This window comes from Somniosus microcephalus, chromosome 5 (assembly GCF_052327205.1).
Source record: "Somniosus microcephalus isolate GS21.2 chromosome 5, FLI_Smic_1.0, whole genome shotgun sequence".
Lineage (NCBI taxonomy): Eukaryota > Metazoa > Chordata > Chondrichthyes > Squaliformes > Somniosidae > Somniosus > Somniosus microcephalus.
The window spans coordinates 99,264,576-99,552,933 of NC_140991.1; the positions used below are offsets into that span (position 1 = coordinate 99,264,576).

The 288,358-nt window shown below is 46.9% G+C and overlaps 1 protein-coding gene across 2 annotated transcripts; it reads right to left on the minus strand.

The window, feature by feature from the left end:
- Nucleotides 1-53,835: 53,835 nt before the first annotated feature.
- Nucleotides 53,836-203,105, minus strand: LOC147117228 (polypeptide N-acetylgalactosaminyltransferase 15-like). 2 transcript variants are annotated; one of them, XM_085988028.1, is made up of 10 exons: nucleotides 202,169-203,097; nucleotides 198,380-198,546; nucleotides 195,224-195,428; nucleotides 138,410-138,577; nucleotides 123,512-123,629; nucleotides 96,902-97,096; nucleotides 78,496-78,645; nucleotides 69,848-69,949; nucleotides 69,409-69,552; nucleotides 53,836-56,544 (listed from the first exon to the last, which is right to left on the minus strand). In XM_085988028.1, exons 1-10 carry the CDS (start codon nucleotides 202,747-202,749, stop codon nucleotides 56,395-56,397), a joined length of 1,980 nt encoding a protein of 659 aa, XP_085844154.1. In that variant the 5' UTR covers nucleotides 202,750-203,097; the 3' UTR covers nucleotides 53,836-56,394. The 2 variants fall into 2 exon arrangements, with proteins under 2 accessions (XP_085844154.1, XP_085844155.1); XM_085988029.1 differs by lacking the exon at nucleotides 53,836-56,544 and having other exon boundaries at nucleotides 69,447-69,552; nucleotides 78,503-78,645; nucleotides 202,169-203,105.
- Between the last annotated feature and the right edge of the window lie 85,253 nt (nucleotides 203,106-288,358).

The window sequence follows — 288,358 nt, forward strand, 5'->3', positions numbered from 1 at the left end:
CCACCACAGAAGCCAGTCTTCAGTCAATTTGATTCACTCCACATGATATCAAGAAATGGCTGCGCACCAGTTACAGCAAATGCTATGGGCCCCGACAACATCCCGACTGTCGTGCTGAAGACTTGTGCTCCAAAACTAGCTGCGCCTCTAGTCAAGCTGTTCCAGTACAGCTATAACACTGGCTTCTACCTGACAATGTGGAAAACTGCCCAGGTATGTCCTGTCCACAAAAAGCAAGACAAATCCAATCCGGCCAATTACCGCCCTATCAGTCTACTCTCAATCATCAGCAAAGTGATGGAAGGTGTCATCAACAGTGCTATCAATAGGCACTTACTCACCAATACCCTGCTCACTGATGCCCAGTTTGGGTTCCGCCAGGACCACTCAGCTCCAGACCTCATTACAACCTTGGTCCAAACGTGGACAAAAGAGCTGAATTCCAGAGTGAGGTGAGAGTGACTGCCCTTGATATCAAGGCAACATTTGACTCAGTGTGGCATCAAGGAGCCCAAGTAAAACTGAAGTCAATGGGAATTGGGGGGAAAACTCTCCACTGGCTGGAGTCATACCTAGCACAAAGGAAGATGGTTGTGGTGGTTGAAGGTCAATCATCACAGCCCCAGGACATCGCTGCAGGAGTTCCTCAGGGCAGTGTCCTAGGTCCAACCATCTTCAGCTGCTTCATCAATGACCTTCCCTCCATCATAAGGTCAGAAGTGGGGATGTTCGCTGATGACTGCACAGTGTTCAGTGCCATTCACAACTCCTCAGATAATGAAGCAGTCCATGCCCGCATGCAGCAAGACCTGGATGACATTTAGGCTTGGGCTGATAAGTGGCAGGTAACATTCACGCCACACAAGTGCCAGGCAATGACTATCTCCAACAAGCGAGCGTCTAACCACTACCCCTTGACATTCAATAGCATTACCATCACCAAATCCCCCACTATCAATATCTTGTGGGGTCACCATTGACCAGAAACTTAACTAGACCAGCCACATAAATACTGTTTAACAAGAGCAGGTCAGAGACTGTGTATTCTGTGGCGAGTGTTGTAAGATCAGGATCACAGGCTCACACAGATTACCCAACAGGGCTTTAGAAGTTGCAAGACTTTTATTAAAGAGCTACAGTTTTAAAGCATAATCAGATATTACATATGGTTTAAGCTGAGTATAATAGACATACAACCCGTGACAATAGAGAGCGATCTACGACTCCCGAATCGGAATGCCACGACCGGTCGGATGTCTGATGAGGCAGCGTGGACGTCATGGGTCAGCAAGTCTCTGCAGTCAGCGCAGCAGTCACTTCTGTTGATTCGTCCCCTGGGCTGTTGGAGGTGTTAGGCATAAGCCAGCATTGATCCACCTCAGAGGCTAAACTTAGTCAAGGTGTTAGGCCTGAGCCAGCATTGATTTCCACCTTGAAGAAGCCTTCGCCCCTCGCTGTCTGATTCCCTCTCTCAGCCCTTTATTTTATAGTTATTTTGGTGGGCTTTAATCTATCTAGTATCAATCATCTATAATCCAAGTGTGGTGCGGGAAGACATTTCTCACTGCCCCTTTCTGCCTGGCTGACGAGGCCTTTCTCTTATCTTTCTGAGGAATGTTTTGTTATGTTTCTTTAAGGACATTTTATGACTTTTCGGCTTCATTTTGTCTAGCTATGGTACCACCACCCTGTGTTGTCTTGCATTTTACGATCCCCTTATCACTTTCAGGCCTTTTGGTGTTTGTTATTTGACCTTGCTGATACTTCCCCCATTTATTCCTGACTGCAGTTATAATTTCTGTTCTAAGAGTCAAACTTCATCTGTGAATCTAATAGCTGTTTCTTACAGTGTCTCATCTCCTACCTCCCCAAAGCCTTTCCACCATGTACAAGGCACAAGTCAGGAGTGTGATGGAATACTCTCCACTTGCCTGGATGAGTGCAGCTCCAACAAGACTCAAGAAGCTCGACACCATCCAAAACAAAGCAGCCCGCTTGATTGGCACCCCATCCACCATCTTAAACATTCACTCCCTCCACCACCAGCGTACTGCAGCTGCAGTGTGTACCATCTACAAGATGCACTGCAGTAACTCACCAAGGCTTCTTGGCAGCACCTCCAAAACTCGTGACCTCTTCCACCTAGAAGGACAAGGGCAGCAGGCGCATGGGAACACCACCACCTCCAAGTTCCCCTCCAAGTCACACACCATCCTGACTTAGAAGTATATCACCGTTCCTTCATCGTCGCTGGGTCAAAATCCTGGAACTCCCTCCCTAACAGCACTGTAGGAGTACCTTCACCACACGGACTGCAGCGGTTCAAGAAGGCGGCTCACCACCACCTTCTCAAGGGCAACTAGGGATGGGCAATAAATGCTGGCCTTGCCAGCGACGCTCACATCCCATGAACGAATAAAAAAAAATTAGAACCTGCAAACTACAGGCCCATTACTTTGACTTTGTAGGCAAGTTGCTAGAAGTGATCATTCAAGATACACTGTAGAGCAGAGAAAGTATTTCTAGGGAATCTCAACATGACTTCTGGAAAAGAAGGTCCTGTCTCACCAACCTGGTTGAATGTTTTGAGGAAGTCACTAAGTTGGTGGATGTCAGAAATCTGATCAACATTGTGTATCTTTATTTTCAAAAGGCCTTTGACAAGGTGCTACATAAAAGGCTATTAACTAAGGGTGAGTCCTGTGGCATTGGCAAGCAGATTTGCGTCACATAAGGAACTGGTTGCATTCTCATAGACAGAAGGTAGTTAATGGTAATGGTTCCACGTGGGTACTAGTCACTTATATGTGCACATATATTTGTATCATCCATGTACTTGCAGACAGTTCTGCCAATACCTTCATCCGGATCATTGATAAAGATGAAGAGCAACTGTCCTAACTCAGTCCATGTGGCTAGGCTATTTGAGCTAGATAGGTCAGGGAGCACCAGGTGACATAAGTATAACTTGCATAAGCATAGTTCTTTTCACAAAGAGTTATCAACCTCTGGAACAAGTTGCCGGCATCTGCACTGAGTGTGGATTTGCTGCAAGTACTCCAAAGGGAGGTGGATGAGTTCCTGAGAGTGGTCAACGTAACTGCGTATAGAAGGTAGGTGAGTCACTGGGGTATGTGGCTCCCAGTCACTGTGGTCTTCTGGAACTTCTTTGATTGCCTTTAGGGGGTCAAAGAGAAATTTCCCAGAGATTTTTGTACCTGAATTAGCTGAATGTCTTTTTTTTGCCTGTCCCGGGGATCGCACGGCTGCTAACTGTGGGAGGAGGGTACGGTTGGGGGTGAGGTGATACTGTGCAGAAGTTATACCGCAACAGTTTAGAACAGGTTTGATGAACCAACTGGTCTTTATCCTTTTTGGTATGTTTCACCAAGCAGTAAACTGTATTCAGAAAAAAGAAAGTGCGGTATACACTCTAACTACTTATCTTTTACTTAGCTCGTAAAATTTCTTGTCTGGATGTCTGCTCAACTGTAGCTTTTGTACTTTCTTTTGGTTAACAATTTTTTGAATCCTTTCTGATAAGTTATCATACCCCCTAAATCTCACCTATGACATTATACAAAAATCACCACATTTGGTCAAGAAATATGTTACATAGATACATAGAAGATAGGAGCAGGAGTAGGCCATTCGGCCCCTCGAGATTGTTCCGCCATTTAAATGAGATCATGGCTAATCATCCAAATTCAGTACCCTGTCCCTGCTATCTCCCCATAACCCTTGATCCCTTAAGCCTTAAGAAATATATCTAACTCCTTCTTCAATATATTTAATGAATTGGCCTCAACTGCTACCTGTGGTGGAGAATTCCCCAGGTTCACCACTCTCTGGGTGAAGAAATTCCTCCTCATCTCAGTCCTAAATGGCTTACCCCTTATCCTTAGACTGTGACCCCTGGTTCTGGACTCCCCCACAATCGGGAACATTCTTCCTGCATCTAGTCTGTCTAGTTCTGTTAGAATTTTATAAGTTTCAATGAGATCCCCTCTCATTCTTCTAAACTCTAGCGAATATAAGCCTAATCGACCCAATCTCTCCTCATATGTCATTCCTGCCATCCCAGGTATCAGTCTGGTGAATCTTTGCTGCACTCTCTCCATGGCAAGAACACCCTTCCTCAGATAAGGTGACAAAAACTGCACACAATACTCAAGGTGTGATCTCACCAAGGCCCTGTACAACTGCAGCAAGACATCCTTACTCCTGTACTCAAATCCTCTCGCTATGAAGGCCAACATACCATTTGCCTTCTCAACCGCCTGCATGCTTACCTTCAGTGACTGGTGCACAAGGACACCCAGGTCTCGTTGCACTGCCCCTTTTCCCAATCTATTGCCGTTCAGATAATAATCTGTCTTCCTGTTTTTGCCACCGAAGTGGATAACCTCGCATTTATACACTTTATACTGCATTTGCCATGCATCTGCCCAATCACCCAACCTGTCCAAATCATACTGGAGTTTCTCAGCATCCTCCTCACAACACACATGCCCACCCAGCTTTGTGTCGTCTGCAAACTTGGAGATATTACATCTAGTTCCCTCGTCTAGATCATTAATATATATTGTGAATAGCTGGGGTCCTAGCAACAATCCCTGCGGTACCCCACCAGTCACTGCCTGCCACTCGGAAAAGGACTCGTTTATTCCAACTCTTTGCTTCCTGTCTGCCAACCAGTTCTCTAGTACCTTACCCCCAGTCCCGTGTGCTTTAACTTTGCACGCTAATCTCTTATGCGGGACCTTATCGAAAGCCTTCTGAAAGTCCAAATACACCACATCGACTGATTCTCCCTTATCTATTCTACCAGTTATATCCTCAAAAAATTCCAGTAGATTAGTCAAGCATGATTTACCTTTTGTAAATCCATGTTGGCTTTGTCTGATCCTGTCACTGTTTTCCAAGTGCTCTGCTATTATATCTTTTATAATGGACTCTAGCATTTTACCCACTACCGATGTCAGACTTACCGGTCCATAATTCCCTGTTTTCTCTCTACCACCTTTTTTAAATAGTGGAGTTACATTAGCTATCCTCCAATCCATGGGAACTGTTCCAGAGTCCATAGAATTTTGGAAGATGATCAGCAATGCGCCTACTATTTCTAGGGCCACTTCCTTAAGTACCCTAGGATGTAGATTATCAGGCCCTGGGGATTTATCGGCCTTCAATCCCGTCAATTTCCCTAACACCATTTCCCTACAAATACTGATTTCATTCAATTCCTCCCTCTCATTAGACCCTATGTTCCCCGATATCTCTGGGAGGTTATTTGTGTCCTCCTTTGTGAAGACAGAACCAAAGTATGTATTTAATTGGTCTGCCATTTCTTTGTTCCCCATTATAAATTCCCTTGATTCTGACTGCAGGGACCTATGCTTGACTTCACCAATCTTTTTCTCTTCACATATCTATAGAAGCTTTTACAGTCAGTTTTTATGTTACCTGAAAGCTTACTCTCATACTCTATTTTCCCCCTCTTAATTAATCCCTTTGTCCTCCTTTGCTGAATCCTAAACTGCTCCCAATCCTCAGGTTTGCTGCTTTTTCTGGCCAAATTATATGTCCTCTCCTTGGATCTTATGCTATCCCTAATTTCCCTTGTTAGCCACGGTTGAGTCACCTTTTTTGTTTTATTTTTATGCCAAACTGGGATGAACAAATTCTGTAGTTCATCCATGTGATCTTTAAATGTTTGCCATTGCCTATCCACCGTCAACCCTTTAAGTAACGTTCCCCAATCCATCCTAACCAACTCATGCCTCATACCATCATAGTTTCCTTTATTTAAATTCAGGACCCTAGTTTCTGAGTCAACTACTTCACTCTCCATTTTAATGAAGAATTCTATCATATTATGATCGCTCCTCCCCAAGGGGCCTCGCACAACAAGATTGCTAATTAATCCTTTCTCATTGCATAATACCCAGTCTAAGATGGCCTGATCTCTAGTTGGTTACTCGACATATTGGTCCAGGAAACCATCCCGTATACATTCTAGGAATTCCTCCTCCACAGCATTGTTACTAATTTGGTTAGCCCAATCTATATGTAGATTAAAGTCACCCATGATAATTGCTGTGCCCTTATTGCTCACGTCTCTAATTTCCTGTTTAATGCCATCCCCAACCTCAGCATTACTGTTTGGGGGTCTGTATACAACTCCCACTAACGTTTTCTGCCCCTTGGTATTTCTCAGCTCTGCCCATACAGATTCCACTTCATCAGAGCTAATATCCTTCCTTACTATTTTGTTAATCTCCTCTTTAACCAGCAATACTACCCCACCTCCTTTTCCTTTTTTCCTGTCCTTCCTGAATATTGAATACCCCTGGATGTTGAATTCCCAGTCTTGGTCACCCTGGAGACATGTCTCTGTAATCCCAATTATATCATATCCGTTTACATCTATTTGCGCAGCTAATTCATCCACCTTATTACAAATGCACCTTGCATTAAGACACAAAGCCTTCAGGCTTGATTTTTTAAAACTCTTAGGCCTAGAAATTGAGTTTGCGCTGTGCCAGGGCTTTAGTGCCGGAAGTTAGCGCCGGCGCTAAAGCCCTTTGCGCGCGCCAAAAATTCAGTAGCGCCGCGCCCAAACGGCTGCCGGCGCTACTGAAGGGTTTTAGCACCTGAAAACTGGCGCAACGCGCCGCATTGCGGCGCTATTCTGGCGCTGCGGCGCCCGCTGCGGTGCGGCAGGCTCGGGAAGTGCAGGCCTCCTCCTTCCGTTAAGGAGGAGCTGCCTGCACCCAGCCGCGGCCCACGCAAATCTCATCAAAAATGAGCCCGGCACCTCGGACAAGTGCCGGGCTTGCATCTGTTCCGGGGGGGGGGGGAGAAGTCCGGGGAGGGAGCTGCGGGCAGGCGGCCGGCGGGAAAGCGGCCGGCCGCCGCGCCTCCTTAAAGCGCCGGCGCAGACTCCGGCAACACTCGTTTGCCGGAGTCTTAGTTGCGGCTGCCACTGGCGAGGCGGCCGCAACTGAATTTCGGCTTGGGGCCGGGTTACCACGGCAACCGGGACGCTGCGCACATCGATGACGTCATCGGTGCCGGCGCAGCGCTACCGGTCTACCGCCGCGGAAGGGCGCCAGGCAATTTAGGAACCGGCGCCAATTGCAGCGCTAGGCCCTCTAGCGCCGCAAAATCGGTGCTAAGGGCACTGAATTTCTAGGCCTTAGTCTTTTTAGAATTATTATTTACTGTGGCCCTGTTTGATTTACACCCTTGATTTCTCTGCCTTGCACTTTTGCTTTACTCCTTCCTGTCTTTTGTTTCTATCCTTGCTTCCCTTTCCTCTGTCTCCCTGCACAGGTTCCCAACCCTTGCCATTTTAGTTTAAACCCTCCCCAACAGCACTAGCAAACACTCCCCCTAGGACATCGGTTCCGGTCCCACCCAGGTGCAAACCGTCCAGTTTGTACTGGTCCTACCTCCCCCAGAACCGGTTCCAATGTCCCAGGAATTTGAACCCCTCCCTGTTGCACCATTCCTCTAGCCATGTATTCATCTGAAATATCCTTCTATTTCTACTCTGACTAGCACATGGCACTGGTAGCCATCCTGAGATTACTACCTTAGAGATCCTATTTTTTAATTTACCTCTTAACTCCCTATATTCAGATTTTGGGACCTCATCCCATTTTTTACCTATATTGTTGGTACCTATATGCATCATGACAATTGGCTGTTCACCCTCCCCCTCCAGAATGCCCTGCAGCTGCCCCAAGACATCCTTGACCCTTGCACCAGGGAGGCAACATACCATCCTGGAGTCTCGTTTGCAGCCGCAGAAATGCCTATCTATTCCCCTTACAATAGAATCCCCTATCACTATAGCTCTTCCGCTTTTTTTCCTCCCGCCCTGTGCAGCAGGACCACCCCTGGTGCCAGGAAGTTGGCTGCTGCTGCCTTCCCCCGATAAGCCATCCCCCTCAACAATATCCAAAGTGGTATATCTGTTTGAAAGGGGGATAGCCACAGGGGACCCCTGCACTACCTGCCTGTGCCTACTACTCTGCCTGGTGGTCACCCATTCCCTTCCTGCCTGTGCAGCCTTTACCTGCGGTGTGACCAACTCCTTAAATGTGTTATCCACGATGTGCTCCGCATCGCGAATGCTGCAGTATGTATCCATTCGCAGCTCCAGCGCCGCAGTGCGGTCTGTCAGTAGCTGCAGCTGGATACACTTCCCGCACACATGGTTGTCAGGGACACAGGAAGTGTCCCTGAGTTCCCACATAATGCAGGAGGAGCATGCCACGGGACCAAGCTGTGCTGCATGACTTACCCTTTAATAAATTCAAATTAAATTAAATCAAATCAATACCACTTATTACACTACAATTAAATGATATACTGAAGAGCCCTTGTTTACCAGCACTCCCTGCTACACAACAGAGAACCTAGAAACTATAATTCACAAAAATTAACTTTGGAAAAAAGCGAGAGAGAAATACTCACCAACCAATCACTTAACTGCTTTCTGGTGACATCACACTTCGATTACTTTTTACTTCTCTCTCTCCCCTTGCTGACTCTGTGCCTCTCGCAGGTCTGCTGCTCAGTTCCGGTCCCAGGCCTCCACTCCGCACTCTTTTTATCCTCCTCTCGCTGACTCTGTGCCTCTCGCAGGTCCGCCGCTCAGCTCTGGTCCCAGGCCTCCTCTCCGCGCTCTTTTTATCCTCCTCTCGCTGACTCTGTGCCTTTCGCAGGTCCGCCGCTCAGCTTCCCTCCCAGGCCTCCTCTCCGCACTATTTTTATCCTCCTCTCGCTGACTCTGTGCCACTCGCAGGTCTGCCACTCAGCTCCGGTCTCTGTGACAGTCCCTGCCATGATTCTAACTCAGGAAGGTTACTGATGATTATTATGTCCGTGAATGATTGAGACACGGACAGCAGAGTTAAACAAAACACGTCTTTACTGGTGGAAGTCAATAGTGAAACTAAAACAACAGAGGCTCACTAGCGCCTTTTATACAGGGGTGGTCACTGCCGGTACTGCAGTCTGAGACCAGTTATTCTCTTAAAGGTACATACACAACAATTCCTCCCCTTTTAGATAAACAGTACATAACATTCATTTAACAACTAAATGATAACTAATTACAATCACAATTACTGTTGCAAGATACATTGGTTAAGTTTAAGCAATTATAAGTTCAGTCTTTGAGGAGGCTTCCTGATTCTGTCTGGATAACGCCTCTTTGGGATATCAGGTTCTTCTGCCAATGTTGAGTCGGGATCAATGTCGTTGTTTGGTTCATCTGCTTCCAATATTACCGGTTCTGCGGTAGTTGCAATTGGAACGTCGATTTCATTACCAGGTGTATCAGATCGTGGTGTGGAGTTGACGTTTTCCAGTGACTCTAGAATCTGGTCAGCATGGCGTCTTACAATGCTCTCCCCAACGTCCACGGTATACATGAGAGGTCCTTGTCGTGTACAAATCGTTCCTGGCTGCCATTTCTCAGTGCGGTAGTCCCGGGCCAAAACTGGTTGACCTATCTTAAAACTCCTGGTCGGCCTTTCATTCATATTCTGAAACTGCCTGTTCTCCACATCTCTTCGGACGTTTGGCTTAACCAAATCCAAGCGGCATCGTAGTCTTCGATTGAAGAACATCATGGCTGGAGTTTGGTTGGTAACCGCATGTGTTGCATTCCGGTAGGCAAACAAGAAGTTGTCCACCTTGTGTTGTAGGGGTATATCTTCATTACACATTGCCTTGATAGCCTTCTTGAATGTTTGGACAAACCTCTCGGCCAATCCATTAGTGGCTGGATGATATGGGGCAGGTGTGTAATGCTTAACACCATTGTTCTTTAAGAACCTCCGGGACTCTTCAGACACAAACTGTGGTCCATTGTCAGAGCAAATCTGTACAGGCAGCCCATTTCTGGCGAATATGGTTCATAAAACTGTGATAGTTTTTTCCGTGGTGGTTGAGGACATTTTTATTACCTCTGGCCACTTTGAATGTGCATCCACTGCAATTAAAAACATCGAGTCCATGAAGGGACCAGCAAAATCAATGTGCACCCTTTGCCATGGAGATGAGGGCCACTCCCATGGATGCAGAGGAGCTTGTGGTGGGGCGTTTTGGACCTTCTGGCATCCTGCACAGCTCTTGGTCATCTCTTCGATTTCTCTATCGATTCCCGGCCACCACACAAACGCTCTGGCTAAGTTCTTCATTTTTACCCCACCCAGATGACCCTCATGAAGCTCATTGAGCACTCTATCCATCAACTTAGGTGGAATTACTACTCTGGATCCACACATCAAGGTTCCTCTGCACACTGACAGCTGTTCTCTTCTCGGCGAGAATGCTGGCAGCAGTGGTTCACCATGTGCTGGCCATCCCTTCACCATTAAATCATAGACCCGTGATAGTGTCGGGTCATTCCGTGTTTCCTTTTCTATGTTTGCATTCGTCACAGGGAGACATTCGACTATGGTCGAGTGGAATAACTCCATTGGATCCACTGCAAGGTCTTCTTCTTCCACCGTCGACAACGGTAGGCGTGACAATCCATCAGCATTTCCATGCTGTTTAGTTCCTTTGTACTCGATGTCATATTGGTGTGCCCCTAGGAAAAGGGACCATCTCTGCAGCCGTTGTGCTGTCATTATCGGTACGCCCTTCTGAGGGTTGAAAATGGAGACAAGCGGTTGATGATCGGTTAGTAGAGTAAATTTCTGACCGTGCAGGTAGTGATTGAACTTCTTCACCCCCCACACTAGGCTGAGGGCCTCTCTGTCAATCTGGGCATAGTTACGCTCGGCAGAAGTTAACGAGCGTGACGCAAAAGCTATCGGCCTCTCTAAACCATCAAGGAATTTATGTGACAGTAACGCCCCAATGCCGTAGGGAGACGCATCACACGCCAGTCTGATCGGCAGTGCTGGGTTGTAGTGAGCCAATACCTCTCTTGAAGTGATTAAGTCCTTACTCTTCTGAAAAGCACGCTTATAATCATCGCTCCATTTCCATGCTACCCCCGTTCGTAGCAGGGCGTTCAGTGGGTGCAGAATTGTCGACAAATTCGGCAAAAACTTATGATAGTAATTCACCAATCCGAGGAATGACCTCAGTTGCGACACATTTTCAGGTGCTGGGGCCTTAACAACCACTTCAATTTTGTCAGGGGACTTATGTAACCCCTCTTCATCAATCACGTGGCCATAATACGATATCTGTTTCTTAAAAAATTCACACTTGGGGCGGTTGGCTCGCAGCCCATGTTCCCGTAGTCTAGTGAGCACCTGTTCTAGGTTGTTAAGGTGTTCACTGTCATCTTCACCCTTCACAAGGATGTCGTCCCTGGAATCCCTTGCAGGACTTGTTCCATCGCTCTTTGCCATATCGCCGGAGCCGATGCTACTCCGAATACCAATCGATGATACTGGTAAAGACCTTTGTGAGTGTTTATCGTGAGATACTTCCTAGAGGACTCTTCAACCTCCATCTGCAAATATGCTTGTGCTAGGTCAATTTTTGTAAAACGCTTCCCTCCAGACAGTGAGGCGAAGATGTCTTCTATCCTTGGAAGAGGATATTCTACTGTGTGAAGGACTGGGTTCACCGTCACCTTGAAATCCCCACAGATGCGAATCTTCCTTGGCTCCCCGGACTTATTGCTTAACGTTTTCTTCATGACAGGAACGATGGGTGTCGCCCACTTGCTCCAGTCGACCTTAGACAACACGCCCGCCTTCTCCAGATTCTCCAGCTCTGCCTCGACGGCTGGGCGAATTGCATATGGTACCGGTCTTGCTTTGAAAAACTTGGGAACCGCATTCTCTTCTATTTTTATCGAGGTGGTTACGCCTTTAAGCGTGCCCAGTTCTTGTTGAAATACCTCTTTGGCGTTAGTTAAGATTGTTGACAATCGTCCAGGGGTGATGTCTTCATCTTTTTTACCGTCCACCGTCATTGCATGAATGGAGTGCCAATCTAAGTTTATCTTCCTGATGCATTCCCTTCCCAATAACGGTGGTCCACCATTTGGCAGTATGTAGAGATACAATTTCCGTATTTTCTTGCCGTTATATTCGACAGGCACCCTTATTTTTCCTCTGGGGTATACTTTTTGCCCCGTATACGTCGTCAAGACGATGGATGTCTCTCTCAAGGGTATGTGTGAAAATAGCCGCTCGTAGTCTCGTCGATTCATGACGGTTAGCGCTGATCCTGTATCCAATTCCATTTTAACTTGGGACCCTGCTATCGTGAGGGTGACCCAAATGGTTCGGTGATCCTCTTTTGCGATTACATTGTGAAGTTTGAGACAGCTTAGTCTCCTGTTCCCGGATTCACTATCGCTCATCTGGTCTTCGGAACTACTGTCCGTCATCTTTTGTACTTTCTTGTACGGTTCCTTAGTAGCCTTTTTGTTGTCGCTGGTCTTCTTCCCAGACCTGCAAACTCATGCAATGTGTCCCATCTTCCCGCATTGCCTGCATATTTTGTCTTTGGACCAGCAGTCCTTCTGGTCATGGTTAGTCCTGCCGCAGCGATAACATTTTGCAAATCCCCGTGTCATTTCGTGGGTGCCGTATTCCTGTGGTTTTTGTTGAATTTCTGCAGCTCCCCTGGCTGCTGCTTCATACAATACTGCCACGCTGAAAGCCTTATCTAGCGTCAGCTCTTTCTCTGAGAGTAACCTCTTCTGTGTTCCTTCACTCAGGAGTCCACAGACAAATTTGTCCCATAGGGTATCTGCCAGTCCTGCTCCGAACTGGCAGTGCTTTGATAGCTTGCATAGTTCCGTAAGATACTCAGCATTGCTCTCATCTTTGTGCTGAGTTCTCCTGTGGAATTTAAATCTTTCTGCTATCAACAGCGGTGCAGGGTTTAGGTGTTCCTGTAGGACAGCAACAATTTCGTTAAAACTCTTCGCCTTCGGTTTGGCTGGAGTAATCAGGTCCCGCAATAGGCCGTACGTTCTAGCGCCCATTAAGTTTAACAATATCGATGCCTTTTTCTCCTCCGCTATTTCGTTTGCCTCGAAATATACCTCGACTCTTTCCACATACGTGGTCCAGTCCTCTATTGTATTATCAAAAGCAGTGATACAGCCAGTCTTCGGCATCTTGCAAATCTAAAATGGCGCCTCCCGCGCTTTGCCTTCTTCCCCGATTTAACAAAATGGCACCTCCCGCGCTTTGCCTTCTTCCCCGCTGTTGTTAGCGCTGCTTTCCACGGTTTCTTGCGCGTTTAATATTTTTTTTAAAAATTATTTTCCCGTCGTGGAACAACCCTGTGGGACTCTTGCCTCCCTCTTCGCGGGTCTATACGCAGCCCGGCTTCGTAGCACCGGCCGCGCCCTGTGTGCTCCACCCTCTCTCTCTTCTTCCCGACAACGCTGCTCGGCCCCGTTGCAAACCACCCGCTCGAGTTCGCGACCGCCGCAGCCCAGGAAGGATCAGTGCACTACCTGCCACCAGCCCGATTAGCTGAAGCACCGTCGACAGGAACCAGGCCCCGCATCCGACAGCTTCTCCAGCAATCTTCAACTCTGCAACACAGGGCGGATGCCCATGGTCGACGCCCGTTTCTACTGCCTCTTACTTTTCTTTCTGGCCTCGACCTCTGCTCACTTCGCTGTAGGAATGGATCCCAGGAGGTGGTGCAGACTGTAGGTAGGTTCGTATCTGCTCGTCGCCAGTATTATGTCCGTGAATGATTGAGACACGGACAGCAGAGTTAAACAAAACACTTCTTTACTGGTGGAAGTCAATAGTGAAACTAAAACAACAGAGGCTCACTAGCGCCTTTTATACAGGGGTGGTCACTGCCGGTACTGCAGTCTGAGACCAGTTATTCTCTTAAAGGTACATACACAACAATGATGGGGTGACCTTTATTGTAATTAATGCTGTGAATTCTGAGATGAATGGTTTAATTTATTTTTGGTAATGTGGAAATATATGATATGCCATCTTTCTGCTGATCTTCCACCACTGCTTACACACAGCTAGTTTCTCATCAAAATTAATGCACAGGGGACAATGTGACCCATATTGCCTGACCATGAACCCATGGAACAATTCCTACTGAATGCATCAAGGAAATGGAACGTTTCTTAATGATTAAATATGAAAATACAACAAACACATTCTTTAATTCCCACTAGAAATAAATAGAGATAGTCAGTAAATCTTTTCCATTGGAATTATTGCATCTGGAAGGATCTGGGACACAGATTCATGCTAAAACGTGGGCCGGAATTTGCTGAAAAAATAACAGAATGTGAACGATGCAAGCCATTATTAATGTCTCAGTCCTTTAATCACATTGGTTAAGGTGATACACAGTCTGTCCCATCATTCAACAAGATCCCAGATGCCCTGTTGCCCTCACTGTGCAATTATCAGCAACTTGTGGCAAGGAACAGATACCCTGTGAATTGCGAATCTCCACAAGATACTGGATGATTTGCGCAGCTCCACCATTAGCTTCGCGAAAATGGTATCTCATCCTTCCCATGAGTTTCATGAATTTGCACATTAATTGCCCATTAAACTTGCCACAGAAAGTTAAGTCTAGTAATTAACAGCGTTTTAACAATGTGAAATTGCGGTCTGCACAGAGCGGGATTAAATGGAGTGGACCTGAACAGAATGCTTTGGTTGGGAATTTGGAAAGTGTGGGAATTTGGAGAAGAGAGGGAAGGAGTTGTTGCTTTTTGCCTACACTACTTGTTGTGCTTTGTATTACAGGTATATATTTAATTTCAGTACCCTTAACTTAATCTAGATCAAGTAAGTAGTCAGGAAACTACACTGTAAACTAAGTTACCTAATGACAAATTTAATGAAATTTAATTAAATAAATCAAGGTCATATAGGGATGGCAGTGCAGGCAGTGTGTCGCAACTACAGCATGTGGGAGTTTGTGGAGAGCATTGTGATCCCGAACAACCACATTTGCAGTAAGCCATAGAGTCATAACAGCACAAAAGGAGGCCATTTGGCCCATCGAGTCCGTGCCAGCTCTCTGTAGACCAATCTAGTCAGTCCCATTCCCCCACTCTATCCTTGTAGCCCTGCAAATTTATTTTCCTCAAGTGCCTATCCAGTCTCCCCTTGAAAACATTGCGTGTCTCCACTTCCACCACTTCCGTCAGCAGCGAGTTCCAGGTCCTCACCACTCGCTGCGTAAAAAAGTTTTTCCTCATATCCCCCCTGTATCTCTTGCCCAAAACCTTAAATCTGTGTCCCCTAGTCCTTGTACCATCAACTAGTGGGAACAGCCTTTCCCTGTCTAGCCTATCCAAACCTGTCATAATCTTGTACACCTCTATCAAATCACCCATCAACCTCCTTTGCTCTAATGAAAACAAATCCAGCTTCTCCAATCTGTCCTTGTAGCTAAGATCCCCCATCCCCGGAACCATTCTGGTAAATCTCCTCTGCACCCTCTCAAGGGCCTTCACATCCTTCCTAAATTGTGGTGACCAGAACTGGATGCAATACTCCAGTTGTGGCCTAACCAGCACTTTATAAGGGTTGAGCATAACTTTTGTACTCGATACCTCTATTTATGAAGCCCAAGATCCCATATGCTTTGCTAACCAATCTCTCAATATGTCCTGCCACCTTCAGGGACCTATGCACATTAACTCCCAGGTCCCTCTGTCCCTGCACACTCTTTAAAACTGTGCTATTAAGTGTATATTACCTCTCCCTGTTCCTTCTGCCAAAATGCATCACCTCACACTTCTCTGTATTAAATTCCATCTGCCACTTGTATTAAATTCCATTCTGCTAGCCTTTCTATGTTCTGTTGCAGTTGACTGGTATCATCCTCACTGTTTGCCACACTTCCAGGTTGTCATTGGCAAATTTAGAAATTCTATTTTGTATTCCAATATCCAGGTCATTTATGTAGATCAAAAAAGCAGAGGCCCCAGCACTGACCCTTGGAGAACACCACTGTCTACCATCCTCCAGTCTGAAAAACAGCCATTTACCACAACTCACTTTTTTCTGTCCTTAAGCCAATTCCTTATCCAAGCTGCCACTGACCCACCTATTCCATGAGCCTCAATTTTGTTAACCAGCCTTCTATGTGGTACTTTGTCAAATGCCTTCCTAAAATCCATGTAGATAACATCCATTGCATTCCCTTCATCGATCCTCCCTGTTACTTCATCAAAAAAATCAATTAGATTAGTCAAACATGATCTGCCTTTTACAAATCCGTGTTGGCTCTCCTTACTTAGCTTAAACCTCTCCAAGTGCCCGTTAATTTTTTCCTTGATTATTGTTTCTAAAACTTTACCCACCACTGATGTTAAACTGACCAGCTTGTAGTTACTAGGATTGTCCTTATACCCTTTCTTGAACAATGGTGTCACATTTGCCACTTTCCAATCCTCAAGCACCTCCCCCGCATCTAGGGAAGATTGAAAAATTATGGCAAGCCCTTCCGCTATCTCCTCCCCCAATTCCCTTAGCAATCTGGGATGCAAGCCATCTGGACCAGGCGACTTATCCACTCTAAGCATACCCAGCCTTTCTAGTACATCCTGTCTATCAATTTTCACCCCTTCCATTGTTTCTACCTTTTCCACTTTGACCGATATTTTGTCAGCATCCACCTCCTTAATAAACACAGATACAAAGTACTCATTGAGTATTCAAGCCTTGCCCTGCGCCTCTAAGCCTATAACACCTTCTTTGTCGCTAATAGGCCCCACCCCGCCTCTTACTACCTGCTTACTGTTTACAAGCCGGTAGAAGATTTTTGGGTTCCCTTTTATTTTTACTGCCATTCTACTGCCATATTCTCTCTTTGCCAATCTTATTTTCATCTTCACTTTCCCTCACAACTTATTGTATTTAGTCTGGTTCTCCCTTGAAGAATTCACCTGACATTCATCATACACCCTCTTTTTTTGTTTCATCATCTTCTCTATCTCCCTCGTCATCCAAGGAGCCCTTGCTTTGGTTCCCTTACCCTTCCCTCTTGTTGGAATTACCTAGCCTGTACTTGGAACATCTCCTCCTTAAAGATCACCCATTGTTCCGTTACAGTTTTTCCTGTCAGTCTTTGGTTCGATTTTACCCTGGCTAGATCCTTTCGTATCCCATTGAAGTTAGCCCTACTCCAGTTTAGTAGTTCCACTCTAGATTGTTCCTTGCTCCTCTCCATTGCTAATCTAAATCTTATGAGACGATGATCACTCGTACCCAAGTGTTCTCCCACAGACACTTGGTTGACCAAGTGCCTGCATCTTGAGGAACGTCAGCTCAGAGTTTTTGAGCTGGAGTCTGAGGTGTAGACATTGCAGGGCATCAGGGATGGGGAGAGTTACCTGGACACTTTGATCCAGGAGGCAGTCACACCCCTTAGGTTAGATAATGGTACAGGTCTGGTTAGTGGTCAGGGACAGGAGGGTAAGGGGACGCCAGGGGCAATGCTGGAGGAGCCTTTGCCCTTGTCCAACAGGTATGAGGTTCTTGCTGCCTGTGTGGATGAGGGAAAACCTGTTGGGTGGATGAGCAAGCTGACCATGGCACCATGGTGCAGGAGGCCATTCAAGTGGGGGGAGTGAAAGGGAATGTAGTTATGGTAGGGGACAGTATAGTCAGTGGGATAGATACTGCTCTCTGCAGCTGTGACCGAGAGTTCCGAAGGTTGTGTAGCCTGCCCGGTGCCAGGGTTAAAGATAAGGGAGAACCAGTGGATGTGGTGTATTTGGACTTTCAGAAGGCTTTCGATAAGGTCCCGCATAAGAGATTAGCAAGCAAAATTAAGGCACATGGGATTGGGGGCAAGGTATTGACTTGGATAGAGAACTGGTTGGCAGATAGAAAGCAAAGAGTTGGAATAAACGGGTCGTTTTCCGAGTGGCAGGCAGTGACTAGTGGGGTACCGCAAGGATCGGTCCTAGGACCCCAGCTTTTCACAATATATATTAATGATCTGGATGAGGGAATTGGATGTAATATCTCCAAATTTGCAGACGACACAAAGCTGGGTGGGAGGGTATGCTGTGAGGAGATGTCGTGAAACTCCAGTACGATTTGGACAGGTTGGGTGATTGGGCAGGAACATGGGAAATGCACTATAATGTGGATAAATGTGAGGTTATCCACTTTGGTGGCAAAAACGGGAAGGCAGATTATTATTTGAATGGCAATAGATTGGGAGAAGGGGAAGTGCAAAGAGACCTGGGTGTTCTTGTGCACCAGTCGCTGAAGGTAAGCATGCAGGTGCAGCAGGCGGTTAAGAAGGCAAATGGTATGTTGGCCTTCATAGCAAGAGGGTTCGTGTACAGGAACAAGGATGTCTTGCTGCAGTTGTACAGGGCCTTGGTGAGACCGCATCTTGAGTATTGTGTGCAGTTTTGGTCGCCTTATCTGAGGAAGGATGTTCTTGCCATGGAAGGAGTGCAGCGAAGATTCACCAGGCTGATACCTGGGATGGCAGGAATGACGTATGAGGAGAGATTGTGTCGATTGGGCTTATACTCACTGGAGTTTAGAAGATTGAGATGGGATCTCATCGAAACCTATAAAATTCTGACAGGCCTGGACAGACTGGATGCAGGAAGGATGTTCCCGATGGCCGGGGAGTCCAGAACCAGGGGTCATAGTCTAAGGATCAGGGGTAAGCCATTTAGGACTGAGATGAGGAGGAATTTCTTCACCCAGAGAGTGGTGAACCTGTGGAATTCTCTGCCACAGAGGGCGGTGGAGGCCAGTTCATTAAATATATTCAAGAAGGAGTTGGATATATTTCTTAAGGCTAAAGGGATCAAGGGATATGGGGAGAAGGCAGGGGCAGGGTACTGAATTTGGATGATTAGCCATGATCTCATTGAATGGCGGAGCAGGCTCGAAGGGCCGAATGGCCTACGCCTGCTCCTATCTTCTATGTTTCTATGTTTCTATCTCCTCGCAGCTGGAGAAGAACTTGGAGTGGGAGGGGGAGGATCCAGTTGCCATGGTCCATGCAGGAACCAACGACATAGGTACAACTAGGAATGAGGTTCTGCTGAGGGAGTTTGAGGAGATAGGGTCCAAATTAAAAAGCAGAATCTCTAAGTAATAATCTCAGAATTTTTACCTGAGCCATGCGCAAATTGGCATAGGGACAAACAAATTAGAGGTTTAAATGCGTGGCTCAAAGATTGGTGTGGGAGGAAGGGGTTTCAGTTCATGGGGCATAGGCACCAGTACTGGGGACAGAGGCAGCTATTCTGTTGGGACGTGCTCCACTTTAACCGGGCTGGGACCAGTGTCCTGGCGAACTGATTAACTAGGGCAGTGGACAGGGCTTTAAACTAATGAATGGGGAGGCGGGAGGATTCAGGAAAGAGTAAATTTCAAAGCAGTGAGAGAAATGTCAAGGCTCTAGAGCAGAGTAGAGTTTTGGGTAAAAATAAGCAGAGTGGGTCAGGAGGGGACAGAGAGAGTAACAAAGGTAATAAGGCATCAGTGACTAAGGTGACATCAGGGAAAAAGAGAAATAAGTCAAAGCTAAAGGCACTATATCTGAATGCGTGAAGCATTCGTAACAAAATAGACAAATTAATAGTGTAGATAGAAATTAACAGGTTTGATCTAATAGCCATAATGGAGACTTGCTTGTAAAGTGGCCAAGGTTGGGAACTAAATATCCCAGGATACATAACTTTTAGAAGGGGTAGGTAAAATGGAAACAGGAGAGGCAGAAAACATTGGTGGGAGTTGTTTTTAGGCCCCCAAACAGTAGTTGTAATGTAGGGCAGAGTATAAATCAGGAAATTGGAGGCACATATAAGGATAATACAGTAATCATGGGGGACTTTAATCTACATATAGACTGGGCAACCAAATTTGCAGTAATAGTGTGGAGGGCGAATTCATGGAATGTATGCAAGATAGTTTTCTAGATCAGTATGTTGAGGAACCAAATAGGAAAAAGGCTATTTTAGATCTAGTATTGTGTAACGAGAAAGGATTAATTAATAACCTTGTAGTAAAGGGGCCTTTAGGGAAGAGTGACCATAATATGATAGAATTTTACATTGAGTTTGAAAGTGATTTAGTTAAATCCGAAACTAGGGTCTTAAATCTAAACAAAGCAAACTACGTAGGTATGAGGGGCGAGTTGGCTAAGGTAGATTGGGAAACTACATTAAAAGGTATGACAGTGGATGAGCAATGGCCAGCATTTAAAAACATAATTTACAACAAATATATATTCCTTTAAGGCACAAAAACCCCACAGGAAAATTGATCCAACCGTAGCTAACAAGAGAAGTTAAAGATAGTATTAGATCAAATGAAGAGGGTTATAATGCTGCCAAAAAGAGTAGTAAGCCTGAGGATTGGGAGGATTTTAGAATTCAGCAAAGGAGGACCAAGAAATTGATGAAGAAATGGAAAATAGAATATGAGAGTAAACTAGCGAGAGACATAAAAACAGACTGTAAAAGCTTCTATAGGTATGTAAAAAGGAAAAGATTAGCAAAAGTAAATGTGGGTCCCTTGCAGGCTGAGACAGGAGAAATTATAATGGGGAATAAGGAAATGGCAGAGAAATTAAACAAATACTTTGTGTCTGTCTTCACGGAAGAAGACGCAAAAAATTTCTTGGAAATAGTGGACAACCAAGGCTCTGGCGAGAATGTGGAACTGAAAGATATTAGTATTCGTAAAAAAGTAGTACTGGAGAAATTAACGGGACTGAAAATCGATAAATCCCCTGAACCTGATGGCCTACATCCTAGGGTTTTGAAAGAGTTGGCTATAGAGATAGTGGATGCATTGGTTGTCATTTTCCAAAATTCCATAGTTGGTTCCTGTATATTGGAAGGTAACAGATATAATGCCACTATTTAAGAAAGGAGGGAGGGAGAAAATGGGGAACTACAGACCAGTTAGCCTGACATCAGTAGTAGGGAAAATGCTGGAATCTACAGGAAACTCTCGATTTACCGGCACCTAAATAACCGGAAATCTCTGTTAACCAGCAAAATTCAGGAGTAGGTTCAGGTAAGTTTTACTTCATATTAGTGGCCGTTCCTGGATCTGTGGCCGTGTAACCGGGGTTCCTGCACCTGTTGCTATGCAACAGGGATGCTTGGTCTGTGGCCGGGGTTCTTGCACCTGTTGCTATGCAACAGGGATGCCTGGATCTGTGGCCATGTATGGAGCTCTCGTACCTTTTACTATACCTCTCTGTAATCCGGACTTTTTGATAAACTGGCTCCACGCCGGTCCCGTCGGTGCCAGATAAAAAAGAGTTTCCTGTATTATTAAGGACGTGGTAATAGGGCACTTAGAAAATAATAATAGGATTGGGCAGACTCAACACGGATTTATGAAAGGGAAATTGTGTTTGACAAATCTGTTGGAGTTTTTTGAGATTGTAACTAGCAGAATAGATAAGGGGAAATCAGTGGATGTGGTGTATTTCAATTTTCAGAAGGTATTCGATAAGGTGCCACACAAGAGGTTATTAAACAAAATTAGGGCTCATGGGATTGGGGGTAATATACTAGCACGGATTGAGAATTGGTTAACGGACAGAAAACAGAGAGTAGGAATAAACGGGTCATTTTCGGGATGGCAGGCTGTAACTAGTGGGGTACCGCAAAGATCAGTGCTTGGGCCATCAGCTATTCATAATCTATATCAATGATTTGGATGAGGGGACCAAATGTAATATATCCAAGTTTGCTGATGAAGTTATCCACTTTGGTAGGAAAAATAGAAAAGCAGAGTATTTTTTAAATGGTGAGAGATTGGGAAATGTTGGTGTTCTGAGGAACCTGGGTGCCCTTGTACACAAATCACTGAAAGTTAACATGCAGGTACAGCAAGCAATTAGGAAAGCAAATGGCATGTTGGCCTTTATTACAAGAGGATTTGAGTATAAGGGTAAAGACGTCTTACTGCAATTATATAGGGCCCTGGTGAGACCACACCTGGAGTATTGTGTACAGTTTTGGTCTCCTTACCTAAGGAAGGATATACTTGCCATAGAGGGAGTGCAACGAAGGTTCACCAAACTGGTTCCTGGGATGGAGGGATTGTCCTATGAGGACAGATTGAGAAGACTAGGCCTATAATCTCTAGAGTTTAGAAGAATGAGAGGTGATCTCAATGAAACATACAAAATTCTTACATGGCTTGACAGGGTAGATGCAAGGAGGATGTTTCCCCTGGCTTGGGAGTCTAGAACCAGGGGTCACAGTCTCAGAATAAGGGGTCGGCCATTTAGGACTGAGATGAGGAGAAATTTCTTCACACAGAGGGTGGTGAATCTTTGGAATTCTCTACCCCAGAAGGCCGTGGCGGCTCAGTCGTTGAGTATATTCAAGACAGAGATCGATAAATTTTTTAATATTAAGGGAATCAATGGATATGGGGATAGTTCAGGAAAGTGGAGATGAGGTAGAAGATCAGCCATGATCTTATTGAATGGCAGAGCAGTCTCGAAGGGCCAAATGGCCTACTCCTGCTCCTATTTCGTATGTTCTTATGTTAATGACTGCTAATCAACCTCTCTTGCATAGCAAGTGAACAATTTAAACTGTGGAATCTCAATCCTTCAGCTGGAGCGAATTGCTGTTGGAGATTTTAAAAATGTCAAATTTGAATTTTTTACATGTTTTTCTTACTTTTCCTTTCTGTCTCTTTTCTCTCTCTCTTAATCCAATCTTTCTTTCTCTTTCATTGTTTCTCTTTCTGTACCTGATTTGCCATTGAATTCACCTACTCTAACTCACCCTCCTTCTCAGTCCTTCCTCTGTTTATTTCTCAGTCCTTTAATCTCATTGGCTAAAGAGATACATTGTTTGTCCCATCATTCACCAAGGTCCTAGATGTCCTGTTGCCCTTGCTGTGCCATTATCAGCTCGCACTTCCAGCACCTTACAGGGCAAAAACATTTTGAATTGAAGGGTGCGGGAAAAAGTCTTAACTAACCTGCTCCAGCAAATTGCCCATCCTATTTTGCTCACAGAAAAACTTACAAGAAATCATTGCATTTTACCTCCAGTTGACATGGGCAGGAACATGCTTCTGAGCTGCTCTACTGGCTCTACATTGTTCTCTCCCAATTCTGAGATTTCCTGCTGGAAGTGATGGGGCTTACAATACATTTTCCTGTATAAGGGCAGGTGTGTTCAAATAATAATGTTAATGATGGAAATATGCCTTCCAATATATATTCCATCATTTGCACTATAGCAGCACTAGTTGTGAAGGATGCCTATCAATCCCTGGTGCCCAGCATTGCCCTTTGTGGTGAGCGGAAATCCCACCATGCGAAAAAAGGCACCCCAGTTGCACAAAAATGGATTTTAAAAAATTGTTCTCCTGATGTGGGCAACACTAGTAAAGCCGTAATTATTTCCCTTCCCTAGTTGTCCTGAGAAGCTGATGGTGGGCCACTCTTTTGTAGTGTTAGGTAGGGAATTCTGTATTTTGACTCACTAGCAATGAGGATATGCCAGTCTATGTCCAAGTCAGGATGCTATTTGACTTGGAAGCTGAAGGCACGGCTGCCAATGTTGGAACGATTAAAATCATGGATGCTCAAGAGGCCAGAATTGGAAAAGCGCAGATATCTCAGAGGGTTATAGGGCTGGAAGAAATGACAGAAATAGGGAGGGGCGAGGCCATGGAGAAATTTGAAAACATGGATGAGAATTTTAAAATCTAAAATTACTTAACTGGGAGCCAATGTAGGTCAGTGAGCATGAAGTGATGGGTGAACAGGACTTGGTGTGAGTTAGGATATGGGCAGAGGTTTGGATGACCTCAAGTTTATGGAGGGTAGAAAATGGGAGGCCGGCCAGGAGTGCATTGGAATAGTCAAGTCTAGAGGTAACAAAGGCATGAGTGAGGGTTTCGGCGGCAGATTAACTGAGGCAAATGGTGTTAAGCTCACCCATCCAGGTAAGTGGACATCACACTACTGACTTGAACCTTGTAGATGGTGGGGAGGCTTTGAGGGATCATGAGGTGAGCTGATCATTGTAGAGTACACAGCCTCTGCCCTGTTCTTCTAGCCATGTTGTTTATATGGCTGATCCAGTTCATATTCTTGCCAATGGTGACCTCACAATGGGGGGAAACCCGGGATGGTGTTGGTATTGAAGGTTAGGGAAAGTGGTTGAGCCTTCTCCTCATTACTTAGCACTTATATGGTGTGAATGTTACCTGCCACTTGTCAGCTCAAGCCTGAATGTTACACAGGTCCATCTGTAGGCTGGCCTGAGCATCATCATTATCGGAGAACTTGTAAATGGAGCTTACTTTTCACAGCTCCTGTTGTTGACGGGCATTCTTTTACAATACTTTTGGGACTACTGCGCATGCATTATCTTTTTGTGTTGTATGCGCAGATGGATCATAACAAACTATATTCCCTTACTCAGCCGACTCTGATGTTCTTGTTCCCTGCCTCTGGTAGCCTCGTGTGATCCCATCAGCAGTGACCTCAAGGAACATAGGAACAGGAACAAGCCATTTAGCCCCTAGACACCTAAATCTGTTTGCTTCTCCACAGCTTCTAATCTTTCACCATTAAGAAAATATTCCGATATATCTTTCGTCTTTCTCAGATCCAAAGTGGATAACCTCACACTTCCCACATTGAATTCCATCTGCCCTAGCTTTGCTCACTCATTTAATCTGTCTGTGGCCCTTTGTAACTTCCTTCTCCCCTTCACACAAATTACTGTGCCTCCTAACTTAGCATGATCTGCAAACTTGGATATAGAATGTCTTATTCCTTCATCCAAATCATTAATATATATTGTGAAAAGCTGAGGTCCCAGTACAGATCCCTGGGAAACACCACTTGTTAAATGCTGCCAATCAGAGAATTAACCCTTTTAAACACTTAGGTTACCGCACGTCTTCTAGCCCTCAATGTAGCTCCCGACAGCTGGGAAGCCACTAATCCTCCCCCACTCAGGCCTCAGGTAAAGAAAAAGTAGTGGAACCCCAAGGACATTATCGGAGTCCGATCTGCATATTTAAAGAAGGCCCGCATCAGCTTCCAGTTGATGTCATTGTCAGCTGCAATTTAAAATTACAGTTGGCCACACTGGGATGGGAACAGTGTGGGTAAGCTTCCCGTTTAATTTTAACTGCCCTCTGCCTGGTTTCTGCCGGCCGGGGTGGGGGTGGAGGGGTGAAGCGGATGTCATTTAAAATCGACCCCCCATGTGCCAGGATCAGAATCTGCAATAGCAAAATACTGCAGATGCTGTAATCTGCAATGTTTGTAATATACCAGGGACAATAGCAGCTGGATGATTCATTGGTTGGCTTGCTTGTATAAAATAACATTCTGACATTTCTGATATGAACTAGGACTCAGGACACGAGTGAATGTTAACCACATGTTGTAATAATAGTGATATAGGAGAATAATCCTGTGAGAAGGTGCAGGGCACTGGTGAATGTTAAATGCTTTGGCCTAGAAATTCAGTTGGTAGCGCCTGCTGCTAGCGCCTTAAGAGGGCAATAAGTGGGGCGCGAAGCGGCTAGCGCCCGGGCGCGGCGCGATCTATGCCTCTCGCGAACTTGAGTGAAGATTTAGCGGCAGTGCAAAACCGCAATGCCCGCTCAGCTGCGTGCGCAGATCCTGATGTCATTTCATGGTGCAACGCCCTTGGTGCGCCTCGAACCGAAACTTCAGTGGCGCCCCCCCTCCTTTCCGCCTGGCACTCGCAGCGACTGGTTGAGTGGAACGGTTCCCAGTTGCTGTGGGGCTGGGGGGGCGCTATTTAAAGGGGACTCTTCCTGCATTCTTTGTGGTAGCCATTTTGAACCACTCCTTCTGTGTGAGAGGTGTGATGAAATATATGCCTTCATCAGCCCCTGTGTTTTACCTGCTTTGTATTGTGTGAACCGCCCCCTTTTGTTCCTATTGTGTGTATTGGCTATGCCCCTGTCTTTTGCCATATAAAGGTCTCAAGAGCTGTATGAGTCATTTCTACCAGATGAACCCGATGTGGAAAGACCTGCAATGCTGCAATGTTCTTAGTGATTAAAAGCCTTTAGTTGAATCCTTTAAACTCCTTGGCCTAGAAATTCAGTTGGCTGCGCCAGGCGTTAGCGCCTTAGGAGGAGCAGATCTCGAGCGCTAGGCGCTTAGCGCCCGGGCGCTGCGCGACCTGCGCCTCGCCCCAACTTCAGTAGACATTTAGCGCCGGCGCAAAGTCTTTGCGCGCGCTCAGCTGCGCGCGCAGATCATGACGTCATTTCGTCGTGCAACGCCCTTTGTGCACCCGGAACCGGAACTTCACTTGCGCCGCCCCATTGTGCGCCGGGCGGCCCTAACGACTGTGAAGTGGAACGGTACACAGCCGAGGCGGGCCGCGGGGAGTGCAAATTAAAGGGCACTTACCCTGCACTATAAATGGCAGCCATTTTGCAGCATTCACTCTTGTGCAATGGATTTTTGGAGAGAGACCAAGGAAGAGAGCTTACTGCTTTGGCCCAACACTAGGACAGGTCTTTTTGGCTTCAGGCCAGAGCTGTGCAATTCTCTTTGCCTTCATTGAGATCTCAGTGTTTGCCAGCATATTATGGGGGCTGCATTGGGTGCCAACGCTGAGTTTCAGCCTTATGTCGGAAGGGCTTACAGACGCCGTGAGAAAGTGGCAGCCCTGGCTAGACGCAGAGGGGGCAACAGGCGTCGCCAAGTGAGGCCTTACCCACCCAGGGTATACCGCCAGCAGTTCTCCTATCTCAACATGTCTGCCGCGCAGTGTGTTAGGAGGCTGCGATTCAGAAGGGAGGTGGTTGCAGACATCTGCCAGCTGCTTCACAGAGATCTGCGTCCACAGCTGATGCACAGGACGTCTCTGTCGGTGGCAGTGAAGGTGACGGTGGCTCTCAACTTCTATGCCACCGGCTCCTTCCAATCCGCTACTGGGGACATCGCTAACATCTCCCAGTTCACCGTGCATTGCTGCATCCGCCAGGTGACCAATGCCCTTTTCAGAAGGAGACGTCAATTCATCTCCTTCCCCATGACCCTGGACAAGCAGCAGCAGCGTGCAGTGGGATTTGCAAGAATAGCGGGCTTCCCCATGGTGCAGGGCGCCATTGACTGCACGCATGTGGCTTTGCGGGCACCTCTGGAGCATGCCGAGGATTACCGCAACCGGAAGGGCTACCATTCCCTCAACGTACAGCTGGTGTGTGACCACAGGCAGCGCATCCTAGCTGTCAATGCCCGCTTTCCAGGCAGCAGCCACGATGCCTTTATCCTGCGACAGACAACTGTGGCTGACATGTTCCAGGCACAGCCTCACCCAAGAGGATGGCTTATCGGGGACAAAGGCTATCCTTTGTGTACCTGGCTCATGACCCCGCTCCGCGCGCCCACGACCCCTGCTGAAGAGGCATACAACGAGAGCCATCAAGCGACCAGGAACCTCATCGAACAAACAATCGGCGTCCTGAAGCAATGGTTCCGCTGTCTGGATCGCTCCGGGGGAGCCCTCCAGTATTCGCAGGAGCGAGTCTCCCAATTCGTCGTCGTTTGCTGCATGCTGCACAACCTGGCTATCCGCAGGACTCAGGCACTGCCACCTCACGTTGGACCACCACCTCAGGAGGAGGAGCAGGAGGAGCATGAGGAGGAGGAGGACGAGGAGTACCAGCCCAGGAGGGAGGCAGAAGGTCCAAGGGCCGCCCGTCGGCGGCTTATTGAACGTCACTTCCAGGCCCCCTGTCAGGGAATGGCTTGTGCCAATGAAAGAACATGATTGCAGCCGCTGCGCAAGCCCTCAGTCGGTTAAGGCAACAAACACTTCAAAGATCAAACATGGACAATGTGAATAAATAAAATGGTTTATTGTACAAACTCAGGGCCCTTCCCACATGAAAACCAAAAACACACGAAACCCCCAAAAAACACTCACACACATGAGTCACTCCCACAACCTGGGGAGGATTAACCAAAGATGTAAATAAAAATGGCCTCATCCTCGGCCTTCAAAAAACAACCATTCCACAAAACACAACATTTGGACACACCCTCTACTTTGTGTCCCGCGAGGGCGATGCCCTCTGCAAACTTTGCCGGCCCCTGGACGCCCTGCTGCTCCTCCTCAAAGTGAGGCCAGTGGCTGCTGCAAGGCTGGGGGAAGGCTCCTGAGGGGCACATGTCGTGATGGCAGATGCCCTTGGGGGTCGGCCTAGACGAGGTCTGGCCCTCGAGGGGCCGGCTGGTGAATGCTGCAGCTGTGGCTGGCCAGCATCAGTCGCTGCAGCAGCTCATGGCAGCTCCACTGGGGGAGTGGCAGTAGCGGCTGGAGCAATGGGGGCAAGCTGGCGGATGGCAGGCGCTCGCTGGTCGCCTGAGACACTGGCACTCGGCTGGGCCAGCACTGCAGCATGTGCAGCAATCTGCCGAGGGACAGACCGCTGTGCTGCTGCAGCACGCCGGGTGCCCTGGCGATGCCTGGCTGACACAGCGAGTGTGGCAGCAGTGAGTGCCCGTGTTGCCCTGTTCTGTGACCGCATCAGAGCAGCCAGTGACTGCACGGCAACACTGATCACCTGGCCAGTCGCTGCCTGACCTGCCCCGAATTCCGCCAAACTGGTGGCCTGTGAGGCCCCGAATTCGGTCACACTCCGAGACAGGGACTCGATGGCCTCAGGCATCCGTGCCACTACCCCCATGAGCTCCGTGTGCCGGCGCTCCGAGTCCGCGGACATGTCCTCGAGGCGGCGCATCTCCTCGGTGTTGACCGTCTCCGGACTGGAGGCCGGACTCTCCCTCTGGGGAGAAGGCTGCCGAGCTGGCCGACCCTTCCTGCGTTGCTGGACGCCACTGGGCCCAGCAATTGGACTCCCCTCCGACCCTTCCCCCCTCTGGGGAGAAGGCCGCTGAGCTTCCACCCCCCTCCCGCGTTTCTGCAGGCCGCTGGTCCCAGGAGCTACACTCCCCTCCAACCCTTCCCCCAGGCTCCCCTCCAGGGAAGATGTCTCCCCTACATTGGCATGGCTTGCCGCAGCTGAGGGTTGCCCTGATGGGCCGCCTTCCTCTTACTCCTCCTCCTCCTCCTCTTCTGAGGGGCTGTCACTGACAACTTCAGGGACCTCCTCCTCACCATCTGAAAGCAGGAAGGCACAAGAGTAGCTTTAGAGTGAGGAGAGGGCGTCAGCGAGGGATGCATGAGTGGTGGCATTCAGCGCATTGGTCGGACAGTGGCAAAGGATGTAGATCTGATGCGCAAGTGGGACGAGAGAGGTCCAAAAAATGATGTCCTTACCATTGGTGCCCAGAACAGGGTCGGCATCTCCAGATGCAACGGGGCCAATTACCCGGGCACCCATGATGCGCTCCACGCGCTGTTGCAGCTCGGTGAGCGGCTGGATCTGGGGTCCGCCTCCCCCGGTCACAGTCCGGCTCCTCTTATTATTGGCCAGCTTGGCCTGCAAGAGAAAGGACGGCCTCTAAGTACAGTGTGTAGCCCTGATCTTGTGTGCACTGCCTCCCATGGTCGAATAGCCTGGCCAGTGTGTAGCCCTGATCTTGTGTGCACTGCCTCCCATGGTCGAATAGCCTGGCCAGTGTGTTAAGTGTACAATGTGCAATTGATGTTCATGACTGACCCATAGCTGCTGCATGAGGGCTGGCCATTAGGGCTTTCAGGTCCCTTTGCCCATAATGTGAGGTGCACATGCAAGGATGAGGAGGACACTGGAAAGGGTACTCACCCTGACAATCCTGGCGAGGTCATTTAGTTTCTTGCGGCATTGTACCACGCTCCTGGGGACCTCACTGTTCGATGTCACCCTGGTGGCGACATGCCTCCAGGCTCTCCGGTAGACGCGGGTCGGCGGCTTCCTCCCATTGTCTGGGAACAAAATATGGCGTCTCTTCTCCACAGCGCTAACCAGCACCCTCAGATCAAGCTCTGAGAAGCGCTGCGCTCGTTCACGGGCCTTCTCCATACTTTGAGGCGCTATATGGGTCCAGCAGCAGTGTTCAGGCCTAGCTGGAGGGCTCCAGTGTGCAGGGCGTGGCAGCAGACCAAGTCGACCCTTCCCCCTTAAGAGCTGGCCGGCGCCAGGGTGTCTGCTGTCAATCAAGAAATGGCCGCACCTGCGCTGCGCCCGGCCTCGGCGGTATCGCTCAGCACCTCCGGCTTAGCGCCTAAAGAGAGCCGTGCATCGCCAGTTTTAGTGCTCGAGCAAACTCTTAAGGCAAAGCTAATGAATATCGGTGAAGTGGCCTCGAATTTGCGCCAGGCGCAAACTTTAGTGGCCGCCCGACTTTACCGCCCCAAAAGTGGCTATAATGAATTTCTAGGCCCTTGTCTTTGAGTTATTGAAGGCACATCAAGAGGGAGATTTGGAAAGAGACAAAGGGAGAGAGCTTTCTGCTTTGACTCAGCGCTCGCACAGGTACTTCTGGCTTCAGGCCAGAGCTTTGCAGTTGGATTGATTTTTCAGTGCCATAGCCTTGAGTGGCCACATATAATGGGGGCTGCAATGGGTGGAAATGTTGAGTTTCTGCATTGCATTGAAAGGGCTCAGAGATGCCAAGAGAGAGTGCAAATCATGGCCAGACGGAGAAGGGCCAACAGGCGTTGGCACAGGAGGGCTTACCCTCCCAAGGTATACCGCCAGCACTTCTCCTACCTCAACATGTCTGAGGAGCAGTGCATTCGGAGGCTTCGATTCAGAAGGGAGGTGGTCACTGAGACCTGCCACCTGCTTCAGAGAGATCTGCAGCCTCAACTGAGGAGTAGGACGTCTCTGTCGGTGGCAGTGAAGGTGACAGTGGCTCTCAACTTCTATGCCACTGGCTCCTTCCAATCCACTACTGGGGACATTGCCAATGTCTCCCAGTTTGCGGTGCATTGCTGCATCCGCCAGGTCACGAATGCCCTCTTCAGAAGGAGACGTCAGTACATTTCCTTCCCCATGACCCTGGACAAGCAGCAAGAGCGTGCAATGGGATTTGCAAGAATAGCGGGCTTCCCCATGGTCCAGGGCACCATTGACTGCACGCATGTGGCTTTGCGGGCGCCTCTAGAGAATGCTGAGGATTACCGCAACTGGAAGGGGTACCATTCGCTGAATGTGCAGTTGGTGTGTGACCACAGGCAGCTCATACTAGCTGTCAATGCCCGCTTTCCAGGCAGCAGCCACAACACCTTCATCCTGCGCCAGACTTCAGTGGCAGACATTTTCGAAGCCCCGGCTCAGCCAGGAGGCTGGCTTCTTGGGGACAAGGGCTATTCCTTTGTGCACCTGGCTAAAGACCCCGCTCTGTGCGCCCACCACCCCTGCTGAAGAACGATACAATGACAGCCATCAAGCGACCAGGAACATCATTGAGCACACGATTGGCATGCTGAAGCAATGGTTCCGCTGTCTGGACCATTCCGGGGGAGCCCTACAGTACTCGCCTGAGCGAGTCTCCCATTTCGTTGTAGTGTGCTGCATGCTGCACAACCTGGCTATCCTCAGGACTCAGCCACTGCCAGCAGACATTGGAGCACCACCAGAAGAGGAGGAGGAGGAGGAGGAGGAGGAGCACCAAGATGGGAGGGAAGCACAAAGTGCAAGGGCTGTCCGTCGGCGGCTTATTGCAAGTCGGATCTAGGCCCCCTCTCAGGGAATGGCTTGTGCCATTGAAAGAACATGAATGGAGCCGCTCCGCAAACCCTGAGGCAGTCAAGGCAACAAATAGTTCAAAGTGCAAACATGCACAATCTGAATAAAAACAATTTTTTATTTAACAAACTCTGGGCCCTTCCCGCATGACAAACAAATACAGAGAAACCCCCCAAGAAACAGTCAGACACATAACTGGCTCTCACAACCTGGAGACAACGAACAAAACAGTAAAACAAAAATTACCATGACCCTCGGCCTTCATAAAAACCAAAAACAACATCCTCGGCCTTCAGAAAAACAAACACAACATCCTTGGCCTTCAGAAAAAAAAACACAACATTTTGCCACACCTCCTACTTTTCGGCCTGCGAGGGTGATCTGCCTCGCTTACGAGATTGGCCCCTTCCCGCCCTGCAGCTCCTCCGCAATGGGACCCCAGTGGCTGCAGCAAGGCTGGGGGAAGGCTGCTGAGGGTCAGATAATGAGTCGGCAGATGCCCTTGGGGGATGGCCTGGACCAGCTCTGGGCCTGGAGGGCCCGGCTGCTGACTGTTCCAACTCTGCTTGGGCGGCAGCAGTCTGTCCTACGGGTGGTGGCAGCTGCAGTGGAGGAGTGACAGTGTTGGCAGCAGGAATGCTGCCAACCTGACAGCACAGGCACTCTCTGGTCGGACGAGACACTGGCACTCGCACGGGCCAGCACTGAAGCATGCGCAGCAATCTGCTGAAGCACAGACTGCTGGGCTGCTGTGGCACGGCGAGGGCCCCGGCGATTTCTGGCCCATCCAGCGAGGGTGGCAGCAGTTAGTGCTCGTGTGGCCCTGATCTGTGTCTGCATCAGACCAGCCAATGACTGCATGGCACGACTAAGCACTTGGCTGGAAGCCGCATGTGATGCAGCGACGTCCTGCTGACTCCTGGCCTGTGCTGCCCCGAAGTCCTGCAGACTCCTGGCCTGTGATGCAGCGACGTCCTGCTGACTCCTGGCCTGTGCTGCCCTGAAGTCCTGCAGACTCCTGGCCTGTGATGCAGCGACGTCCTGCTGACTCCTGGCCTGTGCTGCCCCGAAGTCCTGCAGACTCCTGGCCTGTGATGCAGCGACGTCCTGCTGACTCCTGGTCTATGCTGCCCCGAAGTCCTGCAGACACCTGGCCTGTGCTGCCCCGAATTCCTGTACACTCCTTGCCAGTGACTCTATGCAGTCAGGCATCCTTGCCACTGCAGCCAGGCATCCTTGCCACTGCAGCCATGAGCTCAATGTGCCTGTGCTCAGCCTGGGCGCCCATTTCACCAAGGAGCCGCACCTCCTCTGCGCTCACTGTAGCAGGACTGGAGGCCGCACTCGCCCTCCGGGGGGAAGGCCGCCGAGCTTCCCTACCCCTCCCGTGTTGCTGCAGCCCGCTGGGCCCCGGACCTTCACCCTCCTCAGACCCTTCCTCCCTGCTCCCCTCCAGGGAAGACGTGTCCCCATCATGGCCATGGGCTGCCTCGGCTGAGGGTGGCACTGATGGTCCGGTTTCCTCTTCCTCCTCCTCACCTTCCGATTCACTCACAGTGCCAGCTTGAGGGCCCGCCTCCTCACCTGGCGAATCAGCATCTGAAAGCAGGGAGGCACAAGAGTTGCTTTAGAGTGAGGACAGGGCGGCAGCAAGGGAGGCATGAGTGCTGCTATGCACTGCATTGGTTCGAGAGTGGCAAAGGATGCTGGTGTGAGGCACAAGTGGAAAGAGAGAGGTCAAAAAGGTGATGACCTTACCATTGCTGTCCAGAACGGGGTCGGCATCTCCAGTGGTGACGGGGCCAATCAGCCGGCCTGCCATGATCCGCTCCACTCGCTGCTCCAGGTCGCTGAGGTCTTTAAGTTCAGCACGGTCTCCCCCAGTCCGTTGCTGCTGCCTCCTATTGTGGGCCAGCTTGCCCTGCAAGAGAAAGGACAGGCTCTGAGTACAGTGTGAAGCACTGATCTTGCCTGCACTGCCTCCCATGGTCGAATAGCCCTGACAGTGTCAAGCCCTCATCTTGCCTGCACCGCCTCCCATGGTCGAATAGCCCTGACAGTGTGTAAAGTGGTGATTGTGCATGTGATTTTCGTGAGAGTCCCATAGGTGTTGGATGAGGGCTGGGCATTGGGGCTTTCAGGACCCTTTGGCCATAAAGTGAGGTGCACATGCAGGGATGAAGAGGATACTGGAAAGGGTACTCACCCTGACAACCCGAGTGAGGTCGTTGAACTTCTTTCTACATTGCGTTGGTGTCCTGGGGACCATGCTGCTGGAGGTCACTGTGTGTGCCACCTCCCTCCAAGCTTTTCTATATTTGCTGGGCAGCGGCCTCCTGCCACTGTCAAGAAAGAGGATAGTGTCTTGTTTTGCACACTTTGTACAAAAATAATAACTTGCAGGACAACGGAGTATTACAGTTTAAACTCTTTTAATGAAGCATCAGTTCTGTAAGCTTTCTCAATCAATACAGCACCGTGTGGACAAGATGGAGTCAGGACCCTGGGTCCTCCAAAACAATAGTAGTCCTTACAGATGCCTGCAGGCCAATGACAACTCAGCATGTGATCACATGTGAATATAATAGGTATTCCTTACAGATGCCTGCGGGCCAATGATAAATCAATATGCAAATGTTACATCCCCTTTCTTTTAAAAGAAAAATGTTATGGATTACTTTTAAACCTTTCTTCTACATAATGTTCTCAGTAGCATCAACATATAAGTAAACTCAACATTTAACTAGCACTGAAAACATCTCAACGTTTCAATAACGATGTACAGTTTTTTTTAGGGCAGCGATTGGCCTACACCCTTTGACAGTTCACAAGTCAAGGATAACTCTAGGCTTGACCTCTCGTCGGAATGACGTTGTTGTTCCTTGGTGTTCAGGAGGTGCCTGCGATTGCGGCGGTACACCTGTCCTTCTGGGGTGCGGACGTGATACGATCGCTCAGTGTCAGCTGGCTGGATGACGACTGCTGGCTTCCAGTAGTCATGCTCCTGGATTCTGACGGATTCTCCATTGTGCAGCGGCGGCAGTAGTCTAGCTGACCTGTCATAGTATCTCTTTTGGTGTTGCTGTCTCTGTATACGTTTTGCATGCACTTGCTTGCAGCTGACGACTTGCCAGGGCCTGTCTGGGATATGGTGAGGTATCATGGGCTCTTTGACATTTGATGGGCGATGTTCTAGACAAATGGAACATTTTCCGACAATGTCCTCAATGTGTTTGCACATTCCGGGCCAAAACATAATGTCACGTGCTCTTTGTTTGCCTTTTTCCATGCCCATATGTCCAGCATGAATTTTTGTCAACATCTCTTCTCTGAGACTGGTAGGAATGATGATTTTCTCCCCTTTGAAGACGATTCCGTTGATTTGTGACAGTTCGTCTCTATGGTTCCAGAATTCAGATATGCTCTGAGGGCATTTCCTCCTTTCCTCAGGCCATCCTTCATGTATGACTTTGCTCAGCAGTGTGAGTTGTGCATCTTTCTCTGTTGCTGCTCGGATCTCCTTCAGTTTTGAGTCACTCACAGGTAAGCTGTTGTACACCATGTGCACCTGCACATCCATGCCTTCACTAAGGCTACTGTCCTGGTAGCTAAGAGACTTTTTGGAGAGTGTGTCTGTGACAGGAATGTCTTTGCCTGGATGGTGAATGATTGTGAAGTCATACTTCTGTAGCTGAAGGATCATTCTCTGTAGCCTTGGTGGGGCTGCGGCTAGTGGTTTCCTCATGATTGACTCGAGGGGCTTGTGGTCGGATTCCACAATGACTTGTCGGCCATAGACGTACTGGTGGAAATGCTTACATCCAAACAGAATTGCATATAGCTCTTTCTCGATTTGAGCATAGTTGATTTCACTGTCTGTGAGAGATCTGGAAGCGTAGCCGATGGGCTTTCCTTCTTGCAGTAATACTGCGCCTAGTCCGTACTTTGACGCGTCCACTTGTAGTCTGAGCTCTTTGTTGGGGTCGAAGTAGGCAAGATCTGGTCCTGGTTCTCTGGTGATTAGGTCTTTCATTTTCTGAAATGCTGTGTCGTGTTGTTTGTCCCACAGGAACTCATTGGACTGTTTGAGCAACTGACGCATGGGTGCGTTGATTTCGGAGAGGCTCGGGGAAACTTGGCTAATAGTTAACCATGCCTAGTACTGTCTCTAGCTCTGCGCGGTTCTTCGGCGGCTCCATCTTCTTGAAGGCGGAGATTTTCTCTGGATCCGGCTTAATGCCATCAGTTGAGAGGCGATGCCCGAAATAACTGATCTCGGTGGATCCGATTATGCTTTTCTCAGGGTTGAGCCGGATACCTTTCTCCCGTGATCTTTGTAGTAGTGCACGGAGGTTCCTGTCATGTTCCTCTCTATTCCTGCCATAGATAAGGATGTCGTCTACGATTGCGACTACTCCGTCGAGGCCTTCATAGGTTTCGTCGATCTTCCACTGAAATTCATCCTGAGCTGAGATAAGACCAAATGGTAAACGCAGAAATCGGTAGCGTCCAAATGGTGTGTTGAATGTTGTTAGCTTAGATGACTCTTCCATGAGCTTGATAGTCCAGTATCCTGATCGTGCGTCCATTACACTGAAGTAACGTGCTCCCACTAGCTTGGGTGTGATGTCATCTAGCATTGGTAGAGGCTAGTGAGGGCGTTTGATAGCCTTGTTCAAATCTCTGGGGTCGAGACAGACTCTGAGCTTGCCTGTACGTGGTTTCTCAACCACTACTGACGCGTTGACCCACTCTGTCGGTTCTGTTTCCCGGACGATGATTTCTGTATTTTCCATGCTCTGCAGCTCCTCCTTCAGGTGACTACGTAGAGCAAGGGGTATCCTTCTCGGTGGGCAAACCACAGGGGTTGCTGCTGGGTCAAGGTGAATAGTGCATTCACCTGGGAATAGTCCGATTCCTTTGAAAACGTCAGCAAACTCCTCCATGACTGTCTGCTTCTCAATTGGTGCTGTCAATGATAGCACTAGCTTGACGAGGTCCATGTCTAAACATGCCTTTAGACCAAGCACTGGAGGTACTCGAGTGTCAACAATGTAAAAGTCCAACATCATGTCGCTTTCTTTGTACTTGCATTTCATCACGCATGTGCCTTTTACAATGAGCTGCTCACCCCCATAGCCGGTCAGTCTGTGTGAGGTGGGCTGTAGCTCACACTCATCCTTCAAGCTGTGATACTCACTCAGAGGAATTACATTAACCTGAGATCCAGTGTCTAGTTTAAACTTAAGCTCTTTGCCCTGTTTTCCTATCTCAATATCGGCATAGGCTTGCTCAGTCCCTGAAATCTGTTTTTTCTGTGACACAGACTCAATAAACAGTTCCTCTGAATTTGGCTCTCTATCTGGCATTTGGCTGTCACTCACTGTGTGTACTGTTTTTCAGAAAACAGTCCTGCAAACTTTAGCAAAGTGGTTCCGTTTAGCACATTTAGTACATTGCCTTCCTTTGGCAGGGCCGTACTTCTTTTCTCCATGTCAGTTGTTTCCACAATATCCACAGTTTTTGAAGCGTTTTATGTCTGTGTCGCCCATTTTTAGAATTCTCGCTATTCTTTCTGTTCTGAAACACGCTCTCTGGGCAGTGTTCTTTGGTGTGTATCTATTAACTGCGTGCACTGTCTGTTCACTCGAGCTGCTCGTGGCGCCGGTTATGGTTTTCAACTGTGCTTGGGCTATCTCGTGCGATCTAGCTATGTCTATAGCTTCGTCCAGCATTAGCCCGGACCCAACATTCCAAAGTTTCTCTCTCACTTTAGCTGAATGTATTCCAAACACGATGCGATCTCTGACCATCTCATCTTTATCTGCATATTCACAGTCATTTACCAGCAGTTTTAATTCAGTCACGAACTGTTCAAACGACTCACTAGCTCCTTGTACTTTCTCCTGAAACTTGTACCTAGCGAATATCGTATTTGTCTTGGGCATCACATATGCTTCAAAACAGTCAAAATAACTTTTCAGTACCTTTGCTTCATCCGCGGTGAGAGACCATGGCCCAGAAATTCGGCTCTCCGTGGGTGAGTACGCACAGGGTACTCACCCGTAGGCCGAATGGAAGTGCGGGTTTCCTGCATGCACTGTGCATGCGCGGGAAACCGGCACTTCCGATCCTCTGAACGAAGGGGTTCAGAGGTCGAACGCGCGCGCAGGGGAGGCTGCGCGTGCGCTTTGAACTTAGGTTTTTTTTGCAGGTTTTCACGCGAGGTTAAGTCTGCAGGATTTACACATTTAAAAAGCAGTCGTAAGGCCTGCTTTTTAAAAGGTAAGTGGTCAATTAATTAAAATTAAAACATTTTTTCCACAGGTTTATTATTTTTAAATACTTTAAAGCAAGGTAAGTTTATTTTTAGCCCCGTTTTTGTATAAAATTATTTTTTTCAAAATTTAAATTATTGCTTAAAATAGTTATTTAATGTAATTTGTAGTTTATTGAAAAAGTGTGATTTAAAAAAAAATTATTTGAATGTTTAATGCTATTTTGAGGCCCGTAGTATTCATAAGTTTAGACAGGTCTTCCTGTCAATCTTATGAATGGGCTTTTCCCTCCTCCGATTGGCTGCCCATGGCTCATGTGATCCCAGGGGACGCATCGCACTAACTACGCAACTGGGACACGCAAGCACAGCGCGCCGGCAGCTGGGCCAGGCCCCGGAGTGGAATTCCACGGGGCCCTACAGCTCAACTGCCGGCGCGCAAGGTAAGTGCAGGTCGGGGGCTTGCACCCGCGGGAAGCCCCCGACCCGAATTTCTGGGCCCATGTGTTAAAAATGTCTCTCCCTTTTTCTTCGATCCACAGGAGTAGGTAGCTGCATCTTTCTTCCTCCCCTTTGCTTTTCAGTGGACCCGAAAACATCAACTCCACGTGGTGCTTGAACTTGCGCCATTCTCTATGTAAGTTCAAAGATTCCCAATTCATTCGAGGTAAGGAAGCTCCAACGATGTCCATTTCAAATCCCTGTTCTGACACCATGTCTTGTTTTGCGCACTTTGTACAAAAATAATAAATTGCAGGACAACGGAGTATTACAGTTTAAACTCTTTTAATGAAGCATCAGGTCTGTAAGCTTTCTCAATCAATACAGCACCGTGTGGACAAGATGGAGTCAGGACCCTGGGTCCTCCAAAATAATAGTAGTCCTTACAGATGCCTGCAGGCCAATGACAACTCAACATGTGATCACATGTGAATATAATAGGTATTCCTTACAGATGCCTGCGGGCCAATGATAAATCAATATGCAAATGTTACAGATAGGTCACCTGCGCACCACTGCACCAACCAGAACCTTCAGGGCACCCTCACTGAAGCGCTGCGCTCGCTCCCTAGCCTTCTCCATAGTCGTGGGCGTAGCGTTGCCGAAGCAGGTCTGTCCAGGCCTAGAATCAGGGCTCCAGTGTGCAGGGCGTGGCCACAAACCAAATCGACCCTCCCCCTTTAAGAGCAGACCGGCGCCAGCGTGTCTGCATGCAATCGATAACTCGCTGCACCTGCGCTGTGCCCGCCCTCGGTGGTAGCGCCTCGGCTCGCCGGCTAAGCGCCTTACGATAGTCGTGCTCCGCCTGATTTAGCGCAGCAGCAACCTCTTGGGGCGATGCAACTCAATTTCGACGAAGGTGGCGCTAAGTTGCGCCGGGCGCTAAATTTAGCGAACGCCCGGCTGTAGCGCCCCAAACGTGGCGATACTGAATTTCTAGGCCTTTGACTTCTATCCCAGTGATTGTCAATATATGCTGGAGTTTTCTTGTTATTTATTGTCCATGGGAGAAAAATCTATCGCGAATATCTCAAATTGATAGGGAACAGATCTTTTGAATTAAACTAGCGGATGCAACTTGCAACATTAAGGAAATAGAAAAGTTTAATAATGAAGTAAAATTAATTAAAATGCCACTTTAAACAAAAATTTAATTTTAAAAATGTATTTGTTTTTACGGGGCTAAAAATAAACTTACCTTATTGAAGAGTATTTTTAATTTATAAATGAAGGTTAAAATTTTATTTTTCTATTTTTTAAAACTCTTATGCTGGTAAAAGCAGGCCTTATGCCTCCTTTTACCAGGCGTAAGAATTCCACGGCCTTTCAGCGGGCGGAAGTTGGGCAAATAGCCTTTTCCGGGGATGGGGAGGATCTGGGGTTGGGGACAGATTGCAAGTGCCGGGTTTCAGCGCATGCGCTTGGCATGCCTAAACCCGGAACTTCCACCACCCCTACGGGCTCCTGCGCACCTCGTACGGGTCGCAAAATACAGCCCTTTATTTTCATCTCTTTGTTTAAATAATATTTAATATGTACTCCCTTCTCACTACCACAAGATGGCAACATTTGATGAGAAAGATGGTATCCAAGGGATTCCAGCCCTTTGCTAATAATGGCACAGAATTTGCAGTTGCAATGATGGCGATACTGTCAGTGCTCACCGTCATTACTGTATAAAGCCGACAGCAACTTCTGGCGTCCACACATGCGCAGTTAAATGCGGAAATCCGGAAGTTGCTGTCAGTGATACCCTGCTCCTCCACAGGGTGCGCTGTTGCAGTCTTTGCAGATGGAATCAATTAGAAATCACTGATTTGACATGAACTTCAACTTTTTACACACTGTTCTCGCTGTAAAAACCCTTGAAAAAGTTAATAATAAATAAAAACAGAAAATGCTGGAAATACTCAGCAGGTCAGGCAGCACCTGTAGAGAGAGAAACAGAGTTAACGTTTCAGGTCAATGACCCTTCGTCAGAACTAGAAAAAGTTGGAGATGTAACAGGTTTTTTTAGCAAGTTTAGGGGCAGAGAGAGGGGGAAGGGGAGGAAAGAACAAAAGGGAAGGTCTGTGATAGGATAGAAGGCAGGAGAGATTAAGAGACAAAAGGGATGATGGTGCAAGGCAAAAGGAGATGGTAACGGGACAAGTTAAGAAACAAAAGATGACTCTAGATGAAGTGTAAATGGGAATGGCAGGATGATCAACAGCTGCCATGTGAGAGAGAGAAAAAAAATGATAGGGGCAGAGATTATGGTCTGAAATTGTTGAACTCGATGTTGAGTCCAGAAGGCTTAATTTGAAAAAGTTAAGCCTTGTTGAATGAAGTGTAACTGAGTTTGTACTGTCGTACTAAGTCATTTTACTGCTGACAACCTCTCTGGCCCTGAAAAACTAATTTTATATTGTGGCGCCCCATTTCCTCCAATCCATGATAAAAATTCCATAAATTTTTAAATAATAAAATTAAATTAAAAAAAAGTTTAAAAAAGTTTGTTTATGATGTTTCAGCTTCTACCTTAATCCCGTGTGTATGTCTCGGATTTTGCGGTCAGTGGTGAAGTGACGACGTTTGCCGCTGACCTCGAAGAAAGCTGCCCACAAAGTTTTAGTGGGCTCTGTGGCGTCGATTTCACCTTTTCCGATGTGACTTTCCATCTGACACCATCTATAGAGGATCTGTGGTGTCCAGCAACAGTGATGTCATCAAGCAGGCTGAGCAGCCAATCACATTGAAGAATTCTCACAGCTAGCAAACCAGGAAGTAAAAAGCAGGTTGTATTTTTCACGTTTTAATAAATTTACAGAAAGCGAAAGAAAGATTTTTAAAAATGTATTCATTCACGGGATGTGGGCGTCGCTGGCAAGGCAAGCATTTAATGCCCATCTTGCAAGAAACACGCTATTGCGTAGCAGCCCCAACCTCTTTCTGACATCCTTTTTGAGCAGGTAATAGAACTCCTGGGAAGGCACACAGCAGAGGTCATCAGAGACAGGGAAGTCAGATGGCCCCTGCTGGCTGTAGGTTTGACCTGGCAGTCTGTTGCTTTTCCATCTCCTGCTGCAGGACTATAGCTAACCTTCCTGAAAACAAACTCATTACTCTTCTGCAACACTTGACATCTCAATTTGTCCAATACCCATTATAACCTCTCTTCCTCTTCTCTTCTAGATGAAACACAACAAGAAAAGGCAGAATAGGAGGAGGAAGATCTGTCAGGCCCCTCTGCATACCACATCATTATTTGTTCTGTCCCTGCAACTCACCAACACAGAGCGATTCATCTGCAGGAAATAGATAGTGTAGACAATGATATTGCATAAAGTGAATCGCAGAGCATGTGTGAGCCATATGGGAGAAGACTGCTGGCATTGTAACTGGCACTATAAAGGAAGGCTTCTCGACAGTGCAATGTGCCCAGGAGTGCATGGCAGTTCCAAGTGCATCTGCGAGTATCATCCCCCACCACAAAGGCCTAAAGAGCAATCAGTTTATTCTCCTTGTTTGCACAGACTGCAGCCATTGTAGGGTAGATTGAACAAACTGGCGTATTCAGGCCTTTAAGCTCTAGGGGCTCGGATCCATGCAAGCATCTTCCAGGATCTTAGTGGATCCCCGAGTGCAGCCTTCCCACTGATTAATGGCCAGCCAGAACCAAAGTCCAGTACCAGTAGCAAGGCAGGAGGTGCAAGCCCTTCAGTCAGCCCTTTCAGATACCTGCAATTGTAGCAGTAAAAAAGCAGAGCCAGGTTGGCCAGGCAACAGTAACAGAGATGCAGCCTGCAGCAGGTCTATCCCAGGCCTCAGCTGTTATGAGACAAGGGCCCTCAGTCCCATGAGGCTGTTTACCTGGTTTGCAGCCAACAACCTCTCACACTGCTGGCTCTCAAGTAGCACCTAGAAGGAGTACCAGATTATACTGCAGGGGCATCACAGGGCAGTATGGTGGCAAGAAACAGTTGTCACTGTTAAGGAGGGATTAATATAAATAAATATATGTAGAATAAGTTGGTGTGGTGTATTAGAATATCGTTTGCTACTTTTGGAAATGTTTGAGATATAATGGCATGAGTTCCTACTGGCTGACTTGTGGACTTTACAGCATAGTGTGCAAATGGGACACATAGGTAAGGAGAAAGAGGGAGATGCATTCGGGATTCTTGGACTGTGTGAAGATTTTAGTCACTGGTGAAGGTCTCCCTAATTATCTGGCTTTGTAAGGTTCCTGCAGCCAATAATGGATGGTCCTCAGTTTCCTCATCTTGCTGCTGCTGGTCTGTCTGTCATCTGGCCAACCTAGTTCATCTTTCTCCTCAACAACCTTCATGACCAAGCCTTTTTGGAGCATGTGCAGCATGCACTATTTGAATTGTATTATATTGTCCCTCTGGAACGAGTGAGGCATCTGAAGCAACCCTTGAGCTCAATTGTGTACTTGATTATGACTCTGAGGTTAAAAATTGCTGGGATAGTGGACTGCCTTAAAATGAGAGCGTCATGGCAGCTGCCAGCATGTTGATCAGAAATAAGCTGACATTCATTAAATTGAATCCATTCTTGTTAAGAAATTTAAAGGAATGATAGATGGGGCTGAGATAGTTAATTCTCCTGCAACTTCAGGAAGTGAACCACTTGTAGAACTTAATGACCTTGTGCTGTTGGTTGTGGGGGGTGGGGGGGAGGGTATTCATAAATTTATGAACTGCCTGGCCTTGATATATATGGCATCAGTCATGTGCTGGTTGCAGATATCCATTGCAGATTGTCTGATATTGGTGATCTCCCCAATAGTAGCTTGGAATGAGCCAGTCACAAAGAAATGTTTATAGCCAATGGCAAAGCAGTTTGAATGTTGGCGATAAGTTGGAGGTATAGTGCCAGCAGATGGCAGAGGTCATCCAAGGTTTTCCTGCTGAAGTGTCACGACGGTTGCAACTTTTATAGCCAATGGCAAAGCAGTTTGATTGGCGAGCTGGAGGTAAGCTGGAGGAATAGTGCCAAGATCTCCCTGCTGAGTGCATGTGCAGCCTTCTCATACAGAGGACATGACTCAATACTGCGTTAGACCACCAGGGCCAATATATTCTGGCTAGTAGGTACCACTGGGATTGCCTCATCCTCCTCCTGCAATGACGGATGAGCGCTGCCTCTTTTTCTTCCTGTAGATAAATAAAAGGATTCCCATTGAAAATTTTATGGTGCTGCCTTTACAATGGTCTAGATTGGAAAATTAATTGACCCAATGAGAATTATTTAAAGCGGCAGGAAAAAGCCAAGTCATTGGGCAGGATTTTCATTGGGCCGTGGAGGCGGGATTGGAGGCGTGTGGGGGGTAAAATTGCAAAAACAGGCGGGCGGGCCCAACCTCGCCTCCATCCCGCCTCCAAGCAATTTTCATTAATTCGTTTCTAATGGTCCCGTCTCCGTCCCGCCTCCAAGAGACGGGATAGGCTGTTAAGGCCCTTAACAAGCACTAAATGGCCTGTATAATGCCATTTTGTAAGACATTTGCAATTTTAACCCTTTTCCCACATGAAACACGCCTGTTGTGAAACACACCGGTGAAACCTGGCGGGAGCACAATTGGATTGCTGACTATCAGCTGCAGGTCAACCATTAACGAGGAGATTTGATCAGCCATCATTTGCAGGTGGCAGGACTTTGTAGTCTCAGGTCTAGGGGAACTTTTAGAAGGCATAACCACAGCTGTGGAAGTTTGGAGCCTGACACCCATCTCCAGTGTGACCTCCTGGGAAACACCTCTCGCCACCTTCACTGAGCGCTTCCTCAACTGAGGCATCTACCAGAAGCATGGGAGCCATTTATTTCCTTCCCTTCTGGACATTAGATGAGGACGAAGACCAGCCGTGGCACCAGCAGAACCAGGAACAACAGCAGCACCAACAGCAGCAGCAACAACAGCAGCGACAACAACAGGAGCGCCAATCTGCTGCTCACCCACCTGAAACTGCACAGGCCAGAAGGGGCCAGCGCATGGAAGCCCGTCGGCGCAGGAGATACCCCCCAAACCGGGTCTACAGACACAGGGTCAGCTACCTCAACATGTCTGAGCAGCAGTGCCAAAGGCGGCTCCGACTTTCGCGAGAGGTAGTGGGTGACATCTGCGCAATGCTGCATCAAGACCTGTAGGCCAGAGGACCAGGTGGACAACCCTTACCAGTGGCCGTCAAAGTCACCACCGCACTCAACTTTTTTGCCTCAGGCTCATTCCAGGGATCAGCAGCAGACATCAGCGGCATCTCCCAGGCGGCCGCACACACTTGCATCACGCAGGTAACCGATGCCCTCTTTGCCATCGCGCACAATCACATCCATTTCACCAAGGATCAAGCAAGTGTCACGGCGCGTGCGGTTGGATTAGCTAATCTGGCAGGCTTTCCAAGGGTGCAGGGCGTTGTTGACTGCACACATGTGGCCCTTAAGGCACCCCATTGCAATCCAGGTATTTTTGTCAACCGCAAGGGCTTCCACTCCCTTAACGTTCAGCTGGTGTGTGACCACAAGAAGGAAATTTGTTTCTGCCAAGTACCCTGGCAGTTGCCATGACTCCTTCATACTGCACCAGTCTAGTGTGCCTCCGCTATTCAGTCCGCCAGAACAACTTAACGGATGGCTACTTGGAGACAAGGGCTATCCCCTGAGGATGTGGCTAATGACACCATTGAGGAGCCCATCCAACGAAGCTGAGGAGAGCTACAACTCCAGCCACATGTCCACCAGAGCCATAATCGAGCAAACCATCGGTTTGCTGAAGATGTGCTTCAGATGCCTGGATAGATCAGGTGGAGCCCTGCAGTACTCAGCAGCCAGGGTCTCCAGAATCGTCGTGGTTTGCTGTGCACTTCACAACACAGCACAGCATCGTGGCTTGCAGATTCCTGAGGACCAAGTGGCTCCTCTCATATCCTCCTCAGAGGAGGAGGAGGAGGAGGAGAGCGAAAACAAACATCTTGCAGAGGCCCATCAACCAGCGGCAGCAATACGCGAGAACATTGCTGCCCGGGATGCAAGGAACGCACTCATCTTGGCCAGATTTGCTTAGCCCAGCCAATCAAGCACTTTTGCCTCGCAGCTTCTTACCTGAGCATCGACAATGGCCAAGAACCAGCGGATTCCTAGCAATTTGACCACCATACTGACGATTGCAAGTAATCCTAAGCCCTCAACGTGAAAGTCCCATTAGCGAAATGACACACGCCACAACTACAGCAGTAGCCATCAGATTTTTTATTTACATTATTCATCTGATGGCTTTTTCACAGAAAACTTCAAATTTCACCCAAGTGACTACTGTTGTGACTATTTGTGCAGTATCTTTCTCTTACGCGTGCTCCTACGTGGTGCTTCCCCTGTGGCATCAGCAGATGCGGAGGCCCCTTGCTCACTTTTCTGCTGCTCCTGTATCGACACCTTTGGCGGGCATCCTCTGGGGTTGCAAACCTGTGAGGGCTCGTCAACAGTCTGCTGCTCCTGTAGCTGTGCAGGGGTTGAGACGCCGATCTCAATTGGTTGTGGACTCTGGTGGGGCTCTGACCGAGGGCTCTGCAGTGCCATGGAAGTGTGAGCGCTTGGAGAGGAGCCCCCACTTCCTTGATGTCTGCCACCAACTTCCCTCTCATGGGTCAGCTCCCCCTCAGCGCTTGCAAGTGGCTGGAGAGCACCTTGCTGCACATCAGAGGGGCCATGGGGACCCGTATCTGCACTGGCAGTCCTACTCAGAAGGACTTCCATGAAGGTCTGGTTTCTCTGTTCAATAGATGACCATCGCTCCTCCAGAGATGTCATTCTATTCTGAACACTCACCATGTTTTCAGCACTCTCGAATTATCACCTCCATGGAGGTTGCCAACCTTTCCATGGTGATGCGTTCATGCGCCAATGACTCCACAAAGGCTCTGCTCATGTTCGCAATGGACTCCTCCATTCGCTCCACACTTGCAGCGACCCTGGAGACAAAACCTGCCAGAGACTCCTGCATCTGTTCCTGGAGTTCCAGCACCGTTGGATGGACCCAGAGGCAGAGGGTCGACATGCAGCTGAGCCGAGCTGGCAGAGTCCTGCGCCCTCTGACTAGGACTCTCCACTGCTGTCCCTGTCTCCACAATCTGCTGATGCTCACTTGTGAGCTGTGATACACCAGGTGACAACACTACTCTATGTCCCGAAGGTCCCACTGAGGTGTGAGTGTCTGCGCTGGTGCTGGGTGCGCTGAATTCTGCTGACGCTGCACCCTCAGAGGTTGCAGCTTCCTCTGAGGAGTCTGGAGGCTCAGGCTGTTCCTCCTGGCTAGTGGGGACGGGTGCTTGCGATGGTCCTGTTGGGGAGTAAAAGAGTCAGAGATGTGATGCCAAGGTTACATGCACATTGCATCTTGCAGATGATTATAAGTCCATCTGTTACAGCTTCAGAATCATTATCAGTGACTCATGCAATGTCAATGAGAGAGATGGAAAACTATTCTGTCAGCAGCTTGCTGTGATGCGCCCGTCTGTCCGTCCCCCACTTGCGCATCTTCCTCCACTCCTACGATCTCCAGGACCGCCTCCTCCCAGGGGGTGAGGTGGGCTACTGAGTGTGGCCCTCCTCCTGTCCTTGCTCTTTCTCACTTATTGTGAGCTCTCTTTTCCTGCAATGAGGGAGACAAGTGGGGGTTGAGTGAGAATGAATGAGTGTGGAGATTCCATAGCATAGATACTTAGAAGGAGACAAAGATGGAGTGAGGTGGCAAGACCAAGGGCCCTCCCTGTGTGTTGTCAGTTGTTTTCATAGCATCACAGTGATAGGGAGTGTGAGGGCTGCATAGTTGAATAGTTAGGTGAATGTGACCATAGAGAGAGAGGGAATGGGTAAGGGTGCATGGATGTCAGTGTCAAGTGAGATGTGGAGGAAGAGATTGCTGAAGCTGAGTGCTGGTGAGGAAAGGCAATGGGGATCAGATTGAGGGTGATGGGAAATTCATACTCACTTTTCCAGTGCGCAGAAGATCATGAAATCTCTTCCTAAACTGAATCCAGGTTCTGTGGGTTGCTGATAATGAGTTGACCTCCTCTGCCACCTGGATCCACACAGCCTTGGTCTGCTGGGGAGGCTTCTTCCTCCCTGAAGAAGGGAAGAGCACCTCTTTATGAGCTCTTGCTCCCTCAACTAAAGCCTGCAGGGCAACGTCGTCAAACCTTGGAGCAGACCTAGGTCTTTCACTGGCCATTCTGCCTCCAGGTCCCTGTAGCATGAAAGGCCAAAAGGTTGGCAGTCTGCAGAAGAAGCAAGGCTTGTTGCAGACCTTAAATGCAGCAGCAATGATGACGTCATCGGAGGCGACTTTCAGACTGGAAAAATTCATTTGCCATGGGTTCCCACACGTTGGAACTCAATGGGCCAATTAAGTTAAATTCGCATCAATCTCCCACATCGATTTAGATTCGTGTGGATAACACGAAATGCGGATTATACGACCCCAGCCCGCCTCTGAATTAAAATCCAGCCCATTGCCTTTGTGAGCAAAAAAATTGAATTCAAAGCAGAGACACGAATTTCTCAAGCAAAATAAATTTGTCTATGACGGTTCTTTTAAATTCAATTTCTGGGTTTATCAGGTGCTACCGAAAAGCAGGCATACATTATGTTAAAGGAAAATGTGGTGTAAACAGTGGGAAATTGGACTCATGGGTGTGGAGTTTCCACCAGGGGCACAATCAGCAGGGACTAATTTGGGTGAATGGACTTTTGCACCAGCGTAAAAGATCGCGGATACTCCAGCATAAAGTGGTTATGGACGCAACTCACTTATGTTTAAAATTCCGCAATTTTTAATTGCCAGTTCATTCAATTCCTCGATTACGCTTTTACCTGGGCACAAATCATGCAGAAATTCCATGCCATGATGTCATCTCATCATTACCCTGTCATTTGCTTGTATCCACATGGTAGAAAGTTGGTATTTCCTGCACTTGCCCCCAATTCTGGTCAAAATTCTGACCCTTACAAAAATGAGCGGGGCCACAACGTAATGGGTTGCTAGTATCAGCAAGAGAAGTAAACTGTTATGTTATTATCCTATTAGTAGTATTCTCTAAGAATGCTCAAGGCTGCTGTGGGACCAAATCCTGAAGTATTTTGTTCTGGATGAGGAATGGCAAGTAGCTAATATGAATATTGCTCAAAATATACCAGCTACCTTTCTGCACCTTTCTATTCTGATGTGGCCTGCCAGTTTCAGTGAGTTGCTGGCATTTCAAAGACCTATACAGTTAAAGTGATAACAAAAAGGAACCCCTTCGTAATGAAGCTTTACTTGGAATGTTGGAGCACCATTCCAAGAGAAGTCTCATTACTTCAGGAATGACTGCAACTTGTGTACAGACTTTTCAAATTATGACTGCATTTATTATAGCAAGAAATTAAAAGAAAACTGGATTTAATGAACTTTTGACATACAGATTATTTTGTGTTTACGCTATTTATCAAATGTAAAGATTTCTATGTGTACTGAACAGAATCTTGAATTTTCTTCTTTCTCTCTCTACTTTTTGTTCTGACTTTTATACATTTTTCTCTCTTGTATCCAGGGGTTAAATTGGGCGAAATGGTCTGAAATGGTGTACCAGTTCTAGGCACACCAACAGAAACATGAGAGCCTGCTGGAAATGGACCTGTACTGGCATCTCAGCTAGGCACAGACAGACTGAATCACCAGCTCTTGCTTTGATTCCGAGGTTGGCTCACAATTTCACTTTAACAGCTCATGGTATGAACATTGTTGTGTGTATTTAGCTCTGCTGTGTCGCACACAATATAGGAGGTAAGGTCTTTCACTTCTGGTCTCAATAAATTGATAATTGGAGTAAAGGAAGCACAAGCAAATGCAAATCAGTCTAATTTTTTTTATTTTTAAATAAATGTTGGAAAATGAGCTTCTGCTCACTCAGCCTCTTGTCCACTAACCTTTCCAAGATCACTCTAATCTTCTTCTCCATGATCTTTCATCAGCATCAATGATCTTTTTTGTCGAACCTGTGCAATGGTTTGCAATCTAAGCAGTTTTTTTTCTGCCAATCTTCACAATCTTTTTGCTGCTTTTATGGTGAATCTATCTCCATGGTCCCATGCTTCTGTAGCAAGTTTAAGAAACAATTACATGCAGCAATGGGAAAACTATTCATAACTATCTTGTCACCTTTAGTGCAATAAACATCTGCCTGCACTCTCACTCTGGGTAGGCATGTCGCTCAAGAAGACAATAAACACATTAAAATATCAATGAATGGTCTTCTCTTGCTCTCTCTTTCCTTGTTCTCACAAGATGATTACAGATGAGGAAGGCCACTTGACCCAATTTAATTCATCCATCCAGAGAAAATCTAACTTCATCTCATTGTAGCATTCAATTGTTTTTTAATTGATTCCAGGGTGTTTGGCTCCACTATTCTATCTGGAAATTTATTCCACACATTGATCACACTTTATGTGAAGAATGTCCTGGGCTGCGATTTCCCCGACCTCGGCGGGCGACATCGGTGGCGGATCCCGATCTGTGTAGAATGATTTTCCTCTGATTGGGCTTGTTTGCCGGCCAACTGAAGGAAGTGGGTCTGATGACATCACTTGATGATGTGTCATCAGCTGGTTTCCTTAAAGGGACCATGCGCAAATTTATTTTGGTAGTTGTGCTGTCAGTGTTCTATGGCATTGAGGTGCTGCAAACACTGACAAGCACTGCACAAAGGTGCACAGCTGCACCCAGGCTCTCCCATGACTCCCTCCATATGCTTATGGAGTGAGTCACAGCACCTAGGGAGGTGAGAGCGGTTGTTCCAATGAGTTGACACTGGATAATTTGCTCCAAACACTTGCAACCTGCATAAAGCTCAATCTGTCTTCCAAATGCAGTAAGCAACAGCTTCTGAGCTTGGAAAGTGAACAGCTGTGAGATGGGAGCTTTTATAGCACATTTGCAGCTGTCAAGTAATGAGATGATCCCATGGTCATACAACTCCCGACCTCCTTACCTGACGTGATCCCCGAGCAGGATTATCCCCATGGGCGGCCTCATAAAATGGTAAGGTGAGCTCAAAATACTTTTTAATGGGCTGTTAACAAGGTCATAATGACTTGAATTGCCTCCCCCGCCACTGCATGTCGGGTCTGTTCAGCCCTGACAGACCAGATATCTGGGAAAGTCGTGTGGTGGTGGGTTAACAGCGGGGTCCTGACCTGCTGTCAAAAAATTTTCCCCACCTGACCCGCTACCGAACGTGCCCGCTAACCCCCTGAAAGTTCCCCCCCGATATCGGTCCTAAGGATATCTTTTGCTGGTTTTAACCCCCTAGTTTTTCTTCCACAATTTAAAGTAATATTATTCCAGGTTAACTTTTTCTATTCCTTTAACATGCTATATATCTCTATAAGATCATCACTCAGATGCTTCTTTTCTAGGCTGAAAAGCCCAGGATTCTCCAGTCCTTCCTGCTAATTCAGCCTCCAGAACTGGAGATCAGCCTTGTGGCTCTTCTCTGCACCGTGTGCAGCACTTTAATGTCTCTCTTAATTTTTGGCAACCAGACTACGCAGTATTTAATGTATGGCCTGACCAAAGAACGATGCAGTGTGGTCTTTACCTCCTCTAACTTGCATTCCACTGTGTTGACGATGTAATTCAATGTGCTTTGTTGATTGCTGCTCTGCATTGGTTGGCACACCAAGGCTCCTCGGTCTCTTTTGGTTTTACCCTTAGCTATTACACCATTCATGAAATGCATATTGCCTATTTTTCCTTCCTATGTGCAGTACTTTACACTTGTCTGCATTAAATTTCATCTGCCATTGTTCTACTCACTTACATATTTTGTCCAACTCATTCTGTAATTTCTGAGCTTCCTTCTCCGCTGATTGCACTGCCTCTCCTAGTTTGGTCTCATCTATAAATTTGCAATGAGTTGCTGAATCCACGTTATTTATGTAGATTATAAACAATAATGGTCTCAACACTTAGCCCTGAGGCATCCCACTCAGTACTTGTCCCCACTCTGATGCAACTCTTTCAATTAATACTTAGGGCTAGAAATTCGCCTCCTTAGCACCTCCCATTATCGCCTCTGGATGGCGATAACGGGGCACTAAGCACTTACCGACCGAGCGTGGCGAGAAGATCGGCTCCTGCTACATTCGGCGAGAGGTTTATGGTAGCGGTATGGCGTTGCGCCTCGATCTCCTTTGCCCAGAGATCATGACATCATCGCCGTGCGCATCACCCCGGACCCGAACTTCAGTTCCGCCCCCTGCAGCATCGCCAGGCGAAAACACCGACAGCTGCAGGAGGCGTTCATCGGGAGGTCAGGCGCTTTGGGGGCGATACTTAAAGGCGGGGCGGCCGAAGTAAGTGAAAAAAATTCTGAAATACACTTTATCTTTTTTTTTTCATTTCTCGCCAGCCATCGATTAGCCCGGCACTCTGCTGCAGTGCATCGGGCTGATCAGGCCAGATCGCAGCTGCCGTCGGGGACCAGGTAAGTTTTCCCCTTGCAAAGCTTGCTGCGATGGCCCTTCCCTTTAAGGGAGGGTAGGAGTCTTCCAACGCGGCAGTGCTGCACGGCCCATTGAGCAGCGCTGCTCACCTGCCGCCCCGCCTGCTGCCTGTTGCACTCCAGGAAGGAAATCAAGCGCTCCACTTCCTTCTTAGAGCACAAACCCCAAATTTTTTAAAAGTTGAACAGCATTAGCATTTGGTGCTAATTTATTCAACTTTGAAAAGTTAGCGCCCCAAATGGGGCTATACCGAATTTCTCACCTTTACTCTCTTATGATAGATTTGCCTGCTCTCACATCCTCTAGTGTCCGCCTCTTCCTGGTCTCTGGTTCATGTGTGTCTCTCTGTAACATCTCACATGTCATAACTGGATTAAAATTGGAAAGCTATTTGGAATAATGTGTGACATCCCTCTCAGAGGCTTCATTCTCTTAACTGCTGGTGCAACTTCCTCTTTACATCTCTGGATTCCAGATGTTTAAAGCGTCTGTTATTTTAAACTGAGTAAAACTTTGGCAAAGGGGCTTGGAGCTGTGATGCGTATGTGTAATTTATATGTGATACATAGGCACAGGTGTGTAATAGGACTGATTTCCCCAGCTGAGCTGGCCAAAATAGCCGTGAAATCCCTTTGAAAATAATGGAAGTTTCTAAAACTTTTAAGTGGGAAAAGGTTAAACACCAAGTTACTGTGCCAAAACAAAGATGTTAAGGTAAGTTTAAGTACAACAAAGAAATTCTAAAATAAAATAGTTGTTTTGTTCCAGCACTAAAAAATGAAGAAACTGCAAAGGACTAAGGCTCAGTCTTCATCTGCTGGTTCTTAGGTTGAGCTTCTTTCACAGTTAATTACATTTTAAGATTGAATGATGAATGATGTATTAAGGTTTAAAAAAGCTTTAGCAACTGCTGCCAGCATAAAAACATCATCTTGCACACGAACTAACTGCTCCAGTCTAATTCTAGCTGGTGAAGCTTACTTGACACCTCGCCTGATACTAATTGTTCAAGGACTGACCATAAATGCTCATCCTCTAATTGATGTAAAACATTGATGTTTACTGAAGTAAGGGAATGTCTATAAATGTTTTTATTCCATCATTACAGTACTCTGATACAAACCTCATTGTGAGGATAATAATGGAATTAACTTATAATTATAGAGTCTGTTTCTCATTACCCTAAGTAACAGTAAAACTAGCAAAGTTTTACAGAAGCTTGGAGCTGCTGAAACATTGGCAGATCTCAGTGGCGGTTTCTTTTCCTGTTCGTGAATCTGATTTGTTTGAGTGAGTTATCTGATGTAGATCCAAGTGTAGTATTATATTGACTCATGAGGCATAGGAAATGTTCATTTAAATATCTGAGGGATTTGATCGTGGAAAAAAATAAAAGGCTCCAAGTGAAGCAGGAAATGGGCCACTTCTTTCCCCTTACCACATATATTCCCTGCAGTCTGCACTCTGCCAGTATAAACATGTAGAGAAGGATACAAGCAAAAATGGTAAAGATACTGAACAACCTAAAAGGATTCAACAGCCAGCAGTACTTTAAGTCTGTTTCTTGCAAAATAACACATAAAGCATATCATAGAGTATTAGTGAAATCCCTACAAAAGATTTTAGATTAAAAAATAATGTTCAGATCGCAGTGACAATGAAGCATGTTAACAGATTTGAGCTAAAATACAACTGGTCTTAATTAAATTCAATAATGGGGAGGGTGGAATTGAAGTTATTCTTATTCCATGACTCTGAAAGAAATCATTCTAGTCGAACACATAAGCATAGAAGCTGTTATATATAAATCATGGGACATCATGTGTAGCTTGTTTTATTACTAGCTGGTTCTAGTACAACAACAATGACAACAACCACTTGTATTTATATAGTGCCTTTAATGTAGTAAAAAGTCCCAAGGCACTTCACAGGAGTATTATAAAACAGAATTTGACACCAAGCTACATAAGGCGAAATTAGGGCAGATGAGGGTCAAAGAGGTAGGTTTTAAGGAGTGTCTTAAAGGAGGAAGGAGAGGTAGAGAGGCGGCGAGGTATAGGAAGGGAATTCCAGAGCTTAGGGCCTAGGCAGCAGAAGGCACGGCCACCAATGGTTGAGTGATTAAAATCAGGGATGCTCAAGAGGGCAGATATCTCACGGGGTTGTGGGGCTGGAGGAGATTACAGAGATAGGGAGGGGCAAGGCCATGGAGGGATTTGAAAACAAGGATGAGAATTTTAAAATTGAGGTGTTGCTTAACCGGGAGCCAATGTAGGTCAGCACGCACAGGGGTGATGGGTGAACAGGACTTGGTGCGAGTTAGGACACAGGCAGCTGAGTTTTGTATTTTCTCAAGTTTACGTAGGGTAGAATGTGGGAGACCAGCCAGGAGTGTGTTGGAATAGTCAAGTCTAGAGGTAACAAAGGCATGGATGAGGGTTTCAGCAACAGATGAGCTGAGGCAGAAGCAGAGACGGGCGATGTTACAGAGGAGGAAATAGGCGGTCCTAATTATGGCACGGATAAGTGGTTGGAAGGTCAGTTCAGGGTCAAATATGACACCAAGGTTGCGAACAGTCTGGTTCAGCCTCAGACAGATGCTAGGGAGAGGGACGGAGTCGGTGGCGGGGACCGAAGACAATGGCTTTGGTCTTCCCAATATTTAGTTGGAGGAAATTTCTGCTCATCCAGTACTGACAATTTAGAGACAATGGAGAGGTCGAGAGAAATGGTGGTGAGGTGGAGCTGGGTGTCGTCAGCGTACATGTGGAAACTGACTCTGTGTTTTCGGATGATGTTGCCGAGGGGCAGCACTTAGATGAGAAATAGGAGGGGGGGCCAAGGATAGATCCTTGGGGGGCACCAGAGGTAACGATGTGGGAGCGGGAAGAGAAGCCATTGCAGGTAATTCTCTGGCTATGATTGGATAGATAAGAACAGAACCAGGCGAGTGCAGTCTCACCCAGCTGGGCGATGGTGGAGAGGCGGTGGAGGAGGATAAAGTGGTCGACCATGTCAAAGGCTGCAGACAGGTCGCGAAGAATGAGGAGGGATAGTTTACCTTTGTCACAGTCACATAGGATGTAATTTGTGACTTTGATAAGAGCCATTTCGATACTGTGGCAGGGGCAGAAACCCAATTGGAGGAATTCAAACATGAAGTTCCGGGAAAGATGGCTTCGGATTTGGGAGGCGACAACACGTTCAAGGACTTTGGAGAGGAAAGGAAGGTTGGAGATGGGGCGGTAGTTTGCAAGGACGGAGGGTCAAGGGTTGACTTTTTGAGGAGAGGGGGACAGTACCTGAGGGGAAAGAACCGTTAACAATATCACCTAACATAGGAGCCGGAAAAGGATTAGTTACTGTTATATATGACTGAAAAATAGATGGACCAAAGTATATATCCCACATTTGTAGAAAATGAAGGCTGATTATTTCATTCCACAAGGCTGAATAGTAACACCAGTATGCTGCACTTCATAAAGGGTCATGGTTAAACTATCCCTTCCCACAAACATACAACTACTGTACACCTCATTCTGACTTTATCATTTTATTAGTTGGTCTCCTATGGCATTGCTTACTGATAAAAATATTAAACATAATTTTAAAATATTAAACTATTAAAATAACCAACAAAAATGTTAAACATAATTTTAAAATATTAAACAATATTTAAATGATGCCCCGTTTCAATCAGGCCTTGGGCCTACCTGTTGCAGCACAGGGATTGTTCCCTGTGTCCAGTTCACACATGCAAGCCGCGCTATGCAGTTTATACCCCAGTGTTCCTTTTTTAACTGCTCATTCAAATAACTCATATCAAATGCCCTTTCACATAGTTGTCCTTCAATGCTGTCTGTACTCGATATCAAGTTTGTACAAGTAAGATAACAAGTTGATGCATTGACTGGACGCTATTTGATTTACTGACTAAGGAAGGAAAAAATGATACCATTGCAATATTTAACACAATGGGAAAAATGGGACAACTTGACAAGAATGTTGTACAGATTTATTTTTTGTTCAAGCATTAAAGTACATTATGCGTTGTCCAACAAAAATGGAAACTGATGTAAAAACTGAAAATCCTGCAAATGCACAGTAGGCTGGCCAATGGATACTGCCTTTGATGAGAATTACTTTAGTTTCTTCCTCAGTGGCCCTTGTTACAACTGGAGTTTAGAGTGATTCATTGTGCCACATAATGTAACCCACATTGTTTATCTTTCCCCGTCCTGTTCAAAGATGGCCTTGGAAATATTTAAAGTTTGCTTCCATTCTATTGTGAGGATTTCCTTCAGTACAACAGAACTACAAGGCACACTTTGTTGTCAGCAGTCTGAGTTCTGTACATCCTTGAAATCTCGACTGCTCCTGACCAGACAGGCGCATATGAGCTGCAGCCGTCACACAGTAGGTGTCGGAGACGACAGCTCATCTCTCGTTCATGACTATCAGTTGCTCGAATCGCCACAACTGCTGGGTGGTGTATTTGTTGCACGGTCTCAGAAACAAGCCTTTGCTTGTTCCATTCTTTATTGCCTCAATGCACTTGCCAGAAAAGACATGGATAATTTCTCCACTCTGTAAAGGAAAAGCAGAATATCTACTTAGATCTTTGTAGCACAAGAAGCACATGTTCCTGGCACATAGCTGTTAGGAAAATCACAAATCTGACACAAGATCAGTTCTTTTCTTTTAAAAGTATGGCCGGAATTTTCACCTTGCGTCGGGTTGGTGCGTGTGGGCAGCGTAGCGGGTCGGGAACGCGATGTTCTGAGCAACGCGCTGCTCAGAGTGACTTTCAGTTAATGGCCCCAATTGAAAGAATCATGCACGTTTCCCGGCCCTATTAAATGGTGTGGGTCTGATAACGTCATTGATGACTCGTTTCCAAAGCCCATACTTAAAGCAACCTTGCACTGCACTCACTTGAAGGTTTCCAGAGGAGGGTGGAAGGTGTGAAAGAATGGCTAAAACTTTTGAAACAGGAGCTTGAGAGATGCTGGCGGTGGGAGACGGAGGGCTTGATTTTGCCGGCGCTCAGAGGGCGGGTTTGGAGGCAGGTCCGCTGTCAAAATAGCAAAGATTGACAGCGGTTAGTAAACCCGCTGTGAACCCACCTCCACACGAGTCTCCCAGGTGTCGGGTCTGTCAGCGGAGAACTGACCCGACACCAAGAGGCAGGGGAGACAATTGAGATCATTAAATGGCTTGTTAACAGCCAATTTAATGGTATTTTGAATCTTCCTTCCAATTTTACGTGCTCCCCCACGGGTTACCCGCTGTTCGGGGAACATGCCAGCTCACCCTGGTGTGAGTTGAGTCTGCTCTGATGTATCTGATAAGCTGACAGCTGCAGAAGTGGTGTAAAGGATGCCATGTTGCAGATGGTCAGTTTCAGAGCACAGAAACTGTTGATTAGGTGAGAGATGCAGTAACAATGAAGCATGTCACCCCGCAGCTACAGAGAGTTCAGGAGAATAGTAAGTGGGTGGCCATCCGGCAGGGTAGGAAGAGGCAAGCCGTGCAAGAATCCTCCAGAGTGTGGCACTCTCAAACCGGTTTTCAGTAGTGAACAACGGTGAGGGTGATGACACCCTGGAGGAGTGCAGTCTACAGCACATCCATGGCACTGTGGGGCAAATGACTACACAGGGGGGCACAGCGAAGTGTAGAAATGCAGTGGCCATAGTGGATTTGATCGTCAGGCATTTCTGCAAGTCCTGCATGGTGAGTTGCCTCCCTGGTGCCAGGGTAAAGGACATCACTGAGAGGATGCAGAACATTTTGACCAGGGAAGGGGAACAGCCAGAAGTCATGGTCCATGTGGGAACCAATGACATAGGAAGGAAAAGGGTTGAGGTCCTGTAGTCAGAGTTTCAGGAGTTCTGGAGAAAATTAAAAAGCAGGACCTCAAGGGTAGTAATCTCTGGATTACTCCCAGTGCCACACGCTTGTGAATATATAGGATGAGTGGTTAACATGTGCCTGGAGAAATGGTGCAGGAGGGAGGACTTCAGACTCCTGGGGCAGGAGGGGCCTATTCAAGGTGGACGGGTTGCACCTCAACAGAGCTGGGACCAATGTCCTCACGGGATGGTTAACTAGTGCTGTGGGGGAGGGTTTAAATGAATTTGGCAGGGGGATGGGCACCAGGATGAAACGAGAGGAAAACAAGATGCACAGAGGACTGAGAGAAACAAATAGCACTAGATTAAAGAATAATTCAGAAATAGGAGGGATCAGACTGGGGCAAATGTGAAGCAGTTTAAGATGGGTTTGGAGTGACTGTGCTTAAATGCACGTAGTGTGGGAAATAGGGCTGGTGAGCTGCAGGCACAAGTTGCCACATGTGACTATGATATAGTGGCAATAACAGACCTGGCTCAAAGAAGGCGAGGACTGGGAACTTGGCTACTGGGGAAATTGGCTACAAGGTATTCAGGAAAAATAGGGAAGGAAAAAAAGGAGGGGTGGCAGTATTGATCAAATAAACGATTATAGCACTGGAGAGAGATGATTTATGTGAGGGGTCAAAGACAGGACCTATTTGGTTAAAATTAAGCAACAATAGAGGAGTTATTACACTACTGGGTGTATACTATAGGGCACCAAATAGTGGGAAGGAGATAGAGGAACAAATTTGCAGACAAATTACAGAAAGCTGCAAGAAATACAGAGTAGTGATAATGGGGGACGTCAATTATCTTAATATAGATTGGGATAGTAACAGTGTAAAGTGCAAAGAGGGGGAGGAATTCCTGAAATGTGTACAAGAGAACTTTCTTGATCAGTGTATTTCCAGCCCACCGAGGAAGGAAGCAGTGCTCGATCTAGTTCTGGGGAATGAAGTGGGGCCAATGGAGCATGGTTCAGCACTAACACAAATGGCTCAACAGGCCAGGGAAAGAGCACCCAGGGTCTCGCACACAGCACTCCAGCTTTGTGCAAGGAGTCAAACGTGGAAGCAAGATCCTCTACCCACAGGGGGCCAGAAGGCCCTCCAGGAAGAAGGATGTGGGACCAGATCGCTGAGGCTCTCACTGCCAGCAGTGTTATCCCCAGGACCTGGCTCCAGTGCAAAAAAGAAGCTTCATGACCTCAGACCACTGGTCAAGGTCAGTAAATGCATCTTCAAAAGCCGTCTCCTACCAACTGCACCACTAGCCTCACACACTGCTCAATGCACGACACCCCCCCTCTCCCCACCACATTACTCATCTACCGACAATCTCTACCAAACAAGGCACACCTCCTATTCCTAACTTCACCTCACCCCCTTGGAGGAGAAGCTGCTGCCCATTCTTGGCAGGGGCAGGGCTGAGCCCGTGGCCAGCGGCGGGGCTGAAAGGATACAAGATGCTGGTATCCTCATATGTTATCCTCCTTCTCACATCCCACTTCCCCTTCATCCCAAAATCTTTGCTGATGTACAAGCTGCGCATGATATAAACATGGAGCTCTTGCTTTCTGTGGTAAACCACTTTTATCGTTCACTATCGTTACACTATGGTTATCACTGTTTATATCGTTACACTATGGTTATCACTGTTTACACTGTTGTATCACTACACAAGGTCACCTCTTGCCACGCTGTTATACCTGGGCTGACCACAGCTGACTCTGCCCATGGCTCCGCCTGCTTGCCCAGGTATAAAGGTGGTCGACTGGCTGGTATTCCTCCTTGTTGGATCCGATCACCCACGAGGGTGGGCTCTGTTATTTAGCCAATAAAAACCTATAGTTACTAACTTAACTCGTCGCTTTTCATGAACTGAATTGATAGGTGATATACCTATCAATTCCTCCAATAAAAGGCGAAGAGTTACGAAGGTGACTAAAGGTTTACCACATTCACCCCTTGTTTAGAATTAAGTCCGGCGGGGTGAAGTGTACTACCAATTCTGGTAGGTCAGTCTGTCCGGAGGCTTCGTAAGCCTCTCCGATCGCCGCAGCGGTGGTGTTGCCTTATCCGGTGCTGGTGCCTTATCCGGTGTTGATGCTGGTGTTTGCGTGGTCGGCGAGGGCTCGTGGGGTTCCGGCATGCCGTCTACCTGGGCTGGGGTTGGGGGGGGTGGTGGCGGTGTTTCCGGATCGGCTGAGGGTGCGAGGTCTCGTAGGGAGACAGTGTCCTCCCGCCCGTCTGGGTACGCCACGTAGGCGTACTGGGGGTTGGCGTGCAGGAGGTTCACCCTCTCGACCAGGGGGTCCGTTTTATGGGCCCTCACGTGTTTCCGCAGCCAGACCGGCCCCGGGGCGGTCAGCCAGGTTGGTAGAGTGGTTCCCGTAGTCGACTTCCTGGGGAAAACGAACATTCGTTCATGGGGGGTGGTGTTAGTGGCCGTGCAAAGTAATGACCGGATGGAGTGCAGCGCTGTCGGGAGGACTTCTTGCCAGCGGGAGGTTGGGAGGCCCTTAGACTTTAAGGCTAAGAGGACGGCCTTCCATACCGTCGCGTTCTCTCTTTCCACCTGACCGTTACCTCTGGGGTTGTAGCTGGTGGTCCTGCTTGCTGCAATACCTCTCTCTAGGAGGAATTGCCGGAGTTCCTCGCTCATGAAGGAGGAGCCCCGGTCGCTGTGTATATAGTTCGGGAACCCGAACAAGGCGAAGAGGGCATTCAGGCACTTGATGACCGTGCTACTGGTCATGTCGGGGCAGGGGAAGGCAAAGGGGAAACGGGAGTACTCATCAACGATGTTGAGGAAGTACACATTACGGTCAGAGGACGGGAGGGGCCCCTTAAAGTCGATGCTCAGGCGCTCGAAGGGGCGGGTGGCCTTGATCAGGCTTGCTCGGTCCGGCCTATAGAAGTGCGGTTTGCACTCCGCACAGGTCTGGCAGTTCCTGGTCATGGTCCTGACCTCCTCGATGGAGTAGGTCAGGTTGCGGGCCTTAATGAAATGGTAGAGTCTGGTGACTCCGGGGTGGCAGAGCTGGTCGTGGAGGGTCTGAAGCCTATCGATATGCGCGCTGGCGCATGTCATTCGTGAAAGGGCATCAGGGGATTCGTTCAGCTTGCCTGGCCGGTACAAGATCTCATAATCGTAGGTGGAGAGCTCGATTCTCCATCTCAAAATCTTGTCATTCTTGATTTTGCCCTTCAGCTTGTTATTAAACATGAAAGCCACCGAACGCTGGTCGGTGAGGAGGGTAAATCGTTTGCCTGCCAGGTAGTGCCTCCAGCGCCGTACTGCCTCCACGATCGCCTGGGCCTCTTTCTCGACCGACGAATGTCGGATCTCGGGGCCCTGTAGGGTCCTTGAGAAGAAGGCCACTGGCCTCCCCTCCTGGTTTAGGGTGGCGGCTAAGGCGAAGTCGGATGCGTCGCTCTCCACCTGGAAGGGGATGGACTCGTCCACTGCGTGCATCGTGGCCTTGGCTATGTCTCCCTTAATGAGGGAGAAGGCCGCGCACGCCTCCTCCGTGAGGGGGAAGGAAGTGGCTTTCAGGAGGGGTCTGGCTTTGTCCGCGTAATTGGGTACCCATTGGGCATAGTAGGCGAAAAGCCCCAGGGTTCTCCTAAGTGCTTTAGGGCAGTGGGGGAGGGGTAGCTCCATGAGGGGGCGCATTCTTTCTGGGTCGGGGCCGATGATTCCGTTCTCCACTACGCAGCCGAGGATGGCAAGGCGTGTGGTGTTAAACACGCATTTCTCCTTATTGTAGGTGAGGTTCAGCCGTTGGGCCGTACGGAGGAATTTCTCCAGATTCGCGTCATGTTCCTGCCGGTCGCGGCCGCAGATAGTGACGTTATCTAGGTAGGGGAATGTAGCCTGCAGTTCGTTCTGGTCAACCATCTGGTCCATCTCCCTTTGGAAGACCGAGACCCCATTAGTGACACCGAAGGGGACCCTAAGGAAGTGGTATAGGCGCCCATTCGCCTCGAAGGCGGTATACTGGCGGTCCTCAGGGTGGATAGGGAGTTGGTGGTAGGCCGACTTCAGGTCGATGGTCGAGAATACTTTATACTGTGCAATCTGATTGACCATGTCAGATATGCGGGGGAGGGGGTATGCGTCCAGCTGGGTATATCTGTTTATGGTCTGGCTGTAGTCGATGACCAGGCGGTTTTTATCGCCGGTCTTTACGACTACGACCTGGGCACGCCAGGGGCTGCTGCTCCCCTCGATAATGCCCTCTTTCAGGAGGCGCCGCACCTCAGAGCTAATGAAGGCTCTGTCCCCGGCGCTATACCGCCTGCTCTTGGTAGCGACGGGTTTGCAGTCAGGGGTAAGGTTAGCAAACAGAGAGGGTGGCGGGACCTTGAGGGTGGAGAGGCTGCAGGTGTTACGCGGTGGGCGGTTTAACGTTTGCTGGTTGTTGACTGTGAGTGGGGGGAGGGGTCCACCGTATGCTAGGGTTACGCTTTGGAGGTGGGATTGGAAGTCCAGCCCTAGTAGGACGGCAGCGCAGAGATGGGGGAGGACGAGGAGTTTAAAGTTTTTATACTCCGTGCCCTTAACCGACAGGGTCACGACACAGTAGCCGCTGATGTCCGTGGCGTGGGACCTCGATGCCATCGAGATTCGGCTGCGCGTTGGTAGGACAGAGAGGGAGTAGTGGCTCACCGTGTCTGGGTGGATGAAGCTCTCCGTGCTTCCGCTGTCGAACAGGCAGGTCGTGGTGTGGCCGTTCACTTTGATGTCCATCATTGACTTGGACAGATGGTGCGGGCGGGCTTGGTCCAGGGTGACGGAAGCTAGTGTGTAGCTGAGCGAGTCGTTGTCATCTGCGGGCGAGGCGGTCGGGCGTGGTGAGTAAAATGGCGTCTCCCACGAGGTAGGGCAAAATGACGGAGAAGATGGCTGCCCCCGTAGCTCACATGAGGCACTATTGGGGTCGGTTGCCTTAATCAAAGATGGCCGCCCCCATGACTCATGTGTGGGGATGCTGGCCTCAGTTGCCCTAAACAAAGATGGCCACCCCCATGACTCATGTGTGGGGATGCTGGCCTCAGTTGCCCTAAACGAAGATGGCCGCCCCCATAGTTCGCATGCGGCACTGCTGGCCTCTGAGGATCCGCTCCTGCAGGCCTTGGAGAAGTGGCCTTTCTTCAGGCAGGTTCTGCATGTGGAGTTCTTGGCTGGGCAGCGCGACCTCGGGTGCTTCTCCTGGCCACAAAAAAAACAGCCGGCGGCCCGATCGCGGATGCCCGATGTCGGGGCCGGTGCCGGGGGTGGCGGGGCCGGTCGGGTCCGGGACGCCGACGCAGAGGTAGGTCCCGGGGGCGGCGCTGGGAAGGGTGCTGTGGTAGGGGTCGGGCCCGAGTCCCAGGGTCGCGAGCAGTACCTGGTGAATGCTTCCTGATCTTGGTGGGCCACTTCCAGGGAGATAGCGAGGGCTTCAGCTTTTTCCATGCTGAGGTCTTTAGCTTCCAGCAGTCTTTGCCGTGAGTACTCGGACCGTAGGCCTTTCAGGAATGCGTCGCGGATATTATCTTCAGTATTTTCGGCTGCCGACACCGATTTAAAGTCACAGTTCCTGGCGAGTGCATATAGCGCCTGTGAGAATTCGGCTACTGATTCTCCTGGCTGTTGCGGCCGTGATCTTAGGAGGTGCCTAGCGTACATGTAGTTTACCGGGGTCCGGTACTTCTGTTTCAGCAGGTTGATGGCGGTCTCGTAGGTAGTCATGTCCTCGATGAGAGTGTATACTCTCGGGCTCAGTTGCGCCTGCAGGACACTTAGTTTGGATGCCTGAGGGACGCTGGATTCTCTCAGGTATGATTCGAAGCAGACCAGCCAGTGTTTAAAGTCTGCGGCTGAGTTTGCTGCTCGTGGGTTCAGGTCCAGGTACGGCGGTCTGAGGGCTCGCAGCCAAGCTGGCTGGTGTGGCTGTGCTCCTGGGAGCTGCGCTGGTGGCTCCTCCGCCGGTTGTGACTCGTTGTCGGACATCATTAAATTTAGTCAATAAAATTGATATACCTATCAATTCCTCCAATAAAAGGCGAAGAGTTACGAAGGTGACTAAAGGTTTACCACAATAGGTATATCACTTTCCTTGCCTCCCCTCATCACAACCCTACCCTTGTGCCTTCCTCATTTCATACACCCAAGAAATCCAGCCTGCCCAGCCAGTGGTTGACCAAGAAGAGGGAGAGGAGAGTGAAGAAGAAGAAGAAACCCGTCACTCGATTTCACACTCCCAGCCACCAGCTCCTCGAGGTTGACCTGCAAGGCCATTTGCAGTGTTTTTACAAATTTGTTCATGGGATCTGGGCGTCGCTGGCAAGGTCAGCATTTATTGCCCATCCCTAATTGCCCTTGAGAAGGTGGTGGTGAGCTATCTTCTTGAACTGCTGCAGTCCGTGTGGTGAAGGTACTCCCACAGTACTGTTAGGGAGGGAGTGCCAGGATTTTGACCCAGCGACAATGAAGGAACGGCGATATGCTTCTAAGCCAGGATGATATATGACTTGGCGGGGAACTTGGAGGGGGTGGTGTTCCCATGCGCCTGCTGCCCTTGTCCTTCTAGGTGGTAGAGGTCGCGGGTTTGGGAGGTGCTGCCGAAGAAGCCTTGATGAGTTGCTGCAGTGCATCTTGTAGATGGTACACACTGCAGCCATGGTACGCTGGTGGTGGAGGGAGTGAATGTTTAAGGTGGTGGATGGGGTGCCAATCAAGCAGGCTGCTTTGTCCTGGATGGTGTCGAGCTTCTTGAGTGCTGTTGGAGCTGCACTCATCCAAGCAAGTGGAGAGTGTTCCATCACACTAATTACTTTTGCCTTGTAGATGGTGGAAAGGCTTTGAGGAGTCAGGAGGTGAGACACTTGCCATAGAATACCCAGCCTCTGACCTGCTGTTGTTGCCACAGTATATATGTGGCTGGTCTAGTTAAGTTTCTGGTTAATGGTGACCCCCAGGATGTTGGTGGTGGGGAATTCAGCGATGGTAATGCCATTGAAAGTCAAGGGGAGGTGGTTAGACTCTCGCTTGTTGGAGATAGTCATTGCCTGACACTTGTGTGGCGTGAATGTTATCTGCCACTTATCAGCCCAAGCCTGGATGTCATCCAGGTTTTGTTGCATGCGGGCATGGATGACTTCATTATCTGAGGAGTTGAGAATGGCACTGCAATTGGCACTGAACAGTGTCCCCCACTGAAAGTAAGCAGCCTTCCACCAGCCATGCTGCAGTCACTAGGGAAGCACTGCGTGACATCACTAAGATAAACAAAGGCACATGCAAGAGAGTCACTAAGGGAATGCACAAGGGTGATGAACTTCACCAAAATGGCGGCCACCGTGTCCCACGCCGGAAGCGGGCAGAAGCGAAGCGGCCGCAATTTTTTGCTGAAATATGGCGCTAACGGTCGGGGGTAAGGTAGGGAATTTCTAGGCCATAGACCGTGATTGTGATTGGGCAAGAAGGTGGCAGATGGAGTATAATGTAGGGAAGTGTGAAATTATCCACTTTAGTAGGAAGAATAGAAAAGCAGAATATTTTTTAAAAGGTGAGAGACTAGTATATGTTGGTATTCAAAGGGATTTGGGTGTACTTGTACATGAATCACAGAATGTTAACATGCAGGTACAGCAGGCAATTAGGAAGATAAATGGTATGTTCGCCTTTATTGCAAGGGAGTTGTAGTATAAGAGTAAGGAAGTCTTGTTGCAATTATATAGGGCTTTGATGAGACCACACGTGGAGTACTGTGTTCAGTTTTGGACTCCTTACCTCAGGAAGGATATTCTTGCCTTAGAAGGGATGCAAAAGGTTCACTAGACTGATTCCTGGGATGAGAGGGTTGTCCTATGAGGGGTGATTGAGTAGAATGGGCCTATATTCTATGGAGTTTAGAAGAATGAGAGGTGATCTCATTGAAATGTATAAAATTCTTAGAGGGTAGATGCTGAGAGGCTGTTTCCACTGGCTGGAGAGTCTAGAACTAGGGCTCATAGGGGGAGAAGTTGCATATCGCCCCATTTGGGGGCAGTAACATCCGGAAGGCGGGACATTTTGCACCAGGCGCGGAAGTTGTGCCCCACTCACTAAATTCGGGTTACCACCCCCAGAAGGAAGTGGAGCGCTAAATCAAGTGTTCCTCTTCCTTCCTGGGGCAGGAGCGGGTTGCATGGATCAGCAGCGCTACGCACTGAGCCGCGTAGAGCTGCCGCGTACGAGGGGCTCTTCCCTCAATTAAAGGGAAGGGCCCAAGCTGCATACTCTGCCAAAGAAGAAGCTACCTACCTGGACCAGCGGGGAGTGGGGGTGCCGCGTGATCAGCCGAGTGCTGGGCTGAGCGATCGTGGCATGAACCTGCCAACATACCGCAACCAGAGCGGCAATGAAAACGGCACCTTTTTTTCACAGCAGCCAGCCACCTCCCCTTTGAATTTCGCCTTGGTAGCGGCCGGCCGCCCGGTATGCATCCCCTGAAGCTGTTGCTGTCATCGCCTGGCGTAGTTTCAGGGGACGATACCCAATTTAGGGTCTGGGGCGCTAATGGGGTGATGCGCCCGGAGATGATGTCATGATCTCCGGGCGCAGGAGATCGGGGCGCAATGCTGTAGTGCCGCCGCTAAACTACCGCCAAATATGGCGGCAATCGTTAGCGGCACCGCGCCCGGTCACAAAGTCATTTGCGCCTTCAGGGGGCGCTAACGGGAGGCGCAAATGACCCAAATTTCTCCCCTATAGTCTCAGGATAAGGGTTCGGTCATTTAGAACTAGATGAGGGTTGTGAATCTTTGGAATTCTCTATCCCAGAAGGCTGTGGATGCTCAGTCGAGGAGTATGTTGAAGACAGATCGAAAGATTTTTGGGCACTAAGGGAATCAAGGAATATGGGGATAGGGTGGGAAAGTGAAGTTGAGGTAGAAGTTCAGTCACGATCTTATTGAAGGGCCGTATGGCCTATTACTGGTCCTATTTCTTATGTTCTTAACTTGGCAAATACAGGGCAGTCAGCTGAACGTCGGTGATGGGGAAACTTTTAGAGACAATAATCTGGAATAAATTATTTGGCATTTGGAAAAGCATGGGCTAATAAATGAGTCAGCACGGTTTTATTAACGGCAAATTGTGTTTGACTAGCGTAATTGAGTTCTTTGATGAAGTAACAGAGAGAGTTGATGAGGGCAGTGCGGTTGATGTTGTGTAAATGGATTTTCAACAGGCTTTTGACAAAGTACCATACAATAGACTTGTTAGCAAAATTCAAGACCATGGGATTAAAGGGTCAGTGGCAGCATGGATACAAAATTGGCTAATGGACAGAAAGCAGAGAGCAGTGGTGAATGGTTGTTGGTTCCCCAGGGGTCTGTATCCCTGGCCCAAGACCGCACAAAGTGGAGGAGAAGCATCCGGGAAGGCGCCAAACACCTTGAGTCTCTTTGCCGGGAGCAAGCAGAAGCCAAGTGCAGGCAGCGCAAGGAGCGCACGTCAACCCAAGCACCCCACCCACCTGCCCCTTCAACCACTGTCTGCCCCACCTGTGACAGAGACTGCAGGTCCCGCTTTGGACTCATCAGTCACTTGAGAACTCATTTTTTAATGTGGAAGCAAGTCATCCTCGGTTCCGAGGGACTGCCTAAGAAAGAAAAGAGAAAGAAAGGTATTAGGACCACTGCTCTTTTTGATATATATTAACGACCTGGACTTGGGTATACAGGACATAATTTAAAAGTTTACAGTTGACATGAAACTCAGAAATGTAGTAAACAATGAGGAGGATAGTAACAGACTTCAGGTGGACATAGACTAGTGAAATGGGCAGACACAGAGAAGTGTGAAGGGATACATTTTGGTAGAAAGAATGAGGAGAGACAATCTGAATTAAATAGCACAATTGTAGAGGGGGTGCAGGAACAGAGAGACCTAGGGGTGTATGTACACAAATCTTTGAAGGTGGCAGGACAAGTTGAGAAGGCTGTTAAAAAAGCATATGGGAACCTTGGCTTTATTAATAGAGGCATAGGGCTGGATTTTGCCAGCCTCAAGGAAGCGGGTCTGCCGGTAAAGTTGCAGAAAGTGGGGGTGGCTGGCAAACCCGCCCCCATCCCGCCTCTGTGCCCTTTTGCCAGGAGGCGGGAAGCTGTCCTGACCCGGGTCCCATCTCCTCGTGGCGGGAAAGGGATTAAATCCTTTTAACTGCCTGTTAACAGATAGTTAACAGGCAGAAAAAAGGATTAATCCCATTTTACCTTTTCAACTGCAGACTTCCCGACCTCTGAGAACCCCGCCGGGTTGGAGGAGACGTGAAGGAGGTCTGCGGGGGTCGGAGGGGTCTGAAAGTGAGATGTAGAGGTGAGTGATGGGCGCAAGTGTGGAGAAGTAAGTATGTAAAGTGAGTGTAAAGTGTTAAAAAATGTTCACTTACCTTTGTTTCTGCCTACAGCCTTCATCTGCTCTGGATCGGGAGTCCTGACATCTTCCTTGTAGATTTCACAGACTGGCTGTTGGATCCTCCGAACCAACAGTCATCTGAAATCTACAAAGTAGAAAGGTTTGCTGAGTCCTGAACACAAGGGCTCATCAAACTACACAGAATGTCAGTGTTTGACAGCTTCACAGAGCTGTCAAATGCTGACATTTCTTCTTTCAAGAAATCTTGACAGATGGCATGTCAGACGTTGATGTGCTCTGTCAGTGACTTCCCCCTAATTGGCCTGCTGAGCCCGCAGGGCGGGCTTAACAAGGTCAATCAGGGGAAAATCCCGCTGGTTGGCCAGAAGATGATGGAGGTGGGACTGAGACCTGACTAGCAGCAGTCCCACCTCCAACTCGTCTCCATTCACTAGATCCAGCCCATAGAGTACAAAAGCAAGGAAGTTATGCTAAATCTTTATAAAACACTGGTTCAGTCTCAGCTGGAATACTGTGTTCAATTCTGGGTACCACACTTTAGGAAGGATGCCAAGGCCTTAGAGAGGGTACAGAAGAGATTTCCTAGAACAGTACCAGGGATGAGGAACTTCAGTTATGTGAGAGACTAAAGAAACTGGGGTTGTTCTCTTTAGAGCAAAGAAGGTTAAGAGGAGATTTGATAGAGGTGTTCAAAATTATGAATGGTTTTGTTCGAGTAAATAAGGTGAAACTGTTTCCACTGGCAGAAGGGTCGGTAACCAGAGGACACAGATTTAAGGTGATTGGCAAAAGAACCAGGGGCGAAATGAGGAAACTTTTTTTACACTGCGAGATGCTGTGACCTGGAATGCACTGCCTGAAAGGATGGTGGAAGCAGATTCAATAATAATATTCAAACTTGGATAAATACCTGAAGGGAAAATATTTACAGGGCTATGGGAAAAGAGCAGGGGAGTGGGAGTAATTGGGTAGCTCTACCGGCACAGACACAATGGGCCGAATGGCCTTCCGTGCTGTATCATTCTATGATTCTATGATTTGAATTAAGTAAGTTTAGATTCAGAGGAGTAGAGTATACTTACACATAGTACAAATAGTCATTCCTATATGTCAAGTTAATTGTTGGAGCATGACATACCTTCTGTACATCCCATTGCTGTTGTGATTCCATCCTGTTCTCTCTGGTACAGTCCTGCAATATGACCTGTTCATTTCTAACATCAATGCAAAATTGCACAATGGCACCAAACCGGATTTCTCTTACACTGTTATATTCAAAGTGCTGTGTGAAAAAAGAATAAGAATAGGTTTGTTAACATTACTGCATTGTGTAGTGATGCATTAGAACTGTGTATAATCGACTGTGGAATAAGCCAAGTTTATGCTAATTGCACCAAAGCATGGTCGCTATTAAAATAATTATTCAACTATACATAGACAGGATAATTTGACGCAATGTTTTAAGCCATGACAGCAACACATCTGTTAATTTTTCATACAAAGCAATAGCATATTTTATATGCAACAAATATTTAGCAGTGAAACATACATGGAACATGATGTACTTCAGACATTACCTGATTCCCATTGCCACTGCATGGAGCAAGTGCAACAGGGTATCCACCTGTGCTCCATTTGGTCTCATAATCTGCACAATAGCCTGTGCCAATGTTGTAGAGCTGGAAGCAGAAAGGAAGTGCATAGAATGAGGACATTTATAGTCAGTATTCTTGCTTCATTTCTGCTGCTCAGTACATTTTGTTCTATGTTTAAAATAGGACAACTAAGAGTTGCAGTCAATTTAGAGAAAACAATTAATTACAGTCAGTACGTTTAATATTTTTTCTTATAAAATAACTGCACATTAAATTTAGAATGCAATCAGTTTTCTTCCACGGATTGTGACATTGAAGATGCATTCGAAAGAAAATAAACAAGGTTCAATGAAGCTTATTATAACAAACTGTTATTAAAAACTTCTTTATTTATATGCAACAAGTATTTTATTTCAGATTTCCAGCACTTGTAGTATTTTGTTTGTATTGTTATTATTAAAAACTGCCTGTTCTAGGCAAAAAAAACTTTCTCTCTGTTTATAACTGTAGTGTATGTACTTTGCAGAAGGAACTATATTCTGCAGCCCCTGTATACTGCAGTACCAGTAGTGACCAGCCCTGTATATAAGCCTGTGTAGTAACTTTGCATAGTTAGTTCCAGTTTGTCTCCACTCAGTAAAGACCTGTTGTAACCCACTCCTGCAGTCCGTGTCTCAATTACACACGGACATTAAACAATAAGTCTGAGGAGCCAAGGAAGGTTCGCATCTGTGGGGACTTCAAGGTGACGGTGAACCCAGTCCTTCACACAGCACAATATCCTCTCCTGACGATAGAAGATATTTTCGCCTCACTATCTGGAGGGAAGCGTTTTACAAAAATTGACCTAGCACAAGCATATTTGCAGATGGAGGTTGAAGAATCCTCTAGGAAGTATCTCATGATAAACACTCACAAAGGTCTTTACCAGTATAATCGACTGGTATTTGGAGTAGCATCAGCTCCGGCGATATGGCAAAGAGCGATGGAACAAGTCCTGCAAGGGATTCCGGGGACTCAGTGTTACTTGGACGACATCCTAGTGACAGGTGAAGATGACAGTGAACACCTTGCCAACCTAGAGCAGGTGCTCACTAGACTAAGAGAACATGGGCTACGAACCAATTGCCCCAAGTGCGAGTTTTTTAAGAAACAGATATCGTATTGTGGCCACGTGATTGATGAAGAGGGGTTACATAAGTCCCCTGACAAAATTGAAGCGGTAGTTAAGGCTCCAGCACCTGAAAATGTGTCGCAACTGAGGTCATTCCTCGGATTGGTGAATTACTACCATAAGTTTTTGCCGAATTTGTCCACAATTCTGCACCCACTGAACGCCCTACTACAAACTGGAGTAGCATGGAAATGGAGCGATGAATGTAAGCGGGCCTTTCAGAAGAGTAAAGACCTAATCACTTCAAGAGAAGTATTGGCTCACTACAACCCATCACTACCGATAAGACTGGCGTGTGATGCGCCTCCCTACGGCATTGGAGCGGTACTGTCACATAAATTCCTTGATGGTTCAGAGAGGCCGATAGCTTTTGCGTCACGCTCGTTAACTTCAGCCGAGCGTAACTACGCCCAAATTGACAGAGAGGCCCTCAGCCTGGTGTGGGGGGTGAAGAAGTTCAATCACTACCTGCATGGTCAGAAATTTACTCTACTAACTGATCATCAACCTCTTGTCTCCATTTTCAACCCTCAGAAGGGCGTCCCGATAATGACAGCACAACGGCTGCAGAGGTGGTCCCTTTTCCTAGGGGCACACCATTATGACATCGAGTACAAAGGAACTAAACAGCATGGGAATGCTGATGGATTGTCGCGCCTACCGTTGCCGACGGTGGAAGAAGCACCTGCAGTGGATCCAGTGGAGATATTCCACTCGACCATAGTCGAATGTCTACCTGTGACGAATGCAAACATAGAAAAGGAAACACGAAATGACCCGACACTCTCCTGGGTCTATGATTTAATGGTGAAGGGATGGCCAGCACATGGCGAACCACTGTTGCCAGCATTCTCGCCGAGAAGAGAACAGCTGTCAGTGTGCAGAGGAACCTTGATGTGTGGATCCAGAGTAGTAATTCCACCCAAATTGAAGGATAGAGTGCTCAATGAGCTTCATGAGGGTCATCTGGGAGGGGTAAAAATGAAGAACTTAGCCAGAGCATTTGTGTGGTGGCCGGGAATCAATAGAGAAATCGAAGAGATGACCAAGAGCTGTACAGGATGCCAGAAGGTCCAAAACGCCCCACCACAAGCCCCTCTACATCCATGGGAGTGGCCCTCATCTCCATGGCAAAGGGTGCACATTGATTTTGCTGGTCCATTTATGGACTCGATGTTTTTAATTGCGATGGATGCACAAAGTGGCCAAAGGTAATAAAAATGTCCTCAACCAGCACAGAAAAAACTATCACAGTCTTACGAACCATATTCGCCAGAAATGGGCTGCCTGAACAGATTTGCTCCGACAATGTACCGCAGTTTGTGTCTGAAGAGTTCCGGAGGTTCTTAAAGAACAATGGTGTTAAGCATTACACATCCGCCCCATATCATCCAGCCACCAATGGATTGGCTGAGAGGTTCGTTCAAACATTCAAGAAGGCTATCAAGGCAATGTGTAATGAAGACATACCCCTACAACACAAGGTGGATAACTTCTTGTTTGCCTACCGGAATGCGACACATGCGGTTACCAACCAAACTCCAGCCATGATGTTCTTCAATCGAAGACTACGATGCCGCTTGGATTTGGTTAAGCCAAACATCAGAAGAGATGTGGAGAACAGGCAGTTTCAGAATATGAATGAAAGGCCGACCAGGAGTTTTAAGATAGGTCAACCAGTTTTGGCCCGGGACTACCGCACAGAGAAATGGTAGCCAGGAACAATCTGTACACGGCAAGGACCACGAATGTATACTGTGGACGTTGGAGAGAACATTGTAAGACGCCATGCTGACCAGATTCTAGAGTCACTGGAAAACCTCAACTCCACACCACGATCCGATACACCTGGTGATGAAACCGAAGTACCAATTGCATCTACCTCAGAATCGGGAATATTGGAAGCAGACGAACCCAACAACGACGTTGATTCCGAATCAACTCTGCCAGAAGAACCTGATACCCCAAAGAGGCGTTATCCAGACAGAATCAGGAAGCCTCCTCAAAGACTGAACTTATAATTGCTTAACTTCAGCTAATGTATATGACAACTGTAATTGTAAATATGTTATTTAATTATTAATCGAATGTTATGTGCTGTTTAGCTAAAAGGGGAGGAATTGAATGTATGTCCTTTGCAGAAGGAACTATATTCTGCAGCCCCTGTATACTGCAGTACCAGCCGTGACCACCCCTGTATATAAGCCTGTGTAGTAACTTTGCATAGTTAGTTCCAGTTTTTCTCCACTCAGTAAAGACCTGTTGTAACCCACTCCTGCAGTCCGTGTCTTAATTACACACGAACATTGTTGTGTATGTCCCTTTAAGGGAATAACTGGTCTCAGACTGCAGTACCGGCAGTGACCATCCCTGTATAAAAGGCCCTGGCAGGCTTCTGTAGTTTCAGTTTCCAGATTGTCTCCATTCAGTAAAGACTTGTTAAACCAACTCCTGCATTCCGTGTCTCCATTAACACACGGATTTAATACTGGCGACGAGTAAGAAACGAACTTACCTGCAACTCAGCAGCACCTCAGACGACGTTATTGAAGGTCGAAGCCAGAAAAGAAAAAAAAAAAATAATCCAAAGGAACTCGAGAAACGGGCATCGACCATGGGCAACCGCCCTCCAAATCATCGGATTGAAAACTTGCAGGGGAGACTGTCAAGAGCCAGGCTTGGTTCCCCAGTCTGTGGTTTCCCAGCTAATCGGGCTGGTGGCAGGTAGTGCACTGATCCTTCCTGGGCTGCGGCGGGCTAGAGCTCGATCGGGTGGCTCTGCAACGGGGCTAGGCAGCGAGTCGGGAAGCAAAGAGAGAGAGAGAGGGTGGAGCACACAGGGCGCGGCCGGTGCTTCGCAGCCGTGCAGCGTTCGGACCTAAGAAGAGGGAGGGAAGTGTCCCAGAGGGTCCGCTCCACGACGGGAACGGTTAAAAATAAAAATACCGCAGAGAGCGGCGTTGACAGCAGCGGCAGTGGCGGGAAAGCACGGGAGGCGCCACCTTAACTTGGCGGGGAAGAAGGAAAAGCGCGGGAGGCGCCATTTTGATCCATCGGGGACGAAGGAAAAGCGCGGGAGACGCCATCTTAGATTTTCAAGATGCCAAAGACTGGCGATATCACTGCCTTCGATAATGCAATAGAAGACTGGACCACGTATGTGGAAAGAGTCGAGGTATATTGCGAGGCAAACGAAATAGCCGAGGGGAAAAAGGCATCGGTATTGCTAAATTTAATGGGCGCAAGAACGTACGGCCTATTGCGGGACCTGATTACTCCAGCCAAACCGAAGGCAAAGAGTTTTAACGAAATTGTTGCTATCCTACAGGAACACCTAAATCTGATAGCAGAAAGATTTAAATTCCACAGGAGAAATCAGCATAAAAATGAGAGCAATGCTGATTACCTTACGGAACTACGCAAGCTATCAAAGCACTGCCAGTTCGGAGCAGGACTGGCAGATACCTTACGGGACAAATTTGTCTGTGGACTCCTGAGTGAAGGAACCTAGAAGAGGTTACTCTCAGAGAAAGAGCTGACGCTAGATAAGGCTTTCAGCGTGGCAGTATCGTACGAAGCAGCAGCAAGGGGAGCTGCGGAAATACAACAAAAGCCACAGGAATATGGCACCCACGAAATGACACGGGGATTTGCAAAATGTTATCGCTGCGGCAGAACAAACCATGACCAGAAGGACTGCTGGTCCAAGGACAAAATATGCAGGCAATGCGGAAAGATGGGACACATTGCACGAGTTTGCAGGTCTGAGAAGAAGACCAACGATAATAAAAAGGCTACTAAGGAACCGTACAGGAAAGTACAAAAGATGACGGACAGTAGTTCCGAAGACCAGATGAGCGATAGTGAATCCGGGAACAAGAGACTAAGCTGTCTCAAACTTCACAACGTAATCGCAAAAGAGGATCACCGAACCATTTGGGTCACCCTCACGATAGCAGGGTCTCAAGTCAAAATGGAATTGGATACAGGATCAGCTCTAACCGTCATGAATCGACGAGACTACGAGCGGCTATTCTCACACATACCCTTGAGAGAGACATCCATTGTCTTGAGGACATATACGGGGCAAAAAGTATAACCCAGAGGGAAAATAAGGGTGCCTGTCGAATACAACAGCAAGAAAATACGGAACTTGCATTCTGCAAGATGGTGGACCACCGTTATTGGGACGTGAATGGATCAGAAAGATAAGTTTAGACTGGCACTCCATTCAGGCACTGACGGTGGCTGGTAAAAAGGATGACGACGTCACTCCTGGACGATTGTCAACAATCTTAGCTGATGCCAAAGAGGTATTTCAACAAGAACTGGGCACTCTTAAAGGCATAACCGCCTCGATAAAAATAGAGGAGAATGCAATTCCCAAGTTTTTCAAAGCAAGACCGGTACCATATGCAATTCGCCCAGCCGTCGAGGCAGAGCTGGAGAATCTGGAGAATGCAGGCGTGTTACCTAAGGTAGACTGGAGCGAGTGGGCGACACCCATCGTTCCTGTCATGAAGAAAACGTTAAACAATAAGTCTGAGGAGCCAAGGAAGGTTCGCATCTGTGGGGACTTCAAGGTGACAGTGAACCCAGTCCTTCACACAGTACAATATCCTCTTCCAAGGATAGAAGATATCTTCGCCTCACTATCCGGAGGGGAGCGTTTTACAAAAATTGACCTAGCGCAAGCATATTTGCAGATGGAGGTTGAAGAATCCTCTAGGAAGTATCTCACGATAAACACTCACAAAGCTCTTTACCGGTATAATCGACTGGTATTCGGAGTAGCATCAGCTCCGACGATATGGCAAAGAGCGATGGAACAAGTCCTGCAAGGGATTCCGAGGACTCAGTGTTACTTGGACGACATCCTAGTGACAGGTGAAGATGACAGTGAACACCTTGCCAACCTAGAGCAGGTGCTCACTGGACTACGTGAACATGGGCTACGAGCCAATTGCCCCAAGTGCGAGTTTTTTAAGAAACAGATATCGTATTGTGGCCACGTGATTGATGAAGAGGGGTTGCATAAGTCCCCTGACAAAATTGAAGCGGTAGTTAAGGCTCCAGCGCCTGAAAATGTGTCACAACTGAGGTCATTCCTCGGATTGGTGAATTACTACCATAAGTTTTTGCCGAATTTGTCCACAATTCTGCATCCACTGAACGCCCTACTACGAATGGGAGTAGCATGGAAATGGAGCAATGAATGTAAGCGGGCCTTTCAGAAGAGTAAGGACCTAATCACTTCAAGAGAAGTATTGGCTCACTACAACCCATCACTACCGATAAGACTGGCGTGTGATGCGTCTCCCTACGGCATTGGGGCGGTACTGTCACATAAATTCCTTGATGGTTCTGAGAGGCCGATAGCTTTTGCATCACGCTCGTTAACTTCAGCCGAGCGTAACTACGCCCAGATTGACAGAGAGGCCCTCAGCCTGGTGTGGGGGGTGAAGAAGTTCAATCACTACCTGCACGGTCAGAAATTTACTCTACTAACTGATCATCAACCTCTCGTCTCCATTTTCAACCCTCAGAAGGGCGTACCGATAATGACGGCACAACGGCTACAGAAGTGGTCCCTTTTCCTAGGGGCACACCAATATGACATCGAGTACAAAGGAACTAAACAGCATGGGAATGCTGATGGATTGTCGCGCCTACCGTTGCCGACGGTGGAAGAAGAACTGGCAGTGGATCCAGTGGAGTTATTCCACCGACTATTGTCGAATGTCTCCCTGTGACGAATGCAAACATAGAAAAGGAAACACGAAATGACCCGACACTCTCCTAGGTCTATGATTTAACGGTGAAGGGATGGCCAGCACATGGCGAACCACTGCTGCCAGCATTCTCGCCGAGAAGAGAACAGCTGTCAGTGTGCAGAGGAAACTTGATGTGTGGATCCAGAGTAGTAATTCCACCCAAATTGAAGGATAGAGTGCTCAATGAGCTTCATGAGGGTCATCTGGGAGGGGTAAAAATGAAGAACTTAGCCAGAGCGTTTGTGTGGTGGCTGGGAATCGATAGAGAAATCGAAGAGATGACCAAGAGCTGTACAGGATGCCAGAACGTCCAAAACGCCCCACCACAAGCCCCTCTACATCCATGGGAGTGGCCCTCATCTCCATGGCAAAGGGTGCACATTGATTTTGCTGGTCCCTTTATGGACTCGATGTTTTTAATTGCGGTGGATGCACATTCAAAGTGGCCAGAGGTAATAAAAATGTCCTCAACCACCACAGAAAAAACGATCACAGTCTTACGAACCATATTCGCCAGGAATGGGCTGCCTGAATAGATTTGCTCTGACAATGGGCCACAGTTTGTGTCTGAAGAGTTCCGGAGGTTCTTAAAGAACAATGGTGTTAAGCATTACACATCCGCCCCATATCATCCAGCCACTAATGGATTGGCCGAGAGGTTCGTTCAAACATTCAAGAAGGCTATCAAGGCAATGTGTAATGAAGATATACCCCTACAGCACAAGGTGGATAACTTCTTGTTTGCCTACCGGAATGCGACACATGCGGTTACCAACCAAACTCCAGCCATGATGTTCTTCAATCGAAGACTACGATGCCGCTTGGATTTGGTTAAGCCAAACATCAGAAGAGATGTGGAGAACAGGCAGTTTCAGAATATGAATGAAAGGCCGACCAGGAGTTTTAAGATAGGTCAACCAGTTTTGGCCCGGGACTACCGCACAGAGAAATGGTAGCCAGGAACGATCTGTACACGGCAAGGACCTCTAATGTATACCGTGGACGTTGGAGAAAGCATTGTAAGACGCCATGCTGACCAGATTCTAGAGTCACTGGAAAACCTCAACTCCACACCACGATCTGATACACCTGGCGATGAAACCGAAGTACCAATTGCATCTACCGCAGAATCGGTGATATTGGAAGCAGACGAACCAAACAACGACATTGATCCCGACTCAACCTTGCCAGAAGAACCTGATATCCCAAAGAGGCGTTATCCAGACAGAATCAGGAAGCCTCCTCAAAGACTAAACTTATAATTGCTTAACTTCAACTAATGTATCTAGCAACCGTAATTGTAATTAGTTATTATTTAGTTGTTAAATGAATGTTATGTACTGTTTATCTAAAAGGGGAAGAATTGTTGTGTATGTCCCTTTAAGGGAATAACTGGTCTCAGACTGCAGTACCAGCAGTGACCATCTCTGTATAAAAGGCCCTGGCAGGCTTCTGTAGTTTCAGTTTCCAGATTGTCTCCATTTAGTAAAGACTTGTTAAACCAACTCCTGCATTCCGTGTCTCCATTAACACACGGCTTTAATAGACATAATAATAACTGGCAAAGGAACTAAAGAAAATAGTTGACAGGTTTCCCCAATTCAAACTCATCATTTAGAAGACTTGCCACTACTAATTTATTTCAATAGTAAGAATAGCAAATAGAAAGTTAGATAAAATACCAAAAACCTTTGTCTTGCCTCCCCAGAATATCCTGGTTTGTCCTCAGGCACATAGAGCTCTGGGTAGATGTTAGTTAAAAACCAATGAAAATTCTTACAGCTTAGCCTCTTCCGCAGCTGCAGTCGCTCCATACAGTCAGGCACCTCAGCCTAACAAAAACAGGGAGAAATAAATACCTGAAATTAGCTAAATTGTTTCAAATGAAACATTAACCTTTCCTTTCCTTTCACATGCTGACTGCACTGCTATGCATTTTCAGCTTTTTTCTGTTTTTAATTCAAGAAACATATCTAGCAATATTTTTAAGACCATTGTACATAATATAGTTAGAGTAGATTGATTTCTTTCAGAAAATAATACTTTGGGATGCAGCATATGAGTAATTTGTGACATGACATTTGGTAAGTGTAACAGACTTGGGAAGAACAGGTGACTTTGGACCTATGGTTCCCAAAGTTTTCCACTGCTGGGGTTTTTTCTCATCTCATGTCTAGGCCTGTTACAGACTAATCGATGGAGATTCATTGCCACGATTAATCAACAACTCCATATTGTTGTATCATGCGACTACTAGGATGGTAGGAGGCGAACTACATAGACCATGGTCATTTTTTTGTCTAGAAATTCCTATGTCCCTACAGTATGATTAGATAATATTAAACTGGATGACAAAGTCAATTTCTCATTTAGACTTTTTTAGACTACATGAAAAAGTCTTCAGCAAGGTTATTTTGTTTATTTCAAAACACAGTACAGTAAAGGTACAAGTTGTGTTAAAATGCATGGCCATGCACTTAGTGCCAGATGGTCCCATGGAGAAAATGGAGCACAGCTCTTCTGGTTCTTTTCTCTGCCTTTGCACCCTGTTTTGCTGTCCGAAAAAAGAGCTTTACTAAACATTTATTTCATGAAATTGCTGCCCCTTTAAACTAAGGATGAATGAAGGTTTTAAAAAGGTTGATTTGCAACAGATAAAGAAACTAGGAAATCTGCCAAACTAAAATATTATGAAATACCATATAGGCAATTATTGGGGCAGATTATTAAGCGTCGGAAGACAATGGTAGGGTGTAGAAAATATTTTCTAATTTGTATTTGGTGTTAAATGAATGCTAAGCAGCTTTCAACCAGATACAGAGTAACTTCTAATGCATTGGATTGAGATCATGATCTATCTCTGAAGATATGTATGCTGTCTATTCAGAAAAATTTAGGCTAACATGTTCTAAATATGGATATTTTAATATGCCTGTGCAAAATACTGTTTTCATCTGTCAACATGCGCAGGTTGTGGGCACTGGATGCCGATGCATTGGATAAAAGGATAGTTAAATTCATGAAGAAGAGGGGTATCACTTTGTATTTTCCTACAGTTATATTCATTGTATGTCTATGAGTAATCTGTCTTTGAAAATTTAAAACATAATCCAGACCTGTGTGCAATTAGAGCAATTTAATTTCAAAGCCAAAATAAAATATCTTATGCTCTGCTGTGTCCACACAGGAGTCGAGGCACTGACCCTGCTAATAAATGGCATATAAAAGCAAACAGTGCCAGGACACTGACCTGAAAAGGTGCCCAATGCACTCCTACATCCTGTGAGCAAAGAAAAGAATAGAGTCGGCAGAAATAAGGCTTATGACATTAATTAAGTCAGAACCGACCTATCATTTACTTCTTGAAGGATTATAAAAGCATTTTGGTGCCATGTCAAACACAATATAGGAAATATGCTTCATTTGGAATGTACAAAAAGGCCAAAGTTATTCCATGCATTTGTCTTCCATAATCTTTGTGGCACTGTGGTTAGTGAGGAATAATATTAACATGTACTGAGATAAGACAGGTGTCCCAGAGTGTCAGCACTCTGACCGTTCGGGGTTCAAGCTCTTTAACTTGAAGGGGTTTCTTCAGGCAGATTGGAAATAGACATACAACTTGAATGAACGACTTGCATTTATATAGCGCCTTTCACGACCACCAGATGTCTTAAAGCACTTTACAGCCAATGAAGTACTTTTGGAGTGTAGTCACTGTTGTAATGTGGGTGAAGGGGATGTGCAACGAGGCCTGGGTGTCCTTGTGCACCAGTCGCTGAAGGTAAGCATGCAGGTGCAGCAGGCGGTTAAGAAGGCAAATGGTATGTTGGCCTTCGTAGTGAGAGGCTTTGAGTACAGGAACAAGGATGTCTTGCTGCAGTTGTAAAGGGCCTTGGTGAGACCACATCTTGAGTATTGTGTGCAGTTTTGGTCGCCTTATCTGAGGAAGGATGTTCTTGCCATGGAAGGAGCTCAGCGAAGATTCACCAGGCCGATACCTGGGATGGCAGGTATGACTTATGAGGAGAGATTGGGTCGATTGGGCTTGTACTCGCTGGAGTTTAGAAGAATGAGAGGGGATCTCATTGAAACTTATAAAATTCTGACAGGACTGGACAGACTAGATGCAGGAAGGATGTTCCCAATGGTCGGGGAGTCCAGAACCAGGGGTCACAGTCTAATGATAAAGGGTATGCCATTTAGGACAGAAATGAGGAGGAATTTCTTCACCCAGAGAGTGGTGAACCTGTGGAATTCTCTACCACAGAAGGCAGTAGAGGCCAATTCATTAAATATATTCAAGAAGGAGTTGGATATATTTCTTAAGGCTAAAGGGATCAAGGGGTATGGGGAGAAAGCAGGGACCGGGTATTGAATTTGGATGATCAGCCATGATCACATTGAATGGCGGAGCAGGCTCGAGGGGCCGAATGGCCTACTCCTGCTCCTATCTTCTATGTTTCTATGGGAAATGCAGCAGCCAATTTACACACAGCAAGCTCCCACAAACAGCAATGTGATAATGACCAGATAAACTGTTTTTGTTATGTTGATTGCATCTATTGCATTAGACCCACAGACCATTTGATGGGACAGTGTAGAGTGAGATTTACTCTCGATCTAACCAGTCCATCCTCTATCTTGTTTTTTCTCTTTCGCTATCTGCCTCGTTTTATCTCTTTATCTTTCTCTCTCTCTCTCACTCTGCCTCAACTCACTCTGCCTCACTTAGCTGTTTCTTTCTCAATGGCTCTATCTCTCCTCGCCTCGTTTTCTCTCTCTCATTCACCTTTGCTCTGTCTCTCTTCTCTCTCTCTCTCTCTCTCTCTCTCTCTCTGCCTCGCTGTGTCTCACACTTTCTGCCTTTCTCTTCTCTACCTTGGTCCCTCTTTCTGCCTCACTCAGTCCCCCTCTCTCTGCATGTATCGACCTGTTTTCTCTCTGCCTCCTTCTCTCGCTTGCCATCTCAGCCACTATCTCATCTTTCCCTCTTCTCTCTATCTCTGCCTCATTCTCTCTCTCTCTCTCCCTCCCTCTTTTCCTTTAAGTCTCTCTCTGTGTTAATCACTTATTTTACAGTGGATTTCCTCTGTCCATTTCTCTCTCTCCCCCTTTTTGTCGCACTTTCTTTTCTCACTCTACCACTCTCTTTCTCCCCTCTGTCTGTGTTTCCTCTCTCTCTGCCCCTGTCTCTCTCCCAGTTTCTCCCTTTCTCTCTGTCAAGATTCCTGATGTAACAGGCCTGTCCCAACACAACACGAGCCCAACCCGTACTTTGAACACATTGCATGAGCTGATCATAGCTTCTACATCCCTAGTTTTAAAATGAGCTGTCTGGGAGGTACAGACCCCATCAGGGGATTGGAGCCCTGCAACATTTTGCTGTTAGTCTAGAGGGAAGCTTGCCTCCACATCTCATCCAGCCCCAATCCTGAACTCATTTTATTACATTTCATCGTCCAGTTACATGCCTCCAATGTGCTCCTCTCTGTAAATCTACTGGGTCTTGTTTCTCCTTATTTTTTACAGCCTGTTTCTTCAATTTAACCTGTTTGGTCATTTTGTAAATTTTTGAAGAATTGGCAAGCAATTCCTGCTGATCTGAGTGTATTTCCATATAGGACACATGTCTCGGGGGAGCAGGTATCCCAGTCACGTTAAAATAATGCTAAAAAGGTTATTCTAGAGACCACCTAGCAGTGCATGGAAACTGAAGGGAAAATATGTCAGCAAATCTTTAAAATGTGTAAAATACATATCATAATCATGGGAGATTTTAACTACACCAAATAATCTGGAAAGAAGAGGTAGGGAAAGGGGAAAAGGGAATGGAGTATTTACAGTGTGTTCAGGACTCCTTTCTTACCCAGTACGCAAGAAGCCCAACAAGAGAGGAATCACTGATGGATTTATAATGCGTAATGAACCAGAGCAGATAAGAGAAGTGAATTTAGGTGAAAATCTAGACAATATCGATTACAACATAATAAAGTTTAAGATAATGATTGAGAAAGACAAAAGTAATAGATTGGAAAAATCTGATTTTGAGGTAATGTAAATGGAACCAGGGAAGATAAACTGGAACGGAATATTGACGAACAGAGATAGAACAGCAGTGGGAAATATTTAAAAAGGTGATCAATAGAGTTCAGGAGAAATATATTCCACTAAAAAACAAAAACAAACTTGCCAATAATGAAACGTCAGGAATGAATAAAGAGGCGAGGGCAAAATTAAACCTAAAGAAAAAGGCAGACACTGAGTACAGTGACAATAAAGGAGAGGATGATAAAAGGGAATAGGAAGAGTTTAACAAAGAAATAAAAACAAATAATTAGGAAGGCGAAGAGCAACTGAAATTAATTATTAAGGAATACAAAAAGAAATAGTAAAGTATTCTACAGACACATAAAACAAAAAGTAAAATTGGATAGGGACAGGGCCACTGAAGAATGCACAAGATAAACTCACAGGGAATGACAGCAAAATGGCAGAAATATTGGAGAATTACTTTGCCTCAGTTTTTATCAGGTAGACTAACAAGGTGGACATGATATTTTTTTTGATTTTTTCTAATTTTAAATAGAAAGGGGAAAATAATTGATAAACTAGTTATAGTTACAGAGAATAAATGCGTTGGTTTGGATGTATTGCATTTGCACATACGAAAAGAAGCAAGGGAAGAGATAGCTGACTCAAAACTTGGAAGTGTAGAACACAGTGAGGAAGATAGTAATAGACTTCAAGAAGACATAGACAGGCTGGTGGATTGGGCGGATGTAGTGTATGTACCTTTAAGAGGAACTATGTTTTTTTGAAGCCCCTGTGTACTGTAGTACCGGTAGTGACCACTCGGGTATATAAGCCTGTATAGCGTCTTGTATAGTTAGTTCACCTCCAGACTTTGTTCAGTAAACACTTGTTAAATCAACTCCTGCATTCCGTGTCTCCATTAACACACAGATTCAACAGTGGCGACGAGTTAGAAACGAACTTACCTGCAATTCGTCAGCACCTCAAGGAGATCGATTCCTCAGACGAAGGTCAAAGAAAAAAAAAGCTGTGGTTTCACCAGCTAAACGGGCTGGTGGCAGGTAGTGCACTGATCCTTCCTGGGCGGCGGGCTGGGGCTCGATCGGGTGGCTCTGCAACGGGGCCGGGCAGCGAGTCGGAAAGCAGAAGCAAACAGAGACAGAGGGTGGAGCACTCAGGAGACGGCCGGCGCTGCAAAGCAGGTCGGCGTTCAGACCGAGCAGAGGGAGGGGAAAGTCCCAGAGAGTCCGACGGGAACGATTCTCGAAGTGACGGAGAAACTGTTTAAAATATATGTGTAAATAAAAAAAAATTAAAAAATAGAAATACCGCGGAGAACAGCATTGGCAGCAGCGGCAGCGGCGGGAAAGCACGGGAGGTGCCATCTTGACTCGGCAGGGAAGAAGGAAAAGCGCGGGAGGCGCCATTTTTGATTTTCAGGATGCCTAAGACTGGCAATATTACTGCTTTCGATAGTGATATAGAGGATTGGACCACATATGTGGAAAGAGTGGAGGTATATTGCAAGGTGAATGAAGTAGCGGATGATAAAAAGGCATCGGTACTTCTAAATCTGATGGGCGCAAGGACATATGGGCTGTTACGAAACTTGATCACTCCAGCCAAACCGATGGACAAGAATTTTAAGGAGATTGTTGATACCCTACAGGAGCACTTAAACCCAACACCGCTGCTGATAGCGGAACGATTCAAATTCTTCAGGAGGAATCAGCACAAGAATGAAAGTAACGCTGATTACCTCACCGAATTATGAAAGCTGTCAAAGCACTGCCAATTCGGGGCAGGACTGGCAGATTCTCTACGAGACAAATTCGTCTGCGGTCTCCTAAGCGAAGGAACACAGAAAAGACTACTTTCTGAGAAAGATTTGACACTGGACAAGGCTTTCAGTGTGGCTGTATCATACGAAGCAGCAGCAAGAGGAGCTGCAGAGATACAGCAAAAGCCACAGGACTTCGGCACCCATGAAATGACACGGGGTTGAGAGAGATGTTATCGCTGCGGCAGATCCACCCATGACCAGAGGGACTGCTGGTTCAAGGACAAAGCATGCAGGCAATGCGGAAAGATGGGACACATTGCACGTGTATGCCGATCTGGAAAAACATCCACTGACAGTAAAAAGGTCAATAAGGAAAAGTACAGGAAAGTACAAATGATGACGGACAGTAGCTGCGAAGACCAGAAGAGCGATAGCGACTCCGGAAACAAGAGACTAAGCTGTCTCAAATTACATAATGTAATTGCCAAAGAAGATTACCAGACCATTTGGGTTACCCTCACGATAGCGGGGTCCCCAGTTAAAATGGAGCTAGATACAGGATCAGCTCTGACCGTCATAAGTCGACGGGATTACGAGCGGCTATTTCCGCATATACCTTTGAAAGACACGTCCATTATCTTGAAGACATATATGGGGCAGAAAGTATAACCCAGAGGGAAAATAAGGGTGCCTGTTGTATACAACGGCAAGGAAACACAGAAGTTGTATTTATACGTTCTGCAAGATGGTGGTCCACCGTTGTTGGGATGTGAATGGATCAGAAAGATACGTTTAGACTGGCATTCCATTCAGGCACTGACGATGAACAGTAATAAAAAAAATGATGATGACGTCATACCTGGACGATTAAAAGACAACTTGGCTAACGCCAAAGAAGTGTTTCAACAGGAACTAGGAACCCTGAAAGGCGCCACCGCCTCAATAAAAGTGGAAGATGCGGCAATTCCCAAGTTTTTTAAGGCAAGGCCGGTGCCATACGCAATTCATCCAGCAGTCGAGGCAGAGCTGGAGAATTTGGAAAAAGCAGGCGTGTTATCCAAGGTAGATTGGAATGAGTGGGCAACACCCATCGTCCCGGTCATGAAGAAAACGTTGAATAATGATAAATCTGAAGAACAGAGAAAAATTCGCATCTGTGGGGACTTCAAGGTGACTGTAAACCCGATTCTTCACATGGTACAGTATCCTTTTCCGAGGATAGAAGATATTTTCGCCTCACTATCCGGAGGGAAACGTTTCACCAAAATTGACTTGGCACAGGCATATCTACAGATGGAGGTTGAGGAGGCCTCTAAAAAGTATCTCACGATAAACACACACAAAGGCCTGTACCAGTACAATCGACTGGTTTTCGGAATAGCATCAGCTCCAGCTATCTGGCAAAGAGCTATGGAGCAAGTCCTGCAAGGGATTCCGGGGACTCAATGCTACCTAGACGACATCCTTGTAACAGGAGAAAACGACAACGAGCACCTTGCCAATTTGGAGAAGGTGCTCATGAGGCTGAGAGAGCGGGGCCTACGAGCAAATCGCCCCAAGTGCAAATTTTTCCAGAAACAAATATCATATTGTGGCCATGTCATTAACGAAGAAGGGTTGCAAAATCACCTGAAAAAATTGAAGCGGTCGTAAAAGCCACAGCGCCTGAAAATGTCTCACAATTAAGGTCGTTCCTGGGATTAATAAATTACTGTCATAAATTTTTACCGAACTTGTCAACGGTTCTGCACCCTCTTAACGCACTGCTACAAACGGGAGTAATTTGGAAATGGAGCGAAGACTGTAAACGTGCCTTCCATAAATGCAAAGGCTTGATCACGTCCAAGGAAGTGTTGGCTCATTACAACCCATCACTGCCAATCAGACTGGCGTGCGATGCATCCCCTTACGGCATGGGAGCGGTATTATCGCATAGATTCCCTGATGGCTCGGAGCGGCCGATAGCTTTTGCGTCACGCTCATTGAACTCAGCTGAACGTAACTATGCCCAAATCGACAGGGAGGCACTCAGCCTGGTGTGGGGGGTGAAGAAATTCAACCATTACCTACACGGACAAAAATTTACCTTGTTGACTGACCATCAACCCCTCGTCTCCATATTCAACCCTAAAAAGTGCGTTCCCATTATGACAGCGCAAAGGCTACAGAGGTGGTCCCTTTTCCTAGGGGCATACCAATATGACATAGAATACAAAGGAACAAAACAGCATGGGAATGCTGACGGGTTATCGCGCCTACCGTTGCCAACGGTAGAAGAGGCGCCTACAGTGGAGATGTTCCACTCGACCATAGTGGAATGTCTACCAGTGACAAATTCTACCATTGAAAAGGAAACGAGAAATGACCCGACTCTCTCACGAGTCTACGATTTAACGGTGAAGGGATGGCCAGCACATGGCGAACCACTGTTGCCAGCATTCTCGCAAAGAAGAGAACAGCTGTCAGTGTGCCGAGGAACCTTGATGTGTGGGTCCAGAGTGGTGATTCCACCCAAACTCCAGGATAAAGTGCTAAAGGAGCTTCACGAGGGGCATCTGGGTGGAGTGAAAATGAAGAACTTAGCCAGAGCATTTGTGTGGTGGCCAGGTATCGATGGAGACATCGAAGAAATGACCAAGAGCTGTCTAGGATGCCAGAAGGTCCAAAACGCCCCACCACAAGCCCCTCTACATCCATGGGAGTGGCCCTCATCTCCATGGCTAAGGGTACATATCGACTTTGCTGGTCCATTTATGGACTCAATGTTCTTATTCACGGTGGATGCACACTCCAAGTGGCCAGAGGTACTAAAGATGTCCTCCACCACCACGGGAAAAACCATCACAGTATTAAGGACCATATTCGCCAGGAATGGGCTGCCTGAACAGATCTGTTCTGATAATGGACCGCAATTTGTATCCGAAGAATTCAGGAAGTTCTTAAAAAACAATGGGGTTAAGCACTACACGTCCGCCCCATACCATCCCGCCACCAATGGATTAGCTGAAAGGTTTGTCCAGACCTTCAAGAAGGCCATAAAGGCCATGGGTAATGAAGACATAAATCTACAACATAAGGTAGATAACTTCTTGTTTGCGTACAGGAATGCAACACATGTGGTTACAAACCAAACCCCCGCCATGATGTTTTTCAATAGAAGACTAAGATGCCGGCTGGATTTGATTAAGCCAAACATCAGAAGAGACGTAGAGAACCGGCAATTTCAAAGCATGAATGAAAGGCCAACTAGAACCTTCCAGATAGGTCAACAAGTTTTGGCCCGGGACTACCGTACCGAGAAATGGCAGCCTGGAACTATTTGCACACGACTAGGACCGCTGATGTATACCGTGGACATTGGAGAAAGCATAATAAGGCGCCATGCTGACCAAATCATAGAGTCATCCGAAAAGGGACAACCTACACCACAACTCTATACGCCTAGTGATGAAGCAGAGATACCCATAGTATCTACCTCCGATCCGGTGATACTGGAACCAGATGAACCCGACACTGGCATTCAAGCCGAATTGACCTTGCCAAAAGAATCTGCTACACCACCGAAACCTACTACACCACCGAGGCGTTATCCGGACCGAGTCAGGAAGCCTCCAGAGAGACTGAATTTGTAATTGATTAACTTCAGCAAATGTGTAGATTATTGTTCTTGTAAAAATGTTATTTAATGATTACTTAAATTGTTATGTACTATTTATCTAAAAGGGGAGGAATTGTAGTGTATGTACCTTTAAGAGGAACTATGGTTTTTTGAAGCCCCTGTGTACTGTAGTACCGGTAGTGACCACTCGGGTATATAAGCCTGTATAGCGTCTTGTATAGTTAGTTCACCTCCAGACTTTGTTCAGTAAACACTTGTTAAATCAACTCCTGCATTCCGTGTCTCCATTAACACACGGATTCAACAGCGGACACATGGCAAATGAAATTCAATGCAGAAAAGTGTGAGGTTATACAGTTTGGTAGGAACAATGAGGATAGACAATCCAAACTAAATGGTACAAATTTAAAAGGGGTGCAAGAACAGAGAGACCTGGAGGTTTTTGTGCACAAATCTTTGGGGGCAGGACAGGTTAACAATGCAGTTATTAAAGCATATGGGACCGTGGGCTTTATAAATAGAGGCGTAGAGTCCAACAGTCAGGAAGGTGTGCTGAACCTATATAAAACACTAGTTTGGCCTCAGCTGGAGTGTTTTGTCCAATTCTGGGCACCACACTTTAGGAAGGGCGTGAAGGCTTTGGAGAGGGTACAGAAGAGATTTACTGGAATGGTTCCAGGGTTGAAGGATTACAGTTACATGGATAGACTGGAGAAGCTGAGGTTGTTCTCCTTAGAACAGAGAAGGCGAAGAGGAGATTTGATAGAGGTATTTAAAATCATGAAGGGTTCAGATAGAGTAAATAAAGAGAAACTGTTTCCAATCGGTGAAGGTTCGATAACTCGAGAGCACAGATTTAAGGTGATTGGCAAAAGAACCAGAGGCCACATGAGGAAAAACTTGTCAATGTAATGAGTGGTTAGGATTTGGAATGCACTGTCTGATAGGGGTGCTGGATACAGATTCAATAGTAGCGTTTAAAAGGCAATTGGATAAATACTTGAAGGGAAAAAAATTACAGGGATATGGGGAAAGAGCGGGGAGTGGGACGAACTGGATTGCTCTTCGAAAGAGCTGGCACACAATTGATGGGCCGAATGGCCTCCTTGTGTGCTGTACTATTCTTTGATTCTATGATCTTAAACACCTCAATTTTATAAATGGCTTACAACCATATACTATGACTCGTAATTTGCGGTCAGCGGTGAAGCAAAGGTGCTTGCTGCTGGCCCCGGAGAAAGCTGCCCTCAGTGGTGAGAAGTTTGCCTTTCTCGGCGTGCAATTCATTGTAACGCAGTGTAATGGGGATTCCCAATGAAGTGCTGCAGTGATGTCAACAAGCTGTCTAAGCAGCCAATCACATTGACAAATTCTCAGACACAGCAAACCAGGAAATGAAAAGCTGCTTTTATCCCCACTTTTTAAAAATGTTACAGAGAGCAAAATAAAATCCAACCCGGCCAATTACGACCCCATCAGTCTACTCTCAATCATCAGCAAAGTGATGGAAGGTGTCGTTGACAGTGCTATCAAGCGGCACTGACTCACCAATAACCTGCTCACCGATGCTCAGTTTGGGTTCCGCCAGGACCATTCGGTTCAAGACCTCATTACAGCCTTGGTCCAAACATGGGCAAAAGAGCTGAATTTCAGAGGTGAGGTGAGAGTGACTGTCCTTGACATCAAGGCAGCATTTGACCGAGTGTGGCATCAAAGAGCTCTAGTAAAATTGAAGTCAATGGGAATCAGGGGGAAAACTCTCCACTGGCTGGAGTCATACCTAGTGAAGTAAGAAAACTACTAGGCACTTGGTCTAAGCGTTAAACAAAGCTTTAATCAACAGTTTTACAACATGAAAGTCTAGTTGTGTCCTTCACTAGTTCCTGTTAAGAATGTCCTGCGCAAGCTGGGCCCGTGCCCGAGTATTTATACTCTCCCTGGACAGCGCCACCCGTAGGCCGCTCAGTATTATTTCATAAGTCCTTCTTTCATGAATGACTGATTCATGTCACCTAGCACAAAGGAAGATGGTTGTGGTGTTGAAGGTCAATCATCACAGCCCCAGGACATTGCTGCAGGAGTTCCCCAGGGCAGTGTCCTAGGTCCAACCATCTTCAGCTGCTTCATCAATGACCTTCCCTCCATCATAAAGTCAGAAATTGTGATGTTTGCTGATGATTGCAGTGTTCAGTTTCATTCGCACCTCCTCAGATAATGAAGCAGTCCATGCCCGAATGCAGCAAGACCTGGATGATGTTCAGGCTTGGGCTGATAAGTGGCAAGTAACATTCGCGCCACACAAGTGCCAGGCAATGACTATCTCCAACAAGCGAGCGTCTAACCACCACCCCTTGCTATTCAATAGCATTACTATCATCGAATCCCCCACCATCAACCTCCTGGGGGTCACCATTGACCAGAAACTTAACTGGACCAGCCACATAAATATTGTGGCTACAAGAGCAGGTCAGAGGTTGGGTATTGTGTGGCAAGTGTCTCACCTCCTGACTTCCCAAAGCCTTTCCATCTACAAGGCACAAGTCAGGAGTATGATGGAATACTATCCACTTGCCTGGATGAGTGCAGCTCCAACAACACTCAAGAAGCTCAACACCACCCAGGATAAAGCACCCCACTTGACTGGCACCTCATCCACTACCTCAAACATTCACTCCCTCCACCACCAGCGCACCGTAGCTGCAGTGTTTACCATCTACATGATACACTGCAGCAACTCGCCAAGGCTTCTTCGGCAGCACCTCCCAAACCTGCGACCTCTACCACCTAGAAGGACAAGGGCAGCAGGTGCATGGGAACACCATCACCTGCAAGTGCCCCTTCAAGTTACACACCATCCTCACTTGGAAATATATCGCCACTGGCCAAAATCCTGGAACTTCCTCCCTACTGTGGGAGTACCTTCACAACATGGACTGCAGCGGTTCAAGAAGGCGACTTACCACCACCTTCTCAAGGGCAATTAGGGATGGGCAATAAATGCTGGCCTTTCCAGCAACGCACACACCCCAGGAACGAATATAAAAAAAAATAATGATTGGGCATATCACATGGGAATAAGGTAGAAGCTGAAATATCATGAACACATTTTTTTTAATTGAAGTTTTTAAAAAAATGTAATTTTTATCATAATGGAGAAACGTAACACTCCACAAATATAAAAATTTATTTTTCAGGGCCATAACATTTGTTTAGCAGTCAATATACTGTTAAAACCTCAGTTGCACCTATTCCAACATGTCTTAACATTTAATAAGGTATTTAACAGCAATATTAACGTGGAAAAGCCCATGTTTTCATCAGTTTCACTGATTGCCAGCTATGTGTGTGGGGGTGGGGGCAGTGAGGGGGGGGGGGGAGAGCGGGTGGCAGTGTCCACAGCGCAGCCTGTGTTGGAGCAGTGAATGACTGACCGCAACTTCAGGATTTCCATGTTTAGTTGCGCATGTTCTAAATCCTGAAGTTGCGGTCAGTTTCAGAGGGGTAATGACAACGAACGCTGACAATTCACCGTCATTAGCCACCACAAAATCCAGGCTATTATGTTTAAGAGCTACACAGTGACCAGGAATGTCACTGTCCTAAATACCATTGCAAACCATTCTGCACAGGTCTTTCAATTGCCCCGAAGTGGATATCTATCTTACGCTGATGAGACGACTGAGACTTGGAATAACAGCTGCTGGAAGGCATTACTTGGACACTTGGTATGAGAACACACATTCATATGTCCAGCATTTGACATCTACCATGATTGTGTTTAAGACAAGCAGCTGCTGCTGAAGCTCTGCACCTCCAACCATTCAGTGAGGTAAGGAGTGTGTTCATGCTGTGGTCAGAAGAATGGTGGCAACCCACTCACACAATTTATGCTTACCATGCCCATCTTGTAGAGCTTGTGTTGCCCACTGTCTGCCTACTGAGGGCTCGAAATCACACTTGTTGGTTGCCTAATGACCCACTAGTGACTAACTTGTTTGGGAAGGAGGTAAGTGGGTCTCTATAAGGTTCAGATGGCACTAAGATGGTACCTCTGATGATGGAAGATTGGAAGCTCTGTAGCAGGCTTGGTAATCTGATTCCTGAGCACTGCACATCCACCAAACTCTAGTTGATGATTGACCAGACCGTTTGGCTTGCCAATGGAATCTGGAAGAGTAGACCTGTCACTGGCGGTTGGGACCCTTTCTAGTTATATCCAGATAACCTTGTACACTAATTCCCTAATAGGTAGGGTGACCCTGGTTGGGCAAGCTCTGTGTTAATAAGCTGCATGATTTTAGCTGGTTAAACTCTAGCAGCCTTGGCAGGGTGGGGGGGGGGGGGCGGTGGTTACTAAACTTTGGCTCATGCCAAACTGTTCCAAAGATCTTTGGACTTAAGTGAGTAGGTGTGTCACTATGGGGAGAGACTGTGAAGTCCATATTGGGTAAACAGAAACTCTATCTGGATGAATTTCTCAATAGCTTGATTTGGAAATTCTTAAACATGGCGATGGTTTTCTGCATGTGTTAGGCACCTGGCTGACCAGAAAAACAGGCAATTTTCCACGTATGTTCTGGCAGCAAGGAATCTAATGATGTAAATGACATTATAACCCATAATCATATCATTTGCATGACCTGAACTGGCCCTAAGAATTTGGGGATCATTGGGTGTCTCTAGTCAGACTGCCTCTTTCCACTTTGGCACTAAAAAGCATGGGTCCATCTCACACAAGCAGCAAAATAGGAACTGTTAAAAAGCACGCCTCCGACTTAGCACTGCATGTGCATAAACACAGGGCTATGTATGAAAATTAAACTCCTGATTTCAGTAAGAATTACATCAAACTGTGAAGAATTGAAGAAAACTCCAAGGACAATCCAAGCAAAATTAATTTAGCCCTATAGTCTATACTCACAGCCCTGTACTTTCAAGAGGTTTAAAACACACAGGGGTCAGTCCTATTATCATGAAAGGATTATTACTAGTCCTAGCCCCTTTAGGGCTACCCCGGATCAGGCGTATTCCCCAGACGTTCACTTTCAACTAAAGTTAGAGGTAGCCGAATCCTAAAGATGCTTAATTGGGTCTAAAGGTCCAGACTATCTCTTCCTAAAGGAAAGGAACAACCCGAAGATGTTACCGCCTTCCAGATAGCACTTTTAATAAGTTTAGCTAGACTGTAACGTTCTGGATATTATGAGGGTCCGGAAAACTCTCCCAGAATTCTGCAACTTCTCACCAAAGAGCGTACAGTGATTGAGTTTGCGAGTTTGATGCAGAAGTATTATGTGAGACAATTCTAAAAATATATAGATTTATTAAAGAACCGACATGTAATTTACAGTTGGTGATTCAATCGCAACATTAACCGTTCCAAATACAAAAAACTTACAATTCTATTATCAGAGATCCTTATTCTCAAATCTTAACTTCGTTAGTTTTACAATTCTTAGTTTATTTCAGGATATCCACCAAACTCAAATACAATACCTTGATCCCCGAGGTACAAGAGTTGAAGACTTACAGAGCTAGCTCTGAAGCCAAGAATCACTTTGCCCCTTTACACTGAATCTATCATCCCATTTGAAAGTTCAATTTTTATACCCTTTTGCAGTGGTATTTCCTTTGAAGTTTTCTGCTGATGTAAGCTAATTATCTCTAAGTCATTTTTCTGCTGACCCCTGCTATTCTTGCAGTTAGATCAGCTGGTAGCATTAAGAATTATGTCTCTACCCTAGGTGTTCGAAGCTTATCATAAAAAACGATGTGGAGCAGATGTTTCTATTTGATGTCATTCTTACCATTCTTCTGTTTGTGTCTTTTTACAACGTGTAAATTAAAAACACCTCAACTGGGTGGACCATTGTCTTCTTAGTTACCTCAGCTGGTTATAACACAGACTCGTGTCTCCTGTGTTTCATTTGATGTCATTTTTACGAAGGCATATGTTTCTTAATTTTATGTGTTTCCTTCCAAAGTGTATTTTAAGACACCTTAACAGGGTGTACCATTGTGTTCTTTCCAAAGCTTCAGACTATCAGGAACCTCCAACCTCCTGTTTCAATAAGGTTATTGATTCAGTGTCAACAACTTATCTTATCTCAATAGCCTGCATGCTGTTTACAGCTTCTCCGTTGTTAGGTTTTTAGATTTTCAAGCCCAGTTTGTCATGTTACAAAGGCCAGAATTCTTTCATAGAATGGTGTATTTTTCTGAATATGGCTTATTCCTTCACAACCAGACTGTCAAATGCCATTCATTTGGAATAAAACTCACTCATTTTGGTTTAAAAATGTAATCTATTTTGATAAATTTCACTCCTAATCACAGTCCTTACTTTCGGATGAGCTTGCACTCTATCTCACTATTTTTAATCATAAATCTCATTTCTACACTTGCCTCATGTTTGCTTGTTACCATCTATTATATAAACTATATAAAATCTCCAACAGAATCAAAGCAAAACACTCTGTCCACATTAGTTGAGTTTTAATTTTTCTCTGTATTGCTTTACTTTAGTTTGCTTACATTCCATACAGAAAATATTGTTTCATCACCAATGTCAGCTGTGGCTCAGTTGGTAGCACACATGTCTCTGAGTCAGAAAGTTGTGGGTTCAAAGCCCCACTCTAGGCTGACACTCCAGTACAGTACTGAGGGAGTGCTGCACTGTTGGAGGTACTATTTTTCGGATGAGACTGCCCTCTCAGGTGGATGTAAAAGATCCCATGGCACTATTTCAAAGAAGAGCAGGGGAGTTATCCCCGGTGTCCTGGCCAATATTTATCCCTCAACCAACAGAACAAAAAACAGATTATCTGATCATCATCACATTGCTGTGCGTGAATTGGCTGCTGTGTTTCCCACATTACAACAGTGACTCCACTTCAAAAGTATTTCATTGGCTGTAAAACGCTTTGAGACGTCCGCTGATCTTTCTTCCTTTCAATTCAATAAAATTTAAATAAGTTTTAAATGTTTATCTGAGTATGATTTGAGCTAGCATAAAAATAGCCCAGCTTACACTCAGTTTATAAACGATCAATAGACCGTAAACATTCAGAGCTTTTAGTTTACAAGATGCCTGAGGCAATTAGAGAACCTACTATGAACTGCTTGACTATTTAGTGACAGGTCTATCATATAGAGCTGGGCCAGATGGGCATAAAATCAAAACACATACATTCCAGCAACCAAGCAGTGATGTTTTCATTCAGATAAACCTGAATATAAGTAAGCTATTCAGCTCTTACGTTTCCCAGATGCTATATATTGGCAGCCATCAAATATCCTTCATAAAATGAATTTCTCCGCAATCCAGACTTAACAGTTCAAGTGCAGAAAAGTTTGTGTGGAAAGTGGCAACAAAGCTTACTGTCATCACTATACAAATCCTATATAATCTTCTCTGAATTTATTTTGAAAAGGTTAATGCCTCCATTGAGATTATATTGAGCACTCTTACAATAATAACATTAACATTAGTAATTTGTAGCATTTAAGGTATTTCTAAGCCCTAACACTAGGCACGTTTGAATGGAAATATAATAAACAAATTAAAATCTGCTAAAGGTTTAACTATTATTTTTCAGCCATTGAGGTGGGGGGTACAATAGTGTCTTCTGTAATAGGAATAAGTCCAACTCCAGGTATCGTATGATCATGAAAATCAAACAGCAAGAACCTGCTTCTGACTAAAACCAGAAATCATTTAACAACAACTTGAATTTATATTGTATCTTTAACAGAACAAACCGTCTCAAAGCGCTTCACAGAGACTGTTATAAATCTCATCATCATGAAGAAACTACTCATGAAATAACACTGGATGGCCAGCTGGTGGTGCCGTCCAAGGAGTATAAACACTCGGGCGTGGGCCCAGCTTGCCCGAGGGACATATTGTAAGACAGGAACTAGTGAAGTACAACTAGACCTCCATGTTTTGAAACAAGTTGATTAAAGCCTTGCTTTATACTCAAACCAAGTGTGTAGTGAGTTTTATTACGTCAGAGACGTAATCAAAGAATGCGTGCCAAGCCGAAGAAGGAGATATTAGGATATGTGGCCAAAAGATTGGTTAAAGAGGTGGGCTTTAAGTAGGGTCTTAATAGAGGGGAGGAAGGTGGAAAGGCGAAGGGGTTAAAGTAGGGAATTCAAGAGCGTGGGCCTAGGCAGCTGAAGACAAACCATTCAAAACTGAATGGGCTAATGCATCCTTTAAAATAGTAGGAAGAAAAATTTGACACAAGCGCTTAACATTGGTGACAGCAATTTCCACACTAAATATTTATTCATCTTTGAGTGCTCGCTCAGTATTCATCAGGCATTTAGTTTAAAATTAGTGCCTGGTGCTGGAAGTCCTTATTCCATCAGATTCAGTGCTGAATTTTGGTTCATCCTTTTAATGGATGAGTTATTATTAATTAAAATACTCATTTATATGTGGCTAAAATATGACTTTATTTTTTATTTAATTGTATCTTTTTAGTTGAGAAAATCAAAGAACCCTGTCACAGCTGGTGGTGGACCACAGCCCAGAAATTCGGGCGCTGTATGGACTAATTTCTAGGCCCATATGTCTGTACTTCAGGGAAATATCAAATCACCTGTTTTTAACTGAGCAATGTAAAAATAACTCTCTGACCTTACTGAGCAAATATGCAGGCGTGTCTCGCTTGTAGAAGATCTCCTTGAAGGAATCCAGCCAAACCTCAGCAACACGGATTTTGTTTTTCACCACAATCTCTTCATCCGGTAGGGAGTATGGGACATGTTTCCGGTACACATGACCAACCCTGGAGCAGGGAAGGACCTCCACTGAACCACCACAAAGCCAGACCTGGAAGAAGGAATACCATCTAAAATAAACATGATATAATTGGATCACAATAGATTTTGGTAATTTTGTTTGGAGCTTAACCCATTTTGCTGCTAATGACCCACTTTGTACTGCAATAAAGAAAGTAAGACTTGCATTTATATAGCGCCTTTCATGACCACCGGATGTCTCAAAGTGCTTTACAGCCAATGAAGTACGATTGAAGTATAGTCACTGTTGTAATGTGGGAAACGCGGCAGCCAATTTGCGCACAGCAAGCTTCCACAAACAGCAATGTGATAATGACCAGATCATCTGTTTTAGTGATGTTGATTGAGGGATAAATATTGGCCAAGACACCGGGGATAACTCCCTTGCTCATCTTCGAAATAGTGCCATGGGATCTTTTACATCCACCTGAGAGAGCAGACAGGATCTCGGTTTAATGGGCCAGAAATTCCAGGCCAGAAGCGTGAGTACGGTCGGCTTACTCACGCTTCTGGCCGTTGGAAATGCCGGCGTTCAGCATGAACAGCGCATGCGGGGAACGCCGGCATTTCCAGACCTCGAGCGTGTGCGACTGCACAGGCAGCGCTTGCGCAGTGAACTTCGTAGATTTCATTCGTGAAATCCGTGAGGTTAGGTCCTTAGAAGTTACACGTGAAAAAAGCAAGTGTAAAGTTGTTCATTGGCTGCGGAGGAAGATATATTTTATCGTGGAGCTTTTGAAATGCAATATTTTTGTTTGGGAAAGGGAGGGAAGTTATTTTAAGAAATTTTAAGTAAGTTTTAAAGTTTAAATTTTTTTTTTAAAAGGGTTTTCAGAACGGTAGGTAGAAGGAGCAATTGTGGCTGTGTGAATGGAATGTGAGAATGAGTTATGTATGTATGTCCACATATATTCCTTTACGTATATGTATGTATGTTTTATATTCCTTTACTAATGTGTATGAATGTATGTTTTTAATTATGATTTTCCAATAAGTTACTTTCTCTGAAAGTCATAATTAAATAATACATTCATACATATAAATAAAGGAATATATACATAACACGCAAAGGAATATATACAGACATACATACTTTCAGAAGCTCCACGATAAGAAATATCTTCCTCCGCAGCCTGTGGAGCAACTGTACCCATGCTTTTTTCATGTGTAAGTTGTAATGACTGGACCTCACTGAAAGCATTAATGAAAGCGGCGAATTATACTGCGCACGCGCTGCCTGTGCAATCGCACGCGTTCTGCCTCTGAACCCCTTCGTTCAGAGGACAGGAAATGCCGGTTTTCCCCACATGCACTGTGAATGCTGAAAACCGGCATTTCATCCGGCCAGATGCGTAAGTACCCCGACCGTACTAGCGCATTTGGAAGGGAATTACTGGGCCAACATTTTACATGTCAATAAAATAAAAAATTTAACAATTGCACGACTTGCCCCCTCGCATCTGCGACTGAGGGCCCAAGGAGGTGCATTGCGCAAGAGGTCATCATCGTACGTATCCTCACACTGTTCCCTTTGGGGAACTGTATGAAGTGGTGGATGGATTTATGGCCGTGATTAACGCTCATTCCGTGACCGTAACCATCTTTGAACCAGCCATTAGGGTGGTTAGTCCTACGGCGGGAGGGTTTTACGGGCTCCCACAACCCATCTGAGGGGGGGGGGGGGCCACCAACACCCACGGACGCAAGTATCCCGCTGGATGTCCACCCAGAATTTAAAGTTGGAGCTCCGACTCCACTTGCCGGGACTGTCTGGAGTGGGGTTCAAAACCCTACTCCTTCTGGCCCAGCGGCGGGGATGCTTACTGCTACGCAAAAGGCCCACTCCGCACAAAAGGTGACACCCATACGTTTCCTGCGCCTTTTCCCTCCCCGTGACTGGAGCCCTATGCTGCCATTTCACGTTGCTAATTGGATTGGGCCTTTGTCAAAGCGGTAGGATCCCCGCTGCTGGGCCAGATCAGGGTAGGGTTTCGAACCCCGCTCCAGACAGTCCCGGCAAGTGGAGTCGGAGCTCCGGCTCTAAATTCTGGGTTGACATCCAGTGGGATATTTGCATCCGTGGGTGTGGGTGGCCCTCCCTCCTTGTATAGCTTGTGGGAGCCCGTAAAACCCTCCCGCCATAGGACTAACCGCCCTAATGGCTGGTTCAAAGATGGTTACGGTCACGGAATGAGCGTTAATCATGGCCATAAATCCTTCCACCACTTCATACAGTTCCCCAAAGGGAACAGTGTGAAGACACGTATGACGACGACATTGCTAAATAAATAAATGGAATTAAAAAAATTCTTTTAGGGCTTTTAAAAGTCTTTAAATTGCTTTAATTCTCTTTAAAACTACTTCAGATTACTCAAAATAATGTAAATATTTTAAAAAGTTTATAAAAGTTACCAAAATCTTCAAAAAACTTCCAAAAACCTATTTAAACTGCTGCTTTGCATGTAAAAATCCTTAGCAGCTTGACAGAAACATTGGGGGCGTGTCCAGTGAAACTGAGACCTCAAGGGGCGTGTCTCACTTACACTGCACGCTCCTGGCTTCGCGCTGGCTGCACTCCTGGGCGGCGTGACGTCATACGCTGCCCGGGAATGTGCTTTCTATTTCTGCAAGTTCAGGCGTCCCAGAAGCTGATCGGCACGAGCGCGGGGTAAGTGCAAATACGGGGCTTGCACGCGCTGCAAGCCCCATTCTGGAATTTCTGGGCCAATGTCTCATCTGAAAGACGGCACCTCCAACAATGCAGCATTCCCTCAGCACTGCACTGGAGTGTCAGCATAGCTTAATGGGCTCAAATCCCTGGAGTGGGACTTGAACCCACAACCTCCTTCTGACTCATAGGCGAGTGTGCTACCCGCTGAGCCACAGGTGACATTGTTGGACAGACTCATGATATGCTTGGAGCAGCATACATTCCATGAGGATTGCATTGGATCAGTGTGATTAGTATTCCTGACCAAAAGCAAACGACAATATTTGTTTCAGAGTCTTCAGCAAAACCTTGTCTGGAAGTGATTTACTGGAAAGTAAAAACCTTTATTGGCCCTTTCAGAAGCACAGTGTACTTTGCATAATTTGGCTTTATATCCTGTACTTAGAAGCTGTGTTCACAATGTACCTACTGGTCCTGAGATCTGACACTCATTGAACAAGATGAGCTCTATGTGCTTTACAGGTTAATGCATACCCTCATCCAGTTAACTCTGCAGTACTTGCCTGCTTGCTGCTGCAGTGCTTCTGCTCTAATACTGCCACTGGAGCCTGTTTAAATACACACAGGTGGTGCACCTCATCCTTGCAGTAGCACAAAATGGGCGATAGCGAATCGGCAGCCTGTTTTACACTCCACCACATTTTCTTTTCCATCTGACTGCCGATTTGCTATCGCCCATTTTGTGCTACTGCCCAAGACAAATTTCATCGTTACTGCCTTGCTTTTTTGTCCAGAAATTTTGGTCCTTTGTTTTCACCAAGAGGAGGCAGGCACCTCACCTTGCCAGAACTTCTGTCAGTAAAGATTGGCTAGAATGCTCCATGACCACTATCAGTGTTATTTCCCAGCAGCACTAAGTTTAATTCTAGAACATCCAGCAATAGCTTCGCTGAGACAATGAACTTAGCGCAGTGCAGGGATCAAACCTCGGACTTCCTCCTGGGTCATAAGAACATATGAAGTAGGAGCAGGAGTAGGCCATTTGGCTCCTCGAGCCTGTTCTGCCATTCAATAAGATCATGGCTGATCTTCTACCTTATCTCTACTTTCCTGCACTATCCCCATATCCATTGATTCCCTTAATATTCAAAAATCTATCGATCTCTGTCTTGAATATACTCAACGACTGAGCCTTCACAGCCCTCTGGGGTAGAGAATTCCAAAGATTCATCACCCTCTGAGTGAAGAAATTTCTCCTCATCTCAGTCCTAAATGGCTGACCCCTTATTCTGAGACTGTGACCCCTGGTTCTAGACAATCCAGCCAGGAGAAACATCCTCCCTGCATCTACCCTGTCAAGCCCTGTAAGAATGTTGTATGTTTCAATGAGATCACCTCTCATTCTTCTAAACTCTAGAGAATATAGGCCTAGTCTACTCAATCTCTCCTCATAGGACAATCCCCCATCCCAGGAACCAGTCTGGTGAACCTTCGTTGCACTCCCTCTATGGTAAGTATATCCTTTCTTAGGTAAGGAGACCAAAACTGTACACAATACTCCAGTGTGGTCTCACCAGGGCCCTATATATAATTGCAGTAAGACGTCTTTACTCTTATACTCAAATCCTCTTGTAATAAAGGCCAACAAACCATTTGCTTTCCTAATTGCTTGCTGTACCTGCATGTTAACTTTCAGTGATTCATGTACAAGGACACCCAGGTCCCTCTGAACACCAACATATCCCAATCTTTCACCATTTAAAAAATACTCTGCTTTTCTATTTTTCCTACCAAAGTGGATAACTTCACATTTCTCCACATTATATTCCATTTGCCATGTTCTTGCCCACTCACTTAGCCTGTCTATATCTCCTTGAAGCCTCCTTGCATCCTCCTCACAACTTACATTCCCACCCAGCTTTGTATCATCAGCAAACTTGGATATATTACATTTGGTCCCCTCAAACTTGGATATATTACATTTGGTCCCCTCTGACGGCTCAGTACCATACCACACGATGCAGTACCTACTGAGCTATCAGTGGGGTGGGGTTTTGTTTAGAAGGTGTATTCTGTTGGTGTAGTATTGGTGTGGTGAGTGTGCCGGGCTGGGTTGGGTTGGGCTGAGTGCCTGCTGCACCCTTTCCTTCTCCTGCAGCTGCTATAAGTTCTGTCCCACTGGACTGATGTAGAAACAAGCTGGTTCACTCACAGGTCAATCTCTGAGATGGTATAAATGAGTTTAAACCAAAGGAAAGAAATCAACCAGATCCCCATGTATCACCTCCTGACAATACAGGGAGTAGACAAAGAGTTCATTAGCCATTATTAAGCACAATTTAAATGTTTGGATGAATCTGCTGAATGGGAAACTGGAACCAAAGGGTTGATATTACATAGAATTTACAGCACAGAAACAGGCCAATTGGCCCAACAGGCCTATGCCAGTGTTTATGCTCCACATGAGCCTCCTGCCACCTTACTTCATCTCACCCTATCAACATATTCTATTCTTTTCTCCCTCATGTAGTTATCTAGCGTCCCCTTCAATGTATCTATGATATTCACCGCAACCATTCCATGTGGTCGTGAGTTCCACATTCTCTCCACTCTAAGTAAAGAAGTACCTCCTGAATTCCTTATTGGATTTATTCATGACTATCTAATATTTATGGCCTCTAGTTATGGACTCCCTCACAAGTGGAAACATCTTCTCTACACTACACTATCAAACCCCTTTGTAATTTTAAAGATGTCTATCAGGTCACCTCTCAGTCTTCTCTTTTCTAGAGGAAAGAGCCCGCTATTGGTCCCGTCTGACTGTTGCTGCCAAGGGATCATCATGATGGTGTTGGGTGGGTACCTCTGTGATAAAGATGGAGTATGTACAAACAATGTCATATGCCATGAAGTACTCAATTCATTTGAGCATACCACTGGGCCCAATTAGCTATTTTCTATGGGGGAAAAATTGAGTCACGCCCCTTTGGAGCACTAACTTCGCCGGGGCGCTACTTTTAGCACCAAATTAGCGCCCCCGTGGCCGAAATTCATTGGTAGCGCCCCAAGAGGGAAGTGGGGCACTACTGGAAGTGCCTCGCCTCCCTCTTGGGGTGCTACGAGGGAATATCGCACTGCTACGTGCCGCAGCTTTGGTGCAAAGCAACCAAATTTTCCCCCCTATATATCTATTTATGTATCTATCTGTACTAAGAATAACTGACCTCTTGTTTGTACGTATGCTTGCTTTCTGTCTGATATGCAAACAATATAGTATAGTTTTCCAAATCAATTTTCACTGATGTCCATGAGCAACATCATAATGTGCTCACAATTGTCCAGTATGTGCTCATGCCAAACGAGAAATTGGAAAATCCACCCTATAATTTTCGAACAAATTGATGCTTTCATGCATCAGGTGTACAGAGAGATGAAAAATAACTCTGCAATTCCCAGATCCCACATGTTATATGAAAAGAAAATTCTAGCTTTATCTTGTCTTTAACAGTGAATTAAGAGAAACACATGCTCCAGCTGGATTGAGGTTAAGAATATGTAATCACTGGGATGAGAAAGTATATCACAAAGCGAACAAAACTCATTTGCTTATCAGGAATTTAGAGCTGACTGCATTCCTACAAGAATGAACATGTCCATTGTGAAAAAGGAAGGTATGCTACTTTACTTAATAAATAGAATTGGCCTTTAATATTCATTTAAGTGGAAACGAGAGTACTTTCAGTAAAATGACTTCTTTGTTGAGTAGGTATGGCACCGTTTCACATCACAATAGCAAACTGTTTGCTCGCAGTCACCTTACCACAGCAAAAAGCTGGTGGTAATATAATGCGGGTACCAGCAATAACTGAAAGGCATTGAAGTTTGCATGCAGATTTTTTTCTTTCTAAGGGCCTGAAATTCAATCCATTTGTTTACTGAGGAATGGAATCACCTGGAGTACAGAGCAGAGAACCTTCCCAGAAATAATGTGGGATCATGACAATGTCACAATTGGACATTGCAGGCAAGGTGCAGTCTGGGAGATTGCACTGTAATTAAATCTGGCTCAGTTTAATCAGCCTCTGCTCAGAACTGAAGCAACAAAGAGACCAAAAATTGAATCAAACATGACGCTAACACATCTGTCATACTTCCATTAATTATCTTATGTACAGTGCCAATAAAATCCACGAAAAGGAAATTTCTGTTTTCAAAATTTATGCCAAATGATTCAGTTCTGTTTCAGCTCCTTCAAAATGCTGAAATGTGGGCCTATCAGGGCCTGGATTCAGCCACTCTCAACTCACAATGTACACATGTTAGTTAAGTGAATCAGTCTAACTTGCTAGTGTTAGTTTTCTGTCATCACCACAATATGTTCGGGCCGCTGTAGCATACTGAATATTTTGAAAGGTCCCTTTGTGCTCAATGGGCAAATGCGCTGCCAGTCATACAGGCCAAAATGGTCTCGGGTTCAATTGCTGGTCCGTGTTAAGTTTAACAATCACAGTTGGGGTGTTGACGAGTGTACCAGTGTTTCATGGGTAAGGAAGGGAAAAAATATCAATCATGATTTACACTCTTGAATATGACCTACTAATTCCTGGTGGAAGGTTGTGTATGAATATGCGGTAAGCAGACAATTGGGCTTGTCTGTGATGCCCTCTATGATCAAATAACCTGCTCATCTTTACCGGGCAAAGTACCAAGAGGCTGCTACTGCCTGTGGAACCATGCTCCTATATGGAGAAGAGGGAAAGGGAAAAGGGAGAAGGAAATGGAAAGGAAAGGGAAGGGAAGAATAAACTGGACACTGGCTATTGACTTGAGCAAATCTATTTTGTACTCTGGCTTGGGAGAAAGGGGGAGGAGGAGAAGGGGGAACTTATACAATTATTGCTGTAATTTCAAGTTTAACAGCAGAAACCTGTGACGTAGGTATAACTGAATACAGGGCAGCAGATAGAAAAAAAATGAAGAGTTGAGCTGAATTTATATATTAACTAAGCTACGCACATAGTATTCTTACCCTATATTAAATACTCTAATATACGGGTTAATGGACTTGTGCTGAATCCTAGCTGTCGACAGTAGAGACGGAGGCCATTTTGTCTGTGTCAGCTCTTTCCAAGAGCATTTCAAAATGAATCCCGCTCTCCCCAAAACCCAGTATCTTCCTCGACAGCAAATATTTATCCAATTTTTATTGGTCGCTGCCTCAAACGCTCCGTGACAATATATCTCATGTTTCAGTAACTATCTGAGTAAAGAAATTTCTCCTCACCGCTCTCCACATTCTTTTAGTGACAGTTTTAAATTGATGACCCCATGCCATTGATCCCCCAACCAAACGAAATAGTCCTTCCCTATTCACCCTATTAAAACCCCATAAAATGTTAAAATTAGCAATTAAGGACACACTTATTTCAGAATGCTTTTATGATTACAGTTGAATTAGTGAACATAAAAGGGGTATATTTTGACTTTCCACGATAGTGTAAAACAGATGATAGCGAATTGGCCACCTGCTTTACATCTCTCGCAATGTTTATTTCTACTAAAGTCAATTGAAATAAAAAACAGAAGAGATGTAAAACAGGATGCCGTTTTGCTATGACCTGTTTAACACTGTCGTACAAAATCAAAATCTACCCCTATCTCATTATGTTCATAATGCTACTAACACGGAGCAACTAGAGTAAATAATTTAATAACAGAAGAATGTACATAGGACTCCCTAGGAAATAAGTGAAGCACAAAATACCCAATGCAACTATTTGAACCACAACACTTTTTTAATTAAGATTCACAAGCAAAAAACAGTATGCTTCAGTCAGTCAGTGTTGGTGGAGCCCTGGAAATCAGTGCAGTATATAGAGAGGAAATGCAGATCGGTGATTTATTATTTTCGGGTGTTCACTTTGCTCAAGTGATTTCCGGCTGTGAGTTGAATGAATATGGCACCACAACTGGATACAAGTCGTGTTGGACTACAAAGATTTGATCAGTTTTGATAAAAATGAACTGAGATGGATTTCCGTGGCTCAAGAGGCTCAAAGCAGGAATTGGACAGGGATAGATCCCGGAATCTAGCCTGGAAACAAGGCTTAGAAAATGTTTACATTGCAAAATTAAATCAATTCTACCAGTTTGTAAAATCAACATTTGAAAGAATGAGTGAGTTTAATTTTTAAATGTCTGACAAAATCCACATGCTCTCTGTACAATATTTTCTCCTGATTATTTTTGAGGACTCAGTTAAAACATGGGTATAATTTGTAGCAATTTCCATTCCTCAGAGCCACAATCTTCAGCTTTTTGGGGCTTGGTCCATGCATCAGTATATCTTGGCAATGCAAGTGAAGGAATGTTGTGTCTCCCCTCAGGGCAATGCCTTGACTCCTGTTGCTTTTTGTTACCAATGGAAAGGATTCTGGCCTCTATGTACTGTAGGTGGGAATTCTTGCAACAACGGGATTTCATGCTGACAGTATGCACTGTCCGTGTATTATGTCCGTGTATAATTGAGACACGGACTGCAGGAGTTGGTTATAACAGGTCTTTACTGAATGGAGGCAACCTGGAACTACTATGCAAATGTTACTACACAGGCTTATTGTGATGAAATATTCCATTCATCACTCATCAGTATTTCTCTGCCTGTGACTGTGGTTGGTTTCAGTTTCATTTCCATTGTATTGTACTGTGTGTAGGGCTCCGCCCATACCTGGCTCCTATGTAAGCTAGCCCAGCCTGCAGCACATCCAGTACGGCAGACCTCTGGATGGAAGATACATTCTCCTCTGTGTGTTACCTTCTAAGTCAATAAAAGCCTTGTTTTGTTTCGCTAACATCGAGTCTCGGATTTATTGAGGCACATCAATTTTATTGACTTAATTTTCAACACAATGAATCAACTCTTGAAACCCGAACGTTTGGATTTGGACCAGCATGCTTCGGACGCATCGGCACACTTCGGACACTGGTTTATGTGTATGGAATTCTTCCTGGACAATTCCGCAGCCGTCAAAGACGCTACGGACGCTGCGAGTATGAAACTCGGAATTCTGCAGAATTGGGTAAGCCACCGGGTTTACCCTCTCATCCAAGACGCTGACACGTACCCGGCCGCCTGCGACATCTTAAAGGCGCATTACCAGCAGCCTACGAATGAGGTGTATGCTAGGCATCTGCTCGCTACTCGCGCACAGCGACCTGGGGAATCGGTGGAGGAGTTCCTAGGCACCCTGAAAACGCTTGGCAAAGACTGCAAGTGCCAAGATGTAAAAGCCGCAGTGTACACTGACGAGCTTGTTCGCGATGCCTTTATCACAGGCCTCAGCTCCACTTACATCCGGCAGAGACTGCTGGAAAAAACGGGATTGGACCTGAAACAGGCTGCGGACACAGCACGATCCCTGGATGTGGCCCAGAGAAACTCGGACGCCTACTCTTCAGCCCGCGCCGTCCACGCCGCCACGTGTGCACCAAGGGCGCCGCCATCTTGGAAGGCATCTTCCTCGCCCGGCAGCCCGACACCGTCGGGGCCCCGCTCTCCCCCCAGAAGCCCTACGACAGCCACGACGCGTCGGGGACCCAACTGCTACTTCTGCGGGCAGCCGAAGCACACCAGAAACCTGTGCCCGGCGAAAGGCACCACCTGCTTTAAGTGCGGTAAGAAGGGGCACTTCGGGAAGGTGTGCAGAGGGAACCGCGCCGGAAAACCCGCCACCGCCGCGTGTGTGCCGTGGGAGCGGCCATCTTGGACGCCATCTTGCCCGACCTCGTGGGGTCCGCCATCTTGTGAGCAGACAGCGTGGACGCCATCTTGTCTCGATCAGGGCCCTACAGTGGCATCGGTCACAGTGGACCAGACCAGGCCGCACCCGCTATCCAAATCAATGGTGGACATCGAGGTAAACGGGTGCAGGGTTAAATGTTTAATTGACAGTGGAAGCACGGAGAGTTTTATCCACCCTGAACTGGTACAACAACTCTCCCTAAAGGTGGTCCCTACTCGGGGTACCATCTCTATGGCTGATAAAATCCAGACATCGACCATTATGGGTTACTGCATGATACAATTGTCCGTTAACGGAACTGTATACGATAATTTTAAAGTATTAATCATGAAGAATCTATGTGCGAGCGTGATCTTGGGCCTGGATTTCCAGTGCTACCACCAAAGCATCACGCTCAATTACGGTGGGTTCCAGCCGCCCCTCACAGTGTGCGGTCTGGCTACACTGAAGGTAAAGCCGCCTTCGCTATTCATGAACCTTACCCCTAACTGCCGGCCAATAGCGACCAAAAGCAGGAGGTACAGCTGGGAGGACAGGCGGTTTATCGCGACCGAGGTAGACAGGCTCCTGAAAGAGCGCATTATTGAACGCAGCAATAGCCCGTGGCGCGCCCAAGTGGTGGTGGTAAGGGGTAACGAGAAGAAACGGATGGTGATCGACTATAGCCAAACGATCAACAGGTACACCCAACTAGACGCCTACCCGCTACCCCGCATATCAGAAATGGTGAACCAAATCGCCCAATACCGGGTGTTCTCCACCATCGACCTCAAGTCAGCGTACCACCAGCTCCCTATCAGACCAGAGGACCGCCCGTACACCGCCTTCGAGGCGAACGGACGCCTCTACCAATTCCTCAGAGTCCCCTTTGGGGTGACGAATGGGGTCTCGGTCTTCCAGAGGGAGATGGACCACATGGTCGATGACCACCACTTGCAGGCAACCTTCCCCTACCTCGACAACGTCACCATCTGCGGTCACAACCAGCAGGATCACGACTCGAACCTCGAGAGGTTCCTGAAAACCGCACAAAAACTCAACCTCACCTACAACGAGGACAAGTGCGTTTACAACACCACGCGCCTCTGCATACTAGGCAGCGTGGTGGAGAATGGGGAAATCGGACCAGACCCCGACCGATTGCGCCCCCTATGGGAGCTGCCCCTGCCCAACACTCCCAAAGCCCTGAAAAGGTGCCTGGGGTTATTTTCTTATTATTCCCAATGGGTCCCCAACTACTCCGACAAAGCCCGCCCCCTCTTGAAAGCATCCTCTTTTCCGCTCTCTGCTGAGGCCCATGCCGCCTTCAAAAGCATTAAGCAGGATATTGAGCGGGCCACGCTACAGGCAGTGGACGAGAACACTCCCTTTCAAGTGGAAAGTGATGCGTCTGACTTTGCCTTGGCGGCCACCCTCAACCAGGCGGGGCGGCCCGTAGCTTTCTTCTCGAGGACCCTCCAAGGGCCCGAGATCAGACACTCCTCCGTAGAAAAGGAGGCCCAAGCCATCGTGGAGGCAGTGCGCCACTGGCGCCACTACCTAGCCGGCAAACGCTTCACCCTACTTACCGACCAGCGGTCGGTAGCGTTTATGTTCAATAATAAACAGAGGGGGAAGATTAAAAATGATAAGATTCTTAGGTGGTGGATCGAGCTCTCCACCTTCGATTATGACATCATTTACCGGCCAGGGGCCCTTAACGAATCCCCCGACGCCCTCTCACGAGGGATGTGTGCCAGCGCCACCGGGGATCGGCTACAGACCCTCCACAATGACCTCTGCCACCCAGGGGTCACGCGGCTGTTCCACTTCATAAAGTCCCGCAACTTACCCTACTCGATTGAGGAAGTTCGGTCCCTGACCAGGAACTGTCGCACTTGCGTTGAGTGCAAGCCTCGGTTCTACCGCCCAGATAGAGCCCACTTAATCAAAGCTACACGGCCCTTTGAGCGGCTCAGCTTAGATTTCAAGGGCCCCCTCCCGTCCGTCGACCGCAATGTTTACTTCCTGAACATTGTGGACGAATACTCTCGTTTCCCATTCGCCTTCCCCTGCCCAGACATGACCAGCGCCATGGTCATTAAATGCCTCAACAGCCTGTTCTGCCTGTTCGGTATGCCGAGCTACATCCATACGGATAGGGGGGCGTCCTTCATGAGTGAAGAGCTACGCCAGTACATGCTGTCCAGGGGGATCGCCACGAGCCGTACCACCAGCTACAACCCCCGGGGTAACGGTCAAGTGGAGCGAGAGAACGGGACAGTATGGAAAGCAGTCACTCTAGCTCTAAGGACCAAAGGCCTCCCTATCTCCCGCTGGCAGAAAGTCCTCCCAGATGTGCTCCATTCGATACGGTCGCTATTGTGTACTGCCACTAATGCCACGCCTCACGAGCGAATGTTTGTCTTTCCCCGGAAATCCACCTCAGGCGTATCCATGCCGTCATGGCTCTCCACCCCAGGTCCGGTATTCGTGCGAAGGCATGTGAGGGGCCACAAGACGGACCCTCTCGTGGAGTCAGTGCACCTACTCCACGCCAACCCCCAATACGCGTATGTCCGGCACGCCGACGGAAGGGAGGACACCGTGTCCATAAAAGACGTCGCCCCAGCCGGTAATGACAACAACCACGACAACAGCAGCAACAACGACCACAGCAACTCTTACCCACCCACTACTCTTTCATCACCCCCGGAAGAACATCGACCAACGGTACCCCCACCAACTACCCCTTCAACAACCCTGGCGGCACCCCCGGCAGAGACCCAGGAGGCCACTGGGGACACCCAGCCGACACCCACGGCACCACAACAGCCACGTCGGTCGCAGAGGACTATCAAACCCCCAAACAGACTAAATCTATAGAAGGGGTGAATGTGATGAAATATTCCATTCATCACTCATCAGTATTTCTCTGCCTGTGACTGTGGTTGGTTTCAGTTTCATTTCCATTGTATTGTACTGTGTGTAGGGCTCCGCCCATACCTGGCTCCTATGTAAGCTGGCCCAGCCTGCAGCACATCCAGTACGGCAGACCTCTGGATGGAAGATACATTCTCCTCTGTGTGTTACCTTCTAAGTCAATAAAAGCCTTGTTTTGTTTCGCTAACATCGAGTCTCGGATTTATTGAGGCACATCACTTATAATCAGGGGTGGTCACTACTGGTACTGCAGTATACAGGGGCTGCAGAATATAGTTCCTTCTGCAACATACATACACTACAGGTGGCCATTGAGGTAACTTTTGGGGAAGTGATGGACCCCCCTCCCCCTCCCCCCTCCCAGAAATTTTGTGTCTTCAATATTTAGATTTTCTCCTTCAAGTGATTTCATGTGCTTCTGTTTTTTTTTAATCCAAAGCAAGTGAAGGAATGTTGTGTACACCTACAGCTTAAGTACAAAGTCCATGTAATGACATTTCTGTTTTCACAAGTCATAATCTTATAACCAGAGCAGTTGTTAACTTTAGGGGGGCCATATCAACTGTTTTGAAACTGTTGTCAGCTTTTGTTAGTTTTCAAGATTGGCATGTATGAAGATGTCAAACCAAACAAGCTTTATTTAGTCACAATTTCTTCCTATCAACTTGAGCAAGGAGGGAATGTAAGGAGATCAGCCAATGCCTTTGCCACTAGCTAAGTTGGAGTCGTTTTGAGGTGTTTCATTTGCTGCCAGGAATATTGGTGCCTTGATCACTAAGTTAGACAGTCAAGGTAAGATCACTCAAACCTTGCACACAGGGTAATCTATGTAGCAGCACTTAGAAACCTTCAATGTAGAGGCTTACATCAATATGCCAGACACAAACTTTCTATATATTCAATCTATAATGACAAACTAGAGGAAGTATTTTTTCCAGGATTTACTGCCTACTGGGATTCATAGAAAGATGTCTAAAATGCCAGTTTTGATTTTTAAGAACATTATTGAGCACCTCATATTTCTAGTTAGATTTTTCTTTTCAAAAAAATGTGTCATGGGCAGCATATTGTCCTTTCGCCTCAGCAATCTAATCATGAATCTCGTCCAGCCTGATGGCATGAATGTTTTCCTCTCACTGATGGCTGTTTGATTCCTCAGAGAAAGTTTCGACCAACCAATTTCCGAGTAGGCAAGGATCTGCTGCACAAAAACTGCCCACAATTTAGTGCAAAGTGGCTATCTCACTCTAACATGTAGGGTAACCCTCCTCGACTGCCCTGGTGTCCCCAGGCATCAAAGATTAATCTGCTGGGTACTGTTGCAAGCAACCTGGGAGAAAATTCATGGGGATTGGCAGTATGCCTGCCTAGTTTCAACTATAATCAGCGCATTTAAAATATGAAAGATTAAATGAAATACTTTCATAGAAACATCGAAGATAGGAGCAGGAGTAGGCCATTCGGCCCTTCGAGCCTGCTCTGCCATTCAATGAGATCATGGCTGATCATTCAAATTCAGTACCCTGTCCCTGCCTTCTCCCCATATCCCTTGATCCCTTTAGCCTTAAGAAATATATCCAACTCTTTTTTGAATATATTTAATGAACTGGCCTCCACCGCCCTCTGTGGCAGAGAATTCCACAGGTTCACCACTCTCTGGGTGAAGAAATTCCTCCTCATTTCAGTCCTAAATGGCTTACCCCTTATCCTTAGACTATGACCCCTGGTTCTGGACTCCCCGGCCATCATAAACATCCTTCCTGCATCTAGTCTGTCCAGGCCTGACAGAATTTTATAAGTTTCGATGAGATCCCCTCTCAATCTTCTAAACTCCAGTGAGTATAAGCCCAATCGACACAATCTCTCCTCATACGTCATTCCTGCCATCCCAGGTATCAGCCTGGTGAATCTTCGCTGCACTCCTTCCATGGCAAGAACGTCCTTCCTCAGGTAAGGCGACCAAAACTGCACACAATACTCAAGCTGCGGTCTCACCAAGGTCCTGTACAACTGTAACAAGACATCCTTGTTCCTGTACTCGAACCCTCTTGCTACGAAGGCCAACATACCATTTGCCTTCTTAACCGCCTGCTGCACCTGCATGCTTACCTTCAGCGACTGGTGCACAAGAACACCCATGTCTCTTTGCACTTCCCCTTCTCCCAATCTATTGCCATTCAAATAATAATCTGCCTTCCTGTTTTTGCCACCAAAGTGGTGATGCGCTATCAATTACTCATAAAAGACTGAGAGTTAGAAGAGTAACTAAAGGCTTTTATTAACAACAGAATGGAGGTCTGCCTCGCGTGGTCGACCGGTCCATGATACGAAGGGCTGGGGAGCAGTCACCTTTATACTAGGACCTGTGGGAGGAGTCAGCCGAGGCATGTCCAGGCATGTACACAGTGGAATACAAACAGGACAAACAGGAATACAAACAGTGGTTTACCACATTCACCCCTTGTTTAAAATTGAGTCCGGCGGGGTGAAGTGTATTAAAAGTTAGTGTATTGGAGTCTCTCCGGAGGTCTTGTCTGCCGCTGTGATCTGCGTGGCGACGGCAGGGGTAGTGAAGTTTCCGGCGTCGAGTCCAGCGTAGGCTGTGGCACAGGCGTGTCGTCCTCGTAGATGTCGAGCGGGTCGCGGGGCCCAGGCCTGCCGTCTGCTGGGGCTGGATATCGGATCGTGGGGGGGTTGGTAGTGGGTAGTGGGTTACTGCGGCCCCCGAGGGTGCAAGGTCTCTTATGGAGACTGTGTCCTCCCGCCCGTCCGGGTATGCGATGTAAGCATACTGGGGGTTGGCGTGGAGGAGGTCGACCCTCTCGACCAGGGGGTCCGTTTTATGGGTCCTCACGTGTCTTCTCAGTAGGACCGGCCCTGGGGACGTCAGCCATGGCGGTAGCGATGTCCCCGATGTGGACTTCCTTGGGAAGACAAACATTTTCTCATGAGGGGTGGCGTTAGTGGCAGTGCAGAGCAGTGACCGAATAGAGTGGAGCGCATCGGGGAGCACATCCTGCCAGCGGGAGGTTGGAAGGCCCCTAGACTTTAAGGCTAGCAGGATGGCCTTCCAAACTGTCGCATTTTCTCTTTCCACCTGTCCGTTCCCCCGGGGGTTGTAACTGGTGGTCCTGCTTGTGGCAATACCCCTAGTTAGCAGGTACTGACGGAGTTCGTCGCTCATAAACGATGAGCCCCGGTCGCTATGGATATAGCTGGGGAAGCCGAACAGGGTGAAGAGGTTGTTCAGACATTTAATGACCGTGGCACTGGTCATGTCCGGGCAGGGGAAGGCGAACGGGAAACGGGAGTACTCATCAATAATATTGAGGAAGTACACATTGCGGTCGGAGGAGGGGAGAGGCCCTTTAAAATCGACGCTCAGGCGCTCGAAGGGGCGAGTGGCTTTTATCAGGTGGGCCCTGTCTGGTCTATAAAAGTGCGGTTTGCACTCAGCGCAGACTTGGCAGTTCCTGGTCATGGTCCTGACCTCCTCAATGGAGTAAGGCAGGTTGCGGGCCTTGATGAAGTGGAAGAACCTGGTGACCCCCGGGTGGCAGAGGTCATTGTGGAGGGCCCGCAGTCTATCGATCTGCGCGCTGGCGCAGGTGCCACGCGATAGCGCATCCGGGGGTTCATTTAGCTTCCCGGGCCGGTACAAGATCTCGTAGTTGTAGGTGGAAAGTTCGATTCTCCACCTCAAGATCTTGTCATTTTTGATTTTGCCCCTCTGCTTGTTGTTAAACATAAAAGCAACTGAACGCTGGTCAGTGAGCAGGGTAAATCGTTTTCCGGCCAGGTAGTGCCTCCAATGACGCACAGCCTCCACAATCGCCTGGGCCTCCTTCTCAACAGCGGAGTGTCTGGTCTCCGGGCCTTGGAGGGTTCGTGAAAAGAAGGCCACGGGTCTCCCCGCCTGATTGAGGGTAGCGGCCAGGGCAAAGTCAGACGCGTCGCTTTCCACCTGGAAGGGGATGGATTCGTCCACTGCGTGCATGGTGGCTTTGGCAATGTCCTCCTTGATACGGTGGAAGGCTAAGCGGGCCTCTGCCGTCAAGGGAAAAGAGGTGGACTTGATCAGCGGACGGGCCTTGTCCGCATAGTAGGGGACCCACTGGGCGTAATAGGAGAAAAACCCTAGGCACCTCTTCAGGGCCTTGAGGCAGTGGGGCAGTGGAAGTTCCATAAAGGGACGCATCCGGTCGGGGTCGGGGCCGATGACTCCGTGTTCCACAACACAGCCAAGGATGGCGAGGCGGTTTGTGCGGAATATGCACTTCTCCTTGTTATATGTCAGGTTTAGGAGTTGGGCGGTGCGGAGGAATTTTTCGAGGTTTGCGTCATGGTCCTGCAAGTCACGGCCGCAGATGGTCACATTGTCCAGATATGGGAAAGTGGCCTGCAACGCATTTTGATCTACCATCCGGTCCATCTCCCTTTGGAAGACGGAGACCCCGTTGGTGACGCCAAAGGGAACCCTAAGGAAGTGATAGAGGCGGCCGTTTGCCTCAAAGGCAGTGTACTGGCGGTCCTCAGGGCGGATGGGGAGCTGGTGGTACGCTGATTTCAGGTCAATGGTCGAGAAGACGCGGTACTGCGCGATCTGGTTGACCATATCAGCTATACGGGGGAGTGGGTAGGCGTCCAGCAGGGTGTAGCGATTTATTGTCTGGCTGTAGTCGATGACCAGGCGCTGCTTCTCGCCGGTCTTAACGACCACAACCTGGGCTCGCCAGGGGCTGGTGCTGCCCTCAATAATCCCTTCTTTCAGGAGCCGCTCCACTTCGGTTTTAATGAAAACCCTGTCCCCGGCACTGTATCGCCTGCTCTTTGTGGCGATGGGCTTACAGTCGGGGGTGAGGTTAGCAAACAGTGGGGGGGGGGTGACTCTGAGTGTGGAGAGGTTGCACCTGGTGCGCGGCGGGCAGTTTGGAAGCTGCTGGCTGCGGACTGTGAGTGGGGGTAGGGGTCCACCGTACGCCATCGTAACACTTTTAAGGTGGCACTGAAAATCTAACCCCAGCAGGACGGCAGCGCAGTGGTCAGGCAGGACCAGAAGTTTAAAATGATCGTACACGGTCCCGTCTACTACGAGTGTCACCACGCAGTAGCCGCCGATGTCCGCCGACTGGGACTCGGAGGCCATAGAAATCCGCTGTTGCGCAGGCAGGACTGGGAGAGAGCAACGCCACACCGTGTCGGGGTGGATGAAGCTCTCCGTGCTCCCAGAGTCAAAAAGGCAGATTGTATCGTGACCATTTACCTTAATGTCCATTGTGGAACTGGCCAGTTGGTGCGGTCTCGCTTGGTCCAGTGTAACGGATGCCAGCGTAGGGGTCGGTGTGTCGCTGCGGGTATCAGATGAGGCGGTGTCGGGGGCCTGCTGCGTCCCGGCTGTCGTCCAAGATGGCGGCGTCCATGATCCCCATGTGGCTGGAGGCGTCCAAAATGGCTGCTGTACCGGTGATTCGCACATGGCCGGGGAGGTCCAAGATGGCGGCCCGCATGGCCCACACGCGGCGCTGCTGGGGTTCGGGGTGGCTTTGGCCCTGCAGACGCTAGCGTAGTGTCCCTTCTTCCCGCAGCCCGAGCAGATCGCGTTTTTCGCCGGGCAGCGCGCTCTGGGGTGTTTTGCCTGGCCACAGAAGTAGCATTTCTGGCCTTGGGGCACTGCTGTCTGGCCTTGGGACACTGCTGCGGTAGTTGGGCCGTTGTTGGGGTGTGGCTGGGGTGGCACGGCGCTATGAGGCGGTTCTACCGTGTCCCAGGCTGTCATTCCCCGCGGCGTCCACGGTGCAGAGGAGTAGGCATCCATGCCCTGGTAGGCTGCATCCAACGATAGTGCGAGTTCAGAGGCCTTGTTGAGGTCGAGGTTACTCTGCTCCAACAGTCGCTGTCGGGTGTAATTGGATCTGTGGCCCGCTACAAAAGCGTCCCGGATAAGTTCCTCTGTGTACACGGCGGCCTTTACATCCTTACAACCACAGGCCCGGCCAAGCACAGACAGTGCCTGAAGGTATTCCACGGTCGATTCCCCAGGTTGTTGTTTACGACTCCCCAGGAGGTGCCTGGCGTACACTTCGTTCACTGGGCGCGTGTACTGGTCCTTGAGGAGCTTGATAGCGTCCGCGTACGAGGTCGCGTCTTGGATGACCGAGTACACTCGGTGGTTCACTTTGGAGGTCAGGACATCCAATTTGTCCTCGTCCGATTTGATTGCTTCGGAGGCGGTCAGGAATTTTTCGAAACACTTAAGCCAGTGAGTAAACTTGGTGGATGAGTCCGCCTCCCGATGATCTAAGTCCAGGCATGCTGGTGTGAGGATCTTCTCCATTATAAAAATGTTGTTAATAAAATTGATGCGCTATCAATTACTCATAAAAGACTGAGAGTTAGAAGAGTAACTAAAGGCTTTTATTAACAACAGAATGGAGGTCTGCCTCGCGTGGTCGACCGGTCCATGATACTAAGGGCTGGGGAGCAGTCACCTTTATACTAGGACCTGTGGGAGGAGTCAGCCGAGGCATGTCCAGGCATGTACACAGTGGAATACAAACAGGACAAACAGGAATACAAACAGTGGTTTACCACAAGTGGATAACCTCACATTTATCCACATTATAGTGCATTTGCCATGTTTCTGCCCAATCACCCAATCTGTCCAAATCGTACTGGAGTTTCACGACATCCTCCTCACAGCTTACCCTCCCACCCAGCTTTGTGTCATCTGCAAATTTGGAGATATTACATCCAATTCCCTCGTCCAGATCATTAATATATATTGTGAACAGCTGGGGTCCTAGGACCGATCCTTGCGGTACCCCACTAGTCACTGCCTGCCACTCGGAAAACGACCCGTTTATTCCAACTCTTTACTTTCTGTCCGCCAACCAGTTCTCTATCCAAGTCAATATCTTGCCCCCAATCCCATGTGCCTTAATTTTGCACGCTAATCTCTTATGTGGGACCTTATCAAAAGCCTTCTGAAAGTCCAAATACACCACATCCACTGGTTCTCCCTTATCTATTTTACCAGTTACATCCTCATAAAATTCCAGTAGATTAGTCAAGCATGATTTACCTTTTGTAAATCCATGTTGACTTTGTCCGATCCTGTCACTGCTTACCAAGTGCTCTGCTATTACATCTTTTATAATAGATTCTAGCATTTTCCCCACTACCGATGTCAGGCTTAATTCCCCGCTTTTTCTCTCTACCACCTTTTTTGAATAGTGGGGTAACATTAGCTACCCTCCAATCCATGGGTACTGTTCCAGAGTCTATCGAGTTCTGGAAGATGACCAGCAATGCATCTACTATTTCCAGGGCCACTTCCTTAAGTACCCTGGGATGTAGATTATCAGGCCCTGGGGATTTATCGGCCTTTAGTCCCATCAATTTTCCTAACACCATTTCCCTACAAATAATGATTTCTTTCAGTTCCACCCTTTCATCAGGCCCTATGTTCCCCGGCATCTCTGGGAGGTTATTTGTGTCCTCCTTTGTGAAGACAGAACCAAAGTATGAATTTAGTTGGTCTGCCATTTCTTTGTTTCCCATTATAAATTCCCCTGATTCTGACTGTAAGGGACCTATGCTTGACTTCACCAATCTTTTTCTCTTCACATATCTATAAAAGCTTTTACAGTCAGTTTTTATGTTCCTTGCTAGCTTACTCTCATATTCTATTTTCCCTTTCTTAATTAATCCCTTTGTCCTCCTTTGTTGAATCCTAAACTGCTCCCAATCCTCAGGATTATTGCTTTTTCTGGCCAATTTATATGTCGTCTCCTTGGATCTTATGCTATCCCTAATTTCTCTTGTTAGCCACGGTTGAGTCACCTTTTTTGTTTTATTTTTATGCCAAACTGGGATGAACAAATTCTGTAGCTCATCCATTCGGTCTTTGAATGTTTGCCATTGCCTATCCACCGTCAACCCTTTGAGTGCCATTCCCCAATCAATCCTACCCAACTCACTCCTCAGACCATTGTAGTTTCCTTTATTTAAATTGAGGACCCTAGTCTCTGAGTCAACTACTTCATTCTCCATCTTAATGAAGAATTTGATCATATTATGATCGCTCAGACCCAAGGGGCCTCGTACAACAAGATTGCTAATTAATCCTTTGTCGTTACATAATACCCAGTCTAAGATGGCCTGATCTCTGGTTAGTTCCTCGACATATTGGTCCAGGAAACCATCCCGTAAACACGCCAGGAATTCCTCCTCCACAGTATTGTTACTAATTTGGTTGGCCCAATCTATGTGTAGATTAAAGTCACCCATGATGACTGCTGTGCCCTTATTGCACGCTTCTTTAATTTCCCTTTTAATGCCATCCCCAACCTCCGCCTTACTGTTGGGAGGTCTATATACCACTCCCACTAATGTTTTTTTCCCCTTAGTATTTCTCAATTCTACCCATACAGATTCCACATCATCAGAGCTAATATCCTTCGTTACAATTGTATTAATCCCTTCTTTAACCAGTAATGCTACCCCACCTCCCTTTCCTTTTTGCCTATCTTTCCTGAATATCGAATACCCCTGGATGTTGAGTTCCCAGTCTTGGCCATCCTTGAGCCACGTTTCCGTAATCCCAACCAAATCATATTCGTTTACCTCTATTTGCACAGCCAATTCATCCACCTTATTACAAATGCTCCTCGCATTAAGACACAAAGCCTTCAGGCTTGTTTTTTTAACGCACTTAGACCTATTAGGATTATTATTTACTGTGGCCACGTTTGATTTAAACCGTTGATTTCTCTGACTGCCACTTTTGTTTTTCTCCTTCCTATCTTTTGCTTTTATCCCTGTTTCCCTTTCCTCTGTTTCCCTGCTCAGGTTCCCAACCCCCTGCCATTTTAGTTTAAACCCCCCCGAACAGTGCTAGCAAACCTCCCCGCAAGGATATTTGTCCCGCTCTGGTTCAGGTGCAACCCGTCCGACTTGTACAAGTCCCACCTTTCCCAGAAGCAGGCCCAGTGATCCAGGAAACTAAAGCCCTCCCTCCTGCACCAACTCTTTAGCCACGCATTCATCTGCTCTATCCTCCTATTCCTATACTCACAAGCACGTGGCACCGGGAGTAATCCAGAGATTACAACCTTTGAGGTCCTGCTCTTTAATCTGCTACCTAGCTCCCTAAATTCTTGCTGCAGGACCTCATCCCTCTTCCTACCCATGTCATTGGTCCCAATGTGAACCACGACCTCTGACTGTTCACCCTCCCCCTTCAGAATGCCCTGAAGCCGTTCAGTGAAGGTTTGTGCGGGATTGTGAGGCTGGGTGCTCAGTGTGCGTTAAGGTGCTGTGTAATCTAATGATTTGTTCCACTTTGAAGCTGTTGCCTAAAACTCTCCCGACAATATCATTGCAGACAGTCTCAGATTCGCAGAGGGTGAGAATATTCTATGTTCAATATTTTAAGAAATATTGCTCTCCAGCTGGAGCTAGTCTTCCGGGTGTATAAAGTGATCTGTTCGCATCCACACCGCACCGTGTGTTAACGCTGCTCTTGGTTTGCTGTGGACTTCCTTTGTCTTCTCATGGGCCTCCCGGTTCCTGCACAACAGCTTCTAGTGCCAAATCTTCCCACCCCATCATCATACCCTGCCTCTGCATTGGGACCTGGACCTCCGTGAGGCCGGTTAAATACCCTAGTAACTGTCTCAGTGCAACTCTTGTTTGGGGGTGGGGCGATTGGAGACGGGAGGCCTGTGATAAATTTAAATGAGATAACCGCCCCCTGACCGCTCAAACTTCGGCAGCGTCAGTGATGGAGGTCACCATTGGGAAAATTCCTGCACTTAAGCCGGGTTCGATGGCCCTCGGATTTTTGAGCCAAAAGTGATGATGAGTACAAAATAAATAAATAAATATGTGCTATATATATATGTAGGGAAGATATCCACAATCGTGATGCTTTTTGTGCTGCATCTCATCTCCATTTGATCATCCCTTAAATTAAGACTTTTCGGGAAAAAAATTCGGTGGCGCCCCCTTTGGGGACGCTACTTTTAGTGCCCCGAAAATGTTAGCGCTCCCCCCTCCTTCTTGGGGCACTACCAGTGAATTTCGCGGCGCTACGTGCAACAGCGCACGCGCGTCAGCATCGCGTCATTGCAGGCCTCCCTCCCCTGAGTAAAGGGGAGGGGCCTAGCGCTGCACACACCGGGGCCCTGCTGGACCACCGGGGAGCGGGGTGCCAGGAAAGCAGCCTGGCACTCGAGGAGTGTCGGGCTGAGCGATCGTGGCCGGCACCCCAAAGAAAAAAGGGGAAGGGGGCAGGTGCTGGCAGTTGGCAAAAAGAAATGGCCGCCCGACACCTGCCTTTTAAGTAGTGCCGCCGCGGCTGCAAAAATGCCACCCTGCCACCGGAGCGCTGCATACGGTGATGATGTCATCGCTGGCGGCGCAGCGCCACGAGTTGCTACCAGCTACCGCCGCCGCTAACCTCCCACTGAATTTCACAGGAGCCGTTAGCGGTGCTGCGCGTCCCGTTAGTGCCCCCCCTGGGGGCGCTAACGGGAGGCGCAAAGTAACCCAATTTTTGCCCCTTACACTTTTCAAAACGGGCACCTTTTATGTTGTAAAACAATTGATGTATTTACAATCCTAATATATAATTATTATAAACGAGAACAAAGTTGTTGTACAAACTTATGAAGATTTATTTTTCATATAAAAAAATTCACCCATACAGTTTTGGGTATTGCGCCAGAAATCAACTGCAATCTTAAAAAGATTTAAATAATTCTGATTTCATTAATTAAATCACTTGAAGGAAGTACATAAATATTGAGTCAGCTGCCATAAGACTGATTCAGCCAAATAAAACAGCATTGGCCCAGTGTAGGCTTGCACATTGCAAACTGACAAGTTACAACACATATTACCTCCAGCAAAGCAGCACAATTGAACTTTCTCAGTCAATCACATTTTTCAGATGAGTGGATTATTAGCTGAATTTTTCTCTTTCATTTCATTTTTGCTGCTTTCATCCAATAATTTAGTTGCCCTTGATAATGAAGTATTAAAACCTAGCAGGTAATGTGCTACCTTGTGATATACAATGGCAGATGTTCTACAAATGATCCGGTGCATTTAACAGAATAATTCTTGGAGCTTACATACTGTTAATTAAAGCTGATAGAATTAAACCTGTGTCAATGTTGTCAAAAGCTGAAAAGTCAGTGAACAATCTGATTTAATTCACCATGTAGGAAAGTAATTACTGTGTGTATTTACCTCATGAACAACAGATAGTGTTACACTATGTGCTAGTGGAACGTAATGCCAAACATTTCAACTTTAGTGAAATCTGAAATATAATTTTGATGTAAAAGTATATATGAGCCTCACATACAAACAGAATTTGAACTATATTTTAAAGGGAAAGCTCTTTGCAACAACAATGTGTATTTATATAACACTTTTAACTTGGAAAAATGTCCATAGGCACTTTGCAGAGGTGTAATCAGACAAACATGGACATGAACAGGAGCGATAGATGAGTGGGGCTTGATATGGGAGAGGATACACACAGCAGAGTTTTGGATGAGCTGAAGTTTACAGAGCATGAAGGACAGGAGAGCACTGGAATAGTCAAGTCTGGAGGTAACACAGGCATGGGTGAGGGTTTCAGCAGCAGATGGGCTGAGGGAGGGGCAGAGGCAGGCAATGTTACGGAGATGGAAGTAGGCGTTCTTGGTGATGGAGAAGATATGGGATCCAAAACTCAGCTCGGAATGGAATATGATGCCAACGCTGGGAACAGTCTGGTTCAATCTGAGACACTGGACAGGGAAGGTATGGAATCAGTGGCACAGCAACAAAGTTTGTGGTAGAGGCCTAAGACAATGGCTTTGGGCTTCCTAATGTTTAACTGGAGGAAAATGCGGCTCATTCAACACTGGATGTTGGACAGGACAGAGGCAATGGAGGGTCAAGAGAGGAGCTGGAAAGGTAGATCTGTGCATTGTCAGCATCCATGTGGTAGCTGTTTCCTTGGTCTCAATTTTAACTCGGTATAGGATCGGTTTATGCGGGGGGCCAGGGCGAGCAACAAACTCCCATGTTAAACTCAGGAGTTAAAATCTCACCAGGTCTCATTTCCATATTCAGGCTTGACTCCCGCCTGATCCAGACTGTCTGGCAGGTGGGCGGGAGCAGGAATTCAGGCGGCAGGAAGCTGCTGCCAGGTATCCCGGGGAGCAGTCTCCGACAGTCAGGTAAGTGGTGAGTGGGGGGGGGGGGGGGGAGTCCAGAAGTGATTCCGATCGGGATGGGTGGATGCCCGAGTAAGGGCATTTTTTTTAATTAAAATTTTTCCTTGCTGGGCCTCATCTGGGCCGTGAACCACCTTCGGGCAGGTTTGACCTGCTGGTGACTGTTCTCATGCTCGGGCCTAGTCAGGGCCTAATGACATAATCAGGGCCCAATTTGCATATTTAAAGAGGACCACACTGGCTTGGGGCGTGTTTCCTTGCCGCCTGCAATTTAAAATTGGGTTGGGAGAAAAGTGGGTAAGTCTCCCACTCCATTTTTAACTGCACACCTCCCCCCACCCCCCCGCTTGGTTTCCACTCAGTGGGGAGTTCAATATCGCCATCGTGGTGATGAGGAAGGGGAGAGGGGGGGGGAGGCACAGACAGATCATTGGGAAGCTCCAGAGGTAGCGGTGGGGGGGCGGGAAGAGAAACCATTGCTGGAGGTGCTCTGGCTATGATCGATAATTTGGCATTACATACGTCAGCTAACTAATTTACATGATAAACTTAAATGCCTGATGTCCTAGCACCATCATTGCCTATCTTCATGTTGCAGTCAATCCCTCAGTACCACTTTGTTTCATAGCAGGTAAATCATTACTTTATCACATTATAGTACCAAAGAATGATGTAATTTCTTTGCAGAGAAACAAGGAAATCAGCATTTCAAAGCTTTCAGAGCTCCAGTGCTATGTTGTCCTGTGCAGTACAGTGTGCGAAAGACCAATGCACCCAGGTATCAGTCGGATCTGACATAGTGATTAGAACCTTACCCTGAGAGACAGTTCCACATTTTCTGTGCCCCACATCAGCATTCCAGGATCATATGCACCGATATTTTGGAAGTAATGCCGATTGATCCCCAGCACTCCTCCAGATACTGCTGGACTCCTGAAACAAGAACCATGGCAGAGAGAAATCATGCTGAATTAAGGCAATGAATAAAAGAAATGCACAGAGATGACTTTCCTCTACATTTTTTTTGGGGGGGGGATATCATCAACCTATAGGAGGTCAATGTTGCTTATATGACTATTCATCACGCAGTTTCAGCTTTAAACCAGGTACAACACAGCCAGATTCAGAGCAACTCTCCCTTTACTCTGTCCCATCAATGTGACTTAGCCCAGTTTTAGAACAGTATCCTTACTGCACCAGTATACATTTCCCACAAAAATTATCCTTACGGCCAGAAGGAAATTGCAAATTAGAGGAAAGGTAAGGGCTGTTTGGAGCTGTGGATTCAGTAGGAGCTGGACGGAGACAGTTCTAACTAGTTTAGCTGTCCATGAAATGTTTATTTGTGGTACGCCTACTATTACTATGAGGTTATGGTCCCTCATTTATGGAATAAACATTTGATAGACTCCTGGGCCTAGAAATTCGGTATGGCCCCGCCAGGTCTTTTGCGCCCGAAATTTTGCGCCCGCCAGGATTCCCGTAGCGCCCGCCTAAAATTCAGTTGCGACGGGCCAAGACGGCGGTGGGCGCTATTGCAGGGTTTGGCCGCCTCGCTAGGGGCGATGAATGTCACTTTCAGGCGTCCAGCTCCCGCTGCGGCACCCGATGCGGTGCGGCAGGCTGGGGTACTGCAGGCCTCCTCCTTCTCTTAAGGAGGAGCTGCCTGCAGCCGTCAGATCACCGGTGGATTCCCCCGGCAAATGAGCCCGGCACCACGGAGAAGTGCCGGGCTCGCGGGACTCAGACATCAATGCCGCGGGGGGGTGGTGCAGGAGTCCGGGGAGGGAGGTGCGGGCAGGCGGCCGCCGGGAAAGCGGCCGGCCGCCGCTCCACCTTTATGCGCCGGCCTTTCGGAGCTGCAAGACCCCGTTTCACAAACGCTGTTTGCGGCTGCCACGGGCGAGGCGGCCGCAACTGAATTTGGCCATCGGGCCGGAATAGCATTGCAACCGGGGCGCTGCGCACACCGATGACGTCATCGGTGCTGGCACGGCGCTACCGGCTAACGCCGATGTTAGGGTCCATCTGAATTTCGGGCGATAAAAAACTTCAGGCGCAAACCACTTTATAGCCAATAAGTGGGCGCAAACGCGACTGAATTTCTAGGCCCTGATATGTTAAATTTGTTTCGCATGCTACTTTCTATTTAGAACAGATACAGATTTAAATATATATAATCATAGTTTTAACGTGATTATCACTGTACAAAAAACCCCACAAAGGACAGTAAATAAAAAGTAAGAACAGGAAAAAGTACAATGAAGGAGTTTGTGCAAGTTTCAAAAACTTTTTGTTTATAGATTTAAAATAAAAGAAAAACTTCACTAGATTGAATTATACATTAACTGCTTTTGATGGAAGTCTATCCTATATTATGGACTTGGCTCTGGAGGAAAACAAATCCAGAGGCCAAAATTCCTTGTGGCGGAGGTTCCACTGGTTTTCCGCCATAGTTCCAGCAGAGTCCCTGTTCCCCCCGCCAAAAGTAACAGCAGAGGCCCAGTTGTGTTGTTTCCAGGAGTTTCTGACTTGGCTTGTAAGGTTGTAAGGGATGGAACTTTCCAGCAGCCCCCTACAAGACAAATGTCGGCAAGGGGGTGGAGCAGGTGGGCGCCAGAGATGCGCTCATAGTGATGGTTGTGGCCAGCTGCCCCATGCTAATGAAGTGCTCTCCCGCTGGCCCTGCAAACTCCAGCGAGGCCAGAGCTGGAGGGCACCGGTGGGCACTATTCTGGCGTGACCACCCTGGTCGTGTCCCGAGGAATTTCAATCCGCTAATCTCTTGATTAGTCCAGGTTGTGCTTGTATCCTTTAGTTCTGTAATCACTTTTGAAGTAAAATAACCTGCTTAGATCTGTATTGTTGATATTTTTGAGTATTTCAAAGATCTGGACCACGTATCCTCTCAATCTTCTTTTCCATAATGAGAATAAACTCAATGATACGAGTCTCTCCTCATAACTGAAAATTTTAATTTCTAAATTCTCCCTGTCCAGTCTCATTCAAACTACTTTCAGTTGAAGATGTTATGAATAGAGAACATGCCATGGCTAGCCGTGTAACGTGATCAATATCTCCCACAATGAGGCTGACCAAATTTTGCTCCAGACTCATGAATTATCCAGTCAATCTTATGCGGTGAAATATATCAGTGACTGTGATTTATTCCTTATCTATAGCAATGATTTATTATTATTATTATTTTTATAAAATTAATTTCTAGTGCTCAACACTCTAAAAGGGAGAGATCAATCTTTATGATGTCAGAATAACAGCATGTCATGAAATCATAAAGAGCTTACTTAAAGGGGAAGGAAAGTCTGGGGAAAGTACTTTTTGTTCAGGATACTTACCCTTCTATAGAAAAAGGGAGCACTTTAACAAATAAAACTCTTGGCAAAAAAATCCTAACCTTTTAACAATCTCCATTTGCAACTCCTCAGATAATGAATCATTTCGTGCCCGCATGCAGCAAGACCTGGACAACATTCAGGACTGGGGTGATAAGTGGCAAGTAACATTCACACCACACAAGTGCAGGCAATGACCATCTCCAATAAGAGAAAATCTACCCACCACCCCCTGACATTCAACGCATTACCATCGCCGAATCCTCCACCATCAATATCCTGGGGGTCACCATTGATCAGAAACTTAACTGGACCAGCCACATAAATACTGTGGTCAGAGGCTGAGTATTTTGTGACGAGTGTCTCACCTCCTGACTCCCCAAAGCCTTTCCGCCATCTATAAGGCACAAGTCAGGAGTGTGATGGAATACTCTCCACTTGCCTGGATGAGTGCAGCTCCAACAACACTCAAGAAGCTGGACACCATCCAGGACAAAGCAGCCCGCTTGATTGGCACCCCATCCATCACCATAAACATTCACTCTATCCACCACCGGCGCACCACGGCTGGAGTGTGTATCATCTAGAGGATGCACTGCAGCAACTCACCAAGGCTTCTTCGGTAGCACCTCCCAAACCTGCGACCTCTACCACCTAGAAGGACAAGGGCAGCAGGCGCATGGGAAGACCATCACCTGCAAGTTCCCCTCCAAGTCATGCACCATCCTAACTTGGCAATGTACTGCCATTTCTTCATTGTTGCTGGGTCAAAATCCTGAAACTCCCTACCTAACAGCACTGTGGGAGTACCTTCACCACAAGGACTGCAGCAGTTCAAGAAGACGGCTCACCACCACCTTCTCAAGGGCAATTAGGGATAGGCAATAAATGCTGGCCTTGCCAGCGATGCCCACATCCCATGAACAAATTTTAAAAAAGTAATGTTTATTTTTTTTTAAATAATTTAATTATTTTTAAATTGGGAGACCTAGTGATGCGTGAAGTCCCAAAGTGCAGGATACAATAACAATTAAAGTGTTAAGGACAGGAAAAGTGGTCAGGTGAAACCAAACCTGGAGTTTAAAATCATGATTGTTGCAGGCAGGGAAGACAAAGGAAAGTAAGGAGTTTTGCAGCTGTGAGATCCTGGAAGAGAATACAGTAGGTGATGCCATGATGAGTCTTGATTTCAACACAGTGAGGATACAGGGAGGAGGTAGAGTGTAGTATATTATATTTAGAGCTGAAGAGAAATAAGAGAGGAAAGTTCAGAGATGCAAAGACCAACAATTCAATTTGAAGAATAAGACTAACAATTCCCATTGTACATTTAGATATTTACCAATTATATATGAAATAAAGTTATTACTAAGAAATTAATGTAGGGTTTCACTCTAAATTGCGCGGACTGTTACTCACAAACTACGACCTAAACAAATATCACTGACTTCACAAGACTTCAGAGTCTCATGCCACAGTGGAGGATGCATCAGGAATGGTAGTTTGGACCTCAACACATTCCATCACAAACAAACGTTCTATTTAAAAGCTGTAAAGGAAAGCTGCTTGTATGTTTATGTGATATCCGAGTGGTAAGGTCAGAAACTGAGATAAGCCAGACTTCAGGAACCAAAACTTTAACTGTTCAATTATACCTATGTAGCTGAGAAACTAGCTCTTACAGGCTGCAGCAAACACACTCTATTTCTTACTGTGCGATCACCAAGATGGAGGATCAACCTCAGTCATACCCAGAATGCAATGCTACTACCTTAATAAGCGGTGTGCCAGGACATTACCTTAATACTGGTAAATATGATCCCTTAATATTTGTCTCCCTCTGGTGGATAACTTAAGCATTACATCCCAGATTACTATATCCCCCCCTCTTATATTTACAATAATTTCTTAACAACATTCTTAAAAAGTCCATAAGGAAACTCCTTTAATGAAAGTCCATACTGAATGAATCTAGCAGGTCGTGATCAATCTCTCTGGTGGCTTGTGGGCACTTGGTGAACGTCTTACAGTCAAGTCCCTGCTTGATTGTGGTAGAGCCACCTGCTGCTCCTGAGCAGTACTCAGTGTATCTGACTCTGCTACGATGGTTTCCTCTTGACAAAGGGGTCCAGGTATAACTGGCTCTGTTCGTGGTGTTGGTACCACCAATGCATTTGGATAACTGGGGACCAACTTGTCCTCCAACATTTCCTCTGGAACCTCCAGTTCGATTTCCCTTTGTCTGGTCAGTATCTGATCCATATGTCTGCGTACTACCTGACCAGTTCCCACCATGACCGTATATGATACTGGACCGGTCATTGAGTCTATGACGCCAGGAATCCATTTTGGACCATAACTGAAATTCCTGGTAAGGACCGCATCTCCTTCTCCAAAGCTGCGGCTCTTTGTCCTTCTGTCATGGTTCTCCTTTTGTTTGATTTGTCGGTTTTCCACCTTCCTTTTTAGATCTGGGTGAACCAGGTCAAGAGTGGAGCGTAGTCGACGTCCTAACAACAACTCAGCAGGAGAGTCTCCGGTGGTAGATCGAGGTGTTATTTTGTAGCCGAACATAACTCGTGACACTTTTGCTGCCAAACTCCCTTCCGCACTTTTTTTCATCATCTCCTTAAATGTTTGTATGGCTCTCTCCGCAAGTCCATTTGAAGACAGATGATATGGAGCTGAAGTCACGTGCACTATGCCATTGTTTCTCATGAACTCTTTTGTTTCTGTACTCACAAAACACGTGGCATTGTCACTTACAACGATCTCCGGTATCCCTTGATTACTAAAACTCATACGCAGGCAGTCTATAGTAACAGTAGATGAAGCAGAATTTACAGGATACACATCCATCCATTTGGAATGTGCATCAATGATTATGAGGAACATCTTTCCCATAAATGGACCCGCATAATCTACATGTAATCTTCTCCGTGGTCTATCCAGCCACTCCCAGGGATGGAGTGGAGCCGCTGCTGGTGCCTTCCTGTGCACTTGATAAGTGCTGCATGTCTTGACTAGATTTTCTATCTCTTCATCTAGCTTTGGCCACCACAAGTAACTCCTTGCCAAGGCTTTCATACGCGAAACTCCAGGATGACACTGATGTAGTTGCCCTAGGATAGACTGTCGTGCTGGCTGTGGGATAATCACTCGAGTTCCCCACAACACACAACCATCCTGCACACTCAGCTCTGTCTTCCCTACACTGTAAGGTATGAAATCAGTCCCTTCCGGATGTTGTGGCCAACCCCTCATCACATATTCTCAGACTCTAGACAGTACTGGATCTTTACCAGTCCAAGTCCTTACTTGTTCTGCGGTCACAATTGCCGTGTCCATGTCCTCCAATATCAAAACTCTGTCCTCTGGAGCTGCACGGATAGGTGTACCTGGTAGTGGAAGACGGCTCAAGGCATCTGCGTTCCCATGGTACTTGCCCACCTTGTAAACGATAACATACTCATACGCCCTTAACGTCACTGCCCACCTCTGGATCCGGGGTGACACCATCTGTGGTACTGCTTTCATTTCATTAAAAAGAGACAGAAGAGGTTTATGATCGGTGCATATGGTGAATATCCTGCCATATATGTACTTGTGAAACCTCTGTAACCCAAACATTACTGCTAATCCCTCTTTATCTAACTGGGAATAGTTTTTTCCGCTGGGGTCAGAGTTCGAGACATAAACCCTATCGGTCTTTCTGTTCCATCTTCCAAGCTGTGTGAAAGAACTGCCCCCACCCCGTAAGGTGAAGCAGCATGGTGGCATAGTGGTTAGCACTGTTGCCTCACAGCGCCAGGGGCCCGGGTTCAAATCCGGCCTCGGGTGACTGTCTGTGTGGAGTTTGCACATTCTCCCCGTGTTTGCGTGGGTTTTCTCCGGGTGCTCCGGTTTCCTCCCACAGTCCAAAAGATGTGCGGGTTTAGGTTGATTGGCTATGATAAATTGCCCCTTAGTGTTAGGGGGATTAAATACGTGGGGTTACGGGGATTGGGTGGGATATGTGTCGGTGCAGGCTCGATGGGCCGAAATGGCCTCTATCTGCACTGTGGGGTTTCTGTGATTCTGATTCTGTGATCACAAGAGAGAATGATGTCTTTCTCTGCATTGTAGTGAACCAACACATCCGAGGTCAGCATCAGTTTCTTGGACTGTTCAAATGAAACCCTCTGTTCCTCTTCCCACTGCCACTGTGTCTCCTTGCGCAGAAGTTTGTGAAGAGGTGCTAACACTGTTGCCAAGTTTGGTAAAAACCTGTTATAATAGTTTAGCAGTCCCAGGTAAGCTTTTAACTCAGTCACATTTGTAGGAGCTGGGGCCTCCTGCAGTGCTTGTACCTTCTCTTTGATTGGATGGAGCCCTGTGGCATCCACTCTGTGTCCCAGGAACACGGCCTCATTCCCCAGGAAAGTGCATTTACTCCTCTTGAGCCATAGCCCAGCCTTATCCAATCTTTGTAGTACCTCCCTCAGAGGGCTCAGATGCTCCTGGTCGGTTCTTCCCGTCACCAGAATATCATCCAGGTAGATTGAAACATGTGGAATCCCTTGCAGTACACCCTCGATAGTCCTCTGGAAGATAGCTGGACTAGATGAGACACCGAATGGTAAACGGTTATAGGTAAACAAACCCTTGTGTGTATTTATGGTTACATACTTCTTGGATTCCTCATCTAGTGTAATCTGCAAGTATGCATGACTCATATCCAGCTTTGTGAATTTCTTCCCTCCAGCCAGGTTTGCAAAAAGATCCTCAGTTTTGGGAATAGGATACTGTTCAAGTTTAGACACCCTATTTACTGTCAATTTATAATCTCCACAGATTCTTACCGAATTGTCTGGTTTTAAAACAGGTACAATGGGAGCTGCCCATTCTGAACATTTTACGGGTTCCAGAATGTTCTCTCTCAAAAGACGGTCAAGCTCAGCCTCTACCTTTGGTTTCATGGCATACGGCACAGGTCGTTGTTTAAAAAACCTTGGCAGTGCCTCCTTGTCAACATAAATCTTAGCTGGGGGGCCATTAAATGTTCCAAGTTCTTCCTTGAACCCGTTCTCATGTTCAATCAACACGTCTTGCAAAGACAATTGTTTGCCTCCCTCTAGTTGATTTATTGCTCCCCAATCTAATTTAAGTTCTCGTATCCAGCCCCGACCTAACAAGTTTGGTCCAGAACCCGATACTACAACTACAGGTAGCTGTTCCACGGTGTCCCTGTGTTTCAGTTACAGTAGCTGTACCCAATGTTGCCACTCGTTCACCGGTATATGTTTTAAGCTGCATAGAGCAAGACTTTAACTCTGGAACTTTCGCACGGTTCCACAATTTTGAGTACTCTTCCCTGTTCATTATGGTAACACCACATCCGGTATCCACCTCAAAGTTCACCTTAGAGTCATTTACTATCAGTTGCAAATTTATAGGATCCACTTTTGGAATGTCCTCTACCATACTATGCAATATGAACACGTCGTCTTCTTTCTCAGCTTCTCCACTGATGTGATGTGCTCCCTGTTTTTTCACTTCTCTTACTAGGTTTTGCTTTTCTCCCCCTTTAGGTTTGTATACCTCCAGGGTAGCTTTTGCTCAGCGTGCACGTTTTATATGTCCTTTTTCCCACACTTGTGGCACTTTTCCTCCAGAAACCTGCATTCCCTCGCCAGGTGATCTCCATTGCATCTATAACAGGCCTTTATATGCTCACGTTGTGGTTTCCGACTCATATTTAACTTGTGCACCAGCGGACCTGCAACTTGCCTCGTAGTAGCCCAGTCTGAACCTTGTATTTCTTTTACATCTTGGTTAGCTGTCTCTATGGCTTGAGCAAGTTCCAACGCTTTTTCATACGTAAGCCCAGTCTCGGACAATAATCTCCTCTGTATTCGAGCATCCATTATCCCGCAAACAAGCCTATCTCTCAGCATGTCTTTCAAACTGTTCCCGTAATTGCAATCGTGTGCCAGTTTTCTCAACACCGCTACATAATCCAATACAGTCTCTCCCGGTTTCCTGTTCCGTGAATTAAATTTGAAACGCTGTACAATCTCACTCGGTCTGGGATTGAAATGATCCTTCAGCAAGTCCACTAAGTTAGCAAATGTAATGTCTCCAGGCTTTTCAGGACTGCATAAGTTCCTCATTAAACTATACGTCTGACTTCCCACGGAAGTGAGCAAAATAGCTCTCCTTTTTCCAACATCAACTATATCATTTGCTGCAAAGAAATGCTCCAGCAACTCACAGTATTCGTTCCAGGTCTGCGTCTGAACATCAAAAGCAGAGAGCTGTCCTACCATAGCAGCCATGATTCCTTGATTCAGTGCTTTTCTTTTCTTTTTCCTTCTTCAAGATGAAAACCGTTCAGCCTCGTCGCCAAATGTGATATCCGAGTGGTAAGGTCAGAAACTGAGATAAGCCAGACTTCAGGAACCAAAACTTTAACTGTTTAATTATACCTATGTAGCCGAGAAACTAGCTCTTACAGGCTGCAGCAAACACACTCTGGCCTAGAAATTCAGTTGGGCGCTACAAGCTTTGCGCCCAGTTGGCGCCTAAAGAGGGTTTCTGCGCCAGTATAAGAGGTTGCGCTGATATTCAGCACTGCGGTAATGGCGGCGGTAGCCGGTAGCGCTGCGCCGACACCGATGACGTCATCAGTGTGCGCAGTGCCCCGGTACCGCCCCGCTTCCGGCCCAAACCCCATAATTAGTTACGGCCGCCTCTTTTGCAGCGGCCGCAAACAACGTTCATGAAACGGGGCCATACTGCTGCGCTACTGGGGCGCTTTAAAGGTGGAGGTGCGGCCGGCCGCTTTTTCGGCGGCCGCCTGCCGGCACCTCCCTCCCCGGCCTCCTCCACCACCCCCCCCCGCGGCATTGGTGGCTGATTCCCGTGAGTCCGGCACTTTTCCGTGGTGCTGGGCTCATTTGCTGGCAGAATCCAGCGGCGATCTCACGGCTGCAGGCAGCTCCTCCTTAAGAGAAGGAGGAGGCCTGCAGTACCCCAGCCTGCCGCACCGCCTCGGGTGGCGCAGCGGCAGCTGGAGCGCTGAAATTCACCTTCAGCGCCCCAAGCGGAGGCGGGCACACCCTGGAACAGCGGCCGATTCTGAATTGGGGCGCTAAAAGTGAATTTCTGGCGGTCGCAACGGGCTCCGCGCGCAGCGCTAACTTTTGGGCGTTAGCCTGCTGGCGGGCCTTAACTGAATTTCTAGGCCTCTATTTCTTACTGTGCGATCACCAAGACGGAGGAGCAACCTCTGAGTCATACCCAGAATGCAATGCCACTACCTTAATAAGTGGTGTGCCAGGACATTCCCTTAATACTGGTAAATATGATCCCTTAATATTTGTCTCCCTCTGGTGGATAACTTAAGCATTACATCCCAGATTACTATAGTTTATGACCAAATTTGACAATAAAATAAAAATGCATTCTTCAACAGTAAATCATTTTAGAACTTAGAAAAATTTGAAATTCAATGACCGGAGTAAAATTATGAATCCAAAATGCAACCTTCTTTTTTAGAATTAGATTTCCATTTCTCTACACTCTTTTTCTGCAGATGCTGGGAGAAAAATTCGGTATCGCCCCATTTGGGGCGTTAGTATTGGCGGTGCGCAAAGTTTAGCGCCAGGCGCAAATTATTGCCACCTCGAGCAATATTGGGTAGCAGCGCCCCTGAAGGTGATCGTGGTGCTAAATCAGGCGCTGCACGGTAGTCTTAAGGCGCTAACCTGGCGGCGCAATGCAATTTCTCCGCAGGCGGGCGCAGCGCAGGTGCTGTCAATAATCGATTTGACCTAGACATGCTGGCGCCGGTCAGCTCTTAAAGGGGTGGATCGATTCTCATCTGCAGCCACACTCTGCACCTTGTAGGCCTCAAAATCGACGGTAACCTACCTGTGGCGGCCAAAACTTCAAGGACATGGAGAGGGTCAGGGAGAGAGCGCAGCGCTTCAGCGAGGGGGCATTGGATGCTCTGGTTGGTGTGGTGGAGCGCCGGCGATCTGTGCTGTACCCAGAGAATGGCAGGAGGCCTAATCGGACCGAATACCGCAGAGCTTGGAGGGAGGTTTCCCAAAGAGTCACCTCCAGCAGCATGGTGCCCAGGACTCCCGTGCAATGCAGGAAGAAGTTCAATGACCTCACTCGGGTCGTTAGGGTGAGTGCCTTTTTCAGATTTCTCTTCATCCCTCCATTTGCACCTCATTTTATGGCCAGAGGGTCTGCAAAGCCCCAATGGCCAGCTGTCATCCAGCACCCATGGCCCTTTCTGGAAACACACACGCACATTTAGCTCAGTGCATAATGTAAGGGCTATTCTACCATGGGAGGCATGTGATGTCAGCTCAGGGCAGCATAATGTAAGGGCTATTCTACCATGGGAGGCATGTGATGTCAGCTCAGGGCAGCATGTTTCATCACACCCTGTCCTTTCTCTTGCAGGCCAAGCTGGCGAGGAACTGCAGGCAGCAGCTTCATACTGGGGGAGGCCCGCCTCACCTGCAGACCCTTACAGACCTGGAGGAGCGAGTCCACCAGATCGTTGCAAGCCGAATGAGTGGTCCCGTCGCCTCTGGAGCTGCCGACCCCATTGTGCACAGCGATGGTAAGGTCATCACCTTTTTGAACTCTCTCCTTCCACTTGTTCCCCCCACCAGCATGCTTTTTCACTCTGGACCCAAGTCAGAGCATTGCAGCACTCATGCATCCCTTGCTGCCACCCTGTCCTTTCGCTAAAGCCACTCTTCAACCTCCCTGCTTTCAGATGCTGCATCACCAACTCGGGAGCCGGGTCCTCAAGCTGCCACTGCGACTAACTCGGGAGGCGACGAGCAGGAGGAAGCCGGACCATCCATACCACCCTCAGGCGAGCCAGCCCATCTGCAGACCGGGGAGACTACTTCCCTGGAGGGGAGCGGGGGGGAATGCTCTGAGGAGGATCCAGCTCAGGAACCAGTGGCCTGTAGCAACGCGAGGGGGGTAGGGAAGCTCGGGGGCCATCTCCCCGGAGGGCGAGTCGGGCCGCGAGTGCTGCTGCACAGAGCGCAGAAGAGGTGCGTGCCCTCGCAGAAATGAGCGCCCAGGCTGGGCTGAGGCACACTGAGCTCATGGCTGCAGTGGCAAGGATGCCTGAATCCATCGAGACACTGGCAAGGAGTGTCCAAGACTTCGGCGCAGCACAGGCAAGGAGTGCGCAGGGCTTCGGGACAGCACTGGCAAAGAGTGCGCAGGACTTCGGGACAGCACTGGAAAGGATTGTCCAGGGCTTCACCGAAGCACTGGCACCTGCCACGCAAGTGCTGAGTGCTGCCACGCAGTCACTCGCTGGTCTCATGCAGACGCAGATTGAGGCCACGCGAGCACTGACTGCTGCCACCCTCGCTGGATCGGGCAGGATTACCCGGGGCCCTTGCAGCACCACAGCAGGCCAGCAATCTGTGGACCAGCCGATTGCTGCGCATGGTGCGTTGCTGCCCCGTCAGAGTGCCAGTGTGTCCGCCGACCAGGGAGCTGCTGTCCGTTCTCAGGATGACAGCATTCCTGATGCCACCACTGGCATGTCTCCACTGCAGCTGCCACCACCTGTAGGACAGACTGCTTCCACCCATGCAGAGTTGGAGCAGTCATCAGCCGGGCCCTCCAGCCCAGAGCTCGTCCAGGCCGTCCCTCAGGGGCATCTGTGCTTTCGGACAGTCAGCAGGCCTCCCCCAGCCTTGCTGCAGCCACTGGGGTCCCATTACGGAGGAGCTGCAGGGAGGGAAGGGGCCAATCTCGCAAGTGAAGCAGATCACCATCGAGGGGGAAAAAGTAAAAGGTGCTGCTGATACCTGTTATTTGTAGAATTCAAGGCCGAGGATGCTGGTCTGAATGTTAGTTATGTTTTGGACAGTCTCCCGGGTGTGCGAGGCACTTATGTGGCAGTCTGTTTGTTTTGCTTTTTGTTGCTATTGCTTTGTCATGCGGGAAGGAAGCACATTTTGTAAAATAAACAACTTTCTTTATTTACAATGGCCATGTCTGCTCTTTACATACATTTTGCCCTTCACAGGCTTTGGGGTATCAGAACGGTTCTATTCCTGTTCTTGGAATGGCAGCAAGCATTCCCTGAGAGGGGCCTAGAAGCGACTTCTGATAAGCCTCTGACGGATGGCCCTTCCAGTTTGTGCCCCCCTCCCGTCTTGGTCCTCCTCCTCCTCCTCCTCCTCCTCCTCTGCTGGTGCTTCAATGTCTGGTGGCATTGGCTGGGTCCTCAGGATTGCGAGGTTATGCAGCATGCAACACACAACCACGAAGTGGGAGACTCGCTCAGGTGAGTACTGAAGGGCTCCTCCGGAATGGTCCAGACAGCGGAACCGTTGCTTCAGCATGCCGATTGTGTGCTCAATAATGTTCCTGGTCGCTTGATGGCTCGCATTGTAATGTTCTTCAGCAGGGGTGCTGGGCGAACGGAGCAGGGTCATCAGCCAGGTGCACAGAGGATAGCTCTTGTCCCCGAGAAGCCAGCCTCCTGGGTGAGCCGGGGCCTCGAAAAGGTCTGCCACAGAAGTCTGGCGCAGGATGAAGGCGTCGTGGCTGCTGCCTGGAAACTGGGCATTCACAGCGAGGATCAGCTGTTGGTGGTCACAGACCAGCTGTACATTCAAGGAATGGAACCCCTTGCAGTTGCGGAACTCCTCCGCATTCTCTACAGGCGCCCGCAAAGCCACATGCGTGCAGTCAATGGCGCCCTGCACCATGGGGAAGTCCGCTATTCTTGCGAAGCCCTCTGCGCGCTCCCGCTGCTTGTCCGGGGTCATTGGGAAGGAGATGTACTGCCGCCTCCTTCTAAAGAGGGCATCAGTCACTTGACGGATGCAGCAATGCACTGCGAACTGCGAGATGTTGGCTATGTCCCCAGTTGCGGCCTGAAAGGAGCCACTTGCATAGAAGTTAAGGGCAACAGTGATCTTCACAGCCACCGACAGAGATGTCCTGCACCTTAGCTGAGGCTGCAGATCTGGCTGAAGCAGGTGGCACAGCTCAGTCACCACCTCCCTACTAAAGCGCAGCCTTCAGAAACACTGCTCCTCCGACATGTTCATATATGAAAATTGCTGTCGGAAATCCCTGGCAGCATAAGGTCTCCTGTGGCGACGTCTGTTGGCCCTCCTCTGTCTGGCCATGCCTGACCCTCTATCCCTGCGTCTCTGTGCCCTGTCAAGATGATTCAGCAGCAGGACGTTCCCATCCAATGCAGCCCCCATATTAAGTGCGCACAGAAAGTTATCCCGTTTGAGATGCTCACCAGCAGCAAGGTGATGGTCAGAAGGCTGAAGTTCTTCTGCCAGCGCTGGCTCAGTGTAGAAAGGGCTCTCTGTGTGCAGCTGAGCAACTCTCTGTATCTCTCTAAGAAGTTGTGGTCCAAAAATGGCTGCTGCTTTTATACCACAACAGTCCCCTTTAAAGAACGCCCCCCCAGCCCGACAGCGACTGGGAAATGTTCCAGGTAAGCTGTCCTTATTAGCGCCAGGCGGAACGGAAGGGGGCGCCACTGAATTTCCGGTCCGGGGCACCCCAAAGGCGTTGCACACTGAAATGATGTCATGATCTGCATGCGCCGGTGAGCGGGCGCTACGGTTTAGTGCCAGCGCTAAATGTCCACTCAATATGGGGAGAGGCGCAGGGTTCGCTGCGCCCGGGCGCTAGTTGGTTAGCGCCCCACTTGCCGGCCTCTTTAGGTGCTAACGGGTGGCGCAAACAACCAAATTTTTCCCCCGCTGACTTTTGCTGAGAGACAGCTGTATTGATGCTGACAGTATCTTGCCCCAGTGGCCATAGTGAGCTTAGGCTATTCAACTGCAGAGGGCATCATAGTCAAGCCTGATCCTGTCCTCACTTGACATCCATACATGTGCACTCTGCAGTAAGAAGCACTGATGGAAAATGGGAGCAGGAGCCCAGCTGGTGTTCCCCTCTATGAATGCTCTCTGAAGCCAGCAATAGCGTCAAGCTGTTGCCACTGCTGAAGGCAACATGTTCATTGCTGATTGGAGATCAAACCATGGACCTTCCAGGTCTGTATAGCTCAGTGCCATACCAGATGGTGCATTCTCCTGCTAAGCCACTCAGAGAGCTCCATAATACAACATTAAGTAAAATAAAATAGGAAAATGATTTCCCCCTAAATTTCAGCACTTAGTTTTTGACACTACTGTGCATCTTTTTCACTTATCCCCTTTGTTTTTTAGCTATATTAGGGACTGTTCATCTCAACTTAATACTTCCTTCAGTATATTTTTTTGCCATATGGGCTTGAAATACAATCAAACAGACAGTTAAGTGGACACTTGTCCTATCACCTACTGTATAGGGCTGATGGGAGACTTCCGCCATTTCTGCTCATACTCTGGTATTGGTTCCCAATGAAAGTCCAGCTTCCAGTTGAAAACTCCTCGCTGTGGATCAACTGAGTGATAATACTGAAATGTCTTCCAGTCAATAACATCTATTATAGGAGAAACAACACGAGATCTGTAATGGAAAAAAGGGGTATGAAACTTATCTTCAATGGGATTTCATTTTGTAAGAACTGATCTTAACTACCCCTCTCTAAATTGATCAGCATTGCTTTCAGCTTGTATTTCACTTCAGTAAGAAGCATTAATAAATGCAAACTTCTAAAGTTTTCTAGTACTTGGCAACAATTATTATTCAATTGGTGATCTAATCAGGCAGCCATGATTGAGAATACCTTCATGAGAAGCGCATGATGAGGTATCAACTAATTACTCCCTTGAGTGCTAATGAAGAACTCTCCACTATTGTTTGAGCGCACACAGCTACTTTGGAAGCTACAAAGGATCAGAAAAACAAGTGGCTCAAACAGTAGCAGAGATTCTAATCAAATAGGAATAATAGAAACATTTAATCCTCTGGAGCATTACTAAATTAAGTAAGCATTGCCACAACACTATACAGGGGAGTTAAGGATAAGGCAATCAGTCCTAAGGATGAGACTGTCCTTCAGTTCATTTGCTGTCCTCAATTATCTATTCAGCTTGTGTTATTCTGAGGATAGCGGGTCAATTGAACTGCCTCAAGGCATCCCCTTGGATCGACGCGCTATCTTTAATTGCCCTGGGCAGCACAAGTGGTCACCCTTACCCAATTAAAAAATGTTTAGTGTTCTACAGGAATAAACTATTTAACAGCCACAGTGGAGCCAGGGCTTGAAGCATGGGACGAGAAAGATATTTGAGAGGGACTAGTTACTGTAATAATGTAACAGATGCCTAGGACTCTGGATGGTCTTGCCTGGGGGATAGGGCGTTATTCTCTGCCCCAACCCTCCCTGCCTCAGAACGTCTCTAATAAAAAACACTTCAAGTTCAAGTTTAAAATCAAAAATTAAAACAAGTTAAAGCCAAAAAGGCAGAATACAAAAAATAGGTGATAGTCAAACTGTTTTCATTTGTTCGCTGTTTTGCAATTGAACAAGAGATAGTAAAATAAGAACTTTACAAATGAGTAACATAAGGGGCTGGATTTTACCTGAGGAGGCACGTTGGGAGTGGGACTGCTGGTTTCCGGATTCTAGTCCCGTCCCTAGTGACGTCTGACAAATAGACGCTACTTTCCCTTGATTGGCCTTGTTAAGCCCGCCCTGCGGGCTTGCCGGCCAATTAAGGGAAAGCCGGTGTCAGATGACGTCAGTGCATGACGCTTCATCTGCCGGTTTTCTTAAAGGGACAGGCCCCATAATTTTTTGACAGATGAATTGTCAGTGTTTGACAGTATTGAGGTGCTATCAAACACTTACAATCACTGTCCAAAGGTGAACCCTTGCACTCAGGCTCACCAATAACACTCTTCTTAGGAGAAAACAGATGGCAGAAGCCATCTGTCAATTCTCCCGATCAGATGAGGCTTCACAAAAACATCAAGGCCTAGAAATTCAGTTGTTTGCGCCAGCCGCTAGCGCCTTAGCAGGAGGAGAAGTGGGGCACTAAGCGGCTAGCGCCCGGGCGCGGCGCGATCTGCGCCTCTCATGAACTTCAGTTAAGATTTAGCGGCGGCGCAAAACCTTTGCGTGCGTTCAGCTGCGCGCGCAGATCCTGACATCATTTCATGGTGCAACACCCTTTGTGCACCCCGAACCGGAAATTCAGTGGCGCCGGCCTATTGTGCGCCTGGCGCCCCTAGCGACTGGTAGAGGGGAACGGTTCCCAGTTGCTGCGGGGTGCGGGGGGCGCTAATTAAAGGGGACTCCTCCTGCAGTATAAATGGCAGCCATTTTGCACCACTCCTTCTTTGTGAGAGACGGATATTTGGAGAGAGACAAAGGTAGAGAGCTGTCTGGTTTGGCTCAACACTCGCACAGGTACTTCTGGCTTCAGGCCACAGCTTTGCACTTGTCTTTAACTTCAGTGTCATAGCATTGATTGGAAACATATAATGGGGGCTGCAATGGGTGGAAACGTTGGGCTTCTCCATTGCATTCAAAGGGCTCAGAGACGCCGTGAGAGAGTGCCAGTCATGGCCAGACGGAGAAGGGCCAACAGGTGTTGGCAAAGGAGGCCTTACCCACCCAGGGTATACCGCCAACAGTTCTCATATCTGAACATGTCTGAGGAGCAGTGTGTTCGGAGGCTGCAATTCAGAAGGGCGGTGGTCACTGAGATCTGCCACCTGCTTCGCGGAGATCTGCAGCCACAGCTGAGGAGCAGGACGTCTCTGTCGGTGGCAGTGAAGGTGACGGTGGCTCTCAACTTCTATGCCACCGGCTCCTTCCAATCTGCTACTGGGGACATTTCCAACATCTCCCAGTTTGCGGTACATTGCTGCATCCACCAGGTGACCAATGCCCTTTTCAGAAGGAGACGTCAGTTCATCTCCTTCCCCATGACCGTTGACAAGCAGCAAGAGCGTGCAATGGGCTTTGCAGCATTAGCGGGCTTCCCCATGGTGCAGGGCGCCATTGACTGCATGCATGTGGCTTTGCAGGCACCTCTAGAGAATGCCGAGGATTAGCGCAACCGGAAGGGCTACCATTCGCTCAACGTGCAGTTGGTGTGTGACCACAGGCAGCTCATCCTAGCTGTCAATGCCCGCTTTCCAGGCAGCAGCCATGATGCCTTCATCCTGCGCCAGACTTCTGTGGCAGACATGTTCGAGGCCCAGCCTCACCCACGAGGATGGCTTCTCGGGGACAAAGGCTATCCTTTGTGCACCTGGCTGATGACCCCGCTCCATGCGCCCAGCACCCCTGCTGAAGAGGGATACAATGACAGCCATCAAGCAACCAGGAACATCATTGAGCAAATAATCGGTGTGCTGAAGCAATGGTTCCGCTGTCTGGATCGTTCCGGGGGAGCCCTACAGTACTCGCCTGAGCGAGTCTCCCATTTTGTTGTCGTGTGCTGCATGCTGCACAACCTGGCTATCCGCAGGACTCAGCCACTACCAGCAGACATTGGAGGATCACCAAAGGAGGAGGAGGAGGAGGAAGAGGAGGAGGACCAGCACAGGAGGGAGGCAGAAAGTGCAAGGGCCGCCCATCGGCGGCTTATTGCAAGTCAGTTCTAGGCCCCCTCTCAGGGAATGGCTTGTGCCAATGGCAGAAGATGAATGTAGCCGCTCCACAAGCCCTCAGCCGAGCAGGGCAACCAGGACTTCCAAAAGAAAGCATGGACAGTGTGATTTAAGAATTTTTTTTACTGTGATACCTCTGTGCCCTTCCCACATGACAAACTAATGGAGAGAAACCCCCCCAGAAACACAAATACACCAGTCTCGGCCTTTACAAGTAAAACAAATATACCAGTCTCGGCCTTTAAATATGAAACAAATACAGCAGTCTCGGCCTTTATATATGAAACAAATACACCAGTCTCGGCCTTTATAAGTAAAACAAATATACCAGTCTCGGCCTTTATATATGAAACAAATACACCAGTCTCGGCCTTTATAAGTAAAACAAATACATCAGTCTCGGCCTTTAAATATGAGACAAAACATTTGGCCACACCTTCTACTTTTTCCCCTGCGAGGGTGATCCGTTTCGCTTCCGTGACTGGCCCCTATCCGCCCTGCAGCTCCTCCTCAATGGGACCCCAGTGGCTGCAGCAAGGCTGGGGAAAGGCTGCTGAGGGTCAGATGGTGAGACGGCAGATGCCCTTGGGGTCGACCTGGACCAGCTCTGGGCCTGGAGGGGCCGGCTGTTGACTGCTCCAACTCTGCTTGGGCGGCAGCAGTCTGTCCAACAGCTGGTGGCAGCTGCAATGGAGGAGTGACAGTGTTTGCTGCAGGAATGCTGCCAACCTGACAGATCACAGGCACTCCCTGGTCAGCTGATACATTGACATGCGCACGGGCCAGCACTGCAGCATGCGCAGCAATCTGCTGAGGCACAGACTGCTGGGCTGCTGCGGCATGGCGAGTGCCCCGGCAATGCCTGGCCGATCCAATGAGTGTGGCAGCAGTTAGTGCCCGTGTGGCCCTGGTCTGTCTCTGCATGACACAGCCAGTGAATGCATGGCACGACTGAGCACTTGGCTAGAAGCCGCCTGTGAAGCAGCAAAGTCCTGCTGACTCCTAGCCTGTGCTGCCGCGACGTCCTGCAGACTCCTGGCCTGTGCTGCACTGAATTGTTGCAGACTCCTGGCCTGTGCTGCACTGAATTGTTGCAGACTCCTGGCCTGTGCTGCCGCGATGTCCTGCAGACTCCTGGCCTGTGCTGTCCCGAATTCCTGCACACTCCTTGCCAGTGACTCTATGGAGTCAGGCATCCTTGCCACTGCAGCCATGAGCTCAGTGTGCCTGCGCTCAGCCTGGGCGCCCATTTCCGCTAGGAGCCGCACCTCCTCTGCGCTCACCGTAGCAGGACTGGAGGCCGCACTCACCCTCCGGGGAGAAGGCCGCCGAGCTTCCCCACCCCTCCCGCGTTGCTGCAGCCCGCTGGTCCCTGGAGCTTCACTATCCTCCGACCCTTCCCCCCTGCTCCCCTCCAGGGAAGACGTGTCACCATCATGGCCATGGGCTGCCTCGGCTGAGGGTGTCCCTGATGGGCCGGCTTCCTCTTCCTCCTCCTCTATGTCTGACTTGGACACAGTGCCAGCTTGAGGGGCCGCCTCCTCACCTGGCGAGTCACCATCTGAAAGCAGGGAGGCACAAGAGTTGCTTTAGAGTGAGGACAGGGTGGCAGCGAGGGAGGCATGAGTGCTGCTGTGCACTGCATTGGTTCGATAGTGGCAAAGGATGCTGGTGTGAGGCGCAAGTGGAAAGGGAGAGGTCAAAAAGGTGATGACCTTACCATTGGTGCCCAGAACAGGGTCAGCATCTCCAGTGGCGACGCGGCCACTCAGCCGGCCTGCCATGATCCGCTCCACTCGCTGCTCGAGGTCGCTCAGCTGTTTCAGGTCAGGACGGCCTCCCCCGGTCTGTCACTGCTGTCTTCTGTTATGCGCCAGCTTGGCCTGCAAGAGAAAGGACAGCCTCTAAGTACAGTGTCAAGCCCTGATCTTGCCCGCACTGCCTCCCATGGTCGATTAGCACTGACAGTGTCAAGCCCTGATTTTGCCCGCACTGCCTCCCATGGTCGAATAGCCCTGATCATGTCTAAAGTCCTGAATGCGCAAGTGCTTTTCATGACAGTCCCATAGCTGCTGGATGAGGGCTGACCATTAGGGCTTTCAGACCCGTTTGGCCATAAAGTGAGGTGCACATGCAGGGATGAGGAGGATACTGGAAAGGGTACTCACCCTGACAACCCGAGTGAGGTCGTTGAATTTTTTCCGGCACTGGGTTGGTGTCCTGCCAACCACGCTGTTGGACGTGACCCTGTTTGCCACATCCCTCCATGCTTTCCGATATTCGGCGGGCAGCGGCCTCCTGCCACCCTCAGGGAAGAGGATATGGCGCCTGCGGTCCACTGCGCCAACCAGCAGCCTCAGGTCACCCTCGCCGAAGCGCTGCGCTCTCTCCCTGGCCTTCTCCATTCTCCTGGGCATGGAGCTGTTCCAGAAGCAGTGTTCAGGCCTTGCCTTAGGGCTGCAGTGTGCAGGGCGTGGCAGGCAAGCAATTCCACCCTCCCCCTTTAAATGCTGACGCGACTGTCTGCCCTCAATGAGCAACTCGTCGCACCTGCGCTGCGCCCGCCTTCGGTGTTTGCGCCCTGGATCGCCGGCTTAGCGCCTAATGATAGTCGTGCATCGCCTGCTTTAGCGCAGCAGCAACCTCTTGGGGCGATGCAACTGAATATCGGCGAAGGTGGCGCTAAGTTGCGCCGGGCGCAAAAGTTAGCGAACGCCATGCTGTAGCGCCCCAAATGTGGCTATACTGAATTTCTAGGCCCAAATCTTGCCACCTGCAGATACATAAAAACAGAATAAAAACATTTCTCACTACATTCTCTCACCTGTCATACTTACCTGTGCACCATTGCACCCATCACACTACCTCTGCAGCTGTCATTTGCACACTTACGCTGCAGTAGACCCATAGCTCGCCTCGCTAACCCTGGCGGGGTTTCCCGCCATTGGGAAGGCCACATCAGCAGGCTGAAAATGGGGAAAGGCCTCTTAACTGCCTGTTAACTACCTGTTAACAGGCAGTTAATTGTCTCTAATCCCCTTCCCGCCGCTGGGAGACGGGTCCCTGTGCGAGTCGGGGACTCGCCTCCCGGGAAGATGGTTCGGAGGAGGGTTGGGAGTGGGGTTGGGACCCGCTCCCAATTTTTCCCATTTTCCCAGCAGTCCCGCCTCCAAGCCTGCCTCCTCAGCGCTGGTAAAATCCAGCCCCATATGGAGTTTTTGTTATAGTTTTCCTTTTGTATGTCTTTTTCCAATCAATGAAAACATTGATATTCTTTTTTGTTGTCTTTAGACTTTAACAAAAGTCGAATATTAACAATATTGTACCGATTGTGAGCTTTATTTTCCTTTTTGAGTATGTCATTGCTGTAGATGTGTGACTGCTTGAAAATGGATTTTTGCTCTTCAAAATGAAAATAAAGTTGTATATTCATTATCCTGCAAATTATCTTTAATATTTATTTTTTGAGGATTTTAGCACCAATGAGTAAAATGGGTTTATTAGAGCTAACTATAATTAGAGATAATTAGATGTCTAACGTGGATAGCACTAAACATTTAGGGGTAAATTTAAGAACTTACACATGGCAACACATATTGGGAATATGGGCATGAAGATCCGCAGGCACCACCAGATTTACCATGCATTAATTTTAAAGTTATGAAGCTTTGTGCCAGAAGTGTGAATTCATAAAAGTATTTGCATTGAACATGACAACATCAGGGCTTGAACAACTCGTACCTGGAGCTTAAATAATGAACTCATAATGAATCTTAACTGTAATTTCTCCATAGCTCCGATGTCCTTCTGATAAGGGCTGGATTTTGTGGGGGAGGGGGGGTCAGCGGGCGCGATCGGGGGGCGGGTCAGGTGGGAAAGTGTTATTTTTCCCCAGCGGGTCAGGACCCTGCTGTGAACCCGCCGCCGCGCGCCTTTACCAAATATCGGGACTGTCAGCGCTGAGCAGACCCAACATGCAGCGGCGGGGGAGGCAATTAAAATCATTAGTGGCTTGTTTACAGCCACTTAACAAAGTTTTTTTCCCCCAGCTTTTTGGATTTGACAGGCCACCCACTGGATTTCCGCTGTGCCTAGACCTCGTCTGTGAAGCTGAGGTGGGAGGTCACTTGCCATTGAATCAGCTGATGAGTTGACAGCTTCAAATGTCAAGTCAAAGCTCCCAGCTGATTGAGAAATGTTCCACATTGCTACCCGGAAACTGCATTTCCATTAAAGATTCAGAATGCTGCAAGTCTTTACAAGTCTCCATCCATTCTGACCATTCCCACCATTGATAGATCGCTTCTGTCATCTCTACTTCACCTGTCATCTATTCCATCAGCATGGGTGCCATTGAAACTCTCTCATCTTGGTCCTCAGAATCCCACCATGATCAGCCCCAACACCAGCATCACCAGACACACCAGCATCACCAGGTACACCAGCATCTCCAGGCACACCAGCAGCACCAGGCACACCAGAAGCACCAACAGCAACACCAACCTTCTCCGCAATCAACTGATACTGCACAGGACACAGGGCATCAGCACATGACCACATTGCTACCCGGGAAGCCAGGAATGGCCTCACTATGGCCAGAATTACTTCACTTGGTGCTGTATATCCTGGCTGCCACATGATGTGCCAGGTTGGCACCGCCCCACACCAACACCATAAAGCATCCCTACAATGCCTAAGTCATTCCTTTCATACTCATGTCCATTGCGGGCGGTACCGTTATGTCTCACTATTCACTGCAACTCACTGAGCCACTTCCAAAGGTGCACACAAATCTGTCAAAAAACACAATGTGTTGAAAATAAAGGTTTCAATGTTTGATACCACATTAACAGAAATTTTATATGAACATTGCATAAACACCCAAGTGCCTACCCTTGTGTGTTGTTAGTTGGTATGATTGGACTAGGATGAGGGTGAGTGTGAGCGGTGGCTAGTGAGATGCGGATGTGATAATGCAAATAGAGAGGGATGAGTGGAGGTGCAAGGTAAGTTGTTGTGAGTAAGGATGTGCAGGAGTAGGGTAGGGAAGGCAGAGTGATGGGGATGTGATGAGAGGCACAGCAGGATGAGGTTGAGTGTGGCTTTGTACTAACATTTCATGATCTATTGAGATCATTGAAACATTTGCGGCACTGTACCCAGGTCCTCCTGACCATATCCCTGCTTGTGTCCTCCTCTGCAATGTGCAACCCGGCTGTGTTGATCTCCTGGGGAGGTCTCTTCCGCCCTTGGAAAAGGAAGAGAACCTCCCTGCGTGCTGTGACTCCCTCCATAAGCATATGGAGGGAGTCATGGGAGAGCTTGGGTGCAGCCCTGCACCTCTGTGTGATGATTGTCAGTGTTTGCAGCACCTCAATGCAGTGGAACACTGACAGCACAAATGTCAAAAGAAAGTTGGCCATGGTCCCTTTAAGGAAACCGACTGATGATGCATCATCAAATGATGTTACCAGACCCGCTTCCTCTAATTGAAAGAAAAAAGAAAGACTTGCATTTATATAGTGCCTTTCACGACCACTGGAAAAGCGCTTTACAGCCAATGAAGTACTTTTGGAGTGTAGTCACTGTTGTAACTGGCCGGAAATGCGCTGGGCGGGCTTAACAAGCCCAATCAAGGGAAATTCATTTCAGACAGCTGGCTGGAGAGAGGTCGGGATTTGCCATCGCCCGCCATGGACCCGCCGAGGTTCGTAAAATCCAGCCCAAAGTCGGTGGGCAGCACAGTGGCATAGTGGTTAGCACTGTTGTCTCACAGCGCCAGAGACCCGGGTTCGAATCCGGCCTCGGGCGACTGTCTGTGTGGAGTTTGCACATTCTCCCCGTGTTTGCGTGGGTTTTCTCCGGGTGCTCCGGTTTCCTCCCACAGTCCAAAGATGTGCGGGTTAGGTTGATTGGCTATGATAAATTGACCCTTAGTGGTAGGGGGATTAAATACGTGGGGTTACAGGGATAGGGTGGGATATGTGTTGGTGTAGGGGTTACGGGGATCGGGTGGGATATGTGTCGATGCAGGCTCGATGGGCCGAAATGGCCTCTATCTGCACTGTGGGGTTTCTGTGATTCTGTGGTTCTGTGAAAGTCCCCAGAACTACATGCAATACTGCTACTGTGGCCTAACTAATACCTTGTACAAATGCAATGTCACTTCCTTGGTTTTATGCTTCGTGTCCTTAGGTGTTAAACCTAAATCCTTTTTGTCTTTTATACGGTGTTTTCTACTGGCACTTTACCTTTAAAGATCTATGGGGGGAGGGGGGTGGTGGGGGGGAGTAATTTTCTGAGTATGCCCTGACAGCGGAGAACCTCACCTGCTGCTCTGCTGGTCAGTAGGTTCCCTGTTGTCAATCATTTGTCGATATACATTGATGGTCGACAGGTTCCTTAGTATCAATACATATTTGGGAAAATACCCCTTATGTATCTGCACCTGCACATCTCCCTGTTGCTCCGCTCTGTTAAGAATCTAACAATTTAGGCTGCATTTCCTTTCATTGTTCTTTTTCTCAAAATGTACTTCACATTTCTAAGTATTAAAATGTAACTGTCACCTCTCTACCCATTCCGCTACCCTGTCTACCTCCTCCTGAAAGCTCCTACATTCATCCTCACAGTTTGTTGTTTCTCTAATTTGGTCTCAACAAACTTCACTATTATTCCTCTTGTGTTTTTGACTAAATCATTTATATAAATGGAAAACAAAAGAGCTCCCAGTACAGATTTCTGGGGCACACCATGACCCACATCGCACTAATCCGAAAAATATCCATTGACTCCTACAATTTGCTTTCTGTCCCCCAGCCATCTCTGATCTGTGTGGTTACATTCCTTTTAATACCGTGTGCCTTAATTCTCATAACAAGTCTCTTTGAGCCATCTTATTAATTACCTTCTAAAAATTGATTTATACAACATCCACCACATTCAGCGATTTCCTCAAAAAGTTCAAATAAATGAATCTGTCCTAGATTAGCCCATGCTTTTCTAAGTGCTCACTAATTTCATTCTATATTATGCAACAACAACTTACATTTATATAGCGCCTTTGACATAGCAAAACGTCCCAAGGTGCTTCACAGGAGCATTATCAATCAAAATTTGACACCGAGCCACAGAAGAAGATATCAGGACAGATGACCAATAGCTTGGTCAAAGAGGTAGGCTTCAAGGAGCATATTAAAGGTGGAGAGAGGGGTGGAGAAGCATTCTAAAGGGCAGATTTTCCTCTACATGATGTCTAGGGAATGCTAAGTTCTTAGGTACAGGACATGGGAGTGGAGATGAGTTACTTCAGGACTCTGATACTATCCTCACTTCACCCTTTGGGCATCCAAGTGGGGGGCATCTGAAGAAAGCCGGAGGTGGGGCTTGAATCGGGACATTCTGTAGGCTGATGGTTCTGGGAGGAGGGTCTAAGGGGTAGTTCAAATATAGCTGAACAAAAGAAAATAATTCCAGTTTTTGAAAATTTACCTTCACCCCCTCCCCGATCCCCCCTCCCCCGCAGCTCCCCAACCAGGAAATCCAGGTCTCAGGACCTCTGTCTGCTCCTCTCAAGCCTGCAACGTCACTCCTGTTGCCACACATCCAGTTCCCAGCACAAGACACTGCCAGGGAGCAGGCCTGTATTCGGAGTGTGCCTGGGTGATGCAGATTTTCCACTGCAGTTCTGCTGTTTAATCTGACATTTCTTTCCACCCAAATTAGCTGGGCTAGGGTCTCTTTCATCCCATTGAAGTGAGCTAATTTACAATGAAACACCTTTATCTTCTCTTTTTCTCTATCTGTTTTCAATGTGAAATTAACAGGTTGCTTACATGTTCTGCTTCATTACCCAGAACCAAACATAGCGCTGCATCTTTCTTTGTTAGACATATAATATATTGATTAGGAAACAGTCCTGGGTGCATTCAAAGAAGTCCTCCACATTTTGACCATAACATTTGTCTTATCCCAATCTACCTTAAGATAGTTAAAGTCTCCCATCACTACAATTCTGTTACTACCACTCTAGATAACCTACAAATCTTGTTCCTGCTTGCTTTCCCATAAATAATTTGTTCTTCTGTTGTATTCTGCAACAGTAAAGTTTCTTAGCTCGTTTTAAATCAAATTCTCACCCTTCAGAAAACACCATAAGTATGATTGAAATTGGAATACAGTTTGTGCATCAGTGTAATCTCTTCTATCCTGATCTTTTAGATAAATGCAGAACTTTAGACATTTAGTTGTTTAAGGCTGATTTGTGGTGATACAGTTTTTTGTCACAATTTGAAACAACTGCTACAATTAAGGCTACAATGAAAAGAATTATATTGATATTTGGAAGACCAATGTGACTGTGATGGCCTTTGAAGCACCAAATATATTGACATGGCACTGGCACACTGAGGTGGTTCATGTCAGAAACGGAGCTTTTTATTACTTTTGAGTGGACATTCCATTAGCCGTATCACATCTTGGTTGAAAAGAAAGCTTTATTTAAAGCTGTTACTATAGCAACTGTCAATGATGTAATAACTGTAAAATATTTGTTTTTTTCCCCACAATCTAAGTATCAGAGAGGGTCCCTATCTGAAAAAATGAATCACCTTACCAATAGCACTTATATTTAGATCAGCTCAAGAAACCAGCATATCTTTTCATCTACCTTTGCATCTTTGGTTCCTATAGATACTGCCTTCCAGCTGTGACATACATAAGTGGCGCAGATGTAGTAAGTGCATGGTTACAAAGAATGTTATTGTTGGACAAAGTTTGCCTTCTCACCAAAGAGCCCACTCAGACTCAAGGCTGTAATGAATCCAATCAACATTGTTTCTGTTTCTTGATGTAGCCATGGCAACTTAGGAAGAATCTCACCAGCCAAGTAACAAACGTCTTCTGAAATAAATATGCCATTCTTGAAATGCCAGCAACAACTATCAGAACATGACTAATTCATCTTCCAGGACAATCCAAATTAGTTAGGAAAATGTCTTGCAACAAACAACTCATGCACTGCTACCCCATCAAAGCATTCAAACCATCTTATCCTGTGCAGTGTTTCCAGGAGGTAAATAGCCCACTGAATGCTTACCATGCACTGTAGAGGGATGGTGTATGTGAGGGGTCAAAGACAAAGTCTATTTGGTTAGAATTAAGGAACAACAAAGGAGCTATTATGCTACTGGGTGTCTACAATAGGCTACCAAATAGTGGGAAGGAGACAGATGAGTAAATTTGCAGGCAAATTACAGAAAGATGCAAGAAATACAGAGTAGTGATAATGGGGGACTTCAATTGTCCTAATATAGACTGGGAAAGGAACCATGTAAAGGACAAAGAGGGAGGAATTCCTGAAATGTATACAGTAGAACTTTCTTGATCACTGTGTTTCCAGCCCACCGAGGAAGGAAGGATGTAGTTCTGGGGAATGAAGTGGAGCATGTTTCAGTGAGAGAGTATTTGGGGTACAGTGATTATAATACCATCAGGTCCAGAATAGTTATGGAAAAGGACAAGGAACAATCAAGCGTAAAAATACGTAACTAGAGGAGGGCTAACTTCAGTGAGTTGAAAAGGGATCTGGTCCAGGTGGATTGGAATCAAAAATTGGTAGGCAAAACAGTACTTGAACAATGGGAGGCCTTCAAAGATTAGATAGTTTGCGTACTGAATAGACTCATTCCCACGAGGGCGAAAGGAAGGGTATCCAAAGCTAGAGCGCCCTGGATGACAAAAGATATGAGACAGAAAAAGGAGGCTTAGGACAAATGTGTGGTACATAATACAGTAGCAAATCAAGCTGAATATAGAAAGTACAGAGGAGATCTAAAAAAAGGGAATAAGAGGGGCAAAGAGAGTATGAGAATAGATTTGCGGCTAACATAAAATGGAACTCAAAAGTCTTTTATAAACACATAAATAGTAAAAGGGTAGTCAAAGGAAAGTTGGGGCCGATAAGGGACCAAAAAGGAAATTTTCTTGTGGAGGCAGAGGGCATAGTTGAGGTACTAAATGAGTACTTTACATCTGCCTTTACTGGAGAAGAGGATGCTGCCAATGTAACAGTAAAGGAGGAGGCAGTAGCAATATTGGATAGGATAAATAAATAGATAAAGAGGATGTACTTAAAGGGTTGGCAGTCCTCAAAGTAGAAATGTCACCAGGTTTGGGTAGGATGCATCCTAGGTTACTGAGGAAAATAAGGGTGGAAATTGCAGAGGCTCTGGCCACAATCTTCCAATAATTCTTAGATATGAGGGTGGTGCCAGAGGACTGGAGGATTGCAAATGTTATACCGTGTTTAAAAAAGGGAAGAGGGATAAATCAGGCACCTACAGGCCAGTCAGATTAACGTCAGTGGTAGGGAAACTTTTAGAGACAATAATCCGGGGCAAAATTAATTGGCATTTGGAAAAGTATGGGCTAATAAATGAAAGTCAGCACAGATCTGTTAAAGGAAAATCATGTTTGACTAACTTGATTAAGTTCTTTGATGAAGTAACGGAGAGGGTTTATGAGTGTAGTGCAGTTGATGTGGTGTATGTAGACTTTCAAAAGGCATTTGATAAAGTACCACATAATAGACTTGCTGGCAATATTGAAGCCTAAGGGATCGTAGGGACAGTGGCAGTGCGGATACGAAATTGGCTAAGGGACAGAAAGCAGACAATAGTAGTGAACGGTTCTTTTTCAGACTGGAGGGAATTATACAGTGGTGCTCTCCAGGGGTCAGTATTAGGACCACTGATCTTTTTGATATATATTACTGACCTGGATTTGGGGATACAGGGCATAATTTCAAAGTTTGCAGATGACACAAAACTTGGAAATATAGTAAACAATGAGGAGGATAGTAACAGACTTCAGGAGGACATAGACAGACTGGTGAAATGGGCACACATGGCAGATGAAACTTAACAGTGATTCATTTTGGTAGGAAGAATGAGGAGAGGCAATATAAACTAAATGATACAATATTAAAGGGGTTGCAGGAAAAGAGAGACCTGCAGGTGTATGTACACAAATCTTTGAAGGTGGCAGGATAAGTTGAGAAGGCTGTTTAAAAAAAGCATATGGGCTCCTTGGCTTTATTAATAGAGGCATTGAGTACAAAAGCAAGGGAGTTATGCTAAACCTTTAAATAAAACACTGAATAGGCCTCAACTAGAGTATTGTGTTCAATTCTGGGCACCACACTTTAGGAAGGATGTCAAGGCCTTGGAGAGGGTGCAGAAGAGATTTACTAGAATGGCACCAGGGATCAGGGACTTTAGTTATGTGGAGAGACTGGAGAAGCTGTGGATACATAAGAACATAAGAAATGGGAGCAGGAGTAGGCCAATCGGCCCCTCGAGCCTGCTCCGCCATTTAATAAGATCATGGCTGATCTGATCCTAACCGCCAATCTACTATCACAGAACCATCTCCTGAATCTAACAGAATTAGACACATGAAATAGGAGCAGGATCAGGCTACACAGCCCCTGGGCCCGCTCCGCTACCCACAGGGCCATGTCCGATCCGAACCTAGACTCATGTCCAAATTCCTGCCCGCTCCCCGTAACCCTTAATTCCCTTTACTTCTAGGAAACTGTCTATTTCTGTTTTAAATTTATGTAATGATGTAGCTTCTACAGCTTTTTGGGGCAGCATATTCCATGGACCTACCACCCTCTGAGTGAAGTAGTTCCTCCTCATCTCAGTTTTGAAAGAGCAGCCCCTTATTCTAAGACTATGCCCCCTAGTTCTAGTTTCACCCATCATCGGGAACATCCTCCCCATATCCACCCGATCCAACCCCTTCACAATCTTATATGTTTCAATAAGATCGCCTCTCATTCTTCTGAACTTCAATGAGTAGAGTCCCAATCTACTCAACCTCTCCTCATATGTCCATCCCCTCATCCCCGGGATTAACCGAGTGAACCTTCTTTGTACTGACTCGAGAGCAAGTATGTCCTTTCTTAAGTATGGATACCAAAACTGTATGCAGTATTCCAGGTGCGATCTCACCAATACCTTGTACAACTGAAGTAATACCTCCCTATTTTTATATTCTATCCCCCTAGCAATGAAAGCCAACATTCCATTGGCCTTCTTAATCACTTGCTGCACCTGCATACTAAACTTTTGAGTTTCGTGCACCAGGACCCCCAGATCCCTTTGTACTTCAGTACTTTCCAGTTTCTTGCCATTAAGATAATAGCTTGCTCTACGATTTTTCCTGCCAAAGTGCATAACCTCACACTTTCCAGTATTGTATTCCATCTGCCAAATCTCTGCCCACTTACTTAGCCTGTCTATGTCCCCTTGCAGGTTTTTTATGTCCTCCTCACTCACTACTTTCCCTCCCATCTTAATATCATCTGCAAACTTTGATATGTTACACTCGGTCCCCTCCTCCAAATCGTTAATATAGATTGTAAAGAGTTGGGGACCCAGCACCGACCCCTGCGGAACACCACTAGTTACTGATTGCCATTCTGAGAATGAACCATTTATCCCAACTCTCTGCCTTCTGTTAGATAGCCAATCCTCTATCCATGCCAGAATATTACCCCCAATCCCGTGATTTTTTATCTTAAGCAATAATCTTTTGTGTGGCACCTTGTCAAATGCCTTTTGGAAGTCTAAATACACTACGTCCACTGGTTCCCCTTTATCCACCTTATATGTTACTTCCTCAAAGAACTCCAGCAAATTTGTCAAACATGACTTCCCCTTCATAAAACCATGCTGACTTTATCTTATTAAATGATGATTATCCAAATGTCCTGTTACTGTCTCCTTAATAATGGACTCCAAAATTTTACCTACCACAGATGTTAGGCTAACCGGTATATAGTTTCCAGCCTTCTGTCTACTGCCCTTTTCAAATAAGGGTGTTACATTAGCAGTTTTCCAGTCTGCCGGGACCTTTGCCGAGTCCAGGGCGTTTTGGAAAATTATTACCAATGCATCCACAATCCCTACCGCCACTTCCCTCAAGACCCTAGGATGTAAGCCATCAGGTCCAGGTGATTTATCCACCTTGAGTCCCATTATTTTACTGAGTACCACTTCCTTAGTGATTTTGATCGTGTTTAGCTCCTCCTATTTGTCCAGTGTTGGGATATTCTTAGTGTCTTCTACTGTAAAGACTGATACAAAATATTCATTCAGTGTTTTTGCCATCTCCATATTTCCCACCATTAATTTCCCAGTCTCATCCTCTAAGGGACCAACATTTACTTTAGCCACCCTTTTTCTTTTTATATAACTATAAAAACTCTTACTAGCTGTTTTTATATTTTTTGCTAATTTACTTTCATAATCTATCTTCCCTTTCTTAATCAATCTTTTTGTTATTTTTTGCTGTCTTTTAAAGTTTTCCCAATCCTCTATCCTCCCACTAGATTTGGCTACCTTATATGCCCTTGTTTTTAGTCGAATACTATCCTTAATTTCTTTACTTAGCCACGGATGGCTGTCTTTTCTTTTACACCCTTTTCTTCTCAGTGGAATATATATTTTTTGGAAGTTGTAAAATAACTCCTTAAATGTACACCACTGATCATGTATCGTCTTACCCTTTAATCTATTTTCCCAATCCACTCTACTCAATTCCGCTCTCATACCTTCATAGTCTCCTTTATTCAAGCTTAGCACGCTTGTTTGAGATCCAACCTTCTCACCCTCTAATTGAACATGGTATTCAACTATGTTATGGTCACTCATTCCAAGGGGATCCTTTACTAGGACATTTTTAATTAATCCTGTCTCGTTACACAGGACCAGATCTAAGTTTGCTTGCCCCCTGGTCGGTTCAGTTACATACTGCTCAAGAAACCCATCCCTAATATACTCAATGAACTCATCCTCAAGGCAGCCCTGCCCAATTTGATTTGTCCAATTAATATAATAGTTAAAATCCACCATAATTATAGATGTTCCCTTATTACAAGCCTCAACTATTTACTGATTGATACTCCGTCCAACACAGTTGCAACTGTTCGGAGGCCTATAGGCTACGCCCATTAGTGTTTTTTTCCCCTTATTATTCCTTACCTCCACCCAAACTGTTTCATTATCCTGATCTTTTGACCCAATATCATTTCTCTGTATTACAGTGATTCCTTCCTTTATTAACATAGCCACCCCACCTCCCCTTCCTTCCTGCCTGTCCTTCCTGATCGTTAAATAACCTGGTATGTTTAATTCCCAGGCATTGTCACCCTGCAGCCATGTTTCTGTAATGGCCACAAGATCATACCCATATGTAGTTATTTGTGCCATTAACTCATCTATTTTGTTACGAATGCTACGTGCATTCAGATAGAGAACTTTCAAATATGTTTTGTGACACTTAGTTCCTGCTTTTGCCCTTTTTATTACTTTACCTTTTACTCCATACCTTCTGCCCCTTCCTGACACGCTCTGGTTTTTAATTTCCCCACTGCTACCTAAGTCTATGACCTTCTCTGTTGTCATTTTTATTATTTGCTCTCTAGGAACCTCCCCCCCACTAGTTAGTTTAAAGCCCTCTCTACAGCCCTAGTTATATGATCCACCAGGACTCTAGTCCCAGCACTGACCAAGTGAAGCCCGTCCCAACGGAACAGCTCCCTCCTGCCCCAGTACTGGTGCCAGTGTCCCAGGAAGCAAAACCCATTTCTCCCACACCAGTCTTTGAGCTATGCATTTAACTCTCTAATTTTATTTGTCCTAGCCAAATTCGCTCGTGGCTCAGGTAATAATCCAGAGATTATTACCCTTGAGGTTCTGTTTTTTAATTTGACCCCTAGCTGTTCATACTCCTTTAACAGAACCGGCTTCCTAGTCCTATCTACGTCGTTTGTACCAACATGGACCACGACAACTGGATCCACCCCCTCCCACTGCAAGTTTCTTTCCAGCCCAGAGGAGATGTCCTTAACCCTGGCACCGGGTAGGCAACACAGCCTTCGGGACTCTCGCTCTCGGCTGCAGAGAACTCTATCTATCCCCCTAATAATACTATCCCCTACCACTACAACATTTCTAGTTACTCCCCCCTCTTGAATGGCCCCCCGTTCCACGGTGCTGTGGCCAGGTTGCTCATCCTCCCCGCAGTCCCTGCTCCCATCCCCACAGGGAGTAAGAACCTCAAACCTGCTGGACAAGAGCAAGGGCTGCGGCTCCTCCAGCTCTACCTCCTGGATCCCCGTACCTGCCTCACTCGTAGTCACACCGTCCTGTCCCTGACCATGGGCTACATCTGAATTAATTAACTTCATAGGTGTGACCACCTCCTGATACACAGAGTCCAGGTACTTCTCCCCCTCCCTGATGTGTCGCAGTGTCTGAAGCTCAGACTCCAGCTCATCAACACAGAGCTGGAGTTCCTGTAGCAGCAGACACTTGTCACAGACGTAATCACCGCGAGCCTCAATGGGGTTTACCGGCTCCCACATCTCGCAACAGTAACACATCACCTGCTCCATTCTATGTAATTAATTAAATTTTTTATTGTTAGTTATGGACACCCTCTGCCTGATTATAGATGCTAGTATCCCCTTTAATTAATTGGATTTAACTTAAATCAATCCCTCTAATTACACCAGTTAAATGGTTTACCAACAGTCACTCTGCACCAGGAAGGCCTTATTAACTACAACCCACAGAGTTAAAGTTTGAAAAGAGTACCTAACACCCCACTTACCCTAATTCACACACTTACCCAAACTCAGTGCTTGCTCGCACTAGCCTGGTCTTTTTATACTGTTTGTTTGTTTACAGCCAAATGAGTCACCCCTGCTGATTGGTTAGAAAACTGGTTTCCACTGCCTGCTGTGCCAATTTACTCCTACTGCAGTGTAACCTTGTTTTACTCTTCTTAAACCAACAGAATCCCAAATATTTAACTTTTCCCCTTTACTTAAACTGCTTAAGTAATCTTATCAAGAATGATTTAAAGAGAAATAACAATTAAAGAACTCACACACTTACCCAAACTCACAGCACTCTCTGCTGACTCGCACTCCTTAGAGCAGAGAAGGTTAAAAGGAGATTTGATAGAGATGTTCAAAATCATGAACGGTTTTGAGAGAGTAAATAAAGAGAAACTGCGAGTTGTCGTGATCTGGAATGCACGGCCTATAAGGTTGGTGGATGCAGATTCAATAGTAACTTTCCAAAGGAAATTGGATAAATACTTGAAGTGAAAAAAATTGCAGGGCTATGGGGAAAGAGCTGGGAATGGAACTAGTGGATAGCTCTACCAAAGATCCGACACAGCAGGACGGGATGAATGGCCTCCTTCTGTGCTGTAGCATTCTATGATTCTATGACCATACTGCAGCAGGGCACAACAGAAGCTGCAACATAGAACTGACAGTTAAAGGGCCTTCAAACAGCAAATCCTTGCAACAAAACCTAGCTGCATGATATATATTTATTTACTGTCAGCCTGGATGGGTTACAGTTGTGCAGATATCTGTTACTGTCTATGTACTTAAGCATGGTACCTTGACTGTTACTGACCATGCCATGCCTATGGTAGAGGTTAGCTGTAGATGAAATAGATGGCACAGTCAGTAACTGCCTTCCTGATGATCCTGAACCTGTTGATATAGGACTATCAGGGCTGGATTTTACTAACCTTGGCAGGTCTGTGGCAGGCGACGTCGGTGGCGGATCTTCGCCTCGCTGCCAGCTCCAGCCCGCTGTCCAAAATGAACGCCCAGCGCGTTTGCCGGCCAATTGAAGGAAGTGGGTCTGATGAAGTCATTTGATGACGCATCATCAGCCGGTTTCCTTAAAGGGACCATGCGCAAATTGATTTTGACAGTTGTGCTGTCAGTGCTCTACAGCATTGAGGTGCTGCAAACACTGACAAGCACTGCACAAAGGTGCATGGCTGCAATCAGGCTCTCCCATGACTCTCTCCGTATGGAGGAAGTCACAGCACGCAGGGAGGATCTCTTCCCTTCCCATGGGTGCAAGAGACCTCCCCAGGAGGCCAATGCAGCCTGGTTGCACATTGCACAGGAGGACACAAGCAGGGATGTTTACATAGGATTACATAGGATATACGGCACAGAAACAGGCCATTTGGCCCAACCAGCCTATGCCGGCGTTTATGCTCCACTCGAGCCTCCTCCCGTCTTTCCTCATCTAAATCTATCAGCATAACCCTCTATTCTCTTCTCCCATATGCTTGTCCAGCCCCCCCTTAAATGCATCTATACTATTCGCTTCAACCACTCCCTGTAGTAGCGAGTTCCATATTCTCACCACTGTTTGGGTAAAGAAGTTTCTTCTGAATTCCCTATTGGATTTCTTGGTGACTATCTTATATGGCCTCTAGTTATGCTCTTCCCCACAAGTGGAAGCATTCTCTCTGTATCCACTCTATCAAAACCTTGATAGGAAGGAGAAAAACAAAAGTAGCAGTCAGAGAAATCAACGGTTTAAATCAAACATGGCCACAGTAAATAATAATTCTAACAGGTCAAAGAGCATTAAAAATATAAGCCTGAAGGCTTTGTGTCTTAATGCGAGGAGCATTCGTAATAAGGTGGATGAATTGGCTGCGCAAATAGAGGTAAACGAACATGATTTGGTGGGGATTACGGAAACGTGGCTCAAGGATGGCCAAGGCTGGGAACTCAACATCCAGGGGTATTTGATAGTCAAGAAAGATAGGCAAAAAAGAAAGGGAGGTGGGGTAGCATTACTGGTTAAAGAAGGGATTAACACAATTGTAAGGAAGGATATTAGCTCTGATGATGTGCAATCTGTATGGGTAGAATTGAGAAATACCAAGGGGCAGAAAACATTAGTGGGAGTGGTATATAGACCTCCAAACAGTAAGGCGGAGGTTGGGGATGGCATTAAAAGGGAAATTAAAGAAGCGTGCAATAAGGGCACAGCAGTCATCATGAGTGACTTTAATCTACATATAGATTGGGCTAACCAAATTAGTAATAATACTGTGGAGGAGGAATTCCTGGAGTGTTTACGGGATGGTTCCCTGGACCAATATGTCGAGGAACCAACCAGAGATCAGGCCATCTTAGACTGGGAATTATGTAACGAGAAAGGATTAATTAGCAATCTTGTTGTACGAGGCCCCTTGGGTCGGAGTGATCATAATATGATAGAATTCTTCATTAAGATGGAGAATGAAGTAGTTGACTCAGAGACTAGGGTCCTAAATTTAAATAAAGGAAACTACGATGGTCTGAGGCATGAGTTGGGTAGGATTGATTGGGAAATGTCACTCAAAGGGTTGACGGTGGATAGGCAATGGCAAACATTCAAAGACCGCATGGATGAACTACAGAAAATGTTCATCACAGTTTGGCACAAAAATAAAACAAAAAAGGTGACTCAACCGTGGCTAACAAGGGAAATTAGGGATAGCATAAGATCCAAGGAGAGGACATATACATTGGTCAGAAAAAGCAATAATCCTGAGGATTGGGAGCAGTTTAGGATTCAACAAAGGAGGAAAAAGGGATCAATTAAGAAGGGGAAAATAGAATATGAGAGTAAGCTTGCAGGAAACATAAAAACTGACTGTAAAAGCTTTTATAGATATCTGAAGAGAAAAAGATTGGTGAAGACAAGCGTAGGTCCCTTGCAGTCAGAATCAGGGGAATTTATAATGGGGAACAAAGAAATGGCAGACCAACTAAATACATATTTTGGTTCTGTCTTCACAAAGGAGGACACAAATAACCTCCCAGAGATGCCGGGGAAAATAGGGTCTGATGAACGGGAGGAACTGAAAGAAAACAGTATTTGTAGGGAACTGGTGTTAGGGAAATTGATGGGATTGAAGGCCGATAAATCCCCAGGGCCTGATAATCTACATCCTAGGGTACTTAAGGAAGTGGCCCTAGAAATAGTAGATGCATTGCTGATCATCTTTCAACATTCGATGGAATCTGGAACAGTACCCATGGATTGGAGGGTAGCTAATGTTACCCCACTATTCAAAAAAGGTGGTAGAGAGAAAACGGGGAATTACAGACCGGTAAGCCTGACATCAGTCGTGGGGAAAATGCTAGGGTCCATTATAAAAGATGTAATAGCAGAGCACTTGGAAAACAGTGACAGGATCGGACAAAGTCAACATGGATTCACAAAAGGTAAATCGTGCTTGACTAATCTACTGGAATTTTTTGAGGATGTATCTGGTAAAATAGATAAGGGAGAACCAGTGGATGTGGTTTATTTGGACTTTCAGAAGGCCTTCGATAAGGTCCCGCATAAGAGATTAGCGTGTAAAGTTAAGGCACATGGGATTGGGGGCAAGGTATTGACTTGGATAGAGAACTGGTTGGCAGACAGAAAGCAAAGAGTTGGAATAAACGGGTCCTTTTCCGAGTGGCAGGCAGTGACTAGTGGGGTACCGCAGGGATCGGTCCTTGGACCCCAGCTATTCACAATATATATTAATGATCTAGACAAGGGAACTAGATGTAATATCTCCAAATTTGCAGATGACAGAAAGCTGGATGGGCATGTGTGCTGTGAGGAGGATGTCGAGAAACTCCAGGATGATTTGGACAGGTTGGGTGATTGGGCAGAAACATGTCAGATGCAATATAACGTGGATAAATGTGAGGTTGTCCACTTTGGTGGCAAAAACAGGAAGGCAGATTATTATCTAAATGGCAATCGATTGGGAGAAGGGGAAGTGCAATGAGACCTGGGTGTCCTTGTGCACCAGTCGCTGAAGGTAAGCATGCAGGTGCAGCAGGCGGCTAAGAAGGCAAATGGTATGTTGGCCTTCGTAGCGAGAGGGTTTGAGTACAGGAACAAGGATGTCTTACTGCAGTTGTACAGGGCCTTGGTGAGACAACATCTTGAGTATTGTGTGCAGTTTTGGTCGCCTTATCTGAGGAAGGATGTTCTTGCCATGGAAGGAGTTCAGCTAAGATTCACCAGGCTGATACCTGGGATGGCAGGAATGATGTATGAGGAGAAATTGGGTCGACTGGGCTTGTACTTGCTGGAGTTTAGAAGAATGAGAGGTGATCTCATTGAAACTTATAAAATTCTGACAGGACTAGACAGACTAGATGCAGGAAGGATGTTCCCGATGGTCGGGGAGTCCAGAACCAGGGGACACAGTCTACGGATAAAGCGTAGGCCATTTAGGACAGAAATGAGGAGGAATTTCTTCACCCAGAGAGTGGTGAACTGTGGAACTCTCTACCACAGAAGGTGGTGGAGGCCAGTTTATTAAATATATTCAAGAAGGAGTTGGATATATTTCTTAAGGCTAAAGGGATCAAGGGGTATGGGGAGAAAGCAGGGACCGGGTACTGAATTTGGATGATCAGCCATAATCGCATTGAATGGCGGAGCAGGCTCGAGGGGCCGAATGGCCTACTCCTGCTCCTATCTTCTATGTTTCTATGTTTCATAATTTTAAGGACCTCTATTAGGTCACCCCTCAGCCTTCTTTTTTCAAGAGAAAAGAGACCCAGCCTGTCCATCCTTTCCTGATATGTATACCCTCGCATTTCTGGTATCATCATTGTAAATCTTCTCTGGAAATAAACTTGCAGGAATACGGGGATAGAGCGGGGGAATGGGACTGACTGGATTGCTCTACAGAATGGCCTTCTTCTGTGCCATTATGACTCTATGGCCCTCTCCAGTGCCTCTATATCCTTTTTATAATATGGCGACCAGAACTGCCTGCAGTACTCTAAGTGTGGTCTAACCAAGGTTCAATGCAGGTTTAGCTTAACTTCCCTACTTTTCAATTCTATCCCTCTAGAAATAAACTCTAGTGCTTGGCTTGCTTTTTTAATGGCCTTGTTAACCTGTGTCGCAACGTTTAGTGATTTGTGTATTTGTACTCCTAGATCCCTTTGTTCCTCTACCCCACCTAGACTCGCACCCTCCAAGTGATAAGTGACCTCCCTATTCTTCCTACCAAAATGTAATACCTCACATTTATCTGTGTTGAACTTCATTTACCAATTATTTGCCCATTCTGCAAGTTTATTAATGTCCTCCTGTAATCTGTTGCAGTCCTCCTCAGTATTGACTATCCCCCCCAATTTGGTATCATCTGCAAATTTCAAAATTGTGTTTTTGATTCCAAAGTCTAAATTGTTAATGCAAATTGTGAACAGCAGTGGTCCCAGCACAGATCCTTGTGGAACACCACTACCCACCTTCTGCCATTGTGAATAGCTACCCTTTACTCCTACTCTCTGCTTCCTGTCTTGAAGCCAGCCAGCAATCCATTCTACTACTTGTCCCCTGACTCCACATTCTCTGACCTTATTCATTAGTTTATTATGGGGTACCTTATCGAAGGCCTTTTGAAAATCCAGATAAATTACATCTACTGCATTACCATTGTCTACTCTTTCTGTTATCTCTTCAAAAAATTCAATAAGGTTGGTCAAGCAAGATATTCTCTTTTGAAATCCATGCTGACTATTCATTATTATACTTTTCATTTCTAGATGTTCTTCTATTCTCTCCTTTAGTAGGGATTCCATTATTTTTCCTACCACCGATGTTAAGCTGGTCTATAATTCCCTAGACATGTTCTGTACCCCTTCTTAAATATAGGTATTACGTTAGCTGTCCGCCAGTCCTCTGGCACTACACCTTTTTCTAATGAATTATTAAATATGTGTAGTAATGACTCTGCTATCTCTTCCCTAGATTATTTTAAAATGCGTGGATGCAATCCATCTGGACCGGGGTTTTATCCTCTTTGAGTTTGATTCGTTTATTTAATATATCCCCTTTTTTATTTTAAATGCACTTATCTCATTATTCAAAGTCATGTCCACCTGTTCTATCTCCCTGGTAAATACCAAAGTGAAATAATGATTTAATATTTCTGCTATCGCCCTATCGTTATCTGTGGTATTGTCCTGTCTATCCCTTAATGGCCCTATTCCCATCCCAACCTTCCTTTTTTAATTGATGTGCCTGTAAAATATTTTACTGTTTTGTTTTATGTTCCTTGATCATTTAATTTCATAGTTCCTCTTTGACTTCCGAATTGTTTTTTTGACTTCTATCCTATCCCTTCATATTCTCTCTTATCATGCACACCTCTGCTGTCTATGTACTTAATATATGCCTCTTTCCTTACCCTCAATTGTTCCTTTATGTCTTTATTCATCCATGGAGTCTCATTAGTGTTTAGTTTATTCTTTCCTTTTAGCGGAATATATTTTTCCTGCACTCGGTTGAACACCGTTTTAAATGTTCCTATTGTCATTCTACATCATTGTTTACCAATATTGTTGCCCATTTTATCTTCCCAAGTTCTATTCTCAACCCCTCAAAATCAGCTTTTCTCCCATCTATTAACCTGGTTTTTGTCATACTTATGTCCTTTTCTATTATCATCTTAAAGTGTATAATTTTATGGTCACTATTGCCTATATGTTCCCCTACTTTTACTTCTCTTATCTGCTCTGGCTCATTCCCCATCACTACATCCAATAGCAAAGCCTCCCTTGTTGGGTTTTTTACATACTGGGTTGGAAAGAAGTCCTGTATACATTGTAGGAACTCCATTCCCTTATCCTCTTTACCTACCTCTTTTGTCCAATTAATATCGGGGTAGTTGAAATCCCCCATGATTATTATTCTATGTTTTTTACTAATTTGTCATGCAGTGTCTGCAGTGTCAGCTGTGGCTCAGTTGGTAGCACACTTGCCTGAGTCAGAAGGTTGTGGATTCAAGTCCCACTCCAAGGACTTGAGCACATAAAGGTGGCTGAAACTCCAGTGCAGTGCTGAGGGAGTCCTGCACTGTCGGAAGGGCCATCTTTCAGATGAGACGTTAAACCAAAGCCCCATCTGCTCTCACAGGTGGATGTAGAAGATCCCATGGCACTATTTTGAAGAAGAGTAGGGGACTTATCCCTGGTGTCCTGGCCAATATTTATCCGTCAACCAACATAACAAAAACAGATTATCTGGTCATTATCACATTGCTGTTTGTGGGACCTTGCTGTGTGGGGATTGGCTGCTGCATTTCTCACATTACAACAGTGACTCCACTTCAAAAAGTACTTCATTGGCTGTAAAGCGCTTTCAGACATCCGGTGGTCATGAAAGGTGCTATATAAATACAAGTCTTTCTTTCTTTTTCTCTAATTTGTCTGTATATTTCTTCCTCCACCTCCCTTCCACTATTAGGTGGTCTGTAGACTACGTCCATTTGTGTGATTGGTCCTTTATTATCTTTTATCTCTATCCATATGGATTCTATTTTTGTCTTGCTGATATCTATGTCCCTTTTTTCTACTGCCATTATATTATCCGTAATAAGTACAGCTACTCCACCTCCCCCTTTTTCCCTCTCTATCTTTTCTAAATATGTTATATCCTGCAATGTTTAATTCCCAGTCCTGATTTTTCAGTAGCCATGTCTCAGTAATCCCTACTATGTCTGGTTCCTCCCAATGCATGATTGCTTCCAGCTCCCCTGTTTTACTACAGACACTGTGTGGATTGCTGTACAGACAGTTTAACTAATTTTTAATAGGATTTCCTCTCACATTATGTTTAACCATCTTTTTAGACTCCTGTTCTATAACACTATTTGCTCCCTTGCAGTCAATGTCCTCCCTTACTTTATTCTTTCCTGTTTTGTTTATATTTAGGCTGCTTATGTTTCTTGTAGATCCCTCCCCCCCTTCTTACTAATAGGCCTTTGCCACCTCCCTATTTACCCTTTCTGCTATGACACGGGTCCCATCCCAGGTGGAGCCCCTCCAATCGGTACAGCTCCTTCCTGTCCCAGAACTGGTGCCAGTATCCCATTAAAAGGAACCCCTCTTTCCCACACCAGCCCAGTCATCAGGAGGACCAGGCTGCAGTGGCGCAAACCTTTCAACAATCTCAGTTGATCACGAAACATTACTGCAAAGCCACACTCAACCTCATCCTGCTGTGCCACTCATCACAGCCCCATCACCCTGCCTTCCCTACTCTTCTCCTGCACATCCTTACTCACACCAACTTATCTTGCACCTCCACCCATTCCTCTCTATCTACATTATCACTTCCCCATCTCACTACCCAACCCTCACACTCACCCTCATCCTAGTCCAATCATACCAACTAACAACACACAAGGGTCAGCACTTGGGTGTTTTAGCCAATAATCAGGTGAAGTTTCTGTTAATGTGGTGTCAAACATTGAAACCTTTACTTTGAACACTTTACATTTTTGGACAGATCTGTGTGCATCTTTGGAAGGGGCTTAGTGAGTTGCAGTGAATGGTGAGATGTAACAGTATCCCCCGCAATGGGAGGAGTATGAAAGAAATAGCTTGGGCATTGTAGGGATGCTTTATGATGTTGGTGTGGGGTGGTGCCAACCTGGCGCATCATGTGGCAGCCAGGGTGTACAGTGTAAAGTGAAGTAAATCTGACCATGGTGAGGCCATCCCAGGTGTCCCAGGCAGCAATGTGGTTGGGTGCTGATGCCCTGTGTCCTGTGCACCATCAATTGATTGCGGAGAAGGTTGGTGTTGATATTGGTGCTGCAGGTGTGCCTGGTGCTGCTGGTGTGCCTCGTGTTGCTGATATTTGGGCTGATCGTGGTGGGATTCTGAGGACCAAGGTGAAATAGTTTCAAGGGCACCGATGCTGATGTAATAGATGGCAGATGAACTTGAGATGACAGAAGCAATCTGTCAATGGTAAGAGAGGTTGTTCTAATGAGGTGACACTGGCTAGAGAGTTTACTCCAAACACTTGCAACCTGCATAAAGCTTAATCTGTCTTCCAAATGCAGTAAATAACAGCTTCGGAGGTTGGAAAGTGAACCACTGTGAGATGGGAGCTTTTATAGCACATTTCAAGCTGTCAAGTAATGAGATGATTCCATGGCCATTCAACTCCTGACCTGCTTACCTGACGTGATCCCCGAGCAGCATAGACCCCGTGGGTGACCTGGTAAACTCTGAAGGTGAGCTCAAAATATTTCTTAATCCTCTGTTAACAAGGTCATAATGACCTGAATTGCCTCCTCCACCGCTGCATGTCGGGTCTGCTCAGCGTTGACAGTCCTGACATTTGGGAAAGGCGCGTGGTGGTGGGTTGACAGCAGGGTCCTGACCTGCTGTCAAAAAAATGTTTTCCTACCCAACCCACCGCCGATCACGCCTGCTGACCTCCTGAAAAATTCCCTCCTCAGTGTTTGTCAAGTAGTTATGCATAGGCCTATAGAAATGGTGGGCAGTATATAGGTGGCTGCAAATAGTCTGACATCCCTGGCAGCGCTTCTTTGTTCCTGCTCCTTCTCCTCCATAAAATTAAGTTGGCATCACTCAAAATAATCCTCACAGCTAAGAAGTGTCTGCCAGCAAAGGCAAATTAACTCTGTTTCTGTTTTGGTTACTGGAATGTGAGATCTCGGTTAACCACTAATGCCCACTTTAAATGGATGAGATTAGTACACTGCATATGTGGTGCATGAAGACAGCAATATTGCAGGCTCTCTCCTTAAGTAGTATGCCTGAGCAGGTATACATTAGTTATCAGCTGATCCCTTAGTCTGGACAAGAAAGCATGCTGCCTGGTGACGAGCTCTGCAGTCATTTTGAGGAATACGCTAAGCAGGGAGGAAGCACGGAAGTTCAATAACTCACAAAATTGCATAATTGCCAGTTGTGTGTGTGATTACACAATAACAATTGCAGGCTATGGCCTCTGGAGCCTGTACACTCAGCTTGTCTTTGTCATATCTTCGATCTTGTACCTCAATACCTCAAGCATCAGTTGGATCATTTATAATCGATGCGGAACACCTGTGTGTTGCAGCCTCCCCTGCAGTGTGATCAATGACAGTCTGCAGAGCACAGAACCTTTGCTGCACAACCAGCTGGGTAGTCAACTGGAATAAGTTACCTGGGAAAATCATTGAGACACACAGTAGAAATGGATAGGTTTGTACGCTCAGATAAATATGGAATGAAAAAAGGGTCTTTGGCTCATCAAGCCAGTTCTCTGAAAAGACCATTTACAATTGGCTCTATCCTGTAGTCTACCCAACTTACTCAAACACCCGTGGAGGGCAACCAACCCCAAGTAAGCCTCCGGGTATGAAGTTTCTCTCATACTTCACCATGTTCTGAAATCACAGGGACCAATGAGCTCCATTTGGCCGGTTCCAAAATTTAAAAAAATCCTGTATTTTATACTACGCTCGAAATGAGTTTTGCTGATAACATAAGAACATAAGAAGTAGGAGCAGGAGTAAGCCATATGGCCCCTCGGGCCTGCTCCGCCATTCAATAGGATCATGGCTGATCCGAATCTAGACTCATGTCCACTTCCCTGCCCTCTCCCCGTAACCCCTAATTCCCTTATCTGCTAGGAAACTGTTATACAAATACTTAACACATTTGCGTCAAATTCCTCTCTCGCTATTCTTTCGTTCAATCCCTTAAATTAAAAATCAAACGTACAGAAATGGGTACTTTAGGTTTGTTTTATAATCCCAGTGATCAAACTAATTAACATCAATACCTTCCATTGTATTGTGTACATTTAGATTTAGATTTCTGTTTTCTAGCCAGGCAGACTTTGGGATTGCTCTAACCAAAGTTGATTTGCACGTCTGCAAGTCACTTTGTTGCAGGTTTCCATCTGTTAAAATTGGAGTAAAGGCATCACTGTATGAATTTTGTGGCATGTTACTCAGTGGAAGTGCACGGTTACTATCATTACTACATTTAATTGTCACAATACCTACCTGTCACTTGTGAAGTTCTGAATCTTCCTAAACTTAACATTCAACTTCATCAGTTCAAGTTCACATTTTGCAGCTGACAGTATATTGTGGTAAGGTGAGGACTCCGTACCTCAGGGACCACCCATTGTTGTGCTGTATTGGGTGCCTAAAGCCAGCTCTGCTTCTGCTAAATTCGAACAATCTGCATCAATTTTGCAAGGCTACTCATAGCTTTATATTTTTTGAACAATGCAACATGTTGCACTCATCTGCTGTACGTAGCTGTTAAAAAATCAAATGAGAATGACTTTATAAAATAAGAGCACTTTAAAAATATATCCCGACAAAGATGGGCAGATTAGGTTTCAGTGGCTCTAACATACAAAGATTTGAAGGATACCCATGCTTGTGAGGAACTATTAAACCTACATACAAGAATTTTGCAACATTTTCCACGGCAAATTCTATTGGGAACTTTTTGCATTGATAACTTGAAAGTCAGTGCCAACTCCATCTTACTGTTAAAATGCCATAAGCCCAAATTATTCCACCGAATAGGTGACTGTTTTGCACTAACCTATGTTTTATATTGCAATGCTGTCATGTAATTGGCCAGCAAACAGCTGTAATCATTTTAACAAGCTGGTTATGTGCCAGTTTATGGTGAGGCCTGTATTCCTACTAAGCACATTATGTAATTATGTGCCATTTACTACCAACAACGAGCTCTTAAATCATTTCCAAATGGAATTTCTCAGAACTGGGCCAATTCTACGGGTCAGTTATACAGTAGTTTTCTGTCAATGCAATGAGGTTTTCTTATTGCATTAATAGAAAGACACAATAAGGAATAAGGAATGAAGTTGCCAAAGTGATGATGCATAAAATTCTGGGAAGTGCTGTCAGAGCATCTGGAGGAGGTAGTCTCACACCACTGCGGCTATGCGCTGACTGCAGTAGAACTGCAACTCGTGGAAACCAAATGTAAATTTTTTTCCAAGAGGCCGGTTGGGACTTTTTAAACTCTGTTTATAAATGTTTAGTGTTAGCAAAAAGTTAGCTATCCTATTAGTTATTTACTAACTGTGGTAAACCACTGTTATTGTTGTTCACCGTTGTTGTTGTTGTTGCACACTGTTGTATCTATGCATGCCTCAGCTGGCTCCGCCCCTGGCTCCACCCACATGCCCAGGTATAAAGGTGACTGCTCTGCAGCCCCCTGCCTTCTTGGAAACCAGTCAACCACGAGAGGCATGCTCTGTTCTTTGTTAATAAAAGCCTTTTAGTTACTCTCCTAACTCTCCGTCTTTTATGAGTAATTGATAGCGCATCAATTTTATTAACAAAAACAAAATGTCGGCACCAAACGCTGAGCAGCAGGCGCTGCAGCAAATGACGGCACCAAACGGTGAGCAGCAGGCGCTGCTGCATGCCCTCAGACCTACATGCCTGGACCTAGACCCTCAAGAGGCGGGTTCGTCTACCAAGTTCGCACAATGGCTGCGTTGCTTTGAAACCTACCTGGAAGCCTCAGCCGTGACACTAGATGGAAACAAACTAAAAATCCTGGCCTCCAAGGTGGGCCACCAAGTCTACACGCTCATCCAGGACGCGACTACCTATGCGGCAGCTATCGATCTGCTAAAAGGACAATACACACGCCCGGTAAATACGGTTTATGCCAGACACCTCCTGAGATCCCGCAAACAGCAGTCCGGGGAATCGGTGGAGGCATTCCTATGGGCACTACAGATACTCGGCCGAGCCTGCGATTGTAAAGAGGTATCGGCCGCGACACACACGGAGGGACTTATCAGAGATGCTTTCGTCGCGGGCCTCAAGTCCGACTACTCCCGGCAGAGACTGCTGGAGAAGGGCGAAATCGACCTGAAGAAGGCAGTGTCCCTCGCGCTCTCGCTAGACGCGGCCCGCCGGAATATGGACGCATTCTCCCCTAACCGCTCCGCACCATGGACGCCGCAGCCTTGGGTCATGGGACCGCCACCCCCGGCACCAACTGCTGCAGCGATGTCCAAGGGCCCGAAATGTTACTTTTGTGGCCAGGCAAAACACCCCAGAGCACGCTGCCCGGCGAAAAACGCTACCTGCTCTGGCTGCGGGAAGAAAGGACACTACGTCAGTGCCTGCAAAGGTAAAACCGCTAACACCAGCAGCGCCGCGTGTGAACCGTGGGGGCAGCCATCTTGTCCGCCATCTTGGACACCTCCAGCCGCGTGGGGATCGGGATCATGGGCGCAGCCATTTTGTCCGCCATCTTGGACGCCTCCAACTCCAATCGCGGGTGACCCGGACTCAACCACCGCCTCGTCTGACGACCACAGCGACTCGCTCGACCATACGCTGGCCTCCGTGACGCTGGACCAATCTCTCCCTCACCAACTGTCCAGGTCCATGATGGACATTACGGTAAACGGCCGCGCCACTACCTGCCTTTTCGACAGCGGGAGCACGGAGAGCTTTATCCACCCCGACACGGTGCGCAGTTACTCTCTCCCGGTCCTGCCAACGCGCCATCGGATCTCTATGGCTTCCAAATCCCATTCAGCAGACGTCAGTGGCTACTGTGTAGTGACCCTTTCAGTAAGGGGCACAGAATACAAAAATTTTAAACTTCTTGTCCTGCCCCATCTCTGCGCTGCCGTTCTACTGGGGTTGGATTTTCAGTGCCACCTTAAAAGTGTCACATTAGCGTACGGCGGACCCCTCCCCCCCACTCACAGTCTGCAGCCAGCAGCTTTTAAATCGCCCGCCGCGCACCATTTGTAGCCTCTCCACGCTTAAAGTCTCCCCCCCCCCCTTGTTCGCTAACCTCACCCGCGACTGTAAGCCCATCGCTACCAAAAGCAGGCAGTACAGTGCCGGGGATAGGAGCTTCATTAAATCCGAAGTAGCAAGACCCCCGAAGGAAGGGATTATTGAGGGTAGCACTAGCCCATGGCGAGCACAAGTGGTGGTAGTGAAGACTGGCGAAAAACAGCGCCTAGTTATTGACTACAGCCAGACGATCAATCGCTACACCCAGTTAGATGCATACCCACTCCCCCGCATATCTGACATGGTCAATCAGATAGCACAATACCGGGTGTTCTCGACGATTGATCTGAAGTCGGCATACCACCAGCTCCCCATCAGGGCTGAGGACTGCCAGTACACAGCTTTTGAAGCTGACGGTCGTCTCTACCACTTCCTCCGAGTCCCCTTCGGCGTCACCAACGGGGTTTCGGTCTTCCAAAGGGAGATGGACCGAATGGTTGACCAGAACGCACTGCAGGCCACCTTCCCCTATCTAGACAACGTCACCATCTGCGGCCACGACCAGCAGGACCATGACGTTAACCTAGAGAAATTCCTCCGTACGGCCCAGCGGCTGAATCTAACATACAACAAGGACAAATGTATGTTTCGCACCATGCGCCTCGCCATTCTTGGCTGCGTAGTGGAGAACGGAGTCATCGGCCCCGACCCCGACAGAATGCGCCCCCTTATGGAGCTCCCCCTCCCCCACTGCCAAAAAGCACTGAAGAGATGCCTAGGGTTCTTCTCTTACTATTCTCAGTGGGTGCCCAACTATGCGGACAAAGCCAGACCCCTCATCAAGTCCACCTCCTTCCCCCTGACAGCAGAGGCATGTGCAGCCTTCACTCTCATAAAAAGAGATATTGCGAAGGCCACAATGCACGCAGTGGATGAGTCCATCCCTTTCCAAGTGGAGAGCGACGCATCCGACTTCACCCTAGCTGCAACCCTTAACCAGGCGGGGAGACCCGTGGCCTTTTTCTCAAGGACCCTCCAGGGCCCCGAGATTCGACACTCCTCTGTCGAAAAGGAGGCCCAGGCCATTGTGGAAGCGGTGCGACATTGGAGGCATTACCTGGCCGGAAAACGATTTACCCTGCTCACTGACCAGCGTTCAGTAGCTTTTATGTTTAACAATAAGCAGAGGGGCAAAATCAAGAACGACAAGATCTTGAGGTGGAGATTTGAACTCTCCACCTACAATTACGATATCTTGTACCGGCCCGGGAAACTCAATGAGCCCCCAGATGCCCTATCACGTGGTACATGCGCCAACGCGCAGGTTGATAGACTGCAGACCCTCCACAATGACCTCTGCCACCCGGGGGTCACCAGGTTCTTCCATTTCATCAAATCCCGTAACCTGCCCTACTCCATCGAGGAGGTCAGGACCATGACCAGGAACTGCCAAATCTGTGCCGAGTGCAAACCGCATTTTTATAGGCCAGACAGAGCAAGCCTGATCAAGGCCACTCGCCCCTTCGAGCGCCTGAGCGTCGATTTTAAAGGGTCCCTCCCCTCCTCTGACCGCAACGTGTACTTCCTCAACATAATTGATGAGTACTCCTGTTTCCCGTTTGCCATCCCTTGCCCAGACATGACCAGTACCACGGTCATTAAAGGTCTGAATGACCTTTTTGCCTTGTTCGGCTTCCCTAGCTATATCCATAGCGACCGGGGCTCATCCTTTATGAGCGACGAACTCCGTCAGTACCTGCTCACAAGAGGTATTGCTACAAGCAGAACCACCAGCTACAACCCCGGGGGAACGGCCAGGTGGAAAGAGAGAACGCGACGGTTTGGAAGGCCGTCCTCTTAAACTTAAAATCTAAGGGCCTTCCGACCTCTCGCTGGCAGGAGGTCCTCCCTGCGGCGCTCCACTCCATTCGGTCACTGCTTTGTATGGCCACCAATGCCACCCCCCATGAAAAAATGTTCACTTTCCCCAGGAAGTCCACATCGGGGACCTCGCTACCGACATGGCTGACGTCTCCAGGACCCGTCCTACTGCGGAAGTATGTGAGGTCCCATAAAATGGACCCCCTGGTCGAGAGGGTGAGCCTCCTCCATGCCAACCCCCAGTATGCTTACGTGGCGTACCCGGACGGGCGGGAGGACACAGTCTCCATACGAGACCTCGCACCTTCGGGTGCCCCTGAAACACTACCATTGCCATCCACCACTACCCACAACCCAACCCCTGTAGACGGCATGCCGCAGCCCCAGGACCCGTCATTGACCACCCAACCACTCAATGAGACGCCAGATTCAACGTTGGATGCTGCACCATCACCGCCGCCACCACGACGATCAGGACGGCATACAAGGCCACCTGATAGACTTACTTACACGAACCTTTAGTACACTTCACCCTGCCGGACTCAATTTTAAACAAGGGGTGAATGTGGTAAACCACTGTTATTGTTGTTCATCGTTGTTGTTGTTGTTGCACACTGTTGTATCTATGCATGCCTCAGCTGGCTCCGCCCCTGGCTCCACCCACATGCCCAGGTATAAAGGTGACTGCTCTGCAGCCCCCTGCCTTCTTGGAAACCAGTCAACCACGAGAGGCATGCTCTGTTCTTTGTTAATAAAAGCCTTTTAGTTACTCTCCTAACTCTCCGTCTTTTATGAGTAATTGATAGCGCATCACTAACATTAAAAATTTAACTAATATTTGGATGGCAGTGGGAATAGTGCTCCAGATACGTATTCTGGTGGCAAACTGTACCTAACAGCAACACTAATATATTCAGCTTTTCTCAGTTCACATCCAATTAGACTTCAGATGACACCTCTGTTCATTCTGGATAAGTGCAGCAAATGATAACAACCAAAGCTGCTTAAGTAGCCAAATGCACCATTGAGAATCCTGAGCAGTCCCTGTGATAGAATTTTCTATCATCTAGTTTATTACATGACTGTTCAGTACTACGGTTTACATGACACATATGATCTAAAAAATAACTTGAGTGTGGTTGTGGGTAATTATTTGAAGGTTCAAATCTTAGTCTATACCAAGTACAGTCTGTCAGTTTAGGGTTTGTAGTTTGGAAGAGCAGTGGGGTACTATTGGAAGAATGAGGAGCAGCAATATAAACTAAAGGGTACAATTCTAAAGGGGGTGCATGAACAGAGAGACCTGGAGTTATATGTGGACAAATCGTTGAAGGTGGCAGAGCAGGTTGAAAAAGCATACGGGATCCTGAGCTTTATAAATAGAGGCATAGAGTACAAAAGCAAGGAAGTTATGATGAACCTTTATAAAACACTGGTTCAGCCTCAACTGGAGTATTGTGTCCAATTCTGGGCACCGCACTTTAGGAAGGATGTGAAGGCCTTAGAGAGGGTGCAGAAAAAGTTTAAAATAATGGTTCCAGGGATGAGGGACTTCAGTTACGTGGATAGACTGGAGAAGTTGGGGTTGTTCTCCTTAGAGCAGAGAAGGTGGAGAGGGGATTTGATAGAGTTATTCAAAATCATGAGGGGTCTAGACAGAATAGATAGAGAGAAACTGTTTCCATTGGTGGAAGGGTCGAGAACCAGAGGACACAGATTGAAGGTGATTGGCAGAAGAACCAAAGGAGACATAAGAAAAACATTTTTACGCAGCGAGTGGTTATGATCTGGAATGCACTGCCTGATAGGTTGGAGGATACAGAGTCAATAGTAGCCTTCGAAAGGGAATTGGATAAATACTTGAAGGAGAAAAAATTGCAGGGATATGGGGAAAGAGCAGGGGAGTGGGACTAACTGGATTACTCTTCGCAAGAGCCAGTGCAGATTCGATGGGCTGAATGGCCTCCTTCTGTGCTGTACTATTCTATGATTGTAGATGACATAGCATTTAGTCGTCTTTACTGAACAGGCATGTTTTTGCGTTAGATTATTTATGACAAATGTAATATCAATGTCATGTGAGGGGATGCAAGGATTTTCCTGGGAAATAATGGCCCAGATATTCCGATCATAGGCCTCCTGCGGGCGGAGGGCTGTGATCTGGAAAAATCTGCGCCAAGACTGAAGGGCTCCCGGAAGGCGCAGAGTTCCACTGCTGGGCCTCTCCAAACTGCCGGTGTGCAGGGCCCACGTATCCCAGAGGCGCAGGCGATTCGCAGCATCCCTGGGATCATGTGGGCCATGGGGAGCCAATCAGAGAAGGGAATCTCCCTTCATACATTTGACAGGAAGACCTGTCAAATATATGAATAGAGATCACCCCCAAAACATAGTAAAACTTTAAATACATTTTTTAAAAATCACATTTTTAAAATGACTTTAAATTACAATAAATTAAGTATTTTAAACAAAAATTTTATTTTTGAAAAAAAATAATTAAAGTTTTTAACGGGGCTTAAAATAAACTTACCTTTCTTTAAAGTATTTTTAAATGATAAATCAGTGGAATTTTTTTTTTTTTTTTACTTTTTTTAACTCTTATCCTGGTAAAAGCAGGCCTTATGCCTGCTTTTACCAGGCGCAAGAATTGTAAGTGTTTTCTGCGGGTGGAGGGTCTCCAAAAAGCGGAACTCTCCGCCCGCAGAGGCCCTTCTCCCAAGCAGCCGGAGGATCTGTCAAGTGCTTTCTTGACAGATCGGAAATGCCGGTTTCCAGCGCATGCGCAGTGCATGCCTGAAACCGGCATTTCCGATGTCCCTACGGGTGAGTACACAGCGCGTACACACCCGTAGGGATCGGAATTTCTGCACCAATATGTTTTACTGGGACTTTCTATATTAGGTACATGCTATATTATACAGAATACCACAAAAATCAATTTACAGAGCGAACAATTATTATCTAAAGTACATACGCCATGAAAGGTGCAGTAACCAAAACCAAGTTTTAAAGTTATTGTTATGATTGGTGATCAGTAGTCATATCATTAGTTTGCTAATGATGTCAAGTAGAAGGATGCAGCTGCATTCTACCCAAATATTCTACTCCCAGGTAGTAGAACAGATCCATGCTATCCCTTCCTTCAGCTGTCCCGAAAAGTTTATCCAGGTGATCTGTCAGTTCCATGATGGAAAGAGTCATGCAAGGTGGTAAATCTTCCATCCCCTTCTCTGTCTCCAAAGGAGTCAAACTGGGTTGTTTTTTTAGCTCCCATGTTGTTGAGTACCTTATTGCTTCTATGCTTACTTATGCCTTCAGGAACTTGACTAAAGGCAGGTATGTTCGCCTCAGGACAGATGGCAAATTGTGCAATCTGCACCGCCTACAGTCCAAAACTAAGACCACTGAAGAACCTGTTCAGGAGCTCTTGTTTGCTGATGACTGTGCCTTTGTTGCCCACACAGAAGAGGACCTCCAAGTCATCATGGACTATTTCTCGGTTGCTGATAAGAAATTTGGCCTCACTATCAGTTTGCTCCTGGAAAACCTTATGTGTCACTAAATATTACCATTTAAGGGCACACACTGTCAGCAGTGGATTGCTTCACCTACCAAGGAAGCACCATGTCATGTGATGCGCTTTTAGATGATGAAATGAACCACAGATTGTTTAAAGCAAGTAGTGCTTTTGGAAGGCTCCATGTGAGGTTATGGAATAAAAGGGGCATTAAACTGGCAATAAAACTGAAGGTCTACAAGGCAATAGTTCTAACACCCCTACTTCATGTGTGCGATAGCTGGAGCTCTTACAGTAACCACATCAGAAAACTCAATCATTTCCATCTAGATTGCCTCAGAAAGATCATGAAAATTTGAGGGTAACACAGGATTCAGAAGAGCAAATGTATCAGGCATAGAGGCAATAAGAATAAAGGCGCGGCTAAGGTGAGCGAGTCATTTAGTTGGAATGCCTGATACTACTGTACCCAAGAAGGTATTCTACAGTGAGCTGAAGCTTGGTAAATACTCTTGTGGTGGTCAGTTCAACAGATAAGGATTGTCTAAAGACTACACCTCAACTGGGAGAATGATGCATGTGAAAGGCAACAGTAGCAAAAGATGATTTGCAATGGCATGACAAAGCTTGAAGCAAATCGTATCCAACAAACCAAAGAAAAGAGAGCCCAAAGGAAATCAAGGAAAGATCAGCCCATAGATCAATCTCACATCTGATGTCCTAAGTGTGGGAAACACTCCTCATGAAAATTGGACTTTACAGTCATATGAGAACCCACAACCTGTATTAATTGGCGATGAATCATAGGTTGTCATCGTCGTCAGCGATGGACAAACCATCATCATTATCCCTTCCTCCAATGACCTAATTAATCTGAATGGATATTCTTTTTGCTTATGGCATATGTAAGATTTGCAACATTTCTGCATTTCCCCCGAAGGCTGTTATTAATAAGCAGGACCCTGCGTGGACATTTTAAATCAAAAAGGGTACCCAAGATGGCGTCCGTGCCTCGTGGCAGAAAGCCTGTGGGATTTTAAAATGGACTCTGCAACGCAGACAGCTTGTGGATCGAAACCCAAGCTGCAGTGTCTGTGAAGAGAGACTTTGTATTTTGAAACCAGACAGGACTCTGAATTATGTATTAGACTGAATTGGAGACAAATCTAAATTCAGTTAGGCCCATAGTTAAGGCCATCAAGCAGTCTACATATATAATCGGAAACAGATTAAGAGAGCCATCGAGGTTGGATAGGCCCATCTAGGAACATGCATGACAATACAAGTCAATTATCGGGCCGGTAGATGCGATTACCGGCCATCTAAAAACAGTTAGTATGGATTGCTACCATTATTTAAAATAGCTCGCCAAGATTAAGACAAAGAACTAACCTGATTTGGCGCTCAGATAATGGTTTTCGAAAAGAGTATAATTGAAGGCCCCGGGTAGCAATCGCTCTCTTCTCTTCTCTCTCTGCTCTTCGGCCCCTCGCCCTCGTGGCTGTCGCTCTTTCCCCGTCCCGTGCTTACCCCCTGGCCATTGCCCGTGCCTTTTGCCACTCCATCGGGAAATCGCCCCGGCACTGCATCGGGCGGACACGGACAATTCAGGCCAGGCGAGGCGGGACACGATGAGGGGAGGAGGGAAGACCACCTGAGGAAGACCAGCTGAGGAGACGAACTGAGGAGACGAACTGAGGGTAGGCTTCGAATCATCGGGCCTTCAGCCTCAGCTAACCTGCGACTATCTTCATACAAACTCAAACTGTTGGCCGACGACGAAGAATCATCCCTGCAAGGTAAAGCACCCAAGCAGAGACTTTAACTTTGGGGTACTCAAACCTGGACAACGCCCTTGCAGCGCCCGGAGACCACGTGACGACGGCAGGCTCCAGAGAGCACCAAGAGCGAACCCTGAACCCCACCGCCGTTTTGAGTCCAACAAACCCTTTTTATTGGTGAGCATAAATTCTGGCCCCTCATAGCTTAATCTAGTTAGGTATAGGGGGTGGGATAAGGATAAGGGGATTGTTAAGATAGTTGTTTCCCTCGATGTGTAGTGTGTTCCCCATTCCCTGTATAAGCATAGTTATTTGTATTTGCCTGTAATGTTATATACTGGTAATTTCTCTTAAGACTGTATTAATTTTTCCTGTTTAATAAAATCCTGAGTTTTGCTTATATCCAAACCACCTGTCTACGCGAGTATTTTCTGTATCGTTACCTGTACCTAAGTCCGGTGTCGAGAACCTCAGGGGCGTGGGAGCGATTCGAACCGCTCACGGGCAGTCAGAGGCATAACCGACTGACCACCACACGCCACCCCCTACACATAACATGACAATTTCATAAGACTTCAGTCACTCCTCAGGGCTCAAACCTCATGTGGTAATTAAATAGGTTGTGCTGTTAATATTTTTCACTTTGATGTATGCTATCCTGCTGTTTGGCAAAAGTTCAAAAAATATTTCTAGTCATATAAAAATATTATTAAAAGTCATTAGTCTGCACAATGTGTGCAATTAAAATAAGCATAATTGTTTTAAATCCCCCCATATTTAGACTTTTTAACTTGTGATACACTACCATAGAAAAATATAGTTGCGTGATACCTTTTATAAAAACAATATTGAATATAAAGCACATAGCTTGGGTTATATATTGCAATAAAATAGTTATTTATCTTCATTTAAAATAGTAGTTTCCAGTTAAAAGTTCAATTCCATGATGTAAAAGACATTATTAATGTTCTGAAGACAAAGCCACGATTTTCTGGCAAATTCACCTTACTCAATGGCTTATCATGTGATCTAATGGTGTGTTCTGGAGTGACAAACAAATGTTAACAAACCTAAAGCACTGAATCTTCCAGGTTAATTATAACCAGAATAACACCACTGATGATTGTAGATCTGAAGGGTCATCATCACCTCTCTGAGTGTTGCAGTGGTTTTTACATAATTATACACTGAATTCGCTAAACATATTGGGCCAGAACTTCAGGTCCCCACGGGTGAGTACGCGCTGGGTACTCACGCGTAGGCCCAACGAAAGTGCCGGTTTCGTGCATTCACTGCGCATGCATGGGAAACCGGAACTTCCGTTCCCTTAAAGGAAGGGGTTCACAGGTGGAACGGGTGCGCCGGAGAGGCAGCGCGTACACCTAGAACTTCTGTTTTTTTGTGCGGGTTTCTCCGGGAGGGTAAGTCTCCAGGAGCTACGCTTCTAAAAAGCAGTTGCAAGGCCTGCTTTTAACAAGATAAGTGGTGAATTAAGTCAAATTAAAACATTTTTTCCCACAGGTTTATTATTTTTAAATACTTTAAAGAAAGGTAAGTTTATTTTTAGCCCCGTTAGAAACTGTAATTAACGTTTTCAAAAATTTTAATTATTGTTTAAAATAGTTATTTTATGTAATTGGTAGTTATTTTAAAAATCTGATTTTTTGTAAATTTATTTGAAGTTTTAGTTATGTTTTGGGGCTGAATTGTATTCATAGATTTGACAGGTCTTCCTGTCAAATCTATGAATACAGATTCCCTGCTACCATTGGCTGTCCATGGCCCACGTGATCCCAGGGGATGCTTCGAACTAACTGCGCCCCTGGGATACGCAAGCACTGCGCGCCGGCAATTGGAGCAGGCCCAGGATCGGAATCCCATGTGGGCCCACTGCACAATGGCCGGCGTGCTAGGTAAGTGCAGGTCAGAGGCTTGCACCCGCGGGAAGCCTCCGACCCGAATTTCTGGGCCAGTATATAGCTAACGGCAACTTGGGATTGGGCAGAATCTGTGCCACATCCAACAATACATAGGCTCAGAATTTGCGGTCAGCGGCGGAGCAAAGGCGTTTGCTGCTGGCCTCGAAGAAAGCGGCCCACAGAGATCTCGCGATCGCTGTGGTGAGAAGTTTGCCTTTTTTGACTTTTAATTGATTTCAACGCAGTGTAGTGGGATTTCCCTAGTGTGATCTGCTGTGCCATAAACAAGCTGTCTAAGCAGCCAATCACATTGCAGAATTCTCACAGACACCAGAACCAGGAAATCAGAAGCTGCTTTTATCAGGACTTTTAAAAAATGTCACAGAGAGCAAAACAAAGACTGGAACACACACATGGGGATAAGGTAGCTCCTGAAATATCATGAACAAACTTTAAAAAATATATATATTTTTTAAATTTCTTACAAATTGTAATTTTTATCATAATGGAGAAATTTGACACTCCGCAAAATTAAAATTAGTTTTTCAGGGCCATAACGTGTGCTTAATGGCAAATACATAAATAACACTTTCTACTGGTACCAGATATGTAAATCGGTGAGTAAATGATCCTCCATTTCCCCTTACACTTAAAGAGCCCCAAGCAACTCCTGATCAATTTGTTCTGGCAATGCCAGCCTCAGCAAAGTAATACACACTCAGGCAAATAGGTTTGGATTTTTTTTGGTGTCCTGTGTGAAATGAATGTGGACAATTTCAACCCAATTTCTAGCAGGCACAAACTGGCACAAGAATTGGCAAGCTTACTCACAGAAAGCACAAGGATAGTTGGTGGGGGAAATGGAAAATGTAGCACCTGTGCAGTAGGAATGTCCTTCTGAGGCTGTTATCACTAACTAAGTGTGCATGATTTTACTCTCAGTACAAATACATGGCTTTAAATGGCAGCATTTTGAAAGGATGCTGGGGGAAATTAGGCATGAGCGGTGCTTAATATGTTCATGCGAAATTTCTCCCTCTGCTAGTCTAGCAGAGGTGTTAACCCATTTATTTGTAATGGGATAACTCCTTCACTAAAATAGCACAAGAAAATTTTTCAGCTGAACATTAAAAGGATAATCCTACGGTCCACACTGTTGGCAGGGTGCCTCACCCACTCGGAACGCATATCTAACACAAAGGAAGATGGTTGTGGTGGTTGGAGGTCAATCATCACAGCCCCAGGACATCGCTGCAGGAGTTCCTCAGGGCAGTGTCCTAAGCCCAACCATCTTCAGCTGCTTCATCTATGACCTTCCCTCCATCATAAGGTCAGAAGTGGGGATGTTTGTTGATGATTGCACAGTGTTCAGTTCCATTCGCAACTCCTCAGATAATGAAGCAGTCCATGCCCGAATGCAGCAAGACCTGGATGACATTCGGGCTTGGGCTGATAAGTGGCAAGTAACATTCGTACCACAAAAGTGCCAGGCAATGACTATCTCCAACAAGCGAGAGTTTAACCACCGCTCCTTGACATTCAACAGCATTACCATTGCCGAATCCCCCACCATCAACATCCTGGGGGTCACCATTGACCAGAAACTTAACTGGACCAGCCACATAAATACTGTGGCAACAAGAGCAGGTCAGAGGTTGGGTATTCTGTGGTGAGTGTCTCACCTCCTGACTCCCCAAATCCTTTCCACCATCTACAAGTCACAAGTCAGGAGTGTGATGGAATATTGCCACCTGCCTGGATGAATGCAGCTCCAACAACACTCAAGAAGCTCAACACCATCCAGGACAGAGCAGCCCGCTTGATTGGTACCCCATCCACCACCTTAAACATTTGCTCCCTCCACCACTGGTGCACCATGGCTGCAGTGTGTACCATTTACAAGATGCACTGCAGCAACTCGCCAAGGCTCCTTCGGCAACATCTCCCAAACCTGCGACCTCTACCATCTAGAAGGTCAAGGGCAACAGGTGCATAGGAACACTATCACCTGCAAGTTCCCCTCCAAGTTACACACCATCCTGGAACTCCCTCCCTAACAGCATTGTGGGAGTACCTTCACCACATGGACTGCAGCGGTTTAAGAAGGCGGCTCACCACCACCTTCTCAAGGGCAATTAGGAATGGGCAATAAATGCTGGCCTTGCCAGTGACGTCCACATCCCATGAATGAATTTTAAAAAATCAAAAATTCGAATGTGTGCTGTTCACGATTTTCTGATCATTTTCCACCACCGGTAGTTCAACCATAAAATTATCCCTTAAATGCAATCATACTGTGTAATTTCAGGTTTATTTGTTACAGCACAGACACGCAAAAAAAGTATTTTTTCTGCAAAGTATGTGGGAAATTCAATACTAAAAGTTCCATGGGGAAATTAAAGTTTGAATGTGTTTTATATTTGTCCTTAAGTAACTAACATGGAGAAAGTGGCACCCATAGCCAAATGTTCTTTTCAAATTAACCACTTGTCCAGACAATTAATCACTTATTCCACCTGCAAGCATTTAAGAAAAAACAACACACTTCTTTAATAGAACTAATCATGGCCCTTTAACACTTTTCAACTTGGAATAATGTTCAATCTCAAACAGCAGCTGGCCAGACCAGGGGCCAAATGCTTTTATAATTATAATACATACAGAAAATGCTGGAAACACTCAGCAGGTCAGGCAGCATTTGAGGAGAGAGAAACAGAGGTAATGTTTCAGGTCACTGACCTTTCATCAGAACTGGAAAAAGCTGGAGATGTAACAGATTTTAAGCAAGTGCAGGGGCAGGGAAAGGGGGGAGGGGAGGAAAGAACAAAAGGGAAAGTCTGTGACAGGGTGGAAGGCAGGAGAGATTAAAAGACAAAAGGGATGATGGTGCAAGGCAAAAGGAGATGGTAATGGGACAAGTAAAGAAACAAAAGCTGGATCTAGGAGAAGTGTAAATCAGAATAGCAGAATCATCAACAGCTGCCATTGGAAAAAATGGGGGCAGAGGTTATAGTCTGAAATTGTTGAACTCAATGTTGAGTACAGAAGGCTGTGAAGCTCAACAAAAGCTGGAGGAACGGCACCTCATCTTTCAATTAGGCACTTTACAGCCTTTCACTCATCGATCTGAAACGTTGGGGTCGATTTTCCCGAAGCTGTCGGGAAGAAGGCGGGACCACAACTTTCGGGTTCTAGACCCGCCTACTTCAATGTCTGGCCAATCCACGTGATTTTTCCTTGATTGACCTTGTTGAGCCCACCCAGCGGGCTCAGCAGGCCAATTAAGGGCCACCCAGCAACAGGTGACATCACAGACTGCAATTTCATCTGTCAAGAGTTCTTGACAGATGAAATATCAGTGTTTCACAGCTGTTTGAAGCTCTGAAACACTGACAGTCTGAGTTCTAACATGAGTCCTTCTGCACAGTCTCAGTTAGAACTCACACCGGCACTCAAAGCTGAAGGCTGTCACTTTTCACAGATCGCAGCCGTTCAGCTTTAAGTTCTGGCTGAGTGATGGGCTCCTGATGGCTACAGGAAGAAAGGCTGTTAAGGTAAGTACAGGTAAGTAAAAGTTCTTTACACACTTTAGACACACCAAACAAACTTACCTTTGCACTCATGCACCCATCACTCACCTGAAAACCGACATTGCGACTCCTTCAACCCGACGGCCCGCCTGCTCTAACCTGGCGTGGTTTGGAGCCGTCGGGAATCCCACATGAAACCCCTCAAAATAGGGATTAGGCTAAAAACTACCTGTTAACAGGCAGTTAATTTGCACTAATCGCTTCCCGCCTGGTTTCGGAGGGTCCCAGTGCGGGGCGGGTACCCGCCCCCTCTGAAAGTTGCATGGAGCGGGGTTTTGGGCGGGATGGTGTCGGGACCCCCGAATTCGGGATTTCACCCCCCCACACACCTGAAACCCCACCTGACGGCTCCATGAAAATCGACCCTGTTAACTCTGATTCTCTCTCCACACATGATGCCTGACCTGCTGAGTATTTCCAGCATTTTCTGTTTTTAGTTCAGATTTCCAGCATCAGCAGTATTTTGCTTTTGTATCATCCATGATCTAATTGAATGGCGGAGCAGGCTTGAGGGGCTGAATGACCTACTCCTGTTCCTATGTTCCTAAGAGAGTGCATGATGATTAGTGATTTCAACACAGCGAGGATGTAAGGAGAGACAAGAACGGGTACAACAGTATACTTGGAGCTGTGAAGGAACAAGTGAGGGAATAGCATCAGGCATTAAAGGTAAGCTGCATGTGGACAGCAGCTGTCAAAAGGACAAAGACTTTTCAGTCAGGTTTTTGGGTTGGATTTTGACTATTTTCTTGCTGGGTTTTTACTTGCTGTATGATAATGAATTAGAAGCTGAGCTAGTGGGGGTAATTTTTATTTTGGGCGATAGTGTAAAACGGGTGATAGCGAATTGGCAGCCCATTTTACATCTTTCTCGATTTTCATTTCCATTGAAGTCAATTGAAATAAAAATTGGAGAGATGTAAAATGGGCTGCCAATTCGCTATCACCCGTATTACACTATCGCACAAGTTAAAACTAGCCCATTGTTTTCACTATCACAGGGAAACTGACTGTAAAGAAAATATTTCCAGGAGTTCAGCAGAACAGGTTGATCCTTAAAGAAGACAGGAGGATCTGTAAAGTGTCTCCTACAGTATCGACTTTCACTCTATCTCAGGGAGCACCTGGGCATCTAACTGCAATCTATAAAGCCTAGTGCCATTTGCCCAGTCAACGTGAAATGAATGTTGGGGATTGCTTCGAAAGTGACTCAATGGCAATATTTTGTAAGGGGTACGAGACGAAAGAAGGTCAGGAGCTTATTCTGCACCAATTTATTGCCCTACCAGCGCTTGGTGCATGAGTACTCAAGTGTTTTTTACACTAGTGCTTATCGTTGGTGATGGGCCCTTTCCCGATGCACTAAGGCCTGTTTCAGGTGTGGGTCCTGGACCCCGATAATTGGAGTCTTGACCAATATGGCGGGTGACGCACTTCCAACGTGGAATGCTCATGCGCACACCACCCGCCATATTGAATGCTTAGGTGCCCATTTTACGTCTGTAAAACGAACACGGTGTCAATGGATTTCTAGGCCAGGTTTCCTGAATCCATGCTGAGCATCCTTTAACAAATTCTGATTTTCCAAATGCTCACCAATTAGATCTTAAGGTTGGTTCAAAGATTTCCACAACAACAACAACTTGCATTTATATAGCACCTTTAATGTAGTAAAATGTCCCAAGGCTCTTCACAGGAGTGTTAAAAGACAAAAAACAAATTGACAACAGATGTTAAACTTGCTAATCTATAGTTTGCAGGTTTCCAGATCCTGTTTTTGAATAATGGAGTTACATTAGCTGCTTTCCAATCCTTAGGAATGTCTCCTAAATTTATCAAACTTTCAAAAATGTCAGTGACAGGGCTCATAGCTGCACACAGCTGTATCTTCTTTGAAAATCAGGCCCAAAGTCCCTACTGGATTAGAAATGTTGGTTTTTATGTCTGTTTCAATTCGGATCTGAAAGCCCGAGTTTCGCTTCCCCAAGATTTAGCATTAATAGGGTTAGAGTGATACTTTCATCACCGTGTGCTGCTGCTGCCACCATGTTCTCAGAATGAATCCTGTTTTAAGCAGTCTTGGAAGGTTAAAAATACTGGTTGTAAAAGCGTTGTGCCCTCTGTGCAGAGATCTCTCAGGATGCTGTAATGATGTAGGCAAACCAAGTGAACTGAACAGGTGTCCGCCAAAGCTGCCAACAGCTCTGGAATTCCTATCAAACCAGATGGAGGAAGAATGTCTTCCTGAATCTTGAATTAGTCTTTGGAGATTGCTTATGGAAGTTGAGCTAAAGCATGAAGGTAATGCTGCTCTTTAAATAGAATCTAATGACACAGCTTTACCTGGATGGCTATATAATGGTGTATTTATCCAGGCCAAACAGGCCCTCTTCTTCAGTCACTACTTTGCATTTATGGAAGTGGACCAGAAAACGTTTGTGGTGCTAGGAGGAGCATGAAAAGAGCATGAATGTTTCTCCTGGTTGCACAGAAATCTTAAAAAAAAAAATGTATCTTTTCCTGAGCGACCTGTAGTGGTCACGCAACGCCCGGTACAACTGGGCTTAGTGTGCATGGTGCACATTCTGGTCATTTGTTCATGGAAAGTGCAATCAAGGGTCCTACAAATGGCCTCCTACCTGTTTTGGGTCAGATTGCTGAACACCCATTTAAAGGCCTGCCTGAAAATTGAACCAAACAGGCCGTGTGCGCCAAAAGGTTGTCCATTTTTCAGGTGATAAATGCGCGGTCGGCAGTTGAAAAACTTACCCCAGTGTATCTACCTCTTTCTTTCATTGTTGTGTACAGGTTCATGCTATTCATAAACGTAATGTTTATCAAGATTATAGTGACTTATAATTAAACTAACCCACCAACTTTGTGGCTTTCACTTTGATCAGTTCTGAGGTATGCAAGTTAATTATCAATTTTCTTAAAAGAGAAAGAGTATAATAATATTTGATAATATTGGGAAGGCATAGCCATGTTATAGTTATTTGATCAGCTCTGATAAATGGTCCTGGCTGTTCAGCCATACAGGAAACTGAAAGTAGTTCAGGTACTGTTGCTATTTCACCCTGAATAACAAAACAAATGGCCACTTGTCCTTGTGGCATCCCCTTCCTAACAGGGTAACACATTAAGAACAGATTTTTGTCCTCCCCCTGGAATTTATTCCTGCACCTGTGGCCATAGACATTTCTGATCGTGATTATCATCTGTTACTGTCCATTAGTTGCAGTATTCTCCAATGAGCTTTCAACTGTGCTATTTTCATGCCGTGTTTATCTATATGCTGCAAATTTACATTTCCTGTGAATCTGCAGCACAATCGCAGCTACTGGTTCAGTGTGAATGGTGGAGAATTATTTCCCCATCTCTTCCTATTGGTTCTGTCTGTGTACTGGAGATTTGTGCCCGTTAATGTAAACAGCTGAAAGGAATCTCCTGTGGACTGCAACCATAAATTAAAAGTCAGCACTTGTGCTGTTCAGGTCATTTTATTTAGTTTAGTATCTCCCAGTGCAAGAACTGATTCGGGCCAGTCCTCACTATAAACCCGGAGGGAGGATCACGTCCAGTTCAAGCCATTATGATTTGAAATGAATGTGACCCCCAGGGTTTAGAAAGTACAAATAGATCTTTCATCAGATGCACAGTAACTGGGTCAGTTCTACCTTCACAAATCCGGTTAAATTTCACAGAACTACATCAATGGAATGCTGCAGCATACAGTTTGGGAACTGTATGGGAAAAAAGCATGCTCGGCATTTTGTCATAAAAGCAAAACAATGTAATAATAATGGCTTTCATAAAGCATCTAATTATTTTATGGAGGGTGTGCACAATGTTCGGTGGAGATTTGTTGGATTTTAATCTTTTTATTCTTTAGAGTTAGTCAGCTCTGGAAGTGGTTCCTGCTGATAGTTGAGGAGCGTGATATTAAACATCTGATGGATGCGTTGCCTGGGACAGCCCAGTGTTCAGAGACATTCAAATGGTCAATCATTATTGGGGGCACGGTGGCATAGTGTTTAGCACTGTTGCCTCACAGTGCCAGGGACCCGGGTTCAAATCTGGCCTCGGGCGACTGTCTGTGTGGAGTTTGCACATTCTCCCTGTGTCTGCATGGGTTTCCTCCGGGTGCTCCGGTTTCCTCCCACAGTCCAAAGATGTGCAGGTTAGGTTGATTTGGCTATGATAAATTGACCCTTAGTGTTAGGGGATTAAATACATGGGGTTACAGGGATAGGGTGGGATATGTGTCGGTGCAGGCTCGATGGGCCGAAATAGCCTCTATCTGCACTGTAGATTCTGTGATTCTGTGATTATAGAGTTAATTCACTGAAAAAAATGGAAAGCTAGAAGGAGCCAGAACACTGGGAATAGTGCACATGGAACAGGTAAATATATTTAATCCATGCGTGTAATCGGAATTCCACTCATAAAATTGTTACTTCACAATTGTAAAAATCCAAAAATATCAGTTCACACAAGTGTGAAAATGCTAAACATAAGAACATAAGAAGTAGGAGCAGGAGTAGGCCATACGGCCCCTCGGGCCTGCTCCGCCATTCAATAGGATCATGGCTGATCCGAACCTAGACTCACGTCCACTTCCCTGCCCGCTCCCCGTAACCCCTAATTCCCTTATCAGCTAGGAAACTGTCTATCTCCGTTTTAAATTTATTTAATGTCGCAGCTTCCACAGCTCTCTGAGGTAGCAAATTCCATAGATTTACTACCCTCTGAGTGAAGAAGTTTCTCCTCATCTCAGTTTTGAAACGGCAGCCCCTTATTCTAAGATTATGCCCCCTAGTTCTAGTCTCACCCATCAGTGGAAACATCCTCCCCGCATCCACCCGATCAAGCCCCCTCACAATCTTATATGTTTCAATAAGATCGCCTCTCATTCTTCTGAATTCCAATGAGTAGAGGCCTTCGACCTTTCCTCATAAGTCAACCCCCTCATCTCCAGAATCAACCGAGTGAACCTTCTCTGAACTGCCTCGAGAGCAAGTATATCTTTTCTTAAATATGGAAACCAAAACTGTACACAGTATTCCAGGTGTGGCCTCACCAGTACTCTGTATAACTGAAGCAAGACTTCCCTGCTTTTATACTCCATCCCCCTTGCAATAAAAGCCAAGATTCCATTGGCCTTCCTGATCACCTGCTGTACCTGCATACTAACCTTCTGTGTTTCATGCACCAGGACCCCCAGATCCCTTTGTACTGTAGCACTTTGCAGTTTCTCTCCATTTAGATAATAACTTGCTCTTTGATTTTTTCTGCCAAAGTGCATAACCTCACATTTTCCAACATTATATTCCATCTGCCAAATTTCTGCCCACTCACTTAGCCTGTCTATGTCCTTTTGCAGGTTTTTTATGTCCTCCTCACTCACTGCTTTCCCTCCCATCTTTGTATCGTCCGCAAACTTGGATATGTTGCACTTGGTCCCCTCCTCCAAATCGTTAATATAGATTGTAAAGAGTTGGGGTCCCAGCACTGACCCCTGCGGAACACCACTAGTTACTGATTGCCAACCCGAGAATGAACCATTTATCCCAACTCTCTGTTTTCTGTTAGATAGCCAATCTTCCACCCATGCCAGTATACTACCCACAATCCCGTGATTTTTTATCTTGTGCAGTAATCTTTTGTGTGGCACCTTGTCAAATGCCTTTTGGAAGTCCAAATACACCACATCCACTGGTTCCCCTTTATCCACCCTGTTTGTTACGTCCTCAAAGAATTCGAGCAAATTTGTCAAACATGACTGCCCCTTCATAAAACCATGCTGACTCTGTCCAATTAAATTATGCTTATCCAAATGTCCTGTTACTGCTTCCTTAATAATGGACTCCAACATTTTGCCAACCACAGATGTTAGGCTAACTTGTCTATAGTTTCCAGCCTTTTGTCTACCTCCCTTTTTAAATAAGGGCGTTACATTAGCAGTTTTCCAATCTGCTGGGACCTTTCCTGAATCCAGGGAGTTTTGGAAAATTACCACCAATGCATCCGCAATCCCTACCGCTACTTCTCTCAAGACCCTAGGATGCAAGCCATCAGGTCCAGGGGATTTATCCGCCTTAAGTCCCATTATCTTACCGAGTACCATCTCCTTAGTGATTTTAATTGTGTTTAGCTCCTCCCCACCTATAGCCCCCTGTTTGTCCAGTATTGGGATATTTTTAGTGTCCTCTACTGTAAAGACTGATACAAAATATTTGTTCAGCGTTTCTGCCATCTCCATGTTCCCCACCACTAATTTCCTGGTCTCGTCCTCTAAGGGACCAACATTCACTTTAGCCACCCTTTTTCTTTTTATATAACTGTAGAAACTCTTGCTATCTGTTTTTATATTTTTTGCTAGTTTACTTTCATAATCTATCTTCCCTTTCTTAATTAATCTTTTAGTTATTCTTTGCTGGCTTTTAAATGCTTCCCAACCTTCTATCCTCCCACTAGATTTGGCTACTTTATATGCCCTTGTTTTCAGTCGGGTACTATCCTTTATTACTTTACTCAGCCACGGATGGCTGTCTTTTCTTTTATGCCCCTTTTTCCTCAGTGGAATATATTTTTCTTGAAAGTTGTGAAATATCTCCTTGAATGTACACCACAGCTCATGTACTGTCTTACACCTTAATCTATTTTCCCAGTCCACTTTAGTCAACTCTGCTCTCATACCTTCATAGTCTCCTTTATTTAAGCTTAGTACGCTGGTTTGAGATCCAACTCTCTCACCCTCCAACTGAATTTGGAATTCAACCATGTTATGGTCACTCATTCCAAGGGGATCCTTTACTAGGACATTTTTTATTAATCCTGTCTCATTACACAGGACCAGATCTAAGATTGCCTGCCCCCTGGTTGGTTCAGTAACATACTGCTCAAGGAACCCATCCCTGATGCACTCTATGAACTCTTCCTCAAGGCTGCCCTGCCCAATTTGATTTGTCCAGCCAATATGAAAGTTAAAATCTCCCATGATTATAGCTGTTCCCTTATTACAAGCCCCAACTATTTCCTGATTTATACTCCGACCAATAGAGTTGCAACTGTTAGGAGGCCTATAGACCACGCCCAGTAGTGACTTTTTCCCCTTATTATTCCTTATCTCCACCCAAACCGATTTACTATCCTGATCCTTTGACCCAATATCATTTCTCACTATTGCAGTGATTCCATCCTTTATTAACACAGCCACCCCACCTCCCTTTCCTTCCTGTCTGTCCTTCCTAATAGTCAAATACCCCTGGATGTTTAGTTCCCAGTCATGGTCACCCTGCAGCCATGTCTCCGTAATGGCCACCAGATCATACCCATGTGCAGTTATTTGTACCGTCAACTCATCTATTTTGTTATGAATGCTGCGTGCATTCAGATAAAGAACTTTAAAATATGTTTTGTGACAATTTATTCCTGCTTTTACCCCCTTTACTACTTTACCTTTATCTTTATATATTCTGTCCCTTCCTGACACGCTCTGGTTTTTAATTCCTCCACTGCTACCTTGCTCTATTGCCTTCTCCGCTGACATTTTTATTTTTCGCTCTCTTGAAACCTCCCCCCCCACTAATTAGTTTAAAGCCCTCTCTACAGCCCTAGTTATTCGATTCGCCAGGACTCTAGTCCCAGCATTGGCCAAGTGAAGTCCGTCCCAACGGAACAGCTCTCTCCTGTCCCAGTACTGATGCCAGTGTCCCAAGAAGCAAAACCCATTTCTCCCACACCAGTCTTTGAGCCACGCATTTAACTCTCTGATTTTATTTACCCTAGCCAAATTTGCTCGTGGCTCAGGTAGTAATCCAGAGATTATTACCCTTGTGGTTCTGCTTTTTAATTTGGCCCCTAGCTGCTCATACTCCCTCAGCAGAACCTCTTTCCTTGTCCTATCTATGTCGTTGGTACCAACATGGACATGTGTACAGGAATGGAAAGTATCAGTTCACCAATCTGGACACTGTATTTACATGAACTTGAAACTTGGACTGTAGCTAGAGCTGTGGACTGTCGACTAAGCTGAGTAACTAACCCATGATGGGGAGTTCCAAACGTCCTTTCACTCACAGTAAAGACAGTCACTAGTAGCTGGCTTGTGCTTGTAGCATTCGTATGATGTGTTGGGGTTTGTACATTCATGAAAGAACTCCCATAAGCTGACAATCATGGGCAAGATGTATTCTACTTAACACAATGATGTTATTTAGAAATAAAAATTCAGCTTCTGCTTTTCATGTGCACAACAGGAGCCCATATTGGAAAACTGTGTGCTTCCAGCTCATGACTTCCTGTCCATTAATTGTAATGGATGGAAAATCACATGCTGGAAGTGCACAATTTTGCGATATGCATTCATGGCATGGGTCAGGAGCATAGGAGCAGATTTTTTGCCCTTAAATTGCTATTTCTGATGTAATATAAAAAGTTTTCCCCAATTCTTAACCCCCCCCCCCTCTGCTGAAGGCATTATGACTTATGCTGAGAATGGTTTGCACAGGTAATGGTGGCCCTGTGCTACCTCACTGAAGTATCCATTCTCTGTATGTAAGCCTAGCAGACAATGGTCACCTTCACCACTCGGGCGGACAACTGGCGGAGTGGATCACCCGCCCATTGTAGAATCTGCCCCATTTTCAATTCCACTGCAGTGAAAGGGTAAATTACCCCTTGAGGTATCTCAGACGAATACAATTTTGTCTCACCCAACATGCAAATATGTGCAGGCGCGTATTGGACAGTGGTCAGGAGTGGAAATGGGATTTGATTGTTTTCCTCTCCTTAGCTCAGAGACACTGTGGCTAAGTGTACCACCACCATTGCAGCCCCAGCTAAAATCAGCTCACAGATCAAACTTGGAAACTAATGGCTCAGTGCCACACTAAATAATAATGGCCCAGAAATTCGGGTCCCAACGCGTGAGTACGCACGGGGTACTCACCCGTAGGCACAACGAAAGTGCCGGTTTCATGCATGCATGGCGCATGCGTGGGAAACCGGCACTTCCGTTCCCCTGAAAGAAGGGGTTCAGTGGTCGAACGCGTGCGCTGGAGAGGCAGCGCATGCGCATGGAACGTGCGTTTTTTTTGCAGGTTTTTCCAGGGGGGTAAGTCTCCAGGAGTTACACTTTTAAAAAGCAGGCGCAAGACCTGCTTTTAACAAGGTAAGTGGTGAATTAATTAAAATTAAAACATCTTTTCCACAGGTTTATTATTTTTAAATACTTTAAGGAAAGGTAAGTTTATTTTTAGCCCCGTTAGAAAATGTAATTAATCTTTTCAAAAATTTAAATTATTGTTTAAAATAGTTATTTTGTGGCAGAGCCACCAAGGAACTCATATCGATGTACATAATTATCTGTAACAGAATGAATCTGTACCTGCATTCGTTTTACTACATGTAAATAGCGCGGTCTCTAAAGGGTTAAGACCAAACGCGATGACGTCACCATGTGGGTCACGTGACGTTCCCAATGGCGGGAAACGTGATGACGTCATGACGTCAGAGGGAGGGGCCCTCTCTCTCAGTCCTCGTGGAGTCAGCATTGAGCATAGACCTGTTTGTTAGTTCTCCTGCATTTGATTGCAATTTCTGCAAAACAGTATTAAACTTAGTTTAGTTAACAGACTGGCTCGATCTCAGTCTTTTGATTAGGAACCTGACAATTCCTACAGTGGTGACCCCGAACTTTCGCGAACAATCTTCGCGAAGGAAGCGACGTGCAACGAGATGATGGAAGCGAACGCGGTGGCTTTGAAGCTCCCTCAGTTCTGGGAACAACAGGCGGCCTCCTGGTTCGTGCAAGCGGAAGCTCAGTTTGAACTGCGAAACATCGTGGCGGATCAGACCCGTTACCTCTACGTGGTCTCCGCACTCGACGGCTCCACGGCTTCAAGGATCATCAACCTGCTTGAAAACCCCCCGGTCGATGGCAAGTACAAAATGCTAAAAGCACGGTTAATTCAGGTTTTCGGCCTCACGAAGGCGGAACGCGCTCGCCGTTTACTTACGCTGCCCGGGTTAGACGACTCCAAGCCATCGGAGTTGATGTGCCAGATGCTCACACTCCTTGGCTCCGAACCACAATGCTTCCTCTTTCGGGAGTTGTTTTTGAGCCAATTGCCCAAGCAGGTACAGGCAGCCCTCGCAAGATCGGATGCTACGGATTGCGTCGCACTTGCCGCTGAGGCGGACACCATTTATGCGGTCACGCAGCAGAACTGCGCCGCCACGAGGTGACCCCCCCTTGCGGATTCCGCCCCGACGCCTCCATCGCCCAGCTTGTGCTTTTACCACGCCCGTTTCGGCGTGAGAGCCAGATGCTGCAGGCCTCCCTGCAGTTTCACGCCTCAACCGAAGAAAAGACACCAGCGCCAAGTCCGGGAAAGGCAGCCCGAGCCTGAGGGATATCCCATGGCCGCGATGGCGATCGGCGATTCCGGGAATATAGGAGTCGTTCGAACAGACTTGTCCGACCTCCTCCTTGATTGACTTTCACTGTTAAAGACAATTCTGGGGGGGCGCATGTGGCAGAGGCACCAAGGGACTCTTATATCGATGTACATAATTATCTGTAACAGAATGAATCTGTACCTGTATTCGTTTTACTACATGTAAATAGCGCGGTCTCTAAAGGGTTAAGACCAAACGCGATGACATCATCACGTGGGTCACGTGACGTTCCCAATGGCGGGCAATGTGATGACATCATGACATCAGAGGGAGGGGCCCTCTCTCTCAGTCCTCGTGGAGCCAGCATTGAGCATAGACCTGTTTGTTAATTCTCCTGCGTTTGATTGTTATTTCTGCAAAACAGTATTAAACTTAGTTTAGTTAACAGACTGGCTCGAGCTCAGTCTTTTGATTAGGAACCTGACAATTCCTACAATTTCATGTAATTTATAGTTATTTTAAAAATGTGCTTTTTTTTTAAATGTATTTGAAGTTTTAGTGATTTTTGGGGCTTATAGTATTTATAGGTTTGACAGCTCCTCCTGTCAAACTTATGAATGAAGCATTCCCTGCTACCATTGGCTCTCCATGGCCCATGTGATCCCAGGGAACGTATCAAACTAACTGCGCCTCTGGGATACGCAAGCACTGCGCAGCGGCAGTTGGAGGAGGCCCAGGATCGGAATCCCACGTGGGCCCACAGCTCAACGGCCGGCGCGCTAGGTAAGTGCAGGTCGGGGGCTTGCGCCCGCGGGAAGCCCCCAACCTGAATTTCTGGGCCATTATTAAATACATCCTACTGTAATATTAGATAAAAAGAGACTAAATATAACAATGCATCGTCTACTACAACTGGGTAGTTATCAAATCCTGTTGAAGAAACATTATCTTCAGCTTTAAATGTCAGTTTTCATTGGACATTAAAAATGAGAGCTTGCCAACCATACCTGTCGTAGGCTATTCTATCCAATAGTGGTTCAAGCCAGCCGTTGTGGCACTCGCAGTGTGAGTCCATGAAAACCAAGACATCGCCTGTTGCCCGTGCTGCACCAAGCATACGACCTCCGATCACCCCCAATCTTTTATTGCTTCGAATCAACTTCACACCGTCCAGTTTGGAAATATACTCACTCAAAGCTGCCTTCAGATGTCCTGTGAAAAGGAGAAATGAATCACAGTTCTGCTCAGGGTTATGAATAAAACTGCTAAAATCGGCAAAGCATCAACATTGCTGAACACCGACATGGACTTTATACCTCCCAGTCAGTTAAACAGAGAGCTATTTATACACTAATACAATAGCAAAATACAAAAGCTATTTATACACACTTGGGATGGGAGTGATTTATTCACAATCAGTGACCTAACTGAATAACACACACAGTGAAGTCATGAAGGTGTTCAGAACATTAGACAGCAACGAATGAGAAAAGGCTATTTGTTCCCAAAAACACGTTCCTTCCACAGAGCATATACATTCTGCGTTGTTATGGGCTTTACCTGACCTATTTCAGCAATCCGGCACCTTTCTGCAGTAAGGAAGGAAAACTGGAGGGGATGCTATCACTGTGCTGCTCCTGTGTGTCTCCTATCGGTTGGCTGAGATGTGATACTGGCAGAAGCCTAGGATGTGGTAGCTTATTCTGTCAACCCAAGCAAACCAAAAGAGGAAAGCAGGGAAGTGAATTGGAGAATAGCATACTCGCTAGAAACAAAACAAAGCAAAAATATTGCCTCTCAGCATGTGTATTTAATTTTCCAAAGGCAAAACAGTCAATGGCACAGGTTGGGCAGCAAAATCCTATACTTGCTGCTCCTATGGCACATCACACATATTCAAGTGGTTTCATAATACAAGTACAAAACCCAGGAGACTAAAATAATTTATTCAAAATTTGTAAAACACAGTTTAATCTCATTATAAGTAATATAATAGGTGAAAATGGAATAAAATAAGTGCTAACAGAATTCCATATAACAGGACTGGTCACCGCAATACTATGTTTATACTGGCACTTTGCCAGAAATGTGTTTATGCTTGATTTTCATGTACTCTACAGTGTGATTTGCAATATAGATACAGCATTATTAACAACAACTGTTTATGAAATTGGCTGAACATGAATTCAATGTTTTGCTTCATAATATTTTTATTTTATTTTCCATTTTCTTTTATAATTACCCAATAAAGATAAAATAAATAATACTTGTATTTATGTGGCACTTTTCATGCTTAAATGTGTCAAGGCACTTTCGACATAATTTGGGGAGCGAGTGCGGTGACTGCAGCTATGTAGGCAAATGCAGCAGCCATTCTGTGTCAACAACGTCATAAAAACAGCATGAAATAAATGACCAAAAGCAAAATACTGTGGATGCTGGAAATCTGAAATAAAAACAATGTATATTGGAAACACTCAGCAGGTCAGGCAGTATCAGTGGAGAGAGAAACCAGTTTTGATGAAAGGTCATTGACTTGAAACGTTAACTCTCTCCACAGATCCCTCCTGACCAAATAAATGACCAAATTGATTTTGGTAGTATTGGTTAAGAGAGAATGTTGGTCAGGATGGCAAGAGAACTTCCGCTCTTCTTTGAATAATGGTATAGGATCCTAAATGTCCACCTGAACGCCCAGGCGGGACCCTGGTTTAATGAGTAAATTGAAGGATAGCACCTATAATTGTACTGCTTCAATATGTGAGGGGCGGGGGTTGCCAGGCCTGTGCAGCTGTGTATTTTTTTTGCAGGGGAAAGATGCTGATTCTTAAGATCTTGCGAAAAGTTGGCAGGAGGTGTGTAAGTATGACTGTGCGTCGTGATATTCCAGTGAGTTATCTGAGGTCTAATACGTGGGCTGTAGATGCTAGGCCCCACTCAATACACAAGGATAACACCACACACAATCACAGTAAAAGAATGACTGAATGCTGTGTAAGAATGATTGAACACTTACATAAAAAGTGATGGAACTCATATAAAAATGATTCAATTCTTGTGATTAAAACAAACAAAATATGGAAGACTTCAAGTTAACATGTAAATTTTGCAATATTTCATTAACTGATCTTTGAGAGACTTACAGAATTTGAGTGTGTTTTATCAAAAGAAGATAATCCTTTAAAAGCAGAATTTGTGGATTTACCTGATTCCCTGAATTTCTAGCTGTGTGGCATGGAGTTACAGATTGCAAGTGCTATAATCGTCCAGTTAACCACATACCCTGCATTGTATGAACTTGTACATTGTTGAACAATTTGAATTTTAACTTTTCTTTAGTCCTCAGTAAAATCTGACTATGATTCCAGTCTATAATATGGACTGAAGATTCATGGCAGGGGTGACTGACCAAGGTCTCCTGAGTTGCATGCAGCGATCTTGTGGCTAACGTGTGGCTGTTTCCACCTACCCACACATTCAAATGGTTGGTGAGATGCTGAATAACAAAGGATGCATTCAGTGACAACAAAGCAGCTTTCCTTTCATGAGGGAATGAGAGAAGGAGAGGAAAAGAGAGGGGAAATGAAAGGGAGCAGAGAAAGCATTTTTGTTTTGTCCTTAAAGTATGTGGTTTAAATATTTGTAGTTTTAGTTTCTGTCATTTGAAATGCAGACTATACTTGGTCCTTGAATTCACATTAATTTGTTACTATAAAGTGATACGTCCTTGCACATTTTCAGTCAACTGATAAAAATGTCTTCTGTTTTTAAAACCCTGACTGTCTGATTCAAAGTACTGTACTAGCCAATCTCACATAAATTGGCAGTATTTTAAATTCAACGATGAAGTAAAAAAAGTATTTAAAGAATAACCAGATCACATCACTTTAATAATAAAATTCAACATTTTATGAGGAGGAGGAAATGGCCCCAGCCCCCTAGAAACACATATTAATGCACACTAGGGGATTGGGGACACAATTTGGAGGGAAGACAATTTTAAATTTGCTACCTATGCCTCTGCTCAGTACTGCACTGGAATTCGATTGGGGCTCAAATGGACAACTTTCTTGCCAAGTGGAGATGAGCGCACTACTGACTGATCTCTTTCTCTCTCTCTCATGTATTTTGCTATCTATTGCATTTTTCTATTAAAGATATACCTTGGTTACTTAGGTCGTCAACTAAGATGATCTCCTTGAGAAATCTCTTCGGGGCTGTGTCCATAACACTGTTCACTGTCCTTAGAAGAGTGGACCAGGCTTCATTGTGGAAACAAATGATGATGCTGGCAGTTGGCAGCTTCTGACTGTATTCCTGCTGCAGGCATCTATGTACAAAGTAATGAGAGACACAGCTCTGCCCAATTACCACACACCAACACAGCACAACAACTCAGTGACTAGTTATTCATATTGCAAACATATGTGATTAATAGCTGCACATAGACCTTTTGTTCTCTACCTGTTGTATTTGTTTTAAAATAGTTAAAATTAGCTGGACTGGCAACAGTCCATAGCAAAGAGTAACTGCAAATTCCATTGACCATTTTTGTCTTTTTTTGCAATGAAAAATAATTTTTCTTTACTATACTTAACCTTACTTTTATCTGTTATACCATTTCATTTTTAATTATTTCTCTTCTGACAGTGCTTGCAGTCTATAGGCCTCAGCTCCGCTCGATAGCTCAGACACAAGCCACTTAAATAACATAACAGCTGCTACCTCTCCCACTACTTCTACAGTACTATTTTACATATATAGTCTGTGCTACTCTGAGTTTTAGGTATGTTTTAGATGGCTAGGAACTGCTAGAATGATTTACAGCATTTTATTTTCTATTATACCACCACTAGTTTTCAACGTAATTCCTTACACCAATTGTAAATCCTTAAAAATCATGATAGACATTGATGCACAGATGGACAGGAGCAGCTTAGCAGTGAGTCCATTCAGCCTTCTGGTAAAACACACACAACTGTTGCAACCTGATTTACTGTCTGAAAATTCCATTTAATTCATTTGGGTTCACGGAAAATGGTGACAATGTGAATAGTTCCACTGCATTATTCTGTAGGGGCTGTGGCCATAAAGTTAATAGATTTTGTGAGGCTGCAATCATATTACAGAGAATGTTATGCAGACTTCAGAGCATCAAGAGAGGAAGAGAGCAGCTTCGATAACTCTGAGCACAACTGTGCTAGAGCCGAGTATTGTATTTCCTTTTGATCGTGGTTATGGATAATTGATGTAGTTTTGTTTTTTAAGGTTGTACCTGAACAATTTAAGTCACATGGATTTGCGACAGACTTTGTGACTAAGCAGCATGAAGATTTTGCAACATATCATTAACCCTTTAGTAACCACAGTAGTCAGGCTTTTGAGCTTTTCAGTCTTGTTGTGCCAGTGTGATAGATGGTTGTGTATCTGTTACAATTTAATAGTGTCAAAATGGTGGTTAGCTTTGAAAGAATGTTCAAAGTGCTTAAAAAGAAAGGAAAATTTGAATACTTTTTATTCAATGTACTCCTCCATCTTATAGAAGAAAATAATAGTCTGAGCAGAATTTTTTTTGGCATTTTTAGTTAAACTGTTGTTTCTTATTAGCATGGAGACTCTTGGATAGGGCCTCCCGCCCTGTTAGCCCACCTTGGTGACATAACCAACGGAAGTGCTATCATGTGTCCTGGAGTGGTTCCAATGCCAACAAGGTGGGGAGGGTCACAACTTCAGACTGCCCTGAGAACTGCTGAGGAACTGCAGCCCAACCCAATGAAACCATGTAATAGACTGGGAAGTCTGCATTCCCCAGCCTATAGTGTGGTTCCCAAAGTCAAATGCCACCAGTATCTAGCAAATGCTGCTCCAACTGTTATTTTCTTCTGTAAAATGAAAAATATTTGGAACAAACATTATTCCCCATAGCCTGCCCTTCCCTTCTAATTCTTAAAATTGAAAGTGCACAATATATGTTACGCTAGGTTTTCCTGTTTGACATGTCCAAATTGCCACACTATGTAATGCTGAGCACTTTATATAAATGTTCTCTTTTAGCCTCAGTCATGGAAAATTCTTGCATGCCTAGAAAGATTAATCCCTCATTCCACACTTTGCATAATTTCAATTACCCCTCGGTTGAAACTAGACTACCTAAACCATGCTCAAGCACAGTACTATGGAGCCACCAGTAAATCAGCTCAATTTTGCCACAGGAAAACAAGGATATGATCTTATCAGGAATAAAATCCTCACAAATAATACATTTCCAGCTAAAACTTGGATCTCAACCAGGATACAATTTGTAAAAGACTAGACAGATGTTTGGGTGGGAGATGATGTTGGAATGAAAAGCTAGAACCATTGTAAAATAATATTTATTTATGAAATAATAAGAAATGTGACTAATGCCAAATATGCTTCTATTTACATTATGAATAATTTGGATGTGTGTTGCACAACATGTGGAAAAATCCAAATGTGTTTATAGCTCTTGTGTAGCCTTTCAACACAAGGAATGAAAAGTAATGTGTAGTTCATAGCTAGCTATAGTGGTGCATTGAATGGATCCACTTTCAGCCATCCTTCCAGACACCCACCAATTTGTTCTTTGTAGCCATAGTTACTTAAATTCCAGTTGATGGGATTTTCAATCAATATTTCCCAAAAGGTGTCAGTTTTGTTTTTAGTTACGAGTTCATGAAAATCTTTATTACTGTAACGGAGGCTTTGTGTTACGCGATGAAATGTAGACACTCTTAATTGCAACTTTGACTTCAATTATTATGACATATACAGCATTAGTATTTTGCTCCAAGCTATTTTAAATTCAGTTTTTATTTTTCCCCTCCAATGCCCGACTGAATCCCTCCTCATGCAAGAGATGGTTTTATGGGGGCTGGCAGCCTTCTGTTACATCATCAAAGTGGCCGTTCTTCATGTGGAAATGTAGACATTGATTGTTAGGGCATGTTCTACCATGGGGTTGTTCTGCCAAGGAGCCAGCCTAACTGAGTCTAATCTGTTCCTCACCCCTGGCTCATGCAGGCACTCCCAGCAGTGCTTATTGGATAGTGATTGGGAACTGAAACCTAGATTGATTTTCCTCCTTCCTACCCTGGAAGCGCTGATTAGGGATGGAACCTGCGATCATTCTGGTCTATATGACTTAGTTCCGTAGTGAATGCTACGCTACTAGCTAAGCAATTGAAGGTTTTTTAAATCTACATTTTGCAGCATTGCTAAAAGTTTTCTCCAGCTCCATAACCACTACTATTGAGGAAGTATCCTATGTTGAAGCAACGTCGCAATCTTTCAACTAAATCCCACCTCAGTACTGCAGATAAGGACCTCTGCAGAAAGATAACAGCCGCTTCAAATGACTGGGCACCATTAAAAGATCCCTGTGCGGATCAATTGTTTGCCAGCCCGCTAAATTGAAATAGAAAGTGTGTTTAAATGCATGTTTTTGCCGAATGTAATAGCTGGATTACTTATTGGGTAGCACTAAATTAAAATTGTTTTCTCACTGACTGGGAAGAGTTTCCCAACTCAACCTGTGACTTTTTTTTTCTTGGGTGGGTTGTGCGCTGCTCAACCATGGGGTTAGACCGGTGCAATTCATACACTGAATATCCTCTGCACATTCTGTATATACATCTGTGTATACATAAATATATATATATTTTTGGCTGTTTGGACTTTCTCCATACAGAGCATCGCCTACATAAATGAGTACAGCACATCTGTATATACAGCTGCGATATATATATACTATCTGTATATTGTTGACGGTTTGGACTTTCTCCACACAGAGCATTCACCTACATAAATGAGTGCCTATCTGGGCTTAGCGGAGTTCCACTGTGAGGGGAGGTGCAGACGGGAGGATGGAAGCGGGGACACTCGGGAGACTTGAGCAGAAGAAGAAGCAGCTTCGGTGCTCCTGTACTTACAAAGGATCGCGTACCTCAGGTAGTCTCCGGTGCAGGGAGATCCTCTCGCTGACAACCTCGTTGAAACCTCGCTTCTCCAGCCCGTGTCGCTCCAGTTGCCTCTCCGCCCCCGGCGGGTCGAGGAGGAGCGGCCTGCCGTCCTCCCCCGGGGACCAGGCGGCCGCCTCCTCCGTCCTTTTACCTGCTCTCACCAGTCGGTAAACCCTGCTCCTCCTCCTGCTGCTGCTCCGGCTCCTCCTGGGCTGGGACCTGGCGGCTCTCTCTGTCGCCACGATGAACTCATCCTCGCTGAAGGAGTCGAAGGGCATCAGTTCCAGGGGCAGGTGTGGCTGCCTGCCCGCCCGGCTGTCCTCCGGCGCCTGGCCGCCGATGCCAGCCGCTGTCTGGGCGCCCGAGTCGCCCGCCGGCGGGTCGAGCAGTGTGACGGCCAGCAGCAGCAAGCCCAGCAGCAGCCAGAGCAGGGCAAGGTGCAGCCGGCACCGGCCCCGGCACCGCGTCCTCCACACGCTGCGGGAGCAGTCCGCCCCAGCACAGAGCGCAGACAGCAGGCGTCTCATCCAGAGCCAGCTCCCCCAGCACATCTCCGCATCTTTAGTTGCGCCGCTTCCAGGGAGTGATTTTAATGATGAAGGTGGTCCGATGCCCTGAGGTTTTGGGTCTTTTTTGTTGTTGTTGATTGTTTAGTAAAAATGCTTGTGCTAATAGAAACACGCAGACAGTGGCAGGCGCGGATTTGGTTTGTGTGTGTGCCACTTGCCCGCAGACTGTGTGATGCTGCGCTGTCACTGCTGCTTGAATCCTCTCTGATCTCAGCAGCAGATGCAAACAGACCTTCTCACTTGCCAGGCTGCTGCTCTCTGGCAAGGCGGCGCGCTGGGTCCTAGCGCCCGTCGCTACACAACGCGGCGTGAAGAGTCCTCTATGGACAAAGCCGAATGCTTGGCTCCCAGCGCCGTGCATTGAAAGTGAAAATCGCTCACCTTTGTTCAAAAAGGAGGTCTATTTTTGATGTATTCCATTCTTAAAAATAAAGACAACTCTACTTAAATCAGTTTGTAATCCATTTCACTCTTGCCATATTCGCTGTCACGCCTAACCTTGATAGCTTTGGGCTCAATCTGTGCTCAATTACTGCCTTAAAATGCTGATGTACAGAATGCCAGGACAGTTATGATCAACACTGACCCACAACGTTTCATTCGCTGGATGTGATGAATCGCTGTGCTTATCAAAATGTGAGATGGCAGTGCCGGGGAATGAAACATACTTCCACTTGAGCTGCAGATGTAAAGCAAAGTTTCCTGCATTATTCCTTAAAAACATATCTTAAACCCGTCCTCACAGGAGTGACCAGTTGATTTTACAGTGCGGCAGACACTGCTACTGTCTCTGATCTGTGCCAACATTGTAGCTCAGCCTCATCATCAGAAGAGCAGCCCCGACCATAATATAGTTTTTCTTTTCATTTCCCATGTCAGCTTCACTGTGACCTCTCAGACTGAGAATGCCAATTTAGTGACAATTACTGCCGAATTATGGATACGTTTGTGTTGTGCCCACTAGGAATTCAGTTGAGGCTACGCAAACTCATTTCAGAAAGACTCACACAGACAACAGTTTTCCGACTAGTCTGAAATAGATTCAAACCCAGTTCTCAGCGGTGATGTCAATATCTAACCCCATGTGCCAAACAGTTCCCATACCTCGCCAAGTTTAACACAGAGGGAAGAAATCAGACCCTAGGAATTATAGCTTGTTAGTTTGACATCAGTTGCAGGGAAGCTGTTGGAAAGCATTATTATATTAGATATGAGAGTTTGGTGGTTATTAGGGATTCCCAGCTAGGCTTCACAAAAGGTAGACCCCGCCTTCCTAAAATGATTAAGTTCTTTGAGACGGTGACTGCAATAGTGAACAAAGGCAGTCCTGTTAATGCTATATACCTTGATTTCCAAAATATAGCCTTTGATAAAGTGCCACACACATCTTCTTCCGCAATTTTCCCAGTGTAACATCGCCGGAAGTGCAGTGGAAACCCGTTTGCACTTCTTTCGTTGGAAGGTGAGCAGCTCCGAGGAAATTGTGGGCTCCTCCCTGTATGGTAACAGGACAGATATTATGCTATAGGCAGAGGGTAGTACTTAATGGTGGTGGGCCTGTATGGGGCCTGGACACAATTGTAGTTCCACAAGGCACTGTGTTGAGATTATTGCTGTTTATCATTTTCACTGATGATTTGGACATTAATAGGAACATTTGTAAATTCACAGATGACACAACAGTTGGTACAGGATTCAGTAATTCAGATCAAACGAAATGGTCGGGGCTGATCTAGGTATGTTAGGGGAATGGGCCTGTGTGTGGCAGATGTCTTTCAATTTGGACAAGTACAATATCAAGCATTTGGGGTTGGGAAACTCTAGGCATGTTTATACCATGCAAAGATACCTGTTAAAAGTAAAGGATCAAGAGACAGACCTGGGAGCAATTGTTAATGACTTATTAAAAGTGCACAAATAGTGCTTGTATAGGTTGTATTGTGAGCATTATCCAGTATAAAACTAAAAATGCGATGCTTAGGCTATACAAAGCTTTAGTACACCTGCACTTGGAATATCATGTCCAGTTTTGGTTCCTGTATATGGTTTGCTTGTATATGGTAAATTGCAGAGGAGTGTAAAAAATATTTACAAGGGTGATAGCAGAAATGTAAGGGTATACCTATCAGGAAAGGATGAACAGGCTGGGTCTCTTTTCTCTTGAAAAGAGAAGGCTGAGGGGTGACCTAATAGAGATCTTTAAAATTATGAAAGATTTTGATAGAGTAGACACAGAGAGAATGTTTCCACTTGTGGGGAAGAGAAAAACTAGAGCCCATCAATATAAGATAGTCACCAAGAAATCAAATCAGGAATTCAGAAGAAACTTCTTTACCCAAAGTGTGGTGAGAATGTGGAACTCGCTACCACAGGGAGTGGTTGAAGTGAATAGTATAGATGCATTTAAGGAGCAGTTAGATCAGCATCTGAGAGAGAAGAGAATAGAGGGCTATGCTGATAGGGTTAGATGAGGGAAAATGGAAGGAGGCCCGAGTGGAGCATATACGCCGGCATGGACTGGTTGGGCCGAATGGCCTGTTTCTGGGCTGTGTATCCAATGTGATCCTATGTAATCCTATAATAGGCTGAAAGAATTAGGGCTATTTAGTTTTGAGAAGCACAGGCTTAGCGGGGATATAATTGAGGGTTTTGAAATGATGAAGGTTGGATAGGTTATTTGAGATGAATCGGGATGCTGGGACTGGAGGAAATGCTTTGGCCAAGAATTAGTTTAGATGCCAGAAAGTTTTCTCTCCCTCCCAGAGATTCATAACCTTCTGGAATAGACTACAAAAACATGCAGTAGGTATGGATTTGCCGCAATCTATTACAAAGGAACTTGACATGTTCCTGACAGAGGAAGGTATTTCTAGGTGGAGGTTAAATTGCTAGTTAGCTGGGATAATGAGAAGTTATGGGCCACCATAATCTTTTGCAGCCTTGCTTGTTTGACTTAGGGGGTTGGAGAGGAATGTCCCAGAGTTTTTCCTGAACTAGCTTCAAGTTTTGTTTTGCCTCTCCCAACAATAACAACAACACCTTGCTTTAATATAGTGCCTATAACAGAGATTGTATGGTTAGGAAGGTGGGTCAGTGGTATACACGGTTGCACTATGTCTGGATGAGGCAGGCTGGTAAGCCTGATAGTTTTTTTCTGCCCTTCTTTTGCTATGTTCACATACCTTCTACATTCTCATTGGATCAGTGATGGGGATAACCTTCGGCTACATCAGGACAAAAGTTCACTTTACTCTTTTCTGATTTAAATTAAAAGCCATGCAGACTTTCACAGAGGATTAGTGCAAGTGCATTTTTTTGGTTTAAAGAAAATTATTATTTTTTTAAATCTAAAAGTTGGCATGGTTTCGGAGTCAGCATAACAATTATAATAATTATTAACAGTGTTTTCGCCTTGAAAGGCTTCCTTGGGCACATTTTCACATGCTGATTTTAATGTTAGATTGAACAAATATGAATAATTGAAATGACCTCAGTGTTGCTGTGATGAGAGAATTTTAATTTGTAATCAATTCCTGGAAGAGCCAGGAACAGCCTGCTGAAACTGTTCAGCTGCAGTCATGTTAGATGACATGGTCTGCTGATTTCTGCTCGTGCCTTAGCATATATGTGGGACGAAATGATTATATTTTTATCTTAGTTTTATTAAAAGATTTATAATATAAGTATGAATTTTTAGCACCATGCAAGATCAGCTTCATGGTATCTTCCTGTCACAATTAAGTCTAGAGATTAGAAGAATTATTTCCCCTCAAATATGATGAATAAGTGTCACTTTGTCTCTTGCCTTTGGATGAACAGATTCATAATTTGGGCTGACACTCCTGTGTAGCACTGAGAGAGTGCTCCATTAGTGGAACTGATATCCTTTAAATGAGATATTAAACTGTTCAGTTGATGTTAAAGAACTTCCGACACTATTGCAAAAAGAAAGGGACCTCTTCAGATATCCTAGATAGCATTTCTTTCTCAAACAACACCACCAAAAGAAATCTGATTATTTCTGTGGGATTTTGGTGGTGCAAAAGGTACAGTGAGTGTGTTCATTTCTCTGAAGCCCTTTGAGATATTTGGATGATGTAATGAGGCACTATATAAATGCAAATATATTTCTTTCACACGTGAAACAACCTCCCACCAAAAGCAGCTGATGTATAACAAGTAACCCTTTCAAAAAGGAGTTAGATAAACATGAAAGGGATTGATGGCTGTAAGGATATGTGTAGGCTGAAGTGATCAAATACTCCATGGGACCTGATGTTTTCTATGATGCTGGGGCTAGGTGAATGGTCTTTGGAGGCCAACCAGCTAGGGTTGAATAGTAGAGAAGTGGAGTTGGATAGATACTCATTACATTTAATTACTCATTTACCTTTAAATCATTACCTTTGAGAATCAGAGAGTATTTATGCTGAAATTTCCATCCTGAGATTAATTAAATGGGGTAGAGTTTATGAAAGTGTTGATTCTACATAGTCTGAGAAAGGAGTGGGTAAAATGTGTGAAAAGGCTTTCTTTTGACCGGGTTTTCTTATGCCATCACTATGGACCGCATCTCTGAGCAGACACCTTGGTGACTGCATCCCTTTAAGCAAATTGATGGCCACTCTACCTTCGGAGTGGCAGGATGCTGCTCTGCTGTCCCAGCAGGTCTGTGGGGTGGGCACCTCCATAGTGCTGCTACCAGCCCTTAATGTGTAAAGTACTCTAACCCAGGATTTGGGATGGGGTCAAGGTGGGGAGACATCAGTGGCAGAAGTTCCACATTGCTGCATTCCCAGTAGCACAATTGCACCACCTAACTTCTGACGTGTCTTTCCTCATCCAAATTTGAGTTCATTTTGCAAAATAGAATGAGTTAAAGTTTGAAGAAAACTTGAAGCCGTCTTTTGGTAATTTAGAAAATGTAAACATGCTAATTATTGACACCTGTGTGACAAAATGAGACAGAGGCACAGAGAGAGATGCAGACAGACAGCATATTCTTCCTCATCTTAATTTGAGTTTGTAATTTGAATTTTGAATACAAACAAAGTCTCTTTGTGGGAAACAGATTGGAGGAAATGATGGATGTGAGGGAAACAAGTTGAAAGTGAAGGTGAGGGTCTTCTGGACTCTTACCACCTGCTCTTGGGGATACGAGTGGAAGTGCATGGGGAGTTGATGGAGGTTAAAGGTGAGATGTGTCAGCTGAGCAAATGGGATGGGAAAATACAAGGGTTGAGTAGTTGGGTTGGTTGTTGAAAGGGAAAGATTTAAGGGTAGTGACGGGAATGAGTAAGGATAGTGATGGGAGTGAAAAGATGGTAGGAAGGAGAGAGGACATTAGGAAGGCAAAGGTAAAGTATGCAACGGGGGCCAGTGGGTGAGGGGAAGCATGAGTGATGAGGAATGAAGGCTACAATTCCCCCACAAGCACTACCAGAAAATGCACCCTGCACCTTTCAGTGAGTTCTTTTCCCCATCACCGCGCAATGCCACACAATGCCACCTGAAAAGAAGCAAAGAGGTAAAAGCAGAAGTGGATAAAAAGAAACAAAGAGTTAAAGAGAGAATCAGAAGAGGAGAAAAAGGGAGAAATGGAAGCAGAAGAGAAGGGACAGAGAGAGAAACAGCAACATAAAAACAACAGATAAGCGATAATCTCCAATTTACATTGTGCAACACCATGGGCGCTCCACTAGTTTATATAAAACAAATTGCATTAACATACATTTTGTCCATCGCATTTCAGAGGTCACATTTCAGACATCACACAATAGACAGCACACATAGGGAATGGACGCGTTGCCTTTGCCGACTTATTTTCTGCCAGTTTTAATTTTTTTAATTTTCCCCATTTTGCCTTTATCTCTAATTCATTTACTTCCTGCAATTTCTCCTTTTTTTGTGTGGCTGCTTTCCAGTCTACTTCATTATTTAATTAATTTCCCCACTTGGTGCCAAACTACTGACTTCATTCAATAATTTTTTTTGTTGCCAGTTTATATTTGATTCATTTTCCCAACTTTGTGCCCCTTTGCAGATTTTATCTACATAAGGTCTCTTTCAATTCACGCCACCCATGTATTTATTTATTTTTTTCTCTTGATTCTGCATAAGTCTGATTTAAATAATTTCTTTCCTGCCGTTTCTCCCCATCTTTCTAAAACTGCTTCCCATACATGAATCCCACATTATTTCCCCAAGTTACTGCCAAACTGCTGACTTAATTCAATTAATTTATTTGCTGCATTTTTTAATTAATTCATTTCCCATCTTTGCACCCCATTGCTGACTTTAATTAATTTATTTCCTGCCCCTTGTCCACACTCTGTTTAAGGCTCCTTTCTGTTCAAGATGCCCAAGCACTTATTTACTTAATTTCCTCAATTTTACATCTAATTGCCGACTTTATTCAATCAATTCATTTGCTGTGATTTATCCCCATTCTATACAACACTGCTTTCAAATCGTCAAGTTCGCATATTTATTTAATTCATCGTGTATGTGTAGATAATTTTCACTTTCAAAGTAATCTACAACATTATTTCTGAATTTCCCATTGTGTCACTTCCTTTCCGCATCCTAGAGAACCTCACACCCGCACTTTGAAATTTCTGGCAAAACACTTAGGCCTAGAAATTCAGTTAAGGCCCGCCAGCAGGCTAACGCCCAAAAGTTAGCGCTGCGCGCGGAGCCCGTTGCGACCGCCAGAAATTCATTTTTAGCGCCCCAATTCGGAACCGGGCGCTGTTCCAGGGTGTGCCCGCCTCCGCTTGGGGCGCTGAAAGTGAATTTCAGCGCTCCAGCTGCCGCTGCGCCACCCGATGCGGTGCGGCAGGCTGGGGTACTGCAGGCCTCCTCCTTCTCTTAAGGAGGAGCTGCCTGCAGCCGTGAGATCACCGCTGGATTCTGGCAGCAAATGAGCCCAGCACCACGGAGAAGTGCCGGACTCACGGGAATCTGCCACCAATGCCGCGGGGGGGTGGTGGAGGAGGCCGGGGAGGGAGGTGCGGGCAGGCGGCTGCCGAAAAAGCGGCCGGCCGCACCTCCACCTTAAAGCGCCCCAGTAGCGCAGCAGTACGGCCCCGTTTCACGAACGTTGTTTGCGGCCGCTGCAGAAGAGGCGGCCGCAACTAAATATGGGGTTTGGGCCGGAAGCGGGGCGGTACCGGGGCACTGCGCACACCGATGACGTCATCAGTGTCGGCGCAGCGCTACCGGCTACCGCCGCCATTACCGCAGCGCTGAATATCAGCGCAACCTCTTATACTGGCGCAGAAACCCTCTTTAGGCACCAACTGGGCGCAAAGCTTGCAGCGCCCAACTGAATTTCTAGGCGTTAGTTCTTTTTATATCATCCCTTATTTTGCTTCCCTTTACTTTTTCCTTAATCCTACTGCTTTCCTGCTCCTCCACTCAATGAGAAGCAAACTACTGATTGCAAAGTTTATGGTATGCCATTTCTTTAACTACTGCTTCCTGATTACATGTGATTTATTAAAAGTATTACATACAGCTTTTTTTTTTATTCATTGATGGGATGTGGGCGTCGCTGGCTGGCTAGGCCTACATTTAGTGCCCATCCCTAATTGCCCTTGAGAAGATGGTGGTGAGCCGCCTTCTTGAACCGCTGCAGTCCATATGGTGTAGGTACCACCCACAATGCTGTTAGGGAGGGAGTTCCAGGATTTTGGCCCAGCGACAGTGAAGGAACGGCGATACAGGTCCAAGTCAGGATGGTGTGTGGCTTGGAGGGGAACTTGTAGGTGGTGATGTTCCCATGCGTCTGCTGCCCTTGTCCTTCTAAGTGGTAGAGGTCGCGGGTTTGGAAGGTGCTGTTGAAGGAGCTTTGGCGAGTTGCTGCAGTGCATCTTGTAGATGGTACACACTGCAGCCACAGTGCGCCGGTGGTGGAGGGAGTGAATGTTGAAGGTGGTGGATGGAGTGCCAATCAAGCGGGCTGCTTTACCCTGAATGGTGTCGAGCTTCTTGAGTGTTGTTGGTGCTGCACTCATCCAGGCAAGTGGAGAGTATTCCATCACACTCCTGACTTGTGCCTTGTAGATGGTGGAAAGGCTTTGGGGAGTCAGGAGGTGAGACACTCGCCGCAGAATTCCCAGCCTTTGGCCTGCTCTTGTAGCCACAGTATTTATATGGCTGGTCCAGTTCAGTTTCTGATCAATGGTAACCCCCAGGACGTTGATAGTGGGGGATTCAGCAATGGTAATGCCATTGAATGTCAAGGGGAGATGGTTAGAGTCTCGCTTGTTGGAGATGGTCATTGCCTGGCACTTGTGTGGTGCGAATGTTACTTGCCACTTGTCAGCCCAAGTCTGAATGTTGTCCAGGTCTTGCTGCATATGGACACGGACTGTGTCAGTATCTGACGAGTTTCGAATGGTGCTGAACAGTGTGCAATCATCAGCAAACATCCCCACTTCTGACCTTATGATGGAGGGAAGGTCATTGATGAAACAGCTGAAGATGGTTGGGCCTAGGACACTGCCCTGAGGAACTCCTGCAATGATGTCTTCTTGTAAATAACACTCACTTCCTAGAATACTTTTGCTAGCACACTTTGTTGATAATATTCTAGGAAATATTTCAGGATTTTTCATAATTTTATTTCTTCACAGAAAGAATTTTGGGATTGAGTTTTGTATAAGTGTTGTGTTTTAGGAACATAGGAAAAGGAGTAGGCCACTCAGCCCTTCGAGCCTACTCTGCTATTCAACAAGATCATGGCCGATCTGCGACCTAACTATATCCCCGCCTTTGGCCCATATCCCTTAATACCTTTGGTTAACAGAAAGCTATCAATCTCCGATTTAAAATTAACAATTGATCTAGCATGAATTGCCGTTTGTGGAAAAGAGTTCCAAACTTCTACCACCCTTTGTGTGTAGCAGTGTTTCCTAATTTCACTCCTGAAAGGTCTGGCTTTCATTTTTAGACTATGCCCTCTAATCCTAGAATCCCCAACCAGCGGAAATAGCTTCTCTCTATCTACCCTTTCTGTTCCCCTTAATATCTTGAAAACTTTGGGGGCGATTTTGCCAGCCCCGGGGAGGTGGGTATGGAGGCGGGACTGCCAGGAAAATGGCAGAATCTGGGGGCGGGTACCCATCCCGCCCCCAACCTGCCTTCATGCCATCTTCCCAGGAGGCAGGTACCTGAGGCGGGAAGGGGATTAGTGCCAATTAACTGCATATAAATAACATCCATAGACATTCCCCTATCCACTACCTTAGCCACCTCTTCAAAAAATTCAATCAGGTTAGTCAGGCATGACCTACCTTTCACAAATCCATGCTGGCTCTCTCTGATCAACTGAAAATTTTCGAGGTGTTCAGTCACCCTATCCTTAATTATAGACTCTAGCAATTTCCCGACAACATATGTTAGGCTAACTGATCTATAATTCCCTGGTTTGCTTCTCTCACTAAATAGCAGAGTGACATGCACAATTTTCCAATCTAAAGGAATGGTTCCTGAATCTAGAGAACTTTGGAAGATTATAGTTAGGGCATTTGCAATGTGCTCATGTACTTCCTTTAAAATCCTGGGATGGAAACCATCTGGTCCTGGGAATTTGTCACTCTTTAGTGCCATTATTTTCTTCATTACTGTTATTTTACTTACATTAATTTTATTGAGTCCCCATCCCTGATTTAGTTTCCTTGGGATTTCCGGCATGCTATCCTCTTCCTCTACTGTAAACACTGATGCAAAATAATTATTCAAAATGTCTGCCATTTCCTTATTATCATTGAGAATATCACCGCTTTCAGTTTTTAAGGGGCCAACATTGCTCCTGACTACCCTCTTTTTCCTAATATAATTGTAAAAACATGTTGTGTTGATTTTGATATCCCTTGTAAGTTTCCTTTCATACTCCCTTTTTGTAGCTCTTACTATCTGTTTTGTGACCCTTTGCTGTTCTTTATATCTTTCCCATTCACCAGGATCTGTGCTATTTTTTGCATTTTTGTATGCTTTTTGATACAGGGAATTAGGACAGATTTTTAAAAAAAGACATAGATTGAAGACATTGGACTTATGTATTAGAGCCAGATGAACTAGTTTGTGGAATGCCACAACTGATACAAGGAGGGTGAATTGTCTAATCCTGAGCCCAGGACAGGATGGTCCCCAGTCATTTTGAAAACAGCAAGAGATATTCCCTTTGAACTCACACTGGAAGGTGGTGAGGCATTGGGGAGGGTGGGGGGCAGATAGCCACTTTTTATTAACAGGCCAACTGAGGAATCACTAACCAGGGAAGAAATCAACATCACAGCCCATCACCTAGCTGGGAACACAGATCGGAAAAAAAGATACATGGGCAGTTAAGGTTTAAACAAAAGAGTGTGAGGTTTAGGCCTAACACCTAGAGCTGGAAGCTAAAAGGTCAGAGGTCAGTTTTTGTAATTAGAAGTAATCTAGAAAGAACAGTAATGCCAAAAAACAAGATGGTCAGCCCATGAAAGGGACAGGGTTTGTGGTTCATTACTTTTCCCATTTTTTTGAGGAAGGTGAGACTGAGTGATGTAAATGGAATTTGCCTCGACTGTTACTCTGTGAAATAAAGCAGTTTAATGAGTTGTATCTCATCTCATATCACCAAGTGTTTCAGTCCACCCTTGGCAAGATTGGAGAAGTGCGCATGAGGGCACGTGTGAAAGACACAACATTCAGTTCAAATCCCAATGGGGTCCTATAGTTACACCCTTGGGTTAGGCTATTATCTAATTAGATATTGGGCAGTATGGGCACACCTCTAAGACAATAAGATAAACAGATCGCTTAAGGGAGTGACCAGCGCCACTGTACCCGAGAGAAGGCAAATCCGAAACTTTTAACATATCCCTACTGCTTTGAAACAGCATATCCTCCAACTCACCAGAAGCAATGTCAAGAAGGATCAGCTAGTGTGCACAAGTTTTGAGACATGTCTCACATTCAGGAGCCACACAGTCGGGCAAGTACATTTATAGTTACACTAGAAAAAATATTTAAAAAAAGAAACAAAGCCACTCAGTTCCAATGTACAGAAACATTTTCCCATCCACAGAAAATACCCTTTTCAGTGACTCAGGAGTAACACTTAAAAAGAGTATAAAAAGAGAAAGCCAGACTGATCTCTAACTGACTTGATGATCAGCCTCCAATTCATCCAGCAAGGCACAGCCCTTACACCCTGTGACCTTAAAAATACTAAGTTACACACAGCTGCACTTTAGCATTAGAATAATACATTGTGCCATACATGATTTACAGCAGTGTTGTCCAATATGTTAGCCATTAACCACATGTGGCTAATTGGGAATCCAGATGTCGCTAATTGCATTTTCGATCAGTAAATAAAAAAAGAGTAATCGACACCGTGGTTTGGAATGTGATCTCAATATTCATATTTGCACGGTGTATGCACGTATACTTTAACATTTCTGTGCATTTGTTGGTAAAATGGTAAGACGAGAAACAGTGTGAGTGTTTTTTGATCGTTGTGTGTACTTTATTACCTTGGTTACTGCTTAATGGATATCTTCTAAGATGGTGTGTAACATGGCTGTAAACACCAGACTTCACCATGGAAACACCAGCAACATTGGATGGAGCGGGGAGTTGTCATTATGGTTAGCTTGACCGATCAGAATAACCGCTCCAGGCCAACAGAAGGAAGCAAGTCCAACCAAAAAGGAGCCTCTCCAACAGGGTACATCATGGCAAAAAGCAAGTGGCATCCAACCTGGAGCAGGTCTGACGCATAGTGTGAGTCAGCATTCCCAACAATCATCTGAAGTCAAAATATCACTCGCAGCTGCTGGATAAAAACCTAGAAGCTGCACTAAGATGCGCCGTGTCTGATAAATTCATGCCAGAATTCTAAACATTGGTGAAAGAACGAATGCAAAGTTTTGCTCTGGATGTTTTTAAAGTAAAAATACACATGAATCACCTCTCATTCTTCTAAACTTCAGAGAGTATAGCCCCATTCTACACAATCTCTCATCATAGGACAGCCCCCTGATCCCAGGAATCAATCTAGTGAACCTTCAATGCACCACCTCCAAGGCAAGTATATCCTTCCTTAGATAAGGAGACCAAAACTGTGCACAGTACTCCAGGTGTGGTCTCACCAAGGCCCTGTTCAATTGTAGCAAGACTTCCTTACTCTTATACTCCAACCCCCTTGCAATAAAGGCCAACATGCCATTTGCCTTCCTTATTGCTTGCTGTACCTGCATGCCAGCTTTCTGTGCTTCTTGCACGAGGACACCCAAATCTCTTAACACCAACATTTAAAAGTTTCTCACCATTTAAAAAATATTCTGTTTTTCTATTCTTTCTACCAAAGTGAATAACCTCACATTTCTCTTCATTATACTCCATCTGCCACCTTACTGCCCACTCATATAGTTTATCTATATCCCTTTGCAGAGTGTTCTCCTCACAGCTTACTGTCCCACCTGGCTTTGTATCATCAGCAAACTTGGATACATTACACTCAGTCCCTTCATCTAGGTCATTAATATAGATTGTAAATAGCTGAAGCCCCAACACTGATCCTTGCCGCACCCCACTAGTTACAGCCTGCCAACCTGAAAAAGACCTTTTTTATCCCTACTCTCTGTTTTCTGTCCGTTAATCAATCCTCTATCCATGCTACTATATTACCCCCAACCCCATGAGCCCTTATCTTGTATAATAACCTTTTATGTGGCATCTTATCGAATGCCTTTTGGAAATTCAAATACACTACATCTGGTTCCCCTTTATCTACCCTGCTAGTTACATCCTCAAAAACTCTAATAATTTTGTCAAACATGATTTCCCTTTCATAAAACCATGTTGACTCTGCCTAATCATGTTATTATTTTCTAAGTGTCCTGACACCACTTCCTTCACAATGGATTCCAGCATTTTCCCGACAACTGATGTCAGGCTAACTGGCCTGTACTTCCCTGTTTTCTCTCTCCCTCCTTTCTTGAATAGCGGGGTTACATTTGCTACCTTCCAATCCGCTGGGACCGTTCTAGAAACTAGGGAATTTTGGAAGATCAAAAACCAATGCATCCACTATCTCTGCAGCCACCTCTTTTAGAACCCTAGGATGTAGGCCGTCAGGTCCAGGAGATTTGTCAGCTTTTAGTCCCATTAGTTTCTCTAGTATGTTTTCTCTACTTATAATAATTACATTAAGTTCCTCACCTTCATTAGACCCTTAGTTTCCCACCATTTTTGGTATGCTTTTTGTCTTTTCTACTGTGAAGACAGATACAAAATATTTGTTTGTAGGAGTCTACGTACTCCTAGCAAAAAATACTGAACTTGGAGAGGTTCAACAGAAAAGGTTTAATTGTTGAGGCTGCATGCTGAACACAAAATGGAGTCCGAGACCACACAAAGTACAACTGCCTTTCCTCAGTGCACAGCTTCGACTCCCCCTCCCCCGCTCTGGGCTTAACTATATGCAGACCGAGTTTCTTAAAGGTGTGATGTTTCTTAAAGGCATGACGCCTGATTTATAGTCTACGGACCGGAAAGCGGATTGTGTCCGTTCTGTGATCGGTACGCCACACAGCTCCCCCCAGAATCCGCTAGTAGGGAGTGTACGAACCGGCGTGGCGGCTTGATGGCACGGCCGGAACGGCTCTTGGCGGTTGGTGTCGGGAGCGGGGCGGTCGGACGCATCAGGCTCTTAGGCGGTCTGCCCCGCGGTGGGGGTTGGCCCACTTGAACGGGTTCGTCGGGCTCTAGGTGCGCCAGCTTGAGCCGGTCGACCGACACCTTGTCAGTTCTGCCGCCCACTTCGAGGAGGAAGAACTTGTTCCCCGTCTGGAGTACCTTGTAGGGTCCATCGTATGGGGGCCATAGAGGTCCTCGGTGGGCATCATGGCACACAAAAACATGTTGTGTTGATTTTGATATCCCTTGTAAGTTTCCTTTCATACTCCCTTTTTGTAGCTCTTACTATCTGTTTTGTGACCCTTTGCTGTTCTTTATATCTTTCCCATTCACCAGGATCTGTGCTATTTTTTGCATTTTTGTATGCTTTTTGATACAGGGAATTAGGACAGATTTTTAAAAAAAGACATAGATTGAAGACATTGGACTTATGTATTAGAGCCAGATGAACTAGTTTGTGGAATGCCACAACTGATACAAGGAGGGTGAATTGTCTAATCCTGAGCCCAGGACAGGATGGTCCCCAGTCATTTTGAAAACAGCAAGAGATATTCCCTTTGAACTCACACTGGAAGGTGGTGAGGCATTGGGGAGGGTGGGGGGCAGATAGCCACTTTTTATTAACAGGCCAACTGAGGAATCACTAACCAGGGAAGAAATCAACATCACAGCCCATCACCTAGCTGGGAACACAGATCGGAAAAAAAGATACATGGGCAGTTAAGGTTTAAACAAAAGAGTGTGAGGTTTAGGCCTAACACCTAGAGCTGGAAGCTAAAAGGTCAGAGGTCAGTTTTTGTAATTAGAAGTAATCTAGAAAGAACAGTAATGCCAAAAAACAAGATGGTCAGCCCATGAAAGGGACAGGGTTTGTGGTTCATTACTTTTCCCATTTTTTTGAGGAAGGTGAGACTGAGTGATGTAAATGGAATTTGCCTCGACTGTTACTCTGTGAAATAAAGCAGTTTAATGAGTTGTATCTCATCTCATATCACCAAGTGTTTCAGTCCACCCTTGGCAAGATTGGAGAAGTGCGCATGAGGGCACGTGTGAAAGACACAACATTCAGTTCAAATCCCAATGGGGTCCTATAGTTACACCCTTGGGTTAGGCTATTATCTAATTAGATATTGGGCAGTATGGGCACACCTCTAAGACAATAAGATAAACAGATCGCTTAAGGGAGTGACCAGCGCCACTGTACCCGAGAGAAGGCAAATCCGAAACTTTTAACATATCCCTACTGCTTTGAAACAGCATATCCTCCAACTCACCAGAAGCAATGTCAAGAAGGATCAGCTAGTGTGCACAAGTTTTGAGACATGTCTCACATTCAGGAGCCACACAGTCGGGCAAGTACATTTATAGTTACACTAGAAAAAATATTTAAAAAAAGAAACAAAGCCACTCAGTTCCAATGTACAGAAACATTTTCCCATCCACAGAAAATACCCTTTTCAGTGACTCAGGAGTAACACTTAAAAAGAGTATAAAAAGAGAAAGCCAGACTGATCTCTAACTGACTTGATGATCAGCCTCCAATTCATCCAGCAAGGCACAGCCCTTACACCCTGTGACCTTAAAAATACTAAGTTACACACAGCTGCACTTTAGCATTAGAATAATACATTGTGCCATACATGATTTACAGCAGTGTTGTCCAATATGTTAGCCATTAACCACATGTGGCTAATTGGGAATCCAGATGTCGCTAATTGCATTTTCGATCAGTAAATAAAAAAAGAGTAATCGACACCGTGGTTTGGAATGTGATCTCAATATTCATATTTGCACGGTGTATGCACGTATACTTTAACCTTTCTGTGCATTTGTTGGTAAAATGGTAAGACGAGAAACAGTGTGAGTGTTTTTTGATCGTTGTGTGTACTTTATTACCTTGGTTACTGCTTAATGGATATCTTCTAAGATGGTGTGTAACATGGCTGTAAACACCAGACTTCACCATGGAAACACCAGCAACATTGGATGGAGCGGGGAGTTGTCATTATGGTTAGCTTGACCGATCAGAATAACCGCTCCAGGCCAACAGAAGGAAGCAAGTCCAACCAAAAAGGAGCCTCTCCAACAGGGTACATCATGGCAAAAAGCAAGTGGCATCCAACCTGGAGCAGGTCTGACGCATAGTGTGAGTCAGCATTCCCAACAATCATCTGAAGTCAAAATATCACTCGCAGCTGCTGGATAAAAACCTAGAAGCTGCACTAAGATGCGCCGTGTCTGATAAATTCATGCCAGAATTCTAAACATTGGTGAAAGAACGAATGCAAAGTTTTGCTCTGGATGTTTTTAAAGTAAAAATACACATGAATCACCTCTCATTCTTCTAAACTTCAGAGAGTATAGCCCCATTCTACACAATCTCTCATCATAGGACAGCCCCCTGATCCCAGGAATCAATCTAGTGAACCTTCAATGCACCACCTCCAAGGCAAGTATATCCTTCCTTAGATAAGGAGACCAAAACTGTGCACAGTACTCCAGGTGTGGTCTCACCAAGGCCCTGTTCAATTGTAGCAAGACTTCCTTACTCTTATACTCCAACCCCCTTGCAATAAAGGCCAACATGCCATTTGCCTTCCTTATTGCTTGCTGTACCTGCATGCCAGCTTTCTGTGCTTCTTGCACGAGGACACCCAAATCTCTTAACACCAACATTTAAAAGTTTCTCACCATTTAAAAAATATTCTGTTTTTCTATTCTTTCTACCAAAGTGAATAACCTCACATTTCTCTTCATTATACTCCATCTGCCACCTTACTGCCCACTCATATAGTTTATCTATATCCCTTTGCAGAGTGTTCTCCTCACAGCTTACTGTCCCACCTGGCTTTGTATCATCAGCAAACTTGGATACATTACACTCAGTCCCTTCATCTAGGTCATTAATATAGATTGTAAATAGCTGAAGCCCCAACACTGATCCTTGCCGCACCCCACTAGTTACAGCCTGCCAACCTGAAAAAGACCTTTTTTATCCCTACTCTCTGTTTTCTGTCCGTTAATCAATCCTCTATCCATGCTACTATATTACCCCCAACCCCATGAGCCCTTATCTTGTATAATAACCTTTTATGTGGCATCTTATCGAATGCCTTTTGGAAATTCAAATACACTACATCTGGTTCCCCTTTATCTACCCTGCTAGTTACATCCTCAAAAACTCTAATAATTTTGTCAAACATGATTTCCCTTTCATAAAACCATGTTGACTCTGCCTAATCATGTTATTATTTTCTAAGTGTCCTGACACCACTTCCTTCACAATGGATTCCAGCATTTTCCCGACAACTGATGTCAGGCTAACTGGCCTGTACTTCCCTGTTTTCTCTCTCCCTCCTTTCTTGAATAGCGGGGTTACATTTGCTACCTTCCAATCCGCTGGGACCGTTCTAGAAACTAGGGAATTTTGGAAGATCAAAAACCAATGCATCCACTATCTCTGCAGCCACCTCTTTTAGAACCCTAGGATGTAGGCCGTCAGGTCCAGGAGATTTGTCAGCTTTTAGTCCCATTAGTTTCTCTAGTATGTTTTCTCTACTTATAATAATTACATTAAGTTCCTCACCTTCATTAGACCCTTAGTTTCCCACCATTTTTGGTATGCTTTTTGTCTTTTCTACTGTGAAGACAGATACAAAATATTTGTTTGTAGGAGTCTACGTACTCCTAGCAAAAAATACTGAACTTGGAGAGGTTCAACAGAAAAGGTTTAATTGTTGAGGCTGCATGCTGAACACAAAATGGAGTCCGAGACCACACAAAGTACAACTGCCTTTCCTCAGTGCACAGCTTCGACTCCCCCTCCCCCGCTCTGGGCTTAACTATATGCAGACCGAGTTTCTTAAAGGTGTGATGTTTCTTAAAGGCATGACGCCTGATTTATAGTCTACGGACCGGAAAGCGGATTGTGTCCGTTCTGTGATCGGTACGCCACACAGCTCCCCCCAGAATCCGCTAGTAGGGAGTGTACGAACCGGCGTGGCGGCTTGATGGCACGGCCGGAACGGCTCTTGGCGGTTGGTGTCGGGAGCGGGGCGGTCGGACGCATCAGGCTCTTAGGCGGTCTGCCCCGCGGTGGGGGTTGGCCCACTTGAACGGGTTCGTCGGGCTCTAGGTGCGCCAGCTTGAGCCGGTCGACCGACACCTTGTCAGTTCTGCCGCCCACTTCGAGGAGGAAGAACTTGTTCCCCGTCTGGAGTACCTTGTAGGGTCCATCGTATGGGGGCCATAGAGGTCCTCGGTGGGCATCATGGCACACAAAAACAAATTTGGCCATGTGCAGGCTAGGTGGTACGCGGGTTGCTGGTTCGCCGTGCCGGCCGGTGGGTACCGGAGCGAACTGTTGTGCTTGGTTGGCGAAAGCGCAGCGTTGCTGGTCAGCCAACCAGGAGGTTGTGGCGGTGGGCAGGAACTCTCCGGGTACACGCAACGGCTGGCCGTACACGAGTTCCGCCGCCGAGGCTTGCAGGTCTTCCTTGACCGCGGAGCGTAGGCCGAGTAGCACCCATGGGAGGCGGTCGATCCAAGCCTCGTCCTCGAGGCTGACGCGGAGGGACGCCTTCATGGACCTGTGGAATCGCTCGCACAGTCCGTTGGCTTGGGGGTGGTAAGCCGTGGTGCGGTGAATGGCCACCCCGAGGTTTCGGGCGATGGCGGCCCACAGATCGGAGGTGAACTGCGGGCCTCTATCCGATGTTATGTCGGAGGGGACGCCGAACCGAGCGACCCAGGTACCGATGAACGCCCTCGCGATGTCGGCGGTGGTGGTGGACGTCAGTGGAATGGCCTCGGGCCAGCGGGTGGTATGGTCCACGATTGTCAGCAGGTGCGTGTGACCTTGTGATGGCGGCAGGGGGCCGACGAGGTCGATGTGGACGTGGTTGAACCTCCTTTCTGGCACGGTGAACTCCTCGAGTGGGGCTTTGACGTGCTGGTGGAGTTTGGGACGCTGGCAAGCTATGCAGGAGCTGGCCCAGGTGCGCACATCTTTGCGCAGGCCGCGCCAGACAAACCGGATGGCCACCAGTCTAATGGATGCGCGGGAGCCGGGGTGTGAGAGGCCGTGGACGATGTCAAACACCCGTTTTCGCCAGGATGCCGGGACTACGGGGCGGGGTTGCACCAAGGAGGTGTCGCATTTGACTGTGATGGCGGACGGGCCGCAGGCGACGTCGGTCAGTCGCAGCCCTGGGAGGGTTGTGGGCGCGGAGAGCAGATCAGGGTCGGTGCGTTGCTCCACTGCCAGTTGAGCATAGTCCACTGCCAGGTGGGCGCCGTGGACGGCGGGGCGGGATAGGCAGTCGGCCACCATGTTGTCTCGACCGGAGACGTGCCGGATGTCCGTGGGGAATTCGGACACCGTGGCGAGCTGGCGTTGTTGCCTGGCTGACCACGGGTCCGTAGATTTCGCCATCACGAATGTCAGGGGTTTGTGGTCGACAAACGCGGTGAAGGGGCGGCCCTCCAGAAGAAATCTAAAATGGCGGACTGCCAGGTACAGTGCGAGGAGCTCGCGGTCAAAGGCGCTGTATTTGGCCTCCGGGGGGCGCAGTTGGCAGCTGAAAAAGGCCAGCAGTTGCCAGGCCCCGTCGACCCACTGTTCGTACACGGCGCCGACCGCGTGGTCGGAGGTGTCCATGGTGAGGGCCACCCTGGCGTTGGGCTGTGGGTGAGCGAGCATGGTGGCGTTGTTTAGGCGCCGGTAGTCCCTGCAGGGGCGCCATCCCCCGTCGGGTTTGGTGATGATGTGGAGTGGGGAGGCCCAGGGGCTGTTGGAGCGGCGGATGATGCCGAGCTGTTCTATTGTGGCGAACTCGGCCCGCGCGATCTCCAGCTTGGCCGGGTCCAGCCTGCGGGCGTGGGCATACACCGGTGGGCCTGTGGTGGAGATGAAGTGTTCTACCCCGTGTTTAGCAACCTTCGCGGAGAAGGTCGGGTTGGTGAGGGCTGGGAACTCAGCCAGGAGTGCTGAGTAGTCGTCCGTTGAGCGGGCGCGGTACTGCCACGCCATTTCGGCAGGTTGGTGGGGTCCATGGCGCCTGGGACAGATGACATGGTGTTCATGTCCACGAGGCGGCGCCGAGGCATGTCGACCAACAGGCCGTGGGCGCACAGGAAATCCGCACCGAGGAGCGGGGAGAGCACCTTGGCGGTGATAAACTCCCAGTGGTAGCGGTGGCCTGTGAGGTCGATGGTGATGGTGCGGGTGCCGTACGTCCGGATGTCGGTGCTGTTGGCGGCAGCCAGCGCGGGGCCGCGGCCACCTCGCTGGATCTCGAGGGCGGACGCGGGGATGATGCTGCGCTGCGCGCCCGTGTCGCATAGGAAACGGCGTCCGGAGGCGCTGTCCGTAACGTACAGCAGCGTGCCTGCTTGCCCCATGGCCATCGTGTAGGCCGGTGTGGGGGCGGTTGGAAACGTGCAGGGATAGCTGCAGCGGTGTGCCCGTACGCCGAACCAGGTATGGAAGTAGCAGTAGCCCTGGGTCAGAGGGCTTGGGGGATGTGGGGGCCTGGGGGGCCTCGTGGCCGAGCTGTGTGGCCGCGCGATAGAGGGTGGAGCGCGCGCCGACGCTGCAGAGGCCAGGTCGGGGGTGACGGCATGGTTGGAGCTGGCGGACAGGAGCTTATCGGCTTCGTCGGCCAGGGCCTCGAGGTCCGTGAGGCTGGACGCCACGATCGCCGGGCGGATGCTGGGAGGTAGTTGGCGGATAAAGAGCGTGTGGAAGTGGGAGCCGGGTGGTTTCTCGTCGGTCAGAGCAAGCATGTGTGAGAGCAAGTCTGACGGCGTGGAGTCACCAAGGCCCGGGAGGTCGAGGAGGTGGCAGTTGTGCAAGAATTGGGAGACTGTGAATTTTTTAATGAGCGCGGCCTTGAGATGTGCGTACTTGCCTTCCTCTGGAGGGTTTTGTAGTGTTGTCCAGACTTTCGTGATTGTGGAGCTGCCCAGGGAGGCGAGGAGGTAGTCGTACATCGTTGCGTCGGCAGTGATGCCGCGGAGTCGGAATTGCGATTCGGTTTGAAGGAACCAGGCGGCGGCCAGGTTCTCCCAGAACTCCAGCAGCTTCACAGAAACTGCGTTTGTGTCAGCCATGGTTATGCTTAGGAGTCGTCCTGAGCATCGGGGTCACCAATGTAGGAGCCTACGTACTTCTAGCAAAAAATACTGAACTCGGAGAGGTTCAACAGAAAAGGTTTAATTGTTGAGGCTGCATGCTGAACACAAAATGGAGTCAGAAACCACACAAAGTACAACTGCCTTTCCTCAGTGCACAGCTTCGACTCCCCCTCCCCCGCTCTGGGCTTAACTATATGCAGACCGAGTTTCTTAAAGGTGTGATGCTTCTTAAAGGCATGACGCCTGATTTATAGTCTATGGACCGGAAAGCGGATTGTGTCCATTCTGTGATCAGTACGCCACATGTTTAACATTTCTGCTGTTTCCTTATTCCCCATAATAATTTCTCCTGTCTCAGCCTCTAAGGGACCAATGTTCACTTTTGCTACTCTCTTCCTTTTTACATACTTGTAGAAGCTCTTACAATCTGTTTTTATATTTCTTGCTAGTTTTCTATCATTCTATTTTTTCCCTTTTTATCAATTTTTTGGTCATCCTTTGCTGGTTTCTGAAACTCTCCCAATCCTCAGGCTTACGACAATTCTTCGCAAATTTATAAGCTTCTTCTTTCAATCTAATGTTATCCTTAACTTCTTTAGTTAGCCACGGATGGATCACTTTTCCCGTGGAGTTTTTGTTTCTCAATGGAATGTATTTTTGTTGAGAATTATGAAATATTTCTTTAAATGCTGGCCACTGCTTAGCTAGCGCCATACCTTTTAATCTATTTTTCCAATCTACCTTAGCCAACTCGCCCCTCATACCTATGTAATTGGTTTTATTTACATTTAAGACTCTAGTTTCTAATTTCGTACTTAGGCAAGTCGCTCTCAAATTAATGTGAAATTCTATCATATTATGATCACTCTGCTCCAGAGGATCCTTTACTATGAGATTGCTAATTAACACTGTCTCATTACACAATACAAGATCTAAAATAGCCTGTTTCCTGGTTGGTTCCATGATGTATTGTTCTAGGAAACTATCCTGAATGCATTCCATGAACTCGTCCTCCAGACTACCTTTGCCAATTTGATTTGTCCAGTCTATATGAAGATTAAAGTCCCCCACGATTATTGCATTACCTTTGTTACAAGCTCCTACTATTTCTTGATTAATATTCTGTCCAACGATATAGCTACTGTTAGGGGGCCTATGTACTACTCCCACCAGTGTTTTCTGCCCTTTGTTATTCCTTATCTCCACCCATACTGATTCTACTTCCTGATCTTCCGAGCTGAGATACTTTCTACTGTCCTTATGTCCTCCTTTATTATCAGGGCTACCCCCCACTCCTTTTCCATTCTGCCTGCCTTTTTGAAATGTCAAGTAACCTGGAACATTTAGTTCCCAACCTTGGTCACCTTGCAACCACGTCTCTGTAATGGCTATTAGATCAAACCCATTTACCTCTATTTGTGCCACTAGTTCATCTGAGTGCGAGTCAGCAGAGAGTGCTGTGAGTTTGGGTAAGTGTGTGAGTTCTTTAATTGTTATTTCTCTTTAAATCATTCTTGATAAGATTACTTAAGCAGTTTAAGTAAAGGGGAAAAGTTAAATATTTGGGATTCTGTTGGTTTAAGAAGAGTAAAACAAGGTTACACTGCAGTAGGAGTAAATTGGCACAGCAGGCAGTGGAAACCAGTTTTCTAACCAATCAGCAGGGGTGACTCATTTGGCTGTAAACAAATAAACAGTATAAAAAGACCAGGCTAGTGCGAGCAAGCACTGAGTGCGAGTCAGCAGAGAGTGCTGTGAGTTTGGGTAAGCGTGTGAATTAGGGTAAGTGGGGTGTTAGGTGCTCTTTTCAAACTTTAACTCTGTGGGTTGTAGTTAATAAGGCCTTTCTGGTGCAGAGTGACTGTTGGTAAACCATTTAACTGGTGTAATTAGAGGGATTGATTTAAATTAAATCCAATTAATTAAAGGGGATACTAGCATCTACAATCGGGCAGAGGGTGTCCATAACTAACAATAAAAAATGTAGTTAATTACATAGAATGGAGCAGGTGATGTGTTACTATTGCGAGATGTGGGAGCCGGTGAACCCCATTGAGGCTCACGGTGATTACGTCTGTGACAAGTGTCTGCTGCTACAGGAACTCCAGCACCGTGTTGATGAGCTGGAGTCTGAGCTTCAGACAGTGCGACACATCAGGGAGGGGGAGAAGTACCTGGACTCTGTGTATCAGGAGGTGATCACACCTATGAAGTTAATTAATTCAGATGTAGCCCATGGTCAGGGACAGGACGGTATGACTACAAGTGAGGCAGGTACGGGGATCCAGGAGGTAGAGCTGGAGGAGCCGCAGCCCTTGCTCTTGTCCAGCAGGTTCGAGGTTCTTACTCCCTGTGGGAACGGGAGCAGGGACTGCAGGGAGGATGAGCAACCTGGCCACAGCACCATGGAACGGGGGGCCATTCAAGAGGGGGGAGTAACTAGAAATGTTGTAGTGGTAGGGGATAGTATTATTAGGGGGATAGATAGAGTTCTCTGCAGCCGAGAGCGAGAGTCCCGAAGGCTGTGTTGCCTACTCGGTGCCAGGGTTAAGGACATCTCCTCTGGGCTGGAAAGAAACTTGCATTGGGAGGGGGTAGATCCAGTTGTCGTGGTCCATGTTGGTACAAACGACGTAGATAGGACTAGGAAGCCAGTTCTGTTAAAGGAGTATGAACAGCTAGGGGTCAAATTAAAAAACAGAACCTCAAGGGTAATAATCTCTGGATTATTACCTGAGCCACAAGCGAATTTGGCTATGACAAATAAAATTATACAGTTAAATGCGTGGCTCAAAGACTGGTGTGGGAGAAATGGGTTTTGCTTCCTGGGACACTGGCACCAGTACTGGGGCAGGAGGGAGCTGTTCTGTTGGGACGGGCTTCACTTGGCCAGTGCTGGGACTAGAGTCCTGGTGGATCATATAACTAGGGCTGTAGAAAGGGCTTTAAACTAACTAGTGGGGGGGAGGTTCCTAGAGAGCAAATAATAAAAATGACAACAGAGAAGGTCATAGACTTAGGTAGCAGTGGGGAAATTAAAAACCAGAGCGTGTCAGGAAGGGGCAGAAGGTATGGAGTAAAAGGTAAAGTAATAAAAAGGGCAAAAGCAGGAACTAAGTGTCACAAAACATATTTGAAAGTTCTCTATCTGAATGCACGTAGCATTCGTAACAAAATAGACGAGTTAATGGCACAAATAACTACATATGGGTATGATCTTGTGGCCATTACAGAAACATGGCTGCAGGGTGACAATGCCTGGGAATTAAACATACCAGGTTATTTAACGATCAGGAAGGACAGGCAGGAAGGAAGGGGAGGTGGGGTGGCTATGTTAATAAAGGAAGGAATCACTGTAATACAGAAAAATGATATTGGGTCAAAAGATCAGGATAATGAAACAGTTTGGGTGGAGGTAAGGAATAATAAGGGGGAAAAAACACTAGTGGGCGTAGTCTATAGGCCTCCAAACAGTTGCAACTATGTTGGACGGAGTATCAATCAGGAAATAGTTGAGGCTTGTAATAAGGGAACATCTATAATTATGGGGGATTTTAACTATCATATTAATTGGACAAATCAAATTGGGCAGGGCTGCCTTGAGGATGAGTTCATTGAGTGTATTAGGGATGGGTTTCTTGAGCAGTATGTAACTGAACCGACCAGGGGGCAAGCAACCTTAGATCTGGTCCTGTTTAACGAGACAGGATTAATTAAAAATGTCCTAGTAAAGGATCCCCTTGGAATGAGTGACCATAACATGGTTGAATTCCATATTCAATTAGAGGGTGAGAAGGTTGGATCTCAAACAAGCGTGCTAAGCTTGAATAAAGGAGACTATGAAGGTATGAGAGCGGAATTGAGTAGAGTGGATTGGGAAAATAGATTAAAGGGTAAGACGATACATGATCAGTGGTGTACATTTAAGGAGTTATTTTACAACTTCCAAAAAAAAAATATTCCACTGAGAAGAAAAGGGTGTAAAAGAAAAGACAGCCATCTGTGGCTAAGTAAAGAAATTAAGGATAGTATTCAACTAAAAACAAGGGCATATAAGGTAGCCAAATCTAGTGGGAGGACAGAGGATTGGGAAAACTTTAAAAGACAGCAAAAAATAACAGAAAGATTGATTAAGAAAGGGAAGATAGATTATGAAAGTAAATTAGCAAAAAATATAAAAACAGATAGTAAGAGTTTTTATAGTTATATAAAAAGAAAAAGGGTGGCTAAAGTAAATGTTGGTCCCTTAGAGGATGAGACCGGGAAATTAATGGTGGGAAATATGGAGATGGCAAAAACACTGAATGAATATTTTGGGCTGGATTTTGCTGGGGCCGGGGAGGCGGGATTGGAGGCGTGTGGGGGATAAAAATCGCAAAACTGGCGTGCGGGCCCAAACCCGCCTCCATCCCGCCTCCACGCAATTTTCCTAAATTCGTGTCTGCTGGTCCTGACTCCGTCCCGCCTCCAGGAGGCGGGATAGGCCCTTAAGGCCCTTAACAAGCCCTCAATTGGCTCTATAATCCCATTTTCCTAACCACTTGCAAGTTTACTCGTTTTCCCACGTGAAACACGCCTGGTGGGAAACACACATCTGAAACCTGGCGGGAGCACAACTGGCTTGCGGAGTAGCAGCTGCAGCTCAACCATTAAATGGCAGATTGGAACAGGCTTTAATTGCAGGTGGCATAACTTTGCTCTCTCAGGTCTTTGGGATCTTTCAGAAGGCATACCCACAGCTCTGGAAGTTTGCAGCCTGACAACCATCTCCAGTGTGACCTCCTGGGAAACCCCTCTCGCCACCTTCACTGAGCGCTTCCTCAACTGAGGCATCTACCAGAAGCATGGGAGCCATTTTTGTCCTGCCCTTCTGGATATTACACGAGGCCGCCCAACAGCAGCAGCAACAGCAGTTGCGCCAAGCTGCTGCTGCCCCACCTGAGGATGCACAGGCCAGAAGGGGCCAGCGCATGGAAGGCCGTCGGCGCAGGAGATACCCCCCAAACAGGGTCTACAGACGCAGGGTCAGCTACCTCAACATGTCTGAGCAGCAGTGCCAAAGGCGGCTCCGACTTTCGCGAGAGATAGTGGCTGACATCTGCGCAATGCTGCAGCAAGACCTGGAGCCCAGAGGAACAGCTGGACACCCCTTATCAGTGGCCGTCAAAGTCACCATCGCACTCAACTTTTTTGCCTCAGGCTCATTCCAGGGATCAACAGCAGACATCAGCGGCATCTCCCAGGCGGCCGCACACACCTGCATCAAGCGGGTAACCGATGCCCTCTTTGCCATTGCGCACAATCACATCCATTTCACCAAGGATTGAGCAAGTGTCATGGCGAGAGCGGTTGGATTTGCTAATCTTGCAGGCTTTCCAAGGGTGCAGGGCATCGTTGATTGCACACATGTGGCCCTTAAGGCTCCCCATCGCAATCCTGGTATTTTTATCAACAGCAAGGGCTTCCACTCCCTCAACGTTCAGCTGGTGTGTGACCACAAGAAGGAAATTTTGTATGTTTGTGCCAAGTACCCTGGCAGTTGCCATGACTCCTTCATACTGCGCCAGTCTAGTGTGCCTCCGCTATTCAGTCCGCCACACCAACTTAACGGATGGCTACTTGGAGACAAGGGCTATCCCCTGAGGACGTGGCTATTGACGCCGCTGAGGAGCCCATCCAACGCAGCTGAGGAGAACTACAACTCCAGCCACCTTTCCACCAGAGCCATGATCGAGCAGACCATTGGTCTGCTGAAGATGCGCTTCAGATGCCTGGATAGATCAGGTGGAGCCCTGCAATACTCAGCAGCCAGGGTCTCCAGAATTGTTGTGGTTTGCTGTGTGCTTCACAACATGGCACAGCGTCGTGGCTTGCAGATGGCCGAGGACCAAGTGGCTCCTGACATATCCTCCTCAGATGAGGAGGAGGAGAAGGGGGAGGAGGAGAGCGAAGACGAACATCTTGCAGAGGCTCATCAACCAGCGGCAGCAGTGCGCGAGAACATTGGTGGCCGGCATGCAAGGAACGCGCTCATATTGGGCAGATTTGCTGAGCCTCGCCCATGAGGGACTATTGCCTCGCATCCTTTTACCTGAGCACTGACAATAGCCAGGAACCAGCTGACTTCTAGCGATGTGACCACCATACTGACCTCAAAGTGAAAGTCCCATTCGCGAAATGACACACGCCACAACTACAGCAGTAGCCAACAGATGATTTATTAACATTATTCTGATGGCTTTCAACCATAACACATTAAATTCCACCCAAGTGACTACCCTTGTGACTATTTGTGCAGTTTCTTTCTCTTACGCGTGCTCCTACGTAGTGGTTCCCCAGTGGCATCAGCAGATGTGGAGGCCCCTTGCTCACTTCCTTGCTGCTCCTGTCTGGACACCTTTGGCGGGCGTCCTCTGGGGCTGCGAGCCTGTAAGGGCTGCGCAACAGTCTGCTGCTCCTGCGGCTGTGCAGGGGTTGAGACGCCGATCTCACTTGGGTGCTGACTCAGGTGGGGCTCTGACCGAGGACTTGTCAGTGGCATGGAAGTTTGAGCGCTTGGAGAGGAGCCCCCACCTCCTTGTTCTCTGCCACCATCATCCCTCTCATGGGTCAGGTCCCCCTCAGCGCTTGCAAGTGGCGAGAGAGCACCTTGCTGCACATCAGGGGAGCCATGGGGACCCGTGTCGGGACTGGCAGTCCTTCTCAGAGGGACTGCCATGAAGGTCTGGTTTCTCTGTTCAATAGCTGCCCATCGCTCCTCCAGAGATGTCAGTCTAGTCTGAACACTCACCATGTTTTCAGCACTCGCGCGACTTATCTCCTCCATGGCTGTAGCCAGCCTTTCCACGGAGGTTGCCATCCTTTCCGTGGTTATGCGTTGATGCGCCAATGACTCCACAAAGGCTCTGCTCATGTTAGCGACGGACTCCTCCATTCGCTCCACACTCGCAGCAACCCTGGAGACAAAACCTGCCAGAGACGCCTGCATATTTTCCTGGAGTGCCATCACCGCTGATACTGTGGATGGACCCAGAGGCAGAGGGTCGACATGCAGCTGAGTCGAGCTAGGAGAGTGCTGCGCCCTCCAACTAGGACTCTCCACTGCTGTCCCTGTCTCCACCATCTGCTGAGGCTCACTTGTGAGCTGTGATACACCAGGTGACAACACTACTCTATGTCCTGAAGGTCCCACCGAGGTGTGAGTGTCTGCGCTGGTGCTGGGTGCGTTGCCTTCTGCTGATGCTGCGCCCTCAGAGGTTGCAGCTTCCTCTGAGGAGTCTGGATGCTGAGGCTGAACCTCCTCCTGCGTCCTGGAGACGGGAGCTTGCGATGGTCCTGTGGGGGAGTAAAGGAAAGTGTCAGAGATGAGAGGCCAGGGTTACCTGCACAGTGCTTATTGCAGATGATCAGAGGTCCACCTGCTAGAGCTTCCAAGTCATTATCAGCAAGTCATGCAATGCAATTGAGAGAGTTGGAAAACTCTTCTGTCACCAGCTTGCTCTGCTGCACCGGTCTCGCCGTCCCCCACTTGTGTGTCGTCCTGGATGCCGACGATCTCCAGGATCGCCTCCTCCCATGGGGTCAGCTGGGCTAAGGAGGCTGCCCCTCCACCTGTCCTGGCTCGCTCTGTTCGGTTGTGAGCTCCCTTTTCCTGCAATGGGGGAGACAAGTGGAGTTTGAGCGAGAATGAAGGATTGAGTGTAGAGAATCGATGGCATAGATGCTTAGAAGGAGAGAAAGATGGAGTGAGATGGCAAGACCAAGGGCCCTCCCTATGTGATGTAAGTTGTTTTCATAGCATGACAGTGATAGGGAGTGTGAGGGCTGCATAGTCCATTAGTTAGGTGAATGTGACCATAGAGAGAGAGGGAGTGGTGTAGTGTATGTACCCGTCTACCTTTAAGAGAACTATTGTATGTAACCGTCCACCTTTAAGAGAACTACTTTAGGTGTTGCACTACTTTGTTGGCTTCTGTATACTGTAATACCGACGGTGACCACACCGGTATATAAGTGCTGTGTCAGGAAGTATTGAGCAGTTTCGCCCTGACCTTCGAATAGTAAAGTCCTGTTTTAAGTTACTCTTGGAGTCTGTGTATTAATTAACTAAACAACCCACAGACTTTACAGTGGCGACGAGTCCGATCGTACCCTGCGGCAACAATAATTCCGAAGCAGTTAACGAGCGTCGAGAAGAGGCAACCGCCCTCGTCATTCTGCTGGGAGAAAACTCGAGTCTGCAGAGCTGGAAAGGAGGAAGAATTCAGAGACAAAGACTTCCATCAGCAACAGGCACTGACTGTCCCTTCTGCCATGGTGAGGAGTGAGCCGATCAGCACGAGAAGCAAGGCGGCCACGGTGACTGTGAGTAAGAGAAAAGTAAAAAGAATAACCGGAGGATAAGGGCGGTGCACTCGACCACGGTCGAGGGGGAAAGGAGCCGGACAGAAGTCGGGCCCAGAGGCGCTGAGACTGGGGCAGCGTGGAGCAAGGAAGCCGCGGTACAGACAGGCTGGGGACGCAACGGCGTCGTGAGACAGCTAGACCGCGACCAGCAAAAAAGGCCGGGCAGCGACCGAAGCCACGAAGCGCTGCGACCGGGAGCGTAGGCGCGGGAAGATATAAAAAACTCAGCCGCAGCCGGGGAGGGAAGCACCGGACTGCGAGAGGGCTGGGAGGCGCGATTGGGAGCCGAGCGAGCGGGAGAGGCAGAGCCGACCAAGGGAGACTGAGCGAGAGCCAGTCCAGCGGCTGAAACTATTCGCCGTCAACGGGGTGTACCCAGCGCCGGTAGAGCCGAGCGAGCGGGAGAGAGACAGAGCCCGAGCAAGGGGAACTGAGCGAGAGCCAGCCCAGCGGCTGAAACTGTTCGCCGTCAACGGGGTGTACCCAGCGCCGGTTGCCCTGCCGAGAAAAGGGAAAGCACTGAAGCTGACGCGCAGGCTGTGAACCTGAAAGGCAGCGGCCGTCGCCCGTGGGGAAAGTGTACCCCTCCCGCCAGGGGAAGAAACGCGGGAAGCCGCCATTAGGCGGAGAAGAAGACAGAAGCGGGGAACCGCCATTGAAGTGGGCGGGGAGAGAAGATAAGCGCGGGAAACCGCCATTTTCGCGGGAACCGCCATTTTGGAAAAAAAAAAAATTTAAAGAAATAATTCGTGGTGTTATCAGGAAGAGAGGAAGATGCCTAAGCGGGGTAACATCAACGATTTTAATTCCGAGGTAGAAGACTGGGCCACGTATGTGGAACGCATTGAGATCTATTGTGAGGCCAATAAAATAGAAGAAGATGACAAAGCTATAACCTTGCTAAACTCGATGGGCGTGAAGACATACGAGCTCTTGAAGCATCTACTAGCACCAGCTAAACCGGCGGATCAGACTTTCGATGAGATTGTGACTGTTCTGAAGGATCACTTGAACCCCACACCGTTGATGTTGGCGGAACGATTCAAATTCTATGCGAGAACGCAAAGGAAAGACGAAAGCAACGCAGAATACTTGGTCGAACTGCGTAGACTAGCGAAACACTGCCAGTTTGGAGGGAATCTGACAGAGGCGTTGCGAGACAAATTCGTGTGCGGAATGTCGAAGGAAGAAACACAAAAACGACTGCTCGAAGAGAACGATCTTACACTTGAGAAGGCTGTCCTTATTGCTGCATCGAACGAAGCCGCAGCGAAAGGAACGGCGGAAATGCAGCTAAAGGCAGCGGCACTCAGGGTGCAGCAAATTACTTCGGGTACAACGAAATGCTATCGTTGTGGGAAGACAACACACGACCAGAACCAATGCTGGTTTAAAAACCAGGAATGTAGGAAATGTGGCAAGCTCGGTCACATAGCTAAGGTATGTCGGTCAGGGAAGAAGACCAACAATAATGAGTCACCACAAAAGAGGTACAGGAAGGTACATGAGGTGACTAGGAAGAGTCCGGAAGAACAGAATTCGGACTCACACTCCAACTGCAAGGAACTGGATAGTCTGAGAATTCACAATGTGAGTAATGAAGCTGACCGACAAGCTATCTGGATCACACTACAGATTGCAAAAGTCCAAGTGAAAATGGAAGTGGACACCAGATCGGCGTTGACGGTCATGAATAAGCATGATTATAAAAAGTTATTCAAGCATATTCCCCTACGGGATACGGAACTAGTATTGAAGACATACACGGGGCACAAAGTATACCCCATCGGAAAGATAGAAGTCAAGGTGAGATACAAGGACAAAGAGCACCAAAGGATGGACCTGTATGTGTTGCCTGAGGGAGGTCCACCACTTCTGGGACGGGAGTGGATCAGGAAAATAAAGATAGACTGGCATTCACTAAACACCATGACGGTAGATTCCGGAAAGGAAGATGTCAAACCTGAACGGTTGTCCAGAATATTAGGCGAAGCTAAAGAGGTATTCCAGCAAGGACTGGGAACACTGCGAGGAATTAAAGCAAAGGTTAAGATTGCAGAACATGCAAGCCCAAAATTTTTCAAAGCCAGATCGGTACCTTACGCGATACGACCTGCTGTGGAGGCAGAACTGGAAGAACTTGAACGATCAGGGGTACTGTCAAAAGTGGACTGGAGTGAGTGGGCCACGCCCATTGTTCCCGTCATGAAGTCTTCACCAAGTAACAAGCCAGGGGGACCGGGGAAGGTCCGCATCTGCGGAGACTTCAAGATCACAGTGAATCCGGTGCTTCACACGGTACAATACCCGCTTCCGCGGATTGAAGATATCTTTGCTTCGTTGGCTGGAGGGAAACACTTCACCAAGATAGACCTGGCACAGGCATACTTACAAATGGAAGTCGAGGAAGAGTCGCGTCAGTACCTCACCATCAACACACACAGAGGCTTGTATCGTTATAATAGACTGGTTTGTGGGGTAGCTTCGGCTCCAGCAATTTGGCAGAGGGCCATGGAGCAGGTATTACAAGGAATTCCAAGCACGCAGTGTTACTTAGACGATATCCTGATTACGGGAGAAGACGAGGAAGAACACCTCACAAATTTGAAACTGGTGCTCACTAGGTTGAAGGAATATGGCCTTCGAGTTAATCGCAAGAAATGTGAGTACTTCCAAAAACGGATCTCGTACTGCGGTCATGTCATTGACCGAGAGGGGCTGCACAAGTCACCTGACAAGATAGAAGCTGTCGTGAAGGCCCCCGCTCCGGAAAACGTATCACAGTTAAGATCATTCTTGGGGTTGATTAATTATTATCACAAGTTTCTGCCGAATCTATCCACGGTGCTGCATCCGCTGAATGCTCTGTTGCGGAAAGAAGTACCATGGAAGTGGAGTGAGGAATGTAAAAAGGCCTTTCGCAGAAGCAAGGCGTTGATTACCTCTGAAGAAGTGTTGGCTCATTTCAACCCAACGTTACCTCTTCGTCTAGCTTGTGATGCTTCCCCCTATGGAATTGGAGCAGTACTTTCACACAAGTTACCAAATGGCTCGGAAAGGCCAGAGGCATTCGCGTCCCGATCATTGACCTCCGCGGAGCGAAATTATGCTCAAATAGATAGGGAGGCCCTCAGCCTTGTGTGGGGCGTAAGGAAATTCAATCATTATCTGCAGGGCAAGAAGTTCACATTACTGACAGACCACCAGCCGTTGGTGTCCATATTCAACCCTAACAAGGCCGTTTCCACCATGACAGCGCAAAGGTTACAGAGGTGGTCCGTGTTACTTGGGGCACACCAATATGACATCGAATACAAAAGGTCCAAAAAGCATGGAAATGCTGATGGGTTATCGCGCTTGCCATTGCCGATAGTAGAAGAAGCGACTACAGTGGACCCGGTAGAGATGTTCCACTCATCCATAGTGGAATGCCTACCAGTAACAAATTCGATGATCGAAAACGAAACAAGAAATGACCCGACTCTCTCACGAGTCTATGATTTAACGGTGGAGGGATGGCCAGCACAGGGCGAACCAACGCTGCCGGCATTTTCGCAGAGAAAAGAACAGCTGTCAGTGTGTCGAGGAACCCTGATGTGTGGATCTAGAGTGGTGATTCCACCCAAACTTCAACAGAAGGTGTTAAAGGAGCTGCACGAGGGACATCTGGGTGGAGTGAAAATGAAGAACCTAGCAAGAGCGTTTGTGTGGTGGCCAGGCATTGATGGGGACATCGAAGAAATCACTAAGAGCTGTCTAGGATGCCAGAAGGTCCAAAACGCGCCACCACAGGCTCCTCTGCATCCATGGGAGTGGCCCTCATCTCCTTGGCAAAGGGTACATATCGACTTTGCTGGTCCATTTATGGACTCAATGTTTCTAATAGCGGTGGATGCACACTCCAAGTGGCCGGAGGTAATAAAGATGTCCACCACCACCACGGAAAAAACCATCACAGTGTTAAGGACCATGTTTGCTAGGAATGGGCTGCCGGAACAGATCTGTTCTGATAATGGACCGCAATTTGTGTCCGAAGAATTCAAGAAATTCTTAAAGAGCAATGGGGTTAAGCACTACACGTCAGCCCCATACCATCCCGCCTCCAATGGATTGGCTGAAAGGTTTGTCCAGACCTTCAAGAAGGCCATAAAGGCCATGGGTAATGAAGCCATTAACTTACAACATAAGGTGGATAGCTTCTTGTTGGCGTACAGGAATGCAACACATGCGGTCACAAATCAAACTCCCGCCATGATGTTTTTTAATAGACGACTAAGATACCGGCTGGATTTGCTTAAGCCAAACGTCAGAAGGGACGTAGAGAACCGACAATTCCAGGGCATGAATGAAAGGCCAACTAGATCTTTTCAGATAGGTCAACAAGTTTTGGCCCGGGACTACCGTACCGAGAAATGGCAGCCTGGAACTATCGGAAAAAGGCTAGGGCCGTTGATGTATACGGTGGACATTGGGGACAGTATAATAAGGTGCCATGTTGACCAGATCATAGGGTCAGCCACAAATGGCCAACCTACTCCACCACCTTACACGGTTAATGTTGAGACAGAGATACCCAGAACACCTACCTCCGATCTGGTAATACTGGAATCAGATGAACCTGACACTGTCCTTCAAGCCGAATCGACCTTGCCAGAAGCTCCTACTACCCCGCCGGAAGTTACGACACCACCGAGGCGTTATCCGGACAGAGTCCGGAAACCTCCAGAGAGACTGAATCTGTGAACTGTCTTGCATAAAGTTGTATATATGTTATAATGTATGTTTAATGGGGAATCAGCATGTTGTAAGCTAAAAAGGGAGGATTGTAGTGTATGTACCCATCTACCTTTAAGAGAACTATTGTATGTAACCGTCCACCTTTAAGAGAACTACTTTAGGTGTTGCATTACTTTGTTGGCTTCTGTATACTGTAATACCGACGGTGACCACACCGGTATATAAGTGCTGTGTCAGGAAGTATTGAGCAGATTCGCCCTGACCTTCGAATAGTAAAGTCCTGTTTTAAGTTACTCTTGGAGTCTGTGTATTAATTAACTAAACAACCCACAGACTTTACAAGTGGGAAAGGGTGCATGGATGTCAGTGTCAAGTGGGATGTGGAGGAAGAGATTGGTAAAGCTGAGAGCTGGTGAGGAAAGGCAATGGGGATCAGATTAAGAGTGATGGGAACATCATACTCACTTTTCCAGTGCGCAGAAGATCATGGAAGCATTTCCGACACTGGATCCATGTTCTGCTGGTATTCGAGCTGGCGTTCACCTGCTCTGCCACCCTCAGCCACACAGCCTTGGTTTTCTGGGGTGGCTTCGTCCTCCCCGAGGAGGGGAAGAGCACCTCCCTGCTCTCTGTCGCTCCCTCCACCAATGCCTGGAGGGCTGCCTCGTCAAATCTGGGGGATGCCTTACTCCGATGTGTCACCATGATTGATGATGGTAGCAGCAGCTGCCAGGGCCAGAAGCTTGGCAGTCTGCTGAAGTGAGCAAGGCTTGTGGAAGCCCTTAAATGAAGCAGCAGTGATGATGTCATTGGAGGCGAGCTTCCCACCTGAAAAGCTCATTGGCTAGGGGTTCCCACACGTGGTGAATCAATTGGGCTATAAAATCAAAATTGCATCAATTTCCCACATCGTTCAGGATTCGTGTGGGAAACACGAAATGTGGGGAACACGACCCCAACCCGCCCCCATAGCAAAATCCAGCCCTTTGTATCAGTCTTTACAGTAGAAGACACTAAGAATATCCCAACACTGGACAAACAGGGGGCTATAGGGGGGGAGGAGCTAAACACGATCAAAATCACTAAGGAAGTGGTACTCGGTAAAATAATGGGACACAAAGCGGATAAATCACCTGGACCTGATGGCTTACATCCTAGGGTCTTGAGGGAAGTGGCGGTAGGGATTGTGGATGCATTGGTAATAATTTTCCAAAACTCCCTGGACTCAGCAAAGATCCCGGCAGACTGGAAAACTGCTAATGTAACATCCTTATTTAAAAAGGGCAGTAGACAGAAGGCTGGAAACTATATACCGGTTAGCCTAACATCTGTGGTAGGTAAAATTTTGGAGTCCATTATTAAGGAGACAGTAACAGGACATTTGGATAATCATCATTTAATAGGACAAAGTCAGCATGGTTTTATGAAGGGGAAGTCATGTTTGACAAATTTGCTGGAGTTCTTTGAGGAAGTAACATATAGGGTGGATAAAGGGGAACCAGTGGACGTAGTGTATTTAGACTTCCAAAAGGCATTTGACAAGGTGCCACACAAAAGATTATTGCTTAAGATAAAAAATCACGGGACTGGGGGTAATATTCTGGCATGGATAGAGGAGTGGCTATCTAACAGAAGGCAGAGAGTTGGGATAAATGGTTCATTCTCAGAATGGCAATCAGTAACTAGTGGTGTTCCGCAAGGGTCGGTGCTGGGTCTCCAACTCTTTACAATCCATATTAACGATTTGGAGGAGGGGACCGAGTGTAACATATCAAAGTTTGCAGATGATACTAAGATGGGAGGGAAAGTAGTGAGTGAGGAGGACATAAAAAACCTGCAAGGGGACATAGACAGGCTAAGTAAATGGGCAGAGATTTGGCAGATGGAATACAATACTGGAAAGTGTGAGGTTATGCACTTTGGCAGGTAAAATCGTAGAGCAAGCTATTATCTTAATGGCAAGAAACTGGAAAGTACTGAAGTACAAAGGGATCTGGGGGTCCTGGTGCACGAAACTCAAAAGGTTAGTATGCAGGTGCAGCAAGTGAGTAAGAAGGCCAATGGAATGTTGGCTTTCATTGCTAGGGGGATAGAATATAAAAATAGGGAGGTATTGCTTCAGTTGTACAAGGTATTGGTGAGACCGCACCTGGAATACTGCATACAGTTTTGGTGTCCATACTTAAGAAAAGACATACTTGCTCTCGAGTCAGTACAAAGAAGGTTCACTCGGTTAATCCCGGGGATGAGGGGATGGACATATGAGGAGAGGTTGAGTAGATTGGGACTCTAATCATTGGAGTTCAGAAGAATGAGAGGCAATCTTATTGAAAAATATAAGATTGTGAAGGGGTTGGATCGGGTGGATGCGGGGAGGATGTTCCCGATGATGGGTGAAACTAGAACTAGGGGGCATAGTCTTAGAATAAGGGGCTGCTCTTTCAAAACTGAGATGAGGAGGAACTACTTCACTCAAAGGGTGGTAGGTCCATGGAATATGCTGCCCGAAAAAGCTGTAGAAGCTACATCATTACATAAATTTAAAACAGAAATAGACAGTTTCCTAGAAGTAAAGGGAATTAAGGGTTACGGGGAGCGGGCAGGAATTTGGACATGAGTCTAGGTTCGGATCGGACATGGCCCTGTGGGTAGCGGAGCGGGCCCAGGGGCCGTGTAGCCTGATCCTGCTCCTATTTCGTGTGTCTAATTCTGTTAGATTCAGGAGATGGTTCTGTGATAGTAGATTGGCGGTTAGAATCAGATCAGCCATGATCTTATTAAATGGCGGAGCAGGCTCGAGGGGCCGATTGGCCTACTCCTGCTCCTATTTCTTATGTTCTTATGTTCTTATCTATTTTGTAACGAATGCTTCCTGCATTCAGACAAAGAGCCTTTAATTTACTTTTTTTACCATTATTCCCTGGTTTGACCGCATTCTCTGCTGCACTGCTACCGTTAAACTCTCTGTCCCTTCCTGTCACACTCGCCCCCTTTTTTTTAGTTTAAAGCCCTATCTACAGCCCTAGTTATTCGATTTGCCAGGACGCTGGTCCCAGGTCAGTTTAAGTGGAGACCGTCCCGACGGAAAAGCTCCCTCTTGCCCTAATACAGGAAACTCTTTGGTACCCGGCACCGACTGGACTGGGATGGTGCCGGTTGATGATAAATTCCGGATAATGGAGAGGTATATCTACCGAGGCTATTTTTAACAAACAAAAATAAAAAAATCAAGAAATGTGCAGTATAATTGGGTACTCACCTACAGAATGTTCTGTTAAATGGATGGCGGAAGATGCTTGATTAAGTGCAGAAATGCCAGTTGAGGGTAATCCATAACTCTTTAATTACTTAACAGTAAAACAAAACTTATAAACGACTGTATACTGTAGTTTTCGGAGTGAGAATTTTGCCGGTTATTAGAGGGTTTCCTGTACTGGTGCCAGTGCTCCATGAATTGAAACCCCTTTTTCCCACACCACTCTTTGAGCGACGCATTTAACTCTCTGATCTGCTTGACCTTATGCCAATTAGCGCCTGGCTCAGGTAATAATTCTCAGATTATTATCCTTGAGGTTCTGCTTATTAATTTAGACCCTAGCTTCTCAAACTCCCTAAATAGAACCTCATTGTTAGTTTTACCTATGTCGTTGGTTCCAACTGGATCCTCCCCCTCCCACTCCAAGTTCTTCTCCAGCCGCGAGGAGTTATCCTTAACCCTGGTACCGGGCAGGCAACATAGCCTTCGGAACTCTCTTTCGCAGCTGCAGAGAACAGTATCTATCCCCCTGACTATACTGCCCCCTACCACTACTACATTCCTTCCTTCTCCCCCCACTTGGATGGCCCCCTGTACCGCAGTGACGTTGTCAGTTTGCCCATCCTCCCTGCAGTCCTTTTCCTCATCCATACAGGTAGCAAGTACTTCGTACCTGCTGGACAAGGCTGAGGCTCCTCCATCACTACATCCTGAGTCCCCATACCTGCCTGACTTGCACTCACACCCTCCTATCCCTGACAACTGACGAACTCTAAAGAACTATATAAGCTAAATGGTGTGACTGCCTCCTGGAACAAAGTGACCATGTAACTCTCCCACTCTGTAGTGTATGTACCTTTAAGAGGAACTATGTTTTTGAAGCCCCTGTATACTGTAGTACCAGTAGTGACCACTCGGGTATATAAGCCTGTGTAGTGTCTTGTGTTGTTAGTTCACCTCCAGACTTTGTTCAGTAAACACTTGTTAAATCAACTCCTGCATTCCGTGTCTCCATTAACACACGGATCTAACAGTGGCGACGAGTTAGAAACGAACTTACCTGCAATTCGGCAGCACCTCAAGGGGATCGATTCTTCAGACGAAGGTCGAAGCCAGAAGCAAAATAAATAAATAAATAAATAAAAAATAACTCGAAGAAACTCGAAAACGAGGGCCAGGCTTGGTCTCCGGTCTGTGGTCTCACCAGCTAAACGGGCTGGTGGCAGGTAGTGCACTGATCCTTCCTGGGCTGCGGCGGGCTAGAGCTCGATCGGGTGGCTCTGCAACGGGGCTGGGCAGCAAGTCGGGAAGCAGAAGCAAAGAGAGAGAGAGGGTGGAGCACTCAGGGCGTGGCCGGTGCTGCAAAGCAGGTCGGCGTTCGGACCAAGCAGAGGGAGGAGAAAGTCCCAGAGGGTCCGCTCCATGACAGGAACGGTTCTCCAAGTAACGGAGAAACTATTGAAGCGATATATTAAAAAAATAGAAATACCGCGAAAAGCTGCAGGTTGCAACGGGAACCGCGGAGAACAGCGTTGGCAGCAGCGGCAGCGGCGGGAAAGCGTGGGAGGCGCCATCTTAACTCGGCGGGGAAGAAAGAAAAGCGCGGGAAGCGCCATTTTAGATTTTCAAGATGCCGAAGACTGGCAATATTACTGCTTTCGATAGTGATATAGAAGATTGGACCACATATGTGGAAAGAGTGGAGGTATATTGCAAGACGAATGAAGTAGCGGATGATAAAAATGCATCGGTACTTCTAAATCTGATGGGCGCAAGGACATACGGGCTGTTACGAAACTTGATCACTCCAGCCAAACCGATGGACAAGAATTTTAAGGAGATTGTTGATACCTTACAGGAGCACTTAAACCCAACACCGCTGCTGATAGTGGAACGATTCAAATTCTTCAGGAGGAATCAGCACAAGAATGAAAGTAACGCTGATTACCTCACCGAATTACAAAAGCTGTCAAAGCACTGCCAATTCGGGGCAGGACTGGCAGATTCTCTACGAGACAAATTCGTCTGCGGTCTCCTAAGCGAAGGAACACAGAAAAGACTACTTTCTGAGAAAGATTTGACACTGGACAAGGCTTTCAGTGTGACTGTATCATACGAAGCAGCAGCAAGAGGAGCTGCAGAGATACAGCAAAAGCCACAGGACTTCGGCACCCATGAAATGACACGGGGTTTTGAGAGATGTTATCGCTGCGGCAGATCCACCCATGACCAGAAGTACTGCTGGTTCAAGGACAAAGCATGCAGGCAATGCGGAAAGATGGGACCCATTGCACGTGTATGCAGATCTGGAAAGAAATTCGGTGACAGTAAAAAGGTCAATAAGGAAAAGTACAGAAAGGTACAAATGATGACGGACAGTAGCTCCGAAGACCAGAAGAGCGATAGCGACTCCAGAAACAAGAGACTAAGCTGTCTCAAATTACATAATGTAATTGCCAAAGAAGATTACCAGACCATTTGGGTTACCCTCACGATAGCGGGGTCCCCAGTCAAAATGGAGCTAGATACAGGATCAGCTCTGACCGTCATGAGTCGACGGGATTACGAGCAGCGATTTCCGCATATACCTTTGAAAGACACATCCATTGTCTTGAAGACATATACGGGGCAGAAAGTATACCCCAGAGGGAAAATAGGGGTGCCTGTTGTATACAACGGCAAGGAAATACAGAAGTTGTATTTATACGTTCTACAAGATGGTGGTCCACCGTTGTTGGGACGTGAATGGATCAGAAAGATGCATTTAGACTGGCACTCCATTCAGGCACTGACGGTGACCAGTAAGAAAAAAATGATGATGACGTCATACCTGGACGATTAAAAGAAATCTTGGCTAACGCCAAAGAAGTGTTTCAACAGGAACTAGGAACCCTGAAAGGCGCCACTGCCTCAATAAAAGTGGAAGATGCGGCAATTCCCAAGTTTTTTAAGGCAAGGCCGGTGCCATACGCAATTCGTCCAGCCGTCGAGGCAGAGCTGGAGAATTTGGAAAAAGCAGGCGTGTTATCCAAGGTAGATTGGAGCGAGTGGGCAACACCCATCGTCCCGGTCATGAAGAAAACGTTGAATAATGATAAATCTGAAGAACAGAGAAAAGTTTGCATCTGTGGGGACTTCAAGGTGACTGTAAACCCGGTTCTTCACACGGTACAGTATCCTCTTCCGAGGATAGAAGATATTTTCGCCTCACTATCCGGAGGGAAACGTTTCACCAAAATTGACTTAGCACAGGCATATCTACAGATGGAGGTTGAGGAGGCCTCTAAAAAGTATCTCACGATAAACACACACAAAGGCCTGTACCAGTACAATCGACTGGTTTTCGGAGTGGCATCAGCTCAGGCTATCTGGCAAAGAGCTATGGAGCAAGTCCTGCAAGGGATTCCGGGGACTCAATGCTACCTAGACGACATCCTTGTAACAGGAGAAAATGACAACGAGCTCCTTGCCAACTTGGAGCAGGTGCTCACGAGGCTGAGAGAGCGGGGCCTACGAGCAAATCGCCCCAAATGCAAATTTTTCCAGAAACAAATATCATATTGTGGCCATGTCATTAACGAAGAAGGGTTGCATAAGTCACCTGAAAAAATTGAAGTGGTCGTATAGGCCCCAGCGCCTGAAAATGTCTCACAATTAAGGTCGTTCCTGGGATTAGTAAATTACTATCATAAATTTTTACCAAACTTGTCGACGGTTCTGCACCCGCTTAACGCACTGCTACAAACGGGAGTAGTTTGGAAATGGAGCGAAGACTGTAAACGTGCCTTCCATAAATGCAAAGGCTTGATCACGTCCAGGGAAGTGTTGGCTCATTACAACCCATCACTGCCAATCAGACTGGCGTGCGATGCATCCCCTTACGGCGTGGGAGCGGTATTATCGCATAGATTCCCTGATGGCTCGGAGCGGCCGATAGCTTTTGCGTCACGCTCATTGAACTCAGCTGAGCGTAACTATGCCCAGATCGACAGGGAGGCACTCAGCCTGTTGTGGGGGGTGAAGAAATTCAACCATTACCTACACGGACAAAAGTTTACCTTGTTGACTGACCATCAACCCCTCGTCTCCAAATTCAACCCTAAAAAGGGCATTCCCATTATGACAGCGCAAAGGCTACAGAGGTGGTCCCTTTTCCTAGGGGCACACCAATATGACATAGAGTACAAAGGAACAAAACAGCATGGGAATGCTGACGGGTTATCGCGCCTACCGTTGCCAACGGTGGAAGAGGCGCCTACAGTGGACCCAGTGGAGATATTCCACTCGACCATAGTGGAATGTCTACCGGTGACAAATTCTACCATTGAAAAGGAAACGCGAAATGACCCGACTCTGTCACGAGTCTATGATTTAACGGTGAAGGGATGGCCAGCACATGGCGAACCACTGTTGCCAGCATTCTCGCAAAGAAGAGAACAGCTGTCAGTGTGCCGAGGAACCTTGATGTGTGGATCCAGAGTGGTGATTCCACCCAAACTCAAGGATAGAATGCTAAAGGAGCTTCACGAGGGGCATCTGGGTGGGGTGAAAATGAAGAACTTAGCCAGAGCGTTTGTGTTGTGGCCAGGTATCGATGGAGACATCGAAGAAATGACCAAGAGCTGTCTAGGATGCCAGTAGGTCCAAAACGCCCCACCACAAGCCCCTCTACATCCATGGGAGTGGCCCTCATCTCCATGGCAAAGGGTACATATCGACTTTGCTGGTCCATTTATGGACTCGATGTTCTTAATTGCGGTGGATGCACACTCCAAGTGGCCGGAGGTAATAAAGATGTCCTCCACCACCACGGAAAAAACCATCACAGTATTAAGGACCATATTCGCCAGGAATGGGCTGCCTGAACAGATCTGTTCTGATAATGGACCGCAATTTGTATCCGAAGAATTCAGGAAGTTCTTAAAAAACAATGGGGTTAAGCACTACACATCCACCCCATACCATCCCGCCACCAATGGATTGGCTGAAAGGTTTGTCCAGACCTTCAAGAAGGCCATAAAGGCCATGGGTAATGAAGACATAAATCTACAACATAAGGTAGATATCTTCTTGTTTGCGTGCAGGAATGCAACACATGTGGTTACAAACCAAACCCCCGCCATGATGTTTTTCAATAGAAGACGAAGATGCCAGCTGGATTTGGTCAAGCCAAATGTCAGAAGGGACGTAGAGAACTGGCAATTTCAAAGCATGAATGAAAGGCCAACTAGAACCTTCCAGATGGGTCAACTAGTTTTGGCCCGGGACTACCGTACCGAGAAATGGCAGCCTGGAACTATTTGCAGACGACTAGGACCGCTGATGTATACCGTGGACATTGGAGAAAGCATAAAAAGGCGCCATGCTGACTAGATCATAGAGTCATCCGAAAAAGGACAACCTACACCACAACTCTATACGCCTAGTGATGAAGCAGAGATACCCATAGTATCTACCTCCGATCCGGTGATACTGGAACCAGATGAACCTGACACTAGCATTGAAGCCGAATCAACCTTGCCAAAAGAACCTACTACACCACCGAGGCATTATCCGGACCGAGTCAGGAAGCCTCCAGAGAGACTGAATTTGTAATTGATTAATTTCAGCAAATGTGTATATTATTGTTCTTGTAAAAATGTTATTTAATGATTACTTAAAATGTTATGTACTATTTATCTAAAAGGGGAGGAATTGTAGTGTATGTACCTTTAAGAAGAACTATGTTTTTGAAGCCCCTGTATACTGTAGTACCAGTAGTGACCACTCGGGTATATAAGCCTGTGTAGCGCCTTGTATTGTTAGTTCACCTCCAGACTTTGTTCAGTAAACACTTGTTAAATCAACTCCTGCATTCCGTGTCTCCATTAACATACGGATCTAACACACTCCCTGATGCATTGCAATGTGTGCAGCTTGGACTCCAGCTCAACTCTGAGCCAAAGTTCCTTGAGTTGCAGACACTTACTTACTGCAGATGTGGTTGCTTGGGATCTCATTGGTCTCCACCAACTCCCACATGCTGCAGTTATGACACATCACCTGCCCTGCCATCCCTAACCTTGTTTTATTTATTAATTAATTTGTCAAAGCTTTTATTCAATCGATATTTTAGTTTTATTTTTAAATTATTTTATCTAGTTTAAGTTATTAATCTAATAAGCATTAGCAAGTTACAGTTTCTCAGCTCTTAATTTAACCCCCTTCCCTAATTTAGAGAGCAAAAAAAAGCTGTAATACTCACCAACCAATCACCTACCTGCTCTCCTGTGATGTCATTTTGATTTTGTTGTTGTTTTTGAATCGGAGCCTCGCGCTGCCGCTACTTTAATTCAGGTCCGCTCTCAGGCCACTCTTTATCCTCTCACCGCTGCCGCTACTTTAATTCAGGTCCGCTCTCAGGCCGCTTTTTATCCTCTCGCCACTGCCGCTGCTTTAATTCGGGTCTGCTCTTTATCCTCTCGCCACTGCCGCTGCTTTAATTCAGGTCCGCTCTCGGGCCGCTCTTTATCCTCTCGCCACTGCCGCTGCTTTAATTCAGGTCCGCTCTCTATCCTCTCGCCGCTGCTTTAATTCAAGTCTGCTCTCGGGCCACTCTTTATCCTCTCGCCGCTGCCGCTGCTTTAATTCAGGTCCGCTCTCGGGCCACTCTTTATCCTCTCGCCACTGCCGCTGCTTTAATTCAGGTCCGCTCTCTATCCTCTCGCCGCTGCTTTAATTCAAGTCTGCTCTCGGGCCACTCTTTATCCTCTCGCCGCTGCTGCTGCTTTAATTCAGGTCCGCTCTCGGGCCACTCTTTATCCTCTCGCCGCGGCCGCTGCTTTAACTCAGGTCTGCTCTCGGGCTGCTCTTTATCCTCTCGCCGCTGCTGCTGCTTTAATTCAGGTCCGCTCTCGGGCCACTCTTTATCCTCTCGCCGCGGCCGCTGCTTTAACTCAGGTCTGCTCTCGGGCTGCTCTTTATCCTCTCGCCGCTGCTTTAATTCAGGTCCGCTCTCGGGCCACTCTTTATCCTCTCGCTGCTGCTGCTGCTTTAATTCAGGTCTGCTCTCGGGCTGCTCTTTATCCTCTCGCCGCTGCCGCTGCTTTAATTCAAGTCCGCAGTCGGGCCACTCTTTATCCTGTCGCCACTGCTGTTTTAATTCAGGTCCGCTCTCGGGCCGTTCTTTATCCTCTCGCCACTGCTGCTTTAATTCAGGTCCGCACTTGGGCCGCTCTTTATCCTCTCGCCACTGTCACTAGATAATGAGGTCATTATAGGAATGTGAAGGTTAGGAAGCAACATTGTACCAATACAGGAAACTCTTTGGTATCCGGCACCGACGGGACCGGCATGTTGCCAGTTGATCAAAAATTCCAGATGACAGAGAGGGTTATCTACCGAGGCTATTTTTAACAAAGAAAAATTAAAAAAATCAAGAAATGTACAGTATACAGTAATTGGGTACTCACCTACAGAATGTTGTGTTAAATGGATGGTGGAAGATGCTTGATTAAGTACAGTACTGCCAGATGAGGGTAATGCAATGCAATGACTACCAGCAGCATGGGAGACACACATTACCCCAGTAAAATGGCGGATCAGAAGAGACTACTGGCAGCGCGGGAGAGTCAGGCTCCTGTTACAGGGGTATTGAGGTGTTCCGACTTCCGACAGCACCAAGAAGCCGAGTAGTGGCAGTTTGGAGAACTACCCCCACTGACTAACTCGGCCACCGCGGGAGACTCGGACTCGGAACTGGCAACATTGCCGGTTATTGAGGTGTTGTTTTCGGTGTGAGAATTTTGCCGGTTAATAGAGTATTCTGGATATTTAGATGCCGTTCAAACGAGAGTTTCCTGTACCAATTCCACATAAATCGCCCAAAAAACACAATTTATTTATCTTCTGATGATTCTGCCTGAGCTGGAACCACACAGCATATATATACAACAGCACAACATGGCTTCTGGTAAGAACTGTACTGCACATGGCTTTATTATTATATACATCAGTAGTTCACCAGGTGGCTCTATTACAGAAGGTAAAATAATTCCAAATGAACAACTGCATGTTTCAGGAAATTCTTCTCAAGTTGCAACATGGAAAATATGTTGAGATGAGAACAAGAATCATTGGTAATGCTGGCTGCAGTGCAGAACACCAGCACAATTTTCCCACTTTCAGGCCTTAGTTTTTAGGTCATACTCACAATCCTATTTTTCCAGCATGAACCCACTCAATTTTTGCTCTATATACACCTCTTATAGAACCATTTCTGATTTTTAAAATTAAAATCATATTATGTATAACTTACATCCACCCTCATTAAACCTGCTAGTCTCTTGAGTATCAAAATATCTGAGGACGCTTGTATGAGCCTCCTCACCTTGCTACAGTAATACATCAAACATTTCTGATTAAACAGCGGGCATTGTTTAGCACCAGATTTGATTTGCTCTGAAGTTTTGATTTTGGTCCCTTGGGTTCAGTGTTGATTTTTCATTGGTTGATAACCTTCAATCTAGCAGCAATGGCTCAACTGTCAGATACAGATTGTGCCTGCGCTTTCTTTTTAGGGTTTAGCACAATATTATCTTGGTGCTAGTGCCCACATGTTTAACATACTTATGACTATTCAGATCTTTTCCTGAGTGCTTTGAATCAGTCGGGGTACATTTACTGAAGACGGCCACAGGTAAATACACATTTCAGATATATTTAAACCATGATTACAATGGGGACAATAAATTATATTATTTCTATTTTAATATCAAAAGTACTTGTCTGGCTTTGACCTTTTATGTACCAAATGAACCGGTTATTTTTAAAGGGGGCTGGGGTTCTTTTTGTTGTGTATGTGCCTTTAAGAGAAGAACTGATTCTATACTGCAGTACCGGCAGTGACCACCCCTGTATATAAAGCCATAGCAGGCTTCTGTATTTCAGTCTTAAGTTACCCTCTGTTCCAGAATTTCCTGCCTGTGCAGCTGCCTCAGTCAGCAGGAGGAGAAGGAGCAGACAAACTAGGAGAGTGGAGAGTGTAAAGTGGTGGTCTCCTGACCAGGAAGAGGAGGATATCGTTAGACCACCACCACCTCCACCTCCTCCACCATCATCACAGCAACTGAGGTGCCTGGAGAGAGAGGACAGAGGAGGAGGAGGAGAAGGGAGGCCAGCAACAACACCAACCAGGGGAGAGGCCTTTCCCATTACTGCCTCCCCAAATTGGCCTCCATTCCAGGAGAGAGGGGAGAGAAACAACCAACAACTACCAACTGTTTGGAAGGAGGGAAGAACAACATCATCTTTCAGGTGGGTGTTATTTCGTGCACTCTCCCAAAGACTTTGTATTTTAGGTGGGGGGAGAAAAGAAGAAAAAAGGGCCGGATCATCAAGGGGTGTGTGTGTGTGTGTGTGGCTCTGGTAAAACACTAGGCCACACACACCACTAATTAAGCACCCCTTCCTATTGCCTGACCTGGGATAGCTGGAGCTGCCTAGGTGATCAGCCCAATTGTACATCGTTAAGACCTGGTGTGGGACTGAGCCTGGGGCGTCTCCAGCTTTCCCAGGTGAAGACATCTTCTCCCCCTGTTAGAAGACCACCTTCAAAGACTTTAATTTTTCATCGGAGAGTGCACCCCTGCCGACACCCACCCACCCACCATCCTGAGTGGCGACCCTGCCTTTGCGGCCTCCCTCCTTCCCACCCCCCCGCTCTCTCTCTCTCTTTGTCTTTCTCTGCCTTTCTCTCTGAGGCACCTCATTTCATCTTTAATTATTAATAGCCTATTGAGCAGAGGGGAGAAGGCCCCTCTCCCAATTTCAATCAATAAGGGGGAGAGGTGTGCCTTCAATTTAAACAGCTCCCTCTGCTCAATTGAGGACCAAAAAAATACCTGAGGCCACATTAACACCTTCAGGCCTGTGACTTGGGGTGAGTGTAGCCCTTTTTTAGAAAACACCCCAGAATGGCGACTGCATCTTCGCCAGTGACGGGGCCAGCCAAGACGTATGCGGGATTGGCAGCCACAGCCACAGCTGCTCCCACTGCTTCTGCTGCCCCGTCACCATTCAGACTAATAACAAAAAAGCTTGGGGTGAAGAGCTACACTCACCCCACTATGACCATTGAGGCCTGCGTTAAAGCCATGGCTGGGGTTGTCGGCCCCTCAGCCATCGTCGCGGCCTCAAAAATGTATGGGAAGGCTGTGTTCTTCCTGGGGTCGGAGCGGGCGGTGTCCCTGGCTGTCACCAAGGGGCTCACCGTGGGTGGGACCTTCCTGCCGATGGACCCCCTCGAGGCCACCACGCAGAGGGTGGTTATTTCGAACGTCCCGCCCTATGTTCCTGGTGAGCTCTTCCTTCCCCATCTACGTCAACTTGGGGAGGTGAGGTTGGGGATCACACCCATCCCGCTCGGCTTCCGGGAGGCCAGCCTTCGCCACATCTTCTCCTTCCGGCGCCAGCTGTTCATCCAGCTGGCGCGGGAGGAGGACACTGACGGGGCATTCGTCGTCCACCACGAGGGGACCACCTATCGCGTCTTCTGGACGTCGGACGGTGTGCGGTGCCACGCCTGCAAGGAGGTGGGGCACATCCGGAAAAACTGCCCAGCCTCCAAGGCCGCCGGATCATCTCGTGCGGCCGAGGCTGGCGCCGCCGACGCTCCTCCCCCAGGATCTGCCCGCGCGTCGGGAACGTCTGATGCGCGGTCGACGTCGGGGGCCGATGCCACCAAGGCCTCCGGCGGGGGGGAGGGAGCGTGTCCGGCCGGAAAGAAGGCGCGGCGGAAAAATAAACACCTTAGGGCGGGTCCCCCCGTGGATGGCCAGCCCTTGCCCCTTACACCCGCGTTCCTCGCGGAGTTAATCGGGGCAGACGCGAGCAGGAGGGGCCTCGTGCCCGAGCCTGTGGCCACAACCGCCATAGCGGAAACGCCATTACCTGCGTCCGGGCTCGGGCCCGAAGAGCCCAACAAACCTGCTCCGCCGGAGGGAGCTGAGGAGGAGGCCTCTGCAGTCATGGAGGTCTCCCTCGCTCCCTCCGTGCTAAAAAGAAGGCGCGACCCCCTGGAAGAGGAGGAGGACCGGGAGGAGGAAGGTCCCTCCGAGCAGGGGGAAACGTCGCCCGCCGCGGGTACTGCGCCCCCCCCCCCCGCTGTCGTCATCACCAGCGATCGGCAGGGGTCGCCTGTCCCGCGGGAGGCTGAGGCAGATGTGTCTGTCTGGCGCGTGCCTCCCGGGGATGGGGACGAGACCCTGCCCATGGGGGGGTCGCGGAACAACCCGCGGTGGTAATTGAAATTGACCTTCTATTGGTGCCGTTACCCCTCGCTGGGTCGGGCAGCCTGGGGTCTGGGTCGGGCAAGCTCGAGGATAATGAGCTCGCCCAATGCGACCCGGACATCTCCCAGGGGCTGCTCGACCTGGCAGAGGGTTTAATTCAAAATACCCCATCCGCTGGGTCGGAGGTTGGTGGCGGGGAGGAGGATGGCCCCCTGGCTGCGTCTCTGGTGCCGGACGTACTGGAGGAGCTGGGAATTGTTCTCTCCCCGGTTTCTCCGGTCATTCCGGCGTCTGGGGCGGAGGGGAGCTCTGAACCGCCGCCGTCTTCTGGCCCAGCACCCCTAGAGGAGCCCAGGGAGAAATCCTCTGCCGCCGACCCTGGGGGTGGGATCCGGGCGGAGGCGGGGCTGGCTGGCGCGGCCGAGCCGTCCACTTCGCACTGCGCGGCGGACGGGTCGGCCGCTGGTGATGACCCCCTGGAGGAGGATGGGGACTCGGTGATGGGCACGGAGGACGATTCGGACTCCAGCGCCGACGAGGCGATGGATGACCTCGTGCCCCTTGCCGAGTCTCCCCTCATTCCCGTAAGGGAACTCCGGGATTTTATGGCCACGTGCCTGGGTCGGCGCAATAAGGTCCGGCTGGCCCTCGACAGGTGGTCAGAGCTGGCGCTGCTCATCGTATCCGTCCACGCCACCGTTAAGATCATGGGCGCGGACGAGGGTGTGAACCCGCTCGAGCTGCGTCGGCTCACAACGTTTCTCACTGGGCTGCTGAGGAAGTGGAGGCTGACCAGCGGCTGCGCTTTCTCCCCCCGTTAGGTGTAGGTAGAGGTTGCACTATGCTTCTGACATGAAGATAACCATAGCCAGCCTCAACATCAACGGCAGCAGGGAGGCGTGCCGCAGATTCAATAACTTCTCGGTCCTTCGGGACGGGAAGTATGCTATGTGCTTCCTGCAAGAAACCCACACCGTTCCAGGAGGCGAAGCCACGTGGCTCCTGGAGTGGCAAGGAGGGGTCAGCATGAGTCACCTCTCCAACAATTCCAGCGGGGTGGCTATCTTGCTGGACCCGCATTTTCAGCCGGAGATCTTGGGGGTCAAGGAGCACGTGCCGGGCCGCTTGCTGCAGGTCACTGTTCACCTGGGGGGCGTGCCGCTCCATCTAGTGAACGTGTACGCCCCTCAGACCGGTGCACAGCAAGTGCGCTTCTTCGAAGAAGTGTCCGCTCTGTTGGGCTCCGTCGACGTGGGCGAGTGCGTCATCCTCGGGGGGGATTTTAACTGCACCCTCGAGGTGAGGGACCGTTCGGGTCCCCCGCGAAGCCCGGCGGCGATGGAGAAGTTGAGGGACCTGGTTGGGTCCTTCGACTTGGTGGACGTCTGACGAAATCTCCACCCCGAATCCAACGCCTTCACTAGCATGTGGTCTGGGGGAGGAAGGTCCAGAATCGACCGCCTTTACATTTCCCGGGCGTACGTCTCCTACGTTCCGGCAGTTTCCATGTGGCCGGTGCCGTGCACGGACCACCACCTGGTGTGGGCGGAGCTCGCTCCGCTGCGCGCGCGGAGTGGTCCGCGTACTGGCATTTTAACAACCTGCTGCTGGAGGACGCGTGGTTCTGGGATTCGTTTCGTCTGTTCTGGGCCGACTGGAGAAGGAAGCGGGGGGGCTTCCCCTCCTTGAGGCTATGGTGGGATGTGGGCAAGGCTCACATCCGTCTCTTCTGTCAGGAGTACGCGAAGGGGTCGACCAAGAGGCGGGAGGCCCGGGTCGGGCGGTTGGAGAAGGAGGTGCTCGACCTGGAGTCCCGTCTCGGTCAGGTCGTCGAGGACCCGGCCCTGCGGAAGGTGTACGAAGAGAAGAAGGGCGCGCTGAAGGACCTGCAGCTCGTCGGGTCCCGAGGCGCGTACGTGAGGTCGCGGATCCAGCTCCTGCGGGACCTGGACCGCGGCTCCCCCTTCTTCTACTCGCTGGAAAAAAGACGGGGGGTCCGTAAGCAGCTCTTGGGGCTGCTGGCCGACGACGGATCTCTGGTCTCGGATCCGGAGGGAATCAGCGCGGAGACCCGCGCCTACTACTGGGCTCTTTTCTCTCCGGATCCGTCCAGCGAGGATGCACGCAGAGTTTTGTGGGAGGACCTGCCGAAGGTCAGCCCGGAGGGCGCCGAAAAACTGGACGCTCCGCTAAGCCTGGCGGAGCTGACCGGCGCCCTCCGCCAGCTCTCTAGGGGAAAGTCCCCGGGGTTGGACGGGCTGACCGTGGAGTTCCACAGGACGTTCTGGGACGTCTTGGGGGGCGACTACGCGCGGATCCTGGGGGAAAGTTTGGCGACCGGGGAGATGCCCCTCTCTTGGCGCAGAGCGGTCATTGTCCTGCTGCCTAAGAAGGGCGATCTCCGCCTCCTTAAGAACTGGCGCCCGGTCTCCCTCCTCAGCACGGACTATAAAATCTTTGCCAGGGCCATGGCTGCTCGCCTTGGCACCGTGCTGGCCCACATGATCCACCCTGACCAGTCCTACACGGTCCCGGGCCGGACCATCCATGATAACATCCATCTGGTCCGGGACCTGGTCCACCACTCCCAGAGGGCTGGTCTGTCGGTCGCCTTCCTCTCCCTGGATCAGGAGAAGGCGTTCGACAGGGTGGATCATGAGTATCTCTTCGGGACTCTGTGCGCATTCGGGTTCGGGACGCATTTCGTCGCCCGGATCCGACTTTTGTACGCCGCCGCAGAGTGTCTGATTAAAGTTAACGGGTCCTTGACGGCGCCCCTTCGCTTCGGGAGGTGGGTGCGTCAGGGATGCCCCATGTCCGGTCAGTCATACGCCGTTTGCGTGGAGCCATTCCTGCGCCTCTTGCGGAAGAGGTTGACGGGACTGGCTCTGCAAGGGCCGGGCGTGGAGGTGGTCCTCTCGGCTTACGCCGATGACGTGCTCCTCACGGTCACGGATCCCGCTGACTTGCGGAGGATGCGGGAATGCCAGCAGATTTACTCGGACGCATCCTCCGCCAAGATCAACTGGGAGAAATGTTCCGGACTCCTGGTGGGTCAGTGGCGGGTGGACTCCCTGCTGGAGGAGTTCAGGCCTTTCGCCTGGAGCACCATGCACCTCCTCTATTTGGGAGTCTACCTTAGCCCTGCCGAGGACGCCTGGCCGGCGAACTGGCAAGAGCTGGAGGCCAAAGTCACCGCTCGCCTTGGACGCTGGACAGGACTGCTCCGAGTGTTGTCCTACAGGGGTCGAGCGCTGGTCATAAACCAGCTGGTGGCCGCCATGTTGTGGTACCGGTTGGTCACTTTGATCCCTCCCCCTGCGTTTGTCGCCAAGATGCAGAAGAAGCTCATCGACTTCTTCTGGGACAAAAGGAAGCACTGGGTCTCTGCCGCGGTTCTGTGTCTCCCGCTTAGGGAGGGCGGTCAGGCGCTGGTGTGCCTTCGCACCCAGGCTGCGACTTTCCGTCTTCAGACGCTGCAGAGATACCTGTACGTCGAGAATCCTCCGAGATGGTGTGCGCTGGCGACGTTTTTCTTCCGCCAGCTGCACGGCCTCAATTACGACACGCAGCTCCTGTTCGCGAAAGTGGGCGGCAGGCGTGCCGGCCTGCGGGAGCTGCCTGTCTTCTACCAGGAACTGCTATGGGTTTGGAACTACGTCGCTTCCAGGCGGCGCTCTCCCCCGTCAGGAGCGGCGTATCTCCTTCGGGAGCCGCTGCTCAGGAATCCGCACCTCCACGAACGCGGGTTCGGGCGGCTGGTGGAGGGCAGGGCTGTGCTTGGCAAGGTGACCAGAGTCGGGGACCTGCTCGATGGCGGAGGAGCGGGCTGGATGGCGCCGGAGGAGCTGGCGCGGCGCCTGTCCTGGGCCAACGTCCGGCTCGCGGTCGAAGCCATCGAATCGGTGGAAGCGGCACTGGGCCCCGACTCCACTAGGTGTATTGAGGCGGCTCAAGCAGTGGGGCGATCCCGTCCGAGCTTACCCCCGTTCGGACGGAATTCCTCATTGGCGCCCGGCCCCGAAACTCCCCTCGGGAATCGGCGCCTCACAACTTGAGCCGTCTCGAGGAAATACCCTCCGTGCCTTTTCATTCCGCGCGGAGGGGTTTCCTGTACGGGCTGCTCCTGCACACTCTCCACTTTGCCATCTTTGTCTACCGTCTGGACACGCCTTGGTGTGGCGTCTTGCCGACTGGCGGTGGCGGAGGTCCCCAATGGAGGGCTCTCTACGCGGGAGTCCTCCCTTGTTCCATCGGGGACTTGGCCTGGAGGGTGTTGCACGGAGCGGTCCCGTGCAATAAGGTTTTAAGTAGGTTCACGGACTCCCAGGCCGCCTGCATTTTTTGCGGCCTGGAGGAGTCCGTGTTTCACGTTTATATGGAATGTGAGAGGTTGCAGCCCCTCTTTCACCACTTGAAGGGGCTGCTCCTCGATTTTTGGTTGCACTTCAGTCCCACGCTCTTGATCTACGGTCACCCGGTGCGGAGGGGAGCGGACAGGTTGGAGGACCTCCTTGTGGGCCTGCTCCTGGGCCTGGCTAAAAGAGCCATCAATTGGTCCAGGCAGCGGGCGGTCGAGGGGGTCGTCCAGCCGGATTGCCTGCCTCTCTTCCGCGGCCATGTTCGCGCCCGGGTGGCCCTGGAGATGGAGCACGCGGTGTCCGCCGGTGCGCTTGAGTATTTCCGCGACCGGTGGGCGCCGCGGGGACTGGAGTGCATCATCAACACGGAAAACCAAATTTTAATTTGATTTGTTAAGCTTTAGTTGAACTTTTGTTTATTTACAGTCGAATTGTTTTTTTTTGGGTCCAAATAAAAGAGTACCCTCTGTTCAAGTAAATACCTGTTTTATTGTTCTCCTGCAGCCCGTGTATTATTGATCCTCGGACACTACACTTTTCTCTGGAAAAGAGAAGACTAAAAAGATATCTGATAGAGGTCTTCACAACTATGAAGGGGTTCGTTAAGGTAGATGTGGAGAGGCTTTTTCCACTTGTGAGTGAATGCAGAATAAGAGGGCACAAATATAAGATAGCTACTAACAGATCAAATAAATAATTTAGAAGGAATTTCTTCATATAGAGAGTGGTGAGAATGTGGAACTCACTGCCATATGGAGTGGTTGAAGTAGATAGATTCAATGCATTTAAAGGGAGGCTTGATGTATACATGAGGGAGGAGGGAACAGAGGGATGCGGGGGCAGGGTGGAGAGGTAATTAGAGTAGCGAAGGTTTGTGTGGAGTATAAACCCACACAATTCTAGTCCAAAAGGTGTCTGAATAAAGAGCTGTCAATCAATCAAGGACACAATGGTTTGTCTTGCCCATTGAATTGTTTGTCCAGGCCTCTCATTTGATATTTTGTATGGCCCTAACGAACCCCTGTGCACAGTTTGTGTGCAGGCTCCCAGCCCCTTTACTGCTGACTGATCACACTGTGCAGCACTGAGCCCATCAGATGTGTTGTAGGCCTTAGTCCTCTATTCTTGATAATACAGTTGCTACCATTGCAATATTGGCATGACAAAAACCTCCACACAATAACTAAAAAGAAATAAAGTAAGTTGTTTTACTAGGGCTTTGTGTCTGCCACAGGAGATGAAGATCTAATGGCCTAATTCTACTTTAAGTTTCTACATTCGGTCTGAGGAGACCAAGGTGGACTTGGGAGGAAAGAGAGGGCATCACCTGTGATACATTAACATTGTAGTTAATTACAACACAGTTCTTTCAGAAGTATGAAAACACATAGCGGGAGAAATTCGGTATCGCCCCATTTGGGGCGCAATTATCGGCCGGGCGCAAAGATTAGCGCCTGGCGCTAATTATCGCCTCCGACTGCAAACTTGGCTTTTATCACCCCTGGAGGTGATTGGAGCGCTAAATCAGGCGCTACACAACTCCCTTAAGGCGCTAAGGCCGAGGAGTGAGGCGCTACCTCAGAGGGCGGGCGCAGCGCAGGTGCTGTCAGTTAGCGATTGAACACAGACACACTGGCACCAGTCAGTTCTTAAAGGGGAGGGTCGATCTTGCTCTGCAGCCACACCCTGCTCACTGGAGCCATGAATCTCGGCCTGGGCAGACCTGTGGCTAAATCTAGCAGCCAGACACTATGGAGAGGGCCAGGGGGCGAGCACAGCGCTTCTGCGAGTGGGCTTTAGAGGCTCTGGTTCGCAGGGTGGAGCGCAGAAGATCCATTCTGTACCTAAAGAGTGGCAGGAGGCCTTTGCCACGTGAGTACAGAAGAGTGTGGAGGGAGGTGGCTCAAAGCGTTTCTTCAAGCAGCATGGTGCATAGGACCCGTGTGAAATGTAGGTAAAAGTTCAATGACCTCACTCGGGTCGTCAGGGTGAGTGTGTTTTTTTCAAAACCTCTTCATCCCTCCATCTCAACCTCACTTTATGGCCAGAGGGTCTTGAAAGCCCCAATGCCCAACACTCATCCAACACCTATGGCCCTTTCATCAAACGCACACGCACATTCCACACTTTGCATACAGTAAGGGTTATTCAACTATGGGAGGCACATCAGGCAAGACCATGGCTGCATACAGTAATGGTGTGGAGATGCCGGAGTTGGACTGGGGTGGACAAATGTAAGAAGTCACACAACACCAGGTTATAGTCCAACAGCTTTATTTGAAATCACAAGTTTTCGGAGCGCTGCTCCTTCTTCAGGTGAAGTGGAGAAATGCATAAAGACACAGCTTATATAGTCAGAGAATCATGTCAGATGTTTACAGGTAACCATTCCAACTGCCATTTATCACACCTCGGCAGAGAGATAATCACAGCAGTCAAAGGTGTGAATGGTGTCCAAACAGGTCAGTCAGGGAAACATTACATCAAAGAACAATGAGGTGGGGTCACAAGGGGTCAAATATTGCAGATGCTGGGGTCTGTATGAAAAACGAAAAAAAAAAAAAAAACAGACAAAAAACATTTTTTTTGGCTGGAAATCACAGCAGGTCCGGCCGCATCTGTGTAGAGAGAACAAGCCAATGTCGACTCGAGTCTGGATGACCCTGCATCAGGTGGGGTTACATGTAGCGTGACATGAACCCAAGATCTCTGTTGAGGCCGTCCTCATGGGTGCGGAACTTGGCTATCAGTTTCTGCTCGACGATTTTGCGTTGTCGTGTGTCTCGAAGGCCGCCTTGGAGAATGCTTACCCGAAGATCGGAGGCTGAATGTCCTTGACTGCTGAAGTGTTCCCCGACTGGGAGGGAACACTCCTGCCTGGTGATTGTTGCGCGGTGTCCGTTCATCCGTTGTCGCAGTGTCTGCATGGTCTCGCCGATGTACCATGCTCCGGGGCATCCTTTCCTGCAACGTATGAGGTAGACAACGTTGGCCGAGTCACATGAGTATGTACCATGTACCTGGTGGGTGGTGTCCTCACGTGTGATGATGGTATCTGTGTTGATGATCTGGCATGATCTGGAAGACTTCTTCGCTGCACAGGATCTCCAACCAACGCTATACACCAAATACATCGACGACATTTTCTTCCTATGGACCCACGGCGAAGAATCACTGAAAAGACTACACGATAACATCAACAAGTTCCATCCCACCATCAAACTCACCATGGACTACTCCTCAGAATCGGTCTCATTCCTGGACACACGAATCTCCATCAAAGACGGACACCTCAGCACTTCACTCTACCGCAAGCCCATGGACAACCTCACGATGCTTCACTTCTCCAGCTTCCACCCTAACCACGTTAAAGAAGCCATCCCCTATGGACAAGCCCTGCGAATACACAGGATCTGCTCAGACGAGGAGGAATGCGATGGACACCTACAGACATTGAAAGACGCCCTTGTAAGAACGGGATATGACGCTCGACTCGTTGATCGACAGTTCCGACGGGCCACCGCGAAAAATCGCATAGACCTCCTCAGAAGACAAACACGGGACACAACCAACAGAGTACCCTTCGTCGTCCAGTGCTTCCCCGGAGCGGAGAAACTATGCCATGTTCTTCGCAGCCTTCAACATGTCATCGATGACGACGAACACCTCGCTACGGCCATCCCCACGCCTCCACTACTCGCTTTCAAACAGCCGCCTAACCTCAAACAGACCATCGTTCGCAGCAAATTACCCAGCTCTCAGGAGAACAGCGACCACGACACCACACAACCCTGCCACAGCAACCTCTGCAAGACATGCCAGATCATCAACACAGATACCATCATCACACGTGAGGACACCTCCCACCAGGTACATGGTACATACTCATGTGACTCGGCCAACGTTGTCTACCTCATACGTTGCAGGAAAGGATGCCCCGGAGCATGGTACATCGGCGAGACCATGCAGGCACTGCGACAACGGATGAACGGACACCGCGCAACAATCACCAGGCAGGAGTGTTCCCTCCCAGTCGGGGAACACTTCAGCAGTCAAGGACATTCAGCCTCCGATCTTCGGGTAAGCATTCTCCAAGGCGGCCTTCGAGACACACGACAACGCAAAATCGTCGAGCAGAAACTGATAGCCAAGTTCCGCACCCATGAGGACGGCCTCAACAGAGATCTTGGGTTCATGTCACGCTACATGTAACCCCACCTGACGTAGGGTCATCCAGACTCGAGTCAACATTGGCTTGTTCTCTCTACACAGATGCGGCCGGACCTGCTGTGATTTCCAGCCAAAAAAAATGTTTTTTGTCTTTTTTTTCCTTTTTTTTTTTTTTTCGTTTTTCATACAGACCCCAGCATCTGCAATATTTGACCCCTTGTGACCCCACCTCATTGTTCTTTGATGTAGTGTTTCCCTGACTGACCTGTTTGGACACCATTCACACCTTTGACTGCTGTGATTATCTCTCTGCCGAGGTGTGATAAATGGCAGTTGGAAAGGTTACCTGTAAACATCTGACACGATTCTCTGACTATATAAGCTGTGTCTTTATGCATTTCTCCACTTCACCTGAAGAAGGAGCAGCGCTCCGAAAGCTTGTGATTTCAAATAAAGCTGTTGGACTATAACCTGGTGTTGTGTGACTTCTTACATTTGCATACAGTAAGGGCTATTCAACTATGGGAGGCATATCAGGCAAGACCATGGCTGCATACAGTAAGGGCTATTCAACTATGGGAGGCACATCAGGCAAGACCATGGCTGTATATTTACTCAGACGCCGTCCTTTTTCTTGCAGGCCAAGCTGTCTCATAATAGGAGACAGCAGCAATGCACTGGTGGAGGGCGGCCTCAGCTTCAACCCCTCAGCGATCTTGAGGAGCGCATCCACAGGATTGTGGCAAGCCGGGTGATTGGTCCCGTCACTACTGGAGATGCCGACCCCGTTCTGGAAGGTAAGGTCATCACCTTTTTGTCCTCTCTCCTTCCACTTGTTCCTCACAACAACAGCCTTTGACACTTTCAATCCAAATCACTAAATCGCTGCACTCATGCCTCCCTTGCTGCCACCCTGTCCTCGCACTAAAGCCACTCTTGTACCTCCCTGCTTTCAGATGGTGATTTACCAGGTGAGGAGACGGGCCCTCAAGCTGCCAGTGAAAGTGAAGCTGAAGGCAAGGAGGAAGAGGAAGCCGGACCATCAGCGCCACCCTCAACCGAGACAGCCCATGCCCATACTGGGGACACGCCTTCCCTGGAGGGGAGCAGGGGGGAATGGTCTGATGAGGGTGAAGCTCCAGGACCCAGCGGGCTGCAGCAACGCGATGGGGGTAGGGAAGCTCGGGGGCCTTCTCCCCGGAGGGAGAGTATGGCCTCGAGTCTTGCTGCACTGGCCGCAGTTGAGGAGCGGGTCCTCACTGAAATGAGTGCCCAGGCGGAGCAAAGGCACACTGAGCTCATGGCTGCAGTGGCAAGGTTGCCCGAATCCATTGAATCACTGGCAAGGAGTATGGAGCACTTCGCTGTAGCACAGGCGGCTGCCATGCAAATGCTAAGTGCTGCAATGCAATCAGTGGCTGGTCTCACGCGAGCACTGACTGCTGCCAGCCTCGCTGGATTGGGCACATTTCCCCGGGGCTCTCACTGCGCCGCAGCAGGCCAGCAATCTGTGCTCCATCAGATTGCTCCGGATGCTGAAGTGCTGCCCCGTGGGAGTGCCAGTGTGTCGGTCGAGCAGGGAGTTGCTGTCCTCTCTCAGGATGACAGCATTCCTGCTGCCACCACTGGCACTTCTCCACTGCAGTTGCCACCACCTGTAGGACAGACTGCTGCCGCCCATGCAGAGTTGGTGCAGTTAGCAGCCGGGCCCTCCAGGCCCAGAGCTGGTCCAGGCCGTCCCTCAAGGGCATCTGCAGTCTTAGTTTCTGACACTCAGCAGCCTTCCCCCAGCCTTGCTGCAGCCACTGGGGTCCCATTATGGAGGAGCTGCAGGGTGGGAAGGGGACAATTTCGCAAGGGAAGCAGATCACCCTCGAAGGGCAAAAAGTAGGAGGTGTGGCAAAATGTTTTTCATTGTTTTATTGAAGGCTGAGGTTTGTTGTCAAATTTTTGTTACTGTTTTGGACATTGTCTCCAGGTTGTGAGAGCCATTTATGTGACTGACTGCTTTTTTTTGTGTTTCTTTCTATTACTTTGTCATGCGGAAATGAGACACACAGAGTTTGTGAAATAAAGAAGTGTCTGTATTCAAAATATACATGTTTGGTCTTTGCACTCATTGTTGCCTTGACCAGCTTAGAGGTTGCGGGATGCTTTCATTCAGGTTGTTTGAATGGCAGAAGCCATTCCCTCAGAGGGGGCCTAGAAGCGACTTGCTATGAGCCTTTGACGGACGGCCCTTCCACTTTGTGCCTCCCTCCTGCCTTGGTGCTGCTGATGATCATCCTCCTTATCTTCCTCCTCCTCCTCCTCTGGTGGTGCTCCAATGTCTGGTGGCATTGACTGGGTCCTGAGGATTGCAAGGTTATGCAGCATGCAGCACACAACAACGAAGTGGGAGACTCGCTCAGGCGAGTACTGCAGGGCTCTTCCAGAATGGTCCAGAGAGCGGAACCGTTGCTTGAGCACCCTGATTGTGTGCTCAACGATGTTCCTGGTAGCTTGATGGCTCTTGTTGTATCGCAGCTCAGCAGGGGTGCTGGGCGTATGGAGCGGTGTCATCAGCCAGGTGCACAGAGGATATCCCTTGTCCCCGAGAAGCCAACCTCCTGGGTGATGCGGTGCCTGGAAAAGGTCTGCCACAGAAGTCTGGCGCAGGCATCGTGGCTGCTGCCTGGAAAGTGGGCATTGACAGCGAGTATCAGCTGTCTGTGTTCACAGACCAACTGGACGTTTAAGGAATGGAAGCCCTTTCGGTTGCGGAAATCCTCTGCATTCTCTTGCGGCGCCCACAAAGCCACATGCGTGCAGTCAATGGCACCCTGCAGCATGGGAAAGCCTGCTATCCTAACAAAGCCCATTGCGCATTCTTGCTGTTTGTCCGGGGTCATGGGGAAAGAGATGTACTCTTGTCTCCTTTTAAAGAGGGCATTTGTTACCTGATGAATGCAGCAATGCACCACGAACTGGGAGATATTGGCGATGTCCCCAGTAGCTGATTGAAATGAGCCGGTGGCATAAAAGTTGAGAGCCACTGTTATCTTCACTGCCACTGACAGAGACGTCCTGCTCCTCATTTTGAGGCTGCAGATCTGGCTGAAGCAGGTGGCAGAGCTCAGTGACCACCTCCTTGCTGAATCGCAGCCTTTGCAAACAGTGCTCCTCAGACATATTAATGTAGGAGAACTGTTGGCGAAAAACCCTGGGAGGGTAAGGTCTCCTGTACTGAGGCCTGTTGGCCCTCCTCTGTCTGGCCATGATTGCCACTCTCTCTCTGCGTCTCTGTGCCCTCCGAATGTGATGGAGAAGGACGATGTTCCCATCCATTGCAGCCCCCATAGTATCTGGGCAATCAAAGTTATGGTCAAAAAGCAAAGTACCTGCAAAGTTATGGTCAGAAGCCAAAACTACCTCAGACAGCGTTGACTCAATGCAGAAGTCTCTCTTTCTCTCTTTGTCTCTCTGCAAATCTCTCTCTCTCTCTCTCTCAGAACGAGTGGTGCAAAAATGGTTACCACACAAAAGCCAGGAAGAGGCCCCCTTTAAATAGTGCCCCCCCCCCAGCCCCACAGCGACTGGGATGCTTTCCAGTCAACCTGTCATTGGTAACTCCAGGTGGAAAGGAGGGGGACGCCACTGAATTTCCGGTCCGGGGTGTCCCAAGGGCGTTGCACTCTCAAATTACGTCAAGATTTGCGTGTGCAGGAGATCGGGCGGTATTGTTTAGCGCCGCCGCAAAATGTCCGGTCAATTTCGTGAGAGGTGCAGATATCGCCGCGCCCGGGCGCTAGTTGCTTTGCGCCCCACTTAGCACTTATTAACGATTTGGAGGAGGGGACCGAGTGTAACATATCAAAGTTTGCAGATGATACTAAGATGGGAGGGAAAGTAGTGAGTGAGGAGGACATAAAAAACCTGCAAGGGGACATAGACAGGCTAAGTAAATGGGCAGAGATTTGGCAGATGGAATACAATACTGGAAAGTGTGAGGTTATGCACTTTGGCAGGAAAAATCGTAGAGCAAGTTATTGTCTTAATGGCAAGAAACTGGAAAGTACTGAAGTACAAAGGGATCTGGGGGTCCTGGTGCACGAAACTCAAAAGGTTAGTATGCAGGTGCAGCAAGTGATTAAGAAGGCCAATGGAATGTTGGCTTTCATTGCTAGGGGGATAGAATATAAAAATAGGGAGGTATTGCTTCAGTTGTACAAGGTATTGGTGAGACCGCACCTGGAATACTGCATACAGCTTTGGTGTCCATACTTAAAAAAAGACATACTTGCTCTCGAGTCAGTACAAAGAAGGTTCACTCGGTTAATCCCGGGGATGAGGGGATGGACATATGAGGAGAGGTTGAGTAGATTGGGACTCTACTCATTGGAGTTCAGAAAAATGAGAGGCGATCTTATTGAAACATATAAGATTGTGAAGGGGTTGGATCGGGTGGATGCGGGGAGGATGTTCCCGATGATGGGTGAAACTAGAACTAGGGGGCATAGTCTTAGAATAAGGGGCTGCTCTTTCAAAACTGAGATGAGGAGGAACTACTTCACTCAGAGGGTGGTAGGTCCATGGAATATGCTGCCCCAAAAAGCTGTAGAAGCTACATCATTACATAAATTTAAAACAGAAATAGACAGTTTCCTAGAAGTAAAGGGAATTAAGGGTTACGGGGAGCGGGCAGGAATTTGGACATGAGTCCAGTTTCAGATCGGTCATGGCCCTGTGGGTAGCGGAGCGGGCCCAGGGGCCGTGTAGCCTGATCCTGCTCCTATTTCATGTGTCTAATTCTGTTAGATTCAGGAGATAGTTCTGTGATAGTAGATTGGCGGTTAGGATCAGATCAGCCATGATCTTATTGAATGGCAGAGCAGGCTCGAGGGGCCGATTGGCCTACTCCTGCTCCTATTTCTTATGTTCTTATGTTCACCCTCATAAGGCACTAATGGGTGGTGCTACCAACTGAATTTTTCCCCTATAAAGTGAGAATGTTGCAGATGTGACTGAGCTATGGAAGTCTCGCATTACTAAAAAATTCTTGTAATGAAAGGATGAGTTAGCTTTGAAGTGTGTGGTGGAATAAGTATAGGCCATTAAGTTATAATTAACTGCAGTTATTTTTGAAGGTGTGACTCCTCTCTTGCCCCTCCTCTTCCCACAAGTTCACCTTGGTCTCCCCAGGCTAGGCATTGTGTACCAAAGTGCTTAGGCTGAGCTACGCCTGTTTTGGGGGGCTAGGCCGTTAACTTGGTCTGGTCTACCACATGGCAGGGTCTTACCTGGGAATCAGGCTGGAAAGTGGAGGGGACCTGCTAACTGGCCTCAGGAAAACAGCAGCCAGAAGAAACACTGGGCCTAAAAATTCATCTGAAAATTAAAAAGAAAATTCAATTCACCTTCAGTCCTGCCGTCAGCTTACTGCCAGGCCCCCTCTGCCAACTTCATAGGGCATCTCTGTGCCTGGAAATCCTGGGTGTGCATTAAAGGGGATGGAGACCCAGTGCAACAGATCTCTGGCCCCTTTTTCTTGACCTTTGCACATGGGGAATGGGCCTTCCGCAGTGGGGGCGAAGGTAAAGAAAATCATCCCCAAGTAGTTCTCCAGTTTTTCCTCTAGTGTTTTCCCAATCAATATCTGGGCAATTAGAATTGCTCATCATTAATGCCTAGCCCTTTTATAGCCCTCTCTGATTTACAAAATACATCTCCCTGTCTACCCTTTAGTGCTTTAACAACAATAACTACACCTTTTAATTCTTTCTTTTACTAATTTGACTTCAATCCACACCGTCTCTGCTGCAAAGCCAAAGCACTTATATAATTTCATTCTATGGAAGCAATTTCCTCTCTTACCTATATTGCAACTCTTCCACAGTTTTGTTATGTCAGCCCTTATGTAGGTGCCAACCCTCATATTTTAATTTCACAGGCAAGGTTCTCGTTTAACAAGCTCTCTGTTATTCCTGTCAGCCCACTTTTCCTTCAACACGTGTTCCCTAATCTATAAACGTGTTTGCTATGCTTCTGGTATTAGCGTACAATACTTAGCTTTATCCCTTATTTTATTGGGGGCAATTTTCTGACTTTGGAAATTAATGGACAGAAAATCATTGGCAGTGTTCATCCAAATTTCTAATATGCAATGCCTGTGAGTGAGACTCTCCATATGGAACACAAACCTTTTTACTGATATTATAGTCTCTGCTTCAATAGTAACTTATGGCAAAGCATCGGCTCTTCTAATAACTTTGTGAAAACATTCGTCTAACTTCCCTTGTTGCTCCTCTAAATAGATACACTTATAACTTAGTAGATGTAATTTATCTAGATTTTCGAAAGGCCTTCGATAAGGTACCCCATAATAGACTAATTAATAAGGTCAGAGAATGTGGAGTCAGGGGACAAGTAGCAGACTGGATTGCTGGCTGGCTTCAAAACAGAAAGTAGAGAGTAGGAGTTTAAAAGAAAATGTATTCGTTTTTATGGGATGTGGGCGTCGCTGGCAAGGCTAGCATTTATTGCCCATCCCTAATAGAGCGGGAGTAAAGGGTAACTATTCACAGTGGCAGAAGGTGGGCAGTGGTGTTCCACAAGGATCAGTACTGGGACCACTGCTGTTCACAATTTACATTAACGATTTAGACTTTGGAATCAAAAACACAATTTCTAAATTTGCGGATGATACCAAATTGTGGGGGATAGTCAATACTGAGGAGGACTGCAACAAATTAAGGATGACATTAATAAACTTGCAGAATGGGCAAATAATTGGCAAATCAAGTTCAACATAGATAAATGTACGGTATTGCATTTTGGTAGGAAGAATAGGGAGGTCACTTATCACTTGGAGGGAGCGAGTCTAGGTGGGGTAGAGGAACAAAGGGATCTTGCAATACAAATACATTAATCACTAAAAGTTGCGCCACAGGTTAGCAAGGCCATAAAAAAGGCAAACCAAGCACTAGGGTTTATTTCTAGAGGGATAGAATTGAAAAGTAGGGAAGTAATGCTAAACCTGTATCGAACCTTGGTTAGATCACACTTGGAGTACTGCGTGCAGTTCTGGTCGCCATATTATAAAAAGGATATAAAGGCACTGGAGAGGGCGCAGCGAAGATTTACAAGGATGATACCAGAAATGCGAGGGTATACATATCAGGAAAGGATGAACAGGCTGGGTCTCATTTCTCTTGAAAAAGGAAGGCTGAGGGGTGACCTAATAGAGGTCATTAAAATTATGAGAGGTTTTTATTATGTCCGTGTATAATTGAGACATGGACTGCAGGAGTTGGTTATGACAGGTCTTTACTGAATGGAGGCAACCTGGAACTACTATGCAAATGTTACTACACAGGCTTATATACAGGGGTGGTCACTACTGGTACTGCAGTATACAGGGGCTGCAGAATATAGTTCCTTCTGCAAAGTACATACACTACAATTCCTCCCCTTTTAGCTAAACAGTACATAACATTCGATTAACAATGAAATAACATTTTTACAATTACAGTTGCTAGATACATTAGTTGAAGTTAAGCAATTATAAGTTCAGTCTTTGAGGAGGCTTCCTGATTCTGTCTGGATAACGCCTCTTTGGGGTATCAGGTTCTTCTGGCAATGTTGAGTCGGGATCAATGTCGTTGTTTGGTTCGTCTGCTTCCAATATCACCAATTCTGAGGTAGATGCAATTGGTACTTCGGTTTCATCGCCAGGTGTATCAGATCGTGGTATGGAGTTGATGTTTCCCAGTGATTCTAGAATCTGGTCAGCATGGCGTCTTACAATACTCTCTCCAACGTCCACGGTATACATTAGAGGTCCTTGCCGTGCACAGATCGTTCCTGGCTGCCATTTCTCTGTGCGGTAGTCCCGGGCCAAAACTGGTTGACCTATCTTAAAACTCCTGGTCGGCCTTTCATTCATATTCTGAAACTGCCTGTTCTCCACATCTCTTCTGATGTTTGGCTTAACCAAATCCAAGCGGCATCGTAGTCTTCGATTGAAGAACATCATGGCTGGAGTTTGGTTGGTAACCGCATGTGTTGCATTCCGGTAGGCAAACAAGAAGTTATCCACCTTGTGCTGTAGGGGTATATCTTCATTACACATTGCCTTGATAGCCTTCTTGAATGTTTGAACGAACCTCTCGGCCAATCCATTAGTGGCTGGATGATATGGGGCGGATGTGTAATGCTTAACACCATTGTTCTTTAAGAACCTCCGGAACTCTTCAGACACAAACTGTGGTCCATTGTCGGAGCAAATCTGTTCAGGCAGCCCATTCCTGGCGAATATGGTTCGTAAGACTGTGATAGTTTTTTCTGTGGTGGTTGAGGACATTTTTATTACCTCTGGCCACTTTGAATGTGCATCCACCGCAATTAAAAACATCGAGTCCATAAATGGACCAGCAAAATCAATGTGCACCCTTTGCCATGGAGATGAGGGCCACTCCCATGGATGTAGAGGGGCTTGTGGTGGGGCGTTTTGGACCTTCTGGCATCCTGTACAGCTCTTGGTCATCTCTTCGATTTCTCTATCGATTCCGGGCCACCACACAAACGCTCTGGCTAAGTTCTTCATTTTTACCCCTCCCAGATGACCCTCATGAAGCTCATTGAGCACTCTATCCTTCAATTTGGGTGGAATTACTACTCTGGATCCACACATCAAGGTTCCTCTGCACACTGACAGCTGTTCTCTTCTCAGCGAGAATGCTGGCAGCAGTGGTTCGCCATGTGCTGGCCATCCCTTCACCATTAAATCATAGACCCAGGAGAGCGTCGGGTCACTTCGTGTTTCCTTTTCTATGTTTGCATTCATCACAGGGAGACATTCGACTATGGTCGAGTGGAATATCTCCACTGGATCCACTGCAAGTTCTTCTTCCACCGTCGGCAACGGTAGGCGCGACAATCCATCAGCATTCCCATGCTGTTTAGTTCCTTTGTACTTGATGTCATATTGGTGTGCCCCTAGGAAAAGGGACCACCTCTGTAGCCGTTGTGCTGTCATCATCGGTACGCCCTTCTGAGGGTAGAAAATGGAGACAAGGGGTTGATGATCAGTAAGTAGAGTAAATTTCTGACCATGCAGGTAGTGATAGAACTTCTTCACCCCCCACACCAGGCTGAGGGCCTCTCTGTCAATCTGGGCGTAGTTATGCTTGGCTGAAGTTAACGAGCGTGACGCAAAAGCTATCGGCCTCTCTGAACCATCAAGGAATTTATGTGACAGTACGCCCCAATGCCGTAGGGAGATGCATCACACACCAGTCTTATCAGTAGTAATGGGTTGTAGTGAGCCAATACTTCTCTTGAAGTGATTAGGTCCTTACTCTTCTGAAAGGCCCGCTTACATTCATCGCTCCATTTCCATGCTACTCCCGTTTGTAGTAGGGCGTTCAGTGGGTGCAGAATTGTGGACAAATTCGGCCAAAACTTATGGTAGTAATTCACCAATCCGAGGAATGACCTCAGTTGCGACACATTTTCAGGCACTGGAGCCTTAACTACCGCTTCAATTTTGTCAGGGGACTTATGTAACCCCTCTTCATCAATCACGTGGCCACAATACGATATCTGCTTCTTAAAAAACTCGCACTTGGGGCGATTGGCCCGTAGTCCATGTTCACGTAGTCTAGTGAGCACCTGCTCTAGGTTGGCAAGGTGTTCACTGTCATCTTCACCTGTCACTAGGATGTCGTCCAAGTAACACTGAATCCCCGGAATTCCTTGCAGGACTTGTTCCATCGCTCTTTGCCATATCGCCGGAGCTGATGCTACTCCGAATACCAGTCGATTATACTGATAAAGACCTTTGTGAGTGTTTATCGTGAGATACTTCCTAGAGGATTCTTCAACCTCCATCTGCAAATATGCTTGTGCTAGGTCAATTTTTGTAAAACACTTCCCTCCAGATGATGAGGCGAAGATATCTTCTATCCTTGGAAGAGGATATTGTACTGTGTGAAGGACTGGGTTCACCGTCACCTTGAAGTCCCCACAGATGCGAACCTTCCTTGGCTCCTCAGACTTATTGTTTAACGTTTTCTTCATGACAGGAACGATGGGTGTCACCCACTCGCTCCAGTCTACCTTAGATAACACGCCTGCATTCTCCAGATTCTCCAGCTCTGCCTCGACGGCTGGGCGAATTGCATATGGTACCGGTCTTGCTTTGAAAAACTTGGGAATTGCATTCTCTTCTATTTTTATCGAGGCGGTTACGCCTTTAAGAGTTCCCAGTTCTTGTTGAAATACCTCTTTGGTGTTTGCTAAGGTTGTTGACAATCGTCCAGGAGTGACGTCATCATCCTTTTTACCAGCCACCGTCAGTGCCTGAATGGAGTGCCAGTCTAAACTTATCTTTCTGATCCATTCACGTCCCAATAACGGTGGTCCACCATCTTGCAGTATGTACAGATACAATTTCTGTCTTTCCTTGACGTTGTATTCGACAGGCACCCTTATTTTTCCTCTGGGGTATAGTTTTTGCCCCGTATACGTCTTCAAGACAATGGATGTCTCTTTCAAGGGTATGTGTGAGAATAGCCGCTCGTAGTCTCGTCGATTCATGACGGTTAGAGCTGATCCTGTATCCAATTCTATTTTGACTTGGGACCCTGCTATCGTGAGGGTGACCCAAATGGTTCGGTGATCCTCTTTTGCGATTACGTTGTGAAGTTTGAGACAGCTTAGTCTCTTGTTCCCGGATTCACTATCGCTCATCTGGTCTTCGGAACTACTGTCCGTCATCTTTTGTACTTTCCTGTACGGTTCCTTAGTAGCCTTTTTGTTGTCGTCGGTCTTCTTCCCAGACCTGCAAACTCGTGCAATGTGTCCCATCTTTCCGCATTGCCTGCATATTTTGTCCTTGGACCAGCAGTCCTTCTGGTCATGGGTTGTTCTGCCGCAGCGGTAACATTTTGCAAATCCCCGTGTCATTTCGTGGGTGCCGTATTCCTGTGGCTTTTGCTGTATTTCCACAGCTCCCCTTGCTGCTGCTTCGTACGATACTGCCACGCTGAAAGCCTTATCTAGCGTCAGCTCTTTCTCTGAGAGTAACCTCTTCTGGGTTCCTTCACTCAGGAGTCCACAGACAAATTTGTCCCGTAAGGTATCTGCCAGTCCTGCTCCGAACTGGCAGTGCTTTGATAGCTTGCGTAGTTCCGTAAGGTAATCAGCATTGCTCTCATCTTTATGCTGATTTCTCCTGTGGAATTTAAATCTTTCTGCTATCAGCAGCAGTGTAGGATTTAGGTGTTCCTGTAGGATAGCAACAATTTCGTTAAAACTCTTTGCCTTCAGTTTGGCTGGAGTAATCAGGTCCTGCAATAGGCCGTACGTTCTTGCGCCCATTAAATTTAGCAGTACCGATGCCTTTTTCTCATCGGCTACTTCGTTTGCCTCGCAATATACCTCGACTCTTTCCACATACGTGGTCCAGTCTTCTATTGCATTATCGAAGGCAGTGATATTGCCAGTCTTCGGCATCTTGGACATCTAAAATGGCGCCTCCCGCGCTTTGCCTTTTTCCCCGATTTAACAAAATGGCGCCTCCCGCGCTTTGCCTTCTTCCCCGCTGGATTAAGATGATGCCTCCCGCGCTTTCTGTCTTCTCCGCTGTTGCTAGCGCTGTTGCTGGCGTTTTATGCCTTGATGGCGACGCCCTATGGTCTTCGCGCACTTCCCCCCGCGCTGCTGCTAATGCCGCTCTCCGCGGTTCCCGTGGCAAACTGCAGCTCCTCGCGGCTTTCTGTGCATTTAATTTTTATTATTTCCCCGTCGTCAGAACAATCCTGCGGGACTCTTGCCTCCCTCTTCTCGGGTCTGTACGCTGCCCGGCTTCGTAGCACCGGCCGCGCCCTGTGTGCTCCACCCTCTCCTCTTCCCGACAACGCTGCTCGGCCCCGTTGCAAAGCCACCCGCTCGAGCTCTAGACCGCCGCAGCCCAGGAAGGATCAGTGAACTACCTGCCACCAGCCCGATTAGCTGAAGCACCATCGACAGGATGACCAAGCCCCGCTCTCGACAGCCTTTCCTGCAAATCTTCAACTCCGCTGACTCAGAGGCGGATGTCCATGGTCGACGCCCGTTTCTTCTGTTTCTTTCTTCCTTCTGGCCTCGACCTCTGCTAACTTTGCTTCAGGGATGGATCCCCATGAGGTGGTGCAGACTGTAGGTAAGTTCGTATCTGCTCGTCGCCAGTATTATGTCCGTGTATAATTGAGACACGGGCTGCAGGAGTTGGTTATAACAGGTCTTTACTGAATGGAGGCAACCTGGAACTACTATGCAAATGTTACTACACAGGCTTATATACAGGGGTGGTCACTACTGGTACTGCAGTATACAGGGGCTGCAGAATATAGTTCCTTCTGCAAAGTACATACACTACAGTTTTGATAGAGTGGATACAGAGAGAATGTTTCCACTTGTGGGGAAGAGCATAACTGGAGGCCATCAATACAAGATAGTCACCAAGAAATCCAATAGGAAATTCAGAAGAAACTTCTTTGCCCAGAGAGTGGTGAGAATGTAGAACTTGCTACCACAGGGAGTGGTTGAAGCGAATAGTATAGATGCATTTAAGGGGAGGCTGGACAAACATATGAGGGAGAGGGGAATAGAGGGTTATGCTGATAGATTTAGATGATGAAAGATGGGAGGAGGCTCGAGTGGAGCATAAACGCCGTTTGGACTGTTTGGGCTGAATGGCCTGTTTCTGTACCGTATATCCTATATAATCCTGTGTAACTTGAATAAATCAACATTTGGATTACTGAAGCATCTTCTCACATCTAGCCTATTGACAGTAGTGTTTCCCTCATGCTGTGCTTTCTTATGTTCTTATCCACTTTAATCAGTTTTTCTCAATCCTTATAATTACCAGATTTGTGCTGCATTAAATTATAAACATTTTAATTCTTTAACGGTTTGGTGAAAACCATAGCAAATCACAAAGTAACAAATTTCATCCACTATTATTGCATGTTGTAGATGTTTGATGGGAAAGCCACTTTGACTTAGTGAGCATGGAAAATGTACAAAGAAAACCATTTGAATGGCTTATTGGCATTAGGTCAGATTACCTCAACATTTGTTCTACACTTATTCATGTTTTTAAAGTAGAAGTCAGTTAAAAACTGCATTTTTTCCCGTGTGAACGAAAGCCTCAGAAATAAGCATTATAATGTTAAATATTGAATTGGTAAAAATAACTGAACATGTGAATAACCTGCAGTGATTCACCTGACAAGTTGTGTTGAGTTTTCTTTTCTCCTCATGGGTCTGTAAAACACTTTGGGAGGTTTTCTACACTAATGTTGATTGCTGACCATACCGCATTTTGTAAATAAAAAAAAATAAACAGTTACAATGTAAGAATATTTAATTTCATCACATGAACCTAATCTAAATAAATAAAATGTGTCTAGGAATTATTCTAGGTAATTAAAAGTTTGCCAAATTGTAGACCTTGCAACTGCTAACCTGTTTTAATATCCAGTGCCTTTGAAGAAATAAAAGGAGTAAAATAAAAATTAAAAAACTGCAAATGATGTAATTCTGAAATGAAAACAGAACATGTTGAACCATGCAGAAAGCACAGTCAACGTCTGTGAGGAGAAGAGACAGATTATGACATTTTGGATGTGTACACTTCATTGGGGCTGAAATAAAAAGAGATTTTAATTCCAAATGGCAGCCAGATTCTATTCTGTAGTAGTCATCTTACATGTTGGTTGGCATATCTCCGCTATCTCACCCATTCTTCTCAAATCTTTAAACATCCCATACTTTTGAAATCAATGAATCATTTTATTGTAAGCCATTCCTCCCAACAGCCCCATGAACTCAAGCTCCAATCTTTTCAGAAACAGACAGGCTTCTGTTGGGAAATATTGCCAGAGACATTTCAAACAAATAAAAAAAGCTGTATTTAACAAGAGGATGCAATAATTTTCCGGTGAATTCTGTAATTTTTTTAAATGTCTTTGTTATGATCACTGTAATATTTTTATATAGTGGCACTTTTATATTTTATCACCATTCGCAGGAACTGTATGGTCTGACTATCTTTTTTGAGAGCTTCAGATAGAACAAAGAAGATTAAGAGGCAATCTAATTGAGATGTTCAAAAAATATGATGAAGTAAACAGGGAAAAGCTATTTCCACAGGTTGGTGAGTTGCAACTAAGAGAGCATAAATTTAGGATCATCACCAAAAGAACAAAGGGAAAGGTTAGGAGAATCTTATTGAGCAAAGGGTTCTCAGGAAATGAAATCCACTACCAGAAACAATAATGGAAGCAGGATCCATGATCACTATTAAAAAGGAAGTAGTTAAATATTTTAAAACAATCATTTAAAGGCATCTAGGATAAGGGTAGGAGAATGGGACTAAGTCGATTGCTCTTTCAGAGAACTGACACGGGACGATTGGCGATTTTACAGCACAGACCTTCTTCTGTGCTGTAAAATTCTAGATTCTATCATTTGAAAAAGACATAGAGATCAACAAAGTGACTGGAACCAGGTGAATTTAAATAACTGTTATAGAATCATGGAATGATACAGCACAGAAGGAGGCCATTTGGCCCATCCTGGCTGTGCCCGCTCTTTGAAAGAGCTATCCAATTAGTCGCACTCCCCTGCACTTTCCCCCCAGCCCTGCAAAGTTCCCCCTTCAAGTATTTATCCAATTCCCTTTTGAAAGTTATGATTAAATCTGCTTCCACCACCCTTTCAAGCAGTGCATTTAAGATCATAACAACTCCATTAAAAACAAGCTGCCAATGAATCAGTTATTGGAACAAATGCCAAATGATGCTTGTCTCAGACAGTATGTAAGTATTCTATAATAACTGTAACAAATTAAACTGGGGGATATTTCCGTGAGTGGCTGGTTTTTAATCCCTCGTGTATCGTGGCAGAGTTAAAGAGACCAATATCACACTACATCTTGGACAAAACTGCTTTATTTTTGTCAATGCTGTGAATACTTTAGACTTCAGCAGAGGCTATGCACATTATGAGTTCTGACTCGGCTACTTCACACTGCCAACTCAGTCATTCCTCCAAGCTAGTTCCCAAATTATAACATTGGTACTGGTTAAAAAATAATTAAAAAATCAATAATAGATAGAAAAAATAATTAAAAGGTAATTGTAATTGTTGTTTTTCCCCCAAACCCCATAACAACCATTGTCCATGTTGATAGTGTATTGCTGCATCAATAGAATTATAATTTAAGTATTACCAATATCCATTGTTTTCAGTCAAAATGCATGAAGTGGAGTGGTATAAAAGATATTCCAATTTCTCTGCTCAATAAAATCAAACACATTAATGTTATGAATTTTGCGTAGAACCTACTTAAAGCAGCTGTGTTCTAGATCAGGAAAATTTTTTCTGACTAAGCCTAGTTGGCTACAGGTCTGCTTTAATAACCTTTCGATAATCCGTATTTCATTATGACTAAATCTGCAAGTCTTCCAAATTGGATAAGACCAAGACAGACCGAATGGGATTGAGTCTGTAGTTTGAGCCTGCATGAGTAAGAGCGTGGGCCTGTATCATGGTAGATGTGTTCAACATATGGTGGGAAATAAAGATTGTATTGTATTCCTCTACAGTGTCAAATGAGTGATGGTGCCTGCAGCTATTCATGAAACATCAGATTGTGTTAACTGTGGGTGGTGTGGATCTGCATGGCTTTGCAGCAAATATAGCAGCGTGGGACCTACCTCTCATTGACTTTGAGGTGTATCTCTAAATGTGTTTATATTGATCTGACTGAGCTTTTTGATATGTCAAAATGAAGCATTAACAAATTATAATCCAATGTGTTGATTTTGTCCATGTTGTGTTAATCCCCAGATACTTAACGTAGCATTTGTTGGGCCAGAGGCATGAAGTTTCTGATTGTTCAGCAGCAGGGTAAGGACGGATGGCTGGATTGAGGGGAGACTAGAGGCATGCAATCCATCAGAGAAAACTTTAATTGATAAGTGAAGGTGAATCTCACAAAAGGAATAATTTCTCATTAAAAAATGGTTAGTTTTATATTCATCAATGTGAATTATTTCAGTGCTGGAGAATGGAAAATGTTATTTTCATATCCAGTGTCAGTACGAAGCATTCTGAAGCATTAATTCACTGCCACTTCTCTTCCAGGATTGCCTACCTTGAAGAAGGTCTACTCTTCTCTCCGATGGGATTTCCATTTGTTTCTTTTACCTTCATTGCTTTCTGTTTTCCTACTCATATTTGATCAGGTATCTACCAAAACCATTTTACTTCTCGCCCCACTCCTACTCTGAACTCTCTGTCAACGGCCTCCTACACTGTTCTAATGAAACTCAACGGAAGCTCGAGGAACAGCACCTCATATTTCGATTAGGCACTTTTCAGCCTTCCAGACTCAATACTAAGTTCAACAATTTCAGATCATAACCACTGCTCCCATGTTTTTGGATAGCAGTTGCTGGTAAAGATTCTGCTGTGGTCATTTACAGCTCCTCTAGACCCATCTTCTATTACTTTTCTTATCCCATTACCACCCCCTTTTGCCTCGCACCATCATCCTTTTTGTCATTTAATCTCTCCTGCCTGCCACCCTATCACAGACCTTCCCTTTTGTTCTTTCCTCCCTTCTTCCCCTTTCCTTGCCTCTGTATTTGCTTAAAGTCTGTTACATCTCTAACATTTTCCAGTTCTGATGAAAGATCATTGACCTGAAACATTAACTCTGTTTCTCTCTCTATAGATGCTGTCTGACCTGCTGAGTATTTCCAGCATTTTCAGTTTTTATTTCAGATTTCCAGCATCTGCTGTATTTTACTTTTGTGTGAAGCATTCTGATGTTAAATATTGTACAGTTAAGGTGCAATTCCTACCACCAATATGACTGCCAAGACAATGTACCAAGCCTTGACAAGTCTTTGCTTCAATACCAATTGGCATTCTGTTAACCATCCCATCAACATATCTGATCTTATGAATGAGAATGGCCATTTAGGGCAAAACCATAGACTGTTTAATGCTATGTGCTTCCTTCCACTGGGTACTGAGTTGAAACTAGCCAAACCTGGTTACGTATTGAAGCTCATTTAGCCCTTTCGTCATTCTCGATTAAAATGTTTTGATGCTGCTCACTAAAATAACATTTAATAGGAATAGTAATTGAGTAGCTATAATTATGGTTTAATTTTCCTTACCCAAAATCAGATGCAATATGTATTATGATTTTGTTGGCTGAATAATTGTTCTGTGAGGAATCAGTCTCAAGAATGTTGTCTTGTTTAATGGTTAACATTAACTGAATTAAGTCCCTGCATACAGTGGCAAAGTTCAACATAATTTTGATTACTGGTGCAGAAAACAATTATTTCATAGGCCAGATGTTCTTATTTGCCTGGAAATTTGCTATTGCTCTTTTGTTATGTGCTAAACTTGTGCATAAGCGTGCAACAGTGTATTTTTACCAGTACATTCACCTTTGAAGATCAATGCCAGGAACTTCCTCAGGAGCTCTCCTGATCAGCTGCCATAACTTTGGCAGAAAGTCAGCGGAAACCCCATTCAAGCATGTGTCTGGGGTTTCCACTAATCTTCCACCGAAGTTATGGCAGCTGAACCCCCCAAGGAAATTTCTGGCACAACTGTCTTTGGAAGAGCTAACTGAGCCCTTAATATAAAAAGAAAAAAGTGAAAAATTCCAACTGCATTTTTAATGCTAACTTCTAGTATTTTTGCTAAACAACACAACCAATCGAGGATGTATAATGTGCGGTACAAGGTTTGATAGGCTATTTTGGCGTTTAGTTGATTTTCATTTCTGGGGCATGTTCTGAAAATGGTCAGTCTTGATGTCAATGATTAAAAAAAAAGTCCAGGAGCGGTAGGCACATATGCATTTTGGAAATCATAGGGGTGTGCTTTGTAGTGGCTGTGCTCCAGTGGTGGCACCAGTGTGTAGCGGACTTTGCACACCTCGAGTTGCACACAATTGTCCCTGCTGGAGCTTTTGCTTTCCTTCCTTATTCGCTATTCACAATGAATTCCTGGTGGCGCATCTGCCAGTGACAAGGAGCGTATTGATTTTTGGGGTGGGGTGTCCAGCACTGCAGCATCTCTTTAAAGGGCTAAAGCAGCTGTTTAAAAAGCATGGCCACTTTCGCAGACAGATGTTGGGGAGAAATTGTTGTACCTTGCCCGTAGGTATAATGGAGGGTCATCAAGGTGGAGCCCCTAGATACACAATCGCAGCAAAAGAAGTGGGAAATGGACAGTTGCACTTCTGGCATTCCAGGGCACCCTCCTGACAAGAGAATGGTCAACAGTGCCCGTCAGGCATTTTGGTCTGCAGCACCCAGCAAAAAACCTTTCGCACCTGAAGAAAATAGCCACGGTAAGGGAATTATACCAAGTAGCCATTGCATGGGGGGGTGAATTTCCTTGGAGGATCGCCCGCTTGTCCATTGTAACTTCAGAGGCCATGGAAATCCTGGAGAAATATCTAGAAATGACAGAAATAGAGAAAGAGGGAGATGGAAAGAGTGAAAGACAAAAATAAAAGAAGAAGGTAGATGCAAAGGAGTTGAACTTGCCTTCAGCTATCTTTGCAACAAACCTGTACCGCATTCATATGAAACTCTCCTATGTTGTGCTAAATTAATGCATGATCAGCTGGTTGACTCGCAATAGTCTTTATCACTTCCTTGAACTTGTGGACATTTCCCCCTATGTAGGGGGTTTTGCTACTTGCTTTGGCCAGTCGATTATGTCTCCGGCTGCCTTATCTCTGAGCGGTTCGGATCGCTCACCCCTTAGTTCTGATCCCTGGACTTATTGGCAGATAGCGATATAGACAAATGAGCAAACCAATGGTTTGGTACAAAGAAAACCAAAATTTATTAACAGAGAAAATAAGATAACAATACTATACAAAAGGATGATATGAATGCAGTACACTTACACTTAACAGGGGAGGAGAAACAGCACATCGAGGGAAAATGACTAAAATGACAATTTTAGCAATCCCCTTAACTCCCACCCTCTAAACCCCGCTAGGCTATCTTATGAGGGGTCAGAATTCCATGCTCACCGGTCCGAGTCGTTTAAACAGATGAGAATCTTGCTTCTTTGCCCTGCTGCCTTTCGATGCCACGTGGTTTCAGTGCTGCACAGGGTACCGTCCAGGTGAAAATACCCCAGTAATAAAACAGTCTCTGGCAGGGTATCTGACCTCTTGGGACGGGCTCTTCTTCGTAGGTCCTCTTCCTGGGGTGGTGGCAAGCAGGGCGCGGGAGGCGAGGAGAGAGAGAGAGCATGGCTTCCTGAGGGGCTATAGTTATACTCCTCTCGGTAGCCCTTATCTGCTCAGCAAATCAGTTCAGTCCTTTGTATGATTTGGGTGAGCTCGTTTAAATGTTTAAAAACGTTTATTAAAATGACCTGTAGAGTGATAGTCGTTATGTCTAAAGTAGCCTCGAAACCCTGGCTGCTGTTAAAGACAAGTTGTGAATTGCTCCCATTCAGGCTTAATGTCTCTGGTGAGCGGTTCCCGATTTAAAATGCAGAGAGCCTAATGGCTTGATGGAGCCCATTCCCACTTGAGGACTGGAATGTTACAGTCTTTTGTCCATTTCATCAGTCTTTACAAAATCCTTGATTAGTTTAAAACTTGAACTCCTTGACCTGCTTACTTTGCAAAACCTTTGTTTTAAAATCACATTCGGCCTGGTCACGAGGTTTACCGCAGCCATTTTGGGTGCCCTGGTTTTAAAATCAGTCCAACCAGAGTCTCTTTTAATTAAATAATCTTCGGGGGGAACTGCCTGAATTTTGCGAAACTTACAGTCCCCCCTAGGATACTATAACTTGCTTGCAGTATCCATGTTCCAAAGGTGAGCAAAATTTTCTGACCCTCCACAAACAACCTTCCCCTGCATTTAGCTATCCATAATCCCTTGACACATGTATTTCCCATACTTAGAGAAAACGCGGTGTACGACAGGCATCTACAGATGGCAAATACGATTCGTTACAAACAATCCAAGCGTGGAGCGGTCCAACACCCCTGCACCACTTGGTACATTACAACATTTTTATTCTGTAGTATCAAACAGTCACAATCTTTATTAAAATAACACAATGAAATGAAGAAACAATCTTTATTAAAAATAACAAACAACGACCATCACGTTTAAGTGATGCGATGCAAAACTCAAACAGGTGTCTCTTCTTCCACCCGGGCATAATGTTCCTTCCACACCTTTTTAGTTTTAAACTCTAATCTGGTAGAGAACTAGCCCTAACTGACACACCACCAGGATGTGGGATGCCATACCGATCCAGGATGGGACCTCTATATTTTCAAAAATGTCCCACTAGGGTCGGGTCGTAATAGCTAAAATGTCGGCCCCTATCTGGACAGTCTTCTGTTCCAGGGTATAGAAGTGTTTTTGTGACACTAAAACGGATTTTAGCAATTTGGTGAGGTGTTCTGGGAGAGGGGGAATCTGGTAAAAGCACCCCTTCTTTGTCTCCCAATCCCGTCCAAAAGCTCGTGGGTATATAGTCTGGTTCTGTCAACGTCTGAAAAATCAAACTCATAGAATTTACGGAACATATCTTTTAAGAGGGCTTGATACAACTGCGCGGTCTCTGTGGGGCACCACGTGGGTAGGTGTACCTCGGCGAGGTTTAAAATCACAGAGGCTACCGCGTAGTGCACCCCTTGATACAGCACCTGGTCTGTAGGTACTAGCACCAAGCCGTTCCCTGGTCCCTTGGTGGTGGCGGGGCATCCCTCTACTATCGTCCGTGACGTCGTGGTCATGGGCAGGGGCTGTCGGGGGCGGGTCACTAGTTCAGTGGCATTAACTGAGATTGGGGAGTATGGGATCGAGCATGCATCCAGGCAAGACTCCCAGTCCATCCCCCTCCCGTTATCTTGCCAGTGGCTGCGGAAAATGATGGAAATGCCTGTGGGGTAGGCCTTCTCTGATCCCCACATACAGACATAGATCCCCTGATCCAGTTCCCACCATTTATTCCAGCACACACTTAAACCCCCGTGGGTCCCTGTGATAGACCGATGAGTGTTGTTCCCCAACCGTTCCCACTCAACTCTGGGGTTCCCCATGCCTTTACTTAGTTTCCTGAGCCACCACCACCTATCATGGGGAACGTGTCTCTTGCATGTTAAACATATCCTTTTGCCCACGGTGACGCTAATCCTGGGAGTAACGATCCGTATCCTGGGGCACAGGAGGGAGGCCTCCCCGTAGGTGAACGTGGTCTGGCTGGAGTACTGGGATGAATTGGATCCCAGCTACCCCGGCCACGTTCCCTCACGGAAGTAAGCGGTGGTCTCCTCCGCCTCCCGTATGCCGCTACCGTCGACCGCCACCGGCGCCCTGTTCCCCGAGCACCCGAAGATGTGGTGGTCCTCGACGTCCCCTCTCCTACCGATGCTCAGCCCGAGCAGGGCGAGCAGGATTACGTCTCCGTATATTCCGAAATTTCCCTGTAACAGATCGAGAAGCATACAGCCAGGTTCCCTAGAGACTCGCTGACTCGGGTGACATATGGTCGGGCCCCGCGACCTCAACTCACATGGACAATACTCTGAGATGGCTTACTCAAAACTAACCATCACCTTAAATAGAATTAAATTAAACACCCTAAACTTAACACTATATAAACTTAAAACTTAAACTACCTAAAACTATATACATCCGCCGCCCGTCTCCAGGCGGCCAGCCTAATCCCTGTTTGGGCTGTTGCAGGCTGCTCCCTGCGGCGCGGCTGCACTGACCTGCACTTCCGGTCCCTTGCAGTCTGTAGCTGCTAGCTGGGGACCCTTTTCTTTCAGTTTCTCCCTGGTTCGGGAGGCTGTTGTTTTAGGCTGGGGAGTTGGTGACCAGACTGGTGAAAACCAAAGTTGGTCCATTGCAGTCAGATACGGGGGAATATATAATGGGAAATAAGGAAATGGCAGATCAACTAAATGCATACTTTGGGTCAGTCTTTACGAAGGAAGACACAAAAAACCTCCCTGGGATATCGGGAAAAATAGGGACATTGGCAAAGGAGGAACTGACGCAAATCAATATCTCTAAGGATATGGTGTTAAGGAAGCTAAAGGGATTGAAGGTGGACAAATCCCCAGGGCCTGATAACATGCATCCTAGGGTACTGAAGGAGGTGGCCCTAGAGATAGCGGATGCACTAAGGATGATTTTTCAGAATTCATTAGACTCGGGAACAGTGCCGATGGATTGGAGGGTAGCTAACGTTACCCCACTATTCAAAAAGGGGGGTAGGGAAAAAGCAGGTAATTACAGACCTGTAAGCCTTACATCAGTTGTGGGCAAAATGCTGGAGTCCATCATTAAGGATGAAATAGCGGAGCACTTAGCAAATGGGGACAGGATAGGACAGAGTCAACATGGATTTACAAAGGGTAAATCGTGCTTGACTAATCTATTGGAATTTTTTGAGGGAGTAACTGGTAGAATAGATGGGGGAGAGCCAGTAGATGTGGTGTACCTGGACTTCCAAAAGGCCTTCGATAAGGTCCCACATAAAAGATTAGCATGGAAAATTGAGGCTCATGGGATAAAGGGGAAAGTTTTGGCGTGGATAGGGAACTGGCTGTCAGATAGAAAACAGAGAGTTGGAATAAACGGCTCATTTTCTGAATGGCAGGCAGTAACAAGTGGGGTACCACAGGGATCTGTCCTGGGCCCCCAGCTGTTCACAATTTACATTAATGACCTGGATCAGGGAGTCGGATGCAGCATTTCCAAATTTGCAGACGACACTAAACTAGGAGGGGGGGTGGGCTCAGAGGAAGAGACCAGGAAGCTCCAGAGCGATTTGGACAGACTGGGCGATTGGGCGGATAAATGGCAGATGCACTATAATGTGGACAAGTGCGAAGTTATCCACCTTGGGTGCAGGAACGGGAGGGCAAATTATTATTTAAATGGCAATAGATTGGGAGAGGGGGAAGTACAGAGAGACCTGGGTGTTCTTGTACACCAGTCACTGAAGGCGAGCATGCAGGTGCAACAGGCGGTCAAGAAGGCAAACGGTATGCTGGCCTTCATAGCAAAAGGGTTAGAATACAGGAACAGGGATACCTTGCTGCAGCTGTACAGGGCACTGGTGAGACCACACCTCGAGTACTGTGTACAGTTTTGGTCGCCTCATCTGAGGAAGGATGTTCTTGCCATGGAGGGGGTGCAGCGGCGATTCACCAGGCTGATACCAGGAATGGCGGGAATGACCTATGAGGAGAGACTATGTAGTTTAGGGATGTACACACTGGAGTTTAGAAGATTGAGAGGGGACCTCATAGAAGTGTATAAAATTCTGACAGGTCTAGACAGACTGGATGCAGAAGGAATGTTTCCCTTGGCGGGTGAGAACAGAACTAGAGGACATAATTTAAGGATAAGGGCTAAACCATTTAGGACAGAGATGAGGGGGAATTTCTTCACTCAGAGAGTGGTGAACCTGTGGAACTCATTGCCACAGAGGGCAGTGTACGCCAGCTCATTAAATATATTTAAGAGGGAATTAGATATATTTCTACGGGCAAAAGGGGTTAAGGGTTACGGAGAGAAGGCGGGGACGGGATACTGAATTAAAGGATCAGCCATGATCTCATCGAATGGCGGAGCAGGCACGAAGGGCCGAATGGCCTACTCCTGCTCCTATCTTCTATGTATCTATGTATCTATGTATACCTTTCTGGGCTGGGGTGTCCGAGGGGACCTTCTAGGGAGGGTTACTGGTGGGGCCACCTTGGTGAGTGGACCTTTTGCTCGGACCCTTATCTTTTTGGGCACGGCCTGTGGGTTTCCCATGACCACTAGCTGAGGGTCCTCTCCCTTGAGTCCCACCCCTCCCAAACCTAAGCTGGGGACAGGTAATCCCTCGCTGCCGGTGGCTGAGGGTCTCCGCCCTCAGGTTGTTGTAGGCGGGGTTATCTGGCTCGGGCTCCTCCTCCTCCCCACCTGAATCCCAGAAGATGGGGGGAGTGGTCTGAACAGGGGGCTGGGTGACTCCTCCCCTGACGCACGCGACTGCGCCTGCTTGCACAGCCTGTGTACTTGAACTTGCTGCGGGCTGGGGATTTTTAACCTCGGGTTGGATCCCGGCTGCCTGCTTCTTCGCCTCTGGCTTAAACAGCTTACACTGGTTGATATGGAACCATTTTGTGCGCCGGGGCAATTTCACTGCATACACCATGGGGCTGGCTTTATCTACTATGCTATAGGGTCCCATGTACAATGGCTCTAAACTCCCCACTTGGGCGTAGTTCCTAACCATTACCTGGTCCCCTATCTCCCATTGGTGACTTTTGTTAGGCTCGAGCAGCAACCGGTTATTCCGGTGCTGCTTCCCCATGCTCCCTGCTGCCTGCTCGTAAATCTGCTTCAGGCGCTCGAGGAGTGTTCGGGCGAATTTATCCCGATTTACCTCCCGAAGCTGCCCTTCGGTAAGAACTGGGGCTAGGACATGGGTGGGGGTCCGCATAACCCTGCCAGTCATTAACTCGTACGGGGAATACCCTATACTTTTGGACTGGCTGGACCGGATCCCCATGAGGACTAGAGGCAGGACCTCCGCCCATTTTTGGGGCGAGTCCACTGTCTCTTTCCTCAGCTTTTCTTTTATGGTGCGGTTCATGCGCTCCACAATCCCTGAGGACTGTGGATTGTGAGCTACGTGCCACTTCCCTTGATGCCGAGCAGCATAAGGGTGTTCTGCCTGACTTGGCCGGTGAAGTGGCTTCCCTAGTCGGACTCCACAAACTGGGGTAGCCCCCACTGTGAGAACACCTCCCGTACCAAGATCCTTGCAGTGCCCAGTGCTGTGGCTGTTCTACAGGGGAAGGCTTCTACCCACTTGGAAAACACGTCCACCAGGACGAGGCAGTATTTGTAGCCTCCCTGGGCGGTGGGCAGGGGCCTGATGTAGTCGATCTGGATCGACTGCCATGGTCCCTCCACCCTTCTAATGTGTCCCATGGGCACCTTCCTTCTGTGGGGGTCGGGGTTGTTTGCAGTGCACACAAGACAGCTAGCACAGAACTCGCGGACATCTTCCCGGAGTCCCGGCCACCATCCCGCCTGTTCCACCTGTTGCCAGGTGGTCTCAGGCCCGGGGTGTCCCGCTCCCGGACCCTCATGGGCCAGTTGAAGGAACTCCCTCCGGTGCTGCTGGGGTACTACCCACTGTTCTTCTTTGAACAGCATGCCTTCCCTTATGGAGAGGGCCGCTGCGCCGTAAGGGCCTTCTATGCTCCTACCCTCGCTCACTGCGCTGATGGCGGTTTTCAGGACAGGGTCCTGGGCTTGGACTGTTTTAAGATCCGGGGCTAATGCTACTCCTAAGCTCCTCTGGGTCCCATCCCTGCCTCTAACTGCCGCCACAGGCCCGGACCCATAGGGGTCCCAGAAAGTGCCGGTGTGGGCATCCTCCTTGGCCAGCGTGTCAGCTTGCTGGTTACCCTGGCCGCGGGGTTCTGTGGAGGAGTGGGCCTTCACTTTGTGGATGAAGATCTCGCCTTCCTCCCCCGCGGCTGCCAGGATTTTCTCCAGCAGGGGTTTTACTACTAAGGGTCTCCCGTCGGCGGAGGTATAACCGCGGCGAGACCAAATGGCCAGGTATTCCGTGCATGAATTGCAAGTGAACATGCTGTCCGAGCAAATCGTGTACGGAGTAGGGAAGATTTCGGGGTGGGTCACGACGTACACCACCGCGGACAGCTCCACCTGCTGGGCGTTCATGGTGCTGGGGAGCTTGATCGCCAGGGCAATGTTTGCCATTGGGTCATAAACTCCACACCCTGTAAGTCGTTCGCCAGCACATACCATGCTGGAACCTTCTACATAGATCTCGCGGCCTGTGGGATGCATCCCGACCCGTAAACCTATGTTCACCTCCCATACCCCTTCTATGGAACACCGATGGGCTGTTCCAGCATATACCATATTGGCCGCGAGCTTTGGCTCACAAAGGCCCCTCACCTTCAGATCCATCTGCGAGAGGAGGAGGGTCCAGCGCGCAATGCGGGCACTGCTGACTGTCCCATCTTTAATCCTCCCGTCCAGAAGCATCTGGGTGGGTGTGTGATGTTTGAGGAAGGTGATGGGAGAGGTACCTGTGAAGATCGAGGATCTTTTCACAGCCCAATACGTGGCCAAAAGGTGCCATTTGCAAATTGAGTAGTTCCTCTCCACATCAGTGAGTACTCTGGAGGAGTAGACCACAGGTCTTAGCTTGCCGTGCCGCTCCTGAAGCAGCACAGCACTGAGACTATCCCCGCTGGCCGCTACCTCCAAGAAGAACTCCTTCCCCCCATCGATGGCTCCCAGGGCTGGTGCGGTCTGCAGGTCCCCCTTGAGCTGGACAAATGCTGCCTGGCACCCCTCATCCCAACACCACTCCACTCCCTTGTGTAGGAGTCGGAGCAGAGGGGCTGCTGTGGTTGCATAGTCTTCAATGAAGTCTCTGCAGTACCCCGTTAACCCTAGGAACGACCTCCCACCTCTCACTGTGTTGGGGACTGGTAGCTCTTGGGCCGCTTCCCTCCTCGCCTTGTCTATGGCTCTCTCTCCGGCGTCGACGGTCAGGCCCAGGAATTTAACTTCCCGCTGGCCGATCTGCACCTTTTTTGGGTTCACTTTGAACCCCTTACACTGTAGCAGCTCCAGCAGTTCGGCCAGCAGCGGGCCGTGCTCCCCGACTGAGTCAGTAAACAAAAGCAGGTCATCCACATACTGCACTAACTGGGTGGGCTGACTAAATTCTTTTAAACTATCTGCTATACACTGGTGGAAGATGCTGGGGCTGTTATGAAAGCCTTGTGGCAAGCACTTCCAAGTGTACTGTTGCCCTTTAAAAGTAAAGGCAAATTTGTGCTGGTCCTCCCGCCTTAAAGGGATGGACCAAAACCCATTTGAAATATCCAGCACAGTGAACGTGGTCGCAGATGCTGGAATACTTCCGATGAGGTTGGCAACTGCTGCCACTGCGGGGATATTGCTGTTGATCACCCGATAGTCCACCGTGGCTCTCCATGAATTGTCCGGTTTCCTGACCGGCCAAAGCGGAGAATTAACATGGGTGGCTATGGGCCTCAACACTCCCTGCTGTACTAAAGAGGACATGGCTGCATGGCTGCCTCCATGTCGGCCTCTGCTTCTCGGGGGAAGCTATACTGCTTCTGGGGCCGGGCCAGGGGGTCCCCGTCTACTCTGACCTCAAACCCGGTGACCCTCCCACAGTCGTGTTTGTGCGTGGCAAACGCGGCCAGGTGGGCTTGCATGAATACCTGGAATTCCCTCGGGACACCATTGACCATGAGCCCGAGGTTGTAACCCTCTTTCAGCTTCACAGTACACAGGGTCCCATTCCCTTCCTTTCCTGGGATGACTACCACACCGCCCTCCTTACCCGTGTCGGCTCCCCAGAGGCAATGATTGCGGAGATCCACGAGGATCCCGTGGCCCACGATAAAGTCGGCCCCTAGGATCCCTTTGCCTCCCTCTGCTTCCCACCTCGCCAGGACGCACGTCCACTTGGTCTGGAGCGTGCCCAGCCGGATTGAGAGCGGCTTGGAGAACGCTCCCGCCTGTTCCTTGCCTGTGAATCCCGATAGGACTTATGGAACCCCGCTAGACAGAGGTGAGGTGGTGGGGTTAGCTGCGTGGATCACGGTGCATGATGCTCCCGTATCCAGCAGATACGTCCCTTTAACCTTCTCTACCTCTATCTGCACGAGCGGTCTCTTCTATCCGTCGTACCGGAGATCACATAGGTGGACAGGCTGCGTGGGCTCCAGTCATTGCAGGGAGTCAGATGGGGCTGAGGGAACTACAACACACCGTGGTGGTGGCAGATATTTTCCCCTGGCTGGCCAGGAGGAGAGATCGTAGGGACTGTATCGACTCCAGGAGTGGCTCGATCGCAGCGGGAGGGATACCTGGCCCTGCTTTTTGGGCTGGGGCTGGTGAATTCTTCTCCTTATTCTCCTTCCAGGGATTCTTACAATCCTTTCGCCAGTGGCCATCCTTCCCGCACCTGTAACAGTTCAGTTTATTCTGGGAGGGACGGTTTCCCTCCTGGTGCCACTCTTTCTTATTCTGGCCCCCAGGTTTAACCTCATGGACTTTCCCCTTGGGTTGGGGCATCTCGATACCCCTTATATTTTTAAATGCTATCGTGAGCTGGCAGATCACCGTTTCCTCGGTGGTCTGGGGGCTACGGGGGTCAAACCAGGCCGCAGGGGGGCTCGGATTTGGGGCAGGCAGTTTGTCATTAGACAACGGAGCCAGTGGGCCAATTGGTCTTGGTCCATCAACGTTTGTGCCAGCGTTCCCGGGCACGCCCTCCGGTAGACTGGCCACAGCCTGCCTGCGAACGCCTGCGGGGACTCCCCTGGGAGCTGTACCGTTCTTTCTACACGGGCTGCCGTCATTCTTACCCATGGCCTCCAATATCTCATCCCTTAAGTCATCGTATCCCTT

Coding starts and splice junctions, on each gene's coding strand:
- LOC147117228 (XM_085988028.1), bottom strand. CDS start 202,749: ATGTGCTGGGGGAGCTGGCTCTGGATGAGACGCCTGCTGTCTGCGCTC. Junction 78,646..96,901: donor CTGCATATTTGCTCAGTAAG/GTCAGAGAGTTA, acceptor TGTTTTTGTTAG/GCTGAGGTGCCTGACTGTAT. Junction 56,545..69,408: donor AGCAATGGGATGTACAGAAG/GTATGTCATGCT, acceptor TTTCCTTTACAG/AGTGGAGAAATTATCCATGT.